General features: G+C 38.2%; 26 protein-coding genes, 5 long non-coding RNA genes and 1 other non-coding gene across 68 annotated transcripts; 18 read left to right on the top strand and 14 right to left on the bottom strand.

The window, feature by feature from the left end:
- Nucleotides 1-97: 97 nt before the first annotated feature.
- LOC119553022 lies at nt 98-7,329 on the bottom strand. Of its 2 annotated transcripts, none has more exons than XM_037863078.1 (4): nt 7,057-7,329; nt 4,832-6,681; nt 3,475-4,280; nt 98-1,762 (listed from the first exon to the last, which is right to left on the bottom strand). In XM_037863078.1, the coding sequence occupies exons 2-4, from the start codon at nt 5,878-5,880 to the stop codon at nt 1,269-1,271; spliced, it is 2,349 nt and encodes a 782-aa protein (XP_037719006.1). In that variant the 5' UTR covers nt 5,881-6,681; nt 7,057-7,329; the 3' UTR covers nt 98-1,268. The 2 variants fall into 2 exon arrangements, with proteins under 2 accessions (XP_037719006.1, XP_037719007.1); XM_037863079.1 differs by lacking the exon at nt 7,057-7,329 and adding an exon at nt 6,895-7,041.
- Nucleotides 7,330-7,796: 467 nt separating this feature from the next.
- On the top strand, nt 7,797-9,245 carry LOC119553026 (aldo-keto reductase family 1 member B1). Its single transcript, XM_037863082.1, has 6 exons — nt 7,797-7,948; nt 8,054-8,221; nt 8,281-8,453; nt 8,510-8,654; nt 8,711-8,908; nt 8,978-9,245. The coding sequence occupies exons 1-6, from the start codon at nt 7,874-7,876 to the stop codon at nt 9,167-9,169; spliced, it is 951 nt and encodes a 316-aa protein (XP_037719010.1). The 5' UTR covers nt 7,797-7,873; the 3' UTR covers nt 9,170-9,245.
- Nucleotides 8,910-14,144, bottom strand: LOC119553030. The gene is made up of 2 exons (XR_005219753.1): nt 13,832-14,144; nt 8,910-9,170 (listed from the first exon to the last, which is right to left on the bottom strand). It is a non-coding gene; the product is annotated as an uncharacterized LOC119553030 (long non-coding RNA).
- LOC119553024 (aldo-keto reductase family 1 member B1) lies at nt 10,370-11,976 on the top strand. The gene is made up of 6 exons (XM_037863081.1): nt 10,370-10,462; nt 10,586-10,753; nt 10,815-10,987; nt 11,252-11,396; nt 11,453-11,650; nt 11,717-11,976. The coding sequence occupies exons 1-6, from the start codon at nt 10,388-10,390 to the stop codon at nt 11,915-11,917; spliced, it is 960 nt and encodes a 319-aa protein (XP_037719009.1). The 5' UTR covers nt 10,370-10,387; the 3' UTR covers nt 11,918-11,976.
- Nucleotides 12,402-13,784, top strand: LOC119553027 (transmembrane protein 267). The gene is made up of 2 exons (XM_037863083.1): nt 12,402-12,928; nt 12,987-13,784. Exons 1-2 carry the CDS (start codon nt 12,635-12,637, stop codon nt 13,365-13,367), a joined length of 675 nt encoding a protein of 224 aa, XP_037719011.1. The 5' UTR covers nt 12,402-12,634; the 3' UTR covers nt 13,368-13,784.
- Nucleotides 14,145-14,786: 642 nt separating the features above from the next.
- Nucleotides 14,787-46,162, top strand: LOC119553028 (calcium-binding protein E63-1). Of its 7 annotated transcripts, none has more exons than XM_037863086.1 (7): nt 14,787-14,973; nt 19,941-19,979; nt 20,079-20,118; nt 32,901-33,044; nt 39,891-40,041; nt 40,112-40,260; nt 44,229-46,162. In XM_037863086.1, exons 2-7 carry the CDS (start codon nt 19,941-19,943, stop codon nt 44,249-44,251), a joined length of 546 nt encoding a protein of 181 aa, XP_037719014.1. In that variant the 5' UTR covers nt 14,787-14,973; the 3' UTR covers nt 44,252-46,162. The 7 variants fall into 7 exon arrangements, with proteins under 7 accessions (XP_037719014.1, XP_037719012.1, XP_037719019.1 ...); XM_037863084.1 differs by lacking the exon at nt 14,787-14,973 and adding an exon at nt 16,975-17,370; XM_037863089.1 differs by lacking the exons at nt 14,787-14,973; nt 19,941-19,979; nt 20,079-20,118 and adding exons at nt 26,834-26,989; nt 28,042-28,262.
- Nucleotides 46,163-46,237: 75 nt separating this feature from the next.
- On the top strand, nt 46,238-48,592 carry LOC119553029 (mitochondrial import receptor subunit TOM22 homolog). Of its 2 annotated transcripts, none has more exons than XM_037863093.1 (3): nt 46,238-46,362; nt 47,260-47,295; nt 47,898-48,592. In XM_037863093.1, exons 1-3 carry the CDS (start codon nt 46,342-46,344, stop codon nt 48,204-48,206), a joined length of 366 nt encoding a protein of 121 aa, XP_037719021.1. In that variant the 5' UTR covers nt 46,238-46,341; the 3' UTR covers nt 48,207-48,592. The 2 variants fall into 2 exon arrangements, with proteins under 2 accessions (XP_037719021.1, XP_037719020.1); XM_037863092.1 differs by lacking the exon at nt 46,238-46,362 and adding an exon at nt 46,737-47,089.
- LOC119553023 (anaphase-promoting complex subunit 5) lies at nt 48,582-51,165 on the bottom strand. Its single transcript, XM_037863080.1, has 2 exons — nt 50,953-51,165; nt 48,582-50,889 (listed from the first exon to the last, which is right to left on the bottom strand). Exons 1-2 carry the CDS (start codon nt 51,070-51,072, stop codon nt 48,739-48,741), a joined length of 2,271 nt encoding a protein of 756 aa, XP_037719008.1. The 5' UTR covers nt 51,073-51,165; the 3' UTR covers nt 48,582-48,738.
- Nucleotides 51,166-51,565: 400 nt separating this feature from the next.
- LOC119555155 (very-long-chain enoyl-CoA reductase) lies at nt 51,566-53,501 on the bottom strand. Its single transcript, XM_037866383.1, has 4 exons — nt 52,977-53,501; nt 52,604-52,820; nt 51,987-52,102; nt 51,566-51,919 (listed from the first exon to the last, which is right to left on the bottom strand). The coding sequence occupies exons 1-4, from the start codon at nt 53,345-53,347 to the stop codon at nt 51,715-51,717; spliced, it is 909 nt and encodes a 302-aa protein (XP_037722311.1). The 5' UTR covers nt 53,348-53,501; the 3' UTR covers nt 51,566-51,714.
- Nucleotides 53,502-53,878: 377 nt separating this feature from the next.
- Nucleotides 53,879-58,543, top strand: LOC119555154 (polyubiquitin). 3 transcript variants are annotated; one of them, XM_037866380.1, is made up of 2 exons: nt 53,879-54,034; nt 55,289-58,543. In XM_037866380.1, exon 2 carries the CDS (start codon nt 55,300-55,302, stop codon nt 58,501-58,503), a length of 3,204 nt encoding a protein of 1,067 aa, XP_037722308.1. In that variant the 5' UTR covers nt 53,879-54,034; nt 55,289-55,299; the 3' UTR covers nt 58,504-58,543. The 3 variants fall into 3 exon arrangements, with proteins under 3 accessions (XP_037722308.1, XP_037722309.1, XP_037722307.1); XM_037866381.1 differs by lacking the exon at nt 53,879-54,034 and adding an exon at nt 54,161-54,179; XM_037866379.1 differs by lacking the exon at nt 53,879-54,034 and adding an exon at nt 54,386-54,528.
- A 324-nt stretch (nt 58,544-58,867) lies between these two features.
- On the top strand, nt 58,868-60,576 carry LOC119554972 (vacuolar fusion protein CCZ1 homolog). Its single transcript, XM_037866100.1, has 4 exons — nt 58,868-59,008; nt 59,065-59,162; nt 59,228-60,018; nt 60,080-60,576. Exons 1-4 carry the CDS (start codon nt 58,925-58,927, stop codon nt 60,553-60,555), a joined length of 1,449 nt encoding a protein of 482 aa, XP_037722028.1. The 5' UTR covers nt 58,868-58,924; the 3' UTR covers nt 60,556-60,576.
- On the bottom strand, nt 60,512-61,133 carry LOC119554973 (ragulator complex protein LAMTOR4 homolog). The gene is given in 2 exon segments (XM_037866101.1): nt 60,512-60,866; nt 60,926-61,133. Coding segments are annotated over 2 exon segments (486 nt in total). The 5' UTR covers nt 61,072-61,133; the 3' UTR covers nt 60,512-60,526.
- Nucleotides 61,134-61,552: 419 nt separating this feature from the next.
- On the top strand, nt 61,553-63,581 carry LOC119554570 (gustatory and odorant receptor 63a). The gene is made up of 3 exons (XM_037865542.1): nt 61,553-61,811; nt 61,874-62,023; nt 62,298-63,581. Exons 1-3 carry the CDS (start codon nt 61,602-61,604, stop codon nt 63,405-63,407), a joined length of 1,470 nt encoding a protein of 489 aa, XP_037721470.1. The 5' UTR covers nt 61,553-61,601; the 3' UTR covers nt 63,408-63,581.
- Nucleotides 63,575-66,198, bottom strand: LOC119554571. The gene is made up of 4 exons (XM_037865543.1): nt 65,792-66,198; nt 64,554-64,935; nt 64,354-64,490; nt 63,575-64,298 (listed from the first exon to the last, which is right to left on the bottom strand). Exons 1-4 carry the CDS (start codon nt 65,933-65,935, stop codon nt 64,209-64,211), a joined length of 753 nt encoding a protein of 250 aa, XP_037721471.1. The 5' UTR covers nt 65,936-66,198; the 3' UTR covers nt 63,575-64,208.
- On the top strand, nt 65,452-65,722 carry LOC119555745. Its single transcript, XR_005219935.1, has one exon. It is a non-coding gene; the product is annotated as a U11 spliceosomal RNA (small nuclear RNA).
- Nucleotides 66,199-75,153: 8,955 nt separating the features above from the next.
- On the top strand, nt 75,154-75,574 carry LOC119554932. Its single transcript, XR_005219847.1, has 2 exons — nt 75,154-75,266; nt 75,322-75,574. It is a non-coding gene; the product is annotated as an uncharacterized LOC119554932 (long non-coding RNA).
- Nucleotides 75,575-75,754: 180 nt separating this feature from the next.
- On the top strand, nt 75,755-76,202 carry LOC119554983. The gene is made up of 2 exons (XR_005219850.1): nt 75,755-75,875; nt 75,931-76,202. It is a non-coding gene; the product is annotated as an uncharacterized LOC119554983 (long non-coding RNA).
- Nucleotides 76,203-77,076: 874 nt separating this feature from the next.
- LOC119555439 lies at nt 77,077-77,442 on the top strand. The gene is made up of 2 exons (XR_005219886.1): nt 77,077-77,195; nt 77,254-77,442. It is a non-coding gene; the product is annotated as an uncharacterized LOC119555439 (long non-coding RNA).
- A 27,363-nt stretch (nt 77,443-104,805) lies between these two features.
- On the bottom strand, nt 104,806-122,708 carry LOC119553264 (LIM/homeobox protein Awh). Of its 2 annotated transcripts, none has more exons than XM_037863553.1 (6): nt 122,178-122,708; nt 109,359-109,540; nt 107,519-107,736; nt 106,324-106,557; nt 106,016-106,141; nt 104,806-105,612 (listed from the first exon to the last, which is right to left on the bottom strand). In XM_037863553.1, the coding sequence occupies exons 1-6, from the start codon at nt 122,181-122,183 to the stop codon at nt 105,551-105,553; spliced, it is 828 nt and encodes a 275-aa protein (XP_037719481.1). In that variant the 5' UTR covers nt 122,184-122,708; the 3' UTR covers nt 104,806-105,550. The 2 variants fall into 2 exon arrangements, with proteins under 2 accessions (XP_037719481.1, XP_037719482.1); XM_037863554.1 differs by having other exon boundaries at nt 105,475-105,612; nt 106,336-106,557.
- Nucleotides 122,709-129,757: 7,049 nt separating this feature from the next.
- Nucleotides 129,758-155,766, bottom strand: LOC119555416 (protein encore). Of its 8 annotated transcripts, none has more exons than XM_037866776.1 (14): nt 155,530-155,766; nt 141,651-142,054; nt 138,612-139,254; nt 138,450-138,554; nt 138,234-138,390; nt 137,935-138,088; nt 137,552-137,872; nt 137,280-137,494; nt 136,358-136,711; nt 133,159-134,062; nt 132,484-133,093; nt 130,720-132,422; nt 130,557-130,656; nt 129,758-130,360 (listed from the first exon to the last, which is right to left on the bottom strand). In XM_037866776.1, exons 2-14 carry the CDS (start codon nt 142,029-142,031, stop codon nt 130,305-130,307), a joined length of 5,703 nt encoding a protein of 1,900 aa, XP_037722704.1. In that variant the 5' UTR covers nt 142,032-142,054; nt 155,530-155,766; the 3' UTR covers nt 129,758-130,304. The 8 variants fall into 8 exon arrangements, with proteins under 8 accessions (XP_037722704.1, XP_037722705.1, XP_037722701.1 ...); XM_037866777.1 differs by having other exon boundaries at nt 138,234-138,375; XM_037866773.1 differs by having other exon boundaries at nt 138,450-139,254.
- On the bottom strand, nt 143,124-146,837 carry LOC119555418 (protein javelin). The gene is made up of 2 exons (XM_037866781.1): nt 146,582-146,837; nt 143,124-143,257 (listed from the first exon to the last, which is right to left on the bottom strand). Exon 1 carries the CDS (start codon nt 146,822-146,824, stop codon nt 146,702-146,704), a length of 123 nt encoding a protein of 40 aa, XP_037722709.1. The 5' UTR covers nt 146,825-146,837; the 3' UTR covers nt 143,124-143,257; nt 146,582-146,701.
- A 491-nt stretch (nt 155,767-156,257) lies between the features above and the next one.
- Nucleotides 156,258-161,527, bottom strand: LOC119554314 (succinate--CoA ligase [ADP/GDP-forming] subunit alpha, mitochondrial). Its single transcript, XM_037865175.1, has 4 exons — nt 161,369-161,527; nt 158,104-158,552; nt 156,940-157,224; nt 156,258-156,876 (listed from the first exon to the last, which is right to left on the bottom strand). Exons 1-4 carry the CDS (start codon nt 161,403-161,405, stop codon nt 156,661-156,663), a joined length of 987 nt encoding a protein of 328 aa, XP_037721103.1. The 5' UTR covers nt 161,406-161,527; the 3' UTR covers nt 156,258-156,660.
- LOC119554315 (accessory gland protein Acp63F) lies at nt 159,571-160,217 on the top strand. The gene is made up of 3 exons (XM_037865176.1): nt 159,571-159,617; nt 159,671-159,826; nt 159,888-160,217. Exons 1-3 carry the CDS (start codon nt 159,587-159,589, stop codon nt 159,950-159,952), a joined length of 252 nt encoding a protein of 83 aa, XP_037721104.1. The 5' UTR covers nt 159,571-159,586; the 3' UTR covers nt 159,953-160,217.
- A 612-nt stretch (nt 161,528-162,139) lies between the features above and the next one.
- On the bottom strand, nt 162,140-164,787 carry LOC119554741 (GPI mannosyltransferase 3). Of its 2 annotated transcripts, XM_037865765.1 has the most exons (6): nt 164,629-164,787; nt 164,368-164,569; nt 163,462-163,929; nt 162,812-163,393; nt 162,510-162,753; nt 162,140-162,419 (listed from the first exon to the last, which is right to left on the bottom strand). In XM_037865765.1, exons 2-6 carry the CDS (start codon nt 164,493-164,495, stop codon nt 162,252-162,254), a joined length of 1,590 nt encoding a protein of 529 aa, XP_037721693.1. In that variant the 5' UTR covers nt 164,496-164,569; nt 164,629-164,787; the 3' UTR covers nt 162,140-162,251. The 2 variants fall into 2 exon arrangements, with proteins under 2 accessions (XP_037721693.1, XP_037721691.1); XM_037865763.1 differs by having other exon boundaries at nt 162,140-162,753.
- A 376-nt stretch (nt 164,788-165,163) lies between these two features.
- Nucleotides 165,164-165,522, top strand: LOC119555120. The gene is made up of 2 exons (XR_005219861.1): nt 165,164-165,250; nt 165,313-165,522. It is a non-coding gene; the product is annotated as an uncharacterized LOC119555120 (long non-coding RNA).
- Nucleotides 165,523-166,193: 671 nt separating this feature from the next.
- LOC119554103 (mpv17-like protein 2) lies at nt 166,194-167,251 on the top strand. Its single transcript, XM_037864853.1, has 2 exons — nt 166,194-166,254; nt 166,317-167,251. Exon 2 carries the CDS (start codon nt 166,630-166,632, stop codon nt 167,245-167,247), a length of 618 nt encoding a protein of 205 aa, XP_037720781.1. The 5' UTR covers nt 166,194-166,254; nt 166,317-166,629; the 3' UTR covers nt 167,248-167,251.
- A 352-nt stretch (nt 167,252-167,603) lies between these two features.
- On the top strand, nt 167,604-168,780 carry LOC119554420 (mpv17-like protein 2). Its single transcript, XM_037865309.1, has one exon. It carries the CDS (start codon nt 167,804-167,806, stop codon nt 168,650-168,652), a length of 849 nt encoding a protein of 282 aa, XP_037721237.1. The 5' UTR covers nt 167,604-167,803; the 3' UTR covers nt 168,653-168,780.
- Nucleotides 168,781-169,049: 269 nt separating this feature from the next.
- LOC119554419 (integrator complex subunit 10) lies at nt 169,050-171,198 on the bottom strand. Its single transcript, XM_037865308.1, has 3 exons — nt 170,999-171,198; nt 169,894-170,938; nt 169,050-169,837 (listed from the first exon to the last, which is right to left on the bottom strand). The coding sequence occupies exons 1-3, from the start codon at nt 171,196-171,198 to the stop codon at nt 169,187-169,189; spliced, it is 1,896 nt and encodes a 631-aa protein (XP_037721236.1). The 3' UTR covers nt 169,050-169,186.
- Nucleotides 171,199-171,665: 467 nt separating this feature from the next.
- Nucleotides 171,666-280,014, top strand: LOC119554433 (protein nutcracker-like). Of its 18 annotated transcripts, none has more exons than XM_037865335.1 (12): nt 171,672-172,268; nt 175,374-175,523; nt 217,982-218,146; nt 218,212-218,310; nt 220,272-220,718; nt 270,706-270,936; nt 271,702-271,947; nt 272,665-273,031; nt 273,851-273,880; nt 276,943-277,295; nt 277,957-278,233; nt 279,160-280,014. In XM_037865335.1, exons 1-12 carry the CDS (start codon nt 172,148-172,150, stop codon nt 279,173-279,175), a joined length of 2,502 nt encoding a protein of 833 aa, XP_037721263.1. In that variant the 5' UTR covers nt 171,672-172,147; the 3' UTR covers nt 279,176-280,014. The 18 variants fall into 18 exon arrangements, with proteins under 18 accessions (XP_037721273.1, XP_037721263.1, XP_037721262.1 ...); XM_037865334.1 differs by having other exon boundaries at nt 175,371-175,523; XM_037865328.1 differs by lacking the exons at nt 171,672-172,268; nt 175,374-175,523 and adding exons at nt 195,848-196,163; nt 203,373-204,359.
- Nucleotides 190,699-191,589, bottom strand: LOC119554436. The gene is made up of 2 exons (XM_037865347.1): nt 191,542-191,589; nt 190,699-190,923 (listed from the first exon to the last, which is right to left on the bottom strand). The coding sequence occupies exons 1-2, from the start codon at nt 191,551-191,553 to the stop codon at nt 190,699-190,701; spliced, it is 237 nt and encodes a 78-aa protein (XP_037721275.1). The 5' UTR covers nt 191,554-191,589.
- LOC119554663 (sodium channel protein Nach) lies at nt 234,628-236,031 on the top strand. Its single transcript, XM_037865665.1, has 3 exons — nt 234,628-235,597; nt 235,666-235,848; nt 235,913-236,031. The coding sequence occupies exons 1-3, from the start codon at nt 234,628-234,630 to the stop codon at nt 236,029-236,031; spliced, it is 1,272 nt and encodes a 423-aa protein (XP_037721593.1).
- Nucleotides 280,015-281,794: 1,780 nt separating the features above from the next.
- LOC119554435 (SKP1-like protein 16) lies at nt 281,795-282,648 on the bottom strand. Its single transcript, XM_037865346.1, has 2 exons — nt 282,010-282,648; nt 281,795-281,951 (listed from the first exon to the last, which is right to left on the bottom strand). The coding sequence occupies exon 1, from the start codon at nt 282,544-282,546 to the stop codon at nt 282,100-282,102; it is 447 nt and encodes a 148-aa protein (XP_037721274.1). The 5' UTR covers nt 282,547-282,648; the 3' UTR covers nt 281,795-281,951; nt 282,010-282,099.
- Nucleotides 282,649-283,040: the final 392 nt, after the last annotated feature.

The raw sequence follows: 283,040 nt of genomic DNA, 5'->3' as shown, positions 1-283,040 counted from the left end.
CTTAACATATTCTGAATATTTTTTACATTAAGTTTCCCGAACAAATAGGTTATAAAAAAAAGTTCCCAACCGAAAGATTAATAAAACAACGCTCATGTTCCATTGATTTTCTATATATATTTCAATTAATTTGATAATCATAAATATTTTATTTATTCGCCATGCAAACCATGTACAATTACATAAATAGGTAGGTTCATTTCAATTTCAATTTGTGATTTTAGTGGTTTCGTGTACTTTATTTGTTTTCGGTTTTGGCAACTAGTCGTATATGTATAATATTTATATATATATATATAAGTTACGAGAACTAATTGTACAATAATTCATCTAATAATACCGCTGTGTATAAGAGTAATATGAACGATCGCTTGCTAGTTGATTAGTATACGTAAGACAATATCATTACCGTTGGCAATACAAATATCAATGGTGTAATTGAACTGCGCGAGAACGGGCGCAGTAAAAGAGAAGAAACGCACATCCATAATCGAATCGAGACTCCTGCTCGTAATTCCTAGTTCCATTGTACAGGTAGGTGAGGCTAACCATGCTAATCATGTTCGAAACTTTCAACTGACTTAACTTGACTTTTTGAGCAGTGTTTTTGTGGATTTCCGTGGACAGGTGGTTGATTCTTTTGGAGTAAAAAGCATAAAGGTGAAAAGTTATCTCTGGGTAATTTTTGGCAAATGAATATTAATATTTAAATTTTAGAACCAACAGAATATCGATTTTCCAGTTATGAACCGGCATTTTTTCTTTAATGTTGCAATATTTTTATTGATTTATTATATATTTTTTAAATTGTCTTCCTTATATAAATTGGATACTATGAAAATATTTATTAAAAAATTTTAAAAAGTATTAAGTGTGTCCGTTAATTTTCATGTTAGATATTTCTATTGGTTTTTAAATAAATTAAGCTTGAAATAGCGTATCTTGAGCAAGCAGAAAATATTTGTAGGGCCTATAAAACCTTCAATTATTTTTTAGCTATTTAATGATTAAGATATGTAATCGGTTTAGTGGCTTATGTTGCTTAGCAAAAAAAAATGTGTAGGCTAACATTTTTACCCTGGATTACTTTTCCTCCTTATGACGATTTTATAACCCAAAGGAACCAACCACCCATCTGTGATCAGTGTTTTGTTTTTGCATAAATCCGCAGTCGTGTTTTAATCGGGGTGGTCGAGTAGAATCTATAAATCAGTGGCTCAGCGTCCGAATCCAAATCCGAATCCGCAGCTGCACTGCCCCGGCGATCCTCAGGTGCACTGCATCTTCTTGCAGTTGCACAGCCACTTGATGATCCTGGCATTGCGCTCCACAATCGATGGCGGTTCCGAGGGTCGATAGGCTTGGGTGGCCTGCGGCTGGGTTTCCGTACTATCCGGCAATCTCATCGAGTCCACGGTGCTCACATCCGAGAAGAAAACGGTGCTGGAATCATCCGAGGCGTCATCCGTTTCCGAGTGGTGTCTCCTCGGCTGACTGTAGATCTCGTGGAAGGCCTCATCGTTCAGTCCCAGGCGATCGAAGAACTTCTCCAGCTCCGAAATGCTGGCATTCAGGGCCTCCCTCTCCATGTCCAAGCTGCTGTGGTAGACCTCCGAGGAGAAACCTTTGGGGAAGAAGACGTTCTCGTGGTCCACACTGCCTCGATGCTGCTTGTACGCAGCCAGGACACCGCTAGCCGGGCCCATTCCTCCAGATCCCGGGGGCGCTAGGCTTCCTCCTGATCCCGGTGGTCCTCCCATTTCTGCACAAGGAAAATATATGCATTAAAATTGGCTTAAAATGGAAATAGGTGTTATGGAAAAAAAGTGCTATACTGAAATATCTGTATTTTTTAACCCTTGTTGGCAAGCAAAAGCACAATGAAAAGGGACATTTAAAGATCTTTTAAGATTAACTACATTTTGATCATTCAAAAATAAATACATTTAGAGGAAAATGTAGACATGATAATGATTATGATATATACTGTGTTTATGCTATGCCTATTTCATGAAATCAACTCATGAAATGAGAAAATTCGGGTGTGCATAAACACCGTTTCATGAATTCGATAACATACGAAAGTTGACTATGAATTCAGTCCCAATTTACGAAATGCTGAGGCACAGCCTACTACTTTATAGAGCTCTATATCAAATTCGAAAAATTTGACAGCTTTACTAAAATCATTTCATGAATTTGTCTGTGTTGTATAAACAGGGGCTATTATAATTTCATGTATTGGAGAAATATTGCATGAAATTCATAGCATAAACATAGTAAATGATAGACAAAAATAAACTATTTCAAGAGAAGGTTATAAGCAGACTGTAATATACTTCTTATTTAGGACTGTTGTTTCCATAAAAGAATAAATTAACATGGTTTTTTTTGAAGTGCCATGGGTAATCCATAGACCTCAAAAGCTTTTCACTTAACAAAATTGTTGCTAAATATTTATACCCGTTACTCGTAGAGTAAAAGGGTATACTAGATTCGTCGGAAAGTATGTAACAGGCAGAAGGAAGCGTTTCCGACCCCATAAAGTATATATATTCTTGATCAGGATCACTAGCCGAGTCGATCTAGCCATGTCCGTCTGTCCGTCTGTCCGTCTGTCCGTCTGTCCGTCTGTCCGTCTGTCCGTCTGTCCGTCTGTCCGTCTGTCTGTCCGGATGAACGCTGAGATCTTGGAAACTATGAGAGCTAGGCTATTGAGATTTGGCGTGCAGATTCCTGAGCTTCTTACGCAGCGCAAGTTTGTTTCAGTAGAGTGCCACGCCCACTTTTACGCCCACAAAGCGCCCAAAACTGTGGCTCCTACAGTTTTGATGCTAGAATAAAAATTTTAACTGAAATGTATTGTTCTCATCAATACCTATCGATTGATTCAAAAAAAAGTTTGCCACGCCTACTTTATCGCCCACAAACCGCCCCCAAACTTCAAAAAATCGTAAATATGAACGTGGATATCTCGGAAACTATCAAAGATATAGAATCAGGATTTCAGATTTAGATTCCGTAGCTTTGTACGCAGCGCAATTTTGATACGCGAATATGCCACGCCCACTCTAACGCCCACAAACCGCCCAAGCCTGTGGCGCCCACAATTTTCATGCTAGATACAAAATTTTAACTGAACTGTATCGGTCTCGTTAATACCTATCGATTGACCAAAAAAAAATTTGCCACGCCCACCCTAACGCCCATAACGCTTAAATCTGTCTACCGCCGGTAGGTGGCGCATTTCAGTCTTGCTCTGCTGCTTGCTTATTTCCATTTCCCTTTGGTCCCTTTAGCTGAGTAACGGGTATCTGATAGTCGAGGCACTCGACTATAGCGTTCTTTCTTGTTTTATATTTAAAAAGTGGATCAAAGCTTGAAAAAATCTTGTTAAGACTCTACAAAAACTTTTATGCTATATATAAGCTCAAAAATATTTTTTTAGTAAAACCTTTCCATAGGAGTACCCACCTCCTTGAACTGGCAGTCGATTCCTGTTCTTGAAGCGGATGCACCGCTGCCTTTTGAACTGGATGGGCGGTGGACTGATGTCGTCCACGGAGGGCGCCGATCCGGGACTCTGGACCAGGGAGCTCTGCGAGTGATTGATGCTCGTGTAGCCCTGGGAACTGGTGTGCAGCTGCTGGCTGGAGGAGCTCGAGTATCGGGGCGTCTGGGTCTTGAGCCTGGGCGATGGGGGAGTGGGTGTGTAGTCGTCCTGGAAGGCCTCCGGAACCTCTGGAGTGGGCGTAAAGTTAAGCAGATAATCGGAACCCATTCCGGTGTCCTGTTTGCAGCGGCAATCCAAACACTCCGTGTTGCGACCCCCACTCATGCCCGAGTAATCCCCAGCCGGAGTGACATAGCCACAGTAGGAATTCGCACTATGCTGGGTAGAGGAACCACTATCCCTCCGGGTGGCCGCCACCAGGGTGCAACAGTTTTTGATTGTTCCGCTCGCCGGAGCCCCACTTCCGGCCACATCCCTTTGGCGCTCTCTCTTGTAGCACGGCTCACTGCGATGGGTGTAGTGACCGGAACTTCCGCCGGAATCGCGGTTGATCGAGGACTCGCCGGCGGACTTGATCGACCGATTTCCCCGACTGCAGCAGCTCAGGATCTCGCTGTGCGGGGAGTGACGACTGATCTGGGTGTGCAGATCCGGCAGCGACTTGTGGCTATTGATGTTGAAGTCGCCGGAGGGATAGGGGGCACTGCGATCCTCCCCCGTGTTGGGAACCTCGTGCGAATGCGAGTACGATCGCTGGTAGTTGTATCTGGAATATTAGGATAATTAGTTATCAGATGGGTTACCTGAGGTTAACATTTTATTAAAATTACCATTAAAAAAGTTTTTGAAAGATGGTAAATATAAACCTACTCTACTTTAAGTTCCAATAAATTGAGTGTTTATTTTAGAGCTTATAGTATGAAACTACTTGGTTTTAATCAAAGGGGTCTACTAGCTAACACCTAACACCACTAAATTATGTTTAGCAAGACTTAAGACCTTTCATTTCAAATATCTAGACTGAAAAAAAAACATTGTTATTGAATAACTTTGTTGTAACCCCCATGAAAATGATATATATTACTTTTCGGCTAGCTCTGAATAGCATTTTAAATAAAGATACTATTTTCTGAAGATAGCTTTAACAGTATCTTTCAACGTTCTCTTAAAGAAAGCCATATTGCATCATTCGCAATGAATTTGTTCGATTGCAATGATCTTAAGTTTTAAACTCTTAAGATTTGTGTATTTCTTATATGTGTATCTCCTCAACGTTATATTCAACATATCCATCCCATACAGCATCATCTATCTCACCTGTAGCGATCGTTGTGGGCCTGACCCGACTTGGCCGCATACTCGGCGGGCGGGCTGATGGGTCGATAGTTCTCGGTGAGAACAAGGGGTTCCTCGCCGTCCCGCCCGAAACCATGGGCGGGCATGTAGAGGGGCGGGGGGATCCTGAGGGCGCCCGCCTGCCCACCCAGCTCCTCCTCGCCGTAATCCGTGGGCAGGAGCTCCGCACTGCCGTCGTTCATCTCGTGACGCCTCAAGGTGGCTCCTCCGCCTCCGTTGCGCTCCTTTCCCGTCTCCGATCCCAGCAGCATGCGCAGCTTATGCTGCAGTAGGTTGTTGTTCACGGCTGCTCCGCCGACTCCCCCTACCCCGCCACCTCCCCCGACTCGACCTTGACCTTGGCCTTGGGCGTGTCGGGAGTGCGGGTGGTGCTGGTGTGGGTGGGGATGGTGGTTGTGCAGGTACTGCTGTTGCTGCTGCTGCTGCTGTTGCTGTTGCACCTGCTGTTGCACCTGCTGCTGCCGACTGAGATTCAAGCTCATGTACCGCCTGTCCTCCAGGTCATGATGATACCCATGGGACGACGGCTCATCCGGTCTGCGTCCCCTCTTTCCGCTGGCTCCATTGTTGCCCCCTCCATTGCGGTAGCTCGCCTGCTGCAGTCGCTCGAAAACCGCCTCGGATTTGATGTAGAAGGGCTTGGACTCCGCCAGCAGCTCCACGGCGGACTTGCGCTTGCTGTAATGCCTGCCGCCCGTGTGATAGAAGGCGTTGTGGTGACCCCAATAGTTGCGACTGGCCGCCGCCGTTTCCGGCAGAGCGGAGGCGGAGAGCGGTCTCTGTCCGCCGGAGGATGACATCCCATAGCCGTAGCCCGCATCCTGCATCCCTCCTGCGCCGGCGAAAAACTGCTGAGTTGTGGCGTACAGCTGCTGACTGACGGTCCTTGAGTACTTGGGCATGGTGGGGTAGGCGGAGGAGGGCGTGGAGCCATGGTGACCGCCCGGAGAACTGCTGCCATTGCAGGAGCGCTGCCGCGGACTGCTGCATCCATGAACCACAGCCGCCATTCTTGGGAGCTATGTGCTAAGGGATCTGGCTATACTATGAGTTCCTAGAGTCCCAGGGTTCCTTGAGTTCCTTGGGGTTCCAAAGGTTCCTTGAGTTCCTTGAATACCTCTCCTAGATCCTTGGGTTCCTTGCGTTACTAGACCTTAAGAGTTCCTTTGCTGATTAGGTTCCGCGAATTCTTCAGATTCCGCAAATTCTTCAGGTTCCGTTGGCTACTTAGATCTCTTTAACTTATTGGGTAGTACAGGTTCTTTGGGTTTCTTGAAATACTTTGATACCTTCTGTTCCTTAGTTTCCTTGCGTTTTTTTTCGAATTACTTGGGTTCCTTGATTTCTTTGGATTGGTTTAGTTCCGTGAATTCTTCAGGTTCCTTAGGCTTCTTCAGTTTCTCAAAGTTACTGATTAGTATAGTACATATAATTCTTTAAGTTTCTTTAAGAACTTTGATACCTTCTGTTTCCTAGATTCAATAAATGATTTTTGAATTACTTGAGTTCCTTAGTTTTGTACGATTTCTTGCATAGATTCCCTTGATAGAATGCTCCAAATTTACTATGGTTTCTTGGAGCTGCCTAAAGTAAAGTCGTATAGCTCCTTCTTCCTCGAGTTCCTTGAAATCCCTGGCTCCTAAATTAAGATTTCCTTGGGCTCCCGGTTGGGCAGGTGTTGCTGCAGGTGTCCCCTGCTGTTCCTCCTAATTTTTTCCTCCCTCAGCTTTTCTGCTGGCCTCGATTGGCGGGGGTGCAAGTTCGGGAGTCCGGGCTTTGTGGCATGCGCAGTTGTCGGCGTGCTGCGTATACTGAAATTACAATACAATAATTTTCAGCTAACCACGGCTTGATGGCCGTTCTCCTCCTACACCTCCATGGCAAGGGCCAGAAACTAGACCAGACCAAGGCAAGACCAGTGAGCACCCGACATGCACTTGGACACCTCCATGTGGATGCAAATGTGGTGGGACTGTCGTGACTTGGTCTAGTTACCCAAGGAGTATTTATAGATTTCAACGCACTTTCACATGAATCCTTTAGGGGTACACAAATATCTAGGGGTTTTCGTTCATATTTCAACTTCAGTACCGCTTTTCATTTCCCAGACACTCGCTGGAGTATTATTTTTCGGTTAAGAGTGGCTTGGATCGGAGCACACACACATTCCTCGGGTGGGAACTCACCAGGCGCTACGAAAAATTCCTTTAGTTGTCCGACGGTGGCAAGGTCTGCTACATTGTGCCTCTTTGAATAACAGATGTTGTGCCGCTTCCAAAGTGTTCCGTCCTCCCAAAAGGTTCCAGTCATGCGCCTCAGATATAAAACCCCAGGCGAAGCTTTCACTGGTCTCATAGGTGTGGTGGTTACCCGAAATTCTACTTTTTCCAGGAGGCACAGAAATTGCTAGAGTCTTTCGGCTTTTAAAATCACTGATTTTTCAATTTATATAGTATTTTAATGATTAATTTCCCTTAAGATTCAATGAGAAGTCGAATGGCAGATACTTTCACCACACCTTGATAAGAAGTTCACCAAGTTCACTACTTAGAATTCAATAAATAAGTGCTTATCATAAAAGTTATTAGGAAACTGAAAAACAAAATCTCTGACTTAAAACAAAGTAACTAATTAATATTTGGTATTATCGAATTATGTTAAATATTTTTGTAATTATGGGAATTATTAAGCTTGAAATCATTAAGAATTTAATATATATCTATCTGTAGCTATTCTAAAGGATGAACATTTGCTGATAATTCCGCAAACTTTTAAAGCTTTTCTTATTTATCATGTTAAAATTCAATATAAACTTTGAGGTGTTTTTTTTTAAATTTGAAAAACCGTTTCAAAAGTTTATCTCTGTGTTATCTCTATTTTCGCCCGCCAAAACTCACAGGGCCTTTGGAACTACACACAGAGTAGTACTCAGAGCTTTTTTCAGAACTTTCCCAGCGAGAAACTTAGTTTAGTCAGTCAGCCCGCAACTGCGAAACCGCAAAGATGTCCAGTAAAATTCCGTACGTGAAGCACAACAACGGCACCCAGATCCAGAGCATAGGACTGGGTACCTATACGGTAAGATTACGCCCTGATGATCACGTCTCTGATATCGATCTGGGCAATATTATGGTTATCAGGGGGAACCTATCCCATAATAAAGTGATTTGCCCTTTTTTATAGTCTCTGGGTGGCGATTGTGAGCGGGCCACGCTCCATGCGATTGATGTGGGCTACCGGCACATAGACACCGCCTACTTCTACGAGAACGAGAACGAGGTGGGTGCGGCTGTCCAGAAGAAGATTGCCGACGGCGTCATCAAGAGGGAGGACATACACATCACCACCAAGGTCAGTTCCGGAGTGTACTATACATCATAAACCAATCCCTGAATGGAAACCCATTTTAGCTATGGTGCCACTTCCATGAGCCAGAGAGGGTTGAGTACGCCTGTCGTAAGACCCTGAAGAACTTTGGACTGGAGTACGTGGACCTCTACCTGATGCACTGGCCCTACTCCTATGTCTACAGGGGCGACAACGAAATGATGCCCACCGATGCCAAGGGAGAGGTGGAACTCAAGTGGGTAACTGAAGAACATATAAAACAATAATAATATACCAATTTTCCCCTTATAGCGACATCGATTACCTGGACACCTGGCGTGCCATGGAGAAGCTGGTGGAACTGGGCCTGACCAAAAGCATCGGCGTTTCAAATTTCAACTCGGAGCAGTTGACTCGCCTACTTGCCAATTGCAAGATCAAGCCAATCCACAATCAGGTGCGCCATTTGTGGTTTTCCCTTAGGTTTTCAGTTACTAATGGACTATTTTCCAGATCGAGTGTCATCCCGCGTTGAACCAGAAAAAACTTATTGCCCTGTGCAAAAAGAATGATATTGTGGTGACCGCCTATTGCCCTCTGGGACGACCCAATCCGGCTGAAAAGACTCCCAACTATATCTACGATGCCAAGGTGCAGGCCATTGGAGACAAGTACAAGAAGTCCACCGCCCAAGTGGTGCTCCGATATCTGGTAGGGATTTGAAAAGAGATTTATTTATATGCAACATACATTTATCTATGATAATATTTGTCCAACCAGATTGAGATTGGAACCATCCCATTGCCAAAGTCCTCCAATCCCAAGCGCATCGAGGAGAACATCAAGATCTTCGACTTTAAGTTGGATGCTGAGGATCATGCCGTTTTGGATTCGTATCACACTGGCGAACGTCTGATCCCCATGACCCATGCCATCAAGAGCAAGAACTATCCATTCAGCATCGAGTTTTGAGCTGAAATGTTAGAGGAATAATTGATATTTTACATGGTTTTGATATTTTGATAACATGGATATTTTGAAAAGCACATTTATAATGTAGACTTTATATTCGTTGAATAAATAAGGGTTTGATACCTATTGTAATTTAATTACAAACTTTTTAATTTTGGGTTTATTAGGATATAAGGATTGAAAATATTGTTTCACAATGTAAGTTTCGATCGTTTTTGTATTACGATCCTGTAAATGTAGAATGTATAGATAGTTTAAAGGTCCGATTGCAACCTTATCACTCATGACGTCAATAATAAATAGTATTAGGGGTGTATAGTTTTACAAACCTTTAAGTTTTATAAACCTTTTAAACAGCCTGTATAACATGATTAAAATATGTGATTTTTTTTGTAAAGAAATATAAAAACATGCCTCTTCCCTTTTGTATTTACCCCTGCTGATCTTTTGTGATTAGAGAGAGAGATAAAAATATACAAAGAGAGCTTTCGCTTCTACTAGTTCTTAGAGAAGAATTCGCATGAAAAATTCCATTTAATCAAGATCACATAGACTAATGCAAGACCGCCCCCATCTGTTTGAATTCAATTATTTAAAATTGAAAAGCAAATTGCAATAATGCACAACCATAAATAATACAAAAATACAGCCAAGCCCACATGTGTTAAGCTTACAAACGAAGTACTCAAGTAATAAACTTTACGCGCGAACTTACTATCGATAAACGAGATTTAAATAAGTTCGCACATTTTAGTATGGGTATTTCCACAGCGTAAATCGTAAGCTTTTGGACTTAAATAAATCATAATTTGGTTTGTGATTTTACGACTGAAAAGGCGTCATAAAATATGATTACAATATGATCCTTTTCCCTGGCCTTAAAAATACATATATGATCAAACCAAAACTAGTAAGATACCCGAAAATATTAGCTCTACTTATAAAAGATCCTAAGCTTCTTTATTTTTCTTAATGTATACCACAATATTAATTTTGAGTTTTGTTGTAAGAAATGTCAAATTGATGATATATATATAGATTTGAGAGACAATATCTTTGCGAAAATAGTTTCACTGTTTAATGGTATTCTGTCCTGATATTCCCGCCATATCTTAGAAGGCTTTTGAAAGTTCTCCGAGCCCTTTCCTTCCCGAAACTTTAAAAGACAAGTAAATCGAGATACCCGGACATTCAGCGCTCAACTGTGTTGCAGTGAAGATGACCGGAAAAACAGGCTACTTGAAGCACATCGACGGAACCCAGATTCAGCCAATTGGATTGGGCACCTTTGCGGTAAGACTATGAGTGGAAGGTCACGTCTCCGATATTGGTTGGGAATGTTGCTTATCAGCAGGGCATATAAAGGTTTAACGTCATTTAAGAGCGTTTAACGTTATTGATGTCTTTTGATTTCAGTCGACGGAAGGCGATTGCGAACGGGCCGTTCTCCATGCGATTGATGTGGGCTACCGGCATATAGACACGGCCTATTTCTACGGAAACGAGGGCGAAGTGGGCGCGGCGGTTCGGAAAAAGATTGCAGAAGGTGTTATCAAGCGGGAGGACATCTTCATCACCACCAAGGTCAGTTGGCAAGGGAATAAGTTTCGGATGAACATCATAATAAATATTCTTTATCCTATAGCTCTGGTGTCATTTCCACGAACCTGAGAGGGTGGAACACGCCTGCCGTAAGACCTTGGAGAACATAGGTCTGGATTATGTGGACCTCTATCTGATTCACTGGCCCTTCTCTTATAAATATCGTGGTGACAACGAACTGATCCCCAAAGATGCCAATGGAGAGGTGGAGCTCGTGTAAGTAGTTAAAGAATTAATTAAAGTTTGAAAACTTACAACTGATTGTGAAATACGACTACTTATGACATTAGTTCTTCTCTTATCTTTAAACTCTTTAAAAGTCATAATTTGTAGGACATACCCCAAAAATCGTGATTTAAAAGGTGCCCATCGTTTTATTTGCTTGCGATTTTCGAAAAAAAAATCTCGCAATAAAACGCGAATTCTTTAGAATCGTAAGCCAAGTTTTTACGGTATATACAAACATACATTTCATTACAGTGACATCGATTACCTGGACACTTGGCGTGCCATGGAAAAGTTAATTGATCTTGGACTAACTAAAAGCATCGGCGTTTCCAATTTCAATTCGGAACAGCTTTCCCGCCTTTTGGCCAACTGCAAGATCAAGCCAATCCACAATCAGGTGTGTCAATCTATGATACCCCTCAAGTTTCTAGTTGATAATAGCCATTTCCCCAGATCGAAGTCCACCCCGCGTTGGATCAAACGAAACTGATTGCCCTGTGCAAACAAAATGACATTGTGGTGACCGCGTTTTGCCCGCTGGGTCGAGCAAATGCCGAACTGAGGACACCCGCCTTCATGTTCGATGGCAAGGTGCAGACCATCGGAGACAAATACAATAAAAGTATTGCCCAAGTGCTGATTCGATATCTGGTAAGGTTTTTATATTCAGAACTATTTTTGGTAATATTTCTGATCATATTTCTCTTATATTTACAGATTGAGCTTGGAACTATTCCACTGCCCAAGTCATCCAATCCCAAGCGCATTGAGGAGAACTTCAATGTCTTCGATTTCAAGTTGGATGCTGAGGATCATGCTCTTTTAGACTCATATCACACTGGCGAACGAGTTGCTCATGCCCGTCAAGCTATTAAGAGCAAATATTATCCCTTTAATGTTTACAGTGCTTGTTTTTAATGTTCTTAAAAATATATAGCTTGTTTTATAAAATAAAAAAATATTTAATTTTAAACAGTTTCATTTTTGTAACATTTATTAATGAAGATTTATCGACTAACGTCAGTCAATCGTTTGTTTGTTGAGTATTTTATTTAAGTGTTTTGTGTATGCCTATGTCTTATCAGTTTAAGTAGTTTCTTTTGATATTGAAGGAGGTTGTCAATAAATCAACCATGGGAGTCTATAATTATTTTGATTTGTCAATGTGTACAAATCGCAATTAGTAGTTCTAAATGCTTAAATGTTATCGCTTATATTTTTAATTCTAATTGTAAAATTATCTATTAGTAATTTAAGAGCGATAAGGTGAAGATGATATAGATTTCTTTCGAATCATCACAGTGGTATTTTGTAACGGTTCACAGTATTTTACACCTGTTAGTATATTACAGATATTGGCCGAAAACTATCGATAAATATTTATTTTTATAAAAGTACCAAATCTTTTTTTTCACATCCATAATAGCCATCCATGTAACTTCGCTTTGCCGGGATTTTACAACAAATTGCGGGTAAACAAGATGCCAGCAGTACGTGGCCACCGCAGCGAAGATTACGTGGATCAGCAACGGCAGGAGGAGTAGGTGAGTCCCGGGAACCAAGCAAATCCGTCCAGTCCCTGGAAATCAGAGCTTCGCCAGCCGGAAAAGTAGAGCAGACCCCCCACAGAAATCGATGCCCCACTGCCACACAATGGTCTATATGCGAATTGTGCTGACAACCTTGGTGACCATTACGTGTCTGCTGGGGGACAACTTTGTGGAACTGACCCAGCATCCCCTGCTGAAGGCCCTGGCCGATAATGCCACCCATGCGGCCATAGGAGCCCTCACGGGCATCACCTTTGCCACCCAGTTTTATGAGCGGACCTCGCAGCTGTTCGGCTGGATATTGATTTTCACCTGCTTCGTTGTGTCATCGTTCATTGACTTGGACCACTTTGTGGAGGCGCGTTCCCTGTATCTGGAGGTGAGTGGGTGTGACTAGATGGTATAACTAATAGTAATGATCTTAAAACCCCCCTTAGGATGCCACCAATCTTTCGAAGCGGCCCTTCCTCCACTGCTCCAGTATTATAGTGGTGCTGCTGGTGTTCTACATGTGCACCGCCTGTTTGAACTACTTCCGGACCAGCTTGATGCTGGGCTCCCTACTCTGTGCCTTCATCACACACCATACCAGGGATGCCGTGAGGCGGGGCTACTGGCTGTGCCCGCTGGGACACACGGATAGGATGCCCCAGCTGGCCTACATACTGACCACCATTCTGACGCCCCATCTGCTGGGCTGTCTGCACAATATTTGCCGCAGTGCCACCGTCCTCAACTTCCTGGGTCAATACATCAAGCTTAGCGAGGGCCAATATCGCAGTAGTTCCACTGCCAACTATCGCTATATGCAGGTCTAAGCTAAAGAAAACACATTGTGATAATACTGCAAATCATCATGAAATGGTAAATGCAAAATGCTTTTCAAGCTTAAAGCGCTTTAAGATTAGAGATCAGCTAGAAACCAAAATACTTCCACACTACAGGACACAATTTTACACGGATCTACTACTAGGAGTACCTTTTTTTAGGGGAACTATGCTTCCCGTCCCATTGATTTTTCTCTGTTAAGTAGCGTGTAGGTTTTTACTAGCATCTAAATATAGTACAGATAATATCCGGATTTGTGATATGTAGTCCTTAGAGAAACTAGAGTAACGAGCATAGCGCACAATGATATGTAATCGATTTTCAACTTCAACCTTGACTCTTGTACTTCTAGGCCATACGAATTTTAAGCTAATCGAAACAATAAACACAACGTAATTGCCTTAAAACACCTGCCTTGTAATCACGATTAATCCCATTGATTTACTTGGCCCACCTTAATTTCCATTCGCTGTTTGTTTGTGGGCCAAATTAGTTGCCATTTACAAATTAGCCCGAATGGCTGGCGTTGCTGCGAAGGAATCCCGTCATAAATCGACTTTTTCGTTTATTTAGCCGAATCGGTCGAATCTATTTTTAAACGAATTTAATTTTAAATGTTCGCCATTATAAATAAATCACATTTCAATTGAAAAAGTTCGCAAGGAATATAAAAAACTTTGGTTTTTCGAAATTTTCCTACGCTTTTCGGCGGAAAGTCGACGTGTTTGCGGGTCAATAATTGGGTAATTAAATTTCCACGTGCGATGGAACAAAGAAAATATTCTAGGGTATTGTCGGTCCCAGAATTTCCCACGCATGCCCATTAACAGCGGTACTAACAAGATTAACAGCGGCTGAATCTGTTGGCAACACCCACGATACAACATTTGTTTGACATACACTGAGAATTAAATCTAACTAGCTTAGTTTGTAAATGAGAGCTTTAGTTAATCTCTTTTTGTCTAAAAACGTTCATAGAATTTTAGGAGGGTTTTTAGCATCCTTAATAAACATTTGTTTTGTTAATTATTATTAACAACCTTCACCATTATTAATTTCTAGGTAATTGATAGTATCATTTACTATAAATGATACCTATATGTACATATAATATTCCAATACTAAATGTTGCAGGGGTGGATAGAAATGCCATAATTTGATATTTACTAATTAAACCTTTTAACATGAATGTACTTAGAGAAATTACTCGTTGTTAAGTAAAACAATTTTTTGTCATATGGTTTTAAATTATAAATTATAATGGACTTATTTAATATTTATTTATAATGTTATCTGTAATTGACATATAATCTTATAGTAGTTTATTAACCTCATGATTTCTCCCTGTGCACACAAATGATGATCGTTTTGGGCTTGGTCGCGTCTCGTTAGTGGACACATATTTATGTCTGATCAGATCGCTGCAGAGATCCCAGTACAAAAAGTGTCGGCGCGGCGGCCACAGCATCTGATCTAAAAAAAGAGTCAATAGGTCGCGTGTCCAAATCTTTCGGGATTCGAACTTATCGCGTGTGTGTGTCTTTCGAATTGGCCAAGATTGCGGACCAAGAGGATATCAGTGAAAATCCGCTCGCCGTAAGTGCGCTGGATTTGTAGATTCGTAGACTTGGCTAACTGTTTGGCTTCCGTTACACTGTTTTTTTTTTGTTTTAGAATTTTGAACTTACAATTGCATAGATAGAGTTCCGCTTTTTTGTTTGCCCCTCGACCTTGGGCACTTTTCACGCTTCGTTTGTCAGCCAGCCGTATATTTGTCTACCGATGATATCACGGCTGGGTCATTAAGACCCCGGCCAAGTGCGACATTTCTGTTTGCCTTTCGCCGATAACTAACTTAAGTTGCTAAACGCCGTTCCCAGAGTCATTAACACCCAGTTAAAATCCAGCGTAAATCACGGGATCCGCCACTGGGCAACCAGCAAAGTTTCATAATATTTATCTGGCGCGATCATAACATGCATACACAGGGTACAACCGTGTATATTATATCTATATATGTACATGGTTTAAAAATAAACATTGTAAATATTTACATTGGAAATCTATAAAGAGCAACAAGCCGAATTCGCCCCATAATTCTCTTTGCTAGTTGTTCACACAGTTCTGGTCTTTGGTCAAAGGTTTTATTACCTTTTTTCTCTCTGTTAGAAGAAATAATATTAATCTTCAAAAAGAAATAACTCATAAAATATCTGTGACTGCTGCTTTCATGTTTATGAAATGATAATGAGCTCGTAAACAGTTCAATTCCGGTTGCCGCTGCTTAGAAGCCATCTGAACTGAATCGATCTTGATGGGGGATCTCTGAATGTTCTTGCAGCATAGTAAGCTCACATCTAGGTGTAAAGTCATTCACTGATAAAGCCAACGATCGATAACAGGTTTGCAAAAAGCTCTTAAGCAATTGTGCAGTTTTTAAAAATATAAAAAATTGAATGAATCTTGGGTCTACAGTCCGAGTTCCACATCTTGAACACATAAAATAATTTAATTAGAATTCGGGTTTTTAAAATTATACTTATATATATATAAATTTATAAATTACCTTAATGTACCTTATAAAATATATATTTTTAATGAGTTTTAAAATAATAAAGTTAATGTTGCCTCAAGAAAGGGATACAATTTAGAGTAGGCACTTTAAGATACCTTGAAAAATGCATTGGCTATACTTTTTATTTTTATACTAGAAGTCGGACTGATGATGAATGTTTCTTTGTGCAGCTGAAAAAAATCGAATTGCCTGTTGTCTCAACTCCCCAAAAATAAAACTTTAGCTTATTGTGACCCCAAGGCGTAAGAGCAATGTGTCATTTTTGAACGCCTCACCTGAACAATCTGAACGGCCCACGACAGCTGCCTAATTAAAATCATCGAAGATTTCGCTGCTCTGTCGGCGTCTGCCAAATTTTTTGAGAAAACGGCCAAGGGGTCGAATTGTCGATTGGTAAAAATAGCTCATACGCAGAGTGGGCACACGAACGCACTTGCATTGGCACAGGCACTTCTTTCTGTCGTCTCATGTGCAGCCGGGTTGAATGACTCGAGTCCGTGCGTCCGACTAAATATAACACTTGCAGTTTGCCCAGCACCAGTTTATATAATACCCTCTTGAGTGCTGATCTTAGCTAATCCCCAACAAGGGATTTCAGACTTTGAGACCTTGGCAGAAAAAGCTGCTCGTGGAGATGCATTGATAAACAAATATGGGGAAACGTGTTTAAGCAAGTGCTTTTGTTATTTTCTTTCGGTTCTGATGGCACAGTTCTTTCTTTAGAAAAACATATAGACCCAACGAAAATTCGCCCCGTCACCAGATCTAAATTTTGTGCCGGCTGTTGGTCGTTGACAAAGAGCGAACGAGCAGCGAAATCGAGGAAAATAAATCAAAAAAAATAAAAATTAACAAAATGGCAATCCCAGAATGTGGGAAGATTTCAAAATTTTGGTTCAAAAACCACTGGGCAGAGAGTATACCGCTCTCTACTTCTCTCTTCGGACGACTTGTTTTGGGCTTTCGCTTTTTTTTGGCAGCTTTTCGAGCGCGTTGTAGCGCCGCAAAATGCTCAATATTGTTTGGGATTCCGTGGCGAGACGATCGTTGAAAAAGTCGCGCGCGCTGCTAAAATAAATTTTAGAGATTCACAAAGAAATACAATATTAGCCAAAAACAAAATAATAAAAGCACACACCATTAATAATCCCCCTAAAATATTAAGACTTAAATACGCAGACAAAAGCAAATAAAACACAAAGTAAATACATTTTATTGGTGAATAATTATACACAGTGACAAGAGTGCTAACACATTTAATACACACAACACATTCGAGTGCTAGTAAATAAAGCTGAAAGTAGGCCAACATTTAAAACAAAATATTACTCATACGCCACCGGCACCGCATTCATTCCCCCATCTCAGTTATCAGTTTTTGAATGAGCCCAATGAGTGGACTGCGTCAACAGCTGAAGGTAAGTACCGTTTCGCCTTATCGATGGGATAACCCTCCCACGTATAAACCCTAATTCCAGTTGATCTTGAGTCTCTATTGTAAAACCTGCTCGCATTTGCATAAATATTTACCTAATCGCTTTTCAATGGTGGCAACAACTTTCGATCTACGTCTGGCAGGCACTAAAGCTGCCTCCGTTGTATACACAATTTGTTTTTATTTCTTTTATGATGAGCAAATATTAAAACCCTCTCTCGCGAACCGGCTATAAATAATTTTAATAACAATATTGGTACTACATTGCGGCAAATCGCCTGTCAGGGTCGCCAAGGAATACCTAAATTAGCAGATCGTATTTGTTAATTTCACCATGTCTCGTCAAATATTTAGCGTAACCGAATTACACGATGTTCAATACAAATATTTATCTAGGTTTATTTTCGGTTTTAAGCAAATTTGAATAAGTATTGTGGCCTTAATGGTTGTGTTAAATGCTGAAGAGCTCATATGATCAACAAATAAGTTGTAATTACGATATGTACTTGTTTAAAACTAATTGGCTTGCAGTTATTACGAAACTAAATTGGTTTTATTTCCTCAGTGCTAATTTTAAAATCAAGAAATCATTTTATAATTAGAGTACAATTGAAGCTTCCGGATATTTTTTCAGGTTTAATAACTAGTTTTATTACTCCTTTGTTTTTACCATAGTTTTTCTACGAAAATCACTTAATGACAGCCTTTAAACCTGCACAAATGCCATAATTTATCCAGAACTATGTAGAAAAATATAAACTTAAAAGCGTATGTGAGGACTCACATAAAGTTGTTCCACAACATTGCACTCTGTTTGTCTAAAGTCATAAAATGCGTCGCTGTCGCAGACCATAACATTGTAGCCAAGACACATCATTAAAAAGTACAGACGAGCATCCATAAAAGGCATATAGAAATAGATACAGATATAGACGTGTGCATGTTCCACTGGAAATTGGCTTTTCGCGGGTGGCATCATAATGGTTTCTTAATGTGCTCGTCCATGATTTTTGGCATACAAAATGCGCTTCGGTGCTTTCCAAGGCATTAAAAAGTCGATTGTTTATCGGCATAGACGTATGTACATATATACTTGGCCAATATAAACATTGGCGATTATTAACTTTTTCTCAACCTTTTCGATGTGTATATTTGAAATTCGTCCATACCATAATATGATGTGAGCACACTATGCGCACTTTTATTTGTGGTCCAGAGTTTGATTCTTGTTTATCAGAATTTCCCGATTGACGACACAACAATATTTTGTCTGGATTTATACAAACAAGTCGCAGATTTATGATTTTGGCAAGGCTTTGCGGCACATAAAAATTGTTGGTGAACTCGTGAAAAAGTGTCAAAGAAATATGCCATCAAATGAGCATTAAAACGCCGTTCTCTACAAATTTATTAATATGTTTACATTTTATGCGTCTTGGCACGTGAGCAATGCCAGAATCTGCATTTATTTTCTTTGTTAAAGCCAATAAACCAGCAGTTGGCTAAGGTAACTAACCTGGGCCAAGGTTTTACATAGTTGCCGTTCGCACCAGGTAAACATCTGCTGCATTATAATCAACAATTAGGCAGCAGTTTGAATTTTAAGTATCATTACAAGACAAAAGAACTGAGAGGAAAATAAACCTTCCGCTTGAAACCTTCAGATCTTACTATATTAACTTGCACTAATGTGCATGCACTAATGTTCTTAATAAAAACATATTTCTTATCATTGCCTTTTTAATTTACAAACACAATATTTTTGTATAAATACACTTACTTCCTATTTTAAACCACATAAATCTCTCCAAAATTATGCATTTTGCACATAATTAATTCTAAAATGAACTTACTTTTCTGTATAAAAATCTAATTAAAACCCAAAAGGTCACACGCAGTCAATAAGCTCCACATGATTTAATTAATCAACTTTTCCCACCATGCACACAATTTTAATGAATTTTAAGCAAGCATTGTTCGAGAAAATGGAAATATTTGATCTTTACAGATTTTTACGCAAACACTTTCACCAGTTTTGCTGGTTCGTTTTCGCAATTAATCAAAAATAGTTTAAATACTTGCCATTCAGTACGTAATTGAGAAATAAATTGGGAAATAAATAAATAGAAAGCACGAACACTTTAGCTAACCCCCTGCCAAGTTCCCTCATATTTGGCCTAATCGAGGGGTTGATGTTTTCATATTGGTCTTAAAGAGCCAACTAATTGCATTTGCACCGCTTTTTGGCTCAGTTGAGATGTTCGGAATTCCTCAAATGCAAATAGATTGGGGAAAACAACAAACACGAGCGGGTGCTAAAATAACCAAAGAACAACGTAATAAACAAGAATGTCAAATATATAAAAAGACTAATAGACGAAATGTAAAAATATCTGCTTTTAACCCACCCCCAAATACCTTTTTAATTTTAGCCCGCAGCTCAAGAGTATGCCACATTTTCTTTCTTACTTTGACTAATATTTTTTCTTGGCTCTCTGACTTTTATTTAGTATACTTCATGTTTTATCTGGTTTTATTGTTTTCATTTCACAGATGCTGGGAACAGCTTTGCTGGGCAAGCGGGCCACCAAGGTAAACACCAAAAAAATAATATCTGATCGGTTTATTTTAACTGGTCTTTATTTATTTAATTTTCACTCTCGTTTCGTTTTTTGCCTATTTATTTCACAGTCTGTCAAAAAGAAACCATTTACAGAGGTGGAAATCAAAGGTAAGTAACCAAATCAAACCACAAATCAACAGAAAAATTGTTTATTTACAAACAAGACGAGCAGTGACCTCTGTTCTTCTGGGAAAAGCTCAACAAAATATGGGTTAATATAAGAAGCAATGGTGCTGTTCTATCTAGTATATAATTGTTCATAATTACAGCCAATTTATGTGCAAAGATAAATAGCAAGCTAGGCCATTTCTTGGCCAGGCCCACACTGCGTATACACAATCTGTTTTAGCACTATCAGGGTGTAAAACTATTTTTTGTAGTGCACCGAGGAAAAAAAAATGTAATTTAATAAATATTTGTTGGTGGGTTTATCAAAGGAAGTAATTTAGCATTTAAAAAAAAAAAAAAAAATTGTATATACCTTTATAGTTTAAAATTTTAAAAGGTTCTGTATAATATTTTAGCTTATTTTAATTATTTTCCATTGCAACACCCTTATATACGTAATTAGTGAATATACATTAATGCAGATTTATTTAACACCAATTTCTTCATGTATATTGTAAATGTTTTAAAGGGCATAGTTTAAGCAAACCACAATTAAAAGATAAATATAGATCTGTGTAAAGTAAAGCCCAGTAATTAATTTTATATTTCTGTCCAAGTAAATTTAGCAAGGCTCAATTGCTGACCGCCTTTTGCATGTCAGCTCATTAATGTATGTTTTCACTACAACCACTAATTTTAGACCTTCGTAGGTCAGGTGCACTGGCACTGGAAGATGGATGGACCCGTACTGCTATAGAAGTTTAAAGTTATTTTTATATCTTGAAATTTGTTCGAGCAGCACTGCGGCTTTAATCTAATCAAGATAGCCATAATCGAGTTGAAATTTAATTAACGCGCCTCCTTCTTTTTTTCGCCCGATAGTGAAAAAAGTCGAGGCGAATATAGACGGGGTATAGAGGGCAGCGGATAGCTGACACCCTCGCATCACGTGCCCAATTAACGGGCAAATAAAGACTTCAAATAAAAAAGAAGAAAAATAAAAGTGGAGCAGAAAACAAAAAATACCTGCTATACAGCATTTTTTCCAAATTTAATTTGGCCCCTGGGACTTATCACAAAAGGTGTTTACAATTGAAAGACGAATCAGATAAGATGCTGATCCCACACCACCCATGTGACACATTTGCCCGGCTGACAAGCCAAACAAGTCATATTTAAATCGGAACACACACTTTCATTTGACATGGCCTTCAGCTGTTGATCTCCAGCAAATATTTGGAATATTAAAGTGGAAAAAGCAGCGGGAAAAATATCATATATCATATGAGTCATTTATGAGCAAGGAGGGTCTTATTGTGGTTAAATTAAGGGTAATTCGAAGCCATTAATGGTTAAGATAGTCATTTATCGGAATTTTAGACATTATCAGTTCTAAATTATAAAATAAAACATTATCAATAATAAATGTATGGAAAGGTAGGTAAATACCATTCTGAAATAAAATTATTACGGTTCTAAAAAGATGATACTAAAAAATAATCATCAAGGGATCTTTTAATATTCGTTAGTTCAACCCAATCAAGTTTTGAAATCTTTTCGTCAGTGCACTGTGTTTGTAAATCAACCACTCCTACTTTAATAAAAACAACTTTAGAAATGACATTATTTGAAGTTACAGCACTACTAGTATTACCCCAATATCGCACAACAATCAAGACGACCCATTCACGGGTACTTTTTGGGCTAAGGCCCCACTCAGAGTGTCTGATTGTCTTGCCCTGGTAATCAGACAACTGAAATCAAGATAAGGCCATTGGGAAGAACAATAATACGAGTGAGAGTAAATACCATTACGACACATGGACTAGCACTTAATGAAATCGGACAACCCATCCCAGACATATACCTATATATACACACACCCACCCATCTATACACCCACCCACAGATTCGGGCACTGCCATCCGGCTGATAAGTCAGTTAGTTATCTGCGGGGAGCGGCGGGTGCTATCACCCAAATGAAATATAATACAATATAGTATGGCAAAAGTCGGCTGGGTTCTGGGCCCCAGGTTAGTTCGTTTCACTCCAGGCCATTATCTTGGGAGTTTTCGTAGATAAATCGCTCGGTAACGCTGGCATTCCTGCAGCATTATTATTTTTCGCGCCCTCGCAGAGTATCGCCAGCTTATGTAGCGGTCGGAAGTGCCCCTCGAGTGTCTCTCCCCAGCCGTGATTGATTGATTGATTGACTGATTAACTGACTGATTGTCCGCTTGATAGTGCCGCGTTTGTGCCTCCCAAACTTCCAATAACCGAACCAGTTTCACCTGGCAAATTAGCGTCTTTTCGCTTCGAAAATATGAGCAAAGATGATAAGTGTGAGTATAAGTTGTGGCCGAATCTTGGCCAAAAGCGACCTTTAGCCAAAATCGTAATAACGCTATCGTTATCGGTGGTAATACGAGTACGAGTACGGCCACTAGAATATTACTAATTTGCAAACACCAATCAACTTTAGGAGACACACGGCCATGTCAATTTGTCGCCACACTTGTAAAACTAATTAAACGTTTGTCAGAAGCCACGTATGGCCTTAAACACAGGAAAAAATACTGGGAACTCAAGGTTTTTAAAAATAAATAAGCATTTTAAGTTCATATTAAGGTGTTACAAGATTTAAAAAAAAAAAAATGTTCAAGAAAAATGTGTTTATGAAATATAGTTATTAAAATATATTAAAAAAAAAAATTCTTTGTAAAAAATAAATAAATAATTAAAAAAAAAAAATATTCAAATGTACCTAAAAGAGCTATCTTGCTTTAATTAATTTAAACTCTGATGTTTGTTAAACAAACCTTGTTTTGAAAATCTTTTTTTTTAATAATCTTTCAAATTTAAATAGATGCATAGTTTGAGAAGAAATCTTAAACTTGTTAAAAATTAGACTTTGTCTATCTGCACTTCAAAATTTAAATTTGGATTTTCAGTTTTTTTTTTCAAATTCAAATGTATTCCGTATTATTTTGTGATATACATTTGTGTATCAGTATATTTTTTTCAGTGTAGCTCCCTGTCCCTTTATATATCTCCGTGTTATCGCTCTGAAAAATTATCTCACTGTGTGTTTGTGTATTTGGCAAGTGGGCGGTTGGCAGTTAATTTGCTGCCACTTTGCCGCTGATGAAACCTGACAGTCAAAGGCAACCGGAATATTTTCTGCGAGTTTTTGTTTATTTGTGTTTTTTTTTCGTTTTTCTTCTGGAACACGCCTGCATTTTGATTTATGGTTACGCAACGTTGGCAGTTTTTTGGGCTTCGTCCACAGAATTCTCGGCTTGCTACTCGACTTGAGTTATGAGTAGCAAGACAATTAGCCAAAACGAAGAGAAACGACACAGAAGTGAAAAACGAGACAGTTTGTCGTCTGTGAAATTTCATTTTTACTTTAAATGTGATTTATTTGGAAATTTGTTTAAAAATACATAAAGAAAGTGCTGCTCACAAGTGAATTTTTTAAGCAAACTCCAAATGATGGATCATACAATTTATTAATTTAAGCACTGAAATGTGCATTGTCAAGTAATTTTTACATTTATGTTCTGTAAAATTACAAATGAGTGCTTAAAAAATTGTAAATGGATGAACACAAAGCGCTAATTCGGTCACGTAGATGGATTCAATAACAAAGCGAGATGATAAATGGTTTTTCGTAGCCTGCTTCTGTGCGTGCCTGTGCCCTTGACCCCCAACCTTGCCCCACCCCTTTTTTAACCCCCTTCTCGGCCCCTTTTTTGACCCCAATCAAAGCTCGTTTAGGGGCACGTTTTGAGTATGAACGATTTTGACGATGCCAGCGGCCCTCGGATTGATTTTTGCATATTAAAGCAGGACATTGAATCGGAATCCAACTGCACTCGGTTCCAGATGGGTGGGAAACTCTATATGGAACAGATGACTGGCCTTGGGTACTTTGACAGCTCATAAAAAAGAAAAGCCACAGATAAAAAGCATTGAGTGGCAACGCATCTATAATGGCAATCGACTCGTAAAATACCCCATTTTTGTTGCATTTTCACGCTCTTAAGTAAAAAAAATTGAAATTATTAAAAAGAAGAAAAAAATATATATATGCTTTATAAGAAATGGTTAATAAACACAAAATAATCAAATGTTTAGACCTTTAATTGCCCCCTTGTGAGCAATAGACTTATCTGCCTTGTTTTCTAAATATAATTAGGTATTAAAATCAGGGTCCTTAACCGATGTCACCCCATCGTGCTTGGGTGGCGCCCTCTGGCGTCGGCACGTGACTTCGTTTGCGTGGCTCCCACGTTTTTCGTAGGCGTTCGTGATGTTTTTGGACCCGCCTAGTTAGTTACTCCGCGCCTAATACAATTTACGCCTTCTGGAAAAGTTTTTTTGCGACGCAGTTTCTTTCGTATGAACATTAAATCGTTCTGCAATATCCAGGCCATCGTCCTGAAATAAAGCTGCTCATATTGTAAACTCTATCATCATCCATCTGTCCCAGAGTTAACTGATTGGTGTTGGTCCTAGCTTGCATTTCACTTTGTTGGCTGCCCAAAGTTTTCCCAATTAATTTTCATTAAAAAGTTGTTTGCATTGCCAAGAGTTGAACGAACTGGAGGGGAATCCAGAGCTTAAGTGGTGGGGCCCTACAAAGGGAAAAAAGGAGCATCGTTTTAAAAAGTGGACAGGACTTTGTTAAAGGATTGCAACTCATTACTCGGAAGGGAACATCAAGCCCGAAATTTGTTTAAAGATTCCTTTAACTCGTCTTTGTTAAACAGAAAGAGTTATTTTAACTTACTTCCTTGATCACGTTCTTAATAAAATTTCTATTATTGAATGTTGTCCTCAAAATATTCTTATATAATATATACAAATATATATGTATAACATATTACAAATATCAGAAAGGTTTAGCAATAAAATATCTTTGGTAAAAATCATTTCTTTTTAACATGTTCCCAAAAGTAGGCTGTGAAAAATTTTAATTTTTTCAGCCCTTATTAATACAACTACCAGATTCAAAATACTTCTTAGAGTACTTCTGGTCACCTTCCTAGGTGAATTTAAATCTCTAGGGATTTCGCATATGTAATGTTCATTATTTTTTCCTATTTATACATTTTTCTTTTATTTCCCGTTGGTAATCCCCAATTTATTTATAAGTAGGATTATTATCCTTTTTGTATGTTCCTGGAAAATACGTTGATCTCTAGGATTAAATTAAATTTAACATTTGTATCCAACAAATCGTAATAAATCGCATTTATAAGGCTCATACGATACGTAAGTTGACAATGCGATTTAATTGAGAATTACATAAAAATGCAGCGATACCGTTGCATAAAGCCTTACGTACAGCGGTAGCCCCCCTCTGCCTCTCTCTTTCTCAGTCTCTACCCCACCCTTTCCCACTTAACGGCAGATTCACACAAATGCCGTTGCCTGCGATAACAACAACAAATCCGTTTTCCGTCATTTTGTTTTGTTCCCTACATTCGCTGAGCCAAACAAACGGGTTCGTTGGTGTGAGTGCGAGTGAGAGGGCGTGCTAAAGAGAGACTCAGTCGGCATTCCGACGATTCCATAGTGTGTGTGGGGGATGGAGAAAGAGAGCGCTTCGTAAATTGCCCCTCCAAGAACACCAATACATTTGCAAAAGAACGCGATTGTTGTTGCCACTCCAATTGCATGCTGCAGAGAATGCGTTTTGTTGTTGCTCTCCTCATTATATTTGTTTATGTTGTTGCTGTTGTTTTTGTGGTTGGGGCAAGGTTACTGGAAGCATTCTTATAAGATTCCATTTTGAAGGGGATTTCCGAATACAGGGCGTATGCGTGATATTTTTGCAGTGTGATTTGGGGATTCCATATCCTTTACTTTTAATTGTAATATTTTGAATCTCTGTATTTAGTTAGATAAATGTATTGTCTTTGCCTGACAATTCTTTCATTTTTCAATGATTTTATTTATTGAACAATAAAAAAATTCTTTTTTAGATAAAAATTAAGAGCCAACTAAAAAAATTTATCATATTATCTACTTTTTAGCTTACTGTTTTGTCTTAAAAAACAATTTTTTTGTAGCTGAAAATATTACAAATTTTCTAAAATTATTTTTCCAAGCGTGTTAGAAATTGTGAAAGTATTTCCTCAATCCATATTATCGTTATCAAAATAATGATACCCCAAAACAGCTCTTGTTACCCCCAATTAAAAACTTTTTAAGCACCGAAAATGTAACCATGATGAATATTAGATAATAATAAAATGCATAGCCAGCAGACGAGTGAACAAACTTATCATATTTCGTATGAAAAACACAAGCGAAAAACCCGAAAAGTCCTTCAAAAGAAAAGCGAACGCCGTCACGTGAATGCCGAGACGAAAGCGAAAACACTAAAAAACATTCCAATCCGGAGGAGAGAGTGCCTTCCCTCTCCCTCTCCCACATCCTCTCTCTCCTTTTCCCGCTTTCTCCGCGACGAAGAACGTTATGAAAACAGAGGCAGCAACAAAAACAGAGAAGAATTCGCTGGTTGCCCCAGCGATGAATGAAATTTCGACGAAGCCAGAGAGTTCCCGAAGTCTCGGGGACCCGAAGAATCTTCGGATAACGGGAATCGTCGGGTGGGGGGGTGGTACATAGACGAACCTACTGCCAATGGGGCTGCCATTCATGGTGTTTCGTTTTATAGCGCTCAGTTTCAGTTTCGAAGTCGGCGCGAACAGAAAGTCGCAACGGATTGAAATTAACTAACAAAAATTAACCGTACTTTCGGTGTTCTATCTTACTATCTTCAATCTAACACTAACTAAACCGCTATCGGTTCTTCCATTTTTCTTGGCCAGAGCAGCTGATTTTCCAATATCCAAAGGTTACATTTTATAATAGTCATTGCCTTTGTTTTGGCTTGGCATTTAACATTGATATGGTCACTTCCCCCGCCAAACAATTTGAACTCAGTGCGCGTAATTGAAGCGTAACGCGCGGCCTTGAAGTGTCCATCTATAAGTCCTTTAGTCTGCGCTGAAAGTTAAAAGCCAAAGAACTGAAAACAGGGCACCCAGAGTCCCTCAAGGAGTTGTTATGTCATCTATTCTTATGCTTTGAATTGCAATCTTTTATGTCAGTTGTATTAATTTCCATGACAAATGATGAGTCAGGGTATTTAAGTTAAATGGGAAAACCCAGTTTTTAGATGAGAGAATGATGTCAAAAAATACAATTGCCCAATTACAATTTATAATTGCTTAAAACTGGGTAGTACAAATATATATGTTAGTATACAAATTTATTCATTTCATTATAAATATAAAATTTGAATGCTGTAATTTTCAAACTAAAAGGAATTACCAAATGCTTAAGTTTAATAAAAATGCTATTGATTTAATATTTTTCTAGCCTAGTCACACCTCAGAATTTTTCCATTTTTTGCAATGACCTCTTAGGACCTCAAGCAAAGTTCAGTCGGCTTAATTTGCCATCATATTTCTTTTGTTCATGCCATAAAACTTTCAATTTGCATCACCCCAGACTTATATTTATTGGCCTTAAGAGAAATGGCTGTCGGGCTGCATAATTATTGAAATATCAAGTCTGGGAAAACTCAGCGTGTGACGGGCGATAAATTGAGGAAAGCCGACAAGTGTCGGCGCGATGTGAGGAAAAAGCAAAAAAAGGAATAAAAAGGGAATATCATAGACCCTGACCCTGAACGCGTGGCCAACACATTGGCATTTTGACCTCATTCGGTGGTGATTTCAGTAATTAATTGCAATTAAAACATCAAGCCAAACCAATCAGGCTGATTATAATTGTGTGCTGCTCGGCCAAGATCAACAATGATCCCTTAACGATTCGGAACCCATTTTCCTTTTCATTGTTTAAGTAGTGAAAAACTAAACAAATCGCTGGCGTTACTCATAGGCCCCGTTAACAGAGACACAAATAAGTACACACATCCGCAAAAAATAAAAAAGTCATAATTGCCGGAGAGCAAAAAGAAACATTACGCTAACAACAAATAAACGAGCGTCGAAAATAACACAAAACACTAAATCTATAAATACTATATAGATATAGCGAGAAACAAAAAACAACAGAAATGGATCACAAAGAAATCGCAAGTCAAGTGCGAGGTGAGCTAAGTATGGAAAATAATTTCTTCTCTTCTTTCGCACACTAAGTTTTGCTATTTGTATGATACCCTCAAGTTAAGATAATCCAATGAATATTTATATTTATTGGACTTTCTGTGGATCATAAATTTAATCTACACATTTCATTAACTACTTTGTTCAGCAACTACAATTATCTCAGTCACACATTTTCATGATAGTGCTAAGCGAGCACATGATGTTAATACGGGCAATTATCACTGAAAACCAATATGCATGTGTACAATATTTAAAAAAGAAATTAGACCAGGGGGAATTTCACAAAACAGAGTCGTGTGTCATGCCAAATCGTACACCCACTCACCGAAGAAATACAAACAAAACAGCGAGCCACAATCAAACACAATCAACGGAATTTCCAATCTAATCAACACGATTACTTTCTGTTGTACTGTGATGTTTTGTGTGCTTTTTTTGCTCATTTGTTGTCAATTTACATTCAATCTTATCTTTGCCATACGACAACAAAGTCTCGTTATTATTATTGAGAGTCTACTCTTTTTCCTTATTCTAAATGAATGACTTTGGTTAAAATTAGATTCCTGCTTCAAGTACAAGCCATAGTGTGACCATGCTAATATAATTTCACCTTAACTAGTTGAGTGACCATGTGCCTTGCATATTTCCCTATAATTAGGTTCTTATTAATGTCAATCAATTGTATAATATTATTCATGGCTCTTGCTTTTTGTTACAAAGAAAATCAAAATCCCTTACAACTTGAACTGTGACTCAACCCATCCCAAGTCAGTTTCATAACTCCCACTTGGTTTTTTCTCTATCCAACTTTCCACAGAATAGTTATGGCTTTTTTTGTCGTTCGCCAACTTTATATTCAACTCTGCAGACTGCGGACTCCCACGCAGTTCCCCATATATGTATGTGACAAATATAGGCTCTTGAACGTACACCCACGCCCACTTCAATTTGACACGTTTGAAGTGTTGAAAAGCCCGCGTAAAATGTTCAAGCCGCGTCCTTTGTTCGGGATAATTTGATTTCAGTGCGAACACGAAAGGGGATTAATATAGCTTATTGCCAGGCTATTAATAGCCATGGAAATTCAAAAACAAAACGGACAAATGTGGTACTTGGTCTTTGAAAAAAAGAGGCCTTAAAAATATTTTCTTTTAGGGTTGAATAACTTTTTTAACTGACCCACATTTACTCTTTCAATACTTAGAACTATTTAAATCCGTGACCCTGGTGAAAACCTCAGAGGCCAAAATGAAATGGCACTTCCTCATTTAAGTTACATTTTCATGGTCGCTGTGGCTTATGTATAGAGCAATTCCCCCCCCAGCATTTTATTTCGCCTCGCAAATCCTTCGCCAATATGTGTGTGGGATGGCAAAAGTTTTTGGAGCTAAAAAACTTTTCACTTTTAAGTGTTATTTACGACGGCATTCACAGCGTGCAAGTGCAATTTATTGGGGTGCCTCTGTGAGATTTCGCAAAGTGTTGGCAAGTTTTGTTGGCAACTCAATTACATCGGTCCCCGAAAACGAGACTCCGGGGACGGAACCAAAGGCATATAAAGGATCTGTCGAGCGAGCGATGCAATGCAATTATCAAGTTCATTGACAACGCAAGAATAAGCGACAAACCAAAACAGACAAGGGCAAACAACAAATGTTTTTCCCCCAGTCCCCTGTTTCAAAAAAAGTTTTATTGCTCAAGTGCAGTTGGTGGGGAGCTCCCCCATTTCGCATTTCGTAGCCCCCAGGAATACTTGGAAAATCCACGGAATAGGAACCCCCGAAGCTGTCGCCTCAATTAGTTACAGCGACACTTACAGATGGCCAACTTTCTGCCACATCGCACTTTGACTTTGTCATGGAAATGTCGAGTTAACTGATGGAACCCAAACTTTGTCATTGTCCCGATTTAATAAGGCAATTATAAAACTTTCGCTAATTGCTAGTGCCAACAATGTTGCGTTCATCTTACTTTACAATTTAGTTAAAGGCCAACGGTGAAAGTCCTTCGATTTTAAATCTATACAGAGACTTAATGACAAGCCAGCAAGACTATTTTTTATAGTTAGGGAAAAATAGGAACAGAAACTGTACGTAAACAATTTTTGTTGTATGAAATGTATTTTTATAAATGGTTATTAGTCTTTTCTAAAAGAAGCACTCAAAATCACTTATAAAAGTATCTAAAGTATGCTACAATATATTTCCATGCATCAATTATGAATTTCAACGTCATTTTTTCAAGGCATACTTTTGTACACCTTGATATTAACAACTAAACTAAAACACAAATTACACATTGTTAATTAAAATAATGTTATTTTAATAGAATCAATCAACTGATTGTTAGGGTTTTTGCAAATTTCTTGGCATCTTTATACTTTTTCCTTTGAAATTGTGTACATTACCATATCAGATTTTTTCCAAATTTGAATTTAAACCACCTCAGCCATCGATCCGCTGCCAATGCCATAAAATTCGAAGTGAGCAACAGACCAATTTGATTTCGCTTTGAGCGTCGCAATATGTATGGTGTATCTGCTGTGAAGGCGACGACATCAACTTAACTAGATGCCAATCAAATGCGCCGATGTCGATCCGTGGGTTAACCCCAATATGCCCCAGTGTCCCGACACCTGTCATTCCCTCCATTCCTCTGGAGCCTCAGACAGTGCACTGTGAAATATTGGTGTCAATGTGTCAATATTTGAAGTATAAACACGTGTGCAATTACAAACTATACAAGTACGGCAGCTCAAGTGTGTGTGGTCGTATTAACAAAAGCTACGGCAACGGAAGTGCTCTACATACAAGCCCCGGAAAAGGGGGAAAATGTAAAAGGGAAAAACAGGGCGAAACGGGGGCGTGGTCTGGTGGAAAAGCGGCTTTTGCCCAAAGCAATTTACATGCAATTTTCGCATATCTTCCATCCCTATTCCGTTTTTCCTTTGCATCGCAATCCGGCCAGCGGCTTCCTTTTAAAGGATAACATGGCTCTTTGCTATCCTTTCGTATTCTAATTTTATTACACATAAAAAAGTATTTTTCTGGATTTTTTCTTAGAACTATTCATAAATTTATACATGCAAAAAATATATTCAAAGTTGATATGTTAAAAGTTAAGAAACCGTAAAGCTTCGATTTAAAAGATTATTAACAACAACGATTTTAAACTGAAAGTAAAATGTTTTTATTTCAAAAGACGGCTATCATTTATTCACTGCATACTTTTAGGCACCTTAAATTATTTGTTTGGCAAATAAAAAAGATTTATAAATTTGGCAATAGGATAAGTATACATTTCATATCCTAAAAACTTCCTAAATACCATCATCTATGAAACTCGTATAATTTTCCTGCTTCCTCCATTACCCCATTTACCCAACTTAGTTGCATATCAAATTGCACGCAAAGTTATGCGCGATTGGGAAAATTATAAGTTTTGGCTAAACGGCAATATTTATGGCCGCTTTCTGGCAGGCCAACTGCAAGTTTGATCGATTTGGCATTGGGGCACCGCCTTTCACCCAGACATTTTGCTAGATTTTATGGCCACAAGGCATTGACTGAAGTCTGGGTTCCCGGTTCTTGGCGTGCCGCAGAGAAGGCCATCGCAAGGCCTTAATTATTGTGCAAGGACCCCGCTCAAACACCCCCAAACTTCTTCGCAACACAATATAACACAATATACCCCCACAAATCCCGAATGAGCCTTTAAGCCCCAGTAATTTCCGTCTTAGCCTGGAAGCAGGCAACGATTATTTTTTGTTTGTTCAGCGGGAAAACAAGAAAATTCCCCCAGACGGTAAACATTTTTCAATGGCCGTTCCCGCGCGCGTTCCATAATTTCAACAAATGCAGTAACAAACAATAACAAGCACGCGAGTTTTCCTCTGCAAAGAACAAATCACGATTTTCCACAGAATTTGTTCTTTCATTTTACGACTCTTTTTTCTTAGGTTTGCCCTAGATTTTCACCCCCAAATTTTTTGGCAAATTTTCGTTTTAGGATTGCGAGAACTTAAGACGCCATTTCATTCCAGCTGATATGTAAATACTTATGTGGCCTGAGTAGGTAGTTGTGGCCAACACGGCGCATACGTAATGTTCTTTTGGGCAAAACCACAAACAAAAGTGGTTTGTGCTGGGAAAAGCCCTCAAATGGATGATTAAATAAATGTTTTTTCTAAGAAGTGGTGTTTAATGTGTATGTTGAGTGAAAAACTTTAATACTGACTTCTGTTGAAACTCTATGAACCTAGAATTTTGGATGAGCTCTAGATTTTAATTTACTTAATTAAAGTGTTTATAATAAAGTATAAAATACAAACGTGTAACCAGCTTTGTTGTTACATTACAATTCCCTTTTAAATAGATCATATAAATTTTGTAAAAAGTATTTATAAAAGAAGGACTGTCTCTTTTATTTTTTTTTTTAAGTTTTAAATGTTCACTTAAACGTTATGTCTTTCCAGTAATACAGTTTTTTAATAGTTATAAAGGATTTCGGACTAAAATTAATTTAGGGATTTATTCTGTACTATTGTTTGTTTGTAGTGCTTATTTATAGTATTTTTATTATATACCCCAGACTAATAACAATTTTGTATTTTATTTTTTTTAATTCCAGATCTACGCACAGCATTCGATCTACTAGACAGAAATCGCGACGGTCGTGTCACCGCCAACGAGCTGCAGTTTATGCTGAAGAACCTGGGCATAAACGTGAGTGACGAACTCATACACGATCTCATACGCGAGGCGAGCCACTCAGGTAAGTGCCACTCGAAGGACCTCTTCATGTGGCCGGGCCTTCCCATCCACCTGGCCAACAACCTGTGGACACAAAGTGCAACAGTTTGTCCCCGTGAAAATGTTTGTTTGTCTGCCCCTTTAATAATTCACGACGCTCGGTGGCATTTGAAAGGCCGTCGGGAAACGTTAATTAAACCCACCGAGGCATGTCGATTGGTTCTACCAGCATTTAATCAAGTTTAGACCTGCTCAGACACAAAAACAGGGGCTAAAAGGGGATTTTATTTTTAATTACCCAAAGGTAAACAAAGGAAACTAAGGCTAAAGTAAACAGAGTTTCAAAAAATATCAGTCCAATAAATAAAGCTAAATAAATCTCAATTACCTGACTATATTTATTACATTTTGTAGATATAATTGATGAAATGATTTAATTTTTAATTCCAACTGAGAGTCACTGACATTTTCAAAATAAGCAGGCTTCTCACTAAACTCTCTTTTTGTGATGATGCAATATTTTAAATGGAATTTAATTTAAACATTCACTAGAATTGTTACTTTATGGATCATTTGAAATAACGAGTTATGTTTCATATTAAAATTTCATTCCATAACGATGTAGTTTCACAATTTATTGCCAAGGGAATTTGATTCGAGACAAGTATTATGGCAGCTAAGAAATCCGCTTTAAGCCACTTTCCCACTTTTCTGCTGTCTCTAGGCGGTGGAAGTTTTTCTCATTTAATTTACTCGTTAGGAAATGCAATTTTTATTATATAAATTTTCCTGCCAAGACGGAGAGCTGCAAAAGCACTTCCTTCCCTCCCGATAAGGATGTATATATAAGTTAAACGAGGGGTGGACAATATTCTTGCGATGCAGCAAATTTATGTTATTTTTCTTTCCCATTCCCATGGTTTTGCCCAGTTGCGCATATTAAAATTAAATTAGGTCAACCTGGCGGAAAATTGAATTTCCTGCATTAAAATGCAATTGTTGTCGTGGTCAAAACGTGTCCACATTAATAATGGTCTTATCCTTAAATAGACAGTATTATAATTCGTATGAATAGGCACTTAACTCAATTGATGTGCAATAATGTCAATAAGTTTAAATTCAATATTAAATTGCATTATCAATTTTATCACTATCCGAAACTAACAATAATTTTATAATATTGCTTTATAAAAATATTTTAAAAAACTTACCCAAATTGACATAAATTAAAGATAGTGCTTGCTGCTGAAAGCCTATTTGTGTCACATTTGTTTGCTCCACACTGTTAATAGAGTTTCGGTTAATCGCGTCACAGGTAATTTAAATATTTTCCCATTGCATTAGGAGCTCTTATCGATGGTCTACAGTTTGCACTGGTTATGCTGTAAATTTAAACTCGGTCACGTTCAGGACGAAATGGCTGGGGGGTCTTCGCAGGATTGGTTTGCGGGCAAGTGACATTTATCATATAAAAGCAGGCAACTGTTGCTGACAGCCCTTCAGACAGGCGAGAAAGAGGGGTCCTGGGGCGAAAAGGGGGCATATTTTGATGCCTGACAGCAGCAGGCGAATGTTGCACATACCCTTTGCCCCTTGCCCCTTGCCACTTTCCACTTGCCACATGTGTGTTGGCCTCTGGGAGACCTGTAAGTTGACAGCGAACAATACTCGGAACACAGGCAGCGACATGTGCCAGACAGACAAAAAATAAAAGGCTATTGGTTCAATGGAAATTACAGCCAAATCCGATCTAAAATTAAGGGATTTTCAAAAAAACACTGAAATGTTTTTGTATGGGGTTGAAAACAGCTGAAATCCCACATAAAGGTGCCTAAAAGCAGGCAGTAAAATACAGCTAATGCATATTGTTGCATATTTTTAGGCGCATCCTTAGGTTTTCTTTATATGCTGTTTTAGGCTTTCAAGGATTTAATTGTAACGATTAACTATAATATTAGTTTTTTTATTAAGATTTATTATTATTAAGTTTTTGTAGTTTATGTTTGTAGCTCAAAAGATTATTTTTTTATCAGTTTCTACCAGTGTCTTAAACTTTTATAGCTCTTTGTTTTCATAGTTCAAAAGTGTAAGCCACAAATAATCTCCAATATCCTCTTGCCAAATAGAAAACTTTGTGATTTAAAATGCATATTTGGAAGGTCCTTGAACCCCATCAAACTCAAGCAAATCAACATAAAAGGGCAGCAACTTTGCCACAAATGACCACAAAAGACCATAGACAAAGACACACTTGCTCTGCTTTTTTGTTGCTTTTGATATTCACTTGGCCAGCATTTCGATTAAGGCCCAGCCAACCTACATAGCTGTATGTGGCTTAAAGCGTGCACTTTATGGCTTCATTAACATTCCAGGGGTTTCAATGACACTCCCCGGAGAGGGCCTAAAAAAACCGGGGTGGCAAGACGCTGATTTAGCCATTCTGACATTGCTAAGTGACCACCTGGCCGAGCTTTTCTTGGCCTTATTTATACCTAGAATGGAGCACGCAAGCAACAGTTTTTTTCCTCTTGATACTTTCCCATTTTTTTTCTACCTTTTTTCTGGGGTCAATTGCCGCTTAAGTCCAGGGAATTGACAATTTGTTCTGGCTGCCATTTAAAAATTTATTACTTCTGTGGGCGCTGAGCGCCATTCAAAAATAATTGTAGCACGCTTTTAGGCAGCGAAATTAATTGATATTTGTTGTGGGGCTGGAGGTTGTTTTGCTGCTTTTAGGCGCAAAATCCACATAAACGCCAGCTGTGAGCCTATTATATTATAATTTCCTATTAGGCAAGTTGTTAAGTGTCAAAGCCAGGACCGCAGGGAATATCTCTATGTGTGTGCGCGTATCTTTGCCATGTTAAATTAGTTTGTCGTGGCCAAAACCACAACCGCTGGGCTTCACATTAGCAACAACTGTCGTGGCAATTGCACAACCAGCCCAACACGTCCAACCATCAGAAAATCAACCTAGCCCACCAAACCAAAGTGACCTTGGTGCATTTGCCCCTAATCGAATTTCAGTCAAGGGACCCCCGAAATTTACATAACCAAGGGCCAAAAGAAGCCGGGAGCCAAAATTAAATACAGCTTAAAATGCCAACAACGGGAAATTCCCTGAAAATTGCAGACCAAGTGGAATGAAAATGGCTGGCGACGAAACAAAAATCCCCCAAAAATGCCGGAGACTAAGTTTAAAGTTCAGCTGAAGCCCTGAAAACGCTGCCTTGAACTGCATTCCTTGGCCGAAAATTGGAAAAGGAATCTCCACATTACCAACAGACATTGCACATACGCAACGTTGCCTTTTTGTAGGTATTTAATTAATGGCCAAACTGCAAGGTAATTTATTGGCCATCAAAGGCAGTCGTTCATGGGGGTGCCTGGGCGAGTATTAGTCAGCATTTATTGCCTGTTTTACAAGACCAAATGTGGGTAAATGTCGCTCGAGAGCAACAATCAAACGAGAGTGCTGGCAAATCCCCCACAAATACAGTGGCAAACCCCCGGGCGAACTTCCGTTTCCGTTTGCCGTGGCATGAGGTCACCTGCTATAGTATACATTCTACATAGTACCTACAACCAGCAGCTACATTTGCCAATAATTGATTACACTTTGGCATGAAGTTGTTGCCACACACCTCAACGATTCTCCTCGGAATCCCCGGCAAAGCCCCAAATCGACTGCACTGGCAGACCGCAGTGGCCATTTGTTATGCCGGTTGTCATTGGATGTCTCTCATCGAGGGCAGCCTACGAACCCCAAAGGATCTGTGATTGAAATAGAGACATCTAAGAAGGTGGCAGGTACAGTGGAGGAGGAAATAGTAGCATTGAAACTTGGAAGTATTTCGAAGAGATCTACTGATTATCAGCTATATATACTCGTATCTTAGATTTAACTGATGGTGGGGACTTTAAAGAACAGTGTGTACTATATAAGGAGAGGAAACACAACTAGAGTTTTAAATTCACTTATAAAGGACAAGACAACTTTGTCTTTCGAATTCAAAATATAGTGTTGCATACTCTTAGGTCTCTTTATATAAAATTTCTAAATGCCATTGTAACTATGGTAATAGAAATCCTAAGCCATTTTCCCTTATAGCTAAATTGATACCAAAGTTTTATTTGCTTTCCCTGTCACTTACTCCATTTATATTAAATTAGCAAATATGAAAACTGCATTACAAGTAGGGAGAATTAACAAATTCCGCGTTAACTTGACTTGTTTACTTTCAATTTAGCTGGTTGATTGTGGAACTTAAGGGTTTATAGTTTCGACTGCATTTCTTAATTTCTACAGTTGCATTGGGAAACTTTCGAGCCATCGATCAATGCCAAGAAATGCTCCCAACTGCAGGTCAAGCTTGAAAATTCGTTGCTCTGCTTAACGAGCCAAGTGAGCACAGCCATATGTATGTATGTGGCAGGAGCTCTTCCACTTCCACAGGACACGTTGTATGCAGGACATTACCGAAATGTGCGACAAGCAGTCGCAGCCAGAAACGCCCTCGCCTTCGTCCTTATGGCTCAAAAAAAAGGAAGGAAAAAAAGGACGACAAACGATGACAATGGCGGCAACGTCAACATCAACATACATATAACCAAGCCATTTTCATTATCCTTGGACTTGTCCTTTTCGCAGGCTGACACAGACATTGGTGCAGATAGAGGCAGAGATAGAGATAATGTGCATTTGGTTTTCGCATTTAAAAAAAGGAAAAAAACCCAAGAGGAAGCCAGCTGAAAGGAAGGCCTCTCAAGAATGGGGGCCTGGCTCTTGAGATGGGGAAGACATCTTACAGAACCTGCAGTCCTAAAAAGGAAAATAATAAGACTTGATCATGGATACCCTTCTTTCTGGGGTAAAGGTTAATATATTAAGGTTTTTAAAAAACTTGTGAAAGTGTCTAAAAGTATGCAACAAATATTGACTCGAAGGTTTATTCACTGCATACTTTTAAGCGCATTTATAAATGTTTGGGACTCCCTTCAGATTGGCTTATTATTTCCGAATACCCTATAACCTATTCCCATTTTAGTGAAAGGGATCTCCAAGTAGGTTGAGTGCCGCTAAGCGCAAATGAAAATATTTTCCAAGCAGCACCGACACACAAATGTCACACAGATGTCAGAGCGACAAGAAAAGCAGGAAAAGCTGCGGCAGGAAAATGGCAAATAGAGGAAGATGGCTCGGGTCGTGGAGGATGACAATAATGGGTCATGTATGACCATGTTGGGTGGCAACATATGAGCAAATACCCAAAGCAATCATCGTGATATGTTGATATGTTGACGATGGAGCAATATTTGTGTTCGGCCAGTGAGTTGAGTGTGGAACTGTGTTTTGTTGGCTGTTTTCTGGCCTCGGGCCAAGGAACTCCTTGGGTGCAATTGTCTAATTGATGTGGATTCGGTTGTTTGACCCTTAATGCATTTTTGATGCCAGCAAACGACTAACAAAATGTTACTCAGGGGCAAAGTGTCAGCAGCTCTTTCGGTAATTACCAGCAATTCTTTTTGTGCCCTTTTGAGTAGAAATCTTTATCTTTAACCTAGCAACAAGGCTTCGGTTGTGTCTGCAATAAATTAAAAGTCTTGAAACCAATATGAAATGTACTGAACATTTTTCTTATAATTTCTAATTGCGAAATTATTTCCACAAGTTCTTCTGAGTTCTATTTGACCATTTGATTTAATTAAATTATTTATATCTTCCAAGTCTAATTCCTCGCTTTCATCAGACAAATAAATTAGCAATTCTAATTATGGTTGCGGTTTGGTCAAACAAATTGCAATTAGAGATGAAAAAGCGAACGATATAGAAACCCTCTTAATTTTTGTATATTCCTGGCATTCGCTGCCAAAATTTATGCGAGCGGAGATTATCACAGATTTGGACTTCATTTTCATTGCCACTCACACAGTGAGAGCTCCTTTCCACTTGTTTTTCTTTTCATATTTTATTTGGTAATATTTTTGTTATTTTTTTTTTGGTTTCTATGAAGGTCAAGGACGAAGAGCAGAGCGCAAAAGGTTTTCCGGACGCCGTATCTCTTGCGTTTAATTATAAAAGTTTCAGCGGCAGAGGAAAGTTGAGCCATTCCCACTGAGAGCGTTCACTTGCAGCTTTTGGCTTGGGATTTTCCTTTGGCTTTGGTTTTGATTTTTCGTTTTCCTATTTTGTTTTTTTTTTTTTTTTTGATTGTTAATGGTCCCGGAGATCTCAGCCGGAAATGCCTCCAACAATGCCACCACCTGGGCGCATTAGGATTGGCGCAGGAGGAAGCCTTCCGAGCATGTCCTGCCAACAAAGGATGTCCTCGTTGCCAAGGATTGAGGCGTGTAAACATTTCCCAACAATGAAAATGCATTTTTTCAGTGCTCAGAAAAGTGTTTGTGGAAAATGTTTCCAGCAGCTCTTACACGGAAAATATTTATGTTTAGTGGAGGTACTAAGGGAATTTAAAATGTGTGATATACCCCTTGAAAAGCTTAATAATTAAGTGTTTGAATTGGAAAAGTTAGGATTATCTATCGTTCCCCTAGTAACATTTTCAATTTTTATTTTAACGTAAAGAAAAATTGCAATATTTCTCTTTTTTCTTGCGAATAAATTAGGAGTTCTTATTAAAGACTTTTAACAAAAAGACCTTTTGTTCTGAGTGTCTTTTCTCCGCTTAAGGATAGACTTATTTATTAAGCTGACTGAATTTGTTCTCAGTGCATTCAATTATTGCACCCAGAAAATGTCTACTCCGGCCGGAAAACGCTACTGTTGCACTGGGTTACTGTCTAGATTTTCCAGAACTTTCCTTGGTTACCGTATCTAAGCCAGACTCTCTTATCCTCCAATCCACAGGCAATGGCTTAATCAACGAGGCCGAGTTCCTGCAGTGGGTGGGCAGGATCCAGGCGCTGCGGGACGACCAGCAGTCACATGAGGACAGCAAGGACAGCAAGCCGGTGGACGAGGCCGATGATGTCACCGAGGACTTGATAGCCGCATTTAGGTATACAGTGTTTATGGTGTTTAGCATATCTCCTGTAACTACAAGAAACGCAACCTCTCTCCATCCGCAGAGTATTCGATCGGGATGGTAATGGGTTTATAACGCGCGACGAGCTGCAGACCGCCATGGAGATGATTGGGGAGCCCTTGAACGAACAGCAGCTGGAGCAGCTGCTGGTCATCGCGGACTTGGATCAGGATGGGCGCATCAATTACGAGGGTGAGCGCAGCCGCAGGCAAAGGACAAAGGACACTGCTGACGCAGGCGTTTGCTTGGAAGGACATGTGTGCACGGGCAGAAATATGCAATCAAAATGGGTTGCGAATTGCGATTTTACATTTTTAATTTTTTTAATCCAAGATTATTATGGATAAGAACAAATCCATTAAGTACTTTAGATGGTAAACAATCTACCCAAAAATAATGATACATGTGCTAGACAAACTTCTTAAGAAGGTGTCAAAAAGTATGCTACGAAAATTATGACATTGCCTTAGGCATTTATCCTTAGGAGCTCTTTACTAAAATTACAAATTTCGCTGCATACTTTTAGGCAAACCCTTAGGCAGTGCTGCGAATCTTCGATTAACATATCATAATTTTCCATTGCCTAATTTGAGGCGATATATCCTTTGAGACTAAAAAGAAATCTGAATTTTATAATATTTTTTTTTACCTGTGTAGGTAGACTAATTTTATGATTTGAGAGTGCCCTAATAGGAATTCGATTTATTTTCCACAGACTTTGGTTTTTCTTTGCCATTGTGAAGCATTCAAAGTCCCCAGTCCTGTTGCTTCTTTCTCTGCTGCAGCCGAGACAGTCTGAGCCTCAATCAAGGAAAGGCATAAAATATGGCAAACTCATGTCAATATTTGTCCTACGCACCGAAAACCGTACGCCCATAAATCAGCTAGACAAATACGGCGACAACAAAGTTTATTAACCTCAGGGAACAGCAACAGGAGTTCGTCTAATAGGGTCGAGGGTTTATTTGTTTGTTTACTCGTAAAGTTTTTATACCCGCTACTCGCAACATTGCTGGGTTTATTGTGTTTTCGTAGATTGAGTTCTTGAAAACTAGTATTTTATGCGGCATTTGGGCGACTCTGCATAAAACCTATTAATCTTGAAATAAAAGAGTTTGGATCAAACTGTGTTAGGACTTAAAACATCTGACTAAAAGTAGAGCAATTAAAGCTACATTTTCGCAGGATCTGCAATAAAATGGTATTTATACATAGCTAAAGTTGTTTAGTATTTTCTAAATGTCAGTGCCCCTAAAAGGTATCTTATAGTCGTAAACGTTCTAATGTCAAAAAATGACCAGAGGTCTTTGGCTGGTCTTAAGTTTCAGCCATAAAAAGTTTTCGATAAAGCAAATGGCTGCAAAAACAAAGAAAGCAGCATGAAAGAGTCCTTAATGCAGTTGACCCACAATAAAGTAGAACAAAAACAGCAACAGCACCTCACCTGAGGATCCGCCCACTTATTATTCTGCACTAATGGCAAAAAAAGGATAGCACAAAATTCCCTTGCGTGGCATTAAATTGGTTTAATAAACTTAAACTAATACGGGGACATGCTCGAGTGTCCTCTTTGTACTTGGTGTTTTATGTAGTTTTTTTATTTCTTTTTTTTTTGCTGCAGAGGTGTGTGCCTGTGTGTGGAATCCCTTGTATCATTAGGTTCATATGCCATCGCCTCGCTAGTTGATACTTTGACCTTGTAACGCTTTGACATGTCAGCCGACCACCTACAAAGCCGCCCAGTTCAGCAAAGTTCGAGAGGGCCAGCCCACAGCCCGCATTTGTTTGCTGGCATCTGCAATTTATTTACTCATTTTGTCGCTTCTGCTGCCTGTGCCTTCACCCTATTTACTTTGCACCGGCATCGACAGCGGCCAACATTGCGTATACGTTATGTGTACGTTCGGTATATTCGGTATACGCAACGTGGTCCCTTTCATTTTCTGCTGACACTGGTGGGAATCCGAGAATGGGTCGATTGGCCGGAGCAACACGTCCGCCGCCTTCGGAGAACCACATCGCATAAAAAGCGTAGTTCGTTCTTTCGGAGGCGTGATTTCCAGAGGCGACAGCTTATACAGTTTGGCCATCCCCATCTGTAAACTGTTTTTGCCTCGGTGGACAAAAGTGTCAGGGAAAGTGGTCCTCCTTCTGGATGTCAGGATTATTTCATTTAATTTTATCAACAAATTGGCTTCCGTTTCGATGTTTCGAGGATTTAAGGAAGCCTTTGGAAGTTATGCCCTAAATATCATTGATTTGACTGCTGTACTGATTTTAAATACCAAAGTTATATTATGAGGAAATTTAAAATATTAATTTAAATTTTAAATTTTATACATTACAACATTTGGTCAAAATGTCGCAAGAAAAGATAATTTTTGCAAATTGTAATACTTACTTTCAGCCCTAAAAACTCAGTGTTTTACCTGCTAAATTGCAAAGAAAGCTCAGAATGAGACATGTCATACCTCGTTGAACTCGTAATTTAAGTTCCTATCCGTTGGCATTCAATCCTGGAAATGTTTAAATTTGCCCATTTTTCGAAAAAAAAACCTGATGTAACTCCTTTAAATTTCCCGGATAAAGATGGAAATCGTTAGCTTAGGTTCGTAGCTGCTCAAAACAGTCGGTCTTTTGGCTGTAAGCATTGATATACCAAAATTACGATTGAAAAACCCCTGAAACAAAGAGAATTTTTGACTAAAATCTGAATCCTGATTTTAGGCCATAAAATATAAGTGTTTTGGTCGGCATAATACAAAAAAAGATCAGAATGGGACACGTCATATCTCGTTGAGCTCGTAATTTAAATACCTATCCATAGGCATTCTGACCTAAAAACTTTTATTTTTGAAATTTTTTGCAAAAAAAAAACAGATGCAACCACTTAAAAAAATAAGAAATAAGGTGAAAAAATTAATTTCCCAAAAAAGTGATGGGGATTGTTAGCTTATGATGTCAGTTTCTCAAAACTGTCGGCCTTTTAGATGTACGCCTTGATTTGGGTAAACTACGATTAAAAATTCTCTACAAAATTTAATTTTGACTAAAAACTGAATACCTATTGTACTCCCTAACAAATTAATACTTAAAAGAAACGTGATAAACTACAAATCAAACAAAATGAATAATCAATGCTTAAAAATCTCCTTACTTCTTCAATTTATTTTACTGTTTTTATACCCGTTACTCGTAGAGTAAAAGGGTATACTAGATTCGTCGGAAAGTATGTAACAGGCAGAAGGAAGGGTTTCCAACCCCATAAAGTATATATATTCTTGATCAGGATCACTAGCCGAGTCGATCTAGCCATGTCCGTCTGTCCGTCTGTCCGTCTGTCCGTCTGTCCGTATGAACGCTGAGATCTCGGAAACTATAGGTGCTACAATACTGGGATTAGGCATGCAGATTCCTAAGATTCCAGCGCAGCGCAAGTTTGTTTCAGTAGAGTGCCAAGCCCACTCTAACGCCCACAAACCGCCCAAAACTGTGGCTCCTACAGTTTTGATGCTAGAATAAAAATTTTAACTGAAATGTATTGTTCTCATCAGTACCTATCGATTGACCCAAAAAAAAGTTTGCCACGCCCACTTTAACGCGCACAAGCCGCCCACAAACTTCAAAAAATCGTAAGTATGAACGTGGATATCTCGGAAACTATCAAAGATAGAGAATCGGGATCTCAGATTTAGATTCCGTAGCTTTGTACGCAGCGCAATTTTGTCACGCGAATATGCCACGCCCACTATAACGCCCACAAACCGCCCAAGCCTGTGGCGCCCACAATTTTAATGCTAGATACAAAATTTTAACTGAAATGTATTGATCTCGTCAATACCTATCGATTGATCTAAAAAAAATTTGCCACGCCCACTCTAACGCCCATAACGCTTAAATCTGCCTACCGCCGGTAGGTGGCGAATTTAAATCTCGCTTTGCTGCTTGCATATATCCATTTCCCTTTGGTCCCTTAAGCTGAGTAACGGGTATCTGATAGTCGAGGTACTCGACTATAGCGTTCTCCCTTGTTCACTTTAAATTTTAAATACATTTGTAATTTTCTAGGAATTTCTAAGGAACCTCCTGCACTTAGGAAACCACTTTATTTTCCTCTCTTGAATTTCATTTAATGGACTGTTTTCTCGTTTTAATTTCAGAATTTACGAGACTTTTGCTCTAAGCAGATTAACGCCCACAAGGAGGCATGGTCTATACCCCGTAACCCCGAAACTTTCGAGTGGATTGCAGCCCGAGTTACACCCCTTCAGCATAATTGTTAAGCTATTAAGAATATACTCAGACATGCAGAAAATAATAATGCAACAAAATGTGCAGAACGTAATTGTTTGAAAATTTTATACAAAAACAAAACTTATTTATACAAGGGTTTGAAAAAAGTGCAAGGCAGGCCACACACACACCCATAAAGTTTTAGTTTCATCAAACACCCACATACATACAGACACACACACACACACACAACATATTCATATGTAAATTAGTTTCAAAGTTTTGTCGATTGTAAAAAGTGAATTATTCATTTTCCGTATGAATTAAGTTAAATCAGCATGTGGAAAATTTAAATGGAAAACTTTAGACTAATTTTTGTAGACGATTTGCATCGCAAATGATTTAAATCACACAGAGACACACACAACATAAACATATAAAATGCATATTCGGATAAGTCTGAGCGCGTGAGTGATATTGTGTTTAGGGTGCTGCAAAAATAATGAGCAGGCAAACGGAGAAATTACCAATAAAAATTACATTTAAAATATATCCGAATTCGGAGAAGGTCGGCAAAGTGGATTCATATATTTGTATTTTATTGTAGTTATGCTGCTTTCAATGTATGCGTGTTTCAAATACCCCAAAAACAAACAAAAATTGTTTCAAATTTGTTAGAATAAGGAAATAAATGTTAACAATTTATATAAGAAAACAGAAGATTTAATTTCAGTTGGGAAGTTACTCAGTAGAGCTGACATAAAACCTGTATTTGAAAAGGAAGAAAAAAATGTAGGCTCATGATGAATTAAAATAACAATTTTTAAATGAAATTAAGAGATACCAAAACAAATTGGGTAAATTTGAAGTATTGATGTTTTCCAACTCTATTATATAGAAACAAAAACAATTAAGGCAAACAGAAAAAATTATATTAAATGTTAAAAAAAACATAAATTACCTATAACCAACAGCCCGATTAGAACATTTCAGAGTTCTAAGAAAACATAGTTTAAAATCTAGTATTTTTTACATTTAAATAATATTATTTTGTTTATTTTCCAATTTGTTTTCGAAATTCAAGTCCATTGCATATTGCCGTCCCATAGATAATTCAGAAAGAAATACAATATAATGTTTTATAACTATTACAACTCATCGATTTAAGGCATTGCGGTTTCAAAAAATAAGTTTTTATTCATTTAGTATGCTCTTTTTTGATAAAAGTTTAGACAAGTTGAAATACAACAGAAAACCGAATTAAACAAAAATATATTTAACAAAAGTGCTCTTTTGAAAAATCAGTGAAACAAGAATTAAAATATATATTTACATTTAAAACATTAAATGGATAAAGTTGGGTAAAGGAAATATTAATCAGGTCAAAGGTACAAAAATAGCAAAATGGGTTAAAACAAGGAAGGCTAACCAGGAAACCAGAACTTTTGTATGGTATTTACAACAGGACTGCAAAGGCAAAGCAAATTTAAACCTAATCAAAAATCAGAAACCTAATCAAACTTAACTTTAGCCCAAAATATTGAAACATACCCGATAAATGTACTTCAATTCAAGTAGTTTTTTATGACCTCTAAATGTGCTTAACAACTATATGCAGGACTATATACCTACCCAACAATATACTACTTATATACACGATTACTGTTTATTTTTATGGTCAAAATACTTAATATATAGATACTGGATTACATGAAACACAACAACTAAGACATTATCTGTATGCGAACCTAAAAAGTGGTAGATATTTGGTTTAGGTATAAATGATTTAATAATTTATAATTGCGATTGCGAGACAGAAAACGAGATGTGACATAATAAATAACGGTACACCAACGCTCAATAAATGTTTTATTACTACTAGTAGGCTATTTCAGTTGTTGACTTGTGTCAGTTGGCAAACCAGAATATAGATTTTAAAATTGTGCTGTTCTATTAGACGACGTTTCTAAATTTCTGGCTCTCCGCAAAATATTGTGTATATTTTTATTTTTAAACTCTTAACGCGGTTAAATAACGACAATGAGTGAACCTGAGGGCAAGGTTAGTATATCCCTTTGTGAAAACAGCTTCTTTTGGTCATTATCATCTTGTTTTTTCGAAAGCCGAAAATTTGTTCTCAAACGCTGCGCAGAAATAGTATATGGTGTTAAAAAGGCTAGCATAACGGAAATAAATACAATAATAAATAGAATATTGCTGAAAAATAACATGCGGCTTAGACAATAGGAAAAATAAAATTTAAGCAGTTTTTTTTTAGATTTGATTGCTAAAGATTAGTTATATTTTGTTAAATAGTTTTTAAAGATTCAAAATCACCAAAAACAATCGATAGTTACCATGCTCAAGGCGATTATTTCAGCATGACCGTTGGTCTCTTTTTGGTATATTTAAATATTTGGTATTAAAAGTAACTTCATTCCGCGGTCACACTGCTCACGAGGAATAAAATCAATTTTTACTGAAATTTTAAGCGACCGCGAACGAAAATTCCGCCAAAGCTCAATTAAATGCCAGTGCGAACTGCATTTTGCGAGCGATTCCGGTGACAAGATATCTGGGTGTTCCTTCAAAGGGTTGCTATAGAGCAGAAACCCTCAATTTCCGACCGCGTGCGTTGACTTAAAGCCGCAAAGTGGATACCGAAACAGTGAAAATCGAGGATTTGATGGACTCTGATCCTGAAATCGAGTTCATTGAAAAGGACAGCGGGATGTCGTCGTTGGGCGGCAGCAAGGATGAGACGCCCGAGCGGCGGGCAGTGGCCGCCGTAAGTAAAAACGTGGGGCCCTTCGTAGCCCCCTTGGAAACCCAGTTCCCCCGACTGCCCCCAAAGTTCTTATCGTGCTCACGTAATTGTCGGTCAATCGTAGCAGCTGTCCCATAAAACCGATCTTCCAATACCCTATACTGATCATCTTGTTTTCCCATCTTTTACAGACTTCAAACGAGCCACAAGGCGAGAACTACGATGATGTAAGTGGACCCTGTTTGTAAACACAACACGCAATCTAACCTCAAACTTAAGGAGACAACCGCTCCAAAAGGACCTTTTAATGGTTTTTGAAATGTAGAAAAAGTCTTAGGGGTCTAAAAATAGAGGATACTTTTATTTAGCTTCGAACTTAATTTAGATATTTTATTTTTGGTTCTGAAATGTATCAGCTGTTGGCCAAAACGTGCACTCGATAAAGGTCATTGTCATCATAGACTTATTTGCTTATTTTAAGGTTTATAAATTTGAATTACATTAATTGTTTTTCTTATTTCAAGTGTCGAAAAATATTTCGCTTTAGTATATTGTTTATTTAATCTGCTTTTGTTTATGCTCAGAAGTAAATTTGAACTTTTCATTATTCAAATGTGTATCTGTTAAAGACTATTGATAAAAATCGAAATGAAATTCTTTTTAAGCACTAAAGAAAAAATGTTTGTATATTTTAAGTAAAGATGAATTTTGGTAATAATAATATTCTAATTAGGGTTTGTTAGAATTGGTTCATGGGGATATTTACTTTTCAAAATTAAAAATAGTCCTATTAAGTTTATTAATTTATTCATATCCCTTCAAAATCTAGGAGCCCGATGAGACGGCGGCCGAGCGCTTCTGGGGCTTGACTGAGATGTTCCCGGAGCCACTGAGGAACGCGGTCGGTGCCGTGAGCAGCGCCACGGTAAAGAGCGTCAAGGGATTCTACACGTTCTCGTGCAACGCCAGCTGGATATTCTTCACCAGCTCGGTCATCCTGTTCGCCCCGGTCATCTTCGAGACGGAGCGCGCCCAGATGGAGGAGCTGCAGAAGTCGCAGCAGAAGCAGGTTCTTCTTGGACCCGGCAGCGCGATGGGCCCCGGAGGATCCTCGCCCAGCTTACCCTTGATTCGTTAACCGAGAGAGACCCTACCACATACGCATATTAGCTCTACGATAACCGGCAGCGGAAATCCGGAAATTGCCACACGTTAGCTTAAGTTTGTCGATACCAATCAATCCCAGTCGAAATCGAGAGGTCGAGGACGTCCACGAATGGCCGAAGCAATAGCATCAGCGATTCCCTAACAAGCTGTCACCCATTAAATGCCACTCCATAGCCCACAGCATTTACGCATCCACACTCTCGGAACTCCCGGCACCAAAAAAGACGTCCTCTTCGATCGAAACGAACAGTTGCAAAACTTCAGATAGGTGTTAGCATTGTAGTTGGCGTACAGTGTATAAACAAGCTACCACTACGGTTTAAACCAATTAATAAAACTACGTTTATTAATAGTTAACAGCTATCCGCTTTATGATTTTATAATCTGTTCAGTTTTGATACAAAAGTGGCTTCCAATAAGTTAATAATTTTAAAGGCAATAGGAATAGATATTCTAATATCTAGTAAGAGTTTATTTATTTAGAGTTTAACAACAGGCCGAAACTAAGGACTCCCCAGATATTCCCTTGGAATCGGGTGATCCGTAAAGTAACGCCGAAATTCCCCAGCATACTTGTTCCTTAAATTCCTTTCCCCAAATTCGTTGAATCGCTGTGCCAGAAAAACATACACATCCAAGACTTTGGCATGGGCAGAGAGTTTCTTGAATGATTGAGCTGAGCGCTCCAGGATGTCCAGAGATTTAATGAGTTGCGCCTTTCGTTCCTCGACATTATTTTGATTGATGGCCAGCAGGCAGCGAACAAACACGAAATCTGTTTTTGCTCGTTCATAGAGGCCACCATTGATGTGAATGTCGTGCATGCAGCGCTTGATGGCCTGGTATGCCTTCTGCGGCATTCCGAGAAGCAGCAGTTGCTGGGCCAAAAGAAGATCCACCAGGGCCAGCTCGTAATCCATCTGTGATTCGGCCATATCCTCAGCCACTCGAAGCAGGAGCATAGTAGTTTCACTAGAGAAGCGCCCATCCGCCATTCCACAATAACCTAGAAGGACTTGCACCCTCATCCTCAGAAGGAAAGGTAAATTATCCTGGCCAGCCAGCTTGTCTAAAAGGCGCCTCGCATTGAAGAACTCCCGTTTGGCCACGTAAATAGAAGCGCGTTGCATTATGGCATCTGAGGGATCTAGCAAATAAAGCTGGTCGCAGGCCTTCAAGGCATCATGCCAACGGCACTGGTAGATTCCTGCCTGGATGACCACATGGCACTGACTGATCATCCAGCCCTCAGCGCCGGGCAATCGCGGGAAACGCTCCTTAGCACGATGTAGAAGTACTTTGGATAGCTGGGCCTCTCCTTGCAACTGAAGCCATAGGGCGTAGCTGGCCAAAGCGCTTCCCAATCCCGCAGAAGCATTGCCAAACCGATCTCTAGAAGCCAACAATACTTGAGAGTACAAAGCAGCTAACTCGTGCTTTCCATAGGCCGACCACACTGCACTTCTCAAAGCCAGAGCCTCTGATGCGTGATCCGCGAAGTTGTTTCGATTAGTGAGATTATCGCTGTGCTGGAGGAGATCAAAGAGTCGCAAAGGTTGATAGCCAGCTACTGTTCCCAGTTTGACAGCGAAGTGGAGCGCTAACGTGTAGTTCTGCAGCAGGGAACCATCAACTTCGTTGGCCTCTTGCACGCTCTTTTGGACAGCGGATAAGGGGAGCTCATCCCTGAGCAGGCAGTACCAAGTATTGGCCAGATTGAGACTCCTTTTGTCGCCGTGCTCCTGGGCTAGCATTATGCTTTCCCTGAGCGCCGCTAGAGCTTCATCACGATGTCCAAAAGTGGCATGTAGCACGGCTAGATTGACGCAAAAATACTGGTAGCCCTTCTCCTGGCTCATCAATCTCACGGGACTCCTGTCCAGAGCTCTGTGGAGAGCAGAGAGTGCGTTATAGTAGTCTCTTACTCTCAATTGGTTCATGTAGCCCAGGAAATAGGGAGTAGTTATAAGTGGCAGGTCGTGTATGATCTCCTGCACTTTCTTTTGGAGCTCCAAGGGCGGCAAAGCCTTGCGTTCGTTGCTCTCCAGGAGTTCCGACTGCTTGTTGATGAAGAACTTGGCCTGCTTGGGCGCCCACCTGCTAAGAGGATTGCGTTCTTGGGCAACACGAGCTATTGCCTCCTCCTTTTTCTTGGTTTCAGGATCGGCAGGCTTGTCTGTTATCTGATTTGGTGGAGGAGTCTCCTCCCTGTGGAGGATTCCTCCAGCTACGGCCATTCTGGAGCCAGAGGCAGCAGCTCGAACTCCCCGTTCGTAGTACGAGCAGATGTTCTTGTACATATCCATCATCTCAGGGAAACTGAGCCGCTCCAGGACCACGCCCACTCGCCGGACATAAAGACCCACCATGCTGAACTGGCTAATGCCATAGTTTTCGTTCAGGATCTCGTCGATGTTCTGGATCTCGGTGAAGTCAAACAGGGACTCAATGCTGCCCGCACAGAACTCGGACATGGCTTTCTCGAAGGATTCCAACATCAAGGTGTCCAGTTTATATTTGCCTGTAGTCAGCAAACTATGGAGCTCATTGTAGCTCTTATCCTCCTCCTGTACGAGCTTGAAAACCAGCATATAGAACATCCGACGTCGCTGGGTGCGCATGGATATCCCAGTATCCAAGCAGGACTTTTTATTCTTGGAATAAATAGAAAAACTAGGTAAGAAATGGATTTTCAAAGGGTACAACTAGGCACCTACAATCACATATTGTTTTAGCAGTATCAGCACGGTTATCTTGTGCGCCGTGGGCGTCTCAATGCGGGGAGGTTCTATCTTGGAGGAGGGGTCCAAGGTGTCCAGCTCCTCGAACAGATTCATGGTTATTTTCAGTGTTTAAATTCCAATTTTCGATTTGCCGGCAAATTGTAAACAATTAAATAAACAGCCGCAGCCAACTTAGCTTTGTCAGAGTTGTCATCTTAGCAGAGTTCTGCACTGTGGCAACTCTAGAAGGCGCGCATTTTAAATATAAGTTTATGATAAATAAATAAAACTAATACAATAATAAGCTAACAACTTTCGAAGTACACAATAAAATCAGAGGAGTTGTGACTTGATCAACCCCCCAACTTTGTTTATTCAAAATAAGAAAGCTTTATATTACCTAAGCGTTTAAGCGCTAGAAAATATTAAAAGAACTATTAAATCTTATTCCAAACCCAGCCCAGAGTTGCTTCACATACTTTTTGAAATCGAACACCTGGCGCACCTTTCAAAGACCCTAATTAAACTATTACTGATTACCCACGCTTCATCGACCTGCCCATGCGATCAAAGTCCAAAAATCGACGAAAAATGAACACGTTAAACATACGCTTCTCCAATTTGTATTTGCTTTAAATCAACGAAAGCACAAAGTTCACTAGACAACTACCCTGTTAAACGCTACCCAAGATGTATAAATGTGTAATGTGGAATAGGTAATACAGCGAATGCGTCATGGGGACATCCAAATCCATCCTACAGGACGAACGGGAAGATGGAGCGGCGCTGGCGAGGGTAGTCCTTGAACTCCTTCCTGTAGTTGCGGTGCTTGGCCAGAGCCCAGACGGTCATCTGGAAGGCTCCAGCAAAGGCAAACAAATAAGCAGCGAGGCAAGAGGTCAGCACGGAGAAGGAAACCCAGGCACCGATCTCGTAGGTGTAGTTGGGGCACGAAACCAAGCTGGAGTTCGGGGAAATGCAAATTAATATATGTACTTGAGCCAATGAGGGTTTTACTATTTACTCACTTGAACAGCTTGGTCAGGGGATTTGCATCGGGCACGGGAATCTTGCGTACTTTGGTGCCTGGGGGACGCAGGTTGCGCAGGGCAATGTGCACCGAAAAGTTTCCCAATTCACAGAGCTGAAAGTCGAAAATGTGCGGTTAGTTTATGGGTCAATAAATTGGATAACTTAGATATGAATGAAACTTTAGTTTGCTATTCCAGCTAATTTTATAACTAAATAAAAATAAACTAAAATAATAAAGTAGTTAAACCTACCATAAGCAAAAGCTATTAGTTTTTTAACCAATTAGTAATGTGACAAATCTTGTAATCTATCTTATAACCAACCAATAAGATGCAAAGAATGCACATTAATCAGTAATTTTTGCTTCAATTGGCTCCATTTAAGAGTCAACAATAACATTGGTACCATTAAAGAAAGGAAGACTATCTTAAAATCAAATAAATCTCCAGAAACGGGTATAAAAACCTTTTCAAATTTGTTAAAATAAACCTGATCAATGGGTATTTGCCAAATAAGAGACAGCTCTATCAAACAAAAGGTTTCGATATGCAAAAACCGGTACATTATGGAAACATGTAACCCAAATCCATAAACCATAGCCCCGAATACGTACGGCAAAGGCGCCCAGAGCAGCCCAGACGGTGCACATGCACGGCGAGGTGAACTGCGGATGGTTCACGTGGTAGGAGACGTAGGCGGTGAATCCCCAGTAGTAGGTGCAGTTCTTGAAGAGGTTCCGCAGCGGCATGGTGGCGTGCGAGAAGCGATGGACGAAGATGGTCTCCAGCAGACGCTTCACATAGTGGACCGTATAGCAGCCGGCGGCAATGCTGAGGAGCACGAGAAAAGAAAGCGGGTTACTGGGTGAACCACCATCCAAAGTTCATGGATAATTATGCAGAGCCGTTGCGTTTTAGTTTGCATAAGCGACGAGGTCGATTAGGTCGAAAATCGAAAGATTTCAGCGGCCACTTTCTATTACTCACTGGGTGGTTAGGGAAATCGGCAGAGTGGCCGCTTTGCCGTATACCAATTCCGGTCGGAAATAGAAGATCAAGTATACGATAAGGGGGCCGGCGTATTCCGCCAGAAAGACGGTCTTCCAGCCAATCTGGGGACCCAGATCCTTCACATAGACCTTGTCGCCGGAGCGCAGGGACAGGGACTCCAGGGTGTCCGTGTCCTTCAGACTCTTGCCCTTCAGCTCCAGGCGCAGCGACTGGCGGTTGGCATCCGGGGTCTGCTTCAGGCTCTTGTGGATCAGGGCGCGCAAATCCCCGATGGGCGTGGCGCCGGAGGGCACCTTCACCTTGCCGTAGGGCTTGCTGTTCTTCGCGTTGACAATCTCGAGCTCCATTTTGCGTCCGGTTTGCACTCAGTTCTGTCCAAAATCGAAAATCGCCGATTCCGATAGCAGGTGGGCCGTGGTATGACCGTAGCGGGAAGTGCGAAAAATTACCAAAGATATGGTCACCCAACTGGGTTGTGCGATATTTTTAAATTTACTTTTCTGCTATTTTTTTATTCAAAAGAATTTGCTTTAGAATAAAAAATTTATATTTATTTGAAAATGCCTGGACAAGATAATATAAACACTGCGTATTGTGAGAAAGTCAAAGTACTTTTAAATATGCAGATGAATATATCAGCAATGTAAACTCGATGTGGTTCCAAATATTACTTGTTATCCAAATATTACTTGTTATTTCTTAAATATTTTCGTGTTAAGAAATACCCCTTGTATAACGCTATGTTTTGAAAATTCTTTACTAAACTTGACTCACTCCTTATAAGTTAAATATGGTAATAGATCACCTAACAAGTTATAGAATTCAAAATGTATATAAAGCAGTCGTTGCCATAACACTCACTACATCACACTTTTGAAACACCTCCACCTTCCATCCAAAATTACTTTAAAATTTGCCAGTCAAGTTGTGTGTTTCAAAATTATAGCCGGTAGAGAAGACAGTGCCATACAAAAACATAGTAGCAAAGGTCTTAAAACACCCATATTAAAACAAACGTTGGACTTTCACCTTTGGTAAGTTCAAAGGTGGCCTTGAATTCGATGTCACAGTAAAAGTAGGTTAGCTCGACAAAGAATTTCATTCAGCCGGTCAAGTCAGTGCGGTATCAAGGTCTCGTTTTGAAATTGTCTTGAAAATATTTTATTATTTTGTATTGTGGTGAGTTAAGAACAAAAAAAAAAAGGAACGAAAAGTGGATTTCTCAAAAATTAAAACAAGTTCAACAATTTTAAGATTTTTGTATTTCAAATGCTTAAAAAGTTTCGACCTCCGATCGTTTGTAGTGTATTGGTGTAATTTTTAAATTGTGGGGTATTTTTTAGTACATTTCCCGCAAACCGAGGGTATATAAGCCACGTCCGCGAACGGTCCTATTTAAAATCATCTGACAATTGCAGCAGCAAGTACAAGCAAAAAGTAAACGCATCCAACCAGAGAGAATATATTATTTAATTAGTTGGTGACTAAAGTAAAATAAAAAGAACATTTTTGGAAGCTACAAGAAAACGTAAGTTTAATATCGTATCGTCTTTTATAACAACGGGTTAAAGCCAGTGGAAAACTTAAGCAAAAACTGCAGTTCAAGGTCTTTGTTCGGCCATTTTGTTTTTTCCTTTCTTATTCAACCCTCTGCGTAATTAGAAAATTAAAAATTGGCAGCTACGCATTACTTCTTTCCCAATTTATTGGCAGCAAAGCACAAACAAATCTATAAATAAAACTTGCGTGTTTATTGTTCTTCGCCAAGATTTATTGGCAGATTGCGAAATTCACAATGACGCACTGAATATTCGAGAACTAACGCACACACGTATCATTTTGCATTACTGATTTAATTAATTCAAGGATTTTGTTAACGTAATGGTGTTATTTTAGCTGAAACTTAAACATTTTCTTAAATAAGGCCACGTCTGAAAATTTTCAATTACTTGCAATGCTCTGACGTCATCGGTATACACACGAACAATTTGTATGTATGCATTTTGAGCTGCACACACACCACCAACGAAAAGTGACGTAGCAACGGAACAAAGGTTTCAAAATCTCTCAATTTCCCTTTGTTACCCCGTTTCTTCATCTTTCTTTGTTGAAATAGACTAAGGGAAGGGGAAGAAAACGAAACGATAGAAACTTAAAAAGCAGGCGTCGATAAATTGACTGTCATTTCGATTACTCACACGAGAAATTTCATCAGTTTGTGTATTTTCACCAAGCGAAACAGATCTGAATTTTTACTGATTTTCCATCTCTCGATTTTCTACCCGCAGAATAATCCAAAATGCAGATCTTTGTGAAGACCTTGACTGGAAAGACCATTACTTTGGAGGTGGAGCCCTCCGATACGATTGAGAATGTGAAGGCCAAGATCCAGGATAAGGAGGGCATCCCCCCAGATCAGCAGCGTCTGATCTTCGCCGGCAAGCAACTGGAGGACGGACGCACCCTGTCCGACTACAACATCCAGAAGGAGTCGACCCTCCACTTGGTCCTCCGTCTGCGCGGTGGAATGCAGATCTTTGTCAAGACTTTGACCGGCAAGACCATCACTCTTGAAGTTGAGCCATCCGACACCATTGAGAATGTGAAGGCCAAGATCCAGGACAAGGAGGGAATTCCCCCAGACCAGCAGCGTCTGATCTTCGCCGGAAAGCAGCTTGAGGATGGTCGCACTTTGTCCGATTATAACATTCAGAAGGAGTCGACCCTCCACTTGGTCCTCCGTCTCCGCGGTGGAATGCAGATCTTTGTCAAGACTTTGACCGGCAAGACCATCACTCTTGAAGTTGAGCCTTCTGATACCATCGAAAATGTGAAGGCCAAGATCCAGGACAAGGAGGGAATCCCCCCAGATCAGCAGCGTCTCATCTTCGCCGGAAAGCAGCTTGAGGATGGTCGCACTTTGTCCGATTATAACATCCAGAAGGAGTCGACCTTGCATTTGGTTCTCCGTCTTCGTGGTGGTATGCAGATTTTCGTGAAGACTTTGACCGGAAAGACCATAACCCTGGAGGTGGAGCCATCCGACACTATTGAGAATGTAAAGGCTAAGATTCAGGATAAGGAGGGAATCCCCCCAGATCAGCAGCGATTGATTTTCGCCGGAAAGCAGCTTGAAGACGGTCGCACTTTGTCTGATTACAACATCCAGAAGGAGTCGACCCTCCACTTGGTCCTCCGTCTGCGAGGTGGAATGCAGATCTTTGTCAAGACTTTGACCGGCAAGACCATCACTCTGGAAGTGGAGCCTTCGGACACCATTGAAAACGTCAAGGCCAAGATCCAGGATAAGGAGGGCATTCCCCCAGATCAGCAGCGTCTGATCTTCGCCGGCAAGCAACTGGAGGACGGACGCACCCTGTCCGACTACAACATCCAGAAGGAGTCGACCTTGCATTTGGTTCTCCGTCTGCGTGGTGGAATGCAGATCTTTGTCAAGACTTTGACCGGCAAGACCATCACTCTTGAAGTCGAGCCTTCTGATACCATCGAAAACGTCAAGGCCAAGATCCAAGACAAGGAGGGTATTCCCCCAGATCAGCAGCGTCTCATCTTCGCCGGAAAGCAGCTTGAGGACGGTCGCACTTTGTCCGATTACAACATCCAGAAGGAGTCGACCTTGCATTTGGTTCTCCGTCTCCGCGGTGGAATGCAGATCTTTGTGAAGACCTTGACCGGAAAGACTATAACCCTGGAGGTGGAGCCTTCGGACACCATTGAGAATGTGAAGGCCAAGATCCAAGACAAGGAGGGAATCCCCCCAGATCAGCAGCGTCTCATCTTCGCCGGAAAGCAGCTAGAGGATGGTCGCACCCTGTCCGATTACAACATTCAGAAGGAGTCGACGTTGCATTTGGTTCTCCGTCTGCGTGGTGGTATGCAAATCTTCGTGAAGACTTTGACCGGAAAGACCATCACTCTGGAAGTGGAGCCTTCAGACACCATTGAGAATGTGAAGGCCAAGATCCAGGACAAGGAGGGAATTCCTCCAGATCAGCAGCGTCTCATCTTCGCCGGAAAGCAGCTTGAGGATGGTCGCACTTTGTCCGATTATAACATCCAGAAGGAGTCGACCTTGCATTTGGTTCTCCGTCTTCGTGGTGGTATGCAGATTTTCGTGAAGACTTTGACCGGAAAGACCATAACCCTGGAGGTGGAGCCATCCGACACTATTGAGAATGTAAAGGCTAAGATTCAGGATAAGGAGGGAATCCCCCCAGATCAGCAGAGATTGATTTTCGCCGGAAAGCAGCTTGAAGACGGTCGCACTTTGTCTGATTACAACATCCAGAAGGAGTCGACCCTCCACTTGGTCCTCCGTCTCCGCGGTGGAATGCAGATCTTTGTCAAGACTTTGACCGGCAAGACCATCACTCTTGAAGTCGAGCCTTCTGATACCATCGAGAATGTGAAGGCCAAGATCCAGGACAAGGAGGGAATCCCCCCAGATCAGCAGCGATTGATCTTCGCCGGCAAACAACTGGAGGACGGACGCACCCTGTCTGACTACAACATCCAGAAGGAGTCGACCCTCCACTTGGTTCTCCGTCTGCGCGGTGGAATGCAGATCTTTGTCAAGACTTTGACCGGCAAGACCATCACTCTTGAAGTCGAGCCTTCTGATACCATCGAGAATGTGAAGGCCAAGATCCAGGACAAGGAGGGAATCCCCCCAGATCAGCAGCGATTGATCTTCGCCGGCAAACAACTGGAGGACGGACGCACCCTGTCTGACTACAACATCCAGAAGGAGTCGACCCTCCACTTGGTTCTCCGTCTGCGCGGTGGAATGCAGATCTTTGTCAAGACTTTGACCGGAAAGACCATCACTCTTGAAGTTGAGCCTTCTGATACCATCGAGAATGTGAAGGCCAAAATCCAGGATAAGGAGGGAATCCCCCCAGATCAGCAGCGTCTGATCTTCGCCGGCAAACAACTGGAGGACGGACGCACCCTGTCCGACTACAACATCCAGAAGGAGTCGACCTTGCATTTGGTCCTCCGTCTGCGCGGTGGAATGCAGATCTTCGTGAAGACTTTGACCGGAAAGACCATCACTCTGGAAGTGGAGCCTTCGGACACCATTGAAAACGTCAAGGCCAAGATCCAGGATAAGGAGGGCATCCCCCCAGATCAGCAGCGTCTCATCTTCGCCGGCAAGCAACTGGAGGACGGACGCACCCTGTCCGATTACAACATTCAGAAGGAGTCGACCCTCCACTTGGTCCTCCGTCTGCGCGGTGGAATGCAGATCTTTGTCAAGACTTTGACCGGCAAGACCATCACTCTTGAGGTGGAGCCATCCGACACCATTGAGAATGTGAAGGCCAAGATCCAGGACAAGGAGGGCATCCCCCCAGACCAGCAGCGTCTCATCTTTGCCGGAAAGCAACTGGAGGATGGACGCACCCTGTCCGATTACAACATCCAGAAGGAGTCCACTTTGCACTTGGTGCTCCGACTCCGCGGTGGAATCCAGGCTTAAACTGAATACATTTCCAAATAAACACAATTCTTAGCACGCACTTTACCCAAGACTCATTCAGATCAATTTTAGCAAGCAATAGACGGCGGCCCCGCCCCTTTCTGTAGTTTTGGAAGGGGCGGCAGCATTAAAATTCAAAATTCCCAGTACAAACCAAGATATCACTTTAGTTATGGCTATTAGTTCAATATAACCAAATTTCCTTTTCAAATTCATAATACACTTAAATAAATGAGAAGTTGTTTGAAATTTGTTGTGGTTTTTAATGGAATGGTATTTGAATTTGGCGCGCTTGATAGATAAATACCAAAAATACTAGATTTGGTTTAATGCGGCCCTGGTTGGAAGAAGTCCAAGAAGGAGGCGTTAGTGCATTTTCATTATTTACTTTTTGCCAAAGTAAATTGATAATTTGCAAAAAATGGCTAAATTATTGCAACGCGTTGAAATAACGCTGCGTAGCTTTTATATATTCAACTCCAGTTTTGGCCAAATTGAAGGAGAGGTGGGTTTATTATTTGCCAAGCGAAGGAAACGCCCCTAAATGAGTAATATTTGCAGGAACACAAAAAGATTTTGTACTACCATCCAAATGACATTGAGTTAAACACAAAAATCAAGGATGTGGGACTGAGTGAGGCCATTATAAGGTTTACGGGGTATTTATTGGACTTTGTACTTCGTGGAGAAGTGAGTAATAGAAATGACTTTCCTGCTTTTCCAGAACTTTTACCTCTGAAGATGATTGTCAGGCGTTGCACACCCAGAAAACTACCCAACTTTTTTACCAACCAGAGCCAGGATATTGGCTGGTTTTGGTCTTAAATGTGCCCAAGGAGGTGCGACTAAAGGAGGGCGTGGAGGTGGCCGATTATCGGGGGGCAGAGATCTCCGACAGGATTTATAGAGCTATCCTAAGGCAATGCTTTCAAATGTTTCGCTTTCAACATGGCAGTTTCTCCTCCTTCGGTAAAGAAGAATCGAATCCGGATAAGCGAAGGGAACTGCTCTGTCAGGAGCTCTTTAAATTCTACGATCAGCACCTGACCAACCTGAAGGATCCCTCGCAATGTGATATCATTGACATGTTGCATTCCATACAATATCTTCCCCTAGACAAATCGCTCTTTCTGCGTGCCCAAAACTTTGGCACATTGGGCGAGACCTTTCCTGTCATTAAGCAGAGCATAATGCTCTACCAGGAGCAGGTCCTTTGTGGTGGAAAACTTAAACCGGAGGATCTGCACAGCTTGCATTCGTATGTGGTGCAGCATGTGCTGAAAGCGGAGGCCATCAACTCGTCCATTGCAGTGAGTCCCTCACTGAAGAGGAGCATAAGTGAATGCCAGGTGGGAGGATTCGTCAGAAATCAGAAAGGCGAGGGTGATGGTCAGGAGGTTGTCAGTGAGGGGGATCATCCCCTGAAGGTCTATGTCACGTTGGAGAAGCAAGCGAAGCCCTATTACCTGCTAATCTATCGTGCTCTGCACATAACACTCTGCTTGTTTCTGGATGGTATGTTGGAGTTCAATCGAAACCATAGCCAACCCGGCTATAAACACTCTTAATCTTTCAGCTGACCAACCTCCACCCAAACAAGAGCTGTACGACGAGCTCCATGGCTACATGGCTCCACAACTGACTTCCCTGGCCCGGGATATAACCAACGAGTTGAACAAGGAGGCAGTGGGTGCCACAGGGCAGGAAAACTCCACCGGCGAGATGGCCCCCAAGTACCTATTCATCAACGAACAGAGTCTGCAGCACCATACAAACTTTCAGAGGCATCTGCCCCAAGGATTACCACGCAATGTCCTTAGCATTATAGCGGATCTGGCCAATTCAAGCGAGAAAGAGGAGATGGAGAGTGCGCCTGCCGAGGAGCTTCAGGTGAAGACCACCAATGACTATTGGATTGTGAAGAGGCGCTGCAACTACAGGCAATACTATGTGATCCTGTGCAACAGCAAGGCCACCCTGTTGGATGTGACCCAGGAAGCGAGACGCATTTTCGAGCAGGAGCTCACAGATGATGTATTCTTTGACAAATAAAGAGGAGGATCAGATACAGAATGGGAGTGCGCCAATTGTGGGGTCTTTGCCCGGTTCCCTGCCAACAGAATCTGCAAGTGGATCGGGCATCCGAAGTCGGATTTCAAGCCAGCACCGCCCCGGAGTCGCTGGCATCGTTATACACACTGTTGGAGGAGGAGGAGCTGGTGGTTGTGGTGACTCCATTATGGGATTTGCTGATCTTCACGATGTATATTCGACGATTGGACATGCAGATGCTGTAGTAGTGCTGCTCATAGTCGATGGTGATCCTCTCACAGCTGCTGTTCGGCATGAAGGACTCGTCGATGCTAAGATATAGGGGTACTTATCAATAGAGCCCTGGAGTCTTTGTTTTTCCGGAACCCACCTCTCTGTGAGATTTAGCAATCCCATTATCACGTTTGCACTGCGCTCATCGTTCTTGAGGTCTCCGCCAGATTCCAGGACTGCTCCATCTTCCTTAAGTATCAGGTAGCCAATTTGATTGGACACAATCAACTTTTCCCTGTCCATTTTTTATTATTATTATTATTTATCTTTTTTCACCCACACCCTCTAGTGTGACCAGAGTGTTGAAAATCACAGACGCCGTCACTTTGGTTACTTATAATATGATAGCTCTTAAATTGAATGCCTATTTCTTGATAAAACAAAGAAGTACTTAACAGAATATTATTTAAAAGCCTTCAAATTACAAGAAACTTTTAAAAAAGCAGTAACTCGCTAAAAATACTAAAAATTAAAATTGCAGAACTGGCAACCTGGCAACCCTAGTTGAGTGTTGCAAAACCTCCCTCGACAGTGTTGCAAATCGACGCTTGCGCGCCATTGACACAAATTCGAAATTGGGACACCGGGCTAAGGTTAATGCATTCACAAGACAAACAACGCACATCAACAGGAAACTAAAACTCCGGCTCTAAGTCAACAGGGGGCGTGGTCGATATGGGGGCGTGTGCAAGTGCATGGCTAATGCCTACGTCTGGCCGAAAAAAGTGGTAAAAGGCCATGGACAAGGAAATTCCGGACACAGTCTCTCCGGAATGGCCAACTACTATCGACGCAAGAAAGCCGACGCGGTGTTCCTGAACGCAAAACCCCTGAACAGTGCCAATGCCCAGGCATATTTGTACGGGGTTCGGAAGTACTCCACCGGATTGGCGGAGCGTTTGGATGCGGATTACCAGGCGCCGCCGATGGACAGGAAAAAGAGCTCGGACAGCACGGCCTCCAATAATCCGGAGTTTACGCCGGTGAGTGGAGGTTCTTCCTGCTAATAAATTCCCCCTATAGAGCTGGTTATTCCTGCTTCTAGAGTGTTTTCTACAGGAACATAGCTCCTGTCAACTGGTTCCTAAGGATTATCGGAGTATTACCTATAGTGCGACGTGGTCCTGCCCGTGCAAAGTTCGAAATGAACTCTGCCTCCTTTATTTACTCAGTGGTTTTCTTTGTGCTACTGGCGGTGAGTGGATTTTTTGTTAATAATTTAGAAACTACTATAACTAAAAAAATCCTTTTTATGGAAAAACAAATTCTGTGTTATATAAAAATATGTTGACTTAACTAAACAAAAATTTCGGTTGAAAAAATATGAATGTTATATAATATTGAAGATTTAGGTACCCTTAAATATTATAAACCATAATCGTGATTTTTTTGGGAAGCAAAAAATATTTTTAGTGTTTAAATTAAATTGTGTAAATTATAATAATTAACTTAAATACCATCTCCTCCAGTGTTACGTGGGCTATGTGGCCAACAACCGCATCCACATTGTGCGATCCCTGAGTGGACCCTTCGAAGAGGCGGTGATTGCCTACTTGTTTCTGGTCAACATCCTGCCCATTATGATTATACCCATCCTGTGGTATGAGGCCAGAAAAATAGCCAGACTCTTCAACGATTGGGATGACTTCGAGGTGTTGTACTACCAGATCTCCGGTCATAGTTTGCCATTGAAACTCCGACAGAAGGCGGTTTATATAGCCACCGTGTTGCCGATCCTCTCGGTTTTATCGGTGGTCATCACCCACATTACCATGTCGGATTTGAATATAAATCAGGTGGTGCCCTACTGCATCCTGGATAACTTGACGGCCATGTTAGGTGCCTGGTGGTTCCTCATATGCGAGGCCATGAGTATTACGGCCCATTTGTTGGCGGAGAGGTTCCAGAAGGCCTTGAAACACATTGGACCCGCTGCCATGGTGGCGGACTATCGGGTTTTGTGGCTTCGATTGAGCAAGTTGACCCGGGATACTGGAAACGCCATGTGCTACACCTTTGTCTTCATGAGTCTCTACCTGTTCTTCATCATCACTTTGTCGATTTATGGTCTAATGTCCCAGCTCTCTGAGGGATTTGGCATCAAGGACATAGGACTTACTATCACGGCCTTGTGGAACATTGGACTACTTTTCTATATCTGCGATGAGGCACATTATGCTTCGGTTAATGTGCGAACTAACTTTCAAAAGAAACTGTTGATGGTTGAGCTAAACTGGATGAATTCGGATGCCCAGACCGAGATTAATATGTTTTTGCGAGCCACCGAGATGAATCCCTCGATCATTAATTGCGGGGGTTTCTTTGACGTGAACAGAAGTCTCTTCAAGGGACTTTTAACCACTATGGTCACATATCTGGTGGTTTTGCTGCAGTTCCAAATCAGTATTCCCACAGATAAGGGAGATCCCGATGGCGCTACTAATATCACCGTTGTGGATTTTGTAATGGACAGCCTGGATAATGATATGAGCCTAATGGGAGCCACCACTCCGAGCACCACCACTGCAGGAACCACAATGGCACCACCAATTATCAAGCAAAAGGGAAGGAAGGGTTAATGGACACTTAAAAATCATGAGGATTAAGCATTAGGCTAAATAGATAAACCTAATGTTATGCATCTGTAGCTGAGGCCAAATAATAAAAGCACCTAAAACTAAAAATCCCTATAATACATTACCATTTTTAAAAAAGGTACGTACACGTAGGTTATAAAAATAAGTTCTTAGGATATGTTACAATTTTGCACTTTTATTTGATATTCATACGTTTGTTGTTCTGTGCTACAAAACAAGAATACTTAAATTGTTTTCTATTTAACTGAGTTTAAGGCATATTTAGTAAATTTTTCTTACTTATACAAAGAAAATGAACTTTAAACTTCGTTGCTATTTATTTGAATGCCAATTCAGACAAGCTTAACTTTTTCAAGCTTCCCACATCAAAATCCGGCTTGAGCTTTTTCCGTAGCCCAGAGGATTGAGTGTGCGGCTTTTGCTTGGAAGTCCCGAGTTCAAGTACTGCCTGTGACTAATAATTTTATATTTATTAAAATTCGTTTCCTCTTTTTCTACCTTGCATTTAGGTGCTGGATTAACTTTAGGAGTTAGTTCTACACAAAAATAGTTTATGTACTTGGCGGCAAGCCGATATTGCCTCTCCTTTTGGGATATAGACGAGTTTTATACGCTTTGTAATATGTATTAATATGCCCCTCTATCCATATCCGTTGGCTATCTAAAATAGTATCTCTTCTATTACCATATCACACTCATTTTCGCAATACAGAAACTGTAGTACAATTGCAATCAAGACACCTGATGGGGAAGTTCCAAAAAATTCAATCTCTCTTCATTTATTTAACACTGTCCATCGGGAGATTCGGTTAGGATGTGTTTATAACCATTGCTGCCCAGATACATATGCTCGCGCTGGAATCGATAGGGTATCTGGTGGATAAGGAGATTATTTAAAGAGGTTATGGATTTTTAGATCTCAACTTACGGCTCCTGGAGCTGGACAAGGTATGGCCACAGTGGCAATCTCCCTGAGTTTGTTCATGGTACGCAAGCTTTGGTAGAAACTATGGATTACATACCACTTGCAGTAATCCATGCAGATCAAGACGTAGCAGATGATAACTGAAATATTAGATGGGACATCTCAAAATATATTTTAAATTGCTGTATAATATCTAAACTCACAGTAGGGCACTTGGCCACCCAGCAATTGCACTATCTTCGTATCTCTCAGCATGAAAACCAAAGCTCCCAGTCCCACCATCAAAAGGAACTCTACGATCAGCCAGGGAATAATCAATCCCGGTCGATTCTTGTACACCCCAAAGAACAGGGATATGGCACTCAGGGCATAGGTTCCCGCCACTCCAGCCATCACATAGAGTAGATTTTCCGTGGCAGCCGCCAATTGGGCAGCGGTCTGCAGGCGAAGATCATTGTGGAAGGGCGACATGTTGTAGAAACCATTGTCCTTCTGGTCCAGGATGTCCAGCTCCAAGACCTGGCACATCTGTTCGGCATGGGCTAGTCCCAAAAGAACCAGGAACAGGGCGCAGTGCGAAATTAACTGGGGGAAAATAAATATATTTTTTAGTATTAATACCTCTGTAAGGTTATAATATTTATTGGGTTATGATAAAATTACTTTAAGTTTAAAAAAATAGTATATTATTATTAATATTGGAAGTCTAAACACAAAATCTTTTGCAATTTTTTATTATATAACGAGCCAAATTTAAGTTTTAACACTTATTACTTAAGGTACCTACATATTTATTAGAAAATATTTTAGATCTCCAATATGTTAAAGGCGTATAGACAGGCACGTTGTAATTAGGAAACGTATACTATTATAATTCCCATTTCAAAACATAAGATATTTATAAGAAAAGCTTTCAGATCTCCCATATCCAAACCGCATAATATTTAGTTTTGCCGAAAACCGGAACATCCCAGCGATCAGCTGAGGTTACCACCCCTATTCACCCCTCAAACTGAACGACAACCGAGTGTTGTTCCAACAATTCCCAACTGGTTCTGGCAGCTGTTGACATGACTCCCCCTAGTTCTCCAATCAAAGCGTAAAAAGGGCGCTCGTCCTGGCACGTTCGATCACTGAACACAAGTGCAGACGCATTGCGCCGCAGGAGCGTCTCCTTCGCTCCGCCCCTGGGTTTCCAGGAGCGGGCGGGGGCGAGCGTACCATTGCCGCCTTCGACGGCTCCTTGCGCGCCCAGTGGGGTATGGCTTTGCATATCCAGTGCGTAATTTTTGGTTCTGGGGCCGCGGCTGCATATCATGGATTGCTCGGGGGGTTTCCGGATCCCCCTTGCGTGCCTGTGCGCTGCGCCCCTCCTGATGTATTCATTTCTGGTTCGCTTATATAATCGGTATGCCCAGGGGATATATCTTTACTAACTCACCAACTGATAGATGCTCGTCAACAGGGCCGTGGTCCTTAGATTCTTGGGCGATACGGGCGCCATCAGCATTTCCCAGCTGCGGCGACAGCAGTTTTTCCACTTGCATCCTACGGCGGACGAGCCGCTCACAGTCGGCAGCAGCATTTTGTTGGAGTTTTCCCGATTTTCCTGTTTTTCCCTGAATCAATTTATGGATTTTTCCCGCTTTCAGCTAATCAAGAAACGACGCAACTGTTCCGCGACTGTTTCGTCATGCAATTGGACTTGGAGACCTCGCGAAAAAGGCGGAGAGGGACAACACCCACGCAGTCCAAACTTTTCCGGAGCTTTTCCCTCTGGTTTGGGTGAAAACTGCACTGCTGAATTAATCAACAAAAACTATATGGATATAACAACGTTGAGTGCCAAGGTTGGCGAAATGTTTTGACTATGTGGAAAGCTTTGGCGACTGTGTTTTGTTTTATTATCTAGGAATAGGTGTGTTGACTATGTGATAAGGTTTGCCACCCTTTAATATATTTTAACCAGTTTTTATATATTCAAATATTCTGAAAGCATTCTTAAACTTTTCCTTATTGGATCATATCTACATCAACTAAATGGGGTATATCTTTAAAAGTTTGTATTTTAAATAAAATTAATTCATATTTATTTTGACCATATAACACTTGTTTAAATTTCGACATTAAACTTAATGGATTTCCTATAAAAATATAGTCCTTAGCTCAAGATCTTATTATATTTTATATATTGAACCAAAAATACATGTTAAATTGCAATACATAAAAAATTCAATCAACTTAAATCAATTAAGGTTTAAGATATCTTAAGTCAATTAATTGTTTTTTTTTAGAACTTTTTCTGAACTAAATTACTTCAATGTTGTACATGGCTCATTATTTAGTGGTAAAATCAAAGTTTGGTGATCTTGATATATAATTTCAAAAATTCTTTGTGTCTTTCGAAAGGCTAATATTATTTGAATTATAATATTAACATTAAAGGGTATAAAAAAGTTCTTCTATTAATTTACCCCCCATAAGCGAAGAAATTTGGGGGTTGTTTTCCTCTTGAAGCCGCGCAGATGTTTATCGCCCCATTCACAGAGCTTTCTTTTTTGTGACTTTTCAAAGCTTCCGCCAGAGTTGCCACTGCTTTCGTTGCCCAAGCAATTAAAGTTGCCTCGGGACTTCCCCCTTCGAGCCGCGGCCCGTTGCTATGATAAATTTTTGCATTTTAAAAGTCAATTTACACTGGAACTATAAAAATGTAACATAAATTTTGCCAAAGCAGGCCATAAAACTCCTGCCAGTCGGCGCGGAAAGAGAATCAAAGTCGTGTCGATGCCACTGGGCAACACTCCAACTCCAGCTTCGGCTTCGGCTTCAGCTCCAACTCCAACCATCCGAGGCCCCATCATCACCATCATGATCTTCGGGGGACTGGAACTGGAGATGGGAATGGGAATGGGTTTGCGAATGGGACTGCGACTTATGGCGCTCCCTTGGAGTTGGGAGCTACTTGTGGGCCTAATTGATTGTTTTTCTACGAGCTCGGAGCTCCGAAAACTCCTGGCGAGGATCGACTGAGGATTCTGGGGATCATCTCACAATGTTGGTGGAAAAAGGAAACGATGATGAAGACCTCAGGGGCAATATATGTATGTTGTTGGCGGCTTGTTATCATTGGGCGTGTTTTATTAACTTTTAAGCTGCCATGCACGCGAGGGGCCATAAAAAGTGCAACTGGCGGTGGCTCCGACAACTGCAAAACTGCAAAAGTCAATTAAAAATTTTTTACATTTGTTTGCACACACAGGAATGGAACGCGGTAATATTTTTTTTTAGCAGCCCCATACCAACCTCCATCCTGGCGCGATAATCATAACTGCAAAAAAGTAAGAAAACTACGCGCAGGCGTCGCCCGTCGATAATTTATGGCCAAAAAGTGATGGCCAAAGGGGGCCAAAAGGGTTCGGTGTTTCGGACTTTAGGACTTTCGGAGCACAGGTGATCCGATCCCGGCAAGCTGGTGTATTGAAATATCATCTTGCAACCATTTGCCGTTCAATTTGCGTTCGCAACGCTCTTTTGATTGGTTTTTCCAGCCCATCACCCGAACCGCCCTCTTGCACTCCACGCGATGCGACTACAAATTGATTGCCTTAAAGTAACTTGTAAAATGCATCTAAGAGATGCACTTTAAAAAATTCCTGGTGTTCTTAGTGTTTTGGTAAATGTTAAATATAAAAAATAAAACAGTTTCACATTGGTTTGTTTTATTACTTCAAATATATCGATAGTATTACTCACAACAAAGTAGCTTATCCATAAAATAATTTTAAGGCTTTTAATAACAATTAAAAACAGTTCTTAACCATTTACACTATAAATAAAATATTTCATATGTTCCCAAGATCATTTTCAACCAAAATGCTATAACTTGTATTCTCTCATCTCTTTGGTATTAAAAATATTACGAGTATGTGTTAAAAAGTTTTAAAAAAGTTATAATATAAAATGCGCAGTAACATTAAAGTGTTTAGTATTTTGGAAGTTCAGTGGTAAAGGATGCTTAAAATTAAGGTGGTTAAATCATATAAATTATATGGTATTGAGCTTAATCATTATGAATTTCCGGAAATAATTGTAATTTTATCTTAGTATTTAAATCAAGTAAAAGCAAAAAAGAAGTTTGGGATGTTTATATTGCTTATAATTTTCTATTGAAGTACTTCTTTTATGGCTAAATCTTTTCTCCCAGTGTAGGCATCCAATGCAGTTCCTCTGCTGTCTTTGCTGCTTCTTGGGCTCCTCTTTCAGCCAAAAACAGAAGCAAAATTACAAATGTGTGGCGTTATTGCCACGGGGGAGGAGTCAGGAGTCAAGGAGTCAGGAGCATCGACTTCTTTTTGATTAAAAAAGGAAAAAGTGGGAGAGCAGGCGGATCGGTTAGGCAAGGAGTTGGATTTGTCTGGAAGTGGATGTGGTTGGGGAATCGAGCACTGTGGATTGCGGATTGGGGATATAGACGACTGGTTGCCCAAAAGCAATCGACGTTGTTAACAAGCATTTCAGCGCATGACAATTGGCATGCACACCTCCGGGCCATTAATATGCAACCGATGCTGACACATTTAGAGCTCAGCTGAGCTGCAACTCCTGTCATTCTGCAGCCACAACCACCGAGGGGACTGGGCCTTAGTTATTTAATCACAGAAAATCTTACGAGCATAAATAACATTTCCCCGACTTATTTGCACAATTTGTTTGCCTGTTTTGACAGTCGGGTTTGCAGGCATTTTCGATCTAAGAAAGTTGCAGATTTTTAGGAGTGGGGTGGGGTAGTTTAATAGTTGTGGTAAGCTTGGTTTATACGGATCTGAAAGTAATTATGAAAATAAAATCGAATTATTTCTGGGTGGATCCCCATTAGAGATGATTAAAGTTCTTTGGGGATGCTTAGACCCTTGGAATAACCAATTTTAAATGTAAATTGGTTAAATAGAAGATAACATGTTCGAGAATTTCTTACTATTTATTTGTAGATATTTAAAAAATTCTGTTAAATTGTTCAGGAATCTTACAGTTTTCTTATTAGCAGCTTTCATAAAACTATCAATTTAGTTATTATAGTTACATACTTCAGATCCTTCACTCCTCCTGTAAATTCCTAAGCATTTCTCATCCCATTAGTTTCATAATTTTGCACCTTTCACTGAATCGTATCCCCTTAAACCATTGTCACGTTTTTGGAATCACATTCTGAAGCCAAATATCAATTGTCGCACATATTTGCAAAGGCCAAATATGGGAGGGGGCTTTGGAGGGGTTGGGATCTCCCCCCTTTATAAGCAGGGATGTATTGTCATCTCATCGTTTGGGGATACATTTTCACATCGCTGACTTGTTTCGCGGATTTTCGCGGTGCCGCATTGATGAAGATGTTGCCAGTTGTGATTAAACATGCAACCCCCACCGCAACAGCAGCAACACGCACAGCAGCAACATCATAAACCCCGCAGCAACATCAGTTCCTGCAACGGCAATTGCAAACAAACGAGTGAGAAAACCCTCACTCACTCGAATCTCAAGGGTGTGTTCAATTGTGTCAATTTAACGCCTTTTATGGCCCACCGAACTCGAACCATTTGCACCCCCTCCAATCTATCAAACCCCCTTTTTGGACCCACTTCCCCCGACATATTGCTGCTGCACGTTGGGCATATTAATTATTGCAGGGCAACGGTTTCAAATAGATCGCTGATGCTGATGTTTAGCCCACTCCATTTGCCAGCAGTGTTAATTATCCATTCCCTTCCATTCCAACCAATATCCATCCGATGGATGGATAGTTTCATTTGGGATATCGTCTATTTGCCAACTGCATGCTCGCTTTACGCCGGCCAAACACGATTATTAGTAGTTGCCTGTCTAAATATTGGAAATTGTCAATGTGCCAGCAGCGATGCTTAAATGGTTTATGGATATATACATATAGGGATGTGCATCTGCTGAAGGACGAGGATTCATCATCCGAAGGATGCAGATTGACAAACACGGATACGGATTGCTGGAAAGGAAGAAGTAAGCTTCTCCATTGCAAATGTGGGCGGTGTTTTGCCAACAGGAATTGTAATTAAATTGGTAGTTGCACAAAGCGTTTACAAGAAGATACAATCAAGATATCATCATTGAAAGGAATTAAAAGATTGAAGAGCTTATAAGATTTGGTAATTATTTTTTGATGTAAATTAAATCTTACAAAAAGTTCTTTAACTAATTTTTGAATTTTGATTTAAGATAACCTTTAAAATATTTTTATGCTACTTTGTAAATCTTTAAATATTTTTTAAAATATTATGTGTAACTTACAAGTTTTAAAATCCATATGAATGTATAGAGAAATAAATTCTGGTTTATATTTCCCTGGTTTATACATCCCTATATAATTTTTCCTTCACCAAAATTAAGCAACATTTACGTGCCACCCAAAAGGCCTTCGGGCTAAATTTAATTAGCATTGCGAATTGTACCTACATTGTTATGAATATATAAATGTTACTACAGAAGAAAGGTTTTATCTTATTCCCTTGGGTGTGTATTTATTTAATCCCTTTTATTTATTGTAACCCTTACCTTAAATTAGGCAATACTTAAACAAATACCTAGCTGCCCTCTGGCCAAATGTAATCAGAGCTTTCAAGAGTCCTGTAAGTCGGGAAAATCATAAAATTCATAGGCTTTAAGATGCGCAACGTGCTGGCAGAAGCAAAAGCATTCGTCGCGCTTGCCTGGCAAATATCCTTGATATCATTTAGTCAACTGGAAAAAATTCAATCAGCATACTTGGCAAATATTCAACAGCGCTCTGGATGTGGACGTGAATGTGGATGTGGATGTGGATGTCGATTGTTTGACTGAGCGAGCAGCCCAAAGGGGGCTGAAAATATGGGGGTGGCATGCTGCATAAATCAACAGCAAATAAATGCTGATACGCTGAAAGTTCGTCTTGGGATGCTTTCGGCTGAAACAAAAAAACATTCGAAGCGGAAACGAGAAGAATAAAAAAAGTACAAAAGTAAAATAAAACAGGAAGAAAAAAAATAAAAGCGAGGAGAAAAATTCGCATTCGATAATTGAATTTTCCCCGGCGGAGAATATAGGAATAGCATGGAAAAAAGTGTCCAAAGGAGAAAAGTGGGGGCTTGGGTGGGTGGCCACGAAGGACCCCAAAGCGTGTCCAGCGATGCATGCGTCGCACGTAGCCGGAGGAGCAGAAAAAGGAGGAGTCGTCCAAGGAGCAGGAGGATTCCGAGCAGGAGGACCACGAGCTGGCAGCTTGGAGCTGAGCTGAGCTGCTCCCATATTATGTGCACAATAAATAGACGTGATCAGCATGAGCAAGGTGAGGGAGCATTGCTGTCGTCCTTCTCATCCTCGTCCTGGTCCTCGTCCTTGTCATCCCACTCTCGTCCTTTTCCTCGGGAGCTGTCCTTGCGCTTGGCTGAGCGGCCACATCGCTGGCTGCATGCTGAAAAGGAGCACACTCCGCGAATAATACCTTTTTTGAATCAATTAGATCGTTCCTTAAATAAAAATATATAAAACTCACGTACGGAACTCTTTATTAAATCCTAGAAAATAAAATTAAACCAGTTTTTAGAGGTGTATCCTACATTTATCATTAATAATAAAACAACATTTCATAAATGTTCTTGAAATATTTGTATGCAAAAAATGTCATACCGAAATGGAAACTGTAGACTCTAATACATTTATAGATCTCATTTAACTTCTAACTTCTTATGGCACATAAAACTATTTTCTGAATCCTCAAAATAGATTACAAACACTTTATTTTATGTCAAACGTTCAGAACTATTGATCAAAGAAAAATGATATATCATTGCATATATCAAATTGGTATTATCAATGTATACATTTTATTTAATTTAAAATATATTTTTCGATTGACTTTTTTAAGTCTTAAAGACTGTTTTTTGAAATTGAAATTATTGAAATTTACTTTAAAGGGTTATTACAAAAGAAAGTATGTTATTACGCTTGATATATGCATTTCCCCCTAAAAAATCTTCTAGCTTTAACAATAATGTCTTTAGTTCTGTAACTTAGTTCTGTTACGTTGCAGATTTTCTTTGCAGTGCAAGAACTTGGAGCACCGAAATCCCCGAGAGGAAGGCAGCAGCCGAAGGAGCGAAGGAAGCACTTGAGAGGATGTTGACTGAGTTTTTCCTCAGCTTCTTTTTGCCGGCTGTTTCCGGCTTTTGTTGCACGAAAAGTGCTCGACGGAATCTTTTGTCCCAGTATCTGTAACTGTATATCTGTGTGTGCGCTTTTGGGGGGGGGGAGGGGGTGGCCCAAGTACGCCACCCCCTTTCATTTTCCCCCGGAGATGTTGAAACTTCCGAAAAACAAGGCGCCGCTAAACTTTTTTTATGCTAACTTACTTTGTAGTTTCTTCTTATTTGCAACTTTGATTTTTGTTTATTTTCGCTTGCGAGCCACCCCCACAAAGCAAAAAAAAAATGGGGGAAGGAAAAGCTCGGGAAATCGCAACCCCCAGAAAGAGAAAATGGCGGCAAAGCAGCTTCAAGTAGAAGGAAAATTTCTTGACACGGAAAATTTCCTTAGACTTTGTTTTTGCTCGCTTTTCCTTGTCTTTTCCTTTTGCTTCCGTTCACTTTAAAATGCGCCATTTTCTTGTTTGCTGACCCGGGCCTACAAAACGCACCCCCTCCTCCCAGATTTTCCAAGCGGAAGTTTTATGAATTTTCTACAAAGCGGCCAAGTTTTTTACCAGCTTCAATGTCCTTTGGGTATTTCATTTTCCTTTTTTCATATTTTTTTGCTAGTAGAAAAATGTCTATCTTGCTGTGGAATCACTGCAGTGTGAATAATGACTAAAAGCAGAGGAGCTGCGTCAGGAAATATTCATAAAAAATGTAGCAAGAAATTCTTTTTCAGAAAAATGTCACCCAAAAAAAGAGGTTTATGGGGTCTGCCATGCGGGTTGGTTACAAAATTTCAAACATTTCAGTTGCGTACAATTAAAATAAACTGAAAAAAAATAAAAAGGCAAATGATGTCAGGCTATTTTCCAGTTTTAATGAAGTTATTATAGGCGTCAATGAAGGTCAACGAATCGACAGCCCGCACTCAGAAATGATCTTTTAATAGTAGGGGCTGGCACCTAACTGAAATTAGCTTCAATCATCATTTTCTTATTTTTTCCGAGGACTGCTGATAATTATGTCGCCTAGCCAATTGACAGAGCGTGAAGCGGAAAGTCTTTCCATGTGTGGCGGGTCATTAGAGAGTGTCATTTTTTTGAGGGTCTTCAAGGGGTTAAAACAGGTCATTAAGAGGGGCTGAATGGTAGCACCACAATTTTCAATTTAAATCTAACGTAGGTATGTGTAACTATTGAATTATCTTAAAATTAATTATCTTAAAAACCCAACAATCATATTAATAAATATTTAAAGAAATGACGGTACAATTTTTGAATTAAAGGTGGTCCCCAAAATATATTAATTTACTTTATTGATTTGAAAAATGTTTTAGTCAGAAACATCTGAATAAAAATAATTAAAAATTTTTGTTTCTTCGAAATAGGAAATAATTTCTAGCTAATTATTTAATTACTACTCTTATATATTAAGGAAATGTATGGACACATTGTTTAGGGCAAAATCCTTTGGATTAAAATTGGTATGATTGGTACAATGTGCTTGCATTAACTTAAGATTTTATTATAAGAAACCAGAAAAGCAAGATTGCTTACATTATGAAAATTTTTACACTGACATTGATTGATTTGAAGCACAATTACCCAAGCTAGCTTAAGCAATTAATTAAGGAATTTAGCACCACTAAAGTCATAAGTTATGAGGTTCACTGCCTTTGTCTTCCACTCTGAGCGGAATCCTAAAAATTTCACCTTGGGAATTAGACTTATTGCAATGATAATGTTCATTAGAATAAGTTAAGATAAATCAGGTTGATCTTAAAGTTTATGTGTTGCCTTTGCTACTGCTGCTGCTTTATTTATACATAAATATTTTTATTATTTTTGGTTGCGTTTCTCAGGCGAATTAGCATAAATTATGCACGCCCACTTGCGAATGCAGTTCGTGCGTGTGGCCCCGTGTTTTCCCCCTCCATTTTCCCGGCTTTTCCCCCGCGTGTTGCACGTGCCATTTTCCATTTTCCACGGCAGGTGGAGCGACGCACAATTAAGCCTCAAGTGGCAGGACCAGTGGGGAGTCCTTCAGGACTCGCCTAGTTTATTGAATTTTCATATTTTGTGCCTGCGACTCGCTCAACTATGTAAAGTGAATTTGGTAAACGAATTAGGCATCTCGCTGGCTCGAAACTTTGGCCAAACAAACAACTCAGCAGCAGGGCCAGAAAATAAAGCTAAAAAAATACAAGTGCCACGCCCCCTACGAGTGCCAACCGCCTTCGACTCAGCGGGGGGTGAGGCGCAAAAATAAGGGAACGTTCACTGAAAAAATTAAGTGAAAGTTATTTTAAAATGTAGAAAATTTGTAATATTTTTATATATTTTTTTAGTAATAAATAATAAATAAATAAATTTAAAATAAACCTTTATATTTGCTACACAGAGTTTTTAAATTTTAATATAATAACGACTTGAAGAGAGACACGACAAACAAATGATTTCAAGATCGGCAAGCTGGAAAGTTTTCACAAAGAAACTAAATATTATGATCGATAAAATTAATTTTAATGCAAGAACATGTTTAAAGGAAAGACTTCGCATTAATGAGGAACAAAATAAATACATCCATTCCTATATAAACAAAAAAGCCCAGAGAAGTATTTTAAATCTATCTGAACTTTCAAGAGTATTACGATGAAACTAATTGTGATTTTGATAGTGATCTCGCTAGCTTTACTAAATCATTCGGCTAATGGCGATATTAAAAGTATTTAATATTTTATAATATTTTTAATCGATTTTATTATTTTTTTTTTATTTAGCAAAATGCGATGGTCCTTGGCCTATTGATGGAAAGTGCGAAGGAGAAAGTCGTATGGCGTACACCTACTTACTGAAAGTTTGTTGGGACTTCCCATATACGGGTTGTATTAACAATACAGAAAACGTATTTAACTCCCTTGCCGAATGCGAGAAGACTTGCTATTATGGAGTTCCTTAAATAAATATTAAATACCTTATATATTTTAAAACACATGTATAGCTTTATTTAAATAAATTGTATTTCGTAGAAAATAGTTTCAGAATTTAAATAAAACAACAGTAATTTAAGTTTGAGCTTACGTTTATGTTTTTAGCTATATTTTTGGGCCGTTTTTATGTTAATCCAAAGTATCGATATGTTCCATTTAATAAGGTTAGTTCCGCTTTGACCAGGTATAAAACGAATACCTAAAAATATTTATAAGCAGAACCATCCAGTGTAGTATTTTAAAAGCTGTCTAAATTCTGAAGGGGATTACAATGAAACTAAAAGTGTTTGTATCACTGATCGCGCTAGCTACACTAAATCATTCGATTAATGGCTATAATAAAAGTATTCAAAATTTAATAGTAATTTGTATCTGATGTTATTTTTTTGTTTTATCTAGGAAAGTGTAGTGCTTCAATCCCCATTGATCGCAAGTGTGGGCAAAGAATTCGTATAGCTTGGACCTATAACTTGGGAGTTTGCTGGCAGTTTTCTTACACTGGATGTTTAATAAACAAAAGAAACATGTATAACTCACTAGCCCAATGCGAGAAGACTTGCAGCAGGCGATCTCATTCATAAGGATTTAGACACAAAAAATATATAAAATTTTATTACGGAGTAGAGAAAATTAATCACAAATGTATATCAAATAAATTATTTTAGGGCTCACTCTTCTTGTTTGATAAAAAATTTATTTTTAAGTGAAATATTATCATGGCAATACGTTTTCACAAAGTGTTTCGGTTGAAACTTTTTCTGAAGTGTGGCATAATCGAATTTATTTGTCTGAGGGTTTTCTTTTGGGCAAAAGTTTTTCGCAAAGCTGGCAGCGGTTTTCAGTTTTGAGTTCATCTGGGTTTTGTCCCTTCCCCACACTTTTCCCCTGGCAAAAACCTCAACCCCTAACCACATTTGCACACGCTCGTCCACACACGAGATTTGATTTTATTTCATTTTCGGGATGCTGTAAAATTAGCAGCATAAGATTGGATTATCTTTATGTGTGGTGCTACAGAACTTTGGCCCTTTTTTCCAGTTTCGTTCGGTTTTTGTTTGGGAGATACACAGCCCTGTGATTAAATATGTCGAAGCACGTGCCACGATTAGGCCAGTCGGGGGTTAAGGCACACACACAAGGGTTAAGGGAGAGGCGACACTTTTGTTGAATTGCTAATTTGCTTAAAGTCAGCCTTTCTTTCGCTCGACTGGAGAAATGGACCGGAATTCAATGGTGTTTTTTCGGCGGTCCCTCTGAAATGGGATTACTTGAAGTGGCATCGTTTTTTTGGGCTTCGAGAGAGAGATGTTAACGGAAATAATGGGGCATTATAGGGTTAGTCACACGATTTGCTGCCAATCAATGAGTTCATCTGGGCTGTAAACAATACAAGATGGCAAGATATCAGCAAGAAACTAAAATATATCATCTTTGTTCTGGTACTTTTAGTATTATTATTGAAATTGTCAAGGCGTTTAAAAGGATTTGTTTCGCTTTAATGAGGTATAACATTAATAAATGTAATGCTCTATAAGCAGTGTTCAAAAAAGGGAATACTTTCATAGTTGCCTTAAATTTGAAGAGGATTACAATGAAACTAGAAGGGATTTTGTTAGTGGTTCTGCTAGCTGTACTAAATCATTCGGTTAATGGCTTTAATACAAGTATTTAATCTTAATATTCATTTCTTATACGATCTTGTGTATCCTTTGTTTTATTTAGAGAAATGTAATGCTCCAGCCCCCATTGATGGAAAGTGTGGAGGTAAAGTTCACATAGCATGGACATTTTACAAGCAAGTATGCTGGCAATTCAAATATTCGGGCTGTGTTAAAAATAAAGAAAACGTATTTGACTCACTGGCCGAATGTGAGAAAGCTTGCTATTAAAGAGCTCTTTATAAGCTAAAAATATCAGGCTATTTTCAAATTATTTTAGTTTTGTAAAGGTCTTAGTTGACTTAACGAAATAAGTATTTGAACATTTTTATAAGGCCTGGGAAAGTCTTTCCCAGCTGCCTTGACGGCAAACGAAGCCTTCTCTAATTGGAACCCCATTGGCTCACAGGCTCTGTAATATGGTCGTTCTATAAAGCACCCCTCCCCTCATAGAGCCATAAAGTCAATTAATCGCCTAAAGTGCGGGATAATAATTCCGGGCTCAGAGAAACCGCGACAACCGCCAAAAAGCGGCGAGCTCCTCGAGACGTCTCAACTATAAATCGACCCAAAATGGGAATGGGAATGGATATAGATGGTCGAGGGTCTCTGGAACCCTCTCTATAAAGGGGGCCTGGGGTAACCACTCTTGTTTTGGGCCTCGCGCCTTTTGCTGTTTGTTTTTGATGTTGATGTTGATGAATGTCGGTGGCCGCAACTTTCCGCTGTTGTTTTTAGGCCCGGTGTGTACATTTCTGACCATTTTCTGTTGTTCCCGGTTAATGTTTTCATTTTGTGGACTGCGGATTGGATGGCTCCGCAGTTGCGTGCTGCTTGATGCATGTTCCCTCACATTTCACGGATCCCACTTAACCTCGTGATTGATATGTTGCAATAATTCTTATCAAACAATGAGCGAGAAGCAGTGAAAAATAGACGGTTATATTACTCTGGTCAGCACCGCCCTTTACCCATAAAAAGGCAAAAAAAGAGGAAAAAAAGCTCTTGGAGAAAATATATCCCAAAATTCTCACTTTTGTAAACAATATTAAGAAATATTAATTTTCATTTATCATTTTGATTGAGCGATCAAATCAAAAGAGATCTCTCTCTGTCTTCTGCGTTTGTTTTCTCGTGTGATTTCTTTATTATGATAGCAGAGATTCCCTTTTAATGATCTTTTGCCGTCTTGATTTATGGATCCCAAAGATCCCAGATCCCAACCGCAAGCCAAAGCCAAGCCCAAAAACCATCTCGAACTCAACTTTAGCCGCAAGGTGTCGAAACTGCAACTTGATTTTGGGATGGGAAGCTGTAGCTTTGGGCCTGGGAAAAATAGGTGAGCAGTTCAAGTCAATCTAACGGGGTCCACTCTAATAGAGGGGACTTCTTGTGGGCGTGAATCAGCGTGAAAATGTGTGTGAAAATAAGAATAAATCGAAGATCATCGGTTCCCAGGCCTAGTAGGTATTTCATCTTTGGGGGTCTCTAGTTATGGAATTTAAAAACCTTGGATCTTCTAAATTAAAGCATTTTAATAATAATGAGTCTTTAATATATGCCTTAACATTATAGATATTTACTATTTATATTTATAAGGTTAAAAAAGAATTTAATTAATCAATAATAAAAACTTTTTAACGTTTCAGATATTATTTAAATAAAATTAACTCTTTCTGTATTATTACTATGTGATAATAACCCTTCAAATTTGTTTGCCCTTAAGGATTTTTAAAGTTTAACACACTTGTGAGGGATAAAAAAAGGCTTTCATGGATTAGGCAGCCTCTGAATTGAAGTGTGTCCTTTGAAGCTGGCCCCGCCCCCTTCAACACATCCTCCCACTTCCCGAAACCTTTGACCCCACCCACAACCCCTCCCTCGACTCTCGAGTGACGTCGACTCTCGACTTTTGTTCTTTTTTTCCTGTTCAGCCAAGACTTAACTTAATTATACCCTGTAAATAGGCGTTCGCGTTGCGCAATCCCTTTTGGCCTTTTGTCAATTTTCTGGGGGGTGGGTTCCGCTGATTTCCTGCTCCTGGGCGAAAAAGATCCTTTGTAAGCCGCTTAGATCCCGAAGGGTTCCGGTCCCGGTCCCTCAACCAGTCTCAAATGTTTCAAATGCTTGCAAGCGTGCAAATTAAAATTCGGTTTCTGCGGTTGCCACACTTGCATAACACCCCGTGCAAACACCACCGACGGGCAAATAACCCACACCAAATCCACAAAACACCACACCACACCAAACCACTCTCAACCACACGGACATGCTCTCTATAATTTATTTTGACATGTTTGCCAACACATTTCAATTGATTTTATTGTTGCCGGCAGTCTCGCTCTCTATAAAAATAAAATAAACTGAAATCAGACGAAAAGTATCACAATTATTGAAATATGAGAACTTTTCGACTACCAACATGATGGATGTGCACTAAGGAAAAATAAACAGTAGTTCTATTTGCCCAATTGCAGCTTAAATTATTTTAAATGCAAGTTGTCAGAAATTTGTTATTGGTATTTGAGGTTTTTCCAATATTTTAAAAGACAGTCTAAGACCCTAAAAAATAAATTTAAAATACAGAAACATTAATTTTTTTTTTGCCCATTTGCAGCTTAAACTATTCAAAATGCAACATTTCAGAAATTTTTTTGTATTTGATGTTTTTTCAATATTTTAAAAGACAGTCTAAGACCCTAAAAAATAAATTTAAAATACAGAAAAATTAATTTTTATCATTTCTAATAATAAATAAATAGTAACAATTTGCGAAAAAAATGTCTTTAAGTTTCAAAATAATATATCAAACTTAAATTCAGACTTTGACTAGCATGGGAATTTTAAATCCTCGTAATAATCTAGTTGGTAGCCGAATATTTTAGAAACAATGTAAGCTTTCTATTAAAAGTATATAGGGTTTTTTCATAAATTTAAACATATATAGGCTACAAATATTTCTTTCAGTGCACATATAGTAATAACAAGTTGCCGTTATCGCCTCCAAATCACACCGCTCCACCCCGCAAAACCGCAGAGCAGACAGACTCCCTCGCTGGCAAATAGTTTTGCGGATTTGTAAATTAACAAATTGAATTAAATGCGCGACTGGGCAGCAGAATCAGAATCCTGGAAATCCTGAAAACCCTGGCAACTTGTTTCGCCCTCCCGATGGGGTTTTTAGTTTTATTTTGGCCGGAGTTTACGCCTATTTGCATTTGCTGGTTGGGCTGTCTGTTTTTTTCGTGGCTCATCTCGAAAATTATGAAAATTTTCATGTTTGTTATTCGATGATATAATCGCGATGATAATCGCTCTGTGTCATCATGTGGCAAATTGCGGCAATTGTTGTTAATGATTAGGCCGTGCAAAAATTGCAGAGATCAATGGCCTTTGATTGCGGTTATAGTTTTGAATTGCAGGTGGTCTGTTGGTGGGTTAAAAAAGGGTATTTTTGGGCAGACCCTTAATCGCATTTCCCGACTTTAAAGCAATGCACATGGCTTTTCTTTTCTTTAGCTCAGAGATTTTTTCGCAAAGGGGAAAATTTGATATTTGTGCGTATTTTAAAAGGCAAACAATTTGCATGCAAATACTCACACATGCGAAAAAAGTTCTTCTTGTCTGTTTGCCATATGGGTGGGTTTGTATTTGTGATGCCTCCGCCTGTGAAAATATTCGACATATTTTCCAACAACCAAAGCAAACATCAAAGGATGCCAAGGAAACGAATGTGAAGTGCTCTGGATTTATCTCAAATGGGGTTAATGGTCTATAGGGATTATAAGGATTACATTCTTAGAGCTAATAAAAAATGAATTGCACAGTTGAAGGCCATTTTAAAGACTCCTTTAAAACAAAAAATGCATTATGTTGGTGGATAATAAAAAACTTATATAAATTTTGGTACTTCAAAAATTATTTTGCCATAAGAAGAGGGTGTTTAAAAATCCCAAGCAATTTTCTTAAGTCTTCTGTTTCTTAAAATGCCCTAACATTTTTCTGGTACCCCATACTCTCCCATTGGAGCGCTTCTATAAAGCAAGCAGTAAATATGCATTTTGTTGAATTTTCCATTTCCATTTGGCCAACCATTTTGCGCATTTTTATGTTGTTTATTTTTGGTAGCTTTTTAAAAAACATCAGAACTTTTCATTTACATATTCGCTTTGTAAAGAGACACAGGCGGGCAGGATGGGCGGGCGATGGCTGACTGGTGTCCTGTGTATCCTTCGAAACGTTTGCCACATTTCGCCTGGTGCCGAAAAATTTGCATAAAATGCAAATGATGCCGGCAGCCAAAGGGAAAACGGGGTGGGGTGTGGAAATCGGTGGGGAAAACGTGGAGGAAGGATGAGCTACCTCGGTTACCGCTGTGGCTTTTTGTGGTCCTTTGCGATATCATATTTATTAAAAGGATTATTGGTGCTTCACTGGCATATCCTGTTAGCGCCGCTCAACGAACCTGGCCCACTCCACAGAAAAAAAAAGCCCCCACCCACCACTATCCCATTTATGCAAATGAACAACGGCTGCCTTTTGTTTCAGGCTTCCAACCTATGTAAAGCCCCCAACTTCATTCGAAAATATGCTGCTTTTCTTTTGCTTCCTTTTCCTACAGTCGGGCGCCATATTTGATTTAAAAGTTGACGCCAAATGGTTCCCCCAAAAAAAGCCTGTGTAAAAAAATTACACAAATACAATTAAAATGGGCGAGTTTTCCGTTTACAACTTCGGTGGAATTTCCAGAGAGTTTTCACCTGATTTCACACCTCGCACTTAGCACTCGAAATCTGTAGACGGCGCTATCTTCGGACTTGGCGCTTTGTTATGATTGCACTCTATTTACTTGGCTTTTCTCACCTCCGAACTCGGTTTACTTCTAATGAAGTCGAACGTTTCGGCTGGTTTTTATGGCCGAGCGCCTTCGATTGGCGACCGGAATGATGGGAATGGTAAGGATTCTCAGGATCTGGGTTCGGAATCTGATGGGAAACGAGTTGGGCAACGTTTTATTGGGTTTCGAGTAAGTTGGCCTCAGTTCTTCAGGGTGATAATTACTAAGGGTTATGCACTTCGATTATTGTTAGCATTCATTGATTTTGAAGGATTAGCCACAGAAAGGAGGTAAGATTTAAAATAATATACATATTCTTTATTAATTTGTTTCATATAAATTTAGGAAAAGTATTATTATTGAACCAAGAGTTATTAAGCGAGAAAGGCAAGCTCGTTATTTTAATGAATTCATTCTTTATTTTAGTAAGATAATATTTTCTCTAGACATGTATGTAACCTTTATATCTAAAAAAAAAGAATATTATCTTAAAAAGTAATATACAATTTATTAATTTTTCAAGATCTTAAACAAAAGTATTCCATAATTAAAATATTTTTCAGAAATAATAGGGATATAGGGATTCAACCGATAATTATCCAGAGAGTTGTATAAAGCATGAATACAAAAATTCCTTAAATTCGTTCAAGACTTAAATCAAAATACACCTTTAACTTTCGAGGCCCATTTTAAAGGCCTTCATTTGCCATTTAGTATGTCAATTCAAGAGTTTGTCTCCGTATGACATATTGCAGCAAGTGGAAACTGCTCGATTCCATCCCCGAAACCCCAAGTCATCCCCTGGCACACAGAAAACACCCTTTTGCCACACAGATAACACCCACATATGGCACTAACACCGCCAATTTGACGCCAAGTGTGTGTGTGTGCTTGCCCCCTTTTCCACATTTTCCCCAGCTTTCCCCACTTTTCCCCCGGCTTTCCCCCCCGAATCCTTTCCCCAATGTCGATGCCCACTTGTCAGTCATTTTACGAAAATGTTAAAGTATCAAATTCATTGGAATTGCGTTGAGAATGTTTGACAGTTCATAAATGCCCGACGCTTGACTTGCATAAATATTTTGCAAGGCTGCCGGAAAATGGGGTGGAAAAGCGGGCGGAAAATGAGAAGCGGAGGGGGTGGAGCCATGGAGCATGTGTGGTGAGCACTTGAAAAACTTTCCAAAATGCGAAAAGTCAAACAAACGTCCGCGCCTCCGCTGCCTTTTTACAGTTTTCAGTTTTCCATCTCGCATTGCTGAGCATTTTCCGCTTTTCATGGTTGCCATTTTGTTTCGAGAGCCGTCGAAAAAGTTTCCCCCTTTGTTTTATTTTTAACTTGCTTCAGTTTATTTTTTTTCCCCTCGTGTTTGTTTGTTTTTCAATATTTTTTTTGGTGAGTTTGCTTCGGCGCAGTGTGCAACCCACTCGCCAGAAAGTCACTCAAAGTGTGGGCCCAACCACTGAGAAATCCACTCAAGGGGGCGTTGCCCGAAATTCCGAGTGTTATGATCGAGTGAGTAGGTGTCTACTGAGACAGGGTGTTTCGGCTTAATTTAGAGTTTCAGCTGCTGCTGGTCGAAAAACAGCTGTTGGCCGCAGAGAGTCCGGAACGGTGAGTTATGTCCTTTCCCTGCTCCTGGCGCTCCGTTAGTCGAATTCGGGGAAATCCGCCTGCCAGGAGGCGTTTTCACCGCACTTTTCCTCTTTCTATGTTGGCGAGATCTAGCGCCGGCAAAACCATTGTCGGTTCTACCAATATAATGGTTGTGTGGTTGATGTGGAATGTTAAAGAGATACTTGATATATCAATTTATAGAGAAGAGAAGAGATAATATCTTGATATTTACTTCTAAATTATTAAGAATATATATATTTTTTAACATGAAAAGAAAATATTTATTATTATCTTTAGCTAAGTAAAATGCGATTTTGAATAAAACAGTTCTGTATAAGTTTTAATTTGTAATATATTATTTATAACGACGTACTTATAATATAAGAATTAAAGTAGCACAATAGTAATAATAATAATAGTACTAGAAATAATCTTTCTTACTAAATAAAAAATACTAGCCTTATTTAAATGGATTTCGCTGTGCGTTTAATAATATATATTTGTATAGAAATATAGTAAGATGGATTTGGCTTAGCGAAATCAAGTTAAGATAATTAAATAAATGGAAAACTAATTTTAATAATAATATTTTTATTAACCACAAAATAACTATTATAAATATCACATTTTTTTAAGTTCTCCTCAAGCTTTATCCTCCACCTGACTCCATTGTTATATCCACTGCATAGACCCATTCCCGTTAGCTTTGTTCCGAGGGCCCTTTTATCATTCGCACTTCAAAGGGGCGGTAAGGGCGCCTAACAATTCACTTCCGCGTCTACAACCATTTCCGTTGCACTACTCAACAAAACAAAGGCACGAACCTAGAAATGCGAAAAAAATACGAGACCTCAAAAGAGAAGAAAGCAAATAAATAATAACAAAAGCTTGAAAACAGTGAAAAGTACACAAAACAGCGACAGGAAAAAGGTGAAAAATTCATGTTGAGGTGTCGCATGCAAAAGTTACCAGGTAGAAACCCCCCATTTCACCCCGTCCCCCCAAATATTGATGGCTTCTGCACACGAAATACAACAAGAGTATGACGCGATTAGAATCTGTAATTAGTTTTCGTGTATCTGCAATTGTTGTTTAGAGAGGGTGAGAACTGCACTTGTTTGGCGGCTAAACTTAAAAAGGCGTTAAAACGAGCGCCGACGCTTCGGACACGCGATGTTCTCAAGACGCAAGTCGACCCAAAACTTGGGGGCGTTATGTGGTTCCAAGCTTGATGAATGGCAGCCAAGATGCAACAGCTACATCTAAGAACGAGGAAAAAAAAGGAGGCAGCAACCTGTCATGAAAGCCAATTGCCGCTGTTTGCCCTCGAATCTGAATGGGGGCAAAAAAGGTTTAAGATTCAACATAAACATGAGGTCAGGAAGGGGTTTTCAGGATGAAGATGGCTAATAACCACAAAACGATACAATCATATTATGTATTTATTAAAAAATTCTTTAAGGTCTGGAACACAGTTTAAAAACGCACCAAATAAGATACTTTTTATAATCAATTTTTGTTGAAGCAGTACCTACAATCTTTAAAAGTTATGCGTTCATAAAAAAAAATATTGAGGAAAAGATAGTTTATATAATTAAATTATGGTTCTATGAGTAAATTTTCTAATATTATGTATTTGATTTTGATTTTTGAAGTATTAGATAGTGCACTATGTATTAGCTGGTCCCATAAAATACGTTATAGGTCCTGCAGCACTTTTCTGATAATAAAGTAATGAACGTACTGTCCCTTTGAACTCCATTTAGCCTGAGGTGCTTTGGGTTTTGGTCATCGTTTAAATTATATCGATTTCGTATCATAATCAAATGTTTGCTGCTTGTCGTTTGGCGGCATCCCCATGTCCAATATAACAACTACAAAAACACCGACACCGACAGCAGCAGCAGCAACAACAATAATCAACGTGCGACAACAGCAGCGGCAGCAACAGCAACAGCAGCAACAACAACAATGGCAAACAGTAGTGGCAACAAACAGGCTCATTTGCATATTTACCAAACACACACACACTCACCCACACAGACAATCGGAGGAGCATGCCAAAATATACGATATCGTGTGCTCATAATAAGTATCTGATAAGTAATGATATACAAACACAGATACGGCGATATAGAGAGGCGAGTGCGTGTGTCTGTGTGAGATAAATGCATTCACAAAATGGCCGAACACCGCAACGCACACATGCAAACAGTCGAGCGAGGGACCGTTATGCAAAGTGCAATGGCTGCAAAGTGCAATATTGCACTTGCAACAGCAATGTTGCTGCTGCTGCTGCTGCTGCTGTGCTTTCCGCATTTGATGTTGCTCTCGTTTGGCTTTGTGGCGCATTTTTGGCGTAACACAAAGTGAAGCACACACACACACACACTCACACACAGCAAACCAAAGTCAACGACAGCAACAGCAACAGAAATTGCAGCTGCAACAGCAACATCAAGCCCAGCAGCAACCTTCCACTGCCACCAGCAACCGAAGCGAGGAACAGCAATTTAATCCATTTAAAAGTGCTCCAAAAAGACAAATTAAAGATGTGAATAAGATTTAGATGATTGCTTTTGGCTCCTAACAAATATTAATTGATGTTGCAGGGTAAATCTAAGATATTTGCATCTCCTTTACTAATTTAAATAGTTAATGGTTCAAATTATGTATTTGTGAAGATTATTATGTGACTTATATTATACAAAATGTATACTAACTTTTTTGGTTCGATTTCATATCATAATAGATAAAAAAATCAAAATATCTTCACAGAAAAAATAGAACGACATTTTTGAAGTTGAGTACTTTGTATATCTCAACAAATATACTATTAGTCCAGTCTGTAGTGTATACTTATCAAAAAATTGATAAAGAAGCTCAATTTAACTTTTCTCTACTCACCATTTCGTTCTAATATTGAGAACATTGATACCAAAATATACTTACACGGTTTTTAAGAACGAATGTTCTCAATTCAAGAACAATGTACTTGAATAGTTCTCTCAGTGTTACAACTTGAAATATAGTATATTAAATAAACTACTATATTGAAATAAGGAATTCGGTTTACTTTTAGACCTTATCCTTTTAAATCTAAGTACTTATCCCTAGTGTCTTAAGCTTAAGTAATCCAATGATTAAATAATGATAATCATAAAACCCCCGCTTTAACAAGGATCTAACACCATCTACTTAAAAGCCCATTTTCAGCACTATGACCTATGCAAATTTTGCACATTAAGCCATCATTTTATTTTAGCACACAATCCAAAGCTAATCTTCGCATTTTTGAAAACCGCTTCTATTAATACCCGAATATTCTTTTGTGGATCAATGACGCACTCATCATCTTGAGATACGAAAAGCCTCGGTTTTAGTAGCGCTGCGTTATCGAAATTCATAAGCGATTAAACATTTAAAAGCCCATAATAGACAGAGAGATTTTCATAAAAAATCGATTTGACTTTGTTGCGCCGTGCCGCCGTCGACTGAATTAATACTGAATAAATATGTGTGGATGCTAAGCGTAGGTCTAAGGTGGATTATGGTTAAACAATAAAACACACAAAGGAAATTTTTCAACGCAAAAGCCACAGAGACAGTGAATTAATATCCGAGGGGATGACAACGACAACGGCGGGTAAAATTAAAAGCGCAAGCCCAAACACAGCCAATTAATCAAAAATTCTGGGTCTACGCATATGGGATAGATGGCGATTGGTTCGGTTTGAGCGGAGACCCCGTGATAACTCTATTATTGTGGCCCCATCTTAGTAGCGACTAGATATGGATTTACAAGCATTTAACATTTAACATTTTCCGTTTGCCCCTTTTTCGTTTGAATGTGGCAACTTGTCAACAGGTTACCCTTGCCCCGAAACCCGATACTTTGAGCTCGAAAAAGGGAAATCGAATCGGTAGGTTTACCATTTATCTGGGCCCCGGGATCGGGCATAAATTAACTTGTTACGCTTGTTAAGCCTGGGAACGAAGAATCTTCCCCCGCCACATCACAAATGTATCTTTGGATTGCATCTCGCCGTGCGATTATATCCCTCCAGTATCTTTGGCATTCAAACCACAATCGGTGGAAAGGACGTTCGCTGTAATTACCGGATTAAGGACACGTGCCTGCAGCTTCCTTTTGACTCACTGAACTCGCTGCACTTGGCGCTCCGTCCTTTGTTTGATCTCCTCCTAAGCCGCGTGCGAGTCTCACTTGATTTAATCATAACTATAGTTGTGTAAATATCCTCTATCTCGAACGACACATTTGTGCGACTGCATTAAAAATCAATCAAACGAAATTAACAAGTTAACAATGGCAAAGACACAATAATGTGGGAAACGCCCGGGGGCAACAGAGTCCGGTCTAAACTTACACTGAGATAAAAGTGAGGTATCTCTCTGTTAAATAGAAAACTATATTAAATTACTATGCTATGGTTTTGACTTGGTAAACATTACTGTAAGAAAAGACTATATAAAAAATATCATCATATCATATATAAATATATAATACATCAGTTTTCAATTTTAGGTTTTATGTTCTAAATATTACGATCCTAGAGAAGTTTTTTTTGTATAGCAACATTATACTCTAATACAGGTGAAGTTGTTTTAATATTTATTGAAATAAGTCAAGAATATTTTATATTTTCCAATTAAACAATCTATGTTTTTGTTTTCTGTGCATATCTGGACTCAATCATTGTGCAATTATGTGTCCATCCCTGTGACATGAAAAGTCAACAAGGAGAGTGAAGAGATGGGGAGGAATTGTTATTGCTCGAGGGCTCTCGACTCATTTGTTTGATTCTTTTAGTATTTCGCGTGGGATTCGCGATTGTTACAAAAACAGGATTCAATATCCTACCCCCGGTCAAAAAAAAAATATAAAAACAAAATCAAATAATATTTCACGCATTTTTCTGAGAACCTCCATCGATTCCTATTGCTCTAGTTTTATGACACCGTCGAATTTTCCCCTTTTAAACTACAGTTAAAAATGCTTGAAAATAGATAAAACTTTAAAACCAATAAACCTTATAATTTGTCTGATAGAGATTTGACTCAAATGACTCTATTCTTTGGAATTTCATTTTTTAATTAGCCAGTGAATCGGAATAGTTTTTTAATTGATTTTCTATAAACAAGAATCTAGTTTGAGGGCATTACTAAAATATTTGTGTTCGCATCGGATCCATTAAAATAAGAGCTTCCCCAAATTTGATGGCTGTTTAATGTTCTCCAGGTATAGTTATATGGTTTTTTATTTGGAACCACGATCTATGATCTGCTTGGGATTTATTTATGCGCCAAAAAACATAAATAAAAAATTTTTTGGTGTCCCAAAGTTGGGTCATAAAACGCGAGCAAAGTGTCAAGCGGGTTCCATTTAAGGTCTTATATAGCACGTTCCATGTTTGAAACTGTGATTAATGTGAAGGGGTTTTTAAACAAATGACTTGGAGTTGATTCATATTGATTGGGAGAAAAGCCTTTAAGGTTTATGTGTTGTTTGCTGTCCCAAAAATGTAGAAGGAATTAAGCTCTTTCTGTTAATTTTAGATATACTTCATACTTCATCATTTAAATTTTATGTTTTTACAATTATATTTTGATATCTAGTTAAAAGCAACTAAGGTTTTTCAATTGAAAGGTAAGTGAGTTTAAAAAAACGAAAGATTCCAAAGACATTCAAAGACTTTGAAACAATGCTTGTCCATTATTACCACTTTACAAGTTATTCAGCGTTCAACCCAAATAAAAAAGAATGAAAAATACTGGCTGACTGAAAAAGTAATTATGAAAATTGAGCAAAACAATAGCCAATGGGGATAACCACTTAAGCTGAACATATTTTCCTCAAATTTTTCACTCGTACACTGGTAAATTGGCTGGCTAATAAACCCCATAACTTCTTGGTTTTGCCTAACAATCATCGGATTTATGGCGTGTACCACCCACCCACGTCTCCGGAAAGCTGGTCAAAATCAAATCCGCTGGTTTAGTGGCAACAATGTGGCGGCGCCACGGCCATTTGCCAATTTTATGGCCCATCTCGACACACAATTTTCCAGTCGAGTGCGGAAATGCGCGCATCATTCGACGGCTGATGACTTGAACCGGCGATTCTCGGCGGAGAAGGTGGCCAAAATCGGACTTGCATTCGGTTTCAGTTTCCAAGTCGGACCTGGAGCTTGAAGATTGGAGCCGGGTGCACCTTTCCAATGCCATTAAATAGGCTCGGTTGCGGTTGCTGGGTTATCAGCACGATGGCATCATTGTAATAGACTCTTCACAGTGCGCATTTTTACGATGCTTACAAGCATTTCAACAAGTTTTACAGCTTTTCCACTAAAAGCCAGCCCCCGAAAAGTGGTCGGCCCACAAATCTCCATGGCGCTCCGAATGAAAATCCAAGAAGAACTCCCCCTCTTGGCAGTTGGATCTCTATATGTCTCAGGTCAGGCACTCAGAAAAATATTTCTCTAATCTTAAATGATAATTAAGAGTTCCGAAAGTGATGTGAATTGAAATGTTATTAGAAAAAATGATAGCTAAACTGCCTTTTTCCAATTTTTCCATAAAAAATATGTGTTAATTCTTTATATAAAATAAAAAAAAAATAAATTAAAATCTTAATTTTAAAGAAGTTTTCTTTGTAATTCATTTCCAAAAAACACAGTATTTTAATACATGATTTTTATGAATAATGTAACGATTTTTTAACTACTTTTATAAATTTATACATTTTTTTGTGTGGTTTTTTTTAGTTAATTCATTAGGATTTTAAATGTATTTTAATTGGCAAATAAGATATTCGCTTGTGTATATTTCTAAAAATTATATTTCATAAATTTTCAATTTACTACATTTTTTCCGAGTGACCCCGGCAAAAGAAATCAATTCGAAATGAGCCATTAAACGCTGCTAAACACGCTAGTATTTTCCACCGTTTCCACCTTTTCCACCTTTTCCGACGGTGGCTCCGTCTCCGTCTCCCGTCATAAATTTTCAACAAAAGAATTTAACCCGAGGCCTGAGAGCTATCCGCTGGGCAGGTTTTTCGGTTTGTCGGTTTTTGGGTCTCCCGTTCGATAGCCGCAGTCCCGATTTCTTCTGAATAAATTAAAATTAAAATAAAAATCGTTTGTTTTTTTTTTCGCCGCCTGGAACGTGGGAAATGTGTTCATCACCGAGGGGCCAAGATGCATTTGGATCTCCCTTACTTCTCCAGCTCTCTGTTTTACAACATTGGGGCATCATCGTTTTTGTTATTTTAATTTAATGATCTCTTAAAAGTGCAATAGAGCCAAAAAGCCTGACCAATGTAATGTCAATGATGTCATAATATCTGGGTGCCCGACAAATCGGTAAAAAGGAGTGCAAGGCAGGGCAGAACTGTCTACCCTCATCGAGTTTGTCAGTTGAGCATGATCGACTGATCTAATTAGGATATTATGTCACTCGCTGAAAATAACTCTTGGGGCATTGCAAAAAAAGAGTGCAAAACATGCGAAAGAAGGGGCTAAGATAAGATAAAAACAGACAGAGATGTGTCTTATTTAGGGGGTATTATATCTCTTAAGTTTTCAGATACATTTTTTAGTATTTCTGTAAATAATATTATTAAAAATAAAAATGATACAACTTAAACTATAGTCCATTACGTTCTTATCCAATAAAAACCAATACCAAAAAAATGTTTGCATAGATATTAATAACCACTCATATTGTTATATGGCATGACTACCCCTAGAACAATTTAAAAAGTAATATGTGGCTTTCAACTAAACCCTCATAAAATGCAAGTGCCATCTACACTTAAAATAATTTTTATATATTCAACTATAAAGTCACGTGATGCCTTAAGACCTTATTGATCTGACAGTATAGTAATGTTGTTCTCTTACTCTCAATACTCAATTCCCCGTGTCGAATTGTGATCTACTTATAAGCTCTCAATGAAAACTCAGTAAACTCGGGATGGGGGAATTAAGTCCTAAGCCTGGTCAAGATTCAGAGTCTTATCTGGCCGGCACCTCTTGTAAATTGTCACCGGCCAACAGGCACTAGCTCAATGTAATCGCCGGGCTAAGCTGCCAGTTTCCCTTCCTCTCATTCTCGATTCCTTAAAATTCCAGCTAAATACGCGCGAGTCCGATAAGATTTTTCCGCCTTACAAGATGATGCCTTTGCCTTCCCATGACCACAGAACCGTATTACCAGATACCTTATTCCACATCCCAGCGGCAGCTCCCAGCTCCCAATCTCAATCGCCGACCCATTCCGGGACCCATTTCCATTTCCATTTCGATTCCCATCTGGTGCTCACATTTGACATTTAGGGGCGAGCATATTTCTCTCAAGTCTATGCCGCATGGACCGCCAAATTGGTATTAAATTACTCACTTTGGTGATAATCGAAATGGACACGACACGATTACACGGGGAGATCACGGCGATCGGGGAGTTCAGGTGGGCAGGGGCACTATAAAGACGAGGCTCCCCCGGTGAACCAGTTCTTCGACCAGGCGAGATCATAAAGAAAGTAAAAATATTGAGACGCAGACAAGTTGAAAATGCCACCACATCACATTTTGAGCGTTTTCAAAACGATCAATTCGCTCGATAAGACAGGGGCCCGGGGCCTCCAATTCCATCTGCCTTGGGGATCTCGGGAGTCCAGTTGTCAAGCAACTATATTAAGAGTCCCTCGATTTAGTTTTCAGTTCCCAGTTCCAATCTCAACATGTGTCAAAATGGGCAACTAACTGACTAATCTCGAAAGCAAACAGCAGCCGTTGAAAAACAAGTGTTATTATTTCTCTAAATGCTCGGGATCAAAACAATTCAACTGTCAAATGGAATTGGCCAACATAGACAGACAGACAGACATGCACAGAAAAAGGGAAAAAAGGGGGTAAACGGAAATCCTATTTGCATTTCAAACATTGCAATCCAGGGACTATTAAAAACAAATATTTGTGGGCACCACAACAAAAGCAAAAAAAAGTTATAGAGGGCTGGCAGTTCAGGGGATCGAATAGGTTTTACCCACTAATTTTGTGTTCTAATCCTATTTCGAAAAAAAAAATATGACACAAAAGGAGAGAATACTTAATTGTGTTGGTAGCACAGCTAAAATATATTATTTTTATAATTTTTAAATTACAATACAATATTTAAACGCTATTTTAATGATGATATTTATTCAAGGGAGTTGATATAAGTCAAGTTACGATTTTTTATAGTTATTATTTTTTGAAACCAACTATTTTGATAAAAATATTTTTTATATTTTATTTTATTTATGATAGCTTTATTTATAATTTTATTTTTATTTTACATTTTTTTTTAGTTATAAACACTTTTCCAGCCCAATATATCCTAGCTCTCTGCTGGATAGCAAAAAGGATCAAGGCGCGAACACAAAGTGAACATATGTATTAGACAGTGGCAAGGACACCCCTTTTGGCTGCCTAATCCCCTGGCCCGGACACCCCTGCCTCTCCCCCCCTCTTTCTGGCAGGACTCACCGGATTTTGGCTTGGCCCGCACAGTGGACATGGAATGGAATCCGAGCTCGAACTATTTTATCCCTGCCAGCGTTTCCGCCTTGACAATTTGTACAATTGTCGCTCAATTTATATGTACAAAGGGGCGGAGGTGGCGGTGGAGGATGTTGGGAGGGGTAGGAGGAGGTGTGGGCAAACGAACAACTTCCGATTACAACTTCATTTGTAAATGTTTCCTTCGAACCATTTTTATCCTGGCGCAAATACACAATGCCTTTTGGCACACGTGCCCCGCTCCGAAAAATGGGTTTTATTTTATGTGAGGGTGCGAATTCTCTGGCTGTCAGAGAACTGAGAATCGAGAATCGGGGAATCGAGAGCCGAGAACTGAGCATTGAGGACTGAGAACCCAGGCCAACCCACATCTGTCAACTTCGATGAAGTGTCAAAATGGGAAGTTCATCATCATCATCACCAGAAATAGAAATAGTTGCCCTTTATTTCTTTTTTATTTGTTTCTCTTACTGTTTTTATTGCCGGCTACCCAGGGGGTGGGTGTGGGTGGCTTTGTCCTTGGGCATGACGTAAATTAAGCCTCTGGTGTATTTGAATCCCTCAGATTTAACACCGTCCTTTGAAGGCTGCTAATCACTTTAACATACATTTGCATTGCATTTACACGCACTTTGACCCTCATTAATGCGTTGCCTAATAGCCCCAGGGGCAAGTCCTTTTTTCGACGGCGAATCCTTGGCTGCAGGTGTGGGTGAGGGCGTCTCGGTTGAAGAATAACTTTATTATCCACGATATTGTTTAATAAATCGGAAGGAGAATGGTTAAACCAGATATCGTAGAAAATATGGCTTAGACTAAGGGCCATTTACTCGTCCTCATAATATTTGTTAAAGCTAAAACCTACATTTATATTAAATTGAGTATAAGAAAAAGGGACCTAAGTGTGTATTGTACAAGTAGGGGCTAGCTGCTTCATTTTTAGGAAATAGCGATTTAAAATCACTCATAAAACTGTTTAAAAGTATGCTATGAATAATATTAAATCCAGAATTCAATAGATAAATGACAAAATTTTCTTAAGGTGTTTTACATATTTTAATAAATGATTTACATTTTATAAAAATTATTAAAATTTTAAAAATGTAAAAGATAATCCCTAAAATAATCTTAAATTTTAAAAAATTTTTTCTCTTTTAAAAATTGTAATAAAGTTTTTTAAAGGTACATTTTTGGTCTACCCCTTCCCAACAAACCACAGAAAAGCACTTCTCTAGTAAAACTAAAACCTGCCCTCTTCTAGGCTTTTATTTTTGGTGCGAAGTTTTCGTGGCACTTGTGAAATTTCGCGCGTTCTGCGCGTTCAAACATTGGGGAACTGCCTAAAGGAAGCCCTTCTTTTCCGGTCCTAGACAAGATTTTAGGATTTTACCAGCTGCCCTCCAGTCGCATCCCGCATTCCCTTTGCCTGGATGTTTTCCTCGGCTGTTTTCGTTACAATTTCTGGTTTAGATGCGGGTTCCTGCTGCTGAGTTTCATCTTTGAATTGTTTTTTTGCGCCAAAAACTTTTGTTTACTTGGCAAATAGAGAAGACTTGCAGCCACCCACTATATAAATGGCTGGGGACAAAGTTTTATCGTGACTGCTGCCAAAATCTAAGCGACTGTTTTTGGTTGCTTACCCCCCAAAATTTCAGTTTGTGTAAAGTTTTTGTTCCCTAAAAGTTTTTGTTATGCCTTCTACTCGCTGGCAACGTTATCGTTGTTAGATTTCTTGTTGTTTCTGCAGTCTTTTACCATTTTTTCACAGATGAATTCACCGAAATTTGTCACGTTTGTTATTTTTGCGAGACGAGAGAGTTTCGGTCGTATTTACTCAACTGATTTTGATAACATTCGTGTAACATGGCCAGCATTTTATCGGGAATTTAGCTGGCTAAGAAAAACAGCACCTAAAGTGATTTTCAATTTAATGGTATTTCTACATCAAAATGAAGTACTTAAAAGTGTCTAACCTTTCTGCAAGTTCGTAGTTTAATATTCATAATTTTAATCATATTTTATTTTCTCTGAATGAAGTATTTGTTATTATTATTTTTCCTTTCTCCTGCAACCACGCCCTATAACCCATAAATCGCAGACACGAGCATTTTGTCCTTTATAAAGTCTAATCCGCATTTATTTTATGCTCGGCTACAAATCGTCGCTTTAATAGTGTCACCATGAGTTATTGGAGCAGATCCTCCATATCTCGTCCGTGCCGCCCGCTCACTCTATAAGGAAAGGGGATCCCGAACCCCCGTCCCCCGTTCGCTCCACACTCTGAACCGCCCCAGCAAATAACAAAAATAAATGCATGCATTAGTTAATGTCCAGTCGTTGTCGTAGTTCCCTTACCTTTTCCCGAACACTCACACACGGGGGCAGCGGATCGCAGCAGGATGCAGTTTATAAGCGGACCGAATCGAGCATCCAGTTGCCCAGGCCATCGCCTCACTTGATGTCTGCACTGGGAGAAAAATCGACGAGGAATTTCTAAGAATATTTTAGATACAAAATACCAAACAAAAATTAAAAATACAATTTTAAAGATTTTTTTTTGTATAATTTAAAAGCAACTAAATTAAATATGTTTAATAGAAAACCTATTTTTCTAATCAAATTGAAATAATAGTGTAACTACTTTATTTTCTTTCTCAAAACTCAGGGTGTTTTTGAGTTTAAATATATTATAATATATATTATTTAAATGGTTAATGTATTTGTTCTACCCCTTTTTTTTCGGTGTATACTATTTGGTGTTGCTCTGAATGTTGCTGCTGCCGCTGTTGTTGTTGTCGTCGTCGAAGGCGGCGGCGTCGCTTAAGCCAATTCAAAACGGTGGCCGCTGATCCGATCCCCCGGCTCTCTCGTCCAGCTCCGATTCCTTGCGCCCGATTCCAGCTCCCAGTCGCCAGTTCCAGTCGCCAGTTCCAGTCCCCGGCGACCAGCTCCTCCAAGTGGCATCCCCAGCGGTGGACGTTGCTCGCGTATTACATTTCGCGCTCGATAAATCTCCACTGCCTGCCGCCCCGACACATATTTCATATCAACGCAGATAGTCCTGTGTACAGTGGACCAAGTACTTGGTTTAGGGGTTCCCAAATACCAAATTATATAACATACTTAAGTGACACACTTAAGCGCAAGCAGCATTTAAATATTGACCAGTTTGAAAAAAAAGGGAAAAATATGTTTAATGTTCTCCAAAACTGTGCTCAAAACTGTTACCATAAAATTAAAAAATTTTTTTTAAACAAATTCTTGGTTTACATCTAAGGGGTAGTACTTAACCTAACAAAAAGTCGACCAAAACTAAAAACTTACACAACAAATTGTATCAACATTTTTGTATATTGAAGTGCGATTGTCACCAGCTTTTTACTTCGATAAGTGGCTTTTCTTTAATTTTAAATGTATAATAATGTTCATAAACTGGAAGTAAAATGGGTTGGATGTATCATGATGGGTCATTTCAGTATCAATCTATCAGGTACTTTACATAAGGGTTTATAAAAAAACAAGGAAGAACGCTATAGTCGAGTACCTCGACTATCAGATACCCGTTACTCAGCTAAAGGGACCAAAGGAAAATGGAGATATGCAAGCAGCAAATGCGCCACCTACCGGCGGTAGACAGATTTAAGCGTTGTGGGCGTTAGAGTGGGCGTGGCAAAGTTTTTTTTAAATCAATCGATAGGTAATGACGAGACCAATACATTTCAGTTAACATTTTTTATCTAGCATAAAAATTGTGGGCGCCACAGATTTGGGCGGTTTGTGGGCGTTAGAGTGGGCGTGGCATATTCGCGTAACAAACTTGCGCTGCGCTCAAGCCTACGGAATCTAAATCTGAAATCCCGTTTCTCTATCTTTGATATTTTCCGAGATATCCGCGTTCATATTTACGATTTTTTGAAGTTTGTGAGCGGTTTGTGGGCGTTATAGTGGGCGTGGCAAACTTTTTTTTGGGTCAATCGGTAGGTATTGATGAGAACAATACATTTCAGTTAAAATTTTTGTTCTAGCATCAAAACTGTAGGATCCACAGTTTTGGGCGGTTTGTGGGCGTTAGAGTGGGCGTGGCACTCTTTTGAAATAAACTTGCGCTGCGCAGGAATCTCAGGAATCTGCATGCCAAATCCCAGTATTGTAGCTCTTATAGTTTCCGAGATCTCAGCGTTCATACGGACAGACGGACAGACGGACAGACGGACAGACGGACATGGCTAGATCGACTCGGCTAGTGATCCTGATCAAGAATATATATACTTTATGGGGTCGGAAACGCTTCCTTCTGCCTGTTACATACTTTCCGACGAATCTAGTATACCCTTTTACTCTTCGAGTAACGGGTATAAAAAACGTTTTAAGAGACGGGAAAATGAACACAAAAGTATATTTTTTCCCCCCAAAAATTAAAAATAAAAACGTTTGTTGTTGAAGATATCATGTCAAGATAAATTTGACATTATTTTCTTTGACATTTCAAAAATTCCAAATCTCCTACTGTGTAGTCTTGTTTTTCATATCCCAGCCCACTGTGCGTAGGAACGTCGAGCGGTTGCGCATCATAAAGCAAATTTCATTTTGAATTATTTTCTTATATTTTCTTTACTCACTTATAGCTGCGATTTTTTTGCTCGTTTTGCCAGCTTGTTGTTGAGACGTATTGTGCTCGGCAGAATTGAGAGTGAGATCGCGGGCAGAAAGGTGTTAATGATGATCATCATTGCGGTCATCATCATCATGGTATCTCACAAAAGGAAAAAAGAACGAGTATCTCTTGGATGTCAGCTGCCCATTGATGTTCTTAAGTAAAATTTAGGAGCTTTTCGGTGTCCAGTCGCCGCACTTTAAGTTGATTTGCTGTGGCGAGCATAATTCACATGGTTCGCGGCGGATAGGGATGAATGGCCCATAACTTGGGGATTTCAATACAAGAAATTGTCATAATTTATGAAATTAAACCATGAAAATATTTACCCATGTGCAGCACGAGTCGTCGTCGTCGCTGGCTTGGCTTGGCTCATTAAAATTGCAAGTGTGGCCAAAAAGCCGAAGGCGACAAGACAAAAGGCCAAATGTGATGTGAATGTGAGTGTGGATGTGGAAATGTGGCCACCACCCGAAAGTGGCTAATAAAGCAAATCTTGTTGACTGGGGACAACTTGCAGCCACTTCGCTCCCCTGTGTTCTGTTTTTGGTTAAGCTCTACATGGAAATTTCGCCAATTAACACCTTTTAGCATGTTGGCCAAAAAGACAACGACAGCAGCAGCAGCAGCAGCAACAGCAGGAGGCGACAACAACAACAGCAGCAACATCATCGAATGCGTTAATTAAAATTATACCAAAAGGCAAGGGCAAAAGCACAAAAATAAGGGAATGAGAATGAGAAATGAGGCAGCACATTGAGGGGCACAAACTTTTTACTGTCGCTCAGCTATTAATATACATAAAATGGCTAAAATACGATTAGCCAAGTTCTGTACTCGGCGGCAAACTGTTGCATAGTAAATATTGACAAGCGGCAGCAGCAGCAACACAACAGCAACATCTCGGCCCAAAGACGCAGCAGCAACATGAATATCGCACCTTGTAAACTCATTTGCGCGTACGTGTTGAAACAAATGTTTGCGGGGGGTAAGTGAAATAAAAAAATTGCCTTCCAGGGACTAAAAACAACAGGAACTGCAGCACCAATTCGAGATTGTCGCGTGATTGAGATTCGGAGGCGTGAGCCATCACGAGGGTCAATCCGATGAGCAGTCAATCAAGGGGAATATTAAAAAAACAGGGTTTTTTTGACGAAATATAATTTTGGGTTGTATTTTTATTTGTAAGATCTAATAAAAAAGATATATTGTTCTTAAATATATTTATTTTGAACCTTTGTAGCAGCTTTTTTCAATTGACTTATTATATTGTTTAGGGTTAATGTAACAAGAAAAGGTTATATAATATTTGTTTAATTGAAATTCATTGTACATATGATAATAAATTGTTTATATATAATTGTGTATGTATTATATTATATGATCATGGCTTATGATATCCTAACTTGGTTCCAAAAAAAAAATTTCTTATCCATTGGGCATTTTTTGCTTTGCATAATAATACTGTTAAGGATTTCTAGATTATATTGATAATATGTATAGTTCATATCCCCAAAAATCCATATGCAATCTCAAATATTCTCTCAAATAATTATGAAAATGTAAACTTACTCTTTTTAATGGAAATACAATTTGCACAATAATTAGAGACGTAGTTAAGGAAAGTTTATCTCTATGTAAAAAATACACAATCGGCAAATCTGTGCTTACTAATTTACTCACTCATTTGCCAGCAATCTTTACCGACCAACTTACCGCGTCTCTGTTTGCCTTCTAATATTTAAGCAGCTAGTCAGTTAGTTATTTGCCATTAGCATTTTATTTAACGGACATTGTTGAGCGGGCGTAGTAATTGGCTTTTAAATATTTCCCTTTATTGGAGAGAAGGGAGTTGCGAGTGGCCCGGTCACGCCCCCATCCTTAACGGCGGCCTTCCCGCCAGCAACAAATGTTGCATTGGCAATTGCCATAAGTCAGACACAGCAGCAACTTCAGTGCAGTAGCAACATGGCCACGCCGCAGGAGTGAATTTCATTGCATGCAGTTTATGTGCGGCCTAATGGGGCAGTTGTTGTTGCTGCTGCTGATGTTGCTGCTGTTGCTGCTGCTGCTGCAGTTGCTGATGGGAAGCCACCAGCAACACGTCCATCTTCATCATGGGCAGCAACTGGGCCTCCTTCCTCGTTTGCCATGCTGTGCACTTGGCGTTTGTCTGGTTTTTTGGGCACCATGACACCAGGAGAGCAGTTGGAAGCCCCTTTTCACCTGGCCATCCCTCACCTTTATGCAAATTCAGTGCTGCTTTTGCTGCTGCTGCTGCTGCTGCGTGTCAATGCAAACTTTGCTGACTTGCATGCGAATGTTGCTTGCACAAACATTGAGGTGTACTGCCAAAGTTGTCGGCGTTGTCGGGAGGCAAGTCGCTGCCCATGTTGCTGCTTGTCCACGGTGTTGCTGCCGTTGCTGTTTGTGTTGCAGCTTCAGGAGCAGCAGCAGCAGCAGCAGCAACCACCGACGGCTTGTTGGCCCGGCGACCACAGCTGGGTGTCCTGTGCGCGCACAGTTAAGTTAAGTTAAGCAAACTCGGTGGCCAGCAGAGCCAAAAGCAAAGGCAAAGGGCAAGGGATCCACATCCACGTCGCATCCACTCCCCAAGCCAATGGAAATTGGACTTGGCCTCCGAATGGCCCAGTCGATTGAACAGGAGCACCAGGACTGGCACTGCTGAGTGGTGAAAACGAGGCTGGAGTGACCTTAAAAATAAAAGTGAGATATGTAATAATTCTAAATTGATATGTATTTTTAATGTCACATCTGAATTCAATAAGTACGCAAATTTTTTGTTCTTCGGAATATGATTTTTAACTTGGTCTTACTTTAATTTATAAATTTTAAACACGGTATTTTTCCATAAAATAATATTTTTTTTTTAAGTCAATACAAATGTATTGTAGAAATTGTTTTGTTTTTAAAAATTGAATTTTTCAATAAAATAAATAGATTAGTTCTACAAAAATCATTTTTTTATGTTTTAATGATTTTGGTATTTGTTTAGTTTGCCTTTAAAAAACTTAAAAATTGGATTCACAGATTAAGGTGATGTTATAGATAGAATCTCATTGGCTTTTAGCATTTTTAGAAATTTCTGTGGAAATTGGCATTCATAAAAATGTTTTTTCCTGTTCCTTATAAACTAAATTGTATAAGATATACTTACTTAAAATAATCATCCTTATCCTTAGCTAATAATTAACCAAAGAGCCAGCTCAGATGTGCGTAAGTTGTCGATGTCCCATTCCTCCTGGCCGCTCCTCCTCGATTCATCCATCCAGTTGGTGTTACATTTTTACGTGCTCCAACGCCCAATGAAGGTAAACACTGCGCAGGGAGGCGACACGAGGAGGAGGAGATGTTGACCACCAGTAACGCCTACGCAGGCAGTCAGATTCGGATTCGGAATCGGATTCAAAGAGTCGGGGAGTTGGCAACGCAGCATGATGAATGTCCCATTCCAGCTCCTAGGCGAGCTGCGTTTTTCGTACGTGCCTGACTCAAAAAGCAGAGGTCTGGAAAAGGGGGTTTATCTTGGCTGAACAAGTTTACTATATCTTACATAGGAAAAGATTTTAAAATAGATTTCATATTTTGAATGTCTTTAGAAGTACATTAAATTACAAGACAAAGAACAATGATTTTTAGAAATCATAAAAGGGGGTCATTATATTTTAAAATAAACAAACTACAAATATTTGACAAGTTTTTTTTTATTTTAAAACAAAAGGAATAGCTATATTTCATCCGAATCAATAGTAAGTAAAATCGAAAAACTTTAAGTAAAAACCTTTTTTTATATAATATCAAAAAAATTCCGTTATGATCTACTTTTCTTATATTATAAAGATTATATAGATACAAATATTAAATCGATCATCAATAATATTGTCAATTCTATTGTAATAAAATCGCATTCCTGTTTTTGAAACAGCTTTCTTCATTCACACCGATTCAAAGTCCCTGTATTTTAGCATATAAGTGGGGCTTATCCCTTGGGATTCGGCAACCAGACGCCTCTTTCTCGGCGATTCCGTAGAACGTGTGCCAGCGGGTCGTGTGGTGACGGTGAGAATTTTGGCACAAGATTTTTGCGCCCCCCAAAATCAATTAAAATGCCAAGCGGCGTGAGTCACACGCACATGGAGTTGGACTCGGACTCGGATTCGATGAGGTTGGTCTCCGCTTTGGTGTCGAAACTGTTCAAAAGTGTTGAAAGGAGCGGGCTCCCTTTGTCGGACTTTGTGGGGACCTCCTCGACGGATGGATGGATGGATGATCCGGCGATGAGGTGATGAAGCTGCAGATGCACATGCAGATGGAGGAGTTGAGATGTGATGATGGGCCAATGGCCAGGAATTACAATGCTTATTGCATCTGCTGGAAATTTGCATACCCAATCACCGAATGGCATCCCCACTCTTGACCCCGTTTTCAATGGCCACTCGACACGACTCCGGCACGTTCTGTAATCGATCATCAGTGCCCCAACGTGGCCAGTGCCCAGAAGACTGGACTGGAGACTGCAGAATGAAGACTGAAGACTGGAAACGAGCTCCGAGGACTGAGGGCCGCCTCTCATCAAAGTCCAACAAAGCGCATACCACAGATATCAATTAATTTCAGCGGGCCAGCGTGGATGTGAAAAGGCCAACAAAATCGTAATAAGTCAATGCCTTTGACGGTTACACGGAAAACAAATCTGTACACAAGTATAATGGGAAATCTTTGAAATAAGAATTTTTTCTACCCAACATAAAGCTTATAAAAATATAAAAACCAAACCTTAAAAGGCAGTTCTCTAATCATTTTAGATCCCTTCATTATTTAAATATTAATACAACTAGAGCTTTTCAATCATAACTCTTTAAATTTAAAATTTAAATATATACAGGAACTTTTTTTCTCTGTTTTCTCACCAAAACAGAGATCGAAGTTCCGAGAGTTCGGACCTTTTTTCAGCGCAAGTCTATTGATAAACACAAATAATTTTGTAGCAGGATGATGATTCTACCTCGGCGAGTCACAATCATCATCAATCGGTTAAGAAAATATTTAACAAGTGTTTGAATGATTTTGAAAAATGATGTGCAGCATGTGCAGCAACAGGAACAATTCTGAATACGGGGGATTCTGGACTGTGGATACTCGATTCTGGATTGTGGACCTCAATGTCTGAAGGCCTGAAACTCTCCTCGCCGCCAAAGTCGTCTACAAATTATTGCACGCGATCGCTCATTTCCAGCAGAAATAACACAAACACGGCAGCAACTTTGGCTTGGGGAACCTGGCTTGTGGTTGGGGGATATTTTTAACTGGCAACCAGAAACCAGCCACCAGCAACCAACAACTCGAGTTGCCAGTTTCCAATCTCGCAGGCGATGTAGATATAGCAAATAAGATATGGCCGGGGCATGTCATGGGCCCCGCGACTGTGAAAACATCTCAATGGCAAAAGTATCACATCATTCATAATTTCATTGCCGCAGAGGAGGAGGCGGAGGGGGAGGGGGAGGGGGGAATAGGAGGCAGGGGCCTCTGGGAATTGAGTTGTTGGACCTGGCCACGAAAATCTCTCGGCTCAAGTGTTGAATGTTTGCTCAAATAACAACGGCAACAACACGAGATCCGATCCGACCAACAGATCTCGAGATATATCTCCCGGGGATCTCTTGGGGGCGCGGTGAAATTTGACAAATGAACCGGGCAGCCCGAAAAGTAAACACATACAAACACTATACGAAACACAAAATATATGCACTCAAAAAAATGTATAGGAACTAGAGAAAAAATAACTTATAGTTTTAAGATCAAAAGATTAAGATTAAAAGTTTTTTTTAAGCTAAAATAGATTTCATAATCACATTTTACAAGGATTATTTTAAATAAATTTACTGGTTCCTGGGCTAAACTAAAAAATTATATTGTAAATGAAAACCAATCTTATCAAATATATATAAGGATCAAATAAGTTATCCTATCAACCTGATAGTAATTGTTATTCTCCAGAGATATATGATTTTTCTCAGTGTAGTAGCAACCATAGCCCGGAGTGATCATTATTAATGATGACGATTTGTTGATATTTTTGTAACGTGCTATGGAAAGCCCTTTTCGTCTGCAATGCGATCGCACAATTATAAACCAACAACAGGAATTACAAACAAGTGCAGTACCCAGAGCCTGCCCAGTCATGCCCATTCCCAATCCCAATCCCAAATCCCAAGGCCCGAATCCCTCTACCCATACCTTTAACCACTCTCGATCCCAATAAGCATGATCATCGCGATGATCTTCCACACAAATTGCTTTATCCGAACAGCTGGCAGGCAGGAAACCTCTGCATAATCTAGGCTTATAATTCAATTAATGCCTTCGGTTCTCTTTCGATGCACTTAGCTCGGAACCTGAAGTGCAACACTAGAATCCAGCCACATGACTGGCAGCTGGAGTGGCCATAAACCATGTGGATATGACTGGGGATCTCGATGATGACGATCGGGCTGGCAACTCGTCGTCACACTGTCTGCGGCAGATGCTTTAAATGATCGCTGGTTGGGCACAGGTTGATGATCGAGTTGCACCGGAAATCGATTTCGAGTGTTGCCCAAAGAGATCGTTTGGCATTAGCAAACGTTTCAATCGATACAAATGGAGATATTAGCAGGAGATTTCGAAAGGCTCCCACCTAAATTACCCTATATGTTGTTCAGATTTTGTAACAACTATTAGATATGTTAGTTGGAGTCTTAAGATAACAGAGGGATTATTGAACACAAATACTCCTAAGCAAGTAAGCAAAATATATTACTTTACACATATCTTTATAACCCAAAAAGTACTTCCATTTCAAGTTAATCACAAAACACCATTCATTTTTGTTTTTGAAAAAGTTTTTTCTCTTTAATTTGTTTTTCTTTCTTTTAATTGATTTCGGTTCATCTTTAATTGTATTTTTATAATTTTTGTTAACTAAATGTTAGTTTTTAGCTGTGTAGTTTTTTCTCATTTACTGTTTTCTGCGTTGCTTATCAATTTCGGCTATCATTACTATATACAAATTGTCTGGCCAGCTATGTTTAGGATACGTCTATAGATCTAAATAAAATTATATTTATATCGATTTTTATACATTTAGAAAACAAGAAAATAAACAATAACAACGTTTCTCATGGTAGGTATACGACAATGATTGGTTAGGCATACGCATAAATATATTACAGGAGCCTTGGCAAGCAGTTATCAATCTTCGAGTTGAATGATGGGGAAACACTTATCGATTACTGAACATTAAACTAAATTAAATTTAAATTTCATTTAAATTAAATTAACTAAACCGCAGTTTCTTAGACTACAATGCAGGAATGTCTGTTTGTTTGTTTGTTTGCTGTGTCTTTTTTGATGAGATTTCACTGTGATGATGGCGATGGTTGGTTCGCTTGGGTTGCTCAAAGCCTAAAAACTGGGACTGCCTTGTATGTTGGGGTTTTCATTTCATTTATGTATGTTTCTCTGGATCGATGTTCCTCTTGAGAGGCTGCTTCTGTGATTTTCTGCTTCGTGGACGCATTTTGCATTAAATTTTGACTAGGAAAGGACGTTTTGTGGGTACCCAGCCAGCTAGCGGTGGGCGCGAGCTGGCGAGGATTGCTCCAGTCACACCTCGCTGGGCATACAATGCACACTAGAGTCCTGCGACAATTCATCCATGGAGGATTCTGGAAAAAGAGAAAAATGTGGTGTTACTTTAAAAATATAAAAAGTATAATTAAGTATCCATTATCCATTTAATTATATTATATTCATTTACATATAATAAAACAGGTATTATTCTAAATGTTCCACCTTGACCCACATATTTCTACAAATCCTATTTTTACTACCATATTTTTAGGATCACATATTTAATAATTGTTTCCTTCATAATATTAAAAATACTCAAAGTGCTTTTAAGATTATTATGTAATGCAAATTTGAATGTACACAACTTTTACTTGGCGTTAAAGTTGGAAAGTTTTTAAACATTTGTTTCTCTTGAAGCCCTAATTTTTGACCCATAATGGATAATTTCCAACTGTTTTGCTCTACTTTCTTATCCCCAAAAATGAAATAATTTCTTACCATGAGTCGGGTATAGACCCGCTTTAGAGCCGTTCATATGCATTGGATTTTGAGCGTTATTCTGAAATGAATACGTTAACTGCAGGTTAATATGACGCGCAAATGAGCTTCCTTCCGGTTCGCGTACTGCAATCAAAAATCGTTTGTTGAAAGTAGAAAAAAACAGAAGAAATTGTAAGTACTGTGTTAGCAGCTTGTAGGGATTCTGTTTGGGGGGATGCGAAAAGTAAGTGTACTGGATGGTCGAGTTCTACTTTGGGGGATTTTCTAGGCGAGGAGGAGGCATGCGGCACTAATCCACTACTTACTTTTATTCTTACCAGCATGTATGTGTTTTTTCTGACGCGCCCGCGAATTCTGGAACCACACTTGCGTCACACGCTTGCTGAGACCGGTCACCGAGGCGATCCGCTCCAGATCCTGGCCATCCGGATTACTGTCAATCTGGAAGTTGGCCTGCAGCACTTGCAACTGCTCCTCGGTGAAGGTGGTGCGCACCCGTTTCGTCTTGCTCTTGTGATAACCATCGCCATCACAGCCCTCTGGAATTGTGGGAAAGGAAAAGGAGTGTGATCAGAAACTTAATCGGAATATATATATAAATCGTAGGACTGCCACTGCACTTAAAGTCCTTAACGTAGTTGCGAGCATAAAAACAAGGGGTATCTACGAACATTATATTAGACTTTACATTTTTATAACATTTAAGATATATTTTTTTATGAGTTAACACTGAAGTTGTTTAAAAAAGATTTTATAAGAGGCATCCTAAAGAAAACAAATTTATTTTTAATATAACATATAGTTCTTTATATAATATTTTAAAAATAATCATTCAACTTTTTAAATAAATTATTAACGATTTTGGAGTAATGGATTTTAAGCAACTTATTAAAAAGTCTCAAATGCATTACAAGAACTCCAAAATCTAGGGTATCTAGAAAATAACTTATTAGTTTTTATAGAACTACAATATATTAGTTTTAAGAATCTTTACAACTTGAAAAGGGAATTCGGCTTAGTCCCATGTGTCTGTAAGCCTTAAAGGTCTCTCTGTGCCAACTCTGGGCCTGGTCTAAAAGCATTTTGACAGTCGGCCAAATTGAAAACGTCAAAAAGTGTTTATGGTTTATAGAGCTGCTGTGCTGCCTTGCTTTATGTGGCCACTGTGACCGGACACGGTGGTCTCCTCCCGGGAGGAGATGGGGTTTTTTAGGATGGGGGTTTTGGCTACGACATTCACAAGCCGATCACGTCGCCTCAAAAAAAAAATAAACTGGAGAGTTGTTTTTTACGAGTGTGACACGATTTCGTCAGTGGCGACTGGCTGGCGCTTAACTTGGCCGCAGCTTCACTGTACCGTTCACAGTGAAGCGTCCCGAATTGGCAACCGTTCTGCCACCGAAGCGTGCAGCATGTTTTCAGCTTGTTTTTATGCCCCCAGTTTTGTTTTTCTTTGTCGAACGGGAGGAATATGTATGCAAAATCTTTGCAAATACTAACCGTCGCTCGATGTGGTGCCACCCTCGACCGTCTCCAGATAATGAGCCTTGCAGAGCACCCGGTCCTCCATGAGGGCGAACTGCTCGCCGGTGGACAACTGGCGTCCACACTGATCGCAGGCGAAGCAGGCCAGGTGGAAGACCAGCTCCCTCGCCCGACGCACCCAATCCGAGGCGGAGATGCCGCGACAGCACTTCGAGCACTTGGCGCCGAAGTTTCTGCAATTAAACGAGAGGAAATCGCAATCAGTTGGGTTATTAAATGGGGAAAAATAATATTTTCTGATTATTTATATGGGTTTAAAGAGAAATAATGCGTGGTTCCGAGGTTTTTCAGTCTAAATATTGAGTTTACTTATATATAATTGATCTTGATTTAAATATTTTATCTTGCAGAAGTTGTCGTCATTTAAAAAAAAAGTAAATAGTTTAATTAAATTCTTTGGACTCGAATTTATTATTTTAAAATAATTGTGTATTGTGTTTACATTTGATTAATGTTACAATCCAGTACTGTAATTTTAAGAACAAACAGGTATATAAGAAGACTAGATTTAATCGTAATATGATTAGTCACTAATCAGATTAAGGTAAAAACTTAAGAACAAAAGGAAATTAAAATAAAAAAGGCACACAATTCAGTTGAGTTACTATTATGATAATAGGGAAAATCAGAATGGTATGCCCTGGCATCTTTATCAATCCGATATGGTTAAGTATTTTCCTGTATGCTGGGACGCTTTCCAAGCGGAAGTGCTTGCCCGGCCAAACGTTTTTCCAAATGAGTCGGCAACTTTCGGTGGCTTATTGTTAGCTTTTAAGCTTATTTTTACAACAGCCACAACAATGTATGGCCAGAGCATGACTCGGATGTGGATGGGTTTTCTTGGGATGGGTATGGGTTCAGATGCGATGCGATGGGATGCTGGATGCTGAATGCTGGATGATGTCTCCATCGGGCAATGCACACTTAAAATTCTTAACTTGAAAAATAAATATTTTTACAGCATCTCACGGCGCGTCTGTTTGTTTATTTTCATTTCGTTCGACGTCGACACCGTTTTCCTACGTTTCCCCTCCTGCTTTTTGTATCTGCCAGATACTTTTTAGCTTGCAACTTGCATTCTCCCTGTAAAGTTTTCATTTCGTTACGTTTTGGCCGCATCTTTGTCGCTGTTGCTGTTGACTTTATGGATTAAGTCGCAAACGCTGTCGAATTGTTACAATTACAATTAACCAGGGGGACAGAAGATGTGTGGGAAACTATTCGGAAAACACTTGTGCACATACACAATTGAGTTGGAAAATCAATTGGAATTTTCGAAAGTTCAATGGGGCAGTTTTTTGAACATAAACAGATAGTTTTTGGGTTTATTCACAGTGGGACAACTAATAAATATTTAGGATAAAAATCATGTCCCTTTTTATATTATCTAAGTATGTTAAAATATATTTTTCCTTTTTTAAACTTTGGAATATATAAATAATTTTAAGTTAATTAGCAACTAAATATTGTGAGCCAGGCTTTACTTAAAATGCATTTTTGTATAGCTTTAAAAATTTATAGATTTATAATCCTGCTTTAAGACTTGAATTTCGATAGATTATTATAGGGCCACTCAGCTGATTGGGTATAACCCAAGTGAGTATCTTTTGGTGCTATATGAATTTCATATATCCAAGGGAGGTTGAAATTTTTTAGGGAGAGAGTTCTAGTATATGATTACGATTCTTTTTTGATTGACCATTATCAACTGACTTTGGAAACTTTCAGCTTCCTATCTAATGTTTATTTTCCAATATCTTAAATATTTTTCCATAGTGTTGTTTTCAATACTCACTTGCTGTAGTCGGCTTTGCAGTACACCTGCCGCTCGCGGATGAAGCAGGACTGCTGGCGGTCCAGGGGGCACATGCACATGCAGCAGCGGAGGCAGTGGGCGTGCCAGGAGCAGCCGCCGACCTCCAGGAAGAACCGATCCGAGATTGGTTCCCCACACGCTGCGCAGGAACGCAGCTCAGTCTTAAAAACGAAAAAGAAATACATGGTGAAAATTCTGGACCCGATTATTCTTTTTTTTTTAATACAAGTTTTCTATGCAAATTCTGGTGACTCTTTTTTTTTTTAATCACACACCTGAGAACCGGATCGGTTTCCTCTCTCTATATCTATACGAAAGCGATCTGATCTGAAATCGTAGCGCCCGTCGGATTTGTTTCTTCTTTTGTTGTGCCTTCAAATGAAATCGTTCAATAAATCTGGCAAATGTCCCGGCGGCTTCTGTTTTATTTCTTAGCTGCAGCATTTAACTTATGTATATTAAACAAATTTCAATAGCCACACAAAAGACGAGTTTCATTCGCCTGGGCTTTGTTTTGTTTTTGAATCGATTTTTTTTTCTGCGACTCGCTCTTTTTGAAAATTGAACCATAAATTTAAAAATGTTATGCTAATTGTTGTTGGCGATACCAATATCATTGATATTGCTGCTGCGACGGCAACTGCTTCACTCCGAAGTCCCCGAAATGTGAAATTTATCGGCCCATCCGAAGATCGATCTTATGAATATTCAATGTCTGGCCTGCATGTTACGCCGTTTTAAATGAGTGTTTCAAACAAATTTTATTGCGTTTCATAAAGTACAAAAAAGACACCGAAACGAAAAATAATCCGCAAAGTATTATTTAGATTTTGGCTTTCTTAATTGATTTTTTAATGCTGGGCGCCAAGTGATGCTTTAAACAAATATCTTAACAGCTGCAATGTCTGCATCGTTTTGCATTTCATTAACAATTTCCTTTTCAATTAGATTAGTATTTTATAAAATCTGTATAATTAAATGGGGAATTTCGACAGGCTGCTTGTAATAATTTAAAGTTATATATGAAACCTTTATTTTGTTTTGACTAAATTAATGTCACTGGAAAGACTGGAGGTGCAAAAATAATAAAGAAGTTGTACAAAATGATATAATAAATTATTTTGAGCTAAAAGAAATATGGCTCATAAATTGATGCTTCTCAAAAAAACATTTGAAAATAATTTCTGTAAGGCAACAAAGTGTTTTTAACACCTTGGTGAACAAATGTAACTGGATATGCCTTGCAAAAATATAAATTAATCACATGAAGATACGATTAAACATGGAAATAAATCTGGTTGTCATTCAAGTTTTTTAAATGTAATTTTCGTAAACACTTTTGCCGCAAATAAATTTGTATACCTCAACAGCCTTTTAAAGTAATACCCATTTTATTTTACATACAAACGATTATTATGATTTTAAATATTTTAAATTCCAGTAATTTATTTATCCCACATCCCAGAACATTTCAGTTCATGTTAATGGCTTCTCATTATCCTCCTCTTGATTGAAAAACACTTCAATTGCTCGATCTGGTTGTTGTTGATTATGATGTGCAATTTCGGGCTGAAATATGCACATAAAAAGAATTGAATGCGGTACTTGAAACATTTAATTAATGACCAGCCTTTCGCTTATGTACTTTTCATTCATTAATAAAATACAGGCAAAGAAATGCGAAGCGAAGTTTTTCCATTAATCAAAAATGGCAGGGAAAATACGTCAATTTTTTTGTAGATAACTGCCGTTGACAAAACAATTGTAGGCACAAATAATTGTCGTTTAACTTATGGCAACTTGTTGTTAACTTAGCTGACGAATTCGTTTCTTCTGTTGCCGCCGGAAAATAAATACAAATAAATACGAGATAAAACCGTTTTGGCCGTGAATATAAACCGATCAAAGGGCCCGCCATTTGCGACTATGGCAATTAATAAGACAATACCGTAGAGCAGAGGAAAAAATAAAATAGGCAAAGGCAAAAGCAGCCCGTGGGTAATAGATATCTATGAGAATAATTTATGACAGGCCGCAAACTATCAGATACAAATGTATCTAATATCTTTTTTCGGGGGGTTGAGCTTGGGTTGAGGTTGAGGCTGAAATATGCAATATGGCCACCATCAAAATGAGCAACATGTGAGTTTGTATCTGTGCGTGTTCCGTGGACATAAAATAACTACATCCTAACATGGCCGTCTGAACGCGCAGCCGCTGCCATTTAACTTTTCAACTCCGCCGTGTATGTGACACGTTTAATAGCGGTAGTCGGTAGTCGGCAGTCGGCAGTCAAGCCCCCCGACCCATAGATACCATGCCATACCATACCGTACCTTACTATACCATACCCGCAAATACCCCTCAACCACCCGATTTTCCCTGGACGAGCCTGCGCTCTGCCATATCTACCATAACTACCATATTCCCAGTACCAATCCCAATCCCACATCCCTCCCCTTTTGCGACGCCTGTCACTTTCGTTTAACTTTTCACATTGCGCGCCCGAAAAACACAACCAACAACAAGGCCGAATATTGCGGGGAAAAGGGGAGGGGGTTTAACAGAGGTGGCGGAAGGGGGGTGCCGGTACGAGGGGTGTTTTCAGCAATTTGTTTTCCCAACGCCCGTTTTAACACACAAAAACGGAGGCTGAGACAGTGACTTCAATGCACTCGGAAAAATATATTTAAAGAATTGATTAAGAGTTCCATTTTTAATCATTGAAGTTTTTTTTAAATGTGGATAGAATTTTTTCTCAAGAAATATTATTTTAGAACACTCAAAATAAGATGCTACCAGGAAAATGTAAAAATATTGAAGCGATTTCTAATAAAACTAGGAAATCTTTTTTAAAACAATAAAAAAATTGACTAATATTTAAAAATGATTGGATAATCTGAAAATTATAATGGCATTGATTATAATGATTTCATTTATTTATTTTAAAACGAAATTCTAATCTAATAAAGTCCGACATTTAAATATTAATATCACTTTTTTATATGTATTACGTACTTTGGGAATATTTTAAGTTTCCTGCTGGATTTTGAAATATTTTCAAAATATCCAAAACTATTCAAATCATTTTTGTATCGCAGTGTTTCGGTCCCGAAATCGCACTTCCAATTCCCTGCAGCTTGTTGGTTATACACATGCAATTGTTGTTGTTGTCATGTCTATGCCCACTTTTGAAAATATGTCAGTTGTCAGAAGGACCGCTCTAAGGGGAGGATATGAGGGGAGGGGACAGGGGACAGGGGAACGGGCAGAAGGACACATTTGAAGTGGCATTTTTGGCGAGCATGTCATTTGACTGTAATTTACTCGTGAGTGTCGTGAGCCTTTTGCGGTTGTGTGTGCGTTTCAATGCGAGATGCATAAATCTGCCCATGAATTTTAAATGGGTTCCTTGTGGGCTTAGGATTCGTGGAAACTTTGCCGACTGGGTGACAGAATAAAGTGCGGAAAATGCGTTTAGTAGGCCAAAAATGGTAAAAACATAAAAATGATGGGGAGATACATTTATCAAATAATTAATGGTGTAGAATGAGTTTAATATAATCACTAAACTAGGGAAATTTAAAAAGAAACATGGGAAAAGAAAAGATATTTTAGATTATATATATTTATATATTAGATTGTTGGAGATATATTATATAAAGAAAAATAAGGTTTAATAAACATTGATTAAAACATAAAATACCTTTAGGGATCCTCATCTAAATCTTATAAACATCCTTAACTTCTATCCGATAAACTTGGTTTAAAACCCGAGCTAAGACCCCCATCTGGCCAATCTAAACTGGCAAAGATTTTCAGAACTGATAGAAGATGATGAATTCGCCGGATCTCTGCGGGTCGCAATGGGCGATAAAAAATCTCCCCGGCTATCTGTGGGACCCAGGCTAGTTCAGTGCCTTTTATTGTTATTATTTGCTATGAATACTCAGTGTTATATAAGCACTCCCTGTGCCTATGAGTGCCAACCGAGGCCCTCATAAAAATTCCACAATTTAAAACTTGCACCTTGCAACTTTTGGCTCGAAATGTCGTAAATAACCCCGACTGGCAGTCGTATAAAAGTGGGAAAAACAAAAGGCCAAGACAGAACTATAAAAGACACATGAAGAGTATGCAATAAAGTTTATAATCCTCCCCATTCCAAAAGGGATATCCGTATATATATACATATTTGCTGGGGCAAGGTGTTCAAAGAAGAAACGCGATGATACTGCAACCGGTAGCCAGAATTTAAGAACTGTATCATCTTTGGACCCGAAAAAACGGATGGACACGCCTAGAAGATCGATTACCCCCGACAAAAAAAAAGCCACCAATCTTTCACGTCATTGCGCAAATTGAGCGATCATCGGAGGGACTACCGAACCAATATCGATTGCTATATCAATGGATGGATCGTTGGTTTGATGACAAAAGCCCTTGGCACTCAATTGGTTTCTCCGGTTGTGACTTGTCATCTCCTTGCCTTTTCTATCCACCGTGAGAATGTTGTGCTCCCAAAAAAAATAGAAAAATCCAAACAAAAGCCGCTTGATAGCAGACAACCACAATGGACATATCTTTCGGTCGATATCGAAGCAGTTATAACAACAACTTGGCCACTTGTCACTTGAACGGATTTTGGCAAATGTTTTCCTAAGGCCTTTCGATCTTTCGACTTAAGCTGCTTTTCAACCACGAATTGCAGCGAAGGCTGCCTGGTATATTTCCAATATTTTTATTGTGTAAACTCTTTTTTTTAGCTGATTTATGCGGCATGAACATTTTCAACGGGCGTCTGTCAAATAAATATATTTTTTTTTCCGGTGACTTTCGAAAAAGGCGTATCGCTTTTTAATTAGAGCTACTTTTTTGTGTTATCCAGCGCTGCGTGGGCCTTTAACTTTGTGCTTAATATATTGAATTATGCTAAAATATGACTACCAAAAGGCTTACACGTCGGCGTTTGTTTGGCGTTAAGTTGGGATCATCGTATCGTATCTGATTGTTATTTAATGGCCACACGAACTGCTCTTTATGAATGGAAGCGGCCAACAAACGCCCACGAAAAAAAAAAAATAAAAGTGGAATAAAAAGCATCCATATCCATAATACGAGCACGCTCCATAAATTGGCTAAATGTTTACAAATATTTCATCGGGAAGCGGTTAATGGTAATGTTGCCGGCCAACTCTTTCACTCCTTTAGTCCATATATACTCCTCCATATAAATATGCGTATATATAGTCTATAGCTGTTGCTGTTGTCGCACCCATTGATCCAATCAAATTAATGGGCTGCTATAACTGGGCAGCCAACAAAAACGGCAACAGAAATGAAAAGGGAATGCATTTCTATGGGAATACAGTGAAGTTTAACTATGTAAGCCGAAGGTTTAAGGAGAAGTCAAATAGCTATTCTAACCATATTGTGGTGTCAATTGTATCTATGGTAATGCCATGTCGTTGGGTTATGTCAAGATATATATAGTGTTATAGAACTTTATTACCTTAATATATTTAAAGGTTTCCATAAAATCTTTACATTATCATGTTTAGAAAATTATAAGATCTATAAAAAGGTGAATTTTTCTAGAATTCAAGAAAACTGTTTTACCAAGGTCTTAATATTATAAAAATATTTGAGACCACCATAATATAATCTTTGAAAATTAAGGACTAGTATTAAATACACCCTTGGAGCTATTATATGGTTTTTTTTCTTCTTTTCTTTTATATTTTTCCTTTTTATCGACTATTTACTGTACCTCTCCCATTTATCCACACTTGGCAAACCTGTCCCACTGTTACTGTGCGTTACTGTTGGTTTGTGCATCTCCCGGCAAACTTAATTACCGCTTTATGTCAATGGTCCAGCGTGTTTTTGCTAAATTTATCAGCGTTATTAAATTTTATCACTGGCGACAAAATGTGCATATGCCATTCAATTTTCACAACATATTCGCACATCACACGCACACACAGCTCCCCTCTTTTGCACATCCAGAGTGGGGATTTTCAACCTACGAGGACTAGGCAAATATTATGATGGCAGACAACTCGTCGGTGGTTCCATCTGGGAATCAGTGAATAGGAGGACTTTCTGGGGGAGTCGGAGAATCGAGTTGTGGGCCTAACATTGGCGTAACATCGTAAAATATTTTACGGCCAAATGGTTGCGAGCCAAAGTCGCCAACGTTTTTATGGGCCCAAAACAAAGAGCCAATATTCTCGACAGCAACATTCAAAATCGAAAAGAAAAGCCCTTCGATTTGCAGCTGTCAGTTTTCAATTTGAGCCGCTAAGTGGCTAATTGACAATTGCCAAAAAGTAACTAAAATGCAAATGAAATATCTATTAAAGATAATATACAGCCGATCATTAAAACGCCAAGAGGCGAAACGAAAAAAGCTGTGTTAAAAAATAAACTTTATATATGCATATATAAAAAGTTTTATTTCACTTTATATCTTTTCTTTTTTTTTTGTCTGTTTTCTGGGATTCTGGTGATGACAAAGACTTGGTTGATATGTTGAGCGGATGATGGGGGGCTTGGGGGGATATATTAGGTGTGTAAGATGCACAGAGGAAAAAACCTTATCAGTATTAAATCCTTATAAATTATAATTATATAAAAATTAGTAATGATTTTGTTAAAACCCAGTTAATGAAGAATAATAATACTTTATTTATAAAGAAGTGAAGGTATTAAATAAAATAGACAAGATTGCTTAAAACTTTTATGAGCCATTTTAGCTGGATACTTAAATCAATTTATTGACACTATTTAAGAACTTCTTTCACATTATTTTTTGGTTTTTTCTCAGTGTAGGATACCCCAGTATCCCACAATTCCAGTGTTGACAAGTTATGGCCCGAACAGCGGCTACGACTTAAAATGTCGCACTTTATTACACTACAAAACACAAAACTGAACTCAACGCGAGATGATCTCTCCGGGTTTCGGATCGGATCGGATCGTTTTGGGCTGTGAGTTCTGGGTTCTCAGTTCTGGGTTCTGGGTTCTTTGGGACTGGTCTGGTTGAGTTTTTACAGCCATTTCGGTGGAGATGTTGCTGTTGGCAAACACCGGCCTTTTTGTGTGCGCTCCCAGCCGCGTTTTATTATAACTGTTGACTGCTCGCATACGAGATAAATTTCATTTTAATACTTTCTTCGTTTTAGTTTTCGTATATTTTATTTTCATCGGGCAGGGGGCAGTTCAGATCGGGGCTTTTGAGGTCGGAAAGTGATTTGCATACGGGGCATCGTTCTCACGCCGTACCCACCACGAAAGATCATCCAGTCGAGAAGGCGAACGAGAATCCCCAGTTCTTTCTGGATCTCTGGATCGAGGTTGATAGATCGCCCGACTTATGCAGCTAATACCGTTTTCGGATCCCGGCTTCCAGCTTCTATGGCTGCCACTTCCACTGGCCATAAACATAAACAGGTGGCAATGTTCATTTGCATAGACAACGTTTCGATATTAAATTTCAAAGCGAACGACCAGCGTCAACGGCATTCCGAAAACACTAAACAAAAAAAAAAACATCAGAAACAAAAAAAAAAACCAGGGATTGAATAAAAAATAAACGAAATATTCAGATGACAGTGGCAATCTGAAAATGGCTCTTCGATTTGCTTCTGGTCCCCACGAACCCACTATCTATGAGTAGGTATTATATCTGGTATACTTTTTTGGTCACCAAACCAATGGTATTCTAAACTTGTTCCGTGCCTTAAACATTTGCGGCTTTCGGCAGCTGTCTTCGAATCGAAACGAACTTGTAAATTATATATGTCGCGACAGTTTCGGGCTTTTGTCCTCCGAATTGATAAGTTCAAATTATATGGTAATGGGGCGAGAAGATAGAATAAAACTCTTCCAATTTCCATAGACTAAGCACTTTAATTTATGATTTAATTATAATGCATGTTATTCAGAAATCAATTAAATATAAATAATGAGGAAAATAATATTGCTGAACATTCAGCAAACATTTTCATATTTTCCCTCTTTAAATAGCAACATTGTATATTATATTAAAATATCGGTTAGGCTTCCTCTGGTCATATTTATTCCATTTAATATCCCCAGATCTGTTATCTATTTAAAACTATATTCATGGCAATACAATAGCTTGTAACAATGTCAAATTAAATTATGCTACTCCCATGTTTTCATCTTGATCGTGCACATTTATAAACTCTTAATTAGAGATAATCTCTATCGAATTTATTTCGAATATGCATATAGTCGCGACTTATGGCGTTACCGTACATAATGGAGCACCCTGTGGCTATGCAATTTGTTGGTCAATAAATTTCAATAAAAATATTTGCATCCAACTGGAAATTCAGTCTCAATGGCTGTTGCCACCCTCGCAATTGGAAGTACGGCAAACATTTCGTTGCCATTTTTTTATCATTTAACGTTATTTTGTTTTTTATATTGCCATAATATTGTTTGTTTTTTTTTTTCTTTTGCATAAATTTATCAGGCGGCAGTTGTGCAAACAGAACTCAAAACTCAAAGTCTGGAGAGAGAAAATCCCCAGGCCAAAGTTCTCTTAATAAATCGCTAATAAGTCGCCCGCAAGTATCTCAAACGATTTCGACACGCGTTTTTCTTGTTCCCTTGTTTCTGTTTTTGTATTTTATTTCGTGTCTTTTTCGAGTATGTATCTTTTTTTATACGCATTTTTAAGGCATTCATCATAAAGTTTTGGGTCTCGAGCGAGCATCGAGTGAATCCGAAACCGAAAATCCCAAATGCTTTTGTCTTTTCGTCAACATGTCACAGCCACTAAACATCAATAAGTTGGGCTTTTATTGATTTCGCGTTGTCTGCCTGCCTTTTTTTACAGCTCATCTTTGTGCGGAGTTTTTAGGGGGATTTCGTGTTTGATTTCTTATTTTTTATTGAGCATTGGCCACAATTAATTAGCTAAATCTGCATTTTGCATAAATTACAAATATAATATTTTCATATTTCAGTTTCCAGCTTTTCGGCTATTGTGTTTTTGTCTCCTCTTTTTTTTTTGTGGGCCAATAAATCAAGTCCGAAGTGGTTTTTTGTGGGCCACCGCCAAAGTTCTGGCCGATAATTTATTTAGGTGACTTTGAATGATTTTAGCGGTGAGTTTCAAACAGCGGAGACATTCGAAACTAGTTTCGCTTCCCTAAAACTAATCACTTTGGCTACTGTTCGTAGATGCCATCGATAAGGTGGGACAGAAAACCTCCATTGGGTCCATTTGCAATTGTCAGAGAATTAAAAACCAATTCTTTTAAGTGACAAGCTTATGGGAATATAATAAAAAAGTCTTCATTCAAATAATAGCTTTTTTAAAATATATATTTCTTTGAGAATACCATAAAATTATAAGATATGATTATAATATAAGGTTTTGTATCTACATATTTATTATAATTGTATGTAATTCTTCAATAAAATTTCTATTTAAAACCTCTGCTGTTTTTTATGGGACAAAAAAGAGTGTAGAAAACTTCTGTTCGATATACGAAAACTATTCCCTTAAGCCAATTTGCAATTGTCAAGCAATTAAATGTGAATATTTTCAGGCGACAAACTGACAAGAGAACATTTATTTTATTTATTGGAATTTTTTGCCAGAAATCAAATCGAATGGTTTGTCGTTAGGGGTTCACTCGTAAATTCCAGGGGCGGGTTTGGGTCTCTATCGGCTATGTTTCTTTTTTTTTTTGGGCTGCCGGCAGACAGGAGTTGCAATGATTTGTGGCATTTTACAATTTTACAGGCCCAAGGGCCATGCATCATTTGTAGGCCAACTAAGCGTCCTTTAAGGACTATTTTGTGGATGCACTCGAACGAACAATGGGAAGACACTCGACTCGCCTTCTTTTGTGCGGTTTTGTGAGGACCTCTTGTGCCGCCTGTGCCTGTATTCGATTTTCATTTCCATTCGAAGAGGGGACTTTTCGCATTTACCTGCTAAAAATGCTGCTGGGATTTTGACACGTTTTCCCGACGATCTCTTCCTGCAGTTCGCATGCGCAACCCGAAAACTGACCAGGAAATCTGGGATCTATTGTCTATATGTATACATATATGAGAGGTCCCAAACAAAGGTGTGATATTTGTTTCTCTTTTGTCCCTGATCGGGGCAATTGGCTCAAGTCAAGATGCGTTTGCCGTGTTTTCTATGTTTGCCCATTGTTTTTCTAAGGAGACCCGAGGCGCAGACTTCTTGTCAGCGTTGACAATTAGGCATATTCGCCCAGTGGTCACAGGACACTCTCGAAAATGTCCTTTGTTTGGGAATCCAATTATGAGGGGGCTTGCTGAAAAATCTGCTGACCGCTGGACAAGCAGCTGGTTCTCTAATATCCATTGGAAATATCTTGGCAATGGGCACGCGCTCCTTTTTCCTCTTTTTTTTTTGGTTTTCTTATGCGGGATTTTGGGAGAATGGAGCTAGGCGTGTAATCCGCAAAAGGTGTTTTGTTAACCACTCAAAGCTAATAAGTAGATGGAGATATGGAAAGTCGGAGGCCCTATCTTTAAAATGTTATTACAACTAAAATAATTCAAGATAACACCGAAGTACTGCGGTAATATCACATCAGTAATTTACAATAAATATTTCATGTACATAAGTAGTTAAGAAATATTAAATACAAATTATATGATTATTATTTGATATTCTGAGCAGAAAAATATTTACAACTATGTAAAATCATAGGTATTATTTAAAAATCTAGTTTAATAACTACACTTTAAAATCATTTAAAGTCTGGTAATATTTAAACCCGAAAAAAATCTTTATAAGTTCAAATTTAAAAGCTAAGCCCACAAATTCCCCTCTTAACCCTAATCCAACCCACTTCAATTCAACTCCAAATACCCAAATCGCCAATTAAAGAAAACATTTCGAACCGTAGAAGAAGGCGTCAACGACTTCTAACACAAAAAAAAAGCCTTTGGTTTATGGTATGGATTGGGAGGTTCAGTTTTTTCCAATCTTTCAATTTTCTTGTGAATTATTAATGAAAAATCATTTATTGAAATATGTATATACGTTTTTTATAGCTGCTTTGCAGGCATTCGACATTTAAACGCTTAAATATTTATGCCTTTTTTATATCTCTTTCTCCGACTACCTAAGAGCAGGGAAAAAAGACTCCATCGCCATACATTGTTGAATATTCATAAGGCAGCGCCTAGTGGCGTCATTTTCGGATTTGGATTTGGATGATAAACGGCGGGGAGGAGAAGATATAGAAGGGGGGATCCACCAACATCTGGGGCGGGTCAAGATCGATGATGTCAAGAAAAGGTCTCGAGCCGAGAATCCCCAGCCCCCGTTTTTTTCGTTGACCAGAGACGGCGACTCAGAACTGTTGACATATCTGGGATTTGAGTTGTAAGCGGATCCCCCGCTGATCTGATTTTCTCTCCCCCCTTTGACAAGTATCTATAAACAATTCTAGCCGGTGAAATCGGGGCGATTAAAAATATAACGCAGAGCAATAAGCGTCAGCACCTTGTCCAATTTGCTATGGTAATGAAAATTATACTCGGCGAACAAAGCCATGGCAAATCGATCATCGGCGAGCATAAATCATGATCGATTCTCTGCAGACTCATGGCAAATATTTTTTAAAAATCCTGTGGGTGGTTCACACACAACAAAAAAAGCCCTCGCACAGCGGGTGCAAAAATCGATTAAACGTTTTCGGGTGGTTGGGATAAAATAAATTCAAAAACAACAAAAAAAGTTACGTGTGTGTTGAATGAACAGCGAATTGAGCAACATCATCTAGGCGACACGATCAATGCAACATCTTAGAAAAAAAAACGAAAAAAAACCCAAGTTGAATAAGATTTTTAAGGTTTGGTGCAGATACATCCGAATATCAGCCTTCATTTCACAGCCAATATACTCGAGTATTCCCCAAAAGTGTGGGCTGTGATGTGAGGTTTATTTTTCGAGTGTTTCCAAAGGGAACCCCACTGTGCGATTTGTGTGCTTTTCATATTCACCGCTCTGTGTCGTCTCCGCTTTTTGAAAACTCATCGTTTTCCAGCGGCTATTAGTGTGCTGGCTTTTTCGAATTGAATTGGAAGTGTTTTGCTCTGGTTTTTGTCTCAACTCCGGCTCACTTTTAATACCTAATGGTTGATCAAACGCTGCCTGTTGCGTTTTCTGGCCCAAAATGCTCGCAGCGGGCCAAGAAACTCCACACAAAAAACTGTGTTTTGTGGGTCACTCGAGGTCCGGTCTTACATGTCCAGCAATTAAAAAGGAAAGCAAGTACGTCTTTTCGGGTGGGTGTGCAAACAGGGCTCTCAAACGCCATAGAATACGGGCGAAATATACTTAAAGTTGCCTATATGTCTATCCTTAGTTACATTTTCGTTAAAATTTAGCTTGACCTAAATGGTAAATTCATTAGACTTCGATTTGCGATTTTAATGAGCTGCTAAAATACTGTCTTAAAAGATCTGGATAAAAATGTTTCTAATAAACCACCTCAATATAATGAAAATATGATCTTAAGATAGACCTAGCGAAAACTAAAAATTACCCAAGATTAAATAAAGTGTATATTTCCTTAATAAATATTACTTTAAATAATTTAGTCTCCTATTTTTTATCTTTATGCCAAATAATGCTTATACATATTCTTACAATTTCTGTAATTATTTCCAAAAACCAATCCTGTATTTCTATTCCCTTTCAGCTGTTGTAAAAAAATCCTGAACAACAACCTTTTCTGTTTTCTTGGTTAACAAATCCCAACTCACCTTCATTTTAATTGCCTCCACAATTTTGGCGGTTTTTAATCCAAGTCTTTTGCACGAAATTCTGTCGCCAGCTTTAGCCTGGGAATCGAGCCCAATCGCAGCCAGTATTGAGGATATAGAAGATAATGACGACGACGACGACTTGATCAAGAGTTTGGCAAGCGCCCCGCAAAAGCCGCCGTCTGCATACGATGCTAATATAATATGATATTCTTTGCCCAGCTATTATCAATAACTATTAATAACCAGTGTATATTCGCATATCCGAGATGTAGATCAATTTGCAAGCGTTTGCAACATTTTTCGTTTTGATTAGCACATTCGATAACAGTTCACTTTTGGCCGACGGCGAATGTTGCTGTGATACCGATACACCTTGTATAGTATACTCGAAGAATACTCGTAGAACCTTATCATGGAACGGGTCGCGATAACACGTTTCACGAGAGTTATGTGTGTTTATTTTTGTATTTTTTCTCTTTCGTGGCGGAGCGGATCGAGCGGACGCGAGATGTTGTTACAGCTTCGAGGCCACTGCGTTAACTGCCGGCGCTCGGGGTTCGAGCTCAGGGATCTGGTACAACGGCTCAACTGGCTCGATTCATGCCCGGTTTCCATATGCTGCTTATGGCACACAGCACCACCACCACCACCACCACTATCACCACAGGTATAAGCCCAACCATCCGTAGCAGCACAACCACCAGTCTCATCCGAAACTCGACTCGAGAACCCGCTCAACTGGTTTTGAGCGCACATCTGTCGTCGGCGCAACGGGAATGGTGGTGATTGGCCCGCCTGGCCACGCCCCTTTTGGCCCGGAGAACGAGTTCCCAAGTGGTGTCCCCCATTTTGAGTGGTTTTCGAGACCCGGGCTATCTTTGCACCAATTGAGTGCGCCGGCGCGTGCCAACTTGGCCACTTGAAGTGAGTCGAATTTCGGAGTGGAATTGTTTAAAGTTAAAATGGGTGGGTGTTGTTGCTCTGGTGATGATGTTGCTGAGGGTTTTTGCTCTTTTGGGGCTGTTGCTGTTGCTTATGGGGACTTATCTCATGTTGCTGCTGTTTTTGGGGTTGCTGTTGTCACTACTTTTCCTTCTGATATTGCTGTTGCTCCGGTGGGTTCATCTCATGTTGCTGCTGTTACTGCATTTGGTGTCCTTTCTACAGATTTTAATATGATAGTTACTGTTTCTACTGAAGATTCTTCTGATGTTGCTACTGTTTTCTATAAATATTTTAATGCAGACTTTTATATTAATGTTGCTCCTGTTGCTGTGGGTTTTTATCATGTTGCTGATGTTTTTAAAAAGTATTACCTTTACCTTCTAAAGATTCTGCTTGAGTTGTTGCATGTGAAACTGATATTGCTGTTGTTCATGTACCTTTCACTCATGTTGCTACTTTTTTTGGTATGATGTTGCTGTTGCTACTAATATTTCTACCTTTTTCAAGAAAGTACTTGTTTTTACTATAATTCCTACAATGTATACTACTATTTCTACTTTTTCCCCCTATGTTGCTGCTGTCACTGAAACATTTTTTGCTGTTGTTGCTGCTGCCTGAGTGGATAAAAGCCCAGGGAGAATCCGAAAACCCATAGAGGGAAAAGAGGAACCGGAAAAACGGAACTCGAACTCCGCCGCACTTGACTTTTTTGGGGTCAAACCGCTTGATGGAGGGGAAGTGAGTTTTCAGTTGCCAGTTGATGTTGTTGCTCTTGTCGCTGCTCTCTTTTTGGTTAAATATTTTTTATTCCATTTGACTGTTTGTGATGGCATGCCAAACATGATAGCGGGACAGACGTGCCTGAAGAAAAGTGGCATTTAAATTTAGGAGAATTTAATTCAACTAAAAAGGCAGGCATATGCCAGAAATATTAAAGCATTTTTTTAAATTCTAAAAAATGGATGATATTAAGGATATAGAAAAAGAAACACTTTAAAAATATGGTATATATATAATATGTTATTTTTTGCAAATTCTAAAGAAAAATTCTAATCTATTAAGCTTTAGCAAATTTATTTAAATTACCAATTTAAAAATATTTATTATATATATTTGTATATATATTATATATTTATTTAAAGCATTTACTTAATATAAAATTAATTTTAAAAGTATACATAATATTTGACGAATAAATGACACCTAGTTCCTGAACTCCTCGCCAAGATACGATATAGCAGGCTTTTCCCTGTAAGCATTGTGCTCCTTATCCTTTGATTTAAGCCTGAGTTTAAGCTTTATTCCCAGCTTACCACTCTCCTCCGCGATTTCCCTTGACTTTCCGAGCTGCGGGCACTTTAACCATTACTTTGGGCCATTTTTCATTCACTGTCTCTTTGGTCGTGGGCTGTCTTTTAAAGCCGCTTGGCATTCAATTGGCATTTGGCTGTCGCCATCACCCAGTCGCCACCCCCTCCAGCTCCTCCCCCCCCCCACTTTTACCACTCTTTCTCCGCTTTTTGCTTTGCTCACGTTATTTAAGGATTAACATCATTTTATGCTGCCTCGCAATGCCTTTTTTGCAGGATTAAATGCTGCTGTCTGCTGTATCTCGTTCTCCTGTCAATGCACTTGGAAAATTAATTAGTATATACTAAGTAATATATAATAATATTTATAAAAATACAAAATACCATAAAACATAAAAAAGACATTTTTTTAAATCTTTATACACCTTAAAAAATGGAATAGTGGGACAAATAGAATGTAATTTAATATTTAATGTCACAAAAGCTTTTAAAATTTCATTATAAAGTACTATTTTAAAATAAATAAAATGAAATTAAAGAAACCTCCTTTAAATTTTTAAAATTTTTCACTAGTATTGCACTAAAAAAAATTCAAAATTCGAAGACTGTTGGTAAATTGTAATTAAGCGCTATACAAATACTTTTTCATTAAATAGATTTAGCTCTAAGAACATTAAAATTTCTAAAACCATTACATTGAATAGATTAAATGTGTTACAATATGACCTTTGAACCAGGATTAATAGCGAAGTATCCATAATTTTTTTTGAGTGTGTATCCCCCCCACCAGTGCCCCCGCCCCCTGGGAGTACCGCTCTCCTTTCTCCCCTTTGAATTGATTGCATTGCACTTTTTCTCGTTGTTGTTGCATAGTTTGCGCTGATGCGCCGCCTCCATGGCTACAAAGTGATTTTTATGGCTTTCAGTCAGGGTGTGTGTGTGTGCGAGTGTGTGCTTTGCTGTGTGTGAATGCAAATGTTTGCCTTCCAGTGCGTGTGTGTGTGAGTGCACTTTGATGTTTCCGCATTACAAAGGCGGCACTTTAATAGCGGTGCATTTATCAAGAGGCAGCCGAAAGTCCAACAGCAGCTGGCAGCTTTAACACGCATACGCCCCGTGGGGTGCCGCAAAAAGTGTTCTTAAAAACTACAGGAAATAGTGCCTCCAACAGAACACTACAATATCATCTTTAAGACACCCATTAAAGTTCAATTTACATCTCATTCAGAAGCTAACGAAAATGATTGCTTAATTAACCTATGTAAACCAAAAGACATAAAAATTGTTCACCAACAATAATAAAACAAATTAATAACTATTTCATTAAAACGTCTAAGTAATAAAAAACATTTGTTATAAATGTACTAAAACGGTATAAACAATAAAACATTTTACTTAAATAGAATATTTAATGATCAATTTTAGTTCGACTTTAAAATATAATATTGAATAAAATATTTTAAGATCAAGGTACTAATGGTAAATAAATTAAAAACGTTTTTTTTAAGCATCTCCATAAAAGAATATATGGTTTAATTAATGGCAAACTAGAAGTATTATAAAAATCATTTTATAAATATAAGTAAGATCTATATAAGGCTTATATCACATATAAGATCATTTTGGATATATTTTTTCCCTAATACCTTCTACTATCGCCCATTAATCAGCACATCGAAGCGCAGCCTTTTCCTTATCCTGGACCTCATCTGCCTTTGAAAATAACTCGACCCTAGAGGCTCTAAATTGATTAACAGTAGCCCCCGACCAACAAAAATTGGGGTTGGGGGATGTGAAAGAGAGGCTGTCAACGCTTCGGCGTTCCCGGGAATGCCTTCCATTTACATGCCATAATTCTTAAATGTCACCCGTTTACAAAAGCCTTGACCATTTGATTTCGACCGCCTTCGTCTTGGCCCTCGAACAGGTTGAAAACCGGGCAGGTAAACGGAACCCGCGAACCCTAAATGAACTCATCCTTTTCATCTCTCCCTTTGTTCAACTCATAGACCAGCGATATTATATTTATTTGGATCTTTATTGAGCTGCAACCTGTCGCAGTTGGTCGATTTTTGGGTTTTGGGTTTGGTTTCTTGGGCTCTCCCTCTGGATCTTCCCATTTGGTTGGCAGATTTATGTGCTAGCCTCCAAGCAGATACAGATCGAAGCGATACGATCGAGGGGATGACCAAGTGTAACTCTCTCTTTATAGAAGAAAATACACTAAGAAAACTCTTGATGCATCATTTATTCAATTAAATAATAATTGTATAGGACTTAAATTTTTCTAAGAACATTATAAGAAACGAATTAGGAATAATATTTTAAAAAGCGGTTTTATCACTTTGAAAATATGTACACTTTTAAAATTAGCATAACATTTTAAATTATTAATTTGACTAAAATGGTTTCATGGACTTGTTTGATCTATTTCCCGACTTTAAAAGATCATTCTCTCAGTGTCCGTTTCCTATGATCGGTGAAAATTTCAGGGTAATTTGTTGGCTCCGTTTTCAGTTATATTTGTTGGTCGGTTGGTTTTGAGGACTGGTCTTTCCAAAAACTGTTGGTGGCATGTTCGATTTTCTGCGGCTACCTTTTTCGACTTTGTGTCGCAGTCGCGCGTGTTATGAAGATGTTAGGACCCCTGGTCAACCCCTGAAATATGTCTTAATTGTCTGGGGCTAGAACCATGGAATGGACAACATTTAATGGGCTGTACATGCACCTACATTCAGTTCCCGGCTGTTTGCATAATTCCTGGTCGGCGCCTGTTTGCTCAAGTTTTGTTTTATGGCCAGTTTTGTGGCAACATGTGCCAAAGGACATCACTTTGTGGTGGTAAACGACTGTCCACTGCGTTCTCATAGACCATAAATCATTTGACAAGTTGAGTTGTTTGGTCTGGGAAAATTTATGTTTAATGTCCCGGGGGGGAAGTTAAAATTAACGTTTCCTTTTATCTTTTTACTAAAATATTTTGGGATGAAATTGAAGAATTTAAAGCTGAAATATTCGTAGAGTACTTTTCTTTACTTTTCAACCTGTAAAAAATATTGATATTTGGTTTATCATAAATCCCTTCCCCCATTGAAACTAGTTTTTTGTTCTTTCTCCTTATACATTATGTATATATATATATTTGTAATAACTCTCTAGTGTATATATAAATTAAAATAAATAAATACATTTTTTTGGTTTGTGGTTTTTGTTTGTTTTTTTTTTTGTTAATAATAATTATCATTACCATCATCATTATCAATAGAGTTATCCTCGTCGGTAAAAACGCCGCCCTCGTCCCATTTTTTGTGTCTTTATCTCATTGCATGCTTGGTTGTTCGAGTTGCTGGTTGCTGTGGTTTTTGGTTGTCGCGGTTTGGAGCTACAGTGTTGCATTTATACCAATTAGACCGAATTATCATGATGCGATAATAATAATAATAGTTTATTGTATAACATATTCCGCGTTTGTCCTGCCTTCTCTTGCACATTCCCCAACTATCCCAACTTTCCCAACTATCCCCACCTTCCCTAACCCTCTCAACATTCTTTAGTCGTCAACGATTTTTGTGGTTTCTTTAACAAACAGAGCAACAAACAAAGAAATGCACAACAGGAGCAAATGTTCGATACTTCAGGATACTGTGATACTTTCCCCCGGCAATCCATCGATCCTGCCTCCCATCCTGTTTTTACTTATTTTCATTTCCTGGCGCGGGACTAGCCAACAAAGCGTTTTCTGTGTGGTTTTCTGGTACAATACGATTCGGTGCTTATAATAATAAGTATCATTCGGTATTTAGATTCGAATCTTGAGCAGTTTTGTTCACTAACTTATTTGGTACTGTTGTGTTATCGGCTATAATGCTATATATATGAGTTATCAAGTATCAAGCTGAGTTCCTAGCGCACCTTATGTCGAAAGCTATTTATACTTATCGGTTAATGTTATGGTTCAGGATTCGAAAATTATAGATGACCGATTGCTTTGGAGCGAGCTAGCGTTGCCGTTTGAGTGATATCTTGGTTGTATTTCTTGGCAGATCCAAAATTCTAGACTGGCCGGCGGCACTAACCTACTTACACGCTATATGTATATATATATACTCGTAGTCGCGTTTCAGATTTGTGTAAATTATTGTTATGTACATTTAGACATGCAGTTCTAGAAGTTCCGAGCGAGCGGGGCGAGAGAAGTCCTGCCATTGCTTGTAAAGTTCGTTGTACAAAAGCGGAAATCAGGAAATCAGGAAAATCATAACCATTTGCTGTGGAAAGTCTGTTAAGTAATAAGCAACAGAAAAAGGCAACACAAGTTTTAACTTTAACTAATCATGTGGTTTCTCTTTTATTATACTTTTCGATTTTCGCATTTTGTTTGTTTTTCTTTTCTTTTCACTTGCCTATATATTATTAGATGGTACATATACATATGTAGTTTATACGCTAAGCTAATTATTTTGTTTAACAATAAATGTATAGCTGCTTAACTTCTCCATCTTCTACTCATCATACTCCATTGTCTGTTTTTTATTTTGCTTACGAGTAACAACGAATTTTAGCTGCAGCTTCTTTGCATTAAGGAACAGGAAATCATAAGGAAATTCTATTTCGAAAGAACATAAACGTAATAAGGAAAAATTCAAATCAAAAATCATATTTAACAAATTTTCATTAATTAAAATTACAAAATAATAATAATTGACTCTCTAAGTGATAGATGTATTTTACTTTTAGATTTCATAGGTCTTAAATAAACAGATTAAGTGGCTTGTGTCGAGACTTGTTTCGAAGAGCTTTACACGAAATTTTGCTGGACAAAATTAGATATAAGACTCGCCCCAATTCTGGCGGCAGATCTTGGGGATCCTCAGGTCCAGAGGGCCAGGTTGTCCGGTCGGTCGATTAGTTTGATGGAGTTTCTATTCTAGCTTCTGCTTTCGGTTGAGATTTCTAACATAATTAAAACGCATTCAATTAAGCACACCAAAGCAAGGCAATATTTGAAATTTTGAACATACATTTTTTTTTGGTAGCAGCTTTGAAAATAATCGGTTAAAATAGAATTCGAGAATTCCCGGAGATTCTCTTGCTTTAGCGTGCAAATAGCAAGCGCCTCTGAGGTTGTCGATTCCATCTCTGAAACTTCTCTCAGTCTATTTGCGGTCCTTTCGAGAGCTCTCTCGGAACTAAAGTCTACCTGAATATCCTATATATGCTCGAGAAGGGGAGTGGAAGTTACGTATCGGTCGAGTGTTCAGTTCGAAAGTCCGTTTTTGGGGGGCCGTCGTTGTGTGTGTGTTCATTTTTTGCTTCTTCGGGTACTCGATTTTTTGTTTTATTAAAGACTATTTATAATGGCACAAAATATACAGCATTCAATTGTTTTCTTCTGTAGCGGTTCAGTTATTGTAGCGATATCCGTACAATACTCCTTAACTATATAGAGGCTATATGCTATGCTTTGTCGGTTTTTCCCCCCTTTCCCTTCGCTTGCTGCGGAAGATAACAGTGATGGCTTCGCTCTGTTTCGCTCCCCGGCTTTCATGTGGTGTTCATGGTGTATGGATAGTTTAGTTTGGTTTTCTGGCGACCTGGTGACTGAGTCCCTGCCACGCCCCCTTCCTTTCCAGTTGCTACCAATAATGCACGACAACTCTGCGGCCAGCACTCGACGAGTTCTATTCTCCTTATGCGCTGCTCTTGCGTTTCCATCCGTCTATCCGGTCCACTTCATCTGGTTTTATGGTTGTCAACTACTTTATGTTCCACTAGATTAGGTTGCTATTTATATTTATCTTAGGTATGCCGTTATGTGTATGTAGTTTTTGTTTTGCTTGGGATTCCTATATTGGTTTTCCGGCTGGCTTTACCGCGGACGCGAACCTTTGTAGTTCGGGTTCGGATGGCGACTGGGATGACGCGCTGGAAAAAGGAAGCAAGGAAGTTGTTAGCTTTCATATTAATAAAGTTAGAGCATGTTAAAACCCGATATTAGAAGATCAAGTTATGATTTCAATAACATCAAATAAGATGACTAGATACAGAAGTGTCTACATGAAGTTTGTTTATATTTACTACACGACCAACAACTTTCAGTCAGTTTAAAATTTGTGCCCACCTTGTATCATCATTGTGGGATACATGCCGGCCACCTGCGCCATTTGCGGCCGGATATCGTTCGACGGCGATCGTCGACTGTTGGGCAAGGCCACCGAGGGCTAAAATATTCGGATAAATACATTGTTAATCTTGAAGACGGCAAGACATTAGTGATTACTCACATGGGCAAAGTACGTCTGGCCATACTTGAAGTACACGCCGGACGCCCCGTTTGGATTGTAGCCACCGAGGGCGGCCGCAGCGGCCACGCCGCTCAGCACCGCCGCCGTGGCCTGTTGGCTGCCAGCAGCTGCGGCGGCGGCAGCGGCGGCACTGTGGTGCAGCTGGGCAGTGGGAATGTGCGAGCGGGGGCCACCGCCGCCACCCGGCTGATGGCCACCATTCGAGCCGGCCGCTCCAGCAGCGCCACTTGCTCCTCCACCTAGTCCTGCAGTTGGACCGCCGCCGCCGTAGAGCGAGGGCGGCGAGGCATTCATGGCGGCTCCGGTGGTCTGGTCCAGCACCACAAATCCTCCAGAGTGGCTCACCAATGTGGTCTGTGGCTGAGGTGGTGGTGCGGCAGCATTGGGCGTGTTGGCAGCACTGTTGCTCTGGCTGCCCAAAATACTGTTGGGCGAGTTGTTGCTGCTCTCGTGGCTGCCATTTCCTCCTCCATTGGCGCTAGGCGAGTTCCGTTGCGAGACACTGCGCCGGTAGTCCTGGTTCATGGACTTCTGGCTCCGGAAACTGGCAGCTCCGGCATTCAGACGGACAGGTGGCTTGGCCTCGTAGCTAGTGATGCCGGGACTTGAGTTGGTTGCATAGCTGGGCGGTGGTCCACTGATTAGCGGCAGCTGGTTGGGCTTGTTGTCTCGTTTTACGCCCATCGTGTGGGGTGGTGGCCCACGATGTTGGTAGCTAGTGGCTCCACCGGACGAAGAGGCTCCGCCCAAGCTCACGCTGCTTGGCGAGGCACGCGGCGTGGGCTCATTGTTTGAGTTCAGCAGCGGAGTCTTTGCACCAGAGGGCATGCCTCCCAGGGGAACCGAATGCCTTGGATTGTAGCCACCTGGGTGGTATGGCTTGCGTACTCCCACCGTGTGGGCTCCTGAGGCACCACCGCCATGGTTCCTCTTCTCATAGGGCGAGGTGTAGCCCTCGTTGCTGTTCTGGCTCTGGTAGTAGTGCGGCGTGGAACTGTTGCTGTGGTAGCCACCACTGTTGCCGCCTCCGCCCGCACTGCTGCTGCCACTGCTTGCGTTATTTGGAGCCGGCGGTGTGCTGAACAGCGGAGCCTGCCTTCCAGGAGCCGCTGGAGTACTAGGAGCCGACTGTGAGGCACCCTGATCCATGTTACCACCACTGGCTGGGTAAAACGGAGCAGCTGTGATGAGCGCATGATGGGGAGCACTCTGAGGAGGTGGTGGTGGGGCTTGCTGCACCACCTGAGGAGCCGTCGGAGGACCTCCTGGACCTCCGGCTGCTGCTGCCGCCGCCGCTGCGTAAGGGAAGATATTCGTTGGGATCAGCGCTGCATGTTGAGCGGGCACAGCGTACACATGGGCACCGCCCGCACCACTGAGATCCGTGCCGGTCGCTGCATCACCGTGGGCCAGCGTCAGCGTGGGCAGCGCATGATATGTGGTTGTGCTGGCCGCCGGCGCAGCAATGATCTGGGCGGAGCCCGCTGACGGATGATGGGTGCCACCGGCATGAGTCACCGAGCTGGGTGTGTAGCTGGGATTGTAGTGGATGGAGCCACCGCCTGGTGTGCGCTTCACCCGTGTGCCATAGCCGCTGGAGGTCACCACAGATCCGTTGCTCGAGTGCTGCTGCTGCTGATGGTGGTGCTGCTGATGCGGCTGATGGTGCTGTTGGCCTGAAACTGAAGGGGTAAAGCATTTGTATAATGATGAAAGGTTTAAGGTTATGTTTTTGATTCCCACCTGAAACCACCGTGGGTGGACCAGTGGCTGTGCCAGCTCCCGTGTGCGGCGCCTGTTGTTGCATTGGGGCCTGACCCACCGGCGGCTGAGAGGTCACCATGGGTGCGGCGGCCACCGCCTGCTGGGGAACATAGTACGAGATGGGGTGGTAGTACGGGTAGGAGTATTGAATCGGATACGGGGCCATCGGAAGCTGTTGCAGCTGGGCACCACCGCCCGGTTCGCTGGAGTAGATGAGCGGCGCCTGGTAGATGGGCCCTCCATTGGGAGCTGCTGCCGTGGCAAACTGGGCCGTTGGATAGGCAGCCGCCGTCGCCATTGGCATCACTGTGGTGGCCCCCGGTCCTCCCGGTCCCGCCTGGTAGATGGCCTGCGCCGGGATGAGTCCCTCACGCGGCTGCTGAGCCGGATCGAAGACAGGTATCATGTAGGTGCCGCCGGGTATCTCACCGCCTGCCTCCGGGGAGGCAAAGAGTGTCTGAGCGGGCGGGTGACTGCTGGTTGTCAGCTGGAAGAGCGGCTGCGAGGCCCCACCGGCATTGCCCACGCCGGGTTGCGGATAGGCGGCATAGACCATGCCCTGTGGAACCGCATAGATGCTGCCATCGGGCTGAAAGGTTAAGCGAAGGGTTAGGTCGTAAGAATGGAAAACTTCTTATCTCTAGATGAACTCACCCCCTGCTGATATGTGGTGGCGCAGTAGGGCGCTGCCCCATTGGGCGTAGTGGTGGTGTGAAAGACGGTAGATCCGTCTGGCGCCTGGTAGCTCTGCGTGTACGTCCAGGTGGTTGTCTTGGGTTCCTCGACGGCGGCACTGGGTGCGTGGCTCTGGCTAGGAGTCTTTACCTCGCACTGACTGTAGGGCGTGGAGCTGGGCGACACCGATTGTAGGTCACAGTTAACCTGCGTTGCCATCGGCAGCGGAGTCTGGCTGGATGGGAGTTCAGTAATGCCCACCGAGGAGGTGGCGGAACCGGAAGAGGAGGGTCCAGCCATGGGTTCTTGTTCCTGCTCCTGCTGCACTGCAGCTTCCAGTTCCAGCTTCTCAACCACGGCACAGCAGGCAGGTATATTCGGACTGGTGGCTTGGTTCTTGTACTTCTGCACCTCGATGCGATCATAGTTCTTCGTGGATGTGGAGGTGGTGATACTCAGGCAGGCGGTGGCACTGGTCAGGCTATCACAATCGTCGCCCTTGATGCTTGCTGAGTCCCCGTTGCCCGAATGCTGCTGCTGGACAGGCAACGATTGCTGCTCATAGCTCTCGTATCCCTCGGAGCACTCCATTCCCGGCGACTGGGCGTCCTCCTCCGCATAACTCTCGGTGGAGCTGCAGGACAGCTCAGTAGTGGCATATTGCTGGGTTGGCTGCTGATGCTGCTGCTGTGGCTGCTGCAGCTGTGGCTGATGTTGCTGCTGGGACTGATGCTGCTGCTGTTGCAGATGTGGCGACGACTTGCGGTAGTTATTGTAGCCACCGGAGGAGGTGTTCCCCTGGTTCTGCGACTGGTACTGATTGCCCGTGTGCTGGAGCGCCTGGTTGGGCGGCAGATTGGACGGGTCGTAGTGGTAGATGGAACTGCAAAAATCGAATGCAATTATTAGGTTTGTGTATTTGTATTATTACTTTTTTACTGGTAGGATTGAGTGTGTTATTCGGGTATTTTTTTCTCGCTCGGCAGCATGCAACGTTCGAATAGGAAATAAGGTACAAAGAGTATAGAACTGCGATTAAAATATTAGGGCTTAACCAATACATCAAAAAAGAAGATATATTTTTAAATATTTAAAAAAACAGAATTCAATTTTGGTTTTTTTCAAAGTTGACTTAGCTGTTACCTAATTTTATTTTAATCACAGTTTAATAAAATATTTAAAAGGAAAGTACAGTCAACACAAGCGACTGCTGACAGAGTTGCCACAGTTTTGCTGGTTTTTATTTTTATCTTTGTTTTGGGCTTGCAGTGTGTTAGCGACGCGACGGCAGCGACAGACATTTAGTATTATATAAAATTATTTAAAAAAACAACAACAACAAATGGCTTGACTGATTGGATTGATACAATGCGAAATGCAAATTGAACGAACAACAATTATGATATGACGACAACACTGGCAGACGATAACACACGATACATTCAACTCATTCATTCGATAGCTAAAAATCTTGAAATTTCGATCAACGCTGGAGAGGCAAGCTTGGTGACTCTGTTTTTTTTTTTTTTTTTTGAGAATATGGAAAGTGGAGTGATTTGTTTTTATAGTGGAATAACGCCCATGGGTTCTGTGTTGTTTGGTGTCGATGAGCGTGAGAGTAAAAGGCACAGATCGAGATATATAGAAAGGTGAGAGGCGAATAGTTATATTCGATAGCAGTTGGTGTTGCGCTTGGTGTCGGTTAATTTAGTTTGAGATTAGGCAGATAATTTACAAAAACAACATCAATAAGTCTTCACGAAAAATGAAAAGCTAATAATATTGCATATTTCACATATAATAACGTATTAATATTTATGGTAAATAATATTCAATAACATGGCTAAAGTTATATAAGGATATTTTAAATATGGTTAAATATTTGGTTAAGCTTCAAGCAAATAACTTTTGCGTACTGAACACAGATATTTACAGTGGTCGGCATAAGTATTTTGACAAAATAAAAGTTAAGTATACTCATAACTTGAATTTACTTCTTGTAAACTATAGGCATCAATGGAAAGGTAATTTCAATGCCGTTTGAATGATACAATACATTTCTTTACCCATTCAGTACTTATTGAAAAGGACGAATTTGTGTAAATCAACTTTGAAATTTAAAAAAAAAACTTTTTTCCTCGTCTTGAAAACTTAAATTTTTTGATGCAAAAAGTTTCTTCAAACAAAAATAATAGTAACTGCAAAAAGAATTTTTCAAATATCATTTTGCTTATATTTTTTATGATTTTTTGAAGGTGATAATGTCGGAAAAAATTTGTATGAAAAAGACAAAAATATGGCTCAAATGCCTGTTTTTAAGCATTTTCAAAAATTCATAAAAAATATAAGAAAAATGATTTTTGAAAAATTCTTTTTGCAGTTACTATTGTTTTTGTTTGAAGAAACTTTTTGCATCAAAAAATTTAAGTTTTCAAGACGAGGAAAAAAGTTTTTTTTTTAAATTTCAAAGTTGATTTACACAAATTCGTCCTTTTCAATAAGTACTGAATGGGTAAAGAAATGTATTGTATCATTCAAACGGCATTGAAATTACCTTTCCATTGATGCCTATAGTTTACAAGAAGTAAATTCAAGTTATGAGTATACTTAACTTTTATTTTGTCAAAATACTTATGCCGACCACTGTATGTAATTTTTTTTTAAGGGATACGAAATAAAACTAATCTTCAGATATTTTGATCTAGGCATATAACTTTCCCGCAAATATTTGACTTAGAAAAATTACATGTTACCCTTAAGATTCTAGTTATATGATATAATAAATTTATTTTTTAAAACTTTATATAATTTAAATTACGTTAAGATATTAAGGAAAGTTCACACAAATGCAAATAATTTTTTGTACAGAATGTGGAATAAGATATGCATTACTACAAGTTTGTCTTTAATATTTAGAAGGTAACTTTTATAAGTATAAGGTTTAACAAATGCCGAACTATATATTTAGAAATATATATAAATATATATAAAACTGTGTCCTAAAGCCGCATTGGTCGCTAAGTTTTATTCGAGTTAGAATATGTGTAAGTCGAAGAAAAAATTAAATAAAAGCAATTGCAGTAAACAAATGCGATAATTTTGCAGCGATTTATGTATTATCATATTTTTTAGTTGTTTGTGTGGTTTAATTTTCTTTGGTTTAGTTTTTGTAAATTACCCGTCTGCATTGACAATTGGTTGGAGGGTTTGCGGATCAATGAGGAGGCTGCCAATTGGCACATTCGAAATGTCTGTGACGGCCCAGACGAGTCCCGACGTTCCCGACGAGCAACTGGACGAGGACGTTGGATCAGCCCCGGTGGCTTCTGTTCCCATATCCACGGGCGAGGTGGCGCCTGCTCCTGGTCCTCCACCGCCGACAACACCACCACCCGATGACATGGGTGGTGCCACCCGGCTGTGGGTCACCATGGCTGGGTGGTTCAACTCCGGCGTCTGCCTGTCGCTGCCGTAGCCCGTGGGCGATGGAGTTACGGAGTCGGAGCGCACGGATTGGGTGCGCGTCTTGTAGCTGGACGGTGGGAGGTTCGAGTTGGTTTATATGTTGGTTGGTTCATTTGTTGTTGTTATTGTTGTTGTTGTCGGGGGATTGCATACAAAAATGTTTTTGGTTTCGTTTTTTTTCGGGTATTTTTTTAAGGTTTGTCAATTTAAAATTATTCATAATTTAAGAAATGGAGCGAGAGCGATTTTGAGTTTGGGTACATGGACATGGTTTTAACATAAAGTTTATCTTCTGACCGGCTTCACTTGGCTTGAGAACTTTTGCGTTTTTAATTTGAAATAAAATTTAGATACTCTCGTACTTTGTACTATTAAAACGAAATCATTATCTACTATTTTCAGAGCATTTGTAGTTAATATTTAAGGGTTTTTATGAAGAATGATTAGACAAAATATGGTAATGACTTTAAAAATTAGTTAAGAAATTCAACTGCTTAAAGTATTATAGCCGCCTCAGTAATTCTATTACAATTCTTACTATCAAATGTTTAGTTACTTAAAATATAATTTCTTTTCTCAGTGAAACCGGTTGCGTCTAGCGATGTCAAAAAAAAACAGACTCTGAGGCTACTCACCCACTGCTGGAAGGAGACAGTCGCCATGGAGTGCTGCCAGTCGAGTCCTGCTTCACGAAGCCACCGCGTCCACTTTTGATCGAGTTGGTTGAGTCGCCCCGCGGCAAGGAATTGTTGCCAGGACCTCCTGAACTGGGCGGTCCGCCGTAGTTACCAAAGTTGTGCGACTTGGGCACGGCTCCAGCGGATCTCATGCCATCACGTGATTCCGTGGACTGTATAAAAGTTATAATAAATATATGGTTTATGGTATACATCTATAGGAATCGTACATTCTGCATCTGCAGCATCTTTCCGTTGGGCCTCTTCGGTCTGGGCGGCTGAGACTGCTTCTGCTGCTGTTGCTGCTCCCAACCACCGTAGCACTCCTCCTCGCCACCGCCGGAGTAGCCGTCATGATTGCCTCCCGTTCGACTGAAGATGCGGCTGCGCGCCCGATCGTAGTCCTCCTCCCGCTCCTCGAAGCTCTTGGCCTTGCGATCCAGAGAGAGGGGGCACAAGTACGGTGACTGACGCACCTCGTCGAAGCTGTGCGTGTCCCGCTTCAAAATTGACTTGCGTGCATCGTCGCGCACCATCGACTGGAAGCGGATCTGAAAGAGTATTGATGAAGTAATTAGTTAATATTATATGCGGTTCATATGCGTCTAAGTACCTCCGGTATACGCGTGTTCTTGGCCACGGCCACAATCACACACTGCTGCGTCTCCGTGTCCACGTTGTGCTCCATGCCGAAGAAGGCGGCCGTGCGATGGATCAGCATACGATTGTACGAGGAAGCTGGCGGAAAACGATACTCACAACCGCGACTACAAAGGAAGAAGGGTGAACTTGATTAGTTTGAAAATATAAGATCTAAGCAATAATGCATAATATAAATTCAAATTTCTTAACATAACATCTTAAATATCCAAACTTGGTACTGGTTCTTCCTTGAATAGCACGCCCGCTCACCTATTTTCCTGGACGAAGTCTATTAGATCCTTCTCGATCTTCAAGAGGATATTGCGGTCCTTGGGGTTCTTGTTGAGGGTGTCCCGGAAGAAGACCATCAGATCGGTGCCGCCATAGTCCGTATACTGCTCGCTCGAGTTCTCTGATTGATGAAAGACTAGAATCAGTGAGTGATGAGCCGGGGTATTTGGCCACAGACGAAAAGCCGCCACTTACCGCGCGATATAAAGCCCGAGGTGTTGTTGCTCGAGTTGTTGGACAGGCCATTGTTGGACATGTTGTTACCATTTCCGTTTCCACCGCCGCCTCCGCCGTTGCCGCCTAAATCAATGCTTCCTGATGAGCTGCCACCGAGATTCTTCAACCGTGGTTTGTTACCTTTGGCATTGGTGTTGGCACGATGCTTCTTGCCTCCGCCTCCACCCCTGGGCTCATAATGGTACGGCTCCTCGTCATGGTTGTTGCTCAGATTGCTGTTCTGGCTGGACATCTCGTGACGCTCGTGTCGATCATGGCGATCCGCCGCCTTGTAGTTCATCCCGGAGTTGTAGATCACACCCGTGGAGGAGTTGTTATGCTGCTTGTTGTCCAAACCATTGGACTTCAGGTCAACCACGAACTTCTTGGCGCCGCTGTTGTTATTATACTCCATGCCGCTGCCGTTGCTGTTGGTGCGATTGTGTTGGCCGCCGGACTTCTTTGGAGGCGAAAGCTTCGGGAACTCGGCCTCGTTGCTGAGTGGCACATTCTGCTGCGGCTTTTGGGGCACATTATGTTGCTGCAGCTGCTGTTGCGGTTGCTGACTAGTGACAATCACGGCTGGCGTCTCCATCAACGGCGAGTTACCCCTCCCAGTTGATTGTGCTTTGCTGTTGATATTGTTATTGTTATTATTGTGCTCGTGGGATTCCCCCTGGAGCTGCTGCTGCTCGGAGGCAGCCCGCGGCGTTGGCGTGCGAGGTGGCGAAGTGGACTCACGCATCGCATGGCTACGCGTCAGATGTTTGCCCTTCATGTTGCCCTGCAAGGAAAAGCGGTCGAGGGGTGAAGTAATTAGTTTCGAATTAGTAACAAGCGAATGTCAAAGTTTACCAGGGGTGAGTCCACAGGCGAACTTCGAAGCGAGAACTTATATACCAAAGGCTTTTAAGGGAAATCAGCATATTCATAGGTAGCCAAGTATTTTAGAGGATCAAATCTTGTTTTCATCTTCTATTTTTAGTTTAATTAAATTGTTATACTGACGTTTAGTTTACTCTGTTTATATTATACAGTTCTCCAAATTCATACACCTTTTTTTAATTTGAGCTTCGCTTTATAGAGGTTTCACTATACCAACATGAGGCAGGCGTTCAAAGTCAATCCATGATGCAATTGTTGGCTCATTGAAATGTGAAAAACAAACGACCCACTCACACAGGAAAAACCCGAAAAGGTTACCGGGGAGTAAACTCCGCCTGGTTGCCGTGCTAGGCTTATAAAGTATATTATATACCTTATATAGTATTTGAACCTCAACCTACGCCCAGGATTGCCTTTTGACATTTTTCGCGCGCTGAAGGACAGGACGGAAAACGGAGGATAAACGCAGTGAGGCGTTCAGTCTGTCGACCAATCGTTCAAGTTTAGTCATCAGGCACATTAATTTCGTGCCTTTCTTATTTGTTTGCCCCCATTGATTTTCTGCTATACGAGGACCAACAGAAACTGACATCATTAATCAGCTGTTGAAGTCACTTGACGTGGCCAACAGGCTAAATTAACACTTGAAGCTTCAACAAGAAAGGATTTGGATTTCGTTCTATAAAGGAGCCCTGGACTAAGCTCTTAATTTATAAATGGTAATAAATCATTTGGGAATTTAATTTGTATTTGTTGTATCTGGGAAAAGTAGGGAACCTTAACCTGGCTAAAGAATGTTAACTAAAAATCTTTGAATATTAAGAAAGGCTGTATCATTTAGAATGAAGTACATCCGATATATTCTGACTAAGTAACTCAAATACCAAAACTCCTGAGCGTACATTTTATAGGTACATAAATATATTCTTGACCTTAAACTTCGGCAAGCCAAAAAATTCCTAGCAATTTCCAGATTTTTCGCTCGAAGAAAAACTTTATTGCCCGGCTTATTTATTGCAATTGGCAGATTTAATAGAAGAAAAAACAACTTTGCTGCCCAACCTCAGGAGTGGCTAATTTTCCAATTCTTCGAAGTGGCTTTCAAAGTGATTTCCAGGAATCTGGTACGCCCATTTAACTTTCATTGTGGGAAAAATCAATAAATCGACCTTGGAGCCACGCAGCAGCACCAAAAAGCACTAGCAGCTGCCAGTGAGGGCTCCAAAAAATTTCAGGGGAGAGGGTGGAAAGAGGGGGCCCTGGGAAACCACTCTATCGCCCAGCACATAAACAATGATTGACGATAAATCCTGCATGAGCAGTTAACCAAGGCAACCGACCGACCGACCGAACCAACCAACCAACCACCCACAAACATACCTACCAACCACCCACCAACTCACACATAAACCTTGAACTCTGTTGGCAAAAAGCGTTTAGAACTGTCTGGGATTGTGGGGCAGTAACGAACTGCAGCAGGAGCAATCAGAAACACGTTTACCAATTGCAACACTTTTGCCATTCGGGGTCGATTAGGGAATTTCCAGCAAATGCGATTCGCAGAACCGTAATCCCCACCCCCATAAAGTCCCCCGTAGCCCCCTCCCTGGACTGCCAGTGACCTGACCCAGTTTATTAGACGTTTTTTGGGCGTGTATCCTTTGCTCGAGAGTTCACTTCATGGCTGCACTTATGTGTGTGCATCCTGCGAGAGCAAGAGAGATAAGAGAGAGCCACGAGAATCGAGAGCAGGGCCGAGATGATGATGATGATGATGATGATGGGGAGTAGAGTGGAGAAATGAGAACCCAACTGCAACGCGACACCTGACAAGACCTGACCTATATACCCCAGTTCTATAATCCCTGCATTCGCCTGTCTGAACTATTTTATACTAACCTATATTTCATGAAATGCGTCGTTTTTGAAAGGGCTTATGTATTATACATTGTATTATACCACCTTTAAGAAATATGTTTATGAAGGGCTATACAAAATATATATCTTACTATGTATTTTCTAGCATTATAAAATTTCTCAAGTCAGCCATTTAAAGGTACCTTCTTGTAGTATGAGTTTAAATCTTTTAAGAATATATAATACAAAAAGATAGAAAAAACTTTTTTTTCTGAACTGCATGCTTTATAAGTGTAGAACTTCTAGTTTTATAATATACATTTTATCTTGAAAGCCACATTTAATAAATGTAGTCCATACAAAGGTGTTAAATATTAAGAGAAAGTCACAATCTTAAGCTGAGGGTTTGGTGTATTTTGGGCTATGGGCATTACTCACTCGTCTGTTGCCAAAGCTGTTCTGACGTCCCAAGTTCGAGGATCCGGCCGCCGACTGGCACTCCTCGCCGCAGTTGTTGTTGATGTTGCTGCTGCTGCAGTTGCTCGAGATGGTGGCAACGGAGGATGTGGCTGCTGAGACTATAGATCCTGTTGCTCCGGCAGTGGCTGCTCCAGTGACTACTGATCCTGATAGTACTGCTCCAGATCCTGATCCTGAACCCAATCCGGATGATGAGTTGGTGTTTGAGGCAACGACGGCGTTGGCACTGGCAACAACAACAACGGCGGCCGCAGCGGCCGCTGTTGAGGCAGAAGCGGCAGAGGATAAATTGGTTGGAATATTCGTAGCTAGGGCTACTTGAGATTTTGTGGAACTCATAATCACAGTTTATGTCAAGTGTACTGGAACGGAACAAGAAATCGGAAAACGAAGTTAGTAAAGCAATCAAAACATCAGTTTATTTATTTTAATTTGCTTGTTAGAAAAGTAAGACTAACGATCAAAAGTTGATATATCGAAGTGTATATTGGAATAGTTAGTTTTAACTCTGAACAGACAATTTACATTATCAAGTTATAGAAATAAATAATAGATGTCTTTTTTTCAAATGGCAGATATCTTCTACGTTATATTTATATTTTAAAGTATTTTTTTAAAATGTAATTAACTTATAATTTCTTAAACCCATAATGATTACCTCAATAAGTGAGTTAGACTATTGCATTTTGTTTACACGGTTTTATGTAGCTCCAAAAATTTGTTAACAAATTTTCGTTTGTGGTTAGTTGTTGTCTTTTATTTTCTTTTTGTCTGCGGCTCATAAGAATCTTTGCTTAGTTTTCTTTATAGTATTTGTACGAATATTTAATAATTTCCTTATTATTCTTTCAGAAAAAACTCATATTTGTCGAAAAGTTGCGGCAGTGCAGTTGAGAGAATATTTTTTTATAAAAAAGGTTGAACCAAAAATCTCTGACGCTGTTGTTTTCACTCGATTTGCTTTGGTTTTGTGCGACTTAGATTAGTTTACTTGTAGTTTAGTTTGTTTATACGATGCAAGGCTTAGTATTTGTAGATAAATAGTTATTGTATTGGATTTTCGTGGCAAAAAACTTTGCGAAGGGAGGAAAAATAAAACACTATTCAAAGGTATTTATTCTTTCTTTGTTATTGTGGTAATTGAGTTTTAAAACGTTTGGTTGTTTGTTTGTTGTTGGTTTTTTTTTTTTAGAACGTTGTTTATCACATTTACACCATATCACCGAAAATCAGAAGCTGCCCAATCTTTTTGGTCTGTACACTTGCTTGATTTTCCCAGTTGTTTTGTTTAAAAATTAATTCATTTATGCACTAAACACTTAAGTCGCTATTTCTATAATTAATTTATATATATGTATGTATATTGTATAGTTAAAAATATTTTAGTTAAAGCTTTCTTTCTTTCTGGTTGTTGTTTTGTGATTATTTCTCTCGCTGATTTTTCCTTTTTTCCTCGATTTTGTGTTATTTTTATTGAGATATTTCCTTCTGGCTGTCTATATAGTTCAGGTTCTTGGAGGATTTCTTTGATTTCCTGTTGTTTCCTGTGGCACACATTTTACTATCTGCAAAGTTGGAGGAAGTTTTAGTCGAGGGCTTTTCATTTCCCCGAGAGAGAAACGCGCAGGCGAGAGAGAAAAGGAGAGAGTGAGAAATCGAGAAATCGAGAGAATCCCTCCGCAAAACTGTGTATCCGTGTATCACACACTCGTAGACAATATGACCTTGTTTACGATTTATTTTGATATTCAAAACTGCACGAACCGAAAGCCGAGAAAATTTCATGATGCGAATATTGCCCTCGGCACGATTAGAAGGGTGGATATTCGCCTGCTCTCTTTATCTTCAGGCCTCCTCAGAGCTCCTGGCGAATATCCTTATAAGGACGGCACACACACACAACATAACACCCGACTGGTTCCCATTCAGCGTAATTATCTAGAGTTTTTGATTGCCACAATTTATGGAGTAGGTAGCTAATTTCGTTCATTTTTTGTGCGTACTAAAAGGGTTGTGCTCTGAACACCCAAAAAATGTTTCAAATTTGATGTTTATCTGTCCGAGTTGAATGGACTTTGCATAAATAACTGAGGCAAGTCGGTGTTTGCAGCGGCAAGTAAAGGAATCTTGGGAAAGGGAGCCCAGCCTTTTGGTTTATATAATTAAAATCTGCGGTGTAGCGGCAGGGCAACGGAAAATTCCCAGGAAATACTTTATTCAGCAAAATGATCTTTCAATTCTTGTCCTCATGCTAAGCTAGGAATTTAATATATTATTTTAATTTTTTATGATAAAGTATTTTTTAAATTATTTAAGGACTGTTTTTACATCACTTTATAAGCTCAATACTACACTAATCTATATTATTTCTTTTACAATTGTTAAGAAATCACAAATAAATGGCAAACATATTGTTAAATGTGACTTTATAATATTGAGAATGATACAATTATAAAAGAACCCTTAATATGTTTTCTAATTAACGTTTTGGGTTTACCAATTATGACAAATTATGATTTTCCTTTCGTTTGTTTCTCACAAATACTTATAAGACCCCTAAGAGCAAGAAATGCAAATATAAACAAAGCCGACGAGGGAATAGATGAATGAAGGTTTTCAAGAGGTTTTACCCTCCCCCTTTTTGAGCCAAAAACACCTGGCCAAAAGCGAAATGCCGTGACAGTCGCAGTGAATCTCTTATTCTGGGGAAATACCCGCGAAAAATGCGAAAGCGAGAAACGAGATTTGGAGAATCGCGCAAGAGAAAAGCGGAAAAGTGGGCAGGTGACAGATGACGTAGCCGCCTTAAAAAGAAACACGCATACGACGTGTGGCACACGACCAAAACGAAGGTGACGACGTCGTCGTCTTCGTTTTTCCACCGCTTTTCCCTGCCCCTGTTATTACCGCTTTTGGTGGAAATGAGGCGAAGGCAAAGGCAAAAGGCGACGGCAAAGTTCGCCAACGAAATTTGGGACAAGAGTCGGAAAATTGCATTCGGGAGAGGAATCGGAATACGGGAATCAGAATTCCGAGGGGGGGGTGGAGTGGAATTATGGGTTGCATGTGGCACGGTATTACGACTTGGCCTTCCTGCTGTTTAGCTGTTTACAGCTGCTCACTCACTCATCACACACACAGACCCTCTCTTTCTTCGCCTATCGGCCGTCTTCTTTTCCGGCCAACCGCTCAAAGCGACAAACAAAAAAGCTTCCTCGTAGTGCCGAGTACTAGGAAATGTGTTGCGGTTGTCTAGTCTGCGGAGAATGAGCTCCAAGGCGCCTGCGTGGGAGAATCCTAAAAAATGAGAACCAGCTAGTACACTCAGAAAAAAAAATTTGCTCCATCAGAATAAATACATTTCAAAAAGTAAATGTTACTTTTATCTAATTTTTCAAAGTCTTTCAAACCTATGCACGAAATAAACAATACCTAAAGTTTGGGAGATATGTAAACTATAAACTTTCTTCTCATAAAATGTGTAATATATGAACTTGGTATATTTTTAATATTTTAGGACCTTTGCTTGAACATACCATTTTGAGTAGATTAAAATTATTGACATTCGAAGACAAAGATATATATTAATTATACAAAATTAGTTGCGATCATAAAAAAACCTACTTGGAAAGGACCTATATTTTTTGTAATACTATGAAAATTTTATAATTACTGACATTTGAAGATAAAGAGGAATATTTATTTTAAAAAATTAATTCCGATGCCAACTTTAGTTACTTGGAAAGCCTTTTGATTTTTTTTTGTTATAGTATAAAAATTGTAAATGCGTAGATTAAAATTATTGACTTTTGAAGATAAAAAGGAAAACAAAATTAATTCTGATGCAAAATACAACTTTAGTCGCTTAAAAAGAACTATATTTTTTTTTAATACAATGAAACTTTTAAATGTATTCAACATTTGTTTTCTAGTTTATTTAAAAAAAATCGTATTTTAGCTTCGGAAGAGGTTTACCCCCAATTTTTTCGAGTGTACTTATATAGAGAGCATGGCGAGCCTGCACTTTAGAAGCTCGAGCAGGAAGTTGGCTGCGATGCACTCGCAAAAGGCGGCGGAAGGGAAATGGAAAATGAGCCAGCGAAAAAACCCCTACAGTGGCAAGAAGAAGAGGGCCAAATGGGGCGTGCATTTCCACCTAGAGCCAAATAATGATTATAATTTGTTGACAAGTCGATGATATGTTCCGAACATGCATTTTACCAGCTCTCACACGGAAAAACTCTTTATAATTTGTATGCGAAAACGTCACCGAATTACGGAAAATATAAAAAAACATAAAAAGAAAGAAAAGTACGAAATGAAAAACGAACCCGAGGAAAAGACCCGAACTCTCGTATGAGTTTGTAAGTGTGTTTGTGTGAGGGAAAAACGTGTGCGACTGTGTATGTATAATACACCAAAAAGGCCACAAGAAAAAAAAAACTGTCTTTAAACCAAATGAAAATTCCTCGCGACTCGAAAACATTTTCTTTTTCGCACACATTTCTTTGCACTTTTTTGTATATATATTTTTAAACACTCTGCCCGGCAAAAGGGGCTTCCTTTTTAGCTCTACATATATCCGTTTACCACTCGAAGTCTGCAGTTTCACTCGCACAATTTGGTGGATTCTAAAACCGAGTTTTTTTTTTATTTCTTCCTCGCGCGTGCCATTTGTATATTTTTTTCTCTTTTTTTACCACTAGGATTTCTTATATTTTGTATTGAGGACCGAAAACCGAAAACCGTACCCCCAACCCAATAAACCCCATCGACCATTGTTCACTCTCTCGAATTTTCTCCCCCCACTCTTTCTCTCTCTCACTCTTTTTGTTATTTTTGTATTTTTTCTTGAAAAACTAATTTTCTCGGGCACTAATTTTTCTTGCCTCCGCTCGTTTGCTTCATTGTGAAAAATGTATTTTTAAGCTGCTGCTTCTGCTTCTGCTCCGCTTCTTCTATAGATGTTGCTGCTGTGAATGTTGCTGCTAGTTGCTGGTTGCTGCTGCCTAGTGTTGCTGCTGTAGATGTTGCTGCTGTGGATATTGCTGCTGCTGCTGCTGCTGCTGGTACGGATGACAATGACAACTTTGGCAACGGCTGCGACAGAAGCGACGACCGCTGGCGGACATTATGGGAACACGGCCGAATGGATACTGGGCCAATTCGCTGGCGAAAGGTCTCTTTTTCTCTGAATTTCTCTCTAAAATCTCTCGGCTAAATATCTCCTTCGTGTGTGCTTTTCCCCAGAAGGGTGGCAAAAAAAAAAAACAAATTGCCTCTCTTCTCTCTCGGCCAAAATTAAAAGAGAGCCCTGCGAGTGCGTAAAAGCTTCGCGGAAAACAGGTTAAAGCGTATGGGTCTCCCCCTCTCTTTCACACTCTCTAGCCCCCTCTCTTTCACGCTATACATCCTCCCTACCACATAGTTCGCCCGATGTCCCATGGCCCAGAGGCAAAATGCTTATTGGGGTGGCATTTGCTCGGGTCTCTCCACTCTGCACTCACTCGAAGAAATTATGGTTTCAATGGGTTATCCAGTAAAATTATGGGGGTTATTAGTATACCTCACAAAGTTAATGGAATTATATACCAAACAAAATTTTAGATCCAAAAATGCTATGATACTAAGATGAATATATGATCGGTTATATCTTAATAAAACTGATAACCTTTGATATTCTGGATTGATGGATTAAAAACCGGTAGTATACCTCATATATACTATGTTTATGCTAAGGGTTTCATGATTTCTTAAAAGCGTGAAATAAAATTTGCTCCTGTTTATGCGACACCGCCGAATTCATGCATTCTATCAATCTCAGCTGACAGAGGTGCCGGACCGGTGGAAAAAGGTGTCAGCGATTATTAAACCGATTATTTTTTCTCGATTCGCATGAAATAATCTTGCTAATATTAAAGATAAATTATGTGGAAGCCAGTATAACATCTTTTTACCGGCAAAATAAAAGATGAAAACTAGTTTCCATTGGCACTAAATGAACAAATAATTTGTTAAATGTAAGGTGTATTTATGTATTTATATCGTTGTGGCAACTCCGATAATTATATAGAGTTACCGGAGTTTAATTGTCACCAATTCACGCTTTGAGGTTGAATTCATAGTCAACTTTCGTGTGTTGCCGAGTTCACGAAATGACGTTTATGCACACACGAATCGGCTGAAATCGCGAAATGAAAGCGTGAATTCGGCATCGCATAAACACAGTAATAGTTGATAGATTTAAATACCAAAAAAAAATTTTGGATCCTAAAATGCTATGATACTAAGATGAATATATGAAATATAATATCTCAATAAAACTGATAACATTTGATATTCTGGATTGTCATTAAAAACCGGTAGAATACCTCATAGAGTTGATAGATCTATATACCAAAAAAAAATTGTAGACCCTAAAATGCTATGAAACTAAGATGAATATATGAACGATGATATCTCAATAAAACTGATAACACTTGATATTCTGGATTGTCATTACAAATTGTAAGACTACTTACAATATATCGCTAAATCAGTTTAAAAATCTTTTTAAAAGGGATTGAAAAAAATGGTATTATCCAACTTCTAACAGTCTACTTTTGTGTGTGTTTTCCAAACCTCTTCATTTAATTTTGGATGACCTTTTAAGAATAATTTTCCTAATCTTTTAACTATTTTGTAAGAATGATTAGTTTAAGAAAAATTCCAAAGATATGGTATTTTTTTTTTCAAATTTGATTTGCAATAATTTTTCTCTAAGTGTCCTCATCTACTCCTTCTTGTTGCTGCTACTCCTGGTAGCTATTGTTGTTGCTTTTATTGTCCTTCCTGGTGAGTTTGTGTGCGTGTGCTGCGTACCGAGTGCAGTTGTTGTAGTTCTTCTGGTAACTGGGCATCTCATCCTTTATGTTTTTCTGTGTTTTTTGCCTATATATCCCTATATCCCCGCTTGGTTCTGTGGCTTCACTTCCTAGCAGGCCACAAAAGGACCTTGGACATGTGAGCATAAGTGCGTGAGAGAGAAGGGGCGAGAGTCCTGCCTGGCAAAAGAAAGGGAGGGAGTAACGAACCAAACTGGAATGTTTACGGCACAAAAACAATAAAAAGCAAAAAACTTTATAAAAGTCGGTGAGGTTTTTCATGCTCTACCTGGGAATCGAATTCAATTTTAATTGAATGTAAATGCCCAAAGTGATTTTCCATCAAAGCAATCTAAATCTGGGCCTCAAACACTTTTAATCAAATTGTTTATGCCAAAGCCAGCAGATAACCGAATGGAAATAGTTTTAAATAGAAAGGAAACATATCAGACGAGGACCATTCGACTTGGGAATATTCTTTTAAAGTTACAACATGAAATTATTATTAAATAATATTTCTGGTAGAAAACTTAAGTTCACAATTATTTTCGTTAGGTATCCACAAACGAAGTTGATTTTGTTTGCATATTTCTGGCCCCAAATATTACAAATTATTTTCCACTTAAAACTTTATCCCATAAATCATGATATACCCTACATTCAAGCGTAAAACTTTTTCCAATTCAATTACCCTCGCAAATCACTGGCAAATTGACCAAAAAAGTGTCCATCAATTGAAGCTTTATCCTTCACTTTTTTATTGGCTTTTGCCATCTCTTTTTCGCCTGCATATCTGTCAATTTATAGCCTGAAATTGCATTTGATTCCTGACGGAATACGCCAGTTATTTTATTTGCCCCCGACCCTCTTCTTTTCCTGGCGATGAATGCATTCATCATTTGAGTGGGCAATAAAAAAGCTTTTAGAATTTCGTTGCTTAAGGGGAAAAGAAAAAAATAAAACGTGTAGGGGAGAAAAGAAGCGATAAGGAGGCGATAGGACAGATTTCTGCATTGTGGCTGCCAATAATGTTAAACCAGGAGTAATCACCATTTTTTCTCTCATAAACTGGATCCATTTTTCATCTAACAAGGGAGAAAATAATCTTTGAAGGTATAAAAACGTCCTTGGATTTTAAATGTTAAAAAATATAAGAATAAATCAAATGACCTCATATTTAGAAAATATATTTTGATTTTAGCTTTTTTCAAAAACGTTATGAAATACAAAAGAATCATAATAACGACTTGAGGCAAAAGACTTTTTTGTTTGATACGAGTAAAAGTGTATTATAACTAATCTTAAAAGTCGAATCCTTTTTATATATGCCAAAGATAACTAACAATGTTCGTATAATTTCAAAAGTAAACTATTCCAATACTATCATGATGTTATTTTCATATATTTACATTTCCCCTTATTGGGATTACTATTTTTTATAGTTAAGTCACATCCTTTCGTGTGCATTGAAGCGTGCATCCCGCAATTTTGGGATGAAAGTCAGGTGAAGCGTGTCCTAGATTCCACTACAAATACAAACAAACCCCTACAAACACACACAGAGATTCCACCCCAAAGTATGCAACATAATTTTAGTGCAAACAACGCAATAAGCTCGACATTCTGTCTAGCGGGACCTTGAATTTAATCAAAGTTGCGTCAGTAATCTATCTCTTTCTAGCCTTTCTATGCTCCCTCTCGCTCAGGCAAATTGCAAAATAATTTGCATCGATTAGCCAAATGAGTTCCGGGGATTCCTGGCTCCCTTATCTCTCTCTTTTTGCTCTCACAGGACTTTTTTTCGCCTTTTTAGCATCTGGGGGATGCCGAAATGCGTTTCCCCAAATGCGTCGTAATAAATAATTTATGTAAAATGCTGGGAAATCTAGAAATGGTACAGGGAATATTGGCAAAGAAACAGAAAGACAGAGAGGGAGAAAAAAGGACGAGACTGTTGCTCCTTCCTCTCTCTGTCTCTCTCTCTCTCTTCACCCTTCGGTTAATGTAATTGCATATTCGTGAATGTCGCGCCTTTCGCCTGCAATTACGACATCTTATTTGGGTCAACACGGAGAGATAGCTCTCTGGAGAAAGAGAGAGGGGTACATGGAGATGGGAAAAGAGAGGTTTATACCCCTCAGAGAGGGGCCGAGCTTAAGCTCCGCCGCACGTGTGAGCTTAAAAGCGCATCGCATTTCGAGGCCAAGTGCCGAGTACGAGGATACGAGAATACGAGGATGCGAGGATTCGAGGACTCGAGGATACTACCAGCATCCGTCTGTCACTTCCGCAGGCAACTGCAGTACCCAAAAGTGGGGTTTTGGGTGGTTTTCCGGGAGGGGAGGTCAACGCGGGGATGTCCAGTGGGTGTGGCCTGCGTTGGCCCAGTTTAGTTGGCCCACAGGGCAGATGCAAATGCACTGATTTCCTGCTGGAAATTCAATTTGAATTCTGTAATACCTGTATTCCCCCGGTAACTAAAGGATACAAGAAATATCATAGTAACAGGAAATTAAAGTACTGGTCATTGTAATGAAGGTACAGTGTCTGTAAATACAACGATGCCTTTGTATGACTTATAAAAAAAATGCATAACCTGACCTTTGGAAACAATAACATCAGACTGTTTTTGTTTATTAATGCTGTTATTAGATCATTTATTTTATAATATGTTTTTTAAAGGGGTAATAAAGAGAAACAAATACGTTTCTAGCAATATTCGGCAAAAACAAAAGAAAATTGATGCATGTATGTAAATATGATTCATAGTCTAAAAGTAAACGTATTTAACGAGAATTCACCTGAAATCCCAAAGCAAACTCAATCTAAGCATTTTAACAGCAACCAGAGGATTCAATAATGGCTCTTGGATTACTCTTCAGTTAGTCAGAGATTTGCGCACTACACAAAATGGAGGAAGAGCAGAGAGAGATTGCCATTAAAGCCTTTTGTGTCTATCCTGCTGGGGGATATTAAGCAAGCAAATCTAATCTAATTAGCCGGCAAATGCCAAAGCAGAGTCAACTCTTACCCGGCTATATATCCACTTTGGTCTACCCCTTAACCCCCCAGTGCCCAGCCGGCCCCCCTTTAGTCACCTGCTTAACACCTCGACGACTGTACGCCCCCGGTTCGTTTTATGGCGCAATTAAAATGCTAAATGCTTTACGACATCGCCCAGGGGGGGTCCTTTAATTAATTTGCCTGTGACAATGACTGGGCCATGCCGTGTCTCGTGTCCTGAAGACCATGAAAGGTGTTAACAACAAACGCCTGGCCAAGAAAGGAGGTAGCAGGCTGGCAAGGACACCATCACCTCCGTTCACTTGACCCAGACAAAAAAAAAGAAAAACAGACAGATGGAAAGAAAGGCAGACAGATGAAAGAGGCGCCCCAGAGAAGTCTTCATTTAAGCGCTCCTCCAACCTAAAACATACTTGCTAAAACCCTGATTATGACAGATTTGATGGATATAGTCACCATTAACTGGTCCTTGGGGGTCAGATTTTCATACCCTATTTAGTAAGATTCTAGGGGTACAATATACAAACTGAAAGAGCTCCTAACAAAAGCTCCTTGCAGTATGGTATGAGGTACACAATTATTTATTAAATAATCTAAATGTTATAATAACACTATTTGTTTTTGACAATTTTAAAAGGTTGTATATGAAAGTAATATGAAAATGATATATTTTAGAAAAGCTGATTTGAATACAAATCTCCAAACATTATTACATTCTTTAAAAACTAGTAATAAACTATCAAAACTATTTATTTAATAAGGTGTAAAGACTCTTAATGAATGAAATCAACAAAATTAAAGCGTTTTAAATTTACCCCAGCAAATATTTAAAAATCTAATATCTTTCAGGGGAAATCTCGAAATCATTGAAACTTTTGCTAGCAATTCCCTGCTTTCATTTTAGCTGACACACGGCTAAAAACTTTTAAGGCCACGTTGAGCAACCTTTTGAGTTCTGCGACACACAGCGCAAAAAGCCAAGCTAAGCACAACCAGACAAGCCAAGGATCCGGACTAGCAGATGTCCTGTAAACGGACGACTAGTATTCCATCAGGAAAACATTAATGGGAAGAGGATAGGAAAGCTAGACTTCAAGTCCCCTCAATCATTCATTTGGCATATGAAACATGCCCCGTTGCATACAAAAAGGGGCACCTGGGAGCCGACATTTGGGGCCATTTGATTGTTGTCTTCGGCTTCGGTCCCGGGCTCAGTCCACGTAGCCCCGGCCGGAGCCACCTGCGGGAATTATGAAATATGCAAAAAGCATCTGCGCGGGCCTAGAGGCACCACCCCCATTCAACCCATCCAACCCAACCACCTCCTTCGCTCTTTGCGGGAATAGAATTCGCTTGGCATCGCAACTTTGTCTGCAGAATCTGAAGAGGAAGTCGAGGGGCAGGTGGCGGGTGGAAGAGGTGGGGCTCTTTGAGCCAAATCAAAATCAAAAACAAAACTGGCGTAACCAATGTGATGTGATGTGTCTGCTCTTATCACAGGCGATTATTCATAAGCAGCAGCCATAAGAATTACAGGGGGGATTCTTTTAAGTGTACTAACTTTTGTATAAAGTATTTGAAATGGTCCCATGTTTATTCGGAAAATATAAATAGGTATTATTAGGTGTATGTACAATGTACATACTTTTTAAGAAAAACTAATAATAAAAATAAATATAAAAGACAATTTTGGGAATATTTAATAACGTTTTTTTTTAATTTTTGTAAGGGTTTCTAAAAAAATAAATGTTTTATTAGGTTGAAAAAATATATAATAAATTTCCTGAAGTTAAGATGATTTAATAAATATCCAAGTACCAGAAGTTCGCCTGTCAAAAAAGAGAAATGCCAAATCAAAAGATGTGCGGCTGCCAGAATGTGTTTGAAAATTTAAATAAAATGGCATCCGATAGCAAGTGGCATGAGCAGAGGCAATAAATTAATTTACACAAATTCCCAACATTCTCGCATGAAAAATGCTTTGGTTTCGCGAGTTTTTGCAGTAAGATTTGCGTTCAATTTTTTTTGTTTGTGTAATGACTGCGAAACGGACGGGCGAAGCGAATCCGAGCGCAACAAAAATCGACTAACTAAGTAGCAGCAGCAACTGAGACAACAACTACAACATTGTTAGACAACGACGACATTTCGTTTATAGCATCAGGCCAAAATACATCATCGTCTTCTCGACATCATCTCCCGAAAGCATCATCGTAGGAAGAATCATTGAATGCGAATATCCGAATAAAATAATAAACAGAGAAAAACACTAAACAGCGACGTTTTAGTGCAAATATATTTCGAAACATAAAAATATTACAGTAAACACTTGCACTGAAGACCATTTAAGTACAACCATGTGCAAGATCTATAATTCATAGCTTCACCGAATGAAAGTTCAGTTAACCCAAAACATTATATATTAGTTTGTATCAAAGTAACATAACTCCCTGTTTTATAAATCTCATCTTAAAGTACACATTTTAATTCAAAAATATCTATAATTTAGAAAACATTAAAAATCCACCTGTTCATATTCATTACTTATCTTTGTATGATCAACGAACAAATATTTTTTTAGTTTTTACTAAAATCCTAAAATGTCACCTTTTTTAAAATATATTTATGCGGGAATACCAAAAATAACTAAAATGTAGAGTCATTCCTTTGCCCGGGTTTTCGGGAGAGCAAATAAACAAACCTGACGACATGATCGCAACGCCGCCGATGTAAGAGATATGGAGACAAATGTGAAAGACACCCAGAGAAGTGGCAGGGGAGATATAGCCAGCCTAGTCGGATTATTCGCAAAATAGATTTTCAATAAAACCCACTCGAAAACACCGACAATGGCGGACGCAGGCCAAAGAGCCATTCCGAATCTATTTTAAACACAAACAAAGCATTCTCTATAAATCGAGCAATGGCGAAGAGGAAGAAACTTACAAAAACGGTTGGCTAGAATGCGATTTGTCCCCAGAAGTTGTGGGTTCTAGCCGAACTGGAATCACTCCTAAAAGGTTTGATGGTCTATAGACGGTCAACATTTTATACAGTTTTATACCCATAAAGATAGAATTCCGTGCCTATAAGTCGATTTCAATGGTTATTATGTATGAACTAAAACAATAATATTATGTTTTTTACAAAGTTTTCACTCTTATTTACTTTAATTGAACGAATTCTTTATACACATTTTTTTAAACAAGGCCTTTATTGACTTGCTCTTATTTATTTAATAATTTTACTCAGAAATTTATGGAACTAAATGGTAATACAAAATTCCCCACAGCAAAAACCCTTCTCTACAAAAACGAAAACTTACGGACCCTTAAAAAAGATAGGAACATATTAATAATTAAGACCAGGAAATATTGATCTTATCCCTATTATGAGAAAGAGCTCTGAAAAAATATAAAACAAATGATTGATATTTTAAAAGCAGACTTTAAAACACTACTTAATTTTGATAATAGACTTAAAGTCTTTGCAAATTCAAAATATAAAACATTTCTTTTACTTTTTAACCCGTTTCTTGTATGGTAATAAGATATCCTTGCTTTTATCACGCTTATAGCATAGTGCAATGGCCATGAAAACCTGGTATTAGCTATGCTATGCCTTTTCTAGACCCCCGATGAAGTTCCTCGGCGAACAAAGGTCCCAACTAGCAACTCCAATTAGACATACACCCCGGAATCAGATAACGGGGCCTTCCCGGTAGCACTAATATAGGGTATGTATGTATATGCATGGAGTGCTGATGTGCATATATGTGTGTATGTTCTGCACTCCAAAATGCAACCGCTGCCGGCGGCTGCGAAATGCGAAAATTTAGCAATTTTGATATGCAACCAATAGTTTCTTTTAAATCCACATCATTTTCCACCGAAGAGAGTGCGAATCGCACATTCTGAACGATTTTCCTGGACTTTTTCTTCTAAACTCACCATTTTCAGTTCTGCTGCCCATGGCGAGTCGTTGTTGTTTTTGGTTCTTCCTTGCCCTGCTCTCGGTTCACTTTTCTCCGATTTTACGAGTTTTCCGGGGATCGAAAAGTCTGCGGGGGCGGCACTGCAGTTCTGGCTGTTTTTCGCGGTGTTTTCCAAGTTGTTTAGGCCTTTGTGGCACGCATTTTCCGCATTTTCACTCGAAATTTGTTGTTTTGTTTTTTGTGGTGTGGCCAGTTCGGATGGACCGAATATGCTAAATTTTAATACCCGCTCTTGGCAGTATTTTTAAATTTTCACACCAAAATTTGCAGTATGTAAAATAAATACCGAAAATCCCAGCAAAATTGCGGACGTAAGAAACGTAAGCAAACGTAATGTGGGTGTCTTCGCTGGCATAGCGGAGACACGATCCCATTTATGACCAACATTATATTATTTTTTATATACATTAAAGTTGTTTATGCCAACAATTCAAAAAAGTCGTCTTAGAAGTTGTTTGGGATATTTTTTAAGTTTAATAAAACATGGAACCTTAAGAAAAAATAACTAGGAGCTCTTAGAAAGGCTTAACTTAGGAAATAAGATAAGATCTGATCCGAAAGGTTAGTGTAAATGGGGAATATTTAAAAAATCTATAATATATAAAAAAAAACATTTACAAAATATGTAAGTAAATAAAAATACCAATAAAGAACAAACCCTTCGAAATTTAAAAAGCCTCATACTTTAGCATAACTCTCCCGTTTTTATGCATATTTATTACACATTTAGATACAATTCGCATTGATATTTCGAGCAGGTATTTAAAATTAAGGCAAAATCTGTTCGCAAAACTAATTTTAATGAGCCAAGTGCATTAACGACTTCGATTTTTCGGTTTAGGTGCGAGTTATTTTAGTTCAACTTGGTGGTGGTACGGCAGTAGTTAACTTAGTTCTTGGAATACATGTCACATCTCAACGCCTGTCGTTTCTCTTTACTAATTTTTCACAATAATTTATTTGGGTTTTCTCGAATTCAATCTCGATTTTCGACACTTTTAGCTTAACTTTAATGTTCATCATCATGAGTTTGCGTATACGCTTTGATCGGCGTACGGATTCCGTTTTGGTTATGGCCTTGATTTATTTACACTAACTCCAGACGCTTCATCTCCTTGAAGAGCTCGTGGCCCATTTTGGCAGGACTCCTGGTCACAATGACGCCGGCCTTTTCCAGGGCGGCGATCTTGTCGTTGGCACCTCCCTTTCCACCGGAAATGATGGCTCCAGCGTGACCCATGCGACGACCGGGTGGCGCCGACACTCCGGCGATGAACGAGACCACAGGCTTGGCCTTGATGCCCTGCAATAACATAAAAAGCCAATTTAGTAACTGCTAGAACTAAGCGATCTTAGCCTCTCCTACCGAATTGTACTCGGTCAGGTAGTCGGCAGCCTTCTCCTCGGCCACGCCTCCGATCTCGCCGATCAGAATGATGCCCTTGGTCTCGGGATCCTTCAGGAAGACCTCCAGGCAGTCGATGAAGTCGGTTCCGTTGAACGGATCACCGCCAATGCCCACGCAGAGGGTCTGGCCCAGGCCGACCTCGGTGGTCTGGTGGACGGCCTCGTAGGTCAGGGTTCCCGAGCGGGAGACCACTCCGATCTTGCCGCGCTTGTGAATGTGACCCGGCATGATGCCGATCTTGCACTGTAATTCGGAAAAAATAAAGATATTAGATATGACTTTAATAGAAAATAAATCTAAACAATATTATATACCGCGTTTAAGTCCCTAAAATGTTATTATTTCCATTTTAAATTAAAAATGAAACTTATTTTTAAATTACTAGAATACTTGCTACGTTAAACATGCTAATTAAAATTAATTTAAATGCGCGCTCAAAAACATAACTATGTGATACTATTGCTAATTTGATTAACAAACAGTTTTACTTATTAGACCATTCGATTTAATGTTAATTCAAAGACCAAGTTCAAGGCGAACCAGTTTATTTACTGAAAACATATAGCATTGATTGATTTTCAAACAGATAACCTATTGATCTGTATAAAACAGTTCAAAATAAAATAACAAATATTATAGATTTATTTTTAATTCCTTTAAGGACGCATAAAAAGAATATTCAACTGAATGATTATGTTATCATATTGATGCTATACGTTTTGATTCATAGTTCAAAGTGAGTTAGGGAGGCAATTAATTGGAAAACACTTAAAACAAAATGATTAATGACTAAGAAATAGATTTGTAAATGCCTACTTCTTGTAGTTTTATGACGCATAGAAAGATAAGCGTCATAAAGGGTAATAAAACTCGTTATATTTGACGACAGACCAAGAAACCATACTTGATTTAAGGCACAAGGTCCACTTTCGAAATACTGTGGTGTGTTAATGAATAGATTTACGCATTTTAAAGACAATCGAATTTAAAAATGAATACTAAATAGACATTGTTATATATTCTTCCTCTCGAACGTCATACCAAGAGATAAGAAATCACCAGATGATAGTGGACTTTGCACCCCGGCGAAGCTTATCTTTAAGACTCCAAAGAGGTACGAACCTGTTCGGGGGCGATGATTCCCGGGCAGTTGGGCCCCACCAATCGCGACTTGCTCTGGCTGATGAGGGCGTGCTTCACCTTCACCATGTCGTGCTGCGGCACTCCCTCCGTGATGCACACGATCAGGGGGATCTCCGCCTCCAGGGCCTCGATGATGGCGGCCGCAGCACCCGGTGGCGGCACATAGATGACGGTGGCATGTGGATCGGTGGCCTTCTTGGCCTCCGCCACCGAGGCGAAGACGGGCAGTCCCAAGTGCTGGGTGCCTCCCTTCTTGGGGGAAATGCCGCCGACCAACTTGGTGCCGTACTCCAGAGCCTGTTGGCTGTGGAACGTTCCCTGTTTGCCGGTGAATCCCTGGCAGATCACTCGCGAATCGCCGTTCAGCTTCAGGTTGCCGCGGGTCTTGTTGTACTGCGAATTGCAGCGCACGCCGGCAACGAAGCCATCTGAAAGATACAAAATGAAATGGTTATTAATGTTTTTCAGGGTAAATTATCATATCATGGGGCCCAGCAGATCCCCAAATGGTAATAGCAATACAATGTTCAACATGTTCCCCATTAGAGTCACATTTAAATAATATATTTATTTAAAACTTGCAAAGATTCATGTCACAGCATTATCTGTGAACATTTTCGGCTGATCTATAAAAGCCAGGGATTTTGTTTCAGAAGTTAAGTCACTAGCAAAATGAAACTCTTAATAGTTTTCTTTCAAATCGAAGCCAATTGCAGGAATACGACTAAGCCTCTCAGCGATCCTCATTGTGGTATACTTCCAATTTGTTACTATAATGGCTGAAACAAACAAGTCTTTGAAAATGAGTCCGGTAGACGTGGTGAAAATGGACAGGTGGGTAATAAATAGTATGTTAAACTTTAAACGCGCTTATTTTATTAAATTCTATCAGGCTTTTGTTATATAAGGAAGGAAAATGCCCTACTGCCAGCTCGCTCCAATGAGTTATGAAAATAGTTTGAACTAGTAAAGTTTTATTTCTGTGAACAAATTTAGCCTCCTGTACAATCAATTGGTTTTGCAACGAATACAACCTCAACTAAAATAGGAGAAAACACTATAGTCAAGGGTCTCGTCTATCATACGTATACCACTTACTCCATACTTACTTATTATTGAATTAATTTATATTGGGTATATAGCATGTTTATAAGTATACTATATTTTACCTTATCATACCCTTCAACTATCTTTTAATAAATATTCTTAAACCTTTTTAAGGCCTCGTTGTTTACTTGAAATATATATATTATACTTGAAAGTCTTGAACCATGAAAAAACAAAATGAAGTAAAATTTCTTAGTTCGTGCCAAAAAATACAAAAAATCTTCCAGACAGTTTTGTGTTCTTAAAGTACGTGATTCAGCATAGGCTGAAAGATGTTGACCAGTAAATTTCCCAGTAAATATAAATGGATTTTACAAACCCCAGTCATTCATTTCCAAACTTTCTACAACACAGCATGAAGAGTTTTAGCATCGCTTTTATCCTGGGTGACTTTTTATTGCTATTTCAATAGGCTACATTTAACCGACTTATATTTTAGTTTTCCTAATACTACAAGTCCAGGGTAAATGCAATTTGCCCATCCCAGAATACCTTCACCCTCTATGTGGGATTGCTAGAGAGTGTGTTTTTGATGGGGGCAATGAGGTTGACATCACAAATCAATCTTGTAGACGTAGAGAACAAGGAAAACCACGTAGGTATTGAATAATTTAAAAAAAAAATTGATAATGCTAAATGGTTTACAAATTTTTCAGCATTTTTGAAAATTGAAAATGGATATTGTGAATCGAACCAAACTCAATGTCCAAGATACCCTTAAAATAATGAATGTGTTTCTCCAATAATCTATAATGTTATGTAATTAAAAGAAAATGTTCCGGTATTTACTCTGAGGATCTTTAAAAATCTTGTAGCACGTCTAAAATGCTTAATCTCATCTTAAATTTTGTACCCTAAACACCATTATGAGGGCTATGGGTTTTATTTTTATTTTATGTGAGTTTCTGTACTGTTAAGAAGAAATAAACCAATTCTTTTTTGCCAAATACAGCTATTAAAATATTAGAAACAATTAGCAAAAGTGATTGCGATGGATATATTAAGCCGGTTGGAAATCCTTTCTGTGCAATTGGTGCAAAATGCAACTATCAAGCGTTTAATATTTGGGACGTGGGACAAGAGCAGTGTAAACGTGCGGAAAAAGGATTGCCTGGTAGGTGTGTTCCAATTGACACATTAAATTCGGTAAAGCTTATCTATATTTTCAGTATTTTTAAAAATTAAGGCCGGAAAATGTCCGTCAAACAAACCAGCATGCAGAAAAACTAGATAAAAGTAATATTAATTTATACAATGTCCTCAGGACGGCCCAAATGTTAAAATATCTTGAGGACTTCATAGATAATTTTCAATAAAAGAATGATTTAGAACGAAATTTAAGTGCTTTCTTTTCGTAATTGTTTTTAGTTTTTATAATAAATGACGAATTTTCCATTTATTACTCTGCTAAACTTTAAAAATCGTGGAAAAAGTGTTAAATATTACATTTCCCTGGTGAATTTCGTACTGTAAACATATTTATGATGTTACTCTAACTGAAAAACGTAAACTTTTTCAAGAACTTTCAAGCACCATGAGGTTTAAAGTTTATATATCATTAGAACAAAATAATTTTAGGTGTTCCTCGTCAATATACCTAAGCGAAACACATTCATAAATCTTATTTAATGAAAATAAACTTAATATACCTTCTATTTTCCAGAGCAAATTCTTCCAAATCTAACTATGTATAAGTTGCTAGGATCTAATACAATGTCACTAAGATATAACAATATGAATCGAGAAAATGTTCAACATTTTTTGGAAAAGTTTAGGCAGATAATGTGAAATTCTCTAGTGATCTGCAGGGCGAGGATCCACTGTACTTGTTGCCGAAATTACGGTTGTTTGTACGATGGGTCACATGCAAGCGAACCTTGAACACACCCCCCGCACCCTCCTGCCGAGAGGTATCTCTTCCTCTTTTCCGAAGCCACGTATCTGCGGGTTTGCAAATTAAGCCGATTGTTAATCCCAATTGAAGCTGACTAATCAGCAGATCTTTCGGAACGACTGGTGCCCTCTATTTGTTTGCCTCTTCGCTCTTTTTGTGCCATAAATCCATCGAAGTTATATAATTTATTATGCTATTATGCTATGGCGCGTGTGTTAGGCAACCGATTTCGGGGATACGAACCTCGCACTTTCAGCAGGGCCCTCATTGAAGCAGCCATGTTATCTCTGTGTGGCGGTTGTGCGATAAAAACAGCTTTACTTAATTAAAACGCGTTTAATTAATGCGAAATCTGCCGAACAGAAGGTTACGCCGTGCGATCTGGCAACGCTGGGCCGCCTACGATTTAGTGGTGGGTGCTTTTAAGGGATGCCAGATGGTTGGATTCGTTATATTTTGCAGTGATGATGGTTCCGCCTTTTTCCGGACAGATCTAGCTATTTTTTTCTATACAGTTACATTTCAAACACCTATTTTTTTATTTTCGAAATCCATGTATTTCGGAACTCTGATTAGCCAAAAAAATTTATTTATTTATATTATAAAAAAAAATTGACTTGTACCGCTACATTTTCAACAACCGCTTGATATACATATCTATAAAAAAAATTGTATACTCGTCACTTAGTATTTTTAATAAAATCACCTGTTTCTTTGTTATTCCAAACAACGACCGTTAACCAACACCAGTAATTCAAACTTAAAATAATCATTTATTCACTCAACTGAACCTTTATTTAGAGAAATTAAAGAAAGGACAGGTCAAGTGGTGTATCGACTACGTAAAATATATTGCCTCTCGTTAGACCGTAAGAGTCTAAATACTCCGATGGCTTACACATTATCAACTAGCACAAAGTACACAAAATGCGCCTTCGAATATCAATGGATTTCTATCGATTATTTGTTCTCCTCGGGCGACAACGTTTTAAAAACTTCTGCTAAGGCCAAAAATTTATACAAAATATTCTTTTTGTATTTTTATGTTAATATTAGAGTTTCATTGCTTCTTGCTTTCAAACGGAGGTCTGAGGTGTGGTGGGCTTCGTTTCTTTTGCTCTAGCGTCTAATTGAACAGGTTCTCATTGGCCAAAGGGAGATCTTCCAGCGGCGGATGATCGTGGACATCCTGCTCCTGCTGCTCCTCATCCGCACCACGATTAAATGCATTCTCCTCGCCCTTTTTCAAGCGCTGGTAAACCAAAATGGAACGACCTGTGCGCGATTGGCGGTGCTGCAATAAAGAGGCGAGATTAGGTGACTGGGCGCCCAGTGCCTGCGACCACTCGTCCACCAGAGCCTGCGAGCCCTCCAACCGTTTTACCTCTGCGTGCTCGATGCGATGGAGCAGCCGGTAGTTGCGGAGGAAGACGCTGATGTTCTCGGCCAGCGGATCGAACAGAACCACATGGCTGGGCAAAGCGGTGAGTGGATGCACGGGTATATGGGAGTTGATCCAGTGCACGGGGTCCTCAAAGAAGCGATCGGCCTCGTCCTTATACTGTTCCTTCTTCTCCAGATTTGGTTCACAGGTTAGGAACCTCATGGTGACATTCTGGTGGATGTGGCTAGGGACAATACAATTGTAAGCAATTTGTTTGAGTATTTCGGTCAAGAACCCCTCACCTGTAATATGGAGTAGAGTGGCATGGCATCAGGAAGAGAATATTCGCCTGATGTTCGCGTTCATCCCGGTATTCCTGGGCGATCTCCCTCAACTTGGGCATCAGCTCAATGGGTCCCTTCTGGTGGACTGTGCTCAAATACCAGGCGGGCAGGACATTGCCTACTAGGATCACCAAGGCCGTGGTCCACAACATGGTGCTTGAGGCTCTGTAACTCCAGCGGGATAAGACGTCCGTGATGACATACAAACAGAGGGGCAGCAGCGAGGACACAAAGCGGAACTCCTTGTGTTCCACGGCACTCAGAACCACCAGAGTCAAAAATATGGTAATCAAGAGCTGTTTGCTAACTGGATACTTGTTAGACTTCCTCACAGTTTCGATAATGCCAAAGATGAAGGGCAAGGTATTGATTCCCAGAACTGTGGGCAATCCCACGGTGAAGTACCAGTGCCAAGGATGTGAGCCATAGAAGCTGCCGATGTTGTTGAAGATGTTGTACTTGAGGAACTCGTACGGGGTCACTATCAACTGACCATGCCAGTAAGTATCGATGGCAATTCCGAGACCAGCAACAAGTAAGCTGAAGTGTTATGAGGGGTGTCATTAAATAGCCAATGTTTTGATGCACCATATAAGCTATAATCTCACCCAATAAGCACAAATCGTTTGAGGATCAACTCCAGCACATTCTGGCGACTCTTGCGCAGATGGTATAGGGACAATGGAAGCCAAATCACCGCCGCAGTGGGTCTTAGGAAGCAGCAGATGGCAGCTGGCCACAGATAGCCAGTGGATTCAGTATACCAAGGGAAGTAGCTCAAGGCAATTGTGGTCAGAGAGGCCTCCAAAGTATTGGCCAGAGTTCGGGAGCCTGTGTAGAACCAGAACCAGGGAACCAGGATCAAAAACAGTGCCCACTTTCGCTTGCCAGTCCACACAAAGAAGCGATAATCGGAGTAGGCTGATAGTAAGGCCTGCAGAACTCTGGGCAGCACTACCAGAAGTTGAGCACTATCCAGTTGCAAGAGGGCCAGGATTTTGTACAGTCCGGCAATCAGCAGGGGATACACATAGCTGCGAATGCCCTGAACCCACTCCCAAGTCAGGTAGCCATATCTGAAAATAGTGAAAATGTGGGTTAGGTCAAGGAGATAATAGAAATATAAGTTGCTAGTTTCATTTTCAAATATTAACTTGATTTTCATTCATTAATTGTATAATTTTTAAGATCCTATACCAATTTTCAGTTCCTAATGGGCAAGAATATTTTAGAATTTTACTAAGTTTGCTTGAATATATGTATAGCTATGAAAAGAAATATAGCACAGATTGTAACAACCTTTGTTGTTTTCTGTGATAAATGTATTAAAGACACCCTTAAAGACCCTTTATTCTATGGATATCAATATAAATGCCTGTTCATGAATGAAAATAATCACCAAAACCATTTAAGAAGTGTCTAAGTAAAGAACTATGAACTTCTCATCGATATCGAACCAAATCTATAAAGATAAGGACCGGCAATTGGACCGCAGTCCTCGAAATGGAACTCACCCAAAGGTCAGTTTGTGGGCCACCTCCAGACTCTGCCAGTACTCATCCGGAACGTAATAGGTTTGGACCACGAAAACTGATGCCAAACGTACGGCCAAAATCAGAAGAAACGCGTAGAGCAGCCTCATTTCAATAGCGCTGCGTGGGTCTCAAGACTCCCAAAAATCAATCACCCGGAAAACCGGATGGCCGTTGATGTCACCTGGAAAAAAAAGCGATTTTGACACAAGGCTTCAGTCGATTTTTTACGCCGGTCCTAACCTTAAATAGTTGCGTGTGTTGGTGATTTACCAACCGGTCGGATTTGGTAGCAATTCCGGAATTCTTAGCCACGAAAAAAAAGATTTTCGGCGAAAAAAGGCGGCTAAAAATAACGCGAACAGCGGAGCAAAGCAAAACCGAAAAAACGATAGGCAGAGCAGAGTGACCGCAGCTTGTCTTTACGAAAAATCCCAGAGTATTCGATTGACATCGGTCAGAGTTGTAAAGTGTCCGAGTTTTAAAAAGTCTTATTTATAGCTTTCATTTTAATATTTCTTATTTGGGAAAAAGTTGAATATACATAATTCTTTAAATTATAATATCTTTTATTCTTCGTCAACACATTTTTATTAAATTCATAATTTTTATAACAAAGAAATACAAAAAGTGTTGCACATTTACTTAACACATAGACTTGTAAAATTTCATTTTACCTTTCATTTTATGTGTTTTTTCCTGATACTTATTTAATTCGATATTAAATCGATTGGATAGGCATATTTAGTGGAACATTTGCCAGTCTGGATTTTCTATATAAGGCTTTGTGTTAAGTAGCAAACATATCAACCCTTAGAAAACATTATGGTCGTTTCTAGCTTCTTCTGTAAATTGTTCATTTTAGGTAAAAGTTTTTGTCTAATAATTACTGCAAGCAAATTTATTTACATGTTTTTAAATTCTTAGTGATCATGATGGTATCATCATGCCGTTTGAATGGGTTACCTGATTGCTTCCCTATCCTTAACCGAAAGAAGCACCGTGGGTGAACATCAATTTTATGGTGTTTTTATAAAATAAATAAAGAGTGGTTTGTTTCGAACACTTCTGTTTTCATCATGAAAAATGTACTCCTATAACGTCCCATTAAAACAAGAACATGAAACTGATATGGAACTTCAGAATAAAGTTTTGAATATCATACTTAGTTACAAAATATTTGTTCTTAGGACTTTACCAGATAGGCTGACACTCAAAGCCTTTCATGAATACTCTATAACCATTATTCAATTAAATTCATACAAATATAATAGAAACCTTATAAGGCGAATGGAAATTATGTAAAGTTTCCAATTATTATCCTTTTACCCTTAGGACTTCAGAACTTTATTTTATAAAAATCAAACGAATGTACCATATTGCCGCCATAGGAACGATCGGAAAATTATTAGGAAAATAAAAGAATAAAATTATAGCTTCGTTGTTTCTCAACATATTTTCTTTTACTAAATTTCCGAATTACGAATTAAATTTAATTTTATAATTATCAAACGGCTTTACAAGCTTTCTCTCTTGTGAGTTATAAGTTTTCAAGATTATCAAATAAAGACGACCTTTTCTGAATTTATCTAAGCTGCAAAAGTATTAATTTAAATTAAGCATTGCTAGAAAACATCAATAACAACTATGAAAATTAGGTTGTTCTGCCTTAGAAAATGGATCCGATATCCAGACATCTGAAATTTTACAGTCATTTGGTAATTATATAATTAATAAAATCGATTTGTTACGTATATTTAATGCAATCTTTTCCGGTATTTCATTTTCTATAAAAGCTTTGTTTTAAGTGGGAACAATTACATCCCAAAGCAAGCGTAATGGGCCTTGGAAACTTGTTCTACATTTTAGGTAAGTTTATTCTGTTAAGTTTGCGAAAAACAAACTAAAAATAATTCTTGGCCAATTCTAAGTAATCGCATTGGTAGCAAACAAGCCTCCAGACTGCAACCCGCCATCGAATTGCCCCGGAAAATGAATCTGCATTGAATATAAATGCAACATTTTTAAAGATATTTGTAAAACACTAAATAAAATGTTGAATTCTTATCTTTTATAAATTAACATTTTATCCAAAATCTTAAAGTCGATCGATTGACCTGATCCTCTTAACTCAAAATGATAGGGAATATATGTTTTGAATTCGAATCGCACATTTAAAAGTTAACCAGTAGGCATCCGGTTTCCATTGAGGTGTGGGATCTAATCAGATCAGATGGGACAGCGATGTTTTACAGGACTCGCTTGTCCAATCCTCTAAGGATGGGATATCAGGCCGTGAGCTTTTACTCTACTAATCCCCAGATTCCCTCGAACCAAAGATTTCGATCAAAAGTGTTCGGGAAATACTTAATAGTAACAAATACCGTGGGATCGGGAATACTTCTCGCCATCGGAGATGCGGGGGCTCAGCAATACGAAAGTTTGGGCGAAAAAAAGGCCTTTGACTATTCCCGCTCAGGAAGCATGATGATTACGGGTTTGGTGATAGGACCTGTCCAGCACAGTTTCTATCTGCTGTTGGATAGGGTTTTACCAGGCACCAATCGATGGGGTGTCCTTCATAAGATCTTCGCCGATCAGCTGATCATGTCGCCCATCTACATCTTCTTGGTCTTTTACCTCAGCAGTCTCCTGGAGGGAAAAACCATCATGGAATGCAATGCTGAGCTCTCCGAAAAGTTCATCTTCACCTGGATGTTGGACTGCTGCATTTGGCCGGGTCTGCAGTACCTGAACTTTCGCTATTTCAAGTTCCTCTATCGCGTGGTCTTTATCAATCTGGCCAGTTGCATGTACGTCGTACTACTCTCATATATAAAGCACAGCTTTTCCAAAACATAAAAAATTGTTTTTACTTATGCAAATGGTTTTCCTTCTGAAAGTTTCTATAAATATAAACAGTTACTAAAAACTCAGTACAAAATTTAAATATTTTTGGAAATATGTATATAAAATATCTATGTATTTTTGGTTCCTAAAGTTTAAAAGGCTAATATAATGGAACATGTTTTAAACTCTATAAAAACCGATGTCTTAATTAAAATAATAAAAAATATTTGTACAATTTTTACATTTTCTGAGATGTAATTAAAAAACTAAAGAGAAAACTATTTTTTCAAGTGATGTAATCTGAAACACAAATTTAAAATGGATAAGCAACCCATTTAGGAAATACATTTTTAAATAGATAAGGAATATAGTTTAAAAAACATTTTCAAATAGTAACACACATTCAGCTATCGATTTTCCCAAATGCAGATATTCCAGAGAAAAGTGGTCAGTCGAAAAGGTGCCACCCCCAATCAGCTGCTAGTCTAACGTCAAAACAATCGGGTCTTTCGTAACGTCAAATCAAAACACGCGGGACTACAGTACTCCCAAATTGCAGTGGCTGCGAATGATGTTCAGCATTCGCTGCCTGCGCCAGTGCTACGGTCTCCGGAACCCGGCAGGTCCTTTCGCCCAGAAGATCCATGGATCCCTCAACTCCCGGAGAGATTTCACGGCCCTGGGTCGGATGAAAACCCAGCCAATAGGTCCACAAAAGTTCGGTCTCCGTTTAACCCATGGCAAGGGTGAGGCGGAGGGTGGAGCCCTGAGTTTTATCCTCCTGCGATGGACGAAAATGGCCTGGAGCAATATGTTCGGGAAGTATCTACTCATAACGAACGTGATGGGTTCTGGTCTTCTGATGGTCGTGGGCGATGTGATTGCCCAGGAATACGAGTACAGAAGGGGACTGCGGCACCAGGATCGCTTCGATACGGATCGCATGTACAGGATGTTTGTGGCGGGTGCCCTGCAAGGACCTCTGCATCACTACGTCTACAACTGGATGGACAGGATAATGCCAGCCCGCACCTTCCAGAATATCCTCAAGAAGATCTTGATAGACCAGTTGTTTATGTCGCCCGCCTGCATCCTCATTTTCTACTATTCCATTTGCTATCTGGAGCGTCAGACCCTGGAGGCCACAAATCAAGAGCTGATCACCAAGTTCCCATATGTCTACCTGCTGGATTGGATGACCTGGCCGGCTGCACAGTACCTGAACTTTCGCTATCTGGACACCAAATACCGGGTGACATTCGTCAATGTGTGCACGGCCGTTTATAATGTACTCATGTCCTACATGAAGCACGACTTTGGGATTCATTTGCCGCTGGATGGCGATCTTGTGGAGACTTCTGAGAAGACCATCCTACCACCCAGTTCCACGACAAACCCGGAAACCAAGTCCGTTTAAGACACGACAACCACCTCGGGACATGTGATAAGAATCCAAATTACCAAGTCATTGTGCACGCGAGTGTTATGTAAAATGAAGAGGCTCCTAAAATCAATATATATGTTTGTATTTAGTACAAAAGTGAACCTAAACGCTGTCTATGTTGTAATTCCTAAGGCTAGAAACTAGTCTTATCACTTAAAGTTCTTGACCTTAAGTTCATTGTCTATTTTAAAATATGAAGTTTAAAATAGGTGCTTTGAATCGAAAACATATCAAATTGTAACCTCAGACTTACTTATCAATTGCGATTGCAAAAATTAGTTAATTATTAAGCAAACATTTAAAAAGTCAACATAGACGTGTGATCTTATCTCTTGATCGAATAAAGAAAAATATATATGAAGAAATAAACTTCGGTCTTTACTCTACTATTTATTTAACGTTATGAAAGGCTTTTTCAATCTTTCTAAGAAAATAATCTTAAAGCAGATATGTATATTATATAGACACCCCTTATTAACTACTATAGGTATACCTCGTTTAGACTTCTCACTTAATCACAATAGTCTCCACGGGCTGGCTGATCCCGAAGATGTGTTGCGCCAGCATCAGATGTTCCTGGCTAATGAAATTCGCCAGCAAAGTGATCACATTCTCATTGCAACGGGCAATCTGCTGGCGAGTTATGGCCTTAAATTCATCCCTGGCTCCCTTGTCCGCTCCGCGAGTTCCAATTCTTCGCGTTTGGGAGCCACCAGCTCCACTTGTCGCTGTGGGTGTGCCACTGGAAATGGGTGAGCTGGTCAACTCGAAGTTATCCTCCTGCTGCGAGTTCCAAATGTGCGAGAGCTCCTCAATCAAATCAATGGCAATTATATAGGTGGATAGGGTGCGCAGATTGAACGACTTGCGCTGCTTAATCAAGTTAAAGATTTGTTGGGTGAGCAGTACATCGTTGAGCAGATTCAGTTGCTGAAGCACCAGGAGATCCCCAAGCAATCGATCTGGGCAGTTGGGTTCGTAAACCTTTCGGCTCAGTCTGCTGATGATGGCTCCCACGCAATATTGAACCAAAGCGGATCGAGTGAGGGGCAGGAAAACCATGTGGCGGTGACCCTTGAGCGACATGTTTTCCAAAAGTTGACCCTGGGTGGCGGGCAACTCGGAGAGGATCTTCAGAATGCACTGGAAGCCCTGAAGCTGTGAAATAAATATATTCAAATGTGTTAACTTGTATCTATAAGTTATTGACTCACAGTCATGCTCCCCTGCATCAGATTAAGACTTAGGATCTGCAGACTTTGCACCAGGCTGCTCTGAGTGGTCATGTCTGCCATTAGCTTGTTGGCCTCATCCCGGTGCCCGAAATATATGGCCAAATCGAAGAGGAACCTGGAGATCCAGGGGGCCAGTGGCAGAGCTAGCATTAGTTGACTGAAATCCCTTTGAAACTGATCCGTATTGAGCAACTGCCAGCACTGGGCGGCGTGCAAAAAGGCCTTGGATAGTTCCGGACTTATAGCGGTGGTCAGGGAGAATTTGGGCGGCTCCATGCTGGGCACTTCAGAGCCATCGCTTTCCGGTGACCATTCCATGAATCCCTCTACCAAAACATGGCTAACATCGGCATCCTCGATCCGCAACTTGCAATTCCGTATATAACCATGCAGGGAGTAAATAAACAAGGTGGTGGCGTAGAATAAAACCTGGGAGCTGCCCGCAGGACTTCCAGAAAGTATATCCACCAGTTTTTCCCAGTAGACATTCTGGTTGACGTGCTTGCTAAAGGGTAAGAAGGGTTCCCAGCCCATCATTTGCCCACAGATCATCAGGACCTTGAAGATGTTCTTCCAGGCATCCGCCGTATCCGATTCATCCATGATCTGACGCAGATAATACTCTAGAGAACTGGTATATAGACGACAGGCGAGATTGGGCGAGAGTTCTGGGGGCTTATTTTGGATCATCGGCAGTACCTCTTCCACAAGAATCCTCTGATAAAGATCCGGATCCGTCTTCATGCCCTCAGCCAGCATTTCCAGCAATCTGGGGGCTTGAGTTAGCGCCGATTTGGGGAACTTGTTGAACATCAGTATGTAGATATAGACGCGCTCCAGATTGTCGGCACTGTGGTTGATGGTGTGCATGAATATATTGTGCTGGACCTCGGGAGTTAGATGTTTGTACATTTTCACGTAGAACTCGTGCTCCGGCGTATTCTCACTCTCATTTCTGAGGGCATTTGTAAGGGCATTGATCTCCTGCCACAGTTCTGTGTGTTGATTCGGAAAGTTGGTGGCTCTAAAAGGGTGAAATATAGTTAGTTTAATAATAGGTTCTTTACTGTATAGTACCACTCACATAACGCTGAAACATTTGGCCGCTTCCTCATAGTTTTTACCATCGCGTTCCAATAGGTAAGCCTCGTACTGCAGATTGAAGGCATTGGGGTACAGAGTTTTGGCCGTGATTATCCAGGCCATAGCCGCACAGGGATCGGATTTTCGAAGCCTTTGCGCCTCCTTGACCATGTACAACTCATTTTCCTCGTTGCTGGACATTTTTCCTTATGGATTTATATAGTTTTTATATATTTCTCTGAAATTTAATGTAAACAAAACATTTGTTTAGCCGGCAATTAAAGGGCTGTTAACCAACACTGTTACGTTACCTTTAATGCGGGAAACTAGCCGAAACAGAAACTAGCTAAAAGTAGCTACTATTAGCTAAACTATTTAGATCAATACATTCTAAAAATGCACGAGGTTTATTTAATAAACATTTAGTTACCGGTTGTTCGCCTGTTTAATTAATAACCGAAATTCATTGAAAATATTTTCCAGTACTCGGATTTAAATGGTTACATCCAAATTTGTATGATTGCAACATATTTTGTATTTTCTTAATCTTTGTTATTATCTTTGGTATTTAAAAAATATCATATCCAACATTTGGCTTGAAAACAGCTAGCTTGAAAAACAGCCAGTGCCACTTCGATAGTTTTGCAATCGACAAGTGTTGTATAGCGGTGGCAGTGTTGCAAAGCGGCTGCTCCCCAGCTGATTGTTCGCAAAAAAATAATATAATTTTACAATATTCTGTGATTTTTGCGCCTGCAAAAGCGAAAAGTATAATAAACAAGCCATATGTGGTTTTGCCTCTTGCAACTGCTTATATAACGTGTGTGACTAAGCGAGTTTTCTAGAAAATATCTGCCAACGCGTCGTATGTTGTTTTTGTTGCGTGATGAATGCATCAATGGATATTTAGAAATTCGCCAATTTGCGTAAATAAGATATATAATATATGTGATTGAGTGGCACATCTGTTGCAGTTTTGCTATTAAGAAAGATAAAAGTGTGAATTCCCCAAAAGTTTTTGCCATAAGTTCCGGTGCATAAACGCAGTATGCCCCATTTTCGTATTGTCATTTGGAAAAAAGACAATGACAGTCGATAAAGTATTTAAAATCCAAGCACTTTGCACAAAATTTATGAGTAAATAATAAAAATGTCAGAGGCGAAATCCGAAATTGGTGGGGACCTAGCCGGTCCCTCGACATCGGGCGAACAACGACAACAAAGTGAGCCACAAGTGGTTGCCACCAAGGACACCAAAGCTCCGGATCAAGGTATGTTATGGAAAAATAGGGATTACTCTAGACATCAAAACCTCAAGTTAAGGCCACCTTAAAAGTATTGATAAATGGCTTGCCGTTCCCATTTCCCACTTTAATCATTATCTACACTATTTATTAATGACTTGGCACTTATCACAAATTGGTCACTGCCCAATAAATCATACAAACCAACAGAAAAGTAAATATCAACGAAATAAATTAAGCAATATGCAAATAACACTTGTTCACCCTGCAATATTTGGTTAATAAGTATCACAAAACATCTTATTTTATGTATCTTAAAAATGTTCTAATATCTACTGACAAACATGGATAACTTGCAATACTATTTAACACAATAAAATGATTTTTTTAATAGACATTACGGTTTAGTTAGGTTTTTATATACATACATAACATTTGCTTTAATTTGTATACAAGCTAAAAACTTTACTGGTTTTTCCAAAAATTGTAGTTTTGAATAGAATATTAATAGAAATCTATATTTAAATGACAATAGACATTCATAAATCATAAAAAACCATAGCAGACAGAAAACAAGTGTTAACCTAATCAGTATGCAAACCAAAATCTATCCAGCTCAACACAAAAAAATATATTTGGTTTTTAATATTGGAAATTTAGAGCAAATAATTTATTTACCCATGTTTTATATCTGTAGACTCACTACTAATTTGTACTATCTTTCTTATTTGATAGGGATCGTTCACTTCTACTATTTAAAATTCCCATTAAAACACTTATATTTTTAACGCAATGTCGTCGAGACTTATCGATGAATCATCAAGATATTTGCCCCTTTCCTTGATAATAAATTTGAAAAAAAACCTGTTTTATTGTGAACTAAATTATGTGCCTTGTCTCAAATTGCTTTAAACATATAATTTACCGCAAATCAACAAAATAAACTTTTTTTAATATAAAAACAAATTCTTATGTTAAAGATTTTGATTCAACATCTCTGACAGCATTTTTAAAATTAGTGTTTAACTTTGTTTCACCGAACATGTTTTTAAACTTTTTGTAATTTTTGTCTAAATCTTAAATAAGTTATGTTATTTACATTACATCTGTAACTCTATGGTGTTATCATTATTTCATTTTTCACACAAGCACTTTAAAATAATGGCAGTGGATCACATGCATTTTTAAAACATCATCAATTTACATTATCACACATATCGTTTTTTTGTCAAACAATTTTTAAAAACAAAAAATCTACTCTTCAAAAATTAACTAATTAATATTTTATTTGTTGGAGTCTATTAGAATTTGTTAAATTTTTAGCAATATTCTTTGTTATACAGACAGTGTTGCGAAAATGTTGTAGAGTAATGATTTAGTTAAGATTGTAAACAACACGTAATCGTAATTTAAATTTAATGACCAATAATACAACTTTGGATTTAATTGTATTTATCTTTTCCCGCCTTTTTCGTGACTCGTATTTATGTAGCTGCAAGTGTTTATTTACTCGATTTGATTTAAAATGATATTTATTTAAATTATAGCGCGAGTTTTGAGTTGATTTCTGTGTTCTATATTTTGTAGTGTAAAAATGTATTGTATATAACCACCAATTTAAGTTGTTGCTTCCCAAATCCGCACGAAGCAGGTTAGTTGCTGAAATTTAATAATTTGATTTTTTTCTTAACAAAAAGCACACACAATTTGACTAATACCGTTTTTTTGTTGTTGGAGATTTGGTAAAAATTTAAATAAAAAAACCTCATTACAGTGCCAAAAAAGCAGCGACAGCGATTGGTATCGGAGAAGAGCAGCCCGGAGCCGAATCCTTTGATACTGGAGCATGCCAATCTGGAATCGGTGCCGCAACATATGGAAAAGCTACTGAAGCAGTACCAGGAAAATCGGAAAATGCCAGCTGCCGAATGGCTCAATTTGCTGATCTATTTGCTGGCTTTGGAGTGCGGATTCGTGGAGGAGGAGACATATGCCCAGAAAAGACACCTCATCGAACCGGTTCCATCTTTTAGCAGTTTCCATGCTCTGAATGTGCGACTCCTGAGCGAACAGCCTGCAAACTATGTGGTCTGCTTCAATGACACCGCCTACTCCATGCGATTGAGGACCCTGTTGGACCATCATACTTCCGAGGAGGCTTCTGTGGTGTCTGCCCTGCAATCCCGCCTGATGGCCATCACACTGGGGGATCAGCTAATGGTCACCCTATCGCCAGCACCGCCATCCCAGCAGCCAGGCTATAGCATCAGCCTGCCCATCGGTCGTTATGTCCTGAATGTCCAGGCCAAGAACAAGCCCATATATCATCGCTTTCGAAAGCTGGACGAACTCTCCTATCAACTGAAGCAGCATCTCTTCCAGCCCATGCGATCGCAGCAACTTATGCAGATGGAGCAGAAGCTACAACCATCACTATTGGGTCTCCCATATGAACTGTATGACGAGATCTTCAGATATCTCAACAAGAGCCAACTTAATGTGGTGGCCAAAGTCAATCGGCAGCTGCAACTCTACACCAAGGAAACGGAACGAAAAAGGCAGCTGGGCAGCAGGAGTTAAGTTTGAAGCGATCGAATTCCATTTAATTTCCATGAAATTTAGTAGGTATTGGTTTTAGGTCTTACAAAATGTCAAGTCTGGCCAAAAAACGAATAACTGCGTACAATTATTATTTAGTAATTACAAAGAAGTTATTTTTTGATAAAAAATACTAATTTGGATAGGCTGAAAATATTTCCAAATAAGAAAACTATTTTTGAAATGTAGCCGATGCAAAAATCTCTATAAAATGTTTTGTAATATTTAAATTGGTGGTTTTAATAAATTATCTGAATGAGTTTTGGAATACTACTTGTTTTATTGGGTGGTTTTATCAAGGTTAACAATTTAGCTGTATTGATAAAAATGTTTAAATAAACTTAATTACTTTAAGAAGAAATTTTTTTTTGTAATTTTCATTTTATTAAATAATTATATAAATGGAAATACTTTTTAAGTAACGTTATTGCACTCATTTCATCTCAGTTGACACAATTTTTAAGTACCAAATTTGATTGTTTACGATTATCTGCATTTTTGATTTTCTTTTTGAACTTAAATGGTCTGCAGCAGCAGCTAGGATAATTGTCGACCCTCCGACGCGCTTGGCGGAACCGGAACCCTTTAGCTACTTCGATATCTTTGAGCCGTCATCCACTCCTCTGGATACCATCAGCATCAACAGCAGTGCCAGCAGGTTTTTCTACGATCTTGATGTTACAGGTGAGTCCGTGTTACCAAGTGTCCCTTAGTCCTGGCCATCTGTTTGCCACCATTTTACCCTCCCCTCGCCGAAAAGAGGGGTACACGCCCCTAAACGAGTCGGCCCTCAACCACAGAAGTGCAGAATGCGAAACAAGCGGCTCCAGCAGCCAAAAACACGCGCCGAGACTGTCGCATCCACAATCCCCATTGCCCCCCAAAAAAACCCAAACCCCAGTTCCCAATTCCTCACCTCGTCGGCTCCGAATCTCCAAGCTCCCATGCCCACTTCGATTTTTTATGCGCACGCAAAATCAACAAAACCCACGCGAGCAAAACGGCACCCCTATAACCCCTATGTATGCCACATCTTCATGCACTGAGAAAAACCCATGAATAATTTGAGAAATATTTAAAATAATCCTGGGTGCTTGGCTCCAATGTTAAATACATTCACAAAATATGTAACATAATAAAAAGATGTGGTCATCTGTAATTTTTTGTTGGGGAAATTAAAGTTTGTATAAAAGTTAGAAACCCTTCGTTAAAAACCATAAAATATTAAGAAATTTTAAGATTGTATTGTTTTTTTTTTTAATTTTTGTACACTTAACTTTAATATTATTTAAATTTTTTAGATATTAAAGTAGTTGAGTCCTTAAAAAATTATATTTTCCTTGAATATAGATAGAGGTGTTCTTTATATGATATTCAATCGTAAGCGTAAAAAGTTCGAATTATGTTATACATTTTTCATAACATTTATATTAGTTCGCTCAGTGTATACCCCTTGGTCTCTTCGGCTTTTGGTTTTCCTGGCGGATGGCATCCACATTTTGGTTTTTCTCCCTCGACAACGGGATGCTTGCTGCTTTTTGCTGGGCTCCTATTTCGTGTTTATATTACGATATCGACTTTCTCTATCCAAGCCTTATCACAAAAATAAAATGAAATGGAAACAAGGGAGTCCAGCTTCCCGACATTCCCCTTTCGAAACCTTATGTTTTCGGGCTCCCGTGGGTCCTGTCGAAATTATCTGGCTACAACTTTATCAGAATAACGAAAAACAGTGACAAATGCATAAATAAATTATGGCAAAGGCAAACAAAGCAAAACATATATTCCGCTGGGCTGACGCTTTCGGAATTATTTTTAAAATTGAGTCGTGTCTCCTGAAAAGCTCCGGAAAAATGAGAAAAGCTTTAGTTTGGGCTGCTCTTGAAGTGTTACTCTGCATTTCCCAGGAGCAGCTGTTTTCCCCAGCCCCGCCCACTCTTCTGGCCGCCCACAATCTGGTCGAATGGTTGGGTGAATGAACCCACAGATGTGGGTTTCGTACATTGGTCAAGCTTTTCTATTATCATTTAAGTAAAAATTATTTCAAAACTTACTTAATGCTTCAACTGCATTGTCATTTCATAATTTATAAGCTGATAAGGTTTTTATTTAACAAAAAATACAACATTTGAGACCGGAATGTAAAAAGCCTTTTCTACAATAAACAATTAAATTGCTTTTGATAACTCCTTGCCAATGCTCTTTTTAATCAGAGAATGTCTTATCGCAAATGAAAAGGTTTAGGTTTCTAGAACTGGGAACTGGGAATTTCATAAAGGGTGGAAATTTCTTGGCAATGAGTCATTTGAAAAAGTATTCTAATAATAATAAATTTGCTCATGGCTAAAATTAAGCTAAATAAGCTGTCCTTGTATTAGGTTAAAATTTCTGTGTGTTTGGACAGTTCATCCAAAAGATTTGTTTAGTGAGAATTGTTATATCTTAGTACAACCTTGAACTAAGCTGATGCAAACGTGACTTTGGTCACACTGTGCGCTCATCTGCTATGCTAAACTGTGCCAAACTTTTCGTTCTGCTTCTTATTTTAGTGGCTGTTGTTGCTTCTCCTTACCATGCCCTTTCTTCTCCCTTGTGGGTGGGCTAGTAACGGTAAACAGCAAAGAGGAATCAAAAGAGTTGGCAAAACATACGCTGCTCCCCTTTCTCCTTTCTTCCTTTTTAGGATGCAAGCGAAAGCAAAGGCCACTTTTCTAAACACCAGCAGATGCATCCCTCTCTCTCTTACTCTCATTTACACTGAGAAAAAATCCAATACTTGATGTGTCCTGAAAAATATACAAATTTTTAAGTTTAAATTGATTATAAAATGATTTTTAGATAACAGTAGATCAATCAATAATAAAGGTATTTTCCAAATAAAAGATTTTGGAGGTCTAAATGTTAAAATACCTAAAATATACTAAACAAAAAAAATACTTAACTTCCATCTAGTTTTGGTAGACCTTCCTTAGTTTTAATATTTTTCTATATCTTACATCTATATATTTGCTTTAAGTAACATATAGTCCCTCATTCTGGTAAAATTTGGTATGGGTGTTCAGATAGATCCATTTGTTTCCTATCTGTGCTTTTTGGCTCTCGCAGACTCCAGACTTTCTCCGCAACACTCTCTGGCTTTCTCCCACTCTCTCGGCTGATTGCGCTTTTTGGCCTTTCGTTCCATGGCCAGCCAGCTTTTCCGCAGGATAACAAAGCTCGGCACAATCAGTCGTCGTACTTTGGCCCAGCGTCTCTGGTCGGAAAAGCGGAAAAGCGGGACTTTTCACCCGGGAGAGAGTGTCGCGAGTCCTTGCTCTCGCCCAGATACCGTTAGAACCTGTTCGAACTAGGTCCTCCAGTGACATACATATGCCTCGCATCCTCCGCGTCCGAGTGTGCCCTGTGTTTTTATAAATATAAATAAATAACTCCTGGCTGGTCCAGAATTTAATACCAAAGAACAGCTGTTTGAAGCAGCTCTGCTGATTTTTATAAAAGTTTTCAAGTGGGTTTAAGAAACTGCCAGCGACCTTGACACATCGCAGTCAATGGTCTAGTTAGCATTGCGTATTATCTTTGACTTGCACAAATCATCCTGGAATCAGATGGATTATTTGTAAGACATTTGAAGGGGATTTATAGGATAAATGATTGGGATATATAGGACTTTGAAAATAAACACAAGAACAATGTATTTCAACATATATGCGTTGATTTTTAAAATTCTTAAGATAAATTCTAAAATGTTTATTAAATATAATGTTGATTGGGTTAAAGAACATATCAGTATAAAATTCACGTAGGTTTTTTTTTTAAATCAGTTTCAAAATTTGTATTCATTTTAAATATAAAATTAAAAAACTGTATCTGTGAATATTATTTTACCTTCTATTAATAAAAGTAATTGTTGGAAGATGTTTTAATAAGTTTAAAATCAAATCCCCAACAAAATGGAGTATTTTTTTATTTTGAGGTGAGGGGTTTCTTAAAATAGGACCATAAAATATAATAATCTTTAAAGAAAGATATTAAGTTCGCTACAATGCATTGTACAATCAGCATTGCAATGCTGAAATTCGTTTTTTAAATATTGGAATTGATTTGTAGAGATCTTTGTGTAATATTATAAATAAATACTGGAGAAAACATCCAGCGACCTAAACGCCATGGTCTAGTTTGAATTTGGATTACCTAAGACTACACAAAATCAGCCTCAAGCTGGATTACAGCAGCGATAACAACGGACCCTGGGAGAAGCAGCAGCAGAACCCAAATCCGCAGAACCCCAATTCGGAGAAGGACAACAATGGCAGGACCAATGAGCAACTGCAGCACGATTTGCTGCAACAGTTGCAGCAGCAATTCCAGATGGCGGCGGTGCAGCAGCAGCAGCATCAGCGACAGTTGCTGCAGCACCAGCACTCGCATCCGCCCTTCCAAGCCCCCCAGCAACACCAGCCCGCACAGCAGCAACACCAGTCGTTGCAGCAGCAGCAGCAGCAGCAACAGCACCAGCAGCAACAGCAACACCAACAGCACCAGCAGCAACACTTGCACCACTCGCACCACCCACCGCTGCAGCACCACCTGTCGCTAGGTGGCTACCAGCAACTGCAACTGCAGATGCAGGCCACCAGGAATCAGTACTCCACGCCGCAACATCATTATCGCAATGCAACCACTGCTGCAGCAGCAACATCTGCGAATGCAGCAACCATTAGGCGCCGCACCTTGAGTCATGTATCGCGCTCCTATTCCCTGGGCACATCGGCAGCAAATGCAGCAGCAGCCGCAGCAGCAAATGCAGCAGCAGCAAGTGCAGCAGCCACGCCAGCAACATCATCGACTAGTAGCAATAATCAACTGAGTATCCACAAAACTGGCATCATGGTCGCCGCCTCGCGTTGCCGAAGTCCCATAATGCTGTGCCACAGCCACAGCGACGGCGAGTTTCCACTGTACAGAGGTGAGTCTTTGGATGAACCCATGGGGATATTCCATTTGCAAATAAATTTTTCTGTTTAACATGGAAATGTAGTTTATTATCTAAATTAATCATTTTGTTAATAAAAATATGCTGTTTCTAAAGAAATGTCTTATTTGCCCGCCGGTGGAATTGAACTCAGGACTTCCGTCTCATCTTTTAATATTTTATCACTCAACTATTCAAATATTAAAAGTATTTATTTCACATACTTACTAGACAATTTTATTTTTGTATAATATTTATGTAAATTGGATTAAATATGTTTTTAAACGTTTATAGATAAATTTTTTTTTTTAATTTCATATTAAAGCTTTGATAATTTTTTATCAGAATAAGTATGTATCTTATGCACATTAAAGTGGAGTTCTGAAGACCTAACTGGCAAATATTTTTAAAAATTAACTTACTGAAGTATGTTAAAGTAGAACGAAGGGCTCTACCACTTTTATCATAGTTTTGACAAGCAAGTTACCACTGTACAAAGGTGAGTCCCCGACGTACATTTTGATAGCTTAATTAGCCGCTGTCATTGTGTGTCATTCGCATGTGCAGTGTGCAACAGTTGACGGCATCGGAAAATGAGATGAAAATGGGCTGAGAGTGGGGAAATTGGTGGGCAGGCCCCTCGGAAATTGCGGTGCGTTTGGGTATTTTCCGGGACTCCATTGTGTCCTGTGATGCTAACTGGTCGATTGTTGTGTGCGGTCCTTTAGGGCTGCACCTCGTTTTGATTGATTACTTTGCGATGATTTATTAATTGGTTTACAGTCATGCGGGTTCGCTTTCATTTTTGCAATTAACTCTTTAATTAAATATGTTTGTAACCCCTTTTTGTCTATTTTTATGAAATTACCCTCTTGAATAAAATGAAAATGATGCAAAAATATATTATTGTAAGAGTGTTTGGTATTTCAGAATGTTTAATGCTTGGATAAACACAGTAATTAAGTTGCTAGTTTAAATAAATATAAAATTAAATATATCATCTATCTTTAATGCTGTCACTTTAAGCTTATTATTCCCATTTTTTATAACTGGAACCGAAAATATATCAACCAATCCCAATTATTGCTTAATTAGCAATGTTTAATAATATGTAGAATCATATAAGACAAGCTCTACAGTTTTTATTCCCACTAAATTACACAATTACCGTATCACTCGATTCGATATAAAAAGCCATAATTTTCTAATCCTCAACCTTAACAAGCTCTGCAATATCGTAGTTAATATTGATATTTATGAGGCCAATTTGCTAAATTGGGTAAATTTCATTGAAATTCCACGAAATTTCGCGTGAAGGTTGACTTTGCTCTGCAGTAATCAATGTCCTTTTGTCTGCTCTTTATCCTTCCCCTTTTTTTATGCAATTTTCCTGGTAATTTTTACACGTTTTCTTTGATTTCCCACTCCCATTTCCACTTTTGTTTTGTCTGTCATTTGGTGCGAAACTTAATTAAATTACGACACTTCGCCAGCGCTTTTTTCAGGCTTTTCCTAACAAGTTCAAAGCGCAATGTGTCGCACATCCTGCCAAGGATTTCCCGCCCTCTCCTTCTATTTTTATCGCCCTCCCTTTCTCGTACGCACACATGTGTTGACTGGTCTAATATGCTTTAAATGATGGAATCGATTTGGAAACATTTGATGAGCTTGTCTCAACGGCGACAGCTGCGAAATCTTTTTTTGTGAAAGTTTACACAAGAAAATAAATTTAAAAACAAATTAGGAACAAAAAAAACATTGAAATTATTTTAAAACATTATTTTAAAGCTCGAATTAATGTTGAGCTAGATTTTATTAAGGATAGATATCAATATGTCAACTTAAAAATTATATTTATAACTAAAAACAACTTAAATGTTATTTATTTATTTTGTTCCATTATTTTCTTCAGTGTACAAATGTTGTGGGTATTTTTTGGAAATGAAATTAGCAGACTGATGATGGAACGGGATCGAGGGCGTAGACAAACTTTTCTTTGTCGTAAAATGTTGCCAGCAATGTTTCCCCCAAAAAGGTTGTGCCACAAAAAATTGATACCTCAAGTGGAAATCCATGAACATTGTATTCAAACCTGATGTTGTCCATATAAAATTTATGAGTTTCTTTGACATCTTTGAAAAGTTTTATTTCAAATTTTGTGGATTGTTTAAAAAGTTATTGATTTGAAATTTATTTGGGTCTTGATTTTTGGGTAACCGCTGGAACGAATGGTTGCTTAATTATTTAGGCAGCATTTTTGGGCTTAGATTTGACAAGTTTAAATTTCGGAAAACTCGATTTATGGGCAAATAATTCTATTTTGCCATTTTCAAAGGTTTTATGTTCAATTATTTTTAAATGCAGGCATAAAGAATTTTTGATACAAAAATCAACCAGCCAAGAAAAAGGCAGCCTTATACTCTATTGAATTCTGTTCGATGTAAAATGAATTTATTATTTTTCTGGCATTTGTTGATTCAAAAGAAAACTCTATAAACCTTTAAATTTATACATGATTCCAAGTAAGGATTTATGATATTTACAGAAATTTCACCATATATTATTTATTTACCATGTGTAATCCGCTTTTTTGCTCTATGGTTTTTAATTTTCCTCTGGACATTCTGGTTGAGTAAATATTGACAAATATTGATAATATTTCATTACCATTTTCTATAGTTACATCTTTTTCTCTTTCGGCCTTTATCCCTGTCAACCATTTTTCCAGTTTCGTTGCCCTTTTTTTCTGTCAATATGGCGCCGTTTATGACAAACTGTTCGATGATGGCGTCGACAGCTTCCTCGGCTTTAATCACACAAACACAGAAACCCTCTGCCCTTTAGCTTGTGTGGGTGCTGACACTGAAAAAAAATTTGCAAGTATATTTTTAACGAATTTTTACCAAAAAGTTCCATAAAAATTAAAAAGAAGTACAGAAATCCTCTGCCTTTCCGTTTGTGTAGGTGCTGGCACTCAAAAAGATGTTATAATCCTTATAAAAATATTCCTGGTATTATTTTTTAAGTATTCTTAATCTTTTCCGGTAAAAAAAAATGTTATATGATTTTCTGTAAAATTATTTTCTAGAAATTTATTGCTAAAAACAATATTGAAAATAATTTTAGATCTCGAAAAAATGTAGTATGTTTTTAAGCAAGCTAAAAATATTAATTTTTTGAAATGACACTATATAATGTTATGGTGTAATTATAAAATTATTTTTCTGAATATTTATTCTTTACTATTTATAGACCAATTTTGTTCTCAGTGCCTTGCATGGTGGAAACTTAATGACTCCATGGCGTGTCTTTAGTGCTCGAGTTAATGTTTCGCGTATTGATTTCTCTCCCTTCGCCTGCATCCTTAACTCTCTCCTTTCTCCCCTTTCACTCAGATGCTTCTTGGCATTTCTCCCACAGCAGAAGGAAGGCGGAAGAAGGGCTAAAAAGGGGGCGGGGCCGGGGGACAGCATCCGCAGCAAGTTGGCCAAGTAATTAAGGTTCTTGTAGCGTTGCTGCCTCAATGGCTCCCCAAGTTACGTGCATGAAATCTAAATTTAATTTGCAACTTGTGCCAAAAACGTGTAGGAAAAGAAAAATTAAATGAAATATTTCGATGCAGCCTATTGACGTCATTAGCTGTTTGGTGTGGGGTTAACTAATGAAACCAATAAAATGATTGATAGATACTTTATGCTCGCTAAACGATTGCTAACGACTCTTAAGAGACATTAATTGATTGTATTAGGACTGGGTATATAAACATTTTTGTATATTATATTATTAAATGCATTGAATCCTAACATTCTAGCTCTTATGGTTTCCAAAATCTTGAGTTACAGATAGTCCTGCAACCCAAATTCAAGTTCACAGAAACCTAACTCCCGTCATAAAACATTGAACTTGTTTTCAAACTGAGTTATGCACATTTCCAAATTAAGTTTAAATTTAACGCCCAATTAAATTTCACTTACAGAAATCCTCACAAAATCAATTTCGACGCCAAACTTTTCCTCTCAAAAATTGAGTTTCAAATTTTTCCGTTTTGGACTGTTTTCCTTTCGTTTTTTTTTTTTGTGGCTTCTTCTAGGCGCTTCGAGTTGGCCAAGAAACAACTCAATTTGAGTTTGAATGCACTGCTGCTTTGGGCTTGGCACTTGCCCGAACAATTTGACATTGAATTAGGGCCTTCCCCCCGCCAATTTTCTGTTTTTTATTTGGTTTCACTTTTTGGCGCAAAGCAAAACCCAGGGAAATTACCATAAAAATGCGCAGCTCTGGGAAAGATTATCTTTATTTGCAGAACGAGACGCAGACGGACAAATCAAATGTGAGTCCTTGAACCTTTCCCCCCGCCCCCGCCCTCCCGCTCACCCAACCACTTCGGTTTTCCCCGTAGTCACATCAAACTAAACAAAAGGTCGGGGGAAAACCAAAAAGAAAACCACAACACAATACAAAAAAAAAGAAAACAAGTCAAAAGGTAACCAACAACAATGGAGACAACGCAGACCGCAAATGACCAACTTAAGCCTCAATTTGGTTTTGGTCAAAAAGGAAAACTTGGAAAAGGTGGGCGAAAATGGGTGGCGGTGAAGGGGGCGGGGTGGGAAAACTGTGACCACCTTGCTGGCAAATTGCCTGGTTTAAAAATTTAATACTTCTCGCTTATTTGAAAACAATCAAAGTTCCAATTTCGGTGTTGATTTTCCGATTGCACGGGGAAAATGAATAATAAAAAAAATAATATTAACAATAAAAAATAAATTAAAAAAATATATTTCTTACATGTTCAATTATTTTTAAGTATTCTTTAAGCTGATTATATAAACAAAGTTATAACCTTCGAAGAAAACCTCTTTAAAAATAGTTTTAATAATTTAATCATTTTTCTTAATGTGCAAAATATATTTTTTACATGGTCAAATATTTTTAAGAAATCTTTAAAGTGAGTAATTGATCTTCTTGAGAAAAACTCTGTTTAAAAATTGTATAATAATAATAATTTTTTTTTCTATTACTTAAAATTTGAATTTTAGTCAATAAAAATTAAATACAATTTTAAATAGGCCTATATATTTTAAAACATTTATAAAATATATATACATATAATATATATATTAATATATTTTATTTTATATTATTGTTTTATTCTTAAAAACCTATTAAAAATTCATGAAAAAATCCTTGATAATATTTTATATTTTTTTCTGTGTCGCTGTTTACTGTTTTTCTCGTTTGGCCCGTTCGCTGTTATTTATTTATATTTTATTTGCTTGCCCCACTTACCTGACATCAACCCCTTACCGACGCATCCTTCCGACATCCTTCCTCTTGTCCTTCCGGTGGTTGTCCACCTACATTTGCCACCCCCTTTTACCCCATCTTCTGTGACTGAATTCTGGTCATGTGCTGCACATAATTGCATTCAAAGCTCTGCGAAAGCAACCCCAAACCAAAGGCCCCATGATTTTCCAACCCCCTTATTGAGTTTATTGAGTAGCGCGGCAAATGACAATAAAAGCGGTTACTCATACGCCATGTTGGCCAAGCGGAAAGTTGCTCATGTAATTACGGCCCAGTTTGTTGTTGCGGGTGGTCAGGGAAAAGAGAATTCTTTATGCAAACTTTTAGGTCATGCCACTCGGACATGGATCTGGCCAATGACAAGTTGAACCAGCTGCAGAGTTGTGGGGAAAGTTTGGAGAAATTTAAAGTTTTCCCTGCAGAAGAAAGATGACAGGATAACTTTGTGATGAAGGTACTGTCAGGAAAAGTTTAATTTGATTAACTTGGTACTAATATATTATTAATATTAATACCATAGAGCTTTGAGGAAACTAACAACTTTTAATAAAAATCATCAATATACATTTATGTAGGGTAAATTATAGTATCTGCTTAGTTATTCCAAGTTAGCTACCATTTTAATTTATTTAGCACTCGTTACCATTTCCATTTTGTGCTCAACTCATGCCATTTTTTTCATGCCTTTTCCACTATTGATTTATGTGGGTTTTATGTTTTGGTGCTCTATTCTTTTTTACGACCTTCTAAGCTTCGTTTCGCGTTGACTTAATGACTAGCCAACCAATCACTCCAAGGAAATTCTGTAGTTTATGCTTTGATTATCATATACTAAACTGATAAATACAACTTAAAAATCCTAAATCAGTTTTAAACAATATTTAAAATTTAGAACCTTTCTATAAAGTTTATATTTTACTTCAGTTTCATATCTATTCTCTAAAAATGATTTAGTTTTTTTTATAAATGTTCCCAGTGTACTTTTTAACAACCAATGGTCATTGTGACAGTTTTCTTTTATTTTGACCGCGTTTGCGATTGATTTTAGTTTTAGTTGAGTGCGAGCCTTTACCAACGACGGCTGAGGAAATTTACAAGTCTGAAAAAATAAAAGAAATTCATATACATATGTGTGTACGTACGTGGATAAACTGAATGAAAATCGATTATACGCCACGTTGAACGCGCTGAAATGTAAAGAAAAAATTGTGCCGCGGATTCAATTTAACGCCAGACTTGACTTTATCTTGCGTGTGTGTGTAATCAGAGAAAACGGCGAAATATAGGAGCAAAAAAGGATATCTGTATATAGAGTGCTGGGGGTAGATATCCAAAGGGAAGGAGATATAAGGGCGGATAGAGTGAAGTGCCAATTGAGATGTCCTGTCAGCGCCAAACGATTTCCAGCTCATCAGGACTTTGATTTGGTCCCTGGCTAATAGGCCGACATTATCCTTCGTTTTTCTTTTTATTATTTTTGCTATTACTTTGTTTTTTTTTTTTTGAGGGGGGCCAGGATGTTCCGCAAGCGAAAGCAACAGCAATTGAGATTGAAACATCGTCCCGGCGACAGGAAACGGAAATTGTTGTCCTGCATTTTTAACAGAGGTTGGCTGAAAACTGTTGTTCATTTCCACACTCACACTTGAGCAATGAATTTTTAATATTCCCGGGAAGGAGAACAAAAGGCGCCCGGAATCCTTTATCCTTACCGTTTCGAGGGGTTAAATATGTTGCCAGCTCAACAAAACAACAAAAAAGAAGCCTCGAAGAAAGGATAGCGTGGTGTAATCACTTGTTGAGTGCTTTGTTGGCTCCTTTTGTTCGTCCTGCTAATAGTCCGGCAATTAATTGCGTGTCTGCCTGGAATCCCCGCCTGTGGCCATCATTAATCAGGGGCGAAAATTGATAGGCGCAATGATTTAATAATAAATTATAACCAGGGAAACGTTTTACTTGAAATTTAAGATGTCTTACGGCTTGGAGAGTACATGAATCTTTGAAAGAAAGATGATTTTGAATTGTGGGAAATTAAATACTACTTGTTTTTAAAGGACCGATAGCTTTATCCCATTTTTTAATTACTCATGAATTGTTGAGCTACATGAAAAGTACCCTTAAATTTAAAATTAAGTTTCTTTGTAAACACGTTTAATTATCCTTCTTTGTCTCTGTTGATAAATTTAATTATCTACATTCTTCAAAGAAAACGCTGACGTTCATTTTAATTTGATTTGACGTGCCATTCACTTAGTTCAGTGGCCACAAAACAAAACATTTCAAGAACAAACATTGCGTGGGCAGCTCAAAAGGCCAATGAAGTGGGAATGTCGCTTACACTTAAATTTGTGGGAAATCACTGACAGGAAATATATAACCTGGGGTAAAAAATATATTTTTTAGATGTCTTAGTAAAGACTATAAAAACCTATTATAGGCTGGTACCAAATAAATCAATGTGGTTTTGAAATCTTTTTTAATTTAATTTCAGGTATATTTGTGGAATCCTTTTAGATATTAAAAATTAAATTGAAAAGGAACTTTAGAATCACTAATCAAAGCAAATTAAATGTTTTTATGTTTAGGTCCGTTTTTTCGTCTGCAGATTAAACGAAATTAAGGGTTAAAAATGCTAATTTAAATAGACTTTTAGTTGAACACGGTAACGCAAAAATATTCCTAAGCATTATATTTAAGAATTTGGAATTAACACAATCAGAAACCAAAATAAGTTCGATACTAATAAGTAAAGTTTTTATTTATTCGAGATAACCTTCAGTTAAAATCCCCCCTTTTCGGCTGAGAGCACCTGCTATTCGCATCTTCTCCGAGCTTTTTTGATGGCTCATTTGATATTGTTATTTACCTGAGGGGCCCATGCAAACACTTAACTTTATTTAACCTGAATTATTCCTGCCATTCCTCCGACCACGAATTCTCTTTTATCTCATCACCTTTTTTGCTCTTTTCTTTTTTTACAGGTAAGTTTGACATTGATCCAGTCTGGAAAATCGAAGGATGTACGTATGTTCGTGGGAGGATAAGGTACCTCGGAATAATGCTCCCGAAAAATATGCAATGACTTTTGACATTCCCCCGCGTGTGCGAATGTGAATAAGATATGGATGGGGGTCGGAAAATTCGGAAAAGCGTGGTGCGTGGGTTTTTTCTTTTCCAAGTCGCCGCCTCCTGTGGCTTACCATTATCCGCCCCACGATGCAAATTAGATTTAGATTTTGCCAAATTTCGCTCCTTCTCTTTTTTTATATACACGCATCTAAAAAGTTTGTTCTAAGCTCAAAGAGAAAATAAAAATAGAAGTTTTGAGGTAGGCACCCTGCTGATGACAGATTTTTCCCGCTTTTCCACTGCCTTTCCCCTCCGCAAATATACAGTGGTGTGTCGGCCTGGAAAAACAGTTTCTGTTTGTTCTTTGGGCGACAAAGTCCTAAGAAAACAATGGCAAATTAATGGCAAGTTAAGTGAAAAGTTGATTGCCATTTTTGTTTCCACATTGTGGACATTAAAGGCGGGGAATTATGTGGTTAACTTTAGGGGGCATACGAAAATGTTGAGGTTAATGTGGTTAAAAGTTATTAAGACCATACTTAAATGGTATAATATTATATAATCTGTATTTTTTAACAGGATCAAATACATGTTATGCTTATAAATAATGTAAGCTCATTTTTTCTTCGCCATTAGCCTTCCCCCATATCCCTGTTTTTGTTGATTTATTTGCTACTCATTTTATTTACATTATTTATGATTCACCGCATTATTCCACTGTGGAATGCCTTCTCCTTTAGGCCAATCAAGTGGAAAACAACATTAGCATGAGCATTATTCAACATTTAACCACATTCGCCTTATCTAAATGCATTTATTCAGGATGTTGCACATATTTTTCATTTCGGGCCAATTTCCATATGCATTTTGATGCTCTTTTTTCGCAGGACCACGGTGCACAATTGCGCCTGAAAGGATGCTGCAAACACTTGCACAGTAGCGCACTAGCACACATGCATTATGCAAATGGCGACACTGAAGCTGACGTCTGAATATGAGAAATAGGACTAGAAAGGGAAAGAGAAAGGAAGGGAAAGTGTGGGCAGGAAATGCAGGGATGTGTGCTAAGGTGGCAGCGGGGAAAGTGAATCGGAAGCTCAAAGAAAGTCCCTGCCACTCCTTACACTCCAACGTATTTTCCTTAATTTTTCATAATTTTTAAACTGATTTTAAAATGTTTCATTATATTTTTCAAGCCATCATAAATATTTTGAATTTTTTTCGTACCCTAGACATTTATTGTATTTAGAAATACGATCTAACTTGATAAAACTGCAAGTTACAATGACTTAAAACAATATTACTTTTAAAGGCGCCCAAAAGTATGCTGTGAAAATAAAGATCGTCTTTAATGGGATTAAAAGCAGCATTTAAAATATATTGTTGCATACTTTTAGGCGCCTTAATAAATGATTTGAAAATCTCAGTAATTTCTATGATAGCCTTGTTCCTTAAAATATTTATAATGCTTATACTCTATTTCTTTAACTCCCCTTTGTATTTTTCGTTTAGGACTTATTTTCAAATAGAACAAAGATCAAATCATTTTTTTGAGTGCATTTCACTTAACCCATTGCGTGCTTGGGACAACATAAGGCAACTTAGTTGCCATAATTTGCACATTTTAGCAGCGATGCAAATGCACGCCGACGCATGCCAGCGACAGTTGACCCCCGAACCTGCCCCTTTTCGCACCCCATCCTTTTGGAAAGCCCCACAAAGCTACCCGAAAACCCCCGTTTTGCCACATGAAACATGATATACGACCCAAAGCGAATGTTTTTGATAGCTAACGGAAATTGCCAAGCAAAACCGGCAACAACGACAGCAACAAATTCGTAAATATTTTAAAATACGCCTCTTTTGCTTCCACAAACACTATACACTGCCCAAAAAACTAGCAAACATATGTCACTACAAGTAAAATATAAAAAGTTTTATATTGCAACATTCATAAAGAATTTGCAATATTTATACAACTAGAAACAAAAATTATGATTATTTTAAGAACAACAAAAAATTATTTCTGAAGAGACAAAGTTATGGAAAAATATTAAATATTTTAAATTAGAAATTTTATATTTTCGGAAAGGGAAATAAGTATAAACATTTTTGATAAAATGTTAAATATAACATTTTAATGCTTCTATCTTATTTTCCCTCTGATCCGAACTTTACTTTTTTTAATTAAAAATTAATACAAAATGAAAAACAAATTTATTACTGTTTAAAATTTTTTTGGTCTTTTATTGTGGTCGAAGTTTATTTTCAATTTTTTTTGTGTATTTTTAAGTGTGTTTAACAGTGCAATATTGTTTAACAAGTGCTATTTTTTCGAGTGTGGGGCCTGGCCACTCCCATTTTTTAGCCCCCTTTTAATCTGCAGTTGCTCAAAGCAAATGACAGCAAATAGCTGGCCTTTGGTCTGTGAATCTTTATCTGTTTTATCAGGTTTATTTGTTCATTAGGTCGTCGTCATCGGGAATTATCGTAGTACAGTGTTCACCCGCTTCAACGTCTCAGGTAGAGGGGGCTGCTGTAGGGGCTGTAGGCACCGTAGGCGTAGGGCGTGGCATAGACGCCGCTGGTGTAGGCCGCACTGTACGGAGAGGCGTAGAGTCCGCTGGAGTAGGCGTAGGGCGAGGCGGCCACCAAGGGGGAGGCCGCACTGTAGGCGGTCAGGAATTGCGGCTTGCCACAGGCAACGGCCAACAGGGCGCACAGGCACAGAGCGAACTGGTTGGAAAGTTGGGGAAAAGGGGGATTTGAATAGTCAAGGATAGTAATTGAAGCCTAAGGAGTAATAATGGACCTAGTCTAACAATAAAAGACTTAAAGATCACATAGGACAACAATCTAAATATGAAAAAGCTCAAACAGTTCTACATCACTTATAAAATAGGCTGAAGATATTTCTAATAAAAAAAATTATAATCTTTTTAAGTACTTTATGATGAAAATATCTTATATATTAAAGGAAAATTGTTTTATTTTGTAGCTAATATTGTTTTATTTGCAAATGATTTTAATTGCTAACAAAATATTTGCTAATATATTTTTTTTTGATTGCAAGATATAACTTATTATACTTTACTCGTATTATAAATGTCCTTCATATTATACCATATAATAGGTGAAAATAAATTTTAAATGAAAAAAATCTAGTATCTTTAAAAACCTTGTTAGGAAAATACTTTTATTATCGAAGTAAATTAGTCTTCAGAATAATAATAAATATTGTTTTTTTATCCCAAATGATTTTAATATTTACACAATATTTCCTTTTTTTTTGGCTGGCACTATATATTTTACTATCCTTTATATGCCTTGAGTTAGGATCCCTTAGATACTCACAAACTTGAACATCTTGGATTGATTGTTTTTTGGTTGTATATCCGCTGATTGAACAGAAACTGATATGATAAAACAGTCGCAAAAGCCCTGGCTTTTATAGTAAAACTTAGTTGACTTTTGGCTTTACTATCCGGGTGGGTGGTGGCCCACGAAAAGGGGCGGTGGGCGGTGGGTTAGAGGTCACTCTTGACCGTGGCACGTCTGCTCATTTTCTGTTGTTGTTTTTTTTATATTTTGGCTACTGCTTCTGGCCCGTTTTAATTTGGCTGCTGCTTTTGGCCCAAACGTCTTTATGGCCGCTTTGCGTTGCGTGCATTGCATTTCTAATAGAGCTCCGTTTACCTATGTATGTTTTATTTTCAGGCAGGGGTTTTCACAGATATACAATAACAATGGGTCGAACTGGCGAAAAAAAAACGGAAGCAATCAGAAATTCCCTGAGCAAATGCAATTTGACCTCTGGCAATGTTAATTTGACTTGGCCAGATTGTCAATTATCGTTATGACTGCCAGAGATTCCTAGCCATGTCCGAAATAGAAATAATTCCAAGAGAATTCCAAAGCGAAGGCCCCTCAAACGGGTTGCCTTGGCTACCCTTTGTAAGCCCCATTTTTCTTGGCCCCCTTGCATTCCTATTGTTTAAATGCAGCTGATTGTGCACCGCGAAAAACGAAATGCCTCATAAAAATTCTGAGCTCTGCCAATCTGTTTTTTTTTTAATTTTATTAGGTTGATTTCAGAAAAGTTTAATAGGGAATATAATATTTTATAAAAAGTATATTCGAAATATTCAAAATCTTATACCAATTTAAAATCTATTTTACGTACTTATTACATCTTAGTATATTTTAAAGATATATTTGAAGATACAAACCTCACCTAATTTTTTCCAGTTTAAATGTCTCCTTTATCGTTACGCTTTTCCCACTCTGCAAACATTCAATTTGTCAAGTAAAATTAAAGTAGCTTTTCAGCTGCGCCCCGCCCACTTTCCTACTTTCCCACACTCGCCCACTTTCTTTGCTCTCGCCTATTGTTGAATGTTGTGCATTTTGCATTTTAAATACAATATAAATTAAGTTGGCAGCTTTTGGCATTGAGAACAGTTTTCGGCAAAGCTGCTGAATGAATGAATGGCAGCCCCTTTATCAAGCTTCTCAAGTTAATTTTGCTGAAGGATAAGACGGTTGTGTGAAAATGCGGAAGGGGCTGTGGAAATATAGGAAAGTGGGTTGCAGAAGTTGGGGAAACTGACATTGAAGACGAATTGTTCGCTCGGAACGAAGTGGAATCTTCTGGGGATGGGAAACTTTCCTTGACGTTTGAATAAAACGCTGAACTGCTCGCTGATTTAATCAGTGCATTACTATTTTTCGCGCAACAAAATTGAAGCTAAGCTCTAGCTATCTTACAAAAGGGTTTCGCAACCTTAACTTTAGATGTTTTTGTTTTCAAATCCAGTTTTTAGAAAATACATTCGCCATTTGTATTGGCTAAAATATTGGGATACTTAGAATCTAAAAAAAAAAAAAAAAATTTGGTATAGAAACAAATATACTATTGGTTCCAATCCACCCTATCTTTTATCCCCAGAACCAAAGGATATATGCAAATTTGGTAATCATTTCAAATAACGAATAAACGCTCTTCCAAACAAATAATATTTTTAATGTATTAGGTTATAATAGGTTTTAATTCTAATTCTAACTCCTAATTGCATATGACTAATAAAAAGTATTTGCATATATTTAAATGTATGCACAAAGTACTTAGCTGAATTTTATCAATTTTATTATTTGATTGTGTATTTTATTTATTGTTTTTAAATTGACTTTTTCTTTTGATAGTTTTGAAGTCACCGCAAATTCATGAGACATTTCTCGCATGCGATAAAAATTGTCCACGCAGTGCTTTGCAAACCTCTAGTTCTTCTCAAACTGTTTTTGTTTTGCTCTCTCTCTGAAAACTGTCTCTCCTTGGTTTTTCCTTTCTGTTTTTCATTTGGACCTGCGCTTTTCATTTGCCGGCATTTTTGGAGCAACAACAAAATTCCTGCGCTGAGTTTTCCTCTGTTTTTTTCCTCATTTTCCCCCTTTCCGTTTAATTTTTCCTCTTATTCTCCCCTATCTCTCATATAAAACATTCAAACTAGAGCGAACGATGCTTCCGTTTCCTGATATATATACTCTATAGTATTAACTATACATAAAATCTGTTTGTAAATATCTTCATACGTATATGTACAAATATACATATATGTATATATACTTGTGTAGTTTCAATTTAAAACAGAAATAAGTTAGTTCTGTTTAGTGGTTGTTTTTTTATGCTGTGCACAGTGTAAACTAAATAAAACTTACAAGAAGTATTATACAAATAAATACTAGTGATTTTAATAAGTGACTTAAATATACTGAACTCCAAAATATTTTAAACATTTTTCTTCAAATGGTTCATGTTTTTATGGGGATAATATATTTTACTACAATTTTTTTTTTACGAAAAATCATGCCCAGAAGGAAAATAAAATATTAAGGAAAAATCTTAAGAAATAAATAAATAAATAAATTAAGAAATGGTTTTTCACGAAAAACCACGCTAAGAAGGAAAATAAAATATTAAGAAAAAATCTTAAGTAATAGTTTGTTTATTTCCAACACAATTTTCTTTAAAATTAAACATCCTGAATGTTCATTTCTTTGAATACCCACTGTATGTTGTTTTTGTAGTGGGCCTAAAAATAGGAGACGCCACCACTCGTGAAAATTCTTGAAGAGCAGTTTGGGAAATTCCTTACCGAAAAGTTATATATGGCCAAAAAGAGATTTGCCTCGCGCCATTGTTTATCCACTATTTTTGTTGTTTTGTGTGTGTTTTTTGGGAAAACAAGGTGAAATTGCTTTTGAAGTGCGGTTCTTGTTTTTCTTTAGCATCCACATCCACAGAAAAGTATTTCATTTGCCGATTGCTTCATTGGTCTTGGAGATATTTAAGTTTTTTAAAAGGGGAATTAGTATATTTGGATATTTCTCGGTTGGAATGCAAATTGGTTTTCAATAGTTTTCCCGACATTTCCCAGACTCCTTTGTTCGTCCGTTCTTGTTTTCCATTCAAATTGGCAATTATCATCGGGCGGTGGATTCTGTGGGTGTGAATTGCAAATCAATGGGCTAAACTAATTCAATTCGAGTTCCCATAATTAACTGCGGTGAATGTGAAATGGCCGCAGACCAAGTTAATTTCATTGTAAATATTTACTTGGTTTCTATATGCACATTTGTGTGTATAAACTCGTTTGTTAATTTACACATAATGCACTGAAGTTCGTTTTTAATATAATGTTGGTAAAGTAATTCAAAAATAAGTAACTATTTTTTAGTAAAAAATTTTTGAAGTAACATAAAAAACATTTTTCATAGATTAATAAAATTAAAGACGTACAATATTTGTTAATTTTGTCGTTAAAGATAAGATATAAAATTATTAAAATATTATAAATAATCATTTACATTTCTTTTCATCCCCCGCGAACGCTGAAAAAATATTTATTTATTTCATTGTATTGCAAAACTATTCACAAAAAAACTGAGACTTATGGCTTTAAAAATAACCAAAGATTTAGTACAAAAATGTTTGGCGCCAAATTTTTGAATTCCTAACCACACTCTTTTCTCACGCTCTTTCTACGAATATGATTTTTACTCTTAAGATTTTCCATTTTTTTGCTGTTAAAAAACTAGCTATATTCAAAAATGAAACATATCGACATACTAAATACAGAACCTAACTAAATATTGTATGCGAAATCCAATTTTAACTCTCATTTATAGTACAATTTCTTTAAAAATATATAATTTTTGTTATCTCTGTTATTAAACGTAAAGTATTAACATTTCCGTTACAAAAAATTTAAATTTAAAAGAGCAAAAACTGTTCAAGAGAGAAACAAAGAGAGCGGCGCGGTGTGACCGCAGAACGTCACCACGAAAAATACATCAAAAAGCGATTATAAAAATCCGAACCATATAAACAAATAAAAAACAAAAATTAAGTAAGTGAAAGCACTTAGGTGACTCTTACGTCGAATTTAGAATTCGCCATAGTGGAAAACCTTATTATTGAATTCGCCGCCATAAAAAAGAGAGCGCTGTGGCTTTTTTCACTTACGTTGGCTTACGTTTTACGTTGCCCAAAAATGTTGGTGTGACCGCACCACGGCCTACGAAAAATACTAGCCAAGAGCAAATACAAAAATGAGGTATAATCACCCCCATCAAAATTGGCCACACAACATAAACAAAAAATTTTTTTCGAGCGCAGACGAAATCGCGGATAAATTGTAATTTAGTTGTTCGAAAATTCGACGCCGTGGGCAAACGGTCTTCGGTAGCTTTGTTAAATTTTATTAACTAAATTCGACTTTAGTTTATTTTAACGGTGAAAAGCAAAAGATAATCTTTCTTTTTTCGCCGCCTTTATCGTTGTTTTTGTTGTTTTTTTCGGCGCGTCGCTTGTCGTTTCTGTATGTGTGCGTGCTTGTACGTGTGAGTACGTGCCTCAGTGTGCGTGTGTCAGTTTGATTTGAATAAATTATTAGTAAATAGCTAAAAATAAAAGAAAAGTAAGGAAAAACGCAAGTAAAGGCAAAAAAAATATAGTATATTAAATAATCAACAAGTGTAAGTGCAAACTAAAGAGAAAGAAAAACAAAAAAGCAAAGTAAACAAAACGAAAAGAAAAGAAAAAGCAAAAAAGAAAATGAAAATTGATCTAACACTTTGAGATCCCAATATTGAATACAAATGGGTATTAAAAATCGAAGATCGAGACAAAGTGCAAAAGGCAACAAAAACTACGAAAGCGCCCAAAAGGAAAATCCGGTTTTACAACTTCTCTCTTCACACACAAAACACACGCACACCACCAACCAATCGAATTCTCTCTGAGAAACTTAAACTAAAATTCCTTTGGTTATTTAAATGGATTTTCTATGGGAATTTCACCACGCGATATGCAGCTAAAAAAAATAAATAAAAAAAAAATATATAAATATTGTGAATGAAAAATCAGCTGCGACAGGTGTTACAAAACAAAAAACACAAAGTGCAAAGAAAAAATATTTTTATGGGAATTTTATCACAGTGGAGGCTCCATAAGAAAAAATGTATCCGGAGATTTAAAAAAAATGGTTTCTATATCAAAACTAACCAAATAAAACTAAAAAGTGCTTAAAACTCGAAGAAAAATGTTCAAACTACTTTAAAAAAATGAAAACTTTTTTAAAACATTACACTAATTATTTGGAAAACGAATTAATTTTTGATAGTGGTTAATCTAACTATTATATTCCCCATAAATAGACCCCTAGATTTTCAGATCATTTAAAATGTTATATAGTGCTCTTAATACGATTTAATATTTTTCATTAAAATATTTAATTAAACATTTTTTTACTGTATCGCTAATAATTTGAAAACCCTCCAGAAATGCCTCGTAAAAAAGTGAAATCAATAACACAAAAGAATGTTAAAAAAAAATCTGAATGAGGGGCCATAAAAATAGCATAAACAGAAAATAACAATAAACCGGGCAAAAAATAAACAGTTAGCCATCGCACACTCTCTTTTTTCTTTCAACCATTTGAGTAAACAAAAAGTGCCTTACAATAATTTCTGGCAGCTGCTTTTTGTTTATATGCAGAAATATGTTAAAAATGCATAAATAAATTAATTTTCCGCAGCACGCTTGTTCGCTAAATGGAATTTACACATGAAAACTGGAAAAATGTGAAAAAATATGGCGCTATCGTGTGTTATCTTATCCGTAACACGATTTTAATGATGGTGCAATTGAAAAAATAACAGAGAAATGTGCTACAATTGCTTCCTTATCAAAAATTGGTATTACCTGCCCGGAAAGAGATGGTAATAGAAGGGCAGAAAGAGACGGGTAGAGGGGGTTAGGAAATTACATATTTCATTATTTCCTTGGATGATTTTTCCAACCAAGTATTTTCATCTACTTACAATGTTGTCTAGACAGATTCCTTTGCTTTTCCTCTTTTTTCCCACCCATTTTATGTGTATAGGAAAAGTCTGGTAGTGGTGTGTATACTGCGGGATTTTGGCACCCTCTCCTAGGCTTTTCTTCTTCTGCCGCCTTTACTACTTTTTGTTGTGCTCCAGACTTCAGTTTACTCCACTTTGCTCGGACTTTCGACCCCCCCACTCATATATATAGTGCCACCCCCTTTTTCTGGAACAGCATCCAGCAACCCCCAAAAAACGCATTCTCTTGCTTCCCTTTTATTGCCTTTCCTTGTTGTTTTCAAACAGTGGAGCTTCTTTAATTGAATTTAAATTTGTGGGGTAAAAAAAACTATCATTAGTTTATATACGAAACTAGATCCCATGAAATGATTGAAGAATTTAAGGAAAATTTTGATAGGTTTGCAGTAGAAAAGATGATAATGATAGGTTATTTTGCAGTCGATTTGTTTTGATCCTTGCATCAGCTGTTCCCTCCAAAACGAGCAGTGTGACCATGCTTATCAACTAAAACTACAAAATTCGGTATTTTATTTGAAAAATGATTTGATTTTTGTACTTACAGAAAAGTTCCTTTGAAGGGATATACACTGTAGTTGCTTTAAATTTTTTGTTCGCCTTTGTGGGCGCCGTTTGCGCGCAAATTTAAATTTATGCGAACGCACTAACTGCCGGCAACGGCAACTTCTCCCCCCTCTCTTTCTCACTCCTATATACCCATCTCTTTCCCATCTCCGGGGAGTAGAAGTTTTACCAAAACAGCAAAAACAACTGAGGATGACGACTCTTGCCCACCGTTTTGTTTTTGTATTTGTCCATTGGTTTTTGCTGTCTGCCGGTGTTTTGCTTTTGTTGTTGCCATTGTCGTTGTTGCAACGACAGAAAGAGAAGGAGATGGGCTGAGGGGCGCAGAAAGAGATAGCGAGTTCCCAGTGAATTGTGAATTGTGTTCCATTAGCAGCAACCCCGAACACTTGTACTTATGGATTGTGCTGCATGGGCACAGTGGGATGGTTTTTAATTCGGGTAAAAAACGGCGATCTACAATTTTTAATAAAATATGAGAAAATAGAAGTTGAATTTATAGGATAATATGATTTTCCATACTTACCTATTTTTTAAAACACATTTGTTAGCTACAGCCTAGAAAAATAAGTTTTTTCGATGGTTATTGATTGGGAAGATGGTCACACTGCGCCTGAAATCAGCTGTTTAAATTATTTGACCAAAATACTTATAATATCTTTCGATTGTAATGCAGAATACCTTATAATTAGATTAGTTTCTTAGCATTCAAAAGTCATTTTCCTTATTCAGAGTAATTCCATCACAGGCTTTTGTAAACCAAATGGTTAATCCACCCCTAATTGCCCACTGTGCAGCCCACTGTGCGACAGCTGGTCAAAAGAGTTGATTGTTGTTGGTTTTGCCATTGCTGCTGTTTCGATTTTTGTTGCCTTTTCTGTTTGTTGCTGCCTCCGTTTTTCCTCTACCTCTGCCCCTTTTCCTCTTTTCCTGTAATTTTCCTTATGGAGTTTGGCAAATTTGTTGTATAAAGTCGCGTGTGCTGGAAGTTGTTATTAGTTTACTTTTGTTTTTTTTTTAACGTTGTTGCTTTTACATAAGCAATATTTTCAGTTGAAAAAAGAAGTTCTGCTTCCATCGTTTTTATCTGAATTTTTTCTGGCTTTTTTGCCTGCTCTTAATTGGATTTGATTGCTTTTGGCTGGCAGCGCCTCTCAAATGAAAAACGAAAAATCCATGAATCTCGGAGGTTTTTTTTTCGTTCTGCTGATGTAGCTGCCGCAAATCGCATTAGTTTTTGTTACTATCTTGTTCCCAACGCTTTCCTTTCTTGTCTCACATTTATTTGGATTTTTTTTGCTGCCCATTGTTTGGTTTTTACAGGCGGAATTCCCTAAACCGGATATTCCCATCACTTGAACTACATTTAGTACTGGAAACTATTGTAGATTTTAGCACCATTGGGTTTTTTTTGTAAGGAATAACTTTCTGTACATTTTACCAAACGTAAAACTAATCTTTGTTGGCCTGTTTAAGATACTAAGTTTTGAAAGAATTCTTTTTTTTAATTTTTTATAAGAAATTTTAATGAAAATATATATTAAATTAGTCTTAAAGGGGTCTTGTATTTTTAATAGTTTAACAAAATATGCGCTTTTCGTATGTTTGCTTTGTAGACTTTGGACTTTATTGGGTTTATTTTTTTGCAAAGCCCGAGTTGCCCCAAAAAATAAAAGTCGGGCCTCCCTCTCAGTCTTTCCATCTCTGTCTAACGCCCACTGCTGCCGTCTCTTTCCCATGAGAATAAAATCGCTAAACTACTGAACTGTAAATGAGGTTCAATGAACTTGCCACAAGGCGAGTGAGACAGAGATGGCGACTGCAAAGAGGGGGATAGCCACTCTTTGTTGCAGCTTTTTTCCTCATATATTTTTTTTAATATGCGCCTGCTGACGTTGCAAGTTGCCCGCGTCGTTCCACATGTGCAATGTGCAATATGCAATATGTGGCACCCTACCCAACATCCCCTTGAGCCCCCCTTTTTCGCCGCCCCTGCCCTCGACGCATTTGCTAATTTAATCGGCTCTCTTTCTTTTGGCGCCGTCTCTTTCGCACCCTGTTTCAATGGACGTTCATTAAAACAAATGTTGTCGACATAAAAAAAATGTTTTATAAAGTAATTGTTACTGGGGCGATATAATAAATACACTTAGATTGGATTTTTTTTTGATTTTGGAACATTCATTTATTTTTGCGTATAGTGCTGTAATATATTTAGTTAATAAAGTTAACGAATTTGTTATTATTATTTACAAAATGTTGTTCTACAAATGGCTAAATATTTTTAAATACACATTTATTTCTTAAAATTAAAGCTATTTGTTTTTAGTTTCTCAATATTTTTGTGTAATGTTCTACAAATGGCTAAATATTGTTAAATACACATTTTTTTCTTCAAATTAAAGCTATTTGTTTTTAGTTTCTCAATATTTTTGTGTAACTTTTTTTATCGCCTTTAGCAACAAATGTTCCACATTTATAGACCCTTTCCCCCGTTTCCCTCTGCACTTCCTGAGCTCTCTTCAATTCTCGCCTGGCCGCCTTTTTAATGTGAGTCGCGCGCCAAATCCACAAAACTGAATAAAAAAATAAAAAGTTAACTAACTGCCGACTCAAAACAGAATCGAAGCTAACGAGCCAAAAGTCAGTGCACTGGAACAGCAACTCAAACAACCACAAAACATCGGACAGCAGACCACAAAAGCCTAGTTACTGTTACTCTTAGCCAAGATTTCGCCCAGCGCTGTTCTGGTTACCAATTCTCTACTTTTTTTATCGACTTTTGTGGGCCAGCAAACCAAGCAAGAAATTAAAAAAAATATAGATGGAAAACCTTTATAATGAGCGGTCGGACAAAGTAGGCTTAAAAGCCATTTAAACTAAAAATATTTATTTAAAGAAATACTACCAAGTCCGGTGGTAATTATTAATGTAAAAGATTATATATTTCATATTTAAATTGACCATTAGTAAAGATTAGGTATACATTAGGTTAAACGTGTTCAAAATTCAAATGGAAAATAAATCTTTATAGCTAATGTTTCGAACAATTTCCTAAAATATCCTTAAATATTTTATAAGGTATGTTGGCACTCAAAAATCAAGAAAAAGCGAAAACAAGTTCAACAAAAAGCAGAACCAGTCGATTTAAGGGAAGAACGCACGTTGAATATTAATTCACCGCAGTTATAATCTTTTGCTCTGGGCTCCCTTTTATATTCCTATGTACGCGTATTCCTCTGGAATCCCTTTATATCTTCAAGTTCCAGCTGTCGTGCAAGGTTGGTTTATTATTTTTTCTTCGATTTCTCGACGGTTCCCTTTTTTTGTGTATCCTGTCATCATCATCATCTCGCCGTAATTCCGCTTACCTGTGCACTTTGCGTGTCTCCTGTTTCCCCTTTTCTCCCTTTTTCCTGCTATATCTTTTGTCTGAACCTTTCCACAGAACGAAGTTTTCTACCTGCGTTCCCAATACGCATTCTAATAAGATTTTCTCCAACTCGAGCTGACTCAACTCGTTGCCCTTTGACCTTCCCAAGAGTTTTTCGAATGCCGGGGAAATGTGGGGAGACTAGATTTTAAATTCTGTGGGTAAAACTTTTTGGCTTTCCATTTGAGTTTGGGTTTCAGTTTGTCTAGTCTGCAAAAGGGATTTGTTTTACCAGCGGGACTTAAATGCATTTTCACACTATGTTCTGCTGCGTGGTTTTGGTTCTTTTTCGGTGGATTCCCTAAATAGGATTTATTTTGCTACTTTTTCACAAAGCATATAGATAAGTAAGGTGTTTCTTAGGAGAGTCAAATATAATAGGGGATTATCTCTTTTTCATTCATGTTAATACCTGAAGTCCTTGGTAATTTTGGGGTATTATTTTTATTTAAGTTTTTTTTAATTGGGCAATAATTTATTTACTTTTCCAGATAATTTTGAATTGCAAATTTAAAACGTAAAATATTTTTATTGTTTAGTAAATCTTTAAAATAAATAAAAAAATGGAAAATGTTAAAATAAGCTCAGTATGAAAGCAATATTTGTTTTCTTCACATTTGGCTTCTCATATTGCTAATAAAACTTGAATAATTTCTAAGGCTTTTCTACAAAATGTTTTGTACACCCTTTACACGTTTTTAAATACTTTCCTGGAACATTTTGCATTATCGCCTCAATTTAACCCCTTTCGCTTATCTTAAAGAGCTGGAAATTGGCTCGGAACGCAGCCGCCCCTCGTGTGTTTAGCCCCTTTTCCTTAACCCTCTTGGCTTGGTTACACTCGATTTCCCCATGGACACTTCAATTTGAAGAGCCCTCCCCCCGGTTCCCGCGTCCTTGGCCGCATCCTTTGTTGCCTTTGGCCATTCTCCAGAAATCCTTTGGAGCCCTTTTCTTTTCCCTTCAGCTCGCATTTGGCTCCTTTTGTTTCAGTTCAAGTGGTGCAGTGGTGCAGTGCACATGACGATGCTCCATTTCCTTGGATGGATTTCCATCTCTACTCCATCAGTGTGCTACTCACTCCATTGTCTCCACCCCGGATTTTCCCCATCCTTGTGGCATAGAAAATCTTCACCAGCTGTCGGCAATTGCAGCGTTTTTGATGATGACAACGACAAGTGGTTGGTTTCTGTGTGTTTTTAGTGCGGCTTTTGTGGCATTTGTGGAAGATGCTGCTGGCTGCATTTTCAGTTAATTTTCTCGAAAAGGGGAATACCATGTGGGAAATGTAGTTGTTGATTGTGTTATTTTATCACTGCCCAAATTGTGGTCAAGTGAGGCTGAATGTGGACTAGTGAATCAACAATAAGTTAGGGTTTTTCGTTGATACCAGTTGATGTGAGAATTGAAAAATACAAATAATCGTATAACATATAAAGAATGTCATTTAAATGATCTGAAAACTATAGGATAAATAAAAAAGGGGATACAAAAAATATTACGAGTTAATTTTAATAAATACAACATAACAACTTAGCAGTATCTGGTAAATCCTTCAAAAAAATAAAAAGTGTGAGGAGATGAAGTTGTAATTTTTGCTGCCTGTTGCCAAAAGTGCTAATTAAAAATATGATATCAAGAATGTCTGTAAAAATGTAGTGACAAGTGTCTAGTTAAACTGTGGTTTCTGTTGCCTGCTGCCCCAGAACACGCGGGCAACATGCAACATGCCAGCAACAACCAACCAACCACATTTTAATTGCAGCAATTAAGGCGCCAAAAACAAAAGTGAAACCCTTGAAAAAGTGACACAAGAAAAGTGAAGTGAGGGTGAAAATCCAGGAAAAGCCACGCACACGGGCGTGTTAACCGCCAATTAGCCGAACAGCCAAAGTCACGTGACAATGGAGGAGTAACTGTCTACAACACTCGACGAACAACATGTCGCTGCGGAGCAACAAGTTGCAGAGCCAACAGTCGACGGCCAGCAGCAACAGCAACGGCAGCAGCAACAGCAGCGGCAACGGCAACAGCAACACCAACGCACAGCAGCAACATCCGCCGATGGCGTACCAACAGCAGCAGCAACAATTGCTGCAACAGTTGCAGCAGCAACACAAATTCCAGGCGCAACAGCGGGGCAATACCAGTCGAAATAATCTGGCCACCTTGGTGGCGGCCATCAATGGTCACGATGGCCAGAATTCCCCCGTCAGTGGTGGCTATCAATTGTCACCGGCGGCCGCCTCTAGGGTGGCCCATGCCCCACCTCATTCGCCCTTGGGTCCACCCTCGTACTCTGCGGCCACCGCCCAGTCCGCCTTTAGTTACTACGGACAGCATCAGCAACATCAGTTGCAATTAAACCACAATTACCAGCAGCAACAGCAACAGCAGCAGCAGCAGCAACAATTGCAGTTGCAACAGCAGCAGCAACTTCCACCGCCTGATCTCACCGATGGCATCGATCATCCCTCCGCCCAGGCTGCCACGCCCCCGGATTCGCCAAACGCCCAGTCAACTGGCCCACCGGAACTGGAGCAACAGCTCTGTGTGGTTGCCAAAATGCAGAAATCGGTGACTATAACTGTCACCCCGCAACGCAGCAATTCAATGGATTTCCTCAACTTTGAGGAGAAGCGCCAACTGATTGCCTCGTCGTTATCTTTATCGGATATACTGCACAGCGGCAACGCCCAGCAGCAACAGCAGGCTGTCAAGGATGGTCTGGCCCTCAACGGGGGGCAGTGCGGTGAGTTCCAGATCAAGGGTTTTCGGGGGTTATAATGGGAAAGTTAAAATAAAATATGGTTTGCTTTATCACATCTGAAATGTTGGGATCATCTTTGAAATTCTTGTATACATATTCAAAATGGGACAAATATTGGTCTTTTATATTTAAATTCGCTTGTCAAATGAACTGATTTTAGTACATTTTTTTTTAGTAATATGGGGTATATATATTCTTCGGTATAAACCTATATAAATGTACTTAAAATCTCTAGGGACTTAAACGAGTTGGTTTTTAAAAAAACCGGAAAAATCTGCCAATGGGAATAAACATTTTGATAAAACTCTTAATATATAATGTATATACCATATTTCCAAAAAAATAAAACTCAAAGATATAACCGAAGTTTATTTTAAAGAAATCTCCCAAAACTTGATATATTTCCATCATCTGCAGAATTTTGGGTGTAAGACCTATAAAAAGAATTTGAAAATATATTTCTACCAGACAAATCGTTAACACGTAGTTTACTTATTTTAAAATTCTTACCGTTTGAGCGTAACAATTTATGTAAATATATTTGCTTCCATGGTAAATTACAAATTTAACACGGAGTTTCTGAACATTGTATTTACAAAGTCTCTGATTTGTTTATCAACCTTAAAATATAAGTAAACATTTTTAATGCGGAAATATAAAACTGAATTATAAGTTTATTTCTTTAAAAATCTATACAAATTCCCCCCATTAAACTCTTCTTCGCTGTTTGGAAGACATTCCATTGGAGCTACACCCTTATAACCGCACCCTCGGAATTCCCCATTCCCTGCCATACTATATGTCACACCTGATGTGTGTGTGCGGTCCCCACAAAAGCAGAATTAAAGCTGTACCCTCTGCCATATCGCGCCCCTCGCGTTGAGCATATTGTTTCGCTTTGGGCATCAGATAAAAGCGTTGACAAACCCAATCCCCGGTTCCCTGCCAAACGCAGCCCCTCCCCGATTTTCCGACCATCCGCCCACAATCGCAGAGTCAAGTGCAGTGAACCATTTTGGGGCCCGTCGTCGTCGGGCAAACAGAAATGGAAAATGGGAAGCGAAAAACGATGGAAAAAAATCACATTTCCGTTCTGCATTGAAGTGTAAAAAACAAATTTTGAAAAAAAGAGGGGAAATTTTACTGCATTGGCGTTGAAGTTTAAAAAACTCTTACTAACTTATAACTTTTAAACAAGATGTTGAAAAAAATAATACTCGAAGATAAGTCCATTTATCTAGACCCAACATAAATCTCTTTTAGGTTTATATTGTAAGTTCTGAATTTTTAAGTATTCTAAATTTGTTGAAACACATGTTCAAATAAATAATACCCAAGATAAGGCTTTTTATCTGAAAACAAAATAAATCAACTTAATGTTTATTTTGTAAATTATGGATTTTACAATATTTATCTAAGACTTTAGAAACAGTTGTTCAAATAAATACCATTCAAAAATATGTCCCCTTATCTGAACCCAAAATAAATCAATATTATGTTTTCATTTTATAATCTGTAAATTCAGAATTTATAATATTAATCGTTCCCCCAAACACTTGCTTTAATTGCCATGCATATTTTATTTATCACTCTTTTAATTGAGTATAAATTAATACGTATTTCGATTTATTTATCAATGGGAACAGTTTGAATTATGCTCTTTTATTTATTGTGCGCATTTTTATTATCCCTTTTACTTGCCACATTTTATTAGTCATAGTCACAATAATTTCTGCTCCATATCCGATTACCGTGACATGTCAATACAAATCACCGTGGACATCAATTGCCAACTTAACCCACTTACCCACTGGGCAAATCTCACCGCCGCAGCTTAGTTTTTCTTTATTTCTTTATAATATATTTCGAGTTGAGAGACTCATAATCGGGCATCATCAATCAAAGCAAACTTAATTCAAGACGAGAGAAATGCCGAGGAAAGCAAAAATAAAATATAAAAAAGATCCACCGAGTGAGCTCGTTGTCTATTTTTAGCAAAGTTAGCTAAGTTTCGGGGAGCTTCTCACATTATTGGCGTTTAAAGATGCAATTAAAATGCTTTGCATATGCCTTTGTCTCTGCCTCAGTTTCTTCTGAAGATTTCAAGTTCAAGTGGAGAATTGAAATGGGTTTTTAATGCTTCTGCCTTTGGGGGCACGTGTCTGGAAAAAATAATATAAAAACCAGATAGGAGATGGAGTGTGGGCCAATTCAGTGTGTCAAACCAGAGTCGATGATTCACTTTAGTTATGTGAGGAGGTTGTAAGTATAAACAGGTGTTCGTCAGTAGCTCCACGGCAAGAAATTTAAATATAAATCGTAGATTGACAGGCTGAGGTTTTCAGAGTATAATTTTGTGACTCATATATGATTTAGATCTTGATTGATATGATATTAAATTGACAGTTAAGTCTGGAGTGTCAAGAACATTTTTATGTGTTTTTATGTCACTAGTAAATCTTCATTTTTTTAAAAAGAGGTTTTAGTTAATAAATAAATTTGTAATAATATTTCTTAAGTCATTTCTTATTTTTTAATACATTGTACAATACAATATACAGCTTTCATTTGCAAGACGTTTGACTAGTAATAAATTCCTCTAAAACACAAAATAATTAATATTGAATAGACATTGTGGTTAACCGCAGAGGTGTATCAAATTGTTTTCTGTGCATGTGTCGAAGTCAACGTCTTTGTTTCTGTTTTTTTATTATTGTTGTTTGACTGCTTTTGGCTTAGCCGCATTCCTTGAATATTTTTGCAATTTTTTATATAAAATGACTGTCGATTATATCGGGCCATTTGATACTTGTTACTTTCATTGCTGGCAATGCGATGTGTCAAACATTTATATAACAGCAGCCTACATCTATATATGTAGCCTGTCCATCAACTGATCTGCGAATTAAAAGTTTCCCCCCAACAATAACTTGTGTATTCTTTCCCATGACTATTTGCTAAAATTGTAAAATCAATAACAAAAAACCGGGAGAAAAAAATTGGCGTAGGCAATTTACGATGTTCAATTACTGACTCGAAAAAAAGGCAAACAACAAATTGCCTTCAATAAAGCATAAATCGAACTAACTGCCCATCCCCTTGCACTTCTGCCACCTGAAAGCGTTTTTCAATTTCGATTCAATTCCTCAAAATGTCCATTTCATTTCCCCTGGCGTAAGAGAAGTCTTCTGGAAAATTTCTACACCTCCGTGTTCCCTTTTATAATAAACTTTTTTTGTTCTGCCCAGCTGTGCAAATCAATAAGCTGTTGTTCTAGTAGATGCTTTTTTTCTTCTATTTTTTCGTATACGCCTATTCCATAATCAGGCCATAAACTCCATACAATGTCGAGGCTTCACCTAAAATTTCATTGAAGTCGATTCAATTCTGGTTTCTTTTTTTTCGTTTTTCTATTTCAATTTGCACGCCAATTTCGCTGTCAGATCTACAGTTACTGCCCATTAGCCGTAAAAAATACAGTAGCTATAAAAGTGGAGTGCTGAAATGAGGAGGCAAGTCGGGTTGTTTGGAGTCGAGAGCCGACAGAGTGCTGAAAAAATCATACAAAGTAGTCAAAACGGTAGCAGAAATAATAATAACGAAGTCAGGCTAGACATATGCAAAGAATTATTATTTTTAACCCATTGGGTGATATATAAAAGATATTATAAAAGATATTATATATTCGGAAGCTATTTTAATTCGAAAATAAGATGTTCTTTTTTTTAAAAAAAATACATTGTAAAATGTATAATTGTATAATTAGTATAATATAAACTGTTTTATATGTGTTGAAAATTAATGTACCAAGAAAATCTAAACATTTTATTTCAAGAAACCTTTCAAATTTGTTTAAGTTTTCGATAATATTACAGTCCGAAATTTTATTTTAGTCTTTTTTTTTAACGTGAGTGGTATAATTAGTATTGAATAAACTGTTTTTAAAGTGTTGAAAAAAATCCTCCCAGGAAATTCTAAACATTTCATTCCCAGAAACCTTCTTTTTTGTGACGACTTAAAACATAGGGTTAATGGGGAACTTGAAACTTGACACATGAAGTGGGCTTACAGTGGTACAAAGAGAACTCTGAAGCTTTTGTCAGTGGGGTTGAGTCCTCTGTCCCGCTATTTATACTTCATAAAGGACAGGTATACAATGGACCTGCTGAAATCCTGCGCATCTTTTACTCTTTTACCCTGTCATATTTGGCTTCCAAAATTAGTTTTTATTGTTCTCACACTCACCTTTTTCCGATGACGCTTCCATTGACAGGCATTGGGGCAAAATTTTGGTCAGGCTGTTGTCTCTTTTATTTGTTTTCTTTATGAATTTATGGGACCCCAATCGAACGGTACTAATCAATATTTTGGCGTCAAAATGTTTGGCTGATTAAAATTCTTCTATTTTTGGCCTGTCTGCCGAAGGGAAGTGGGCGTAAATTATACAATCTGGAATCTGAAGTTCTTACGTAAGCCTCTTTTTGCGTGCTTACAATTATTTTTGCGGTCTGTGGAGGTGTTTTTAAATCGGAGGTGCTAATTGGTCTCGGCTAGAAATGATTACTGATGATTACTATAGATGATTATCAACTTCATCAGCAAAGTGAGAAATATTTTGCACTTTTAAATAGATTTTTTTGTTGTTTTTGGTTTCTATGAGTGATAAAGTATCGTATTCTTTTATTCATTCGACATTCTTAGTCATCCAGCATGGTTCTTTGCTTTGCCTTTGGCTTTTGTTTTGGAAATGTGGTTTTTGCTTTGGGCAGATAAGAATTGTTTGCATAAAACGTGAGTTTACCCATGATTGATAAGTGTTTATTTGCCGGCCGATTGGGAAATAGAAAGATTGCTGAATGGGTTTTTAGGTACTTTGTCAGTTGCCAAGAATTTGGAGGTGGAGTTTCCAAAAGTGCCGCCATAAATATAAAAACCTTAAACACTAAAAAGCTAGCTTTTATTATTAATTCTTCTTAAAACTAATTTCCACTGCCACAACCTGACATTATCTTAAAAACCTATTCATTTGGCAACCAAAGTTCAAGTTAGCCCCCAGCTTTAACTTCATTTAACAAGTTTTGAAAGCGTTTTAACACATTTACATGACAGCTTTTCGGACAAAAAACTTCAACATTAAAGTTAGAAACCCGGCAACAAATCGAAGCCCTGACCCATTGATGATCCGAGGAATATGATTAATGGACTAACGTCTGTAATGACCTCACTTAGTGCCACTAACTTGGCCCAGAGTATGCTGAATACTATGGCTATACATTTGTCCCATAGTGCCGTCGAACAATGATCGATCAGAATGGATGGACCGCACCCAGACCAAATGAAACATAAAGCCAACACGACGGCCATTAATCAGAAAAATGTTTATGTTAATCGGTCAATCGACAGAGTTCAACACAAAAAGTTCTGCATTCAAAAGAACTCAACTTCATTCAACAAAGATTGCAATTTACTTGTTGTTAATGGCTGAATATGTATGTGGCAATGTAAGTGCATTTTATTCGTGAATAAAAATGTGTGAATATATATGGCGTGCATTCAAACAAAAAGGCTAAACGAATAAATAAATATTAATGTTTATTAAATATTTGAATATTATTTTTTAGCAAATATTAGAATATAATTATTTTAGAAATTATAAATGACATGTCAATGAAATCAAAGAGATTTTATTTAAAGGCTGGTTAGTTGACCATTTTATTGCATATTCAGAAGTCATATATAATGAATATACAACATAACTACACTGGTCGGCATATGTATTTTGACAAAATAAAAGTTAAGTATACTCATAACTTGAATTTACTTCTTGTAAACTATAGGCATCAATGGAAAGGTAATTTCAATGCCGTTTGAATGATACAATACATTTCTTTACCCATTCAGTACTTATTGAAAAGGACAAATTTGTGTAAATCAACTTTTAAATTTTTTTTTCAAACTTTTTTCCTCGACTTGAAAACTTAAACTTTTTGATGCAAAAAGTTTCTTCAAACAAAAATAATAGTAACTGCAAAAAGAATTTTTCAAAAATCATTTTCCTTATATTTTTTATGATTTTTTGAAGGTGACAATGTCGGAAAAAATTTGTATGAAAAAGAGAAAAATATGGCTCAAATGCCTGTTTTTAAGCATTTTCAAAAATTCATAAAAAATATAAGAAAAATGATTTTTGAAAAATTCTTTTTGCAGTTACTATTGTTTTTGTTTGAAGAAACTTTTTGCATCAAAAAATTTAAGTTTTCAAGACGAAGAAAAAAGTTTTTAAAAAAAATTTAAAAGTTGATTTACACAAATTTGTCCTTTTCAATAAGTACTGAATGGGTAAAGAAATGTATTGTATCATTCAAACGGCATTGAAATTACCTTTCCATTGATGCCAATAGTTTACAAGAAGTAAATTCAAGTTATGAGTATACTTAACTTTTATTTTGTCAAAATACATATGCCGACCACTGTATATAAAAAGGAATATTATAACGGAAAATATTTTAAAATAAAATATTTCAGATTTATATTCTTATTTTTTTTAAAGGGTTTCCAATTTTTTCAAGGGTTTTAAAATCTTAAAAGGCGTTTCTCAGTGCATTTATGTATTCAGATTTGTATCTGTCAGTTTTCATCTGGATGCTGCACTTAATTAATGAGTAAGATCTGCAAGTGATGGCCAGACAGAGGAAGCTGCATTGCGGGTCAAGCGTTTTTGGAGCCCAGACCATTTCAAAATTGCTATCAATTCGCAGTCTCTTTTTAATATTTACCCTGACTATCTCCATCTCCGCCTGGCTGGACAAATATCTTGTCTTGAGTACAGTCTAGGCAAAATGTGTCAAAGTTTGTTGCTCATTTCCGTCGACTGTCATCGTCGTCAACGTCGTTATTATCATCCTGTGCAGACATCCGACCAGACATTGTCCAGGTGTCAGATTCTGTTTGAGTTGCCATTTTCCTCCCCTCCACTTTTCCCCATTTCCCCGCCTTTCTCCAGAGTTTCCCTTATCTGTCTGGCTGTTGGCCAATTTGACAGTTGGAAAGTTTGCCACTCAAAAGCGGACAAAGTTTTTCGAATGCGAAAAACTGTTTGCAGCAATTGCAGAAAATATCAATTAAGTGTTGTTAAAGTTTGTCTTTCGTGATAGGAATTTACATTCAGCAATATTTATTCATCAGATATTGATATTTAGGATTCACTTAGTTGGCCCAAAGTTTTACAGCCAATTGAAGATAAGCTGCATTTAGTTGACTTTACTGCGATTTTTAAACTGGCGAATAATTTGAGCTATACCCATTTAAAGTTATTTATTCTGATTGCTAACTTGTTATTGTGTCATACATGTCGTACAATTTGTATGCAAATTAGTTGACAACTTTTAAGCACTAAAGTCTGTGACGCAAAGTAGTTTACCAACATTTTTTATATTTTTATTTTAGCTTCTCACTAATCGCAATAATAATATAAATCCAGCTATAAACCAATTAAACAATCATTTAATGGTAACTTAAATACTTAAGGATCTCTTAAGTATTCACAGTGAATTGCTTTTAAGAGCTCTTAATTATTTTAAGAACCCAATGAATAGCTATTCCAGGTATGCAAAAGTTCTCTCTTGTTAGCCAGCAAAAAACCAAACAGCAATTTGAATATAATTCCAAGTTGAATAACCCTGACACACATTTGTGCAAATTATTTCGCGAGCTGATTAAACAAATGCCAAATAACAGCGAAAAATTGTTCAAGGATTTTTATTAAACATAGCTGTCTGTTCAAATTGAAGCTCAGTTTTATTTCGGATAGGCCCACGACTGAAATTCATTTGGTCATTACATACAAAATTGTATGCTAATACAGAAAAACCACTTTTATTTGTCTTGCTTGGGGCTTTATATACATATAAACTTGACTGCTGAGTTCTAAGTAAATATTTTCCTAAAATCTAATTTGATTTTGTAGACAAAAGGGCATTGAACCTTTTTTGTATAGAAATATCAAAATATATTCAATAAATTTTAATATGTGGAAATTCGAAACTCCGCCCTTGAGAGTTCCCCTCAAACTTTTCCGCCACACAAGTCAATTAAACCGATGACGATGTTCATTTCTATTTATAAAGCCCTTCGAAAGATGTCAAATGTCAATGCAATTAGCCGCGTGCATTTTATAAATGTCCAACTGGTCGTATGAGGGATATTATAAAAGCTACAAAAAAAAAAATGGGGGGAAAAAGAAGCAGCTGCAGAGTCTTTAACGATTTATGGCTAGGCATTTAATATGCAATTTGTTATTGTTCATTCGTTCGATCGTCGTATGATTCATTGCCATTCCATTATTCATAAAGTCTCTTTCTCCGTTTAATTTGAACAATTGTTAGCCACACGAATTTCGAGCAATTACGTGCTCTTATATATTCGTACAGGGAGAAATGGAGAATCATGGAGAAATGGAGAAGCAGAGAAACAGAGAAGCCGGGAATCATTTCTGAAATTGGTTTCATAATTGACTTTGACACAGACGCCGGCAATTTGCCGGGAAATAATGGGAATTGCGCCTGCTATGGGCTACAATTAGTTGCAACCGAGGAATGTATGGGTAGAACTTTGATTGCCTGGGTGCAGGTGAATCGCATGGTTTCAAATGATAGGTATCTATGGAGATATTCCATTGGAATTTGATGGCAATAAATCTCGAATGACACGTGACAGGTGAAAGATGCTATAAGATATACAGGAATAATTTTATCTAACTGCTGAAGATATTTATAAATAGTAAAACATTTTTAATTGAATTCACATAATTAAATTTAATGATGATAAGATATTCCGTTCAAACCATTAGGGGATACATTTGGATATACCAGTTACCATTTAAAGAAACTAATTGTTTAGTAAATTGTTAGAAATGTTATGATCATCTTTTATTGTATACCAAACTTACAGTTATTCTGAGGATCTACTATCAAGTAACTCTATATAATTTCCATAGTTCATAGCTGTCACTGGGCTCAATGTCAACAACTATCGATGGGCAATGTAAAGTGAATCGGATTTTGTCATTGGCGACGACTAGGTTATGCTTCAATGCTTCGGTTCATTCACGAAAAGCACACAAAAATAAACAAATTCAAATTCAAACACACCCCGCCCATGTTCTCCCTTTGCTGCGCAACGTTGCGTATACGTAATGCGATTTTAAAATTTTGTACATGTGCATTTCGATGCTCTTTCGATACCTTGCTCAACTACGTGCCACGAGGCGTGACCTATCCCCCCCAAAAATCCAACCCCTTTCACTTGCCCATGCGATTGCACACGATTACATTTAATTTCAGGCTTCATATTGCAATCAAATCGACATTAGACCGGGCCCACAAATTGCCAGCATTCAATTCATTTGTAATTGCCATTGCCTGGCTTCAATTAGCGCCGAATAACCTTCAAAAAATAAAGTAAAATGCCAAAAGACATCTATTTTATATTAGCATGAGGTGCAAATTAGAGAAAATTTCAATTTACTTTTCATACAATTTGTTACACTTTTTCTTTTCTTCGCGAGTGTTTCACTTTTCCCCTGTTTGACATTTTGGCATTGCTTTTTCTCACTCTGGATGGCTTAATCTTAGAGATGAGCAAGTGATTAATATGAAGTTGTATTTTTTAGTGATTTATTACATGGAAAAAATGATAATTTTAATACAATAAAGTTTTGTGAAAATATCTGTTGATATAATATTTAAAGCGTAAATAAACAATATATTCCCATTTGTTTAACACATTTTTCTCACGCACCCACCTCCAAAAACATTACTCTTTTTCGTTGTAATTAACTTTTGGTTTGTTTTTGTGGGATTTCAGCTTTGACATGATGTGTCAACCTCTGTCTTTTATTTTTCACTCGACTTTTGCGTTTGGCGTAATTTATTCGCCAGTCGAAATACAAATATTGTTGCATGCGATAAATCGTAGAAATAATTTATATATCTCTGACTATGTTAGGTGCTCAAAATCCCCCGGCTTAAGTTTTTTCTCAGCTCTTCTTTTTGTGTTATTTTAACAAATTGTTGAGCACATCACGTTGCGCAAATAAATTCCCCCATGTTATTGTTAGCTGTCCGGTTTTGTTGTTATAGTTATTCTTCGTGTTTGCGGTGTAGTTATCAGCGACGATTTTTGTTTATTTATAAGCGAGTAGTGCGCTTTAAAGTGGAACACGCCAATTGACATTTCACATAGAACGGCATTCAAATGTATATCTACTATAGATCGTGCTGGTCTTGTAAATAACACGAGAGGTTTATTTTATAGACGAAGCCCCAAAGTGTTTATACAAAAGAGGCAATTTAAATAAATATGTCGAAAGGAATTTACGAAAGACTTGTGAGGGATTCAAATGAAAAGTTAAAAATAACATGAAATGAACATTTTTTAATGGTATAAAAACAAAAACATTTTCTTATGCTTGTAAATGCAAATTCAAGTGAAAAGCCATCGCTCTCGAGCCCGTTTACATAAATCCGGCTTGAACATTCATAATTCTTGTGTTCGTAATAATTTATCCGTGCATATCGAATGGATGTTTTCATACTTTTACTCCTTGACTTTCGGCTGCCAGTTCAGTTTATGGCTTGTTTTTGCCCTGAGTGCTGTGTTTTTTGCCTTGGTCCCCCCTTTGAGGTTCCAACCATCTTGTAACATACCTACAACAATGAGAAGAAAACATTTTTCCAGCAAGAGTCAGCCATATTTCTTGGGTTTTCTCTCTGCCTCTTTAACTGTCTCGGTTTTGGCCTCAAGCGAATCTGGCGGGCGCCCCGAAAAATTCGAAACCAATACAGTGGGACTTCTTTAAAAAGTAGTAATGTGGTGTGCAAAATATATATTAAAAGATTTAAGAAAAAATGTGTTATGGATTTTCCAAATATTATTGACATTAAATTTTAATAAAGGGAAAAAAACGCGCAGAAAATGTAAAAAGAAAGAAAAACATTTAATAACACTTTCAAAATTAAAAAACCAAAACCATAAAAAAAACTTTCAATAAAAAATTTTTTTTTAAGAAAATCTTTTAGAGGTTACAAAGAAATTGTATTTACCAAAAAAAAAATGGTAATCTTATTTTGAAATAAAAATTCAAATATCATATCTTATTATTTTTTTAAAAATACTTTACAATTTTTTAAGTCCCAACAAATATTTAATTTATCAATGTTTTACTGTAACAGTGAAAAAATGCCGCTCAAGCGGCAACAACGGGCGAACAATGACAACAACTTTCGCGAAAACCCGTTTTCCACGCGTTCGCATAGCATTACTTTTTTTGATTTTGTTGTTGCCTTATTATTATTGTTGTTTTTGCCGCGCCCTTCACTCGCTTTTGTTGTACTTCTTGTTGGATTTGTTGACGCTTTTTAGAAGCCAAAATCTTGGAAGCTGCATTCATTCAAACGTCGACGAAGCTCCCAAAACCGGTTTCTCCCCACAGAAAAACGCGAAAAGAAAAAAATGAAATAAAAATATTATAATGACGACAACATCAACTGCGTTGTTGTTATATACGTTACTTTATTTGCCTGATTTTGTATTTGGTTTTCCCTTTGGGCCATAAAAAATAAGGGGAAACAGCCGCGGAAATTGGGAAAGACGCGTCCAAAATTGCCATTTCGCCTTAACAATTTCTGGTCTCGTGCTGAGATTCTGATGACGTGTAATTTGTTTGCCCAGACAGTGGGTATGCTGGTTTTATGGCCTTTTGGATGGGAAACGTATTAGTTTAAAATTAATTAACTGCTGTGTGGGAAGATGCACACGGCTGTTTTTTTTTCTCAGCCATATGAATAATTGAGTTAAAAACAAATAACAAACAAATTGAAATGCACTGGAATTAATTAAGTTATTTTCTGTAGATGTGAATAAAAGCAATTAAAAGTTAGATATTTGTTAAGCCGATTCCAAAGTAATAAAGATATTCAAGCATATATTAACTATCTCAAGAAAAATTATTTATGGTTTCAATTTAAAAATTTTGTTTTCCTATACTTAAAAAAATCTTAAGATATTCATCAGAATTAAATGCAATAATTTCAAACTAATAAAAAATATCATCAAAAAATCCATTTAATGTATTTTCAAGGAACTGAATAAGACTGCCACAATTTCTGGGTAAATAAATATGTTCAACCCGAAAATTTGTCACCCCATTTTCCGGATATTTTCCGCAATTTCCCCCTCTACTCTCCACAAATTTCTTCGGTTGGCGCCAATCGAAATGGTTCAAAGATTTTCCTTGCTGTTATTCTTTGTGGGGCGTCTGTTGTTGGCAAAAGTAATTCCCTCAAAGTGACACACATTTGCGAGATACACAAAACCGAGACCAGAAGTATCTTAAAGATGCTGGACTTCTACTTTGCCTCTCCCCCCCTTCGCTTTTCATTATGTAACCGGCAACTGGCTGCTGTTGACCAACAATTGACCACAATTGGAGCAGTCGCAGTGGGGGAAGCCCAGTTATGGTAAGAAGATCATGAAGCCAAATAGTTGTTAGCCCATTTGCAGTAGTTTTACAGTTGCCACCCCTTCCCCTGATTTTCTTATACATTTTTTTATACCTCAAAGTCCCTCTTTTTCTCCTATTCTCAGGTAGCCTAATTTCAACGCTTGAATGCAGGCAGCACTTCAAAGTTTTTCCGCATGTGGGTGTAGTTTTTTTTATGCTCCATATTGTATGCCATAGCTTATCTGAAAGGCAGCATCAATAGCAGGGAAAAAGTGGGCGGGATTGGTTGGGTTCAACTTCGGAATGAGTCGACATATCTAGTGCTGTTTTTATTGACTTTTCTTTACCTTATCTCCATCCTTTTGCTTGGGTTTCTCTGTGTATTTCTCCATTTCCCCACATCAATTGTTTGGCCAAGAGATTTCCCAAAGCAAACTGACATGGAGTCTCAAATGGCAGAAACGGAATTTAAATATTTGTCCAGTTGGAAAAAATAAAGAGGTTTCCCCTGGGAAACTTCTTTCGTTTGAGTGACGAAAATGGCTAAGAATAAATCTATAAACCTTTTTCGTTCAATCAAAAATGTATTCTTTGGGTCTGCTCAAAGAGAAGAATGGAATTTAAATACAGCTACATTTATTTATTTTAGTCAATTTCGGAAAGTACACAAATTATCAATATTTATTTGTTTGTTTCCGTTTTTTTAGTATTATAATCCGCTTAAAATTCTCATTTTTAATGAGCTTTATAATAGCATTTTTGTCTCTTGTTGTTGCAAACAAAAACCATTACAAAATTCCTATTTTCCAAAGCAGTTAATTAATGATTGCACAATCGTATAAAAGTGCAACAAAAGCCATAATAGTTTACCTAGCAGTTTGCCACATATTTTCCGCGGCAGCTTAAAAAAAAAAATCAAAAATGTAAAACAACATTCCGCCACAGTAGCGGTAAAAGTGGGCGTGGAATGCGTCCATTTAATAACCGGTGGCCCAAAATGGGGGAACGCCTTCTTCCGTTTCCGCAAGAGCGTTTCCATTGAAATGTTCGCCATGTATGCTAATTGCTAATTGCCCCTCTTCGTTTCCAATTTCGATTGCAGCTAAGAAACAGAATGGAGCTGCCATACGCACAAATAGCTTGGGATCGGGCACCAGGACACCGCCCTTGGAAAGAAAGAGCAAGCTCAGTGCCCTGGGCAGATTCTTCAAGCCCTGGAAATGGCGGCGGAAAAAGAAGAGTGAGAAGTTCGAGGCGGCCTCCAAATGTAAGTTCTTGAGATATATTTAACTTTAGAAACTTTAATATTTATTTATTTGTATTTTTTAACAGCTCTGGAGCGTAAGATTTCTGTGCGTGCCAATCGTGATGAGCTAGTGCAAAAGGGGATTCTACTGCCAGAAAGTCCCCTGGGCAATATTCCAGAACCAGGTGAGTTTTTTTGTTTTATAAACTCTTAAGTTTTATGAGAAAATAAGAGAGATACAAAGACCTTTTAACTTGGCTTTATTTTATTTTGATTAAAAAGTTAATTTTAACAAAAACGCGAATTCTTCAGGTCCACTACGCGATTTCTTCAGGTCCACACACAATTTAAACTAAGGTTTTTTCAATTTAAAATACAAAAAAATTCAACCTTACCTAAAATTCAAAATAAATATCAAATTACCACCAAAAATTCCAAAGAAACCCCCAAAGAAAACATCAACATTTACATTTGTTGAATCTCTTAATGCGTGCCAAGCGCACAAATTAACTTGCTGATTATTCCCACAAGTTTTTGGAGACCCCTCCACCTCTTTTCCTTCTTTGTTATATTTTTGCTTTGCTTTTATTTCTTTTGTATTTTTTTTTTGCCATGTGCAACAAAACTTTTTGTTGGCTGCCAATTGTTGGCAAGTTTTGCTTACGGCTTAACCAGAAGAGCAACCAAAAGCAAGCGCAAGCATAACGGAAATTGGCCATAAGCCACGCACGATATAGCCATGGCTTATAGTGTGATATACCCCTCAGCCCCCCGATGTGCGTAACTAGACAGGTTAGCACTCTGCTAAATTGTTTGCCAGCCAAAGAAGAAGCGTCTTCCTTCCGCTTCAGTTGCGTAGTTGAGCTGTGACAGGCAGCTCGTCAATTGGCCAGGTTGTGGTGAAAGAGGAAAAGTAATGGGGGCTACACAGGTACAAGATCTTCTAGAAATGTAGGATTAAATAGATTTTATTTGGATATTTAAATAAATACTATTTTGAAGCTTAAAATAGACTGCTTGAAAAAAGATGCTCAAGAATTCGCGTTTTTTTCTATATTTTATCTGCCCTCAGAGAGCTAAGGTTTTTACACATAAAAATAATATTTTTTTGTAGTGTAAAAGGCGAAGGAGGTAAATGATACGGTAATGGAGGCGTGGCACCTCAAGAAGGCGCCTTGTCAGCGGACTTTACGAGTTGCTGTCCCGTCGCCAAGTCGCGACTTTTCCGCTAAATGTCAATTAATCAGTGGCGGCTAATTGTCCATGCCCATGGGCAGTTGTAGGCATCCAAGGGGAAACAAGACAAGAAGAAGCCTTTCCACAATTAAACGCGAAATGCATTCAAATGAGGCTGTGTGAAAGGGGGAATTAATGGAGAAGGGGGCCGATTTGTATAGCGAGAATTTTGAACCTACCTCAATTTTGAACTGCTTGTGGCAGGCAAAGCAAGCAGTTTTCGCCACTCGACCACAGAGGGCGCCACCCACACGAAAGGCTTTCGCCAGGAGAAAGCTGCTTTCAGTTGTAGTTAGGATAGAGCTTTTATGAATGGCTTGCTATTTTAACCGGTGTTCTGCAAAGTATTTCTTGGAATTTTTCATCTGGCGATTTGTAAGATTTTTAATGCTTTTTACGAGAGGTTATTCACCTTGGCTGAGATATTTATTTTAATAACAATTTTTTGGTAGCATATACCTAAAATAATTTTTTATAGAGTATTAAAGTAATATCATTTTTTAATGTATCATCTCTACTTTAAATAAACTTTGTTTCGATATTTTTACGATGTTTTATTGTTTTGATGAGTTAAATTACTTTTAAAAATTCAGATATATACGATAGCTTTCTATTTTTCGTTTATTAATCTATCTTGTTCTCTAAGAGTATTTAAAAAGGAAATAAAAAGTAATCAGCCCACACCATAATTCTAAAAAGTGACATGACTTTTTGTTACCAAAGTCGTAGACACAGTTAGGAAATAAAATAAAATATAAGAAAAGTCAATTCTGAACGTTCAACCATTTCTTTGTATTAGCTCCCTTTAACTTTCTCTTACAAAATAAGTAAAGAATAGTCTACAAGCGATTTCTAAAGATTCAATTACGACTGGTCATTGATTATACCCGTTTCCCCCTTTGATTCACAGGCGAGGAGTCGTATTACAACAGCAGCAACAGCGGAGCCATCGCCAACGGCTCCCTGCTGAACTCAGCCGTCCACAATAATTCCATGAGCCAGGCCAACAATTCCATAAATGCCACCACCTACGGCACCGCCGGCAATCCGCTCATCTCCGCCGCCCAGCAGCAGCTGAACCAGGGGCTTCCCAACTCGATCTCCGTGCAGCAGTTCAATGGACAGAATCCGCAGAATGCCATGGCCAATGGCCTTGTGGGTGGCGGTGTGGGCGGCGGTGGCGGTGGCGACGGCTCCTCGGACACATCCTCCCAGAGCGGTGGCGTTCCGCATTCGCAGTCGGCGCCACAGCAATTGGGCGTGGGTCAGCCGCCACCACCTTTGACCCCACTGGCACAGCACCACCAGGCGCTGGCACAGCAGCTGCAGCAGCGATTCGCCATCAGCAACAATAACGGTGAGTTATATAAGAAATATTAATTATTTTAGGAAAGTTATGGAATGAGTGATGATTGGATAGTTTATTAAGTAGTGCCTATGCTCGAGGTCCTTAAATTTATTTTAAATATATTTACAAATAGCCTGAAAGTATGCAACACAATATTACATATAATGTTCGTAAAGCAGTTTACATTATCAAAGCAGTTTTTTTGGATTAAAGTAAGCAGTTAGTACATATAATATGGAATAAAGTTAAGATCAAGTTGTTCTCTAAATATAAAAATATAAATTACATTTAATTATATAAAAAGTTACTAAAATATAAAAGTGAAAAATATTAACATATAAAAAACTAGTAAAAGAGGATAAATGCCCCCAAAAAATAATAAAAAAAGATTTAGTTGGGTGCACAATGTGGAATATTACCATAACTTTTAAGTGACCATCACTCTCGTCTGTTTCTCTTGTTGTCACCATCAACATAGGCCATAAATTAGAGACACTTAAGGCCCATTTAAGCTCAGTTAACGCCTAGTTAAGGGTCACCCACGCATACACGTTAGTTTAGATATGTAGATATGGAAATACTCTGTTCTTTCAGCAGATCCGTGTTTGCTTTTTCAATTTTCAAATCTCTTCTTAGCACTTGCTGCAAATTACTAAAAGTTTATGGGAGTCTTAAACAAATACAGTGAACATTCAATTTATAACTGTCACATAACTAAGACTTTAAATTTTTTAAAGTTATTTGACATTTTTCAATACCGTTATTTTAAATAGACGTCTTCATATTTCTAAAACTGATTATAATAAGTTTATTATAGTGACAAAAAATATAAAAGTCAAAAAATATAAATATAAATTGTCATAAAACTTAGTATTTGAAAATTTAAAAAATTTTATAATCTCATTTTGAGTGGTTTTAGGGAGGGCAGACTGTAACTGAAAAATGTAGGGATGCCTGGCTGACTTCCCATAACACTTAAGCGGCCATAAAGCGCTGCTACTGAAGAATCTTCAGAGTTTTCGCCCTCCATTTTCATCTCCATCTCTATATTCTTCTGATAATTAGCACAGCTACGTACATTTATCGTCCAGTTTGTTTTCCTTTTTGATGACTATTAAATTTTGATGTCGCTGCCTTGTTGACTTAACTTTGAAGCTTTTTATTGTCGTTTGCATTTGGGTGTTGCCCTCTCTTTCTGGCCGCGTCTACCCCTCTCTTTCGCTCCCGCAGAGAAGCTGCAACCGGCATATGGTTACATCTCTCGCGCCCTCTCTCTCGCACAGTCTGCGCACGTTTTGCGCTTTTGTTTATTTTATATTTCGATTTCTGAAAGAGCGGGGGAGCTTACTCTTTTATCGCCAGTTCCTCCATTCCCTCTCTTCGTCGCTCTCTTCCTCTCTCTCTTCGTTTTCGTTGGGGCATTTTTATAGGAAACCCGATTCCATTTGATTCAGTCCTCATCCAGTTCAGTTAACATTATAACGCATTCTCGTCGCGTCCGTCAAGTAAAAATAATATATATAGAGAATAATAACACTAGAAACACCCGAAAAATAAACCAAAATCGTTATAGGAAATAGTAGATATTACCGCAGAACTATGCGAGTAAAGTGCTTTATAAATAATACGTAATTTACCCGTGTACATAGCATAATGCATAATAATAATAGTGTAGTGGTTAATAACAATACGCAAAAGTAATTGCAGTTCAATATTTTGACCCCCCTGTTTACCTTTCGCTTTTTGTGCTTGTATTTTCGGAGTCACATGGGTGATACGCCGGTTCTCTCAGGTCCAAAATTCCCCACTCGAGGGTAAACAAACGCCGACGAGGAAGTAATCGTAAACTACCTCTCATAAAATAGTGCAGCTATCAATCAGCCGCGAATGGGAATGTCTAGAAATGAAAATCAAATGTTCATTGAAAGCTGGGTGAAGGAATTTGTCTACTAATGCATTGGCAACAAAGTTTTTAAGGTGGAACTGATGATGAATGTAGACCTATTAAATGTATAATATTATTTATAGTTCTCTTGGGGTAAATCGTTTTATATAAACAAAAAACCGTAGAAATACCAATCAAAAAAATTTTAAAGATGACAAATATATTATGCAATATTTAAGGTTTTTTTTTTTTTAATTTAAAAATGGAAAATATGATATGCAATATTAAAGGTTTTACCTTAAAATGATATTTTGTATATCCAAAGCAGCTTACCTTTTAAACAAAAAACATATAAAGTATGTTAAAGCATTAGAAATATTTTGATAGACTAAAACCGGTTCATTGAAGAATTTCCATATTTTCACAGTTAAATTGAAGGAGATCTGGTTAAGAATGCGCAACAAAGAAATACCTTGACTTTATTTGAGTTGCTTAAAATATGTTTTGTAATCGCTTAAAATATTAACTACCCCTATTAGTCACATTTCAATAGTCTTTGCAACATTATTCTTATCTTTTCACATAAAAACGAGGTTTTACTAAAGAATGTAATGACAAACACTTGAGGTTCCGCTGATAAAAAATATATTTCTTTATAATGTAATTTTGCACTTAGTCATTTGTGTTAGTCTCTTAGTTACTATAGGAATTTTCAGACCTTGCTATGTTCTTTTTGTAAAAGCCACCTGCAAAACTTGCCGATTTTCCTCTGCTTAAAAGTTCTCTGCTAAGTCATTGCATTCTTTTCAAACCGCAAGCCTTGTCAACGAAATTTGAATAAATGCAATTTAAATTGACTGAGCAAAACAACAAAAATAGAGGGAAAATCGGGGGAAGAGAGAACGCTTCGTCAGCGCCACCCACAAAATCATAAAACAAACAACAAACCAAATGAACCAGCACCAAAAAAAAATCACAAAAAAGGAAAACATTTGCCTCTTGTATTTTCCTTCGTTTCGCCGACGAACAAAGCCCACAAAAGCGAAACAAAAATATTTTTGTTCCAAAAAGGAAAAACGCTGCAAAAGGAAATTTTTGTGTAAATGCAACATGCGAGTGCATTAGGGCCAAAAAGAGAGGAAAAGTGTAAGAAGGCAAATTAAACACGGTTGAACTTCTGCCGCCCACTTTTCCCTGACCAAACATGCAGTTTAATTTATGTATGTCTGTGAAAACAGGGTGATGTCTTTGTAATTCCAGTTTTTAATTAAAGGTATACAAAGGGAAAATGGGATTCAAAGTCAGCTTTCTGGGGGTTATTACTAATACGTAGTGTGGTCCTACATTTTCTTAGATTCTTAAAAGCTCATAAGAGGGTTTGCAATTTTAAAGGAAATCAAGGAACACAATTTAAAAACAAATAATAAAAAATTTAAAAAAATATTTCAATAATATATTAATAAAAAAATAAATGTTAGTCACATTAATGTAATATCATTATTATATTATTTTTATATTATAATATTTTTAGTTTTATATTATTTTTTTCTTATTAATTAACAACATAAATCGTTTTGAGAACTGTAGGTTTTTTGAGGAACTTCTAAAATAAATAGGTAGATAGTTTTCGGAATTTGGGGATTCCACATGAAAAATGTCCACTTAAGGTGATGAATATAAATTTTTTTATGGCCGGCTTAAGGAAGGACACCCTAGTGTCCATCTACAGGGTGTTGCCTTTTGGAATCCCCTTGGGCGGCACCCCTGTTCCATTTTAGCCCCCTTTTCCCAGCCATACGCATTGCCACGCCATAAATTGCGCTCGCCTGCACGTCAGGAAGTCGTTGGAGCTGTCGAAAAAAGGGGGCCGAAAGGGGGTTGGGAAATTCTGCAAAAAAATGTAAAGGGGGGCAGACAGGGGCGTGCGGTAAACTTTAATTTTCCGCCATTCCACTTTCGGTTGACTGTTCGCTCACATTACGCATACGCAGCGTTGACGGCTGGGAAAAGTGTTGCCTGCCATTGGGCGGTTTTCTCTCTCTCGGTTTCTCTGCATTTCTCTCTTTCTCCTTCCTTATTTCTCTCCCTTTGTTTTCCTTTCTCACCGCTCTCTGGATATATCCTTATTTTTCTCTCCATGTTCATTGTTTTGCAATGTTTTTAAAATTCTTGGTTTCAAAAGGCTTATCATTTAAGTTTTTTGAATGTCATACCACTGAAATTTCTTATATATATTATATGGGAAAGCTCTATTAAAGGTTAAAATTTTTAAAATTTTTTTCTTAAACACGTATCACGAGGATTTCCTGCTCTTTTAATTTTTGCAACCATTTTTCCCCCATCGCGAGGTCGACCACCTTTTCCTGTTTGTTTTCCCATTGCATCCCTGCTGTGCATCTGTGTGTGTCCGTGTGAAGAGTCTGTTTGCGAGTGTATGAGTGTTTTGATATCAAAATAATTTGCTTAACAAATTGCCATTTTAATACAATTTTCTGTAATGTTTTGACTTATCCACTGATGAATCATCTTAAGCTCAAGTTCTTCGACTTTGTGTAATAGTGTCAGTCATCAAACTGATAGCCATTCCCGCTGAGAAAAACAATTTTCAGTCATTGTTGGGCTAGGTCACGCACTTTGTAACGAGAGTGCGCCGTACAGTGAACACTCATACTGTGTCCACGGGGCGTCCAATTCCTGTTGCTCTCTCTTTTTTGTATTTTCCCCACTGGGGACTTACCTAAGTGAGTTATGGCCATTAGTTTCATTTTTATGGCCCAGTGCTTAGAGTTAATGACCACTGAAAGAAAAATGAAAGTTTGCTTAAATAGATAAGGGTATATTGAACTTCCAGCGCAGAGATATCGGCTTAGCAAATGGAGATATGTGCTTATATATAGGTAAATAATTTATTATAGAGCATTTGTCTTGCCGCAGCGCTATCATATTTTTGATTATAACCATACAAAGTTTGTATTTAAATAAGGCTGTCATTATGAAATTTAAAATTGTATTAAAAGTTTTAAATTTAATACATAAAAAATGTAACACTCCACAATTTTGTTTTATGAGTAGTAGGAGAAACCCCTATGGAACTGATATATAGTCAAGTTAAATATTTGCACAACGCAACGGCAAACAAAAAGTAAGTGATTACATAGGAAAGGGAGGCATACATACATTTTATGATACAATATTTGCTTTGGTCTGATATATAATGTGTGATAAAATATTTACTTAACCAGTGATGAATAATTTGTTATACAATATTTACTTTTGCCATTCCCATACCGGTCTACCACCAATCTCCGCATTTTAATCTAATAAAGACTCTCTTCTTGTTTTGGCTCTTCCCTAAAGTGAAATCTTATTAGAACCGCATAGTCGCAGATAAGCTACATATATATCTTCTATATATAGTGTACACAATACCTAATTGAGTCAGCCTGATAATGCAATTAGAGGGGGCCAATGGAGGTGGAGTGTGTGTGAAGATTTCTACTGTCTTGTATTAAAGTGAAATTGACAATGCCCGTAATCTTTGCCGGCTATTTAATTTAAGACTCGTTTCTTTTTCTTCAAGGTTGTAGAACTTACTCATCAACACTGTTTAAAAAATGAAAGGGGGAATAATTAGCTTTTAAAAAATTATTAAAAACTTAAGAAAAAAATAAAATATTTTTAGCAAATACAAATGTTTAAATTTATTACAAATTTTAAACTTATATAAAATTGGTATTTTATAAAATTAAACTTACCCAAACTTAGTTCAAGCAAAGTTAAAAGACAAAAATGATATCAGCAAATATGTAGGTCGAAATGTGTTATACTTTTTTATTCCACCTCAATTGAAATCGGCGAACCAAAAAAGCCCTAAATACATATTTACTATTGAGTTTCCCCTACGATTTGATTCAAATTTTCCAGACTTTCCACCTGTATGTGGTTTTCTCGCTTTATTTGCTTTGGCTGACCGGCTCATTAGTTGAGGTCACCTGATGAATGAATTCGTTTCAATTTGTTTACCCTCCCAGCGGACGGACAATATCTCTTTATTATAATGAAAATTAATGTGCAAAGTCGCCAGCGCTAAATCGATTTTCATTCACAGCTGTGTTTTGTTTGTATGCGAATTTAATTTGGCTAATTAAAATCCAGAAAAAAATTCTGGACTAGGGGGCAAAGTCAATATAGTCTAATCGGGGTGACCAAATAGAGACGTGTTTCGACCGCTCCCATTTTCATATATATATGTATATATATTTTTTTTTGGTGCATGTTCGACGCTCGTAATTCCGACATTTGGATATCCGGTTCCTGTCTACCAGACAACACATGCAAATGACTAAACAGGGTTCGCTTTCGCATTTTTCTAGCCATTACTTTAGAGCTTTTCCTCTGTTGTATTTCCACTTTTCCAGCGGGTGGGTGGCCGTAGCTAATTTGTTGTTCAAATTTATATTTCTCAGGATATATATACAAGTATTTCGGCCGGCTCGACCCTCGAGCTCATTAATTAGGAAATTCTTTTCGCCGTTTTTCCGATTTATTGTTTTCGCATTCCCCCAGTGTAAACATACTGCCAAAGGCAGAGCCAAAGAGCAAATGGGCGAAAAACAAACTGAACAACACACAAAAATCTTTCAGTTTTTCATTTTTCATTTCACATTTATACACTACTGTTTTTTGGAGATAGGGTGTTTGTTTGGAAAATGGTGTTAAAGTGTTAAAAAAAAAATTTGTTTGAGGCTTTTCATATGGGATTTATTTTGATGAAGAGAATAAACTAAGAAACTAAATAATTTGAATAATATTTTTTATATAACTTAAATTAAATAAATTGGTATATAATATTATTATTTTATATCTCAAAATATTTCTGTAATGCATGAATTTGTCTACATCAACTGAACTTTTCTGAGAACTTAAAAAAATTATGGCAACATTTAAGCTTCGATTTCCATTATTCGATTTTTAGGGTGTTTTGAATTCGTTTTCCCACTTCCAATTTCACTTCCTCCACTTGCTACTCATCTCGCATTTCGCCATCTTCGCTCCAGAGATGGCAACAATTTCGAGATACATTTTTAAAGGCGCCATAAAAGTCGAATGATGACAATGTCAATGTCTTGCCCCCCGTTCCCCCTGAAATTTTTCACCTCTGGAAGCATCGGGCATGTGCTACTGACCTCCAGCCGGGGCCATAAAATCCACACTGCGACGGGAGGCGAGATATGGAAGAGATATGGGTACCAGAATGTGGGCGCCATCAATTATAATTCTCGCGCGCAAAAAATTCACTTTTATGGTGGCGTATACTTGATGTGGTCGTTCGTTGATTTCCCATGTTTGTTTCGTTGTTGCTGCAGGCTGAGTTGTCTGTGTGTTTAATTATGAACAATTGGCTGGCGAGAAATTTGTCTCACTGCAACTTCCGGTATTTCATTTCTCATTTTTCAAGCTTATTTGTTCTCAGAACCCCATTGAATGAATTGCCATTACCATTACTCGCAGTTTGAATTGAAATCTTTGTGGGTGGATTTTTCGATCAATGCAGTCAGAGTTTTTCCGCCCTCTGGCTATTTTCTTTTTTATACAAACCTATATGTGCTTTTCATTTCTGGCATAGGCCCGTGCCTGTCGCATTGGCTTTCGGATAATCTTTATCAATTTGGGCCACTGACAGTTTCTCAGCTAGTGTTTTTGTTTGTGTCTGCCGCTTATTTATGGACAATGGGCTGCTTGTTTAAGCAAATATGGCCACAATTCAGGCCAGTGGCTTTCAAGTGGGTGGCATTGCCATTTTAAAGTTTCTACGGAAATTTATACCATGTGTAAAGTGGCTATGAGTGTTTTTGAGGGCCCCTAGTTGATTGCTTAAAATGTTTTAGCTTTGTGTTTATAAAATAGATTATAAAATGTGATGGAATAGGCATATTAAACAATATATCTCAACCAAATAGTCGGGGTTTCTTCTTAAAAAGAGCGCTTTGAAAGCAATTTCAACGTGATCCTGAAGAATTCGCGTTTAAGGCAAGAAATGAATTACATGATGATACATGTTCAAAAATCAATGACATTGCTTAATGTGAGTTTAATAACCAATTTAAACTGAAGGCTTTGACGCATTTTGATCGCCCTGCCAAAAATAAATACGATTTCCGAGTAAATGCCCTCTGCTATTCGTCTCTTTCATCATAAAGTCATACAATTTATCAACCCCTATATATTTAATTTCCCAAAACGAAATACAAGCACAAAAAGCGTTTACAGCTTCCTTAAATGTTTATGATTAATTTCACATAATTATTAATAACAATTTTAATTGGTTCCTGCTGGCGCGTCAGAGATTCTCTTTTGTGATATTATAAATTAAAATCCAACAAACACAAAACAACATCAACTGCACAATCAAGTAAAATAAATTATAAAATGCAAACGCACAATTGATAAAAACGCAACAAAAAGGCGGGGAGATATGAAACATCAACGAGTGAAATCATCGAGAATGAGTAAATTTTCCACAATCATCGCACAAAGATAATTCCGAGAGGGGAGAGCCAAATAAGGAAAGGCAATCAGAGAGGCAAGACCAAAAGCAACGCAACATAAGAACCCAAACCAATTTTAAGTGATAATCAATACAACTTATAAACCAAAAAGAGAGCAAAAAGCAAGGCGATATCAATTGAAAAGGCTTTATTAGCTATAGACAACAACACCAATCAACTACCAAACACCAATCAACAACTAGAATATGTGATAAAGTCAAGTGTAAATCAAAGTTTGTGCGTGTATCATGCTTGATGTACGGTGTGCAATAATAAATAAATGTTTCATGGGGCTTATTGCATAAATTCCCGTCAACCGTTAAGAGTGATAAGGTCCGACGCTAAGGCCCCATAAACCCAGATTGCGTGCTAAATAATACATGGCCGAAAAGACAGTGAGCTGCGAAACAGCAAAAGATTAACTTTATTCCCATAACTGCCATTTTCAACTCGCTTTTCCCAATGTCGTTCACTTTTCCAAGACTCGAAAATCCACAACTACAAATACAACACCAACAAAATCATCAATAACAACAACCTCAAGGAATCGAAAACAAATTCGAAAGGATAGGAAGTTAATTGGGAGGCAAGCGAATCAGCTTGAAGGGCGACATCAAAGCCTCGCTGATGATGGGCTACATCATGGGTTGTGCTTGTTTCAAAGGTAGGAACCAATAAAGTGTTGAGTATGAGTAGTGAATACATAGAAAAAAAAACTAAATATCATAAACAGATATAATATATTTAAGTAAGGTAAAAATATTTTTTATCGTTTTAGTCACCTTTATATTATAAATTTAAAATCACTTAATATGTAAATAATATTACAAATGATGCGAATTTACATACAACTTTAAAACATCTGCGTTTGAAACGTTTTTACCATAAAAAATATTGTTGCATACTTTCAGACGCACTTTTAAATGATTTGAAACCACCGACAATTTTACTTGGCTTCATATTTCTAAAACCTACATATATCATTTTAAAAATCCTTTAAAGCCAAAGCAAAATATTCATAGTAGTATAAATGTAGTATATATATTTTTAAAACATCTGCTTTTGAAAAGTTTTGACCATAAAATATATTGTTGCATACTTTCAGACACGCTATTAAATGATTTGAAACCACCAAAAATTGTACTTTGCTTATATTTCTAAAACCTATATAATTTTATAAAACCTTTAAAACCAAGCAAATATATTCATATTAGTAAAAATATAGTATTTAGTATAAATCGCCTTGTTCCACTTATTAAAAGAATATTTTTTTTTACCAGTGTAATTTGGAATGTGAAGTGTATGCAAATGAGTATGTGAATTGCGTGGCAAAGTGGTAAAATGTGAAATATTTCCGAGAGATAAATAATGAGTGTGTTGGTACTCAGAAATTAATTGATGGCTTATTTCAGTTAGTTTCATAAATAAAAGATTAAATTATATTTTCTTAATGCTTATGAAAACTGAATACAATTTTTTATAATAGAAATACTGAAAGCTTTACGATAACTTATAGTAAACGTTTTTTACCTCAATGAAAAGTTTTGCCTTTTCATCTTTGAAAGTTTTTACAAAATATTGTGTGTTTCTTATAAAGTTTGAAAGCTTGTTTACAAAAGTTCTTGACTAATTTAAGAAAAGTTTATAGAAGTTGTTTTGTGTTGGTTGTCAGTTCTAAAGTATTCTCCAGTCGATCCCCTTTCCACTAAATGCATTCCAACTGTCAATCGCCAACCTGTCACCACCCACAATTTTCCCACCTCACTCGTTCGGTTTTTCCTTCCGCTCATTAGGCGACTCTCAAAGAAAAATCTCAGGCACAAAAAAAGAATCGTAGCTTGAGGCTTTCTTGTCACGCTTTTCGGTTTTTCTCGCATCCTGCTGCACACGCATTTTCGCATTTTTCTATGCAACGTCACCGACGACGTCACAAAAGCGGAAATGAGAGCCTGCGCTCTGCATCCTGCGCTCTCTTATCCTTATTTTTCTCTCTCACTGTTAAGTTGTTTCTTCTTAACAGTCACTTAACAGTTATTTATGGCACTTTTTATAGCACCTCGGTTATTTTGGTTTTTTGTGCATTTCGCATGGCGATTTTCTCGTGTGTTTTTTGGTTTTTCGCTGATTTTCATGGTTTTCCATGGCTTTTTCTACTTTTTTCCTTTGTGACCCTGTGTGTGTAAATTACTCGATAGCCTTTTGAGTGCAATGTGATTGTTATGTTGCCTTTTGCTTTTCCCTAGTTGTTTTCCCTTCTAGCCGAATGTTTGTGGATTTTTCGGGGGTATAGGAGCTCAGTCCTTGAGTTTGTTTATCTGCTTAGATTGGGATATGAAAGGTATATAACGTATACGAGGCGGTGGCTTGATTTGTTTAGAGGTGAAGTGCACTCTTTGTTTACCTTGCGGTTCGCTAGTTTAACCTGATTGTCAGTCAAGTTGAGCCTTGATTGCACTTTATTTCATCGGTTGATCGGCTGTTAGTTTGGGGTTAGTCCTAATTGATTGTTAACCTTTGTAGACTGGGAAAAATAAGTAACTACTCAGAAGAAAGTGTATGAAGTAAGGCAAAGGTAAAATAAAAAGCACAGAAATTAATAAGGAGTTAATAATTATTTTTCATTTAATTTGTTACGTAAATGCTTAAATGTATTTTTTTTTACTGCTAAATAAAATGTACTTTCTTGTCTTTTCTTACATTTTTTAACAAATATGATTTTTAATTTTGTTATGAAGGGGATTTCCAATTATTTTGGTTTTTAGTTTTTCGGTACTGCCCCCTGCTCTCCCACTTATTTGTGCTGAAATATTTAGAGTACTTGTATTTTATTTTTAACACCTGGAATTCGAAATTCTTTGTGAAAGGTTAGCATTCTCTAACCATCTCGTTTGAGGCATTTCCTGTGACCTGCCAAGGCGGGGAATGCCTTTGGGCACTTAGCAGCCTCCTTTGGCTCGTTCTATCCCCCATTTCTCTACCTTTATCTCTCTGCTTTCTCCCCGTAAGCTGTTCTTTGCTTTTGCATTCCATAAGCCACAAAGTATGAGTAAGCACTTAACCCTTTTCTTTGCCCGCCGCTTTCTCTTACCCCTTTCTCCACTCGTTCTCTCCGGCTCTCTTGCATTCCTGACACGCATTGCACGTCTAACCTTTCACATTTATGCGTTGCACACGCCCATTTACCGCCCACTTTTTTCTCTTCTAGTTAGTTTTATTCAATTTTTACGCTATTTTTACTGATGCAATTTTACAGCGGAAGCGAGGAAATCGAGACAGCCGTAGAGAAAGTGAGAGAAGAGGAAAAGGGTTTGGGAGAACGTGAGAAATGGGTTTCGAAAGGGGGTAAGGAAGGGGTGCAGGGGAGGCTGCCTAAGTGCTTCGCCCATTAAAGTATGCAATCATTTTGCGGTTAGTTGCCCTTGTCTTCCTGCCTCTTGAATCACCCCTTAGCCACCGCATATCTTCTGCAGTTTCCTTAACCCTTTGCCCCCCCTTAGCAATTTCCCCGTTTTTACAGCTGCATAAATTCGCCTCAGGCATTCGCCCTTAACCACTTTGCTAATCCGTTCTAAGGTCGCGAGTTTCTTGACAGGATTAACCATTCCCAAGGTGTTTTATCAGTTATTAACTTTAGTATTTTATTGGCTACCGGTTTAAATGTTTTAAGTCTATCTATCAATCTTTTTTATTATAATACATTGATTTCTAATGATTGACTTGCCTGCATCCAACTTATCATCAACTGCAGTATTTTATTGACTACCTGTTGTAATGTTTTTAAATACGCTTTTAAATAAATGTGATTTACATTCAATGTATTCTATTATAATACATTGATTTCTAACGATTGACTTGCCTACATCCGAAAACAAAAATTATCCCTAAACGAAATGTAAAAAAAATCGAAGTTCGCGAGCTATTTGACAGGATTAACCACTTCCAAGGTGTTGTATTACGAACTGTAGTATTTTATTGACTACCATTTTAATGCTTTTAAGTACCCTTTTAAATAAATGTAATTTTCATTTAATATATTATATTATAATACATTGATTTCTAATGATTGACTTGCCTACATCCAAGAACCAAAATATTCCCCAAACGAAATGGAACTAAAAATCGTTTTCATCTTTGACATTTGTGCCATATTTTTTGCTTTGCCTTCTCTGTGGGCCAAGTTCATTCATAAACAAATTAGTGGAATTTCTTTGGTCTCGTTTTGCTTCTTCTTTCAAGTCTATGCCCCCACAATTAAATCGAAAACACAACGTGTTTTTCCCCCTTAATGTCTCAAACCCCTCTCACCACAAAGTGGAACACCCGTAGAAGCTACATATAAATAAATAAATAAACAAGCGTTTAATTGAACCGGAAATTATTGTGTGTGGGTTGTGTATGTGTGGCTGCTTCTTCTTCTTCATTCAGTGCATTGGTATGGGTGTGAGTGTGTTTCTTATTGGAATTTGTTGTTCACTTTTATTTAGTTTTATCCCAAAGATGTTGTTGTTTGTTCGCATTGCGTTTTAGCTCTTCAACTTGTTTGCCCAGTTGGTTTATCGTGGTTGGAAAGAGAGGGGTATATCTAGGGAGTGAAAGAGACGGGGAGGGAGAAGATCTCCCGCTCTGGGGCAAGAAAAATATATACATGTTCCCTGATTAGTTTTATTCTCGGTTTTGGTAACAAGTGCCAGAGATTTAAGCTGAAATGGGATTATGTAGAAAAGTTTTTGGAATATTTATTGTATCACTTTAAGGGGTTGTCTAACAACTAAAGCTTATCTAAAAGTTTATGTTCGAGTAATATGGGTCAACTTTCAGCTTTACTGCGCATTTAAATAATCTTTTTTATTTCTCATATTTTGTCTTAATCTTCGGGTGAAATATATTAATTAAATTCAGTAATTATGTGAAGATGACTAGATATTTTGTATGCATTGATTAATATTTCTTAATGTTCATACAAAATATATTTTCTTATATAAAGTTAGTAAAAGTTATTAAAAAAATTTTTTTTAAAGCATTTTCTTTGTTTTAAAAATGAATTTAAATACGCCTAGCAATTAAGTCATCAAGTAAACATTAAAAGAGCATTAAACAGAATTTAGCGTGTAACGTTTACATTTGGAATTGGGATTCCCCTACTGAATCCCATTAATATGCAACCCCTCGCATTAGCGTGATATTTTCCATTTCCTTGTGTGGGTGTGTATCTGTGTCTTGTGTATCTTGCAGTACTTTCTGGTAAATTACAGTTGACAGTCGTTGCATGTTCGACTTACGATACTCGACAGTTGCCATTTCCATTAATGGCTACTCAGCCACGCCCCCTACTTGTTGAATTAAATATAATTTGACATTATTTATTTGACTGAAGAAATTCGAGGAGCTATCTGCACTGAATAATCGGGTATCTCAAGACCATAATTACCCAGCTGAAGGGCTATAAAATCCTGAAGAAGTCGAAAAACCCTCTAGTACCGTCAAAATGTCTCGAATAGTGACAGCTTTCAATAGAACAGTGGTGGAATATTTTCGAGAAACAAGTCTCAATGGTTTCGGCCTGCTTTACTTTATAAGAAAACGCAGAGTGCAGAGAATCTTCTGGTTTTTGTTTATTAGCGTTGGCGTATGCTTTGCTGGCTTTATAGTGTTTTTAATAATTCTGGATTATCTCACCTACTCAACTATAGCAGAACTCTCGGAATTAAAGGTTTTAGAAGAGGAAATGAACTATCCCGAGCTACAAGTATGTAGTGGCTATAGATTTAGTCGCAGGAAAATGCTCAGCTATGCACATGATTTAGTTTATTCTCATAATAACAAATCACAGGATTTTTGGCTGAAGGAATTGTCGTTGCTCACGGGATATTTTGATCCTTTATCGGTGAAACCAGATGAGGTGTTCCACATAAATTCCTTATTGCAAAAAGAGAATATTAGTTCACTTATATTAGGTTTAACTCCTGCCTGTGAATCTCTAATACTTAAATGTAAAATTAATCGTATGGCTGTCAAGTGTTCAGAGTTATTTATACTAAAAGCCTATAGTCAAGGAAATTGTTGTGTTTTAAATAAAGATAATCTCACAGGAGAACTCTCACTTTTTCTGGACTCCTCACAAGAAGATGCATATCCTTTAATGGAAAATTTTCCAGGCTTTAGTTTACACGTTCCAAGTTGGCTGGGTAGACTTAGCGTTAACCCTGGTGAAAAAGCAGCTATACAAATAGAAGTTATGGAGCTTCAGGGAAATGCTCAATTAAAAGAGTATGCCATAGAAGAGCGAGGTTGTTATTTTCCCCAAGAGGGTGAAAGTAGGGAAAAGTGCCTGGATGAGTGTAGAATAAAAGCCACGCTAATTAATTGCCAGTGTGTGCCATATCCATTTGAGTTAAGTAAGGAAAACTTTAAGCATTGCACTTTGGAGAATATAACTTGTTTGCAGTCGGTAGAGGGTGAGTTGGGAATATTTTCCAGCTTAAATAAATCTATTAAATTCTTTAATTCTTATACAAAATCCCAGAGAACTGGTCACCAGCTCAGTGTCCCCAATGTCTGCCGCTCTGCAATCAATTGTTCTATAGATTAAACAAACAAGTCCTGGGGTATTTGCATCCTTGGAGAAGCGAATTGAATTTCAAATTTAAAACACCACATCGACAGCTGTACACAACAAATATACTCAACCATTGGTATCAGATGTTGTGTGAGTTTATTTAACTCTTTAAAAAATACCCATAAATGTTTATTTATTTATATTTAACCACAAGCAAACATTGGAGGCGTTCTGGGCGTTTGTATTGGCTGCTCTTTCATCAGTGGCTTCGAGTTGATCTACTTCATGGTCTTTCGTTTATGGTCAAACTATCTTCGGCAGCCCGAGATGTAATTAAGTTAAATGTTGCACATACGCCATGTGGGCAAATTTGTTGTGATTTATCTCGGTGACAACGTGCGAGCGACAGGGTCGCATTAATCTTGATGACTTGAATTGTAACTGAGGCGAAATAAATGAGTGAAAAAAAGGGGAAAGGAAATGGGGGGATGTTTGGGAGGTGGGTTCTCTGGCTGTTGTGGGTGGGCCTTAGCTGGAGTGTGCCGATCATCAAGGTTAAGTGGTCTGCTGAGCCCGCTTTTCATCGTCTCGGCTTGTTCGCAGTTCGTCGCCTGGGGGGCCACTTGATGACTACTGAACGGCAACAAAAAGATACAGCAAAAAAGTATCTCCTTGTATATGAACTGAAAAAAATATAAAACAAATAAAATACATAAATATAAAATCAATAGATCGTTAAACAAATACCTAGAACATAAAGCTTATTGAAAAGAATATATATTTAAAACCATAAAAATATACCCACATATTTTTTTAAAATTAAAGTTTGTATAAAAAACATTATTATTCATACCGTATCGATAATATAATTAGGTTTCTTAAACCACAATTTTAAAACACTTTGTAGGATAAAAATTTCCTTACAATATCTTCTTGAAAATTTTTCTTTCAGTGAATTTTTTTGAATGTGAATACTTTTTTTAAGTGCACTTCAGCGTGCGTTTTGCTGTATTGATTTTTTCTCAACCGACTTGTCAACTTTTGAATAATAAAATTCTTATTTCTTTCATTGCAGGTGAGTTTTCCCAAGAAAATGGTGCCCGACTTTCCATAGCGTAAGTTTTATAACGTTTAAAATTTAAATTTTAAAAAACTTAGTTAACAGAGAATGTTACCGAACAGCCAAGTAACAGGTGAAAGCTTAAAAAAGCTGTTTAGAGTAAGAAAATCAGCTAAGAACCATTTTCTTCAAAAAGCTCTGTGTAAAAAGCTTTTCCTTTAGGTCATAACCCGTGTAAAACAAAGTATAATATTTATGGTCCTAAATCGGTTATCACAAATCATGTTCAATCAATTGAAATGTAAGACAGAGGCCCTTATAAAGTCTAAAAACTCAAGCCATGAATTACCAAAAATCTGGTGATAAAAACTGCAATCTAAGCATTGAAGTAAAATATCTAGAAGCTAGAAACACACCCATTTAATAGCCTCCGGGGGGCAAAAACATTGAGCAAGGCGAACGTCTCCATTAATTTTAAAACCGCCAACTTATCAGGACGGCGGCGTCATGGTCCTAAGTGATTTCCCCAGCTTCGTTGATTTACGGGGGAAAAGTAGCAGCGGATATCTGCTCTATATTACACACATAGAGCCACTAAACGCAAGGACATGCGATGCCATGTCCTTCACCTTCCCTCTATCGCCTCCAAAAAAGAAGAAAAAAAAGAAGCGAAAAAAATTTATACATAAATATCTCCGAGCGGAGGAACCTTCGGCATTCCTTTTAAAGTATTCCGTATGCGGCGGCGGCTTGTCCTGACATTATTATTTTTTATTTCCCTCATTTTATATTTTTTGCCCGCCGCCTGATGATGAGCCTCTGATCAAAGGCATTCCAGGCTGACTTTTCCGGGCAACAGTTTTTGGGGAAAATTCAATTGGTGCCGCTTAATGTGTAACATTACACTCATTTCGAGTAGTTCGATTTGGCGGCAACTAATTTGGGATATTTGAAAGGTTCCAAAGGTTGAGTTTGGATGCTGTGAAAATAGCTCTTCGTGTTTGATGGAAAAATTCGGTGATTTAGTGATTTATAATTTTCTTAAGCATTTTGTAAACAATTTTAAATTTTTTCACATCTTTAATAAAAGCAGATCTATTTAAAAATGCTTTTATAAACCAGATAGATATACTAGATTTTTCATAATTCTTAATACTGCTGCTTCTTTAAGACTGCTGAATAAAGTCTTATTTAAAATAAAGCTTTTATAAATGATTAACTTAAGTGCTAGCAAATAAATAGTAAATGTCTTCTTATTTAGCAAGATAAAGTATCTCGATACAACATTTAAGTTAGTTTGCAAATTGAAGGTGTGAAAAACTTGTTTAATTTCTTTAAAACTGGACATTGTTACCATTAGCAACATGTGCGAATGTATTTCTGTGTGGGCAGAAGGAAAGTTTTCATTGCAAACTTGAAATGAAATTGGTTCAAATTAAACATTTCGAACAGCTTAAACTTGTGTCTTAAATTGCCAGCCATTGTTCGCCGTCCGACAAACTCCGATCGGATGTGGGCTCCAAGGACATTTAGGCAGAATTCCCAACCCAAAACCAAACCAATCCAACCCAAAGCCACCCCCTTTCTCAACAGAATCCTGCATCGATGTTGACTGTCTCATTTGCATAATTCTAATATGGAACATTTTTGGCCACCAGCTCCCTCAACTGTCCACCTACACACACACACACACGTATATACTCACATCCTGGCCAGGAGATTTGCATAAATAAAAGCGTAGTTGTGCCTCCATGTCGTCCTTGTCAACGTAAATTACGGCTATTTGATTTCGGCAATTACAACGCATTTTTGTGCAACAATTTTCCGGCGCTTTCCACCGCCTCTTCCCCCCAGATTTCCCCCCACCTGATTTATATACCTATTTTTTCTGGCAGGGCAATTTCAATTTAAGCTGCTCTCACTCAGCTTCGACATGTCCGCTGTGTGTGTGTCGGCCAAGTTAATTATGAGCTTATCCTTGGACTTGTCTGCAGTCGACTATATTTATTGTCGCTGTGTTCTGTCTGCAGGACTTCCTCTGTGATTTTCCCCATTGTTCGCGGATATTTTCCTGCAACCAAGTCGCAGCAATTTGGCTCTAGTCCCAAAAAAAAAAAAGTAGAAAAAAAACCGTACAAGGTAGACAACCTTGGCCATGAGAAGGACTTTCTATTTATCTATTTGCCCAAGCCAAGTTGCCGACTTGTTTTTTCGGACTATTTGCATTTTGCGGGCGGAAAATGAGAATGAAAATGATTATCATTTGTTTTCGTTAAGTTGGCTAAAACCAAACTGTCCAGAGCCAACAAGTTGTGGCAGCTCATAAAAATGAATTACGTGCGACGTTCCCAAGGATTCTGTCTGTAGTTTATCTAAGCTTTTCCATCTGCCTTTTCCTACGACTTTTCCTAGATTTCCGGGGATAAGTTTGTGGCGGTGCTTTTGGGAATAGGGAGAAGAGCATATTCACGGTCCCCTGTGACATGGGACTATTTTGTTGTGGTTTAAAGGAATGCAAATTGAATTTGCTGGGGTAAATTTATGTATGAGCAAATTCGGAAAATATACGCTTGATTTAAGAGCCATACAGGATGTGAGTTGTAATAAGGGCATTTCCATATTTTTCACATCAATTTATGCAAGGGGGTTATTACCTGGCATATTTATATGATTTTTTAGTAACATATGTTGTTTATAATATAATATTAGTTAAAGTATAAAAACCAAAAACATTATTTTAAATATTTAACTTGAAGTATGGCTTCCATGCTGATTAATCTTCTCTCCCTAAAATGAAAATCTTTTATTTAAGTTGTTCATTGAATTGTAAAAATTAAATATGCCAAAGTGGTTTGCGAATTTCAAATTCTCCTTTGGCAAACCACTTGAAACGTTTCGTCCAATTACAAAAAATAATTCAAAATAATTTATATCGGTTTTTGTGAAGAGCTCTCCTGTTTTTTGTTCGCCCCCTAACGACTATTTGCATCAATCCCTCCTTTGCGATTTACATGATTTTCCTTTGCCGACTTTCCAATCCGCTTTTCCCCCGCACCTCCCCGCACCCCTTGACCATTGTGTAAGTCCCGTGGTCTTATGCAAATGCTTTCAGGGACGAGAGTCCTCTCAATCGCGGAGGGATACCTGTCGTCCTGTCCGTTCAATCAAAGTTGACATTGCCTGGCGGGAACATCCAGGACTCGATATGTTCATCCCTGTCATTGTCATTTTCATTTTCCGAGCTGAGTGTGGGTGTCTTAAAGCGGTTTAAGTTATGCAACGGCATGTGCTCGCTGAGCCGGGTTCTTAACTGAATTTCGCATGCAAATTTTGCACGTGCCTTCATCTTTGTGTGCACTTAATTATTAAAATTTAATTTGGCCAATTCTCGGGCTTGCTTCGTTCATTCTTTTTCGCTTTCAACCCCAAAATCAAGGTGGAAACTACTCTAAAATTGAGGGCAGCCTCTCGATTCCTTTTCTACCAAGCAAACAACCTGTTTGCATCCTCTACAGCCAAAAAGAAAAATCTAAAATATGACCCGAAATAGTTTCCATTTTTTTTTTAGAGGAGTATGGCACATCATTGTTATTCCTGTTGCTCTTCTCTTTTGGGTGATAAATTTTTGATAACTTGCGTCACTGGCATTTTTAATGCAAAAGGGAGAATTTTCATTTTCCTAAGAGAGCCGTGGGAAGTTTTAAGAGAGGAAAAAGCTTTCCGATTTTCCCAGCACGTGCCGTTTTGTCGGCGAAAAGCGAATTCAAGTTCAAGTCGCACAACATTGAAAACCAAGTTCACAGACTCCAAGGCTCCCTCGCCCTCTCTCTTTCTATCCATGTCATGCTCTCTCTTTCTCTGCCGCTGACTATGTATTTTTGTGATTATGTAAGCAGTTTCTGTTTTGTTCCAGCTAAATGTCCTTTGCTATTTTTTATTTACTACAATAATGGCAATGGACTATTATGAAAAAATAATTGCATTGCATATATTGCAATAATTTAAAAGTTTGCAGTATATAAATTGCCAGGATTCAATTTTGATTTTACTTTTTGAAGAAGCAAAATTTCTTCAATTTTCTTTATTTTTATAAAATATTTAAACAGCCATTTTGAACTTTAAAAGAGTAGTATAAAACCTTTAAAAAAGCCAGTTTAACTTGCTAGTTTTTCGCCAACAGTTGTTTATCTTTGCTGTTTTCTTCTTTTTATTTTTGTTTGCGGCCCAAAAATTTCAATTGCATTTTCTGGTATTTATTTTTCATTTTCCTTGGCATTTTGCTCGATGCTGGCAGCCGTCCTTTTTGTGATTCCTCACCAGCTATCTGTTGTTTGTTGTGTTTTTCCCATTTGGCCTTCTTTTTTGGCCGCTTTTTCCCCCATTTCCCCCTTTTATTCCCCTTGTCAATGGGCACAACAAAGCGGAAGGACGCCCGCCGCCATAGTTTTCCCCGTCTCTTTCTTCGTTCCAGCTGGCTGTCTCTTTCGCCCCACCTCTACCCGTCTCTTTCCGTGTTTTTGGCATCCATTGCGTGGCTGTCTCACATATCTTAGCTTCTATAGCATCTATAGCTTCGCTGTAGCATCCATAAACTGGTGTAAACTTGTGTTTTCTATACCAACTAGTTGGCATTGGTTTGTTTTTGCCCCATACATATATAATATATTTTTTGGGAAAGAGGGATAGAAGGAAAGTCTTTCCCTTGTTGCGCATTCGAGATGAAGTCTGATTTTCCCCCTGGGGACCTTCAACATATTCCTGGCCTTGATTAGCTCTCGGTTTCGCCCTGGAGATTGCTGGGAATTTCAATTCAAATCACTCTACCACTGTTTTATATTTAGCCCCAATGTTTAACCTTGTGGGCACAGGCACACTTCCTTTTCGGGGTGTCACTATTGTGGGTTTTTGCCCGTAGCCAGATGACAATGATGGAGCCTGGCATTGATGGTGAAAGGACCAAAGGGACAGGGAAAGGGACAGCGGGGATAGAGGGGCCAGAAGGAAGGACACGGCCAAGGACGCGCCAGGAAATGAGAAGGGCGACACTCAGTGTCATCGAGTTATGACTTTGAAGTGTTTGCTCATCAACGCGAAAGTTATCTCTGCGACACTTTTGCCCAACTTCAATCGTTTGCTTTTGAATCCCCCGGCATTTTGATGTCTTACGAATCAAATGCACCTTCTAGGGGTATTTATTTGGAAGAATAGAATGATTCGTATAGCCAGAACTTTACTATTTAAAAGGAAGTTACATTTATAGGCATTATTTTGTTTTAAATACACCTAAAATTACATTTAGGTGTCTAAAAGTATGCAGTGGTTATGGGTTTTTAATATATTGTTGCATACTTTTAGACACCAAAAAAATTACATTTAGGTATTTAAAAAAAAAAATGTCTATAAAATTAACTTCCTTTTTACTTTTAGACACCAAACATTACATTTAGATGTGATTTCATAACCCTATTGATATAGGCACCCTCGTATAGCTACGAAAAAATATTTTGGGCTCAAAGATGAGTAATGGATAAAGATGTTTTACGTTAAGTTAGATAATACTAGGTATTACTTCATATATTTTGCCTTATTTTGTTAATTCATAAGCCTCGGATAGTTGTGTGTTGATATACTTTATTCCTTATACCCTGTAGTCTAGTTCATCCCGTTGCCTGTTAATGACTTGAAGTTGAGCTCTTTTAATTTGCTGCTTGTCTGCCACATGCCATTCGGCATTAATTTGCTTCAGCCTCCAATTTTCCCGCACTTTTCCGCTCATTTGAGTTTTCTTATGCTTTTGGGCTCACTTAATTACAATAATTCATCAACTTGTTTTCGTTCTATAGAAATCCAACCATGCTCCTCCAAGTTGATTAAATTCATGTTGCCATTGTTTTCCCTCTGCCTTTGAGATGTTCAGATCCTGGGGACTTAATATCAAAAGTGTGGTTTATTATTATACCCTTGCAGAGGGTATATTGATTTCAGTCAGAAGTTTGCAACGCAGTGAAGGAGACGTTTCCGACCCCATAAAGTATATATATTCTTGATCAGCATGACTAGACGTGTCGATCTAGCCATGTCCGTCTGTCCGTCTGTCCGTCTGTCCGTCTGTCCGTCTGTCCGTCTGTCCGTCTGTCCGTCCGTTTCTACGCAAACTAGTCTCTCAGTTTTAAAGCTATCCGGCTGAAACTTTCCCAAAAGTCTTATATCTTTTGCAGGTAGTATATAAGTCGGAACCAGCCGGATCGGACAACTATATCTTATAGCTCCCATAGGAATAATCGGACAAAAAAATGAAAAAAAATTATATCTTTGGTGTTTCTTAGCATATAAACTCCTAAGCTTGGAAATAACAATTTTTAAATAATTTTGAATTTTGAATTAAATTTTATCGAAATCGGACGACTATATCATATAGCTGCCATAGGAACGATCGGAAAATTTGTGGAAAAATAATATGAAAAAAATTATATCTTCGGTGTTTTTCAACATATAACCTCCAACGCTTGGAAATAACATTTTTTAATTAGTTCTGAATTTCGAATTAAATTTTATCAAAATCGGACGACTATGTCATATAGCTGCCATAGGAACGATCGCAAAATTGGTAGGAAAATAATATGAAACAAATTATAGCTTCGGTGTTTTTTAACATATAACCTCCTACGCTTGGAAAAAACATTTTTTAATTAGTTCTGAGTTTCGAATTTAATTTTATCAAAATCGGACGACTATATCATATAGCTGCCATAGGAACGATCGGAAAATTGGTAGGAAAATAATATGAAACAAATTATAGCTTCGGTGTTTTTTGACATATTATCTTATACTATTGGGAATATCATTTTTTGTGTTTTTAAATTTAATAATTATAGCTGCAAGGGTATATAAGCTTCGGCTTGCCGAAGCTAACTTCCTTTCTTGTTTGGTTTGGTTTATGGTTTTCTCTCTCGACTGCATGTGCAACAGGCAAACACGAGCATAAATTTATGGCCCTGACCATGGCAATTGCATTGACGCACACGCAAAGCCCCCTTTCTGCATTTTCCGATTTTCCCTCGCTGGCTAGCCGCAAAACTCCTGCCTGATGATTCCAATCAGACTGTGGGCGTGCATTAATGAAGGGGAAATGGGAAAAAGGGGGGGGAGGCAATTCAAGGGAAAGCGTGGCGAAAATGGGGAGTGGACAGGACAACAGGCTTCGAGCCGGGCCAACAAACATGGCATAAACAAAACACTCACACAAGCACACAACCACCCAAAATAATAGCCAATGAGAGCGGGAAAGAGAAAATGCAGCAAGAGTTGGGAAAAGCTTTTCCTGGCCAAGAGAAAATCTGACAGCTTTTCCTGCTCTTTCAACAAAAATTATGTGCTCAGTGATGCTCATTTTTTTCTTAGCCAACTATTGCAAATTAAGAAAATGCTTAAGTTATAATAAATTGTATAGTATTTTATTTTTTAGAAAACTTATTATTGTATTAAACAATTTTGAAAATAAATGGATTTTTAAAGCTATAAAATTAGAACTAGGTACGTTATTGTTAAACGTATTATATATGAGGAAAATTGTGTTGGAGTGTTCAAAATATTTTATTAACCATAATAAGCCATAATAAAAATCCAACGTAAAACTAGTTTTAAAACATTTAAAAAAATATAGCTTTCTCTTAAAATCTGTAAGATAAATATCATAATGAAATTGATTTTTTATGTTGTGAAGATCTATTGTTCATTTAATAATGAACAAAAGTTATAAATCACTATTTTTAAACTTTTTAAATTTAAACTTCCGATGAGGAGGAAGTCTTAAATGTACCATAATATTCTCCCACTAATTAAAAACATGTTTTACCTTGATCTTCTAAAGAAGAACTTTGTTGTATCAATTTTTGAAGAGCTTTATAAAAACTTTAGAACAGTTAGGTGGCCTCTAAAGTGATATATGTCTCCCCATAATAAAAACCTAACTTCTTTATTCCATAACTTTTTCATTTGAATTCAGGCCTGCAACAATGAGATTATGCAAACGCCCAACCAAAACGACGGGTTTCATTACGAAACTTTGTCGCATCGGTTAAATTATGCAGCGGAAAGGGGATTGCGAGGTGTCATTAATAATTGCTTTATGTGGCCATAACGTGGCTAATTGACAGGGCAACTCTTTCTTGGCCAACTAAGAGAACTTTGGGATGATGGGCACCATTTTCCCAGTGGGCTCAACCACCAGAAAAGCTCTCTCTGCGCCGCTTATCAGTGGGCGATGCTGCTGCTCTGGTGGCTCGAATCTGGATGCTCGATTCTCGATTCTCGAAATTCTTGGGTGGTTGGACGACGACTTGTGTGGTTTTGGTCGCTGCTCGTCGCTCGTCGCTTTTCGCGCGGCGCTGCGATGTCATGAAAAACATTTGAACGGCTTCCGTGGGCCATCAGTTTGTTGGCAATTCTCGAGCCCGTCGGAACACAAGAAAATCAGATTTTGAAAGAATTACCATATTCCAAAATTAGAAAGTTTCAAATATATCTATCTCACTCAAAAAAGCCAAAACAAAAGACACACAACAACCAAAGTTTATCAATCCAAAAGCCAAACAAATTGTGATGTGATACGAGGCGAATAACTAACGCGTCTTTTGAGTTTTTCCCTATTTTCCTTGATACCTTTTCGGTTATTTTTGGGTAAATCTTTTTATGTTCTGCCGTTTTCGAAATATTTTTATGAGCTGTTAAACGCATTTATTGTCGAGTGTTTTCCTCTGTGTGTTTGTGCGCGAAGTTGATTTGAAATTTTTATGCTTTTGGCCATTTATGCGCGCTGCTTTTTATGTGCTCAGAGAAATCAACAACAAAATCATAAATAAATATTTTTGGCCGTGAATGAAATTGAAAATTGCGCACGACATACGCAAAAATGCGTATATGTAGAGATTTCAGAACTAAGTGGATCCATTAATTTTTGAAATTAAACAAGAAGTGCATTGACTTTGGCACGGCGGCAGACAAAACACAAAGTCAAGGTGTTATATTGTTAACTCTTGTTATTGTTGGCACTAAATGTTTATGTGAATATAAATGTGCTTTTGCGAAATGCATTTTATTTAACGAATTTATTGGCAATACCAAGGCGCTAGCGCAGCAACGAAATAATCAACAGAAACATATTTAAATATTGCAATTTTTGTGTGTGCTTGCGTAAAAAATTAATATTGTAAGAATAAATTGAGGAAAAATACAGAAGCGATTGCAAAAGCTGATTCTCCTATTATTTGCAATACATAAAATGCATTTGTTTTAATGCAAACAAAGGGGGCAATTAAAATTGAAATAAAAAATATTGGTAATTGCATTTTATCAACATCATTTAATACGATTCTTAACGAGTAAATAAACAATAAATAAGCAATGAATTGGAAAATTTGATTACATTTTAAATGGAAATTAATGTTATTTTCCGTTTGCTGTCTTAGCTCTTAGATATTAAATAAATAAAATAAAACAAAAATATTTGCGCTAGCTATAATCCGATTATATTTTTTTTTCTCTAAGCCCTTAAGGAACTAAATAAATTAATCCTCTGGCAGAAAGGCAATTAAGCTCCTTACACAGCTTACTATCCTATTGCTATCTAAATTAATTGGTTAAATTACTACAAATTGCAGTTTCTATTGCTATTCTCTGCTATCCATTCTAATCGCATCAGCAAAATTACCTCAAACAATTCCATGCAAACAAATTGCTATAAATAAAACCAATACTTGAGGCAAAATAACTAGAAGGGAATCTTGTGCAAATATTTGAGAATCAGCTTCACACAAACACACAATCTACCAGTCACGCCCATTCGAATAGCTATTATAAGTTTCGTTTGCAACTAAGAAAGTAAATTACCGAAAATTTCAATTCGATTGATGCCAAAATAAACAAAACACAAGGCGGCGGTGGCAGAAAGCAATTCAATTCACATGAGGATTTTCATAGATGGAAAAAGTTTGGCAATTAGAGTGGGTCGGATAGAGTCGGGGGGAAACGCTGATATGGAGGATAAGATGATGGGAGGCGGAGAGCAAACTGAAGTGGAAAATGGTTATACACTTTGTCCAACTTTATCATTATCCAGGGGCCGGCCACTCAAATTATAATTCACTGGCCTTAAGCTGAACTTTTCAGACTTTTTGCGTGTCGATGTTTTAGGGGTTTTTTCGTGTACACAGAAAATATTTATATAATAATATAATAGAAAACTTTGTTAAACAATAGTATACGTAGTTCAAAATATTCAAAAATACATTTAAAATTTAAGGATCTTACAATAATTCTAGTTTTGCAAAACATTAAAATCTTTAAAAATCACTTTATAGTTTCTAATGGTCTAGCTTAACAGTGTACACTTTTGTATATTTTCCCTAACAAGATAGTAAGCACCTGAGAGCGAAATTTGACCCGTGTATCTGCGGGATACATAAATAATAATACCCTGGGTTAACGAAGGCGGACCAGCTGGGTTAACTGAAGCAAATGGCCATCGATATGGATGCCATTTGCTGAAGTATCCTTGAGGGAGAAAAACCAGTGGGGGGTTGGAAAAGCTAAGGCTAAGCAGGCTTATTTGCTGTGCTGCCCCCTACGATTTTACCACCCCATCCTTCGGGCTTACGTGACTTTTGTGCCATGTGCCAGTGGTCCTACCATAATTCTTCCATTTTCTCTGGATCTCAGGGTGCAAGTGAAATTAATGAAGCAGTTCATCCGACACTGAATTGATTGGCTTATTACGCTGGCAAGTTGAGTAGAAATAGGAATTGGAATTTCACTTTCACTTTCATTCATTCTCTGTCGTTTCGCAGACAACAACGATTTTTTTTTTCTTCTTTTGGATAAGTGCTGCGATGACAGGACATTTCTTTTGGCTTGCATGCCCCATTTATCCGCTGTTTTTCGCATGTTTCCCAGGGAAACAAACATATGGAGAGCTTCTCATAATTGAATTCCCATCAAACCGCAAATAACATCAAAATTACATTATTTGCTCTCGCAGTATCCCATTTTTTTTGTTTCCAGGCTCTTAATTGCGAAACATTTCCGATATTTCAGTCACGTTCGAGTGCTATCAATATGCCACGTCAATGCCTCAATATTCGGCATCAATGGCAACTTTTTGCCACCAGCCTGCCTCAACATTTCAGCTGCCAATGCCATTAATTTTTGGTTTTCCTTTTTTTCACAAACACACATTTACATAATACCACAAAGAGAACGAGGGGGTGGATTGGATAAACCCCCAGTCATTTGTTTGATTAGCAATTTCAGTGGGCGTGACAGAAACACTCAGAAGTCGAGGAAACGGAAAAAGAAAAGCTCATTAAGAAAGCAAAGATTTCCCATAATTTACATTTAAAATATATTTTACAGAATAGCAGAAACGGAAGAAAAGAAACTGAAACGGCAGTTACTAAACCGATAAAATATTGTGTTTCCTGAATAAAACTCAAACTACAATAAAACATACTACGATTTTAAAAATCCCTATAATTAAACGGTTAACAAAAGTCAACTACGCGGGTCGGTTGTCGTTTACAAAGGAATAAACCATAAACTAAACTATATTCGTCTATACACAAATATATATATATATATAAATATCTATATACAGACATTTAAAAGACAAGCGTTAAAGAGGCTTTCAGAACTAACATTTAATGTGAACTTATTTTAAAACCATAAAACAATAAGCTACTTCTACATACAACATAAAGGCTTCAAGTTAAATCATATGTGACAAAAGCGAATAAACAATTAGCCAACTGCTCAACCAAGTCAACTAAGTAAATATTTGTTAATTACAAAAGCCAAAAACCAACAAAGACAGCAACACTATACAAATAAAAGCAAACAAAGTTACAAAACGCCGCAATTGAAAGCTTCCATTTTAAAACAGAGAATTATATATAAATGCAACACGTAATAAATATTTAAATATATGAATTTACGCAAAGTATATATGAACGTATAAAAAATATATAAATAAAAAAGTTACTATTTTCTATAAATATATAAAGCATATATTATATGTAAGTGTTGAAGACAGAAACAATATTTTAAATAATAAATCAAATCGATTGAGAGGAAAAACAGAATATTACCAACCTACTGCAAAAATACATCTTGGAGACAAATACAATATTCAAACAAATGCTGTAATAATACATTTAAACAATATTTAAAATAATAATAGACAGAGGAACAGAGAAAATTTAAATAAAATCACCCCACATTCGTCACACAAATGCTGCAATATCAGCAACCGCAACAGCAACAGCAACAACAGCAGCAGCAACAGCTACTGCAGCAGGAGCAACACCAGCAACTGCAACAGCAACAGCAGCAACATCAGCAACTATTGCAGCAACAGCTGCCGCAGCAGCGACGGCAAACGTACAAGGAGTACTTGCAGCAACATCAGCAGCAGAAGCAACAGCAACAGCTGCAGCAGCAACAACAGCAGAACAAGCAGCAACCCCTGCGGATATTCCGCGTCCACTACATCCGGTTGAATTCCAAGGACGGTGTACCGTCCCTCAACCAGCAGGTCAATGGCTATCCCAATGGATCCCCGAATGGCGCCAAAATGAAGACCATAGCACCGAATATCCGCCGTCGGCGGCGGTGTGATAAACACCATTTGGAGCTGTACTGCAATGAGACCACCACTCCACCCACAAATGTTCCCACTAGCAGTGGTGGCAGCAATAACAACACCAGCAGCAGCAGCAGTAATCAGTTGAAGCCCGGAGGCCTCAGGATCCGGGAATGTATTACAGCACCCAGTACGGCGGCCAGTTCGCCGGTGGATGAGCACATGTGCATCCCAGCACCGCCCATCACACCACCGCCCGCCTTCCTCACGGAGGGCTACAAACGATCCAGCACCTCGGTCTCCACCTCGGCTTTGCCCAGTGCCACCAGTAGCCAGGAGACCCAGACCCACAGCCATAGTCAGAGCCACAACCAGAACCAGACCCACACCCATATGCAGGGCCTGAAACCGAACCCGATACGCCATCAGAAGCCATTTCCCGTCGTGGCCAAGCCACTGGGTCCGCAGAAGCCCAGGACGACGGCCACCATTGCGGTCACGTTGAACAGCGGCTCGAACAAGCCACGTGCCACGGTCAAGAGAAGTTTAGGTGAGCCCCCAAAACACTGGCAGAAAATAGGGCAACTAACAGTTTTTGTTGAAAAAAAATACCAAAAACTACTGCTTTTAAAGGATTTTAATTATAACTATTATATTTTATTAATTTAAACATAAAATTTCGTCAATATCAAACTAAAAGAAAACAGTTTTTCTTAATATTTTCCTAAGAACCTCTATCCCTAAAAAATACTAAATGTGATTTGGTATTTTTTCAAATAGATTTCTGGCAACAAAAAGGGCATACCAAAAACTGGTATTTTATAAAAGGTTTTACCCTTACAAGTTTACAAAATAATTGTGCATACTTTTAAATTGCTTAAACGGCTTTTCGAAAAAGTGTATATATTTAGTATTTTCTAGGCATATTTTTTGTAAGCCTAAACGCAGAGATTTTTGGTATAACATAGTAAAAGTTCACAGTGCAGCATACTAGCTCGCTTAAAAGTTGAAAATACCTCAGATTTCACAAGTTGCTCACTTCCGAGCTTTATGGCTCCAAGTCCTTAATAGTTCCTTCAATTTCTCTCTCTGGTTGCGGTGGTCAAATGTAAGGATCGTCTTGAGTTCCCAAACCCACTCAACGTCTGCGATGAAACATTGCCTTGGACATTGCAGCGTTTTATGGCGGCGGTAATAAAGTGTGCTATATGTGAAAGTGGGTGGTGGTTGTGGGTGAGTGGGTTTAGAGTGATGGGCGTGGTCAGCCATAAAGAGTAGCCACCGAATTGCAGCTGCGACCATCCGGCGGAATAAATTCCTGGGTCCGAAAAGTGGGCGGTGGAGCGATTAGGCTTAAGCCTGCAACTTTATTGAAAAGTTTTATGGCCAACAGAAGCCCGACGCTTTTTGTATCAATTTTAACGAAGAGACAAAAAGCTTAAAATGTCGATCAGGAGAGCTGCTTTTGATAGTTTATAGAAGGTTTTTAATACTGGCTTTAAAACTTTCGTTGGGTAAAAAATGATATGAAGAATATTTTGAAATGAGTTTAAATACTTGGACAGTGAGTTGAAAATATGTAATTAATTCCCATGAAAAAGAATATAAACATTCTTTTATTAAGTTAATTCGTTAGAGTGTTAAATAATGTAAATAAACCACATTAATTCATGCTAATTAAAATTAAAGTCCTTTCACAATCACCTCATTAATTCCAGTCACGCAGAAATCTCATGCTCTTAACTTTATTACCAATCAACGTTTTTGCGTGGCAAATATTAACAGCCACTTGTCCCCATCGCCTATATAACTATATATATATTTGCCTGATTCTGCGTGTGTGTAACGAACCCCATTATTGCCAGACTGATTTATTCAAGTGTGTTTGTGCATCTGTGGCTCCCTTTTTCGACTGATATTCAATAAGGCCATTGAGGCCGATATGCAAATGTTGAACTTCGGCGCGGTGAAGGCGACTGGCAAGAAAGTGTCAATAAAAATAAGTTTCAATGCAATTGCCGCCTGCGAGCAGGATAGTTCTTCGTCCTTCGACCTTTCTCGCCTTTGATTGCATTTGCTGGCAGCCAAGAATTGCATATTGAGCCGAGCAAAAGTTGCCCCGGGGGAAGATGGAAATCGAGAAATGTATATTGTGTAGGTGCGCCGGAGGGTTTTGCGAAATGCCATCCTCCTACTTTTGCCAAGAATTGTCGCTTCGAGTTTGATCGATTTGTGTGCACAATTTGCTCATAATAAAAATTGTATGCTTCGTGTATATTCCTGAAAATTATTTTCTGTGCACTGAGAAATATGTTTTTGAGATTGGAAATATGATTATAAAAAATTACTATAGTTGTAATTACTATAAATTTAATTTAAGGTGTCTAAAAGTATGCAACAATATATTTTAGACTCCGAAGCTGAATGATTTCACTCGGAAGACGACTATAAATTTTTCACTGCATACTTTTGGGCACAGAAAAATTTCATTTACAAGTAATTCTAAAAAAACTAATGATTTGTATGGAACACCTTATAGTAAAATGTTTTTTAATTTTTTATAAAGTTAAAAACACTTTTTAATAATGGCTAAGAAGTCTTTTTAATCACTTACTACTAAAATATAAAATTCTTAAAGGGTTAAATTCAAATTTGAAAACTAAAATTGGATGCTTGAAGTGGGCCTACCTAATTAACTACCCATTTTCCCCCAGTGCTCTCATATCTCTCCTGTGCAAATTCCAGCCATGAGTTAGATCATTTCTGTTTGCCCAATGAATTGCATAAGGCCATTTGGAAATTGTGCACCGCAGTCTTGTGCCAACACGTGTGTGTTGGCAATTACCAGACTTTGGCATGAGCCTGCCAAATTTTCGTGCTCTTGTGTGCTCCTTTTCCTAAGATGCTGCCACAAAATCTAATTCCGCAGAGCGGGGCTTTCATAATGGATGGGGTGGCAAATGGAAAATGGTAAACGGAAAATCTATGCCCCAGGCGGCAGCAAGTGAAAGCAGCTCTTCTCAACAGCTAACCAACCTGCATGTTATGAAATATTCAATCAAAATATACAATTTTCAAGCCATAAATCCGACTTCCAATCAAGGTTTCTACTTTTGCTTCCCCATTTAGTGTTCCCATTCAGTCAGTCATCCAATGCAGTTAGCCCCTTATCTGTGTCATTCATTACATTATTAAAATATTTCGATTTTGCATTCAGCTTACAAACTATTTGCACCAGGGCCAGTTAAAGCCTAGTTGCTTTTCCAATGACGAGGTCAGAAAATTCTGTGAAGGCAAGTTGGTTGCATGGCGAAAACTTTTGCAATTTTCCAGCATATAAAAGATGGAGCACGATTTAAATGAAAGGATGGTGGAGGAGGTGGGCGGAAAATAAAAAGAGTGAGTTACGGGAAAAATTCAGGACTTCAAGGAAAATTAAGTTTAATTCTTTATCTTTTTGAAGCTCTTTCAAAGAAATTATTTTTCCTAGAAACCAGATATCATTAAAATATTTATTAATCCGGAGTCAAAGAAATGCCCACATTTCAGAGTAAATTTTAAAAACCTGTAAGTCTTTTTAATATTTAAATTATAAAACAAGATAACAAATAAGGAAAATAATTAAAACAATGTATTTCACCAATACTTTTCTTCCGTGAATTTTCCCTGCTATAAACATTGCAATTAAAATCTATTAATTTTATTCTGCTATCACTTCGATTGCCCAAAGCTTTATTCAAACTTTTTGTTGCCCTTTGAAGGCTTACAAAAAAGCCATTTTCAATTTCATTTACTACAAGTATCGACCCTCGAAACATTCTATTTAATGAATTTTCACACCATTAATGGCACGAAACTTTCCCTTTAGAATTGAGTGACCAGCCAAGTTTGCAAGTCGAAATTAATTGGCAATTAATTGAAAGTTGTGCAACTTTTGGGGAACTTGCAATACCAAAATATATTAGGCCACATGTAATACTAAAGTTGAGTTGAGCTGGGGGGAAAGTGAAGCCAGAACATCTCAAGGCTTTCTTCCCGAAGAAGAAAATGCAGCCTGCACAAGTCCTCGAGGCAATTGCTAATGTGGCATGCAACTTTTCAGCCCAAGTGGGGAAAACTTTTGCATTATCCTGCGAGAGTATTACGTTGAAAAAGGGAGTAAGTTAATAATTAAATGCATAAATGCGAACTGCTTTTTATGATTTTCACTTCCATTTCTCAGGCCTTGGTGCGTTATAATCCGCAAACATTAACACACAGTCATCATGGGTGGGTGAAAATGTGGGGAAAATCCAAGGAAAAGTCTGCAAGACTGGGTGGCAAGCTTTTAATTGAATGCGTGACTTTTTGTGATTTGGCCCCAAATGAGGTGGCGATTGGTGGGTGGTGGTAAGCTGCTTGGCTGACAGTTTTTGGCCTGATTTGACTAGAATGTCGCCTCGCCGGCTTTCTCCACATAAACCGATTAAATGAGGCATCAAATGTGCTTTGTGGCCAAGTTGGCGGAGAGCTTTTAATGAAAATAATCAGCTATTGTGGAGCTTGCGGCGATTAAGTTAATTGCTTAAATTGTGTCGATTAACATTTAATTGCATAATCATGAGTCAGGGTAATTTTAAGGCTTTATTAAATTAGACTCACTTTACTAACTGTTGAATTTTTCTCTTTTTATTTGCAGGTGAGTTTCGGCGAGGAGAAAAAAAAACCATTGAAAATCTGTGGGTAACTTGAAAAATCTTTCCAATTCTTTTTTTTATATGCACTTCTTATAATCAATCAAAAAGTGTCGGAAACTTGCTGCTATCAATTCGAAATGCGGCAACGTAATCAATTATCTGTCACGACAAAGTGAGGACAACTATCGAAAGAAGTTTTCCCCTTAACGAGAAAATGAAAAACTGCCAGCAATTCGCTGTTTCTTTCTTTCTCTCTCTCTGTCTTGCTTTCTCCATCTCACTGAGATAAACAAGAAAATGCAGAAAATGTCAAGCGAAAGTAATCTAATAAAATTGTTTGGGGTTGGCAGCGAAGTAAGCTTATTTATGATTTGCTGAATTTTGCAGTACGAGCAGCCATTTCATGTGGAATATCTGCTGCAAACACTGCAACTATTTGCTAAACAATTCCAATGAAAATTACTTCTGGCCGGGTCAGAAATGAAGGAAAAACAAACAAATAAACAAACGCAAAATGTAGCATACTTATTTGGGCCAGCATTTAAATTGCACATTTTTTGGTTTCTATTTTTTTTGGCCCTGCTCTACACATAAAAATTATTAGCTAAATTGTTTTTCATTATTTGAAATATAAAATTAGATATATTTAATGATCCTTTAATAGAAATTAAGTATATTTTTAATTTCACCATAAAAACTTAATGGTTTCCAATAATGAAATTACAAAACTATCTAAAATTAAATGGCATCATTAAATTCAACTAAATTAAATAATGAAACTGCTTAAGATATGTTGTTTTTAACCGTTTAAAAAGTTATATGTCCTTTAAATATTTTAAGTTGTATTTTTTTTAACTTAACATACAATTTTCAACTTTTTTCATATATCTAAATATTTTGTGCTCTCAAAAAATTAGATAACAATTTGTGGGTTTCTGGCTTTACGCCAAAAAAACAAAAAACAATCCCAAACAAGAAGTTGCATGTAAAATTGGTTGGTTTGCTGCATTCCGCAAAATATGTAATTAAAAGGCATTTTAGAGGTCCGGTGAAAGCGCACAACTTTCACGCACTTTCCAATGCGGCACGTGGACGCACTGAAGCGTGAGTGTGTGTGTGTGCGTTTATCAGGTCCTGCCGCGTCCTTGCACACTACGAAAAAAAAGGAAGGAAGGGAAAACCCAGAAGGGGCAGAGATAAACGGGTGGGGGGTGGTATAAGGGGGCAAGAGGAAATGGGAGCGGGGAAAACGAGATGCGAGAATCAACATCCGGCGCAGGAAAACTGAGCCAGCAGCAGCAAGTGGCAAGTGCAAGGTCAACTTTGTTGAAGGACAGCCGCCTGCCAACAGCAGCAGGCCACGCCCCCTTTTCAGCACCCCCTCCCCCTCATTTTTCCAGGCCCCCATTTTCCCAGCCCCCTCCATTTTCCGACCCCTTTTTCCGCAAACACAAAGCGCAATTGTCGCGTTCTGGTTTCGTGAATTTGCCGTATTCGCTGTTTGTATTGTTGTTTGCCTTTCCATGTGTGTTGTTGTCGTCAGTGTGTGTGTGTGTGGAGAAAGTGTGTGTCTGTGTGGGTGTGGAGAAAGTGTGTGTACTTGGCATGTGCCAGTGTGGTTGTGTTTACTATTCTCTTGGCTGTGACGTTTCATTTCGTTTCGTTTAACGTTTTGCGGTTTTTTAGCGCACACTTTGCGCTTAATTGCTGTTGGCCAATCCAAGGAGATTTTTATTTACAATTTTTGGTAAATGAAAAAAAATATTGAAGGACTTTTTAGGATGAGAAATGAAGGATTTTAGAGGACCAATTCAAGGATCTTTGGGGTATAAGTTGCGGGGAACTTGGTATCAAACAAATTAGATCAATTTTTCTTTTTAACTTAATTAATAAGTAACTACAAACTGTAACTGATTAATATGTTTTAAATAATTGGTAGACATAATACAAAATTTAAAGACTCATTGGGGAAGAATAGGAAAAGACAGGAGATTTTAGTTTTCTGTTTTTGGGAACTGTATAACTGATATCAATTTGAAAATATTTGTAAACTGCAACTAAGTATTATATGACACTTTTGGAAAATTAAAACAATTATTGAGTACTTAATTTTATTTTTTGATTTTTATTTGTGATGCTTTTTAAGTAATTTTTGTACTCCTTATAAATGTAATCCCCATTGCTCCCCAACTTAAACAACTTCTGCACCATTTCCCAATTTGCTGTTTATCCTTGTCTTTCTACACATTTTCCAAATTTAACTTTACATATATTTTTTCCTACTTTATAATGAAGTGGAAACAAAAGATCCCAAGGCTGCAACAAGTGTGCAAACAATCAAGTAAACGAACCGCACTAATTTCACTCCCATTTATCAATGTTGGGAAGCCTGAAAACCTCGACCTCTTCGACTTTTCCCCTCCGTATAATTTTCTATGCCACATAATTCATATTTTTTGCTCCTGCTGCTGCTGCCAGGCTTGTTAAATAATTCAATGCTAATCTTTAAATTAAAATCAACTCCCGACCATTACGAACAGACGAGCTGAAATGTGTTTGCACTTGCCACCCAAAAAAAGAGGAGGCAAAAAATTCCTACTATATAAATAAAATGAAATAAAATTCTTCTATTAGCTGGGTGTGGGTGTGTGTTGTTCCTTTTGTTGCACATGCCAGTGAAAATTTTATTTACTAACGTTGAACGAAGGTTTTCCACGCTCCACTGCAATTTTGTTGGTGTCTGTGTTTTTCGCTTTTGCATAAAATTTTCACCAGCTCTCGCCGAAAAACAAAATGCGGGAGGGAAATTCATGAGGCGTGGTTGGTTGGTTGGGGCCCATTTCCCTGTTTCCCAAACACCACCACGGGTTTTCCTTGATTTTTCAGCATGCCTTCAACAATTTGCGTTGAAAATTTGCAAAATGTTTGCCCTGTGTGTATGTGTGTGTGTGTTATGTAATGTTGGGTAAAGTTTGCACTCACTTAAATAGATGCCAGAGAATCATATCCTGGCTGCGAATAATGTGCAGGATCCCCCGTGTCAAACTAATGCCCGAAGTGTCACACAGAATGTGGGCGTGGCGGAATTAAAAATTCAAATGAAAATGTGCTGTGCTGTGGAGGGGAAAAAGGAAAAGCGAAGCGGAAAGGCAAGAAAACCCCGTTGAAGTGGGTGGAAGCAAACAAATTAAGGACTTCCTTGCAGAAGAATTTCCTCCACTCCTGATGACTTGGCACTACACAGAATTTCCTCTTTCTCGTCCAGCTTTTCGTAATTTATTTTAATGCAAACGCCTCTACTGGACTCTGTTTGGGTTAGCATTAGAGGTGGGATCGTGTCACGATAGATAGGTTAATATATCTATATATTACAAGTAAGACAATGATCATAAACTACATATCTCAGAAAATATCTATCAAAGTAAAAACAACTCTGAATCCGATTTTTTAAGATTTTAATTGCAATCGGTAGTAAGAAATGTTTCTATCAAAACTTTAAAATATATTTTGTGATATATAAAAATAAACTTTATAAGGAATGATTTTTTTTATCTGATAAAAAACACAGAAAAATCGATTCACTTCAAAGTGTCTTAAAAAACTCCCACACTTTCCCACCTCTACTTAAAATTGTAATTTCCTGCCACTCAATTCCGACTTCCGGTGAACTTACTCTAGGTTCTTCTTTTCTAGTTGGTTTTCCCAGTTGGACCCACTTCAGTATTGTCCTTTTTTTTCCCGTCAGCTTGTTTAGAACCACTTCAAAGTTGTCAAAAGGGTTTTGTGTGTAAGCCGCTTTAAGAAGAACAACAAGTGAAATAAATATTGGTAAATACAAAGGGAATATGTTGGTTAATATACTTATTTCGCAGAAGCAAGAGTTCAAGAGAAAACTAGTTGAAGCCACTTTTCAGCTTCGGACTTTCACAAAGGATGAAAATCCTGGGAAAACCTCAGCATGGGAAAATACGAGGAAAAGCAGACAGGGGAGACCATAAAATTTATTGCTTACCTTGGGACGTGGGCGCAGCTCAACTTTAATTAACCCTTTTGCGATGGCCATACCCTGAAAATCTAGAGATACAAAAGGAAGCCTCGGGATAGGCTTTTAAATAGAAAAAAATGTAGTAAAAAGCAAAGCACAGGAAAACCTTTTACAGATTTCGTTTATCTTTTTCGGTTTTACAGAGGGTTTTTAGTCGTGGTACTGCGGCTTCGCTTTCTTGTTGCATAATATTCACTTTCTTTGTGCGTTTTTTTACACTGAGAAAAAGGTTATAAATAGTTGAATATAAATGTAACCAAAATATTAAAGTAATTTTAACTAGGAAGGCAAACAAATATTTATTAAAATCCCATAAAATTGTGATTTTGGTGGCTTAAAGTAATATGCATTTGGAAATGTTTAACTTAGGAGTTTAATCTACATAGTTTTTTTAACCTTTTGTCAAGGACGAGTCCTGTCTGTTGTCAAGGTCAAAGTTAGCCGCAGTAAAATGCAGTTGCCTCTGCTTTTCGCTTTTTGTGGCTTTGATTTGGGCTGTCCTTGATCTTGGTGGGGGTCAAACCGAGAAAACGGTGACCCTGACTATCTGGCTTTTCAGATTTTTTGCTGTTGCTCAGCTTCCGCTGTTGGCTGTCATCATTATCATCCGGACCCACATCAGGCAGCAGGCCACATATCTGTCCCACTTGTTCGCTTTTATATGACTAATGACTGTCAGGCGCTGACTTTTGACCAGAAAGTTGCTCCTCCTCATCGGAGTGGTTAACTAACCACTCATCATCCTTGTCGGAATTTCCTTAAACCCCCTACCACACCCCATATATCTTTTTGATTTATGGTAATTTATGTATGCATGTGTCGGGCTGTGGCATCAGTGGAAAGTATCTCGAACAAACTAATTACATAAATCCACAGAGCCAGCATGTCGGTGTCCCCAGGTTATCAAGTAATTAAGCTGTTATCAAAGTCGGTCCATGGGAAAGTTCTCGGAAAACTCTCGGAATTCAATTAGACACACTAGAGGCAGAATGAGAAAGAGTGCCGCGTTGAGTTACTCAGGTATTATTTATTTTTCCATTTGATTGATTGTGTCTTGATTACACTTTGCTCTCCATCACATCATTGTAATTTACTCCAAGTGGCGATAAGAGCACTTTAGCCAGGCAGATTATGTTGTGATTGCGTGATTCAAGGTGATTGAATATGGTCAGGAAAATTGCTTTATTTTCTGAATAAGTGGGAAAATGTGTGCGTGGGACTTAGGTGGGATTATTCAATAGACAGAAGTACATTTGGTTGCTCTGGAAATTAATTTGCGATGAGTAATTATTCGGAAAAAAATATAATGCATGGTTTTAAGGCATGTAGTATTCCGAAATATGTAAAAAGTATATAATGTTAAGTAATTTCTAATGCAAATTATTTTTAAACAATTTTATAGTGAACATTTCCCACAACCATCTAAATTGTGGTCGCAATTTCCCATACATAGTTGCCCAATTGCCACTCTTACAAGATTTATTTATCTGTCGAAATTCCAATCAAATTAATTTTCCTCCATTTATTTGCCAATCAAAATTTACTTTGGCCCCGGCGCAGATAAATCTCAAATCCCCAATGATGTCTGTGGGACGCATTTCCGCACATTTGCAGCGTCAGGCTAACAAAATACAGATTAGGTCAAAGTCCGGGGTGGAGGGGAAATTGTGGGTGGGAAAAGCGAGGTGGACGTCATCAAGCGAGATGACGCCCCTCCATCAGTTGGCCAAGAAAAACAAACAAACCGGGCGGGACAAACAAATTTCCAGCCGTTGTCCGCACATGCTAAAGCTAATGCTAATGGTAATGGTGATGATGATGGCGCCTCTGATGAAGATAAAGATACTGATGAGGATGCTGCCTCACCGCAGAAATTTACAAAAGAAGAATGGGGGAAAAAGAAAAACTATTTCCCAGTCGACCTTCACCCAATCGCTGCCTCTAAGTTTTTTCGGCAATTTTTGTTTTATTTTTTTGAGTGACGCGGAATTTTAATGAACTTCACCTTCGGCAAGGCGAAATGTGTTGGCAATTTGTTGCAGTCTTTACATGTTAATGAACTGTATACGATTTTCCTTCTCTATCTGCACATATATATACATTTCGATTTTATTTTTGGCTGAGAGCAGCATTCTCTTATTTATTTATAGGTAAACATGTTAATTTTGTTGCCGCCTTAATGAATATTATAATTGCGGGGATGTGCATGTGACACATTGACTCATTGAGCGGGAATTTATTTGCCGCTCTTTTGGTTTTTGCGGGTTCTTCAATTCAAAGTGATTCATTTCGGTGAAAATTCTCGCCTGAAAATTCTTTGACGCCATTGAAAAATGTTTTCTCTCTTCGGGGCAGATTTATTTTTCTTTCTTTTTATATTTTTCGATGTTGTCTCTTTAATGTGCGGACATAATTCATATGTTTTATTTCGCTGGCTTAAATTCCGAGCAGCCAGAATAAATGTTTTCCTTGCCATTTTCCTACGCTTAACGACTTTAAATAAATAAGCAAAGTCGGAAAAATATAAAAACGTGTATTTTTAGAGGCGAGAAGGTTGTACTTTTTTAACGCCCATTACTGTCTTCCAAATATAATATAGTAATAAAAATATGGATTTTTGTTGGATATATATATAAGATAACGGGTCTGAAATGTTATAAAAAAAACTTATACATCAGGTCGGGAATGTTGCGTTTATTTAGGTCAGCTCTTTAAACAGATTTCTATATTAAGTTTGCGGATTAAAGGAAAACAAATACAATACAATTCTTACAATACTTCCATCCTTTTAAATTACTTCCTTATGTCGTGGAGGAGAAATAATATTCCTAATGAGCTCCGATGATCAACAATTGTCCCCCTAAACCCACAACAATCAATCATATTTCGTAAGGCTTCATTAATATCTCGATGGCATCAGCTGATGACAATTCGGATGCCAAATACTCCTTGAGTTACATAAGACAAAGCCTTTGCGTTCCACTTTCTGCCATCAATCATGGCATTCAGCAGCTTGCCCTAGAGAATTGGAAATCCTTGGGTTGCCCGGGGCTTTAATTTATGTTTATTACTTTCACTTTCCCGAAGCGCCGCCAGAAGAAATGGCAGTAAATTATTTCTTTTTAATTATGTCGTTTTGGCCGAAAATACCGCTCAAGTTCTTGTCAACAGATTTCTTTTTCGCCACGTCCAAAAGGAAAAAATAACAGAAAAGCAAAACAAACAAGAAATCATCATTATAATGATGACCTTGCAGGCATCCGCTGCTGTTTTTGGCCAAAAGTGATGGCTAATTTATTGCAAGCCTCTAACGCCTGCCTCTAAAATGTTTTATTTGGGGCACTTCCGCTGTCAATTAAAGCAATTTACTGCCCAAGATGCCACGAGTATCGTCTGCAGGGCAGGGCATCCTATGCATAATTCAAGCCGTAAATGCTGAAACTAATTGCTCTGCGACAGGCGCAACACATGGCGTATGATTAATGTGCCCAACAGGACGCTTATCATTTTTTTGCCTTTATTCTACATAGAATAAATAAAGTGAAACAGTGAGCGAGAGCTTCCCGTGTGACCTTCAGCTATTGATTGAAGCCAAAGCCCTTAACCATGTTGAATGGTATTCGGGATGGGGAATGAACCCGGGACACAGGAAATCTTGCCATAAGAGGAATTCCTCGAAAAACGTATTACCGTTAAGCGGAAAACTGCGAAATCTAATGAAATAACGTACAGAAATCGCTGAAATTCGTGCAAACAAAGCTTATCGAGTGGGGAAGCTTGTCTAAAAGACACTTTTAGCAAAGCAAATTGTCTGCTTAATTTTGATCAAGTTTCGGCTTTAGCAAATACAGTGAAAACACATTATACCGAAAGTTCCTAAAATGATAAAAATGGCTATTTAGTCTCCAAAATGAATAAATTAGCATATATGTAAATGTACACCCAAATAAAGTATTAACTTTTCAAGTCTGTCTCTACACCGAATAAATTAGCAATAACATATAATAGCGCATTAAAATAAAGTATTAAAACTCCTTAATCTAACAGATACATAAAAGACATTGAATAAATTAACAATAAAATATAATAGCATATTAAAACGAAGCACTAATATTTCTTAGTCTAACTGGTATGTTACACAATATTATAAGTTTTGATAAGGGAATCTCTACTGTACAAGACAGTTTCTAGCACACACGAGTTTGTCTTTCCGAGCGCAGAATGTAATCATAATTCGGAGTATGCGTTAAACATAACAAAAAATAGCTCAAAGCACGTACGTAACACAAACACACTGGAAAACTCATATTGTTGAGTTTTCCTTTCCCCCCTGAAAAGGAAAAACCGAGAGGGATGCCATTGTGTTGGGCCCTGGCTTTTCCTAACCGGGCTAAGCGTTTTTCCTGCAGCAGCTGAGGCTGTGTGTTATTTTGTTGTTCCAGCAATTGGGTGTGAAAAGCTTTTGGGCCCTGTTTGCCTACGAGCAATGTGGGCCCGAGTCTTAGTCCACAAATATGGCCCTGGGCCAGGGAAACTCGTTTGGCAGTGTGAAAGTGACGTTTAATGTAACTCAACTTCTTACCCTTAACACCCCCGGAAAAACCCGACAAACCTTTTGCCAAAAAATGGTGAAAGACTTTAGGCCCTTGGGCTATTTTCCCTTTGCCAGCTCGTTAATGTGCCTAGTGTACTGTACTCTGTTTCAGCCGATTTTCCTGTTGTCTCGTCTTACCCCGTCTCAGCCGTTTACCGGGGCTTTCATTAAATTTAAACTTAAGTCTGAGAGTCCCAGAAATCGGCTAAAACGAGTGGCAGACACCACCCGTGGATGTGGATCGGTTGCCCCAGACAACAAATCCAATTTGATGAGTTTCCCTTTTCTTGCCACCTTACCCACTGCCACATTTCTCTCCACTTTCTTTTGCGGGCTTGTTAAGACGATTTGATGGGACCGTGTCTAGAAGTTTTCTTTGATGGAAGTATTCTGAAGTGGGGGTGGTCGACCTATCACAGGTGATTGTGTCGAGTTGAGTGTGTAAGCCCGGTTATTTGCTAGATAAATCTGCGAAAACCTCTTAGGGTTCTTTGGTAACAGCTGCGTCTGATTAATGAGTTCCATTTAAATGGTGTCACTTTGACGAGCGACAAGTTGATTTACTATTTGTGTGCTAGGAAACATGTGGTTTCCGATATTTGGTAAATCACTGCGATTTAACATAAAGTTTCTACTTTAACTTGTCAACAAACCATTTTGCTACGGTCTCAGAAAGAGATTTATTTTATTAATAGCCATAAAAATATATCATATACACATAGCCAAAATATATTTAAATATAAAACCAAAATAAATTTTATTTCCCCTGGTAACAACTATTAAAATCGCTATTTTGCGGTCTTGAAAAAAATGTATAATTTATTAAAAATAATACCGCTTAATTGAGTTTCTCCCACTTCTGACAACCAAGTGTCAAAAGTTCTTCAGCTAAGACGCAAATGATGATGATCGGTATACATTAAGACTTAATGACAGTTGACGCTCGCTGCAGTTCATTTCTCTATCCCATATCCTATTTTCTTTTGATTTGCCCCAAAGAACTTTTCTCTGGTATTTTGTTTTATGGCCCCTCGAAATTAATGTCGCATTGTCTCTCTTAAATTGCTATATATTTTGTGGCGCGAATTCTGTATTTTTCAATATATATGTGGGCTATATAACGCAACAGATTTATGAGGCGGCAGCAACAAAATTTAGCTGCTACTTTCTTAATTCGATAGATGAAATCAGCACTCAGTTATGCAGGGGTAGAAAATAAATATAAATATCGGGTATTAAAATGAGAACAAATGAGCGTTGAAGAGCCCATAGAGCCTAGATAGTATCAGAATAAATTCATTTAAAAGGTCGGACACTGGAAGGTGCGTAAATCTCTCTTTTTCCTTTACTTAACTGATTTATGGTGGGCCGAACAAGAAATTGTTGCATATCGTAAAAAATGAGACTGGTAACAAAACGAGAAAAGCATAAATAACATTTAATTTTTCTTGAACTCGGAAACGAACCCGACGGAGAGGCGGGGGGAAAAGCAAGGAAAATCCACCCAAAAGTTGATGAAAAACCGTTTCGACAGCACGGCCCGCATAAAGAATTGGTCGAGAACGAACAAAATAATGCCATAAAAATAAAAATCAACAACGTGAGAGTCAGAAACGGAGAAAAAAAAACCGAGGGAAAAGTTATGCCAAAGTTGGTGAACCAAGTTCGAAACTGAAAATGGGGAAAGGTCGGCGGTTCAACTTGAACTGCGGTTTTCCAACATAATCAAAGACTACAACAAGTGCGGGGAAAAACCGGAAACTTTACGAGCCGCACACTCGACACATGGACGTCCAACGCCCTCTTTCCCCCTTTATTTTTTTTCCATCCCACTGTATTGCCACGCCCACTTTTCCAGCCCACTCACACACACGTCACACTGCGGTGTAAATTTTATAGATGCGCCCAGAAAAGTAGGCAACGCCAAATGGCAAAAAGCGGCGGAGAAATTGTGGGTGAGAAAACACAGAATTCCAATTAGAGATTGGACGGGGCACAAAAGTCATCGAGAAGCGGGCACATTCCATTTAATTGGAATATATCCACTGACTTTGGTTTATATTTGCACAAAACTCGACTTTTAATTGGAAATTTGAGAGTTGGCCATAGTTTAAAATAAAATAAGGAATTATGAGTATCAAATATCAGTTATTTCATATTTATATACAAAAATATATTTTTTAAGGTTGATTAGATTAGAGTTGGCCATAGTTTAAAATAAAATAAAATATTATAACTATTGAATACTCATATTAATAAAAAAAATCTAATTAAAAATCTATTTAAAAGTACAAGTTGTTAAAAACCTACTAAAACTGGCACTCTATTAAAAGCTTTAATATTTATAAACAAAATTTATTTAATGAAAACAAATAGATTGTGCTGTTTTAAAGCATCCTCTAAAACCGGAGACATTTTGCCGGATTCCACCCACTTGAATTGACCATCAATCGTCACCTCCGAAATTTATTTCCCTCGCCACCTTAAGAAATTTCTCATTGCGATGACAAATCTTTGGCTAAGAAATTTCGTTAATGGGGAAGCAAATAAAAAAACGAAAAAGAAATACATTGCTCGGTCGAAAAATTTCGAGTGATGCTTATGTTTTTGCGGCATTCGACCTTCACCTTTGTATACATTTCAATGAGAGGATTTCGGAATTTCTGATGGGTGGGCGGGTGATTCTGTTGCGAAGTGAAAAACTCAAACATTATTTGACTTAAATGTTACATCTCGTCCCGCTGCGTTTGCCATTTGGCTTATAACAATTGCCGGGGGAAAACTTAATTTATTTTTAATCGCCTTTTAATTTGGCGCTGCTGCCTGCATTGTTTTGTTTACTTTGGATCGTAAAACTTTTAATTGTTCGCCCAGGTATTTGTGCTCCGTGCCGCTTTTGCAGCCCGCTGTTTGATGTGTTTATTTTTGCATTAACCTGTTAAATGCCAAACGCATTTCAATCTCGGCCAACGAATTGTGGGCCAATGTGTCGTCTTTGGCCGCAGGGTGTTAAAATGCCTTGGTATTACTTTATTTTTTATTCCTCCACTCGCGCCGTGAGTAGAATATTGAAAGTAAACAGCCGAGAGAGAAAAGGCCAAAGCTAACAGATACTTTTTGGATGAAAAGCGGCCTAAGTGCCTTGGATTTATACGCCTGCTAATGGAATTCTGTGTAAAAATGTGGCGAAGCAACAGCTTAGCAAAGGTGAAAGGTTATCATATAATATCAAACCGTGTGTGCAACCCCAATTTCGTATAGTTTATTTGCTTAACTTGACAATTTTTTGGTCACAGGAACATCCGAAGCAAACCCTTTTTTGCCATCTGCTGCTTTACATTCAATAAAATTTCCCATTGTCAAGTGCACTTGTTCGAGTGGAAAATGTTTTTCACTTCGATAAACACAAAAAACTGTGAAAAGACGGATGGCAAATAGAAAATTGTGAATTGCTGCGACGAGTTAACAGACACAAGAGTACTTGCAGGAGAGCTTTACATGTCAAAAACGCAAATGGATATGGGAAATCGCATGGGACACGGTTTAAAATGTGAATATGAATGTGTAATATTAAAAATTCGCACTAACGAATTGGTTTGAATTTTGTAACACCATCAAACGAAATTGTAGAGACAAGTTCTTTAAGTTATTTCAAAGATAATTTGGTATGACAAAGTAGTGCAGCAAGTGTCAAGTGACTTTAAGGATGAATATATAACCATCTTCATCAGTTGCTTTTAAGATGAAGAGGTTTGGACACAAGTTTGTAAAGAAATTTCAAATTAAATTAAGTGACTCAAAGTGAAGCCATCAAAGTGTATTACTCAGGACTATAATCCACTTAAAAATATATATTTAAATGGCTATTTTAGTGTAGAAAGAGTCTACAAAGTATGGTTATGCCCATATGTATATTAATCACTTCTGTTATTTTTTTTCTCATTGAACCAATGAGAGCAAGGTGGGTGCATTAATTAAATTTAATGAATTGTGACAGAGTGTTGATTTAATGCCTGCACAGCCGCTGCAAATTGGGCGGGGGTGCGAGAACTGTGAGATTTTTGTAATTGCCAAGTTGTTTGCCGTGCAGCATGGCGTATACGTGATGTAGTTTTGTAATTTTAGCAGTTTTGGAGGCCAAGATGCAGTTTTTCTCGGGGTGTGGCATATAAATTTCAGCCAGGGCTAAGTCGAATGCACGTGTTGTTGCCTGATATTCGCCCATTCTTAACCCCTCAAACTACTGCTGCTGCTGCTGCTGCTCATGGGCACATGGCGTATGAGTAATGTAATTTCGTTGTGACGTCAAGCCTTCCCTGGGCCTGTCAATCTCTAATGGGAGCCCACACACATTCTGAGTTTTCCCGCCACACATGTTCTCGTTTATTCCCCAAATGTCCTCAGACTCTCGCCTGCTGCTGCTGCTGCCATGCAAAAACTGGAAATGAGCTATGAAAATTTGTTGCCTGCGGCCTTTTTGTGCAGCATTCCCAGGGCTACTTCCACACTTGTACCCCCTTTGGCCCTTTGGCACCGCAAATACACAATGCTCATTGCTTATTTATCAAATATCCACACATTGCCTGCAGTTACAGTGGGCCCTCGACTCCCGTTCCCCGACTTTTGGGTCCTTTCCTCGCTGATTTGTTGAGAGGCAGCCAATAAAACCAGTACTCTTTGCAGAGGTCATGCACAGAAACCAAATGGGATAAATTGAAAAATTATATTGGCTCATTTAAATGATTTATTATAACATTTAGCTTAATCCCCCGCTTTTACAAAATTATTAATTACTTTAAGTAATGACAGAGACTTTGTGAATTTAATTTAATAGATGTTGGGTAATATTTAGTAATTAATTTAATTCAGGTTCTGAGCCTAAAATAAAAATAGAACGTTGTGAAAATATTCTACATCTTTTTTAATGTGGGTTATAGAAATAGTTGATGTTCAAAATATATAAGAAAACTTTAAAATGTAATAAGATTCCCAGAAAATTAAAAACAATATATAATAATATAATTAATAATATTATAAATATATTTTTGTACATAATGAAACAATTTTGTTGACAAAATTTTTGTAAAGATAATTATTATTTTCTCTCTGTGTACCTGCTCTTATGCGATTGTGTGGGTGGCCGCGCAATTAGTTGGCGGCTGCATAACGGATTGTTCACTGTCTGTGTTTTCCCCCCTCGATTTTCACGGACCGAGGGCTGAATTATAAATAAATCTCCGCATTACGTTTAACATGAATCCAAATCCCGTGTGACGTCACCGTGGTGTTGCCCACACAAAAATTAAATACAATTTGTTGTTGCGTGCGAGGAAATCATATTGTGGCAGGCGAACTTTAATTAACTTGGCTATGGTGGGTTAAAGTTGCTCTTTGAAATGTTTTCAAGAATCACATTGGACATGATTTTTGCATAATTAATTCTGAAAGTGAATAAGCCAAGGGAAATGTTGGCTTGTCTGAAATTAAGCCAACACTTTATGCATTAATTACCTAAAAGGAGACTGTCTGGATGTTCTGTTCCCATTCCCCCCGAAAAATCTCCCCCATTTGTAATTGCAGACCAGACTTGGTGATAATTGATTAGAGTTTTGTTTTAAGTGTTCGCAAGAGGGAGGCGGGGATTTGGCGATAATGATTTTGGCCATGTTTGTACTTGGCCACATTGTGTTCCTCTGTGTGTGCGTGTGTTTGTTTGCTAATTAGAGGCCAAACTTTCTGCTTAATTAATGTCATTAGTGTGCACATTGTTCCACAGACAGAGGGAATGGGAGATGTTCTCTGATAAGGGGAAAATATTCGGGTGGAAATGGTCACTAGTGAAAGAGAGAAAAGCGGGCGGGAAAACTTTAGTTGATGACTTTTCCCGAATGATTACAAAGGACAGCTGGGAATTCAAAGGTCTCAGCACTGGGAAAATAAATTTTGTAAAATGCATTTGGCATTCAATACGTGCTTAAATACTATAAAAAAAGACAAAAAAATCTAAGGAATTGCATGCCATCTTTATTTCTTTAGCCTTTGATATTTTTTCCTGTGTATACATTTGAGATATAAGATGTGTGGGTGTATTTTCATCAGATTTAAAGCCCAGAGATATCCAGCTAATTTAAGGCCCTTACTTTGTGTTTTAAGTTAGGGCTGTCAGCTCTAATTGATAAATGACCAGGAGCGAGAACATTTTATCTCAATTTGCATAATTAATGCAGTATTTTAATTGGTTTTCATTTTGATTACATTATTTTCCAATTTGTATACATTACCATCGTGTTTAGTATGCTATAAACAATATTTTCACCTATATCAAGTCAAGGCCTTTGCTTCAGCGGTTTTCCTTTGACAGGCGTCAAATCAGATAAGTAAGCAAACAAAAAACTTGGAAAGTATTTAATGCTTTTAAATGCCTATACCAAATATTTTTAATTAAATGATTAAATATTTAGTAGTTTTCACCCCTATGTCAAAGTCAAGGTATTTTCCTTTGCGGTTTCTCTTTTGACAGCCATCAGATTTTTTGTTTTTTTCATTTTTCTTTAGCTGTTTTTGAACTTGATGCGAAAAATAATTTCATTACTTCAGCGCGTCAAACAAAAAACGAAACGAGAAAAATACTCTTTGTTTAAAAACATATTTAGGCAAACACGTCAAGTCTTTTGGTGGCTGGCAGATAGCCAGCGGAATTCGTATCTGTTTCGAATAGTTTGCCGAGGTGCTGACGATTGGCCACGCCTCCAGCACATATATGTTTATACTATATAATATTGCCGCCCCCGGTAGCAATTTGCGCTGCGTATTTAGAGCCGCTTTGATATTTATTCACGTGCGATTAACCCAACTGGTATGCAATACGAATTTTTGCCTGCACATTTGCATATAATATTGAATGAATTATTCACTGCTACGGTTTGTTTATGCCACGCAACTTGTTGAAAAATCGAAATTAATTTGCTAGTCCGAACCGCCAATTAATCGTGTGATGGCCGTGTGAGCGATATTTTCATTTTCTGTTTAGGCCATAAATATTTTTTCGCGTGGGAATTGCGCAGGATTTTCGACGGCTCTTCTTTTGGGCTGTCTGTCAACCGATCGGCAAGTGGAAAATGTATTTGGAATTTCACTTTAATTGCTTTTGTAAGCGATCTTTCGCCCGGGTTTTGGTCTGGTCTGGTCTATTAAGGTTGGAATTTTAATTGCGTGATATTTTGCGCTAATAGTACGAAAATAAGATGTTTTTCTTCAGTTCTTTTTTGTGGGATAATGTCTAAAAATAAAGTGGTACTAGAAACTGGGGACTCGGGCAATTTCCGGTCGTTTTGCGGCTTGTTTAGCCCACATCGCTGGTTCTCTTATACCCTTCACTTAAATTTAACAAGGAAATAATGTGCATCCGCCATGTCAGCCCGTAGAAGGACGAAAGTCCTTGCCGCAATTTGGCCCAGTCGAGTTGGCAGCGCTTAAGCCTTTAACAACAATTAAAAAAAATATTACTCTCGAGCACGGAGAAAATGAACAGAAGCGAAAGAAAGCAGGGACATGTGTGCACTTGGAGAAAGGGTTACATAAAGGTTACATAAAAAATTCTTTAAAAATACCTGTGCCTTAGAATTTAAAATAGATAGATGGGAATATTTTCTAAAATTTGGAATAGTTAGGAATCTATTTTATTGCTAAATTTTTCTCTTGGTGCACAAAAGAGCTTTTGTGGCCAGTGAAGTGGTTTTGGCTGAGCAGCTGCCCGCCAGGCAATTTTCCCACTGCCCAAAGGACTCACCGCCAAGCGGAGGAGACCCAAGGACCAAAAGTCTCTGGCCAGCACACACACGACAATTAAAGTAAAAGCTTGTCAAGTGCACATTCTCCTACACGTATATAAGCTGCCAAGTGGATTGTGTTGGCTACTCTTTTATTTTGTTTTTTTAAACATAAATTAGTTTGCTCCTGACTCATTTCGCCCCCCACTTTTCGTCTTTATTGTTGCAGAACCAAGAAAAGACAAGACTGATGCACAACAACAACACGGAGGCAATGGCACAATATCCACGCCCAACATCGAGCAGCCCACCTGCCAGGGCTCGATGCTGCCGCCCCCCGGAGGCGGTGGCCATCACCAGGTGGACGGGAGTGGCAAGATGGAGCGGCCCAACACGCTCGCCGGCGCCAACAAGCTGACCCGGCGAGGGGTCAACATCTGCTACCACAACGAGCACATGTGTAAGTGCAGGAAATGTCCTTGCGAACCGCAATCTTAAAGTCATTAGATAATAAGGCGCTGGGTGGCAGGGCAAAGGAAACTGGAAAATACACGAATTTATTTTTCCGAGAAGTATTTCAAAATTAAAACTTTATTAAAGAAAATTTAATTTTTTTGAATTAATTTAAGAAATATTTTACAAGCCGAAAAAAATTATTTTATGTATAGAACATAATTATTTTTAATAATTTAAAATTTAAAATTATATATTTCTTTTGTTTGACTTTCCATAAATTAAAGTAAATGAAACAATTTTGAGAGTAATTTTTGATTAATAGAATTTACAACATTTTTTTTCGAAAGTATAAAAATGAAATATTTTTTATCAAATGCTCTTATAAATATAATAGTATAAAGTTTTTATTACTCTTCAAAAATAGGCGTAAATATTATTTATTTCCAAGATTGACTTTATGGATTTTGGAACCCAAAGACCCATCTATAAGTTTCCTTTTCCCTATCGCCAAACTTCACCCACATTTAGCCACCGCGCACACACCTATACAGTCACTCACCCACGCACACATGCACACTCTCACACACACATTGGCTAGACACGAGGAAGAGCTGCTCACTTACTTTCTCTTCTCACTTTCTTTTCTCTCTATAAATCTATCTATCTGTATCTGAATCTTCTACTTCCTCTCCTCTTACCACTGAAAAACAAATACTGAAAAAAAAAACGAAAACGATTGCGAACCAATTTTCTAATTGATCTTAATCAGATGGCGAAGATGGAAAAATGGTGGGTGGTCCGCCGGGCAGCACTCCGCCCCCCTATCCGGGTGGCAAGCTGCCGCCGGGCGTGATGCTCAGCGAACTGCCGGAGCCGCCGATTCCGCTGTCGGAGATCGGACCGATCCCACCGCCCCCGATGTTCTCCACACCGAGTCCCACGCTCATCGCAGGACGACCGCACGGGCCGGGGGCCGTCAACGATCAGGATTACCAGCAGGACTACGACTACGATGGTAATTCCCGAACCCACCCCACCCAACCCCAACCCAACCGAACCGATCCGAACCTCTCCTGAAGACCCAGCACCCAGGAAAACCCCCCTTCTAGATTAGCCAACCCTCAGCTCATTAACAAAAACGCGCACTTCATAATGTATGCTAGTTGGGGAATGTTGATATTAAGTTTATATAACTATATTTCAATTCGAACTAAAATTTTAGGGTATCTTTCAATTTTATTATATCATTATCTATCAAAAATCTTTGCATTATAAAAAAGTATATATTGAAGGTACATGTTTGCAATTTCAATATACTAAACATCGTATTGCAATCATTCAAAGTTAAAATATTTAAAGGTATATTAGAAAAAAGTTCTACATATTGAAATATTAAGATCCTAAAAATAAGCCAATAATATAGATACCAAGTGGTCACAAAAACTATACGTAATGAACATAAATATGAAAGGATTTCTGCATACTTTAACATATTGCAATATTTAAACCCCAAAAAAAGGCAATAATATATATACCAATTTGTCACAGAAATCAATAAATATAGAACATAATAATATTGATAGTTCTTAATGATAAAAAAATTAATTAAAATACCATCAACTTGATGTCAACACCCACAATAGCTAGTCCCCTCCTATTCCCCAACCTCCCCCGAAGTACATTAAATTGCTTAATAAATCTTTACTAATTTTTAACATTTTCCCCCAAACAGATCACGATCCGGATCAGGATGAGCTTGACTCGGACGACGAGTACGCCCCGTACGGTGGCAACCATGTGCGCATGATGGACACGCAGCGCGTCGAGGAAATTCCAGCCAAAGAGCCCAAACCAAATGCAGTTCCTCTCAAGTCGGCGCTGAAGAAGAAGGGCGGCATCCAGCCCGCCTCCGCCTCCACGCCGGTCACGCCCACCCAGGAGCATGGGGCGGGCAGCGCGGCAACGGCGGCGGCCTTGGCAAACAGCAATGGCGGTATTGGTTCGATGGCGGCAGCCGCGGCAGCAGCGGCCCAGCAATCCACCAACCAGCGTCCGCTGGTCGTTCGCCAGGATGCAGCGGGCAACAACTATTCGCTCAAGTGAGTACCAGATGGGATTTCCAGATCGAAGAGGGATAATGCAGATTATGCTTAATCAAGGAAAAATTAAAAAACCATTGTCAAAGGACTCCTACTTTGGAAAACCTTAACAAAATGGCAAAGTTTTCTATAAAAAAGAGATTAAAGATTATTTTATTTATTTCTGGATGATTTAAGTTAAATATTATATGGTATATATATGTTTTATAAGCATTGTAAATACTTTCAACTCTTTATATTTCACATATGTGAACTACAAATTATTCATATTTAAAATGGATGTCAGGGAAAACACCCAATTACCATTATAGTTCCCTTGATTAAGCATAATCCGAACAATTATCCTTTTAAGTAGCATAATTTTGTACCGTTTTACTAAACTCCCTGTTGACCCGTTTAAACACGTCCTTTACTACCTCCAACTTCCCCACGTTTTTTGGTAGTTTTTTATTCATACACCCATTTAAAGTTTGTTAATTTTCCCAGAGGGAGAGTTTTGTTTATCTCTCTCTCTAATATAATCACAACTTTTTATCTACTATAAACCGAAGAAAAAGCTCACCAAAGAATAGTCCCCCGAACCCTTTCTATACTTGTTATGTTCTTATTGTTACTCAATCTATTTTCTATAACATATACAATTTGTTCTCTTTTCCTCCCCCCGACTGCCCCCGAAAACCTGTGTTTGTTCTATTTCATATACAATTTCGATTCGATTCGTTTGTGTGTGCGTGTCGAACAACAAACCCATCCACTTCTATATCTACTACTACTACTACTATCTCAACTAAAACAACAAAATATGTAACGAAATATCAGGCCAATACTACGACCACGGATTAGACTATGGTAAACAATTTTTAGCTAATTTATTTGTAATGTGAAAACCATGAAACCCAAACAATAAATGCTTTTAGTGCACCCTCTCATATGGCTCCCATTCTCTCTATACTTCTCTCTTTCTAAATGTTTTCAATGTTGTTATATAACACTACACTCCTACTCTGTTGTATAACACTCCCCGCAGTCCTTTTCAAAAATAATCCCCTCACAAACAAAACAAAAACAAAAACTGCTCTCATTGTATACTTGCACTTTGCTGCACTCTAACACTCAGCTCTCTATATTTTTGTACAAGTTTTTGTTTTATTTTTGGGTAAATAAAAACGCAAAACTTTACAACACTGGTAGTTCTCTCACGAGCCCACACACACACACAAGCCCGAACAATCACCCACACACGCACAGCCGTACTCTTACACTTATTAAATTACTAACTTTTTTGCTGCGATTTTCGTTGTTTGCCTCTTATAAGTTTTTCTTTTATTTTTTCATCGCAACAACACTCGAGTCCTTTCCATTACCCCAGTATATGTGTGTGTGTATCTGTGTGACTGTGTGTATCTGTGTGTGTAGAATTCTTTTTTCGTAAAAACTTTCTTTGTCTCCTCCTTTTGCTACTGTTGTCTGTGTTGTATTTCCCTCTGAGTCGTCCTGCATGTTTCATTTCAAGTAGGAATTTGTTTCAAATTACAATTTGCCTTCCCAGTTTTAATTTGATATTTCCCACATTCGAAATATGCAAAAAAAAAAGAAAGAGAAGAGGGGGGAAAGCTTAAAAGGAAATGAGTTTCCCGGTCAAGTTTTTTCATTAGGCAAACTTTGCCTTTAACTTGTCCAGAGGCCAAATGAAAACTTCAAGTGTGCCGCCAGTGCATCGAAATTGAAATTGAAATTCAAATTGAGTGGAGGACAAAGGCAGGCCTGAGTATTTCGCTCCTCTCGTTTCACATGACCGATATGGCCAACAATTTATGCACTTTATAACGCACAGATATCAAATAAAAGGGGGGGAAATATGTAAAATAGCTGCAGCGTGAACGAAAAGCGAAGCTCGGCGAAACGTGCCTGGTAAAAAGCGATTTCTTGTTGTGCGCCCTCCAATATCTAACCATCTGTACATCTATCTATCTATCTTTCTATCGGGAAAAATGTGAGAGTGGGCTGAATTTATGGTTATGTCGCACTATGAATCCATTTTGATGGGGGCTAAATCGCTTGAAATGTGACGGAGATGTGTCAGGAAAGAAATGTGGGAGAACATAAAGGTTATGTTTGAGATGGAATTTTTAAAAGGGGAAGTGAATCAAGTTTAAAATGTTAAAGGAACAAGAGAAACAAGACTAATAATACTAATTAAATTGGTAAACCCTTTTGGAAATTAATGAAATAAGTCTTATAATATAAAATACTTAAAAAGGAGAGGGGCTTTTTAAATTTTGCGAGCATTAGGGAATTAAAAAAAACCATGCCATGCTGATAGAATTTTCAAAAGTTAAATCTAATCAGTTTGCAATTTTTTAATATTTTTAAACCATTTTGAAAAAACTAATAATGTAGAAAGTGTATTTTTAAAGCAACCGATTTACAACCGATTTACAACCGATTGATTACAAAAAGGTTATAAAGTAGTGAGGTCTTTTAAATTTTCTGAGCATTAGGAAAGTAAAAAAAATCTGCCATGTAAAACCAGACGTTTTTTTTTACATTCTGGTTACAAGTTATAATCTTCAAGGGAGATAGCAACTTCCTGTATGGCATTTCCACTCGACTTCCTCGGAGACAGTTGGCTATGAGGAAACTATGTAGTGCTTCTCCCCTCCAGGGAAAACGCGTCCTGCGTCACACACACCCACACTCACTGTAAAAAAATACACCCAGCTTTGTTCGGTTTTTATCCAATCGTGTTTTGCATTAACGCCCCAAAAGTGCGGCGGAAGCAGCCAACAGGATATGGCATTCGAGGCGGGCTTTTCAAACCTTCGCCAAACCCCCGGACAGCTTTAAGTACAAAGTCAAACACATGAGCGCTCCTACATACGTACATGCATGCATGTGCTTTGCATATTATTTGCACGGGTGTGAGCTGCCAGCTGTGCACTCCACGTGCCGTTTTCACAAAAAAAAAAAGAAAGGCTATAGAGGAAAATGGGGAAAAGAGGAAAAACCAAACGGCCGCACCAGCAAAGCAAAATAAAGAGGTGGAAAAAGCATTCTCATTTCTTTTTTCGGTTTGGCGACAAAACTTTAAGAACAAAAATGGAAAAGATAGACACGATACAATGGTGTTTATAATAATAGGTGAGGGGATTTCATTTTCTCAGTGTGTTTAAATTTAAGGGATATGGAAAAAATTAAATGGAATTTTATTTCCGAAATTAAAGACAATCTAAACTTTAGGTCTAATACTACAAAACTATATAGTCATTATTATTTTGGGTTACATTCCAAACCTTATATTATTATAACATACCGTGAACGTAAAAATGTAATGAGGATATGATCAAAGTACTTTGCATCATTTTTGTAGTCGTAAAGAAAATATGAGAATTGGGTTTTACAACCAAAATAATAATTCGTTGCGCTATAAGCTCGTTATTAGCCTGTAAAACCGTTGCAATTATAAACGATAAAATATGCAAAACAGGTATATAAAATGTTTATGGATATTACACGCTACCATTTCACCTGCAACTGTAGATAGAGATACAGAAAGACCTAGAACTGTGTGCACGTGGATGAATAAATTTAACACATGCAGGGATATTTATGCACATGTGAGTGCCAGAAGCTGCCTAAATCTGGCAGATTGCCTGGCCAAGATTGCGGAAGGAAAGTAAGGGAAAGGGGAGGGCTTAGAGTAGGAGGACTCAGAGGAGAAAGGAGAAAGGACTGTAATGCATGGGCTGTCTGTAGTGTGTAGCCTGTAGTTGCCAGTAGTTACTGTTTGTGGTTTTGCTTTGTGCAATGTGCGATGTCTGTTCGTAGTGTTTAATGCGACTGCTAATGACATAATGACATAATGCCTAATATGCCCTAATGTGACGCCTCCTTTGATGCTTAACCCACAGCAGGCAGCAAATGTTCAACATCCAATTGCCGTGCACTGTGGAGAACAAGGAGAATGCCCGGCCCTTTGTGATACGCGAAAGCAGCAGCGATAGTGACGAGAGCGATGGCCATATCGTCTACCGGGACGAGGACAACGACAACACCCGGCTGGCCAAGCTGGCCCGCAAGGAGTCGCTCTCCCTGAAGCTGAAACTCCGGCCGGACATGCAGGACCTGATCAACCGCAACATCCTGCACCAGGTCAACGACAACGAGCTCAAGGAGTCCAAGGAGGCGATCGGGGCACGCCTCATCCGCCGGCTGTCGATGCGACCCACGGCCGAGGAGCTGGTCGAGCGCAACATCTTGAAAAGTGAGTAGATATTATACAGAAGGGGGAAGGGCTTTCTTCAATCAAGAATTTCCCATGGAAATTATAGGAGTTCTAATGCCTAAAATAGCTAATTTAATATTTTTTATTATTAATGTTATTAGTTAAACAAAGAAAGTATGATTTACATCTATTAATGGATTATCAGAACATAATCCACATCCTTTCCTTTCATAAAGTAGGTTTCTGTACTAATTTTCTATAAAATTTTAGAATATACCTATATTTTTAAAGATTGTTGACACTTAAAAAAACTTTTTAATTTATTCATGGACTATGTTGCTTCTATGTTACTTAAATTACCTCTCAACTTATAAAAATGTAGGTTTCTCTACTTCTATACTATTTTGAAAATAAATATTTTATTATATTCAAAAGAGGAATAAAAGGTTAGACAGTCATAAATATTGGTAATATCATAAATAACGAGAAATTTTTTAAACATGTTTAAATAATAAAATTGTTTAATTACAATTATATGGCTAAAGAATTCTTAATTTTATAAATCCACAAAAAATGATCTGTAATATACCGTAGCTTTTTTCTCAGGTGTCTATGATAATTCTTGGTTTTAGTTGGCTTTCCCCCTTCAATTCCTATATAATTTGATTATATTAAACGTAATTTTCCCATTTTTGTGCAGCTCAATCACCCGCCGAGGAGAAGAAGCAGAAGGAGGAGAAGAAGTCGTATCTGTTGCGCAAACTCAGCTTTCGGCCCACTGTCGAGGAGCTCAAGGAGAAGAAGATCATCCGGTTCAACGACTACATCGAGGTCACGCAGGCCCACGACTACGATCGACGGGCGGACAAGCCGTGGACAAGACTGACGCCAAAGGACAAGGCCGCCATTCGCAAGGAGCTGAACGAGTTCAAGTCCTCCGAAATGGCCGTCCACGAGGGCAGTCGGCATTTGACGAGGTATGGGGCTGTCCCACCCTCTAATTTACCCCTTTCCAAGCAGAACTATAGGGTGAATCAATGGCTGTCAGGGAAAATAGTTTGGAATAGTTCTACCAACTGTCAAATGTAAATTTATTTGGCTAAAACTAAATTAAATCGAATGGCAGCTGGTATTCGGATTTCATTGAAATATTTTCAATAGGTTTAAATGAAATTCCATTGCAAAGTTCTTAAGTCCATTTGACAATTTAATTTAATTTTTTTTTTATTTATAAGAGAGCATTTGACTCGATTATCCTGTAGAAAATATAGGGACTCATGGTGTTAAATACTCAATTGGCTTTTGGAATAATTAAATTCCGCTGGAGTAATTGACGAGCCAGGGTATTTCGCGCTTCGGTGGGCAAGGACAACCTCTGTGTGTAACTGGTTTTGCAAATTGCTCCCACGGGTGGGTGGAGCTGGTTGGTGAGTGGTGGCTAGGTTCTGGGGCCAAAGCAATCTCGCAATTGAGACATCCCAGTGTACAGGCCCCTGAATTATGTAGCGGGCGTGTCCTTGCGGCCAAATCGAATGGCCAAAAAGTGAGCCAAGCAAAAAATTGCCAATGCCAATGGCCAGTGAAGTGTCACGTGCAGTTTTGGCCACCAGTCACCGAGTCCTTTACAAATGTATTTTGGCGATATGCAGTCACAAAGGATTCGGTGGCGGCAACGTTTTTTCCATTTCTATTTCCATTGGCGTTTTTGCCAGGGTTTTATTTGGCTTTTTTTTGGGGAAGAGTGTAATGGCTTTTGGATTTTGTGTGCTGCCAATGGCCAGTTGCACTTTATCCTTAAAGAGCTAAGCGACCTGCCACACGCCATTTAAACTTCAGCCGCATTTAATTCTATTTTCCAGGACGAGTGAAAAACAAAAACTAATCAAAACTTTCTCGTTTGCAGATTCCATAGGCCATGACGATTGCAATGGCAGCAAGTTTCCAGCAAATTACAACAGCAACCCAAGCAACAATTGTATTTTATGCAGCATCAAATTGTCAACAAATGTTTAAAAGCAAAAAATTAAGCCAGCAAACTGGGGAAAAAGAAGAACACTTTCAACGCAAAAAACAACCAGGCATAAAAATGCAAATAAAATAAAAACAAAAAAAAAAACACAAAAAAAAGGAGGAAGGAAGCGTGAGAAGCGAGGAAAATTAAGAAAGAAAGGCCACATTCAAGAACATAATTAATAATTTTAGGTTTCTGTTGATCATAGCGAGAGTGCCGCTCGGTTTTCTAATTTTAAGTTCTTTGTTTCACCTTCTTTATTTTTGTTAATTGTGTGTAAATAAAATTCTTTCGATATTCAAGCCAATTTCACAACGCAAATCAAAATATCAATTCGTCTTTTGTAGAAATGTTAAGTCGCTTTTTGAGTCAAGGCAATTATGTATTATATTATATAAAATTAATCAATTAAACAACAACAAGGAGAAACACTAAATGATATTCAATTAATAATTATATTAAAGCAAAAAATGGCTGAGAACAATTCATTAAAGCTTAGACATTAATTTAAACTTACCGTTGCTTTCCATACATTTTTAATTTTGAATTAAGCCAGCTAAAACACAAAAAAAAATACAAACAAACTACAATTCTAAACGAAAAATTATGTTTTACATTTATAATTACATTATTGTAAAAAGCTTAAAAGTAAACAAAACAACACATTAAACTTAGAACTACCACATATATACGATAATACGGAAAAATAAATTCTAATTTTTCGAAAGACATGTTTACGAAAGATAATTTAGTTGTTTTCGTTTTATTTTTTCCAGCCTGAGTTCGTTATTTTTAATTCTCGATTGTCTTCTAACATGTACATACATATCGCCAAAGAAAATTTGCAAATCTAAAACTTATCGTGGAGAGATAGGAAGGAAACCCAAAAAGCAGACAAAAGAATGCTCAAGCTGAAGGAGAAAGGTACGGGTAGAAAGTAACCCCAAAAGTATATAAAAACTCTAATAATAAATGGCAACAAAATATCAGGAAAATTAAACTGAAGCAAGTTGGACCCAGAATGATGTTTTTTAGCGAGGAGAACCAGTAAAAGAAAAAATTACAACTTAAGACGTAAGTCACGTAACCTAAAACTTTTTAGAGACAGAGTACAGAGATCGGAACCAGATGGAACAACATCATGATGAATATTTATTTTGTAAAAGCAGGGAAAAGCGAAACTGAAACTTTTACTCAAGCATTCCACATAGTAAACTTAACCAACAAGAAAATATGGAGAATTTCCAAAACAAAAAAAAAACAAAAACACAAATTGTACATTTTGAGGCAAATGCAAATTGAAATGCTCGCGCGTGCTCGTGAATATTTAAACTTAAAAGACGTAAAGTAAATGTAAAACTAAAACTAAAGTTAAACTACAACTAAAACGTAACGTAATGAACTCCGTTTCAAAGGACACTTAGTAAGATACAGATACAGATACAGACACAGCATATAAATTAAACGAAGCAACTTATTTCGAAAACCCCCGATTAAGGGATAAAAACCCAAGGACATTAGTTTAACGATACAGTGGCGCTTCCTTTGCAAGTTTCATATTTCTAGACCGAACACAGGGGACTTGTAATGTTTTCGGTTTTGGTTTTGGATAATCCACGGAATCGAAACTACATATAGCAAGCAGTCCTTCGTTTCAATCCGAATCCGAATCTGAATCTGAATCTCTCTCTATGTCTGCCTCTTGCTTCAAAGCGTTGCATTGTCAAAGTTAAGCAATATAAATTGCATATATACATATAAACAAATATATATAAAAACGGAATAAATAAATTATACATATTTAATGACTATACAAAGGCAGAATATATATGTATATATTCATTTATGTATACACCTATTTATATGAGATGAGGCAGCCGAAGCTATACAACTCTATCAATATGGGATAGCATAGTTTACACTTTTTCTATGGAGCGATTTATAGTGTACGATACACAAGAATTAGAGCAGAAGAGCCAGAGGCGTCGTCGGTTTCGACCCCTTCGAACTCCCCCGAGTAATATGCATGCGTTAAATGCGATTGCGAGCTATCTAGAACCGACTTTCGTATTACAGCAGGGCCTTTCCTCCTCGATCCCCACCAGTTTTCGTTCTTCTGCCATTGGTTCTTCCTACTCCCTATTTTTCGACACATCTTTGCCAATTTCTGCAGTTGCAGAAACCAATATAAAAACGAGTAAAAACAAAAGATCTATAGCAATAACTAAGAACACCATGAAGAGCGATTGGAGAAAAGAGTTTTTGGGCCACGGCCGAAGTATGAAAAAAAGGAAAACCACAGAAAAAGTTGTGAAAATTTGCAAATGCGAAAAGGGTTAAGTACGAGTAAAGAAGTTAAGTAAAGTAGCGGAATAAGTGTAGCGAGAGTTTTGGCAAATAAAAACAGAGATCACAAACAACAGAAAAACCAGAAAAATATTGAATAATAATCACCGACAAATTGAGATTTAATAAAGATTTAATTACTTACAAAAATATTCGTATTTTATTTAAGTACACAACTTCGGTTGGTGAAAATACATTTTTCTTTATTGCAGCAGCATAATTGTTCAGCTCAGAAATGTTAGATTTTATAAAAAACGAATTTAATACAAAATACAATTTTTATGAATGTTGATTCTCAACTGGTGAAAAATGGTCTTCTACGGTTAAATACGAATCTCCTGAGAAAAAAAATGGAATTAAAAAATTAAGTAGGCAAGTTATAACAGAATTACTCACCAGAGCATAGTTATTATGATTTTCAACACTATATGATTTTGAACGATCGGAACAATTACGATCTCCCGGAACTGCTGAATCAAATGATTTTTAATCGGCTTGTACGTTGAAATAGTTACGAATCTCCTCGACACTTTGGCACCCCTCGATGGCATGGGCCAAAAGTTGGGTTGTGGCCTGCAGTAAGTCCTCCATCTGCAAATAGTTTACAGCCAGAATGAGTTGCAATAGGAACTCGTAGTCGGCATCATCTTCAACAAGTTGTTTCTTGAGAATAGATAGTCTGTCCATTACAGTATCTTTCAGATCTTCAACCGATGCTGACCACTTGATTATAAATTGCAAGTTCTTAGCATCTACTCTAGCCAGAGGAAAAGCTTCGCTCTTGGTAATATTATTCTCTCTCTCCAGAATTATTAACTTGCGAATGGGTCCCATCTGTAGAGCCAAACGAGTGTCCACTGTAAAGATCACGCCGTCGTTGGTCTGCAGTTTAACATATTCTGGTTGTTCTAATTCTGAAGAAGTGGTCGACATCTTGTTTCGAAAATTTTGTTTATTTTTCTGCGTATTCAAAATAAATTGTATTTTATGTGTTCTATGTTTGCCGTATGAGGAGATTTTGAAAAGTACAAGCTATAACACTTTTGACTGAACCACCAAGTGCCAACTTAGTTTTACAAAAATCACTTTTAAATATAAATAATAATACGTTGTTTGTTTTCAGTTAATTAATAAAATGTAAAAGCTATTAAGAGAACTGTTTACCAGATGACCGCCTAAAAATATGCTTTGCCAAGTTTTCAAAGCCGTACGAATACCTCTTGTCTACTTTTGTGAAGCGTTGGCTTTTTCCATTTCCCACAGATTTTCCGGCAAATCCGCTTAAGCTTTTGTGCGAATTTTTCCCCCTTTCATTCATATTTCGTTTAGGCCAGAACACATGGCATTCATTCATGAATTCCACGGCGTTTTCCTTAGCCATTCTGCACATATTTCACATGCCACGTACCTCCGGTGGTTTTGTGTAT

The sequence above is a fragment of the Drosophila subpulchrella genome, chromosome 3L (assembly GCF_014743375.2).
Source record: "Drosophila subpulchrella strain 33 F10 #4 breed RU33 chromosome 3L, RU_Dsub_v1.1 Primary Assembly, whole genome shotgun sequence".
NCBI classification, from domain to species: domain Eukaryota; kingdom Metazoa; phylum Arthropoda; class Insecta; order Diptera; family Drosophilidae; genus Drosophila; species Drosophila subpulchrella.
The sequence above is the reverse complement of the archived record's forward strand: the minus strand, read 5'-3'. Positions and strand labels throughout refer to the sequence as shown.

Coding starts and splice junctions, on each gene's coding strand:
- LOC119554314 (XM_037865175.1), bottom strand. CDS start 161,405: ATGGCTGCTTCAATGAGGGCCCTGCTGAAAGTGCGAG. Junction 157,225..158,103: donor GAATCATCGCCCCCGAACAG/GTTCGTACCTCT, acceptor TCCGAATTACAG/TGCAAGATCGGCATCATGCC. Junction 156,877..156,939: donor ACCTGACCGAGTACAATTCG/GTAGGAGAGGCT, acceptor ATGTTATTGCAG/GGCATCAAGGCCAAGCCTGT.
- LOC119554433 (XM_037865328.1), top strand. CDS start 203,549: ATGTCGCTGCGGAGCAACAAGTTGCAGAGCCAACAGTCGACGGCCAGC. Junction 220,719..270,705: donor CGCCATCAGCAACAATAACG/GTGAGTTATATA, acceptor TTATTGTTGCAG/AACCAAGAAAAGACAAGACT. Junction 270,937..271,701: donor CTACCACAACGAGCACATGT/GTAAGTGCAGGA, acceptor GATCTTAATCAG/ATGGCGAAGATGGAAAAATG.
- LOC119554435 (XM_037865346.1), bottom strand. CDS start 282,546: ATGTCGACCACTTCTTCAGAATTAGAACAACCAGAATATGTTAAACTG.
- LOC119555416 (XM_037866773.1), bottom strand. CDS start 142,031: ATGAGTTCCACAAAATCTCAAGTAGCCCTAGCTACGAATATTCCAACC. Junction 134,063..136,357: donor CCAATTGTCAATGCAGACGG/GTAATTTACAAA, acceptor CGATTTTTGCAG/TTCCATCTACCACTACGACC. Junction 130,657..130,719: donor GCCAGACGTACTTTGCCCAT/GTGAGTAATCAC, acceptor CGAATATTTTAG/CCCTCGGTGGCCTTGCCCAA.
- LOC119554570 (XM_037865542.1), top strand. CDS start 61,602: ATGGCCAACTACTATCGACGCAAGAAAGCCGACGCGGTGTTCCTGAAC. Junction 61,812..61,873: donor ATAATCCGGAGTTTACGCCG/GTGAGTGGAGGT, acceptor TCCTGCTTCTAG/AGTGTTTTCTACAGGAACAT. Junction 62,024..62,297: donor TTTTCTTTGTGCTACTGGCG/GTGAGTGGATTT, acceptor CATCTCCTCCAG/TGTTACGTGGGCTATGTGGC.
- LOC119555155 (XM_037866383.1), bottom strand. CDS start 53,347: ATGGAGCTCGAGATTGTCAACGCGAAGAACAGCAAGCCCTACGGCAAG. Junction 52,821..52,976: donor CCGATTTCCCTAACCACCCA/GTGAGTAATAGA, acceptor CGTGCTCCTCAG/CATTGCCGCCGGCTGCTATA. Junction 51,920..51,986: donor CCCCTGACCAAGCTGTTCAA/GTGAGTAAATAG, acceptor CCCGAACTCCAG/CTTGGTTTCGTGCCCCAACT.
- LOC119555418 (XM_037866781.1), bottom strand. CDS start 146,824: ATGTCCGCCAGCGGTCGTCGCTTCTGTCGCAGCCGTTGCCAAAGTTGT.
- LOC119554315 (XM_037865176.1), top strand. CDS start 159,587: ATGAAGAGTTTTAGCATCGCTTTTATCCTGG. Junction 159,618..159,670: donor TAGCATCGCTTTTATCCTGG/GTGACTTTTTAT, acceptor CTTATATTTTAG/TTTTCCTAATACTACAAGTC. Junction 159,827..159,887: donor TAGAGAACAAGGAAAACCAC/GTAGGTATTGAA, acceptor CAAATTTTTCAG/CATTTTTGAAAATTGAAAAT.
- LOC119553024 (XM_037863081.1), top strand. CDS start 10,388: ATGACCGGAAAAACAGGCTACTTGAAGCACATCGACGGAACCCAGATT. Junction 11,397..11,452: donor TCAAGCCAATCCACAATCAG/GTGTGTCAATCT, acceptor CCATTTCCCCAG/ATCGAAGTCCACCCCGCGTT. Junction 11,651..11,716: donor AAGTGCTGATTCGATATCTG/GTAAGGTTTTTA, acceptor TTATATTTACAG/ATTGAGCTTGGAACTATTCC.
- LOC119553023 (XM_037863080.1), bottom strand. CDS start 51,072: ATGAATCTGTTCGAGGAGCTGGACACCTTGGACCCCTCCTCCAAGATA. Junction 50,890..50,952: donor TGCTAAAACAATATGTGATT/GTAGGTGCCTAG, acceptor ATTTATTCCAAG/AATAAAAAGTCCTGCTTGGA.
- LOC119554741 (XM_037865763.1), bottom strand. CDS start 164,495: ATGAGGCTGCTCTACGCGTTTCTTCTGATTTTGGCCGTACGTTTGGCA. Junction 163,930..164,367: donor GCCCACAAACTGACCTTTGG/GTGAGTTCCATT, acceptor CACTATTTTCAG/ATATGGCTACCTGACTTGGG. Junction 163,394..163,461: donor AAACGATTTGTGCTTATTGG/GTGAGATTATAG, acceptor ATAACACTTCAG/CTTACTTGTTGCTGGTCTCG.
- LOC119555154 (XM_037866380.1), top strand. CDS start 55,300: ATGCAGATCTTTGTGAAGACCTTGACTGGAAAGACCATTACTTTGGAG.
- LOC119554419 (XM_037865308.1), bottom strand. CDS start 171,198: ATGTCCAGCAACGAGGAAAATGAGTTGTACATGGTCAAGGAGGCGCAA. Junction 170,939..170,998: donor GCCAAATGTTTCAGCGTTAT/GTGAGTGGTACT, acceptor TCACCCTTTTAG/AGCCACCAACTTTCCGAATC. Junction 169,838..169,893: donor TGATGCAGGGGAGCATGACT/GTGAGTCAATAA, acceptor TTTATTTCACAG/CTTCAGGGCTTCCAGTGCAT.
- LOC119553026 (XM_037863082.1), top strand. CDS start 7,874: ATGTCCAGTAAAATTCCGTACGTGAAGCACAACAACGGCACCCAGATC. Junction 8,454..8,509: donor AAGGGAGAGGTGGAACTCAA/GTGGGTAACTGA, acceptor TTCCCCTTATAG/CGACATCGATTACCTGGACA. Junction 8,909..8,977: donor AAGTGGTGCTCCGATATCTG/GTAGGGATTTGA, acceptor TTGTCCAACCAG/ATTGAGATTGGAACCATCCC.
- LOC119553029 (XM_037863092.1), top strand. CDS start 46,988: ATGGACTCTGATCCTGAAATCGAGTTCATTGAAAAGGACAGCGGGATG. Junction 47,090..47,259: donor AGCGGCGGGCAGTGGCCGCC/GTAAGTAAAAAC, acceptor CATCTTTTACAG/ACTTCAAACGAGCCACAAGG. Junction 47,296..47,897: donor AAGGCGAGAACTACGATGAT/GTAAGTGGACCC, acceptor TTCAAAATCTAG/GAGCCCGATGAGACGGCGGC.
- LOC119553027 (XM_037863083.1), top strand. CDS start 12,635: ATGCCCCACTGCCACACAATGGTCTATATGCGAATTGTGCTGACAACC. Junction 12,929..12,986: donor CGCGTTCCCTGTATCTGGAG/GTGAGTGGGTGT, acceptor AACCCCCCTTAG/GATGCCACCAATCTTTCGAA.
- LOC119553028 (XM_037863084.1), top strand. CDS start 17,335: ATGAGCCCAATGAGTGGACTGCGTCAACAGCTGAAG. Junction 17,371..19,940: donor GACTGCGTCAACAGCTGAAG/GTAAGTACCGTT, acceptor TTCATTTCACAG/ATGCTGGGAACAGCTTTGCT. Junction 40,261..44,228: donor TGGGCGCATCAATTACGAGG/GTGAGCGCAGCC, acceptor TTTTAATTTCAG/AATTTACGAGACTTTTGCTC.
- LOC119553022 (XM_037863078.1), bottom strand. CDS start 5,880: ATGGCGGCTGTGGTTCATGGATGCAGCAGTCCGCGGCAGCGCTCCTGC. Junction 4,281..4,831: donor GCCCACAACGATCGCTACAG/GTGAGATAGATG, acceptor CTAATATTCCAG/ATACAACTACCAGCGATCGT. Junction 1,763..3,474: donor TCGACTGCCAGTTCAAGGAG/GTGGGTACTCCT, acceptor TTCCTTGTGCAG/AAATGGGAGGACCACCGGGA.
- LOC119554972 (XM_037866100.1), top strand. CDS start 58,925: ATGGCTAAATTATTGCAACGCGTTGAAATAACGCTGCGTAGCTTTTAT. Junction 59,009..59,064: donor TTGGCCAAATTGAAGGAGAG/GTGGGTTTATTA, acceptor TAATATTTGCAG/GAACACAAAAAGATTTTGTA. Junction 60,019..60,079: donor ACTCTGCTTGTTTCTGGATG/GTATGTTGGAGT, acceptor TTAATCTTTCAG/CTGACCAACCTCCACCCAAA.
- LOC119553264 (XM_037863553.1), bottom strand. Junction 106,142..106,323: donor ACATGCTGGTAAGAATAAAA/GTAAGTAGTGGA, acceptor TTTTGATTGCAG/TACGCGAACCGGAAGGAAGC. Junction 105,613..106,015: donor GGGTCTATACCCGACTCATG/GTAAGAAATTAT, acceptor CTCTTTTTCCAG/AATCCTCCATGGATGAATTG.
- LOC119554663 (XM_037865665.1), top strand. CDS start 234,628: ATGTCTCGAATAGTGACAGCTTTCAATAGAACAGTGGTGGAATATTTT. Junction 235,598..235,665: donor TTGTTTGCAGTCGGTAGAGG/GTGAGTTGGGAA, acceptor ACAAAATCCCAG/AGAACTGGTCACCAGCTCAG. Junction 235,849..235,912: donor CCATTGGTATCAGATGTTGT/GTGAGTTTATTT, acceptor TTTAACCACAAG/CAAACATTGGAGGCGTTCTG.
- LOC119554103 (XM_037864853.1), top strand. CDS start 166,630: ATGTTTTACAGGACTCGCTTGTCCAATCCTCTAAGGATGGGATATCAG.
- LOC119554571 (XM_037865543.1), bottom strand. CDS start 65,935: ATGCTGCTGCCGACTGTGAGCGGCTCGTCCGCCGTAGGATGCAAGTGG. Junction 64,491..64,553: donor GGGTGGCCAAGTGCCCTACT/GTGAGTTTAGAT, acceptor CTAATATTTCAG/TTATCATCTGCTACGTCTTG. Junction 64,299..64,353: donor CTTGTCCAGCTCCAGGAGCC/GTAAGTTGAGAT, acceptor CTTATCCACCAG/ATACCCTATCGATTCCAGCG.
- LOC119554420 (XM_037865309.1), top strand. CDS start 167,804: ATGATGTTCAGCATTCGCTGCCTGCGCCAGTGCTACGGTCTCCGGAAC.